General features: G+C 37.2%; 14 protein-coding genes across 18 annotated transcripts in view; 6 read left to right on the forward strand and 8 right to left on the reverse strand.

The window, feature by feature from the left end:
* The window catches only part of ptprfa (protein tyrosine phosphatase receptor type Fa), a 48,348-nt gene extending 27,502 nt beyond the window's left edge, over positions 1-20,846 (forward strand). The window contains exons 12-30 of the mRNA XM_079244909.1: positions 219-800; positions 1,376-1,473; positions 2,525-2,781; positions 4,632-4,713; positions 5,609-5,812; positions 6,588-6,751; positions 8,405-8,514; positions 9,203-9,300; positions 10,756-10,879; positions 11,464-11,639; positions 11,746-11,865; positions 13,046-13,200; positions 15,115-15,400; positions 16,191-16,369; positions 17,139-17,265; positions 17,802-17,927; positions 19,531-19,685; positions 19,900-20,035; positions 20,731-20,846. Coding sequence (XP_079101035.1) covers positions 219-800; positions 1,376-1,473; positions 2,525-2,781; positions 4,632-4,713; positions 5,609-5,812; positions 6,588-6,751; positions 8,405-8,514; positions 9,203-9,300; positions 10,756-10,879; positions 11,464-11,639; positions 11,746-11,865; positions 13,046-13,200; positions 15,115-15,400; positions 16,191-16,369; positions 17,139-17,265; positions 17,802-17,927; positions 19,531-19,685; positions 19,900-20,035; positions 20,731-20,799 — 3,248 coding nt within the window. The 3' untranslated portion in view covers positions 20,800-20,846. The remainder of the gene's footprint in view (positions 1-218; positions 801-1,375; positions 1,474-2,524; positions 2,782-4,631; positions 4,714-5,608; positions 5,813-6,587; positions 6,752-8,404; positions 8,515-9,202; positions 9,301-10,755; positions 10,880-11,463; positions 11,640-11,745; positions 11,866-13,045; positions 13,201-15,114; positions 15,401-16,190; positions 16,370-17,138; positions 17,266-17,801; positions 17,928-19,530; positions 19,686-19,899; positions 20,036-20,730) is intronic.
* Positions 20,847-25,352: 4,506 nt separating this feature from the next.
* kdm4aa (lysine (K)-specific demethylase 4A-a) lies at positions 25,353-43,503 on the forward strand. Its single transcript, XM_079245292.1, has 22 exons — positions 25,353-25,458; positions 26,791-26,955; positions 27,579-27,754; positions 27,890-28,004; positions 28,184-28,377; positions 28,790-28,839; positions 30,000-30,103; positions 30,550-30,687; positions 31,152-31,384; positions 32,041-32,198; positions 33,546-33,946; positions 34,762-34,861; positions 34,956-35,140; positions 35,360-35,564; positions 35,799-35,875; positions 36,463-36,518; positions 36,792-36,900; positions 37,649-37,837; positions 37,973-38,143; positions 38,470-38,589; positions 38,896-38,988; positions 39,791-43,503. The coding sequence occupies exons 2-22, from the start codon at positions 26,818-26,820 to the stop codon at positions 39,929-39,931; spliced, it is 3,153 nt and encodes a 1,050-aa protein (XP_079101418.1). The 5' UTR covers positions 25,353-25,458; positions 26,791-26,817; the 3' UTR covers positions 39,932-43,503.
* Positions 43,504-44,994: 1,491 nt separating this feature from the next.
* Positions 44,995-48,939, reverse strand: plaat1 (phospholipase A and acyltransferase 1; the record flags this gene model as incomplete). The annotated part of the gene is made up of 5 exons (XM_079245468.1): positions 48,855-48,939; positions 48,061-48,110; positions 47,568-47,706; positions 45,781-46,049; positions 44,995-45,096 (listed from the first exon to the last, which is right to left on the reverse strand). Exons 2-5 carry the CDS (start codon positions 48,085-48,087, stop codon positions 44,995-44,997), a joined length of 537 nt encoding a protein of 178 aa, XP_079101594.1. The 5' UTR covers positions 48,088-48,110; positions 48,855-48,939.
* Positions 48,940-50,274: 1,335 nt separating this feature from the next.
* On the forward strand, positions 50,275-62,435 carry mfn1b (mitofusin 1b). Its single transcript, XM_079244977.1, has 18 exons — positions 50,275-50,406; positions 50,833-50,990; positions 51,109-51,244; positions 51,425-51,587; positions 52,765-52,889; positions 53,053-53,161; positions 54,012-54,119; positions 54,431-54,584; positions 54,903-54,970; positions 56,476-56,597; positions 56,900-57,026; positions 57,239-57,343; positions 58,284-58,386; positions 58,955-59,181; positions 59,266-59,445; positions 60,668-60,864; positions 61,101-61,235; positions 61,475-62,435. The coding sequence occupies exons 2-18, from the start codon at positions 50,843-50,845 to the stop codon at positions 61,542-61,544; spliced, it is 2,277 nt and encodes a 758-aa protein (XP_079101103.1). The 5' UTR covers positions 50,275-50,406; positions 50,833-50,842; the 3' UTR covers positions 61,545-62,435.
* Positions 62,436-67,390: 4,955 nt separating this feature from the next.
* Positions 67,391-83,726, reverse strand: LOC306759318 (guanine nucleotide-binding protein subunit beta-4). The gene is made up of 10 exons (XM_079244908.1): positions 83,600-83,726; positions 78,958-79,152; positions 78,576-78,614; positions 77,636-77,742; positions 75,601-75,664; positions 74,889-75,051; positions 74,513-74,579; positions 74,047-74,248; positions 73,461-73,677; positions 67,391-71,944 (listed from the first exon to the last, which is right to left on the reverse strand). Exons 2-10 carry the CDS (start codon positions 79,012-79,014, stop codon positions 71,838-71,840), a joined length of 1,023 nt encoding a protein of 340 aa, XP_079101034.1. The 5' UTR covers positions 79,015-79,152; positions 83,600-83,726; the 3' UTR covers positions 67,391-71,837.
* Positions 83,727-90,489: 6,763 nt separating this feature from the next.
* On the reverse strand, positions 90,490-93,772 carry aldh7a1 (aldehyde dehydrogenase 7 family, member A1). Its single transcript, XM_079245548.1, has 2 exons — positions 93,724-93,772; positions 90,490-92,504 (listed from the first exon to the last, which is right to left on the reverse strand). Exon 2 carries the CDS (start codon positions 92,497-92,499, stop codon positions 90,871-90,873), a length of 1,629 nt encoding a protein of 542 aa, XP_079101674.1. The 5' UTR covers positions 92,500-92,504; positions 93,724-93,772; the 3' UTR covers positions 90,490-90,870.
* A 74-nt stretch (positions 93,773-93,846) lies between these two features.
* On the forward strand, positions 93,847-104,794 carry actl6a (actin-like 6A). The gene is made up of 14 exons (XM_079245743.1): positions 93,847-93,984; positions 96,175-96,251; positions 97,371-97,545; positions 99,801-99,901; positions 100,230-100,327; positions 100,514-100,608; positions 101,579-101,685; positions 101,800-101,889; positions 101,976-102,037; positions 102,341-102,455; positions 102,641-102,721; positions 103,710-103,805; positions 103,976-104,062; positions 104,208-104,794. Exons 1-14 carry the CDS (start codon positions 93,960-93,962, stop codon positions 104,286-104,288), a joined length of 1,290 nt encoding a protein of 429 aa, XP_079101869.1. The 5' UTR covers positions 93,847-93,959; the 3' UTR covers positions 104,289-104,794.
* On the reverse strand, positions 103,934-107,137 carry mrpl47 (mitochondrial ribosomal protein L47; the record flags this gene model as incomplete). 2 transcript variants are annotated; one of them, XM_079245745.1, is made up of 8 exons in its annotated part: positions 103,934-104,059; positions 105,078-105,192; positions 105,289-105,384; positions 105,552-105,682; positions 105,808-105,904; positions 105,994-106,054; positions 106,311-106,459; positions 107,004-107,137. In XM_079245745.1, 7 exons carry the CDS (start codon positions 107,135-107,137, stop codon positions 105,081-105,083), a joined length of 780 nt encoding a protein of 259 aa, XP_079101871.1. In that variant the 3' UTR covers positions 103,934-104,059; positions 105,078-105,080. The 2 variants fall into 2 exon arrangements, with proteins under 2 accessions (XP_079101871.1, XP_079101870.1); XM_079245744.1 differs by lacking the exon at positions 103,934-104,059 and having other exon boundaries at positions 104,639-105,192.
* A 226-nt stretch (positions 107,138-107,363) lies between these two features.
* ndufb5 (NADH:ubiquinone oxidoreductase subunit B5) lies at positions 107,364-111,924 on the forward strand. Its single transcript, XM_079244649.1, has 6 exons — positions 107,364-107,508; positions 108,391-108,473; positions 110,163-110,229; positions 110,325-110,386; positions 110,738-110,844; positions 111,718-111,924. The coding sequence occupies exons 1-6, from the start codon at positions 107,391-107,393 to the stop codon at positions 111,836-111,838; spliced, it is 558 nt and encodes a 185-aa protein (XP_079100775.1). The 5' UTR covers positions 107,364-107,390; the 3' UTR covers positions 111,839-111,924.
* A 1,749-nt stretch (positions 111,925-113,673) lies between these two features.
* On the forward strand, positions 113,674-148,508 carry usp13 (ubiquitin specific peptidase 13). Of its 4 annotated transcripts, none has more exons than XM_079244981.1 (21): positions 113,674-113,841; positions 115,775-115,900; positions 117,528-117,588; positions 120,521-120,642; positions 121,389-121,531; positions 122,775-122,959; positions 123,815-123,912; positions 124,089-124,279; positions 124,675-124,746; positions 127,397-127,502; positions 130,018-130,143; positions 132,368-132,521; positions 132,784-132,958; positions 133,051-133,139; positions 133,480-133,602; positions 137,927-137,950; positions 138,364-138,507; positions 142,567-142,736; positions 144,290-144,476; positions 145,849-145,933; positions 146,223-148,508. In XM_079244981.1, exons 1-21 carry the CDS (start codon positions 113,731-113,733, stop codon positions 146,317-146,319), a joined length of 2,589 nt encoding a protein of 862 aa, XP_079101107.1. In that variant the 5' UTR covers positions 113,674-113,730; the 3' UTR covers positions 146,320-148,508. The 4 variants fall into 4 exon arrangements, with proteins under 4 accessions (XP_079101107.1, XP_079101108.1, XP_079101109.1 ...); XM_079244982.1 differs by having other exon boundaries at positions 130,021-130,143; XM_079244983.1 differs by having other exon boundaries at positions 127,397-127,469.
* A 6,033-nt stretch (positions 148,509-154,541) lies between these two features.
* On the reverse strand, positions 154,542-239,227 carry pex5la (peroxisomal biogenesis factor 5-like a; the record flags this gene model as incomplete). Its single annotated transcript, XM_079244733.1, has 15 exons — positions 154,542-154,743; positions 155,312-155,469; positions 158,631-158,796; positions 161,344-161,562; positions 163,434-163,504; positions 164,426-164,569; positions 165,546-165,662; positions 176,319-176,414; positions 179,893-179,922; positions 180,699-180,792; positions 182,269-182,389; positions 185,252-185,452; positions 191,489-191,600; positions 200,089-200,193; positions 239,207-239,227. 15 exons carry the CDS (start codon positions 239,225-239,227, stop codon positions 154,542-154,544), a joined length of 1,857 nt encoding a protein of 618 aa, XP_079100859.1.
* A 32,459-nt stretch (positions 239,228-271,686) lies between these two features.
* On the reverse strand, positions 271,687-274,197 carry LOC306759885 (uncharacterized protein; the record flags this gene model as incomplete). The annotated part of the gene is made up of 1 exon (XM_079245631.1): positions 271,687-274,197. One exon carries the CDS (start codon positions 274,195-274,197, stop codon positions 271,687-271,689), a length of 2,511 nt encoding a protein of 836 aa, XP_079101757.1.
* Positions 274,198-276,431: 2,234 nt separating this feature from the next.
* Positions 276,432-278,665, reverse strand: LOC306759886 (uncharacterized protein; the record flags this gene model as incomplete). Its single annotated transcript, XM_079245632.1, has 1 exon — positions 276,432-278,665. One exon carries the CDS (start codon positions 278,663-278,665, stop codon positions 276,953-276,955), a length of 1,713 nt encoding a protein of 570 aa, XP_079101758.1. The 3' UTR covers positions 276,432-276,952.
* The window catches only part of LOC306759887 (uncharacterized protein), a gene marked incomplete at both ends in the record, with an annotated part of 9,780 nt that continues 86 nt past the window's right edge, over positions 278,665-288,358 (reverse strand). The window contains 2 exons of the mRNA XM_079245633.1: positions 278,665-278,672; positions 286,965-288,358. The exon at positions 286,965-288,358 is cut by the window's right edge and continues 86 nt beyond it. Of these exons, the coding sequence (XP_079101759.1) occupies positions 278,665-278,672; positions 286,965-288,358 (1,402 nt within the window). The remainder of the gene's footprint in view (positions 278,673-286,964) is intronic.

The raw sequence follows: 288,358 nt of genomic DNA on the forward strand, positions 1-288,358 counted from the left end.
AGAGATTTTAAGCAATACAGTAAAAACTGCTCCTGGAATACATCTCCTACTCTGCCTTTAATGTTGTTTATAGATTAGGACAATTATTATTATAATATCATATTAATTATCTCTTATAATGATATATTATCTCCATTGTTTTGCTGTCAACATTGTCATGGAAACTAAAGTTGGCCTAGATAGTTTAAGTGTTTCTAAAGCTAAATTTTGTGCTGCAGTGTCTGGAAAACCCACTATGATGATCAGTACCATGATGGGGAATACGGCTCTGATCCAATGGCAGCCTCCAAAAGAAACTGTGGGAGAGCATTTAGGATACCAACTGCAGTATAAGAGAGCTGACGAGGAAAGTTTCACTGTCAAAGACTTCAGAAAAACAGATGATCATTTCACAGTCACTGGCCTCCACAAGGGAGCCACTTACGTCTTCAAACTGTGTGCTAAAAACAGAGCTGGTGCCGGGCAGGAATATATAAAAGAGATAAGCACCCCTGAAGACATACCCAGCAGCTACCCTCAGAATCTAAGTGTGGTAGGCTTAACTTCCACTTCCACAAAGCTTGCTTGGGAACCTCCTCCACTGGCTGAGAGAAATGGAAAGATCATAAAGTATGAAGTTGTGTGTAGAGATATTAATGGCCAGCACAACAGCACAAACAGTACCACGGACACACAGATGGTAGTCCAGGGCTTGCAACCTGACACAACATATGACATAAGAGTTCAAGCTTTCACCCGCAAAGGAGGAGGACCTCTCAGCCCCAGTGTCCAAATCAGGACAATGTCCACTTCTATGCCAGGTGAGATTCCCAAACTGTTGTTACGTTTGATGTGTTATGGAAGTTAGAAAATTACAAACATTTTATTATCTTGTGTACAGAAAAGCACTTATGCCCAAATTTTTGCTTTGGGACATTTTCACAAGCAGCTCACTCACGTCAGCAGACACAGCACATTTGCTCTTAAAATAAGATCAGCAGAAAAGTGAAAAAAGTAGACAGGATATAAATTATTGAGACGTCCTATCAGAGTGGAAGTTATAACCTTGGGACTTTTTCTTTTATTGTGTCAGACACCTTAAGGAAGCAAAACATTCCTCTAGCTCCCTTTTGACAAGGATTGGCTGATAAATGAAAATAATTTCAAGTGATGACCTCATTACATATTTGCCATTTGTTGTATTTCATGGTTCTAACCTCATTATTACTAAACAGAAATCAGCTATAAAAAAAAAATCCTTGAAAAATGTTAAATGTTGGATTGATAGATTGTTTCTTTTCTTTTTTCTAAATTCATTTTTCAATTTTGAATAATGATAGTCATATAATTGTACAATCAAAGTTCCCACCTAATAATCACCCAAATCTTTTCTTAGTCTTTACCAAGAATTTTGGAGCAAAGACTGTGATGAAAACCTCAGTCCTGCTGACCTGGGAAGTCCCAGAAACTTACGAATCTCCACTACCTCTGAAGGTGAGATTGACACACTCCTTCATTCAGACAGCAAAAAAAAGACAATACAAGCAATAAAGATAGTTTGGTTCATGGAATAAAATCACCACAATCCTACTTTTTTGTGTAGTTTATTTTTTTTGTGGATCCATTTTCTAAATGTCTACAAGACCATTGTGATATTGCTTAATGTACAGTTGTTCTTAATGAGTCCTGATCGAGTGGTTGCTTGTGGTAGTCAGGACATTAGTAGATACACAACTGCTGCATTTTGTAAGGGTGCAGCAGTGGTGATGTCCTAAGTACAGGCTGAGCAAGGCAGGATGCAGACAGAATGTAGGAGTAATTTTTAATCTGAGATTAAATACTAACAAGGAAAGCTAATTGGTAAACATGATGTAACAAGACAGGACATAACAAGACATAACAATGAACTGGCAAGGAAGAACTGGACCGGGGTATAAATACACTAAGGATAACAAACAAGAAACAGGATAAGTTGGCTAAACAAACCAGCTGATGACAGGAAGCAGAAAACAAAGCGGAACACACAAGGGGAAATCTACAAAATAAGACAAGACAGAACTCAAACAGAGCAGACCAACAAAACCCCAGGGGGGTCCAGCTCTGGTTCTCGACGGCCATATTTCTGTAGGTTTTCTATGTCTCCTATGTTCCTACACACTTGCCTTAAATCAATGAGTCAATGGGTCCATTTCTTTTGAGTCAGTTATGTTGGAGCATTGATGCATTGAAGAGTTGTAGGATTGTGGCTCCCAGGAACCGACTTTGGACACCCCTGACCTAAACCCACAGACCGTGACACATTCTACATTACTTTAGTTTTTTACTATAGAAAGAAAAATCACAAACATTTGGAAACAATCAACTTTAAGCACTTTTAAAAACACAATGAAAATATAAAAAACTGGAATAGCTCATACTTTATTTACACATCAGCCATAACATTACAGCCACTAACAGGTGAGCTCTAAGCTTACTTTCTGACATTGCTCTTAAGCCAAATGTCTGTGTAGATGAACACCCACTTCATTCACTTGACTGTTTTCAGATTTTGTACAACCAACAAAGTGTGGAGGTCCAAGGCAGCCTGAAGAAAAAACTGATTACACAGCTTCATCCCGACACTGATTATTCCTTTGTGCTCATGAGCCGAGAAAATGGTGCTGGTGGCCTCCAGCAGCAGGTTTCCATCCGAACAGCTCCAGACCTGCTTACTATGAAACCTACTCTATACCAACCTGATGTGGATGATGATGGGAAAGTGACTGTGATGCTGCCTAAAGTCCCTAATGAAGCCCAATTTAGGTTTGTATACTTTATTTGTGTAAAAATAAGACTGAGAGGAAATATACTAGATCTTAGAATGAATAATCATAAAATCCCATAAAAACATCTTTTTGTTAATTTTTTGTCTAAGTTGGACTCTAAAATTGATTTGATCTTATTTATGAATATATTAAAAGGTCTGCATGGTCTCTCAACATTCCCACATTTCTCACCATCCTGTCTTCTGTAACACTGGGTCATTTTTAATCAGGAGAATCAAACTGTTCAAAACCATCACAATGTTTTAAAAAAAATGACATTTCACTTAATGGATCCTGACCAAATGATGGAATGAAAATGGTACCACTTCATGATGGATTGAACTGGATAATACTGGACATGAAGATGGTCTCTGATCCTTTTCTCCTAAATGTATTCTAAATTTCAATTAATAAGTTCCACTTAGGAATAAATTAGTGTCAGTCGGAATCTAATCAATTATCCAGATTCAGGTATTTATTATTTCCTTCCAATCTTTCTACCATGTTAACATAATGAAACGGATAGTTAAATAGTTCATTTGCTGCCATATCTATTTCCCCAACCTTTCATCTCCAATCTCCTTTACAGTTTACCATAAAATGTGATGAAACTGCTTCATGCCTATATTTCCTATTTATGCTTGATTCTCTGCTTTTATTTACTGCCAGTGTTTAATAAATATTTGGCTTACTGTAACTGGTCATGGTGCGTGTTTCATATGCAAAAAAAGTTCACTTCAGATGTTTGACAGCATTGAAATAGTGTCTTGAGACTCATTTATTTAATGATATAGATTAGGTGATTTAGACTCAGAATAAATGGCCATGGCTTATGAAATATTATTAATTAATTTTAATGTTAATGTGTAATACTAACCATGATAGACCTCAGTAACTCACCCATCAATAGCTGTGTAAAGATACAAGGATCTACATCAATACAGTGACTCATTGATCTCTGCATCATGAGCATCAATCCTGATTGAAGGACAGTAACAACTTGGAAGCTGCTCTTAAGAAAAAACACATGGGATTGTTAGCATTTGGCTTGTTCTGACAACAAATTTTCATTTGTTGAGAAACATGCCAATATCCAAAGGTGTGATGTTTAACCAAGATAAGGGTAGTTTTGATTTTATTAACTAACTAATTTATGAATAAAATTATATTTTGATATTTGGTTACTTTATATGACCTAAGCAAAAATTAACCCTGAATTTAATTAAGACAAAAATCATTTTGTAGCACCATTACCATATAATGCAAACTGGCTGCATTTCTGCAAACTTGAACCAAGTCATGTATTTGATGATTTTGTAACAGTTTTGAAAACTTTAAATGTTCTATAGACTGGATGGAAATTTATGACCCAGTGTTTGAGGGGACTGTATAATGGGAAAAGTGGATATTTATGAATAACAAAAAAAAACATATTGACCATGTAAACCACAAAGAGCCATGTAAATATGCATGTATCTGTCTATATAAATCTTTGTGTGTTTCTCTGGTTTACTTGTCTTGTTTTAGATGTGTCAAAACACAGCAGTATTTGGGACAATTTTCAAATCAATGTAAATTCCATTATATTTATATTGACAACCATGCCGATTTTAATTTGGGTAATATTATTACTGTTAGTTGCACTCCCATTGTACTTACTCCTACGGCAGCCATAACTCAGGTTAAATAATCATTGGGATGTAAATGCAGTAGAAAAAACACTACATATTGTATGTAAAGTGTATTTATGAACAAAGAAATGAGAGGCACACTTGTAAAACTTCAACAAGATTAAAAAGGTAATACATGAAGTGGAACATTAACCCTATTCAGCTGTGTTTACTGCAGGTGGTACTACATCGTGGTTGTCCCTGAAACCCCAGCTTCTCTAATTAGGTGGGAAAATCCTGAAGATGTGGACCTGCATGAGGTATGAGCATAATTAGCTTAGTTTAGCTGATTGAAGTCACAGTAAAAATAAGTTACAGCATGAGGTTTATCTTTAACCTTTCAACTTTAACTTTGCAGACTGGAGAAGAGCTTAGTGTTTTTTTCTCATTGTTTTAGAGCTCAGGATAAAAGCCTTTAATGCATTTAGTGGAGTTGAGTTTGAAAGTATGAAAATTTTTTCAAACTGTACATATTAGTTTATCCTGCTGATTATTGCTCTTAAATAATCCACTAAATAGATCACATTATTCAGATAAAAAGCCATCCTTGAATAAAAAGATCTGTTTTTTTTTCTTATTTTTAAGAAAACTGTTTTTTGGTTTATTTTAAAAGAGCCAATGAACAACATATGCCATCTCAATGTCTTTTTTTAATCACGAGCCCAATTCAGCTTTATTTGTACAGCACTACTTCACAACGGTGCCACATAGGCACATTCATTAAAACCAATTTATAATAAATAGCCTAGTTAAGGAAAACCAACTGATTGCATCAAATCTTGTCTTCGATCCAATTCATCCAAAGCTACATGAGTTGACAGTGGAAAGAAAAAAAATACATTTAACAGGAAGAAAAACCCGCCAGCAGAACCCTCAGGGAGGTCAGCCATCTGCTTTAACCGTTTTAATTAATTTACACGGAGAATGAAAACATGAATTAAATCTGATTCTAATCCAATTAGTAACTGATTCACTCCAATTTCTTTAGTCTAATTTAATAATATTCAATCCAAATGAGTCCATCTTATTACATCTGTTGTCATAGAATATTTTATTATATTTTGTGTATAATCTGCATACTCTGTTCTCATCTTGAACGAGGAAGAAAATTCAAGATTATTTTGCCGAAGTCTGATTGTGTTGTTTCCCTGACAGCTTCTAGAGGTCGGTGCAGATGTCGATCTGCAGAAACAGAGCCAAGATTTCCTGCAGCCCTACATCGCTGCTAAGCTGGATGCTCTGCCAGAAGTCTTCATTCTAGGCGATGAAATGAAATACAACGGCTACTACAACAAACTTCTATTTGTCCAGCAGAAGTACCGCTGTTTTCTTTTGGCTGACCTGATGGATCACAAGTCTGTGAGTAGCTTCTATGCATGTATAAAGGCACAAGGATTATAGGTTACTACATTACTTGTGTGTCGTGCAGCTCAGACAGTTTTTACACGTTCTAGGGTGGTACTATTATTCTTACTGTTAGGATAAAAAAGCATAGATGAAACAAGATAATCAGTCTTCATTCATTCATTTTCTGAACCGCTTAACCCAATTCAGGGTCGCGGGGAAGCTGGAGCCTATCCCAGCTGGCTTTGGGCAACAGGCAGGGTACGCCCTGGACAGCTCGCCAGTCCATCGCAGGGCCGATAATCAGTCTTGAACAAGTTAAAGATTAGGCTTGTTCTACAACTTCGCTTCACTACTGCTCCAAAAAAATCCCCCCAAAAAAAGAAGATATGATGTTTGGGGCTTTACTTTTCTGTTGTATGTGCTTACAATCTCCTTTCAATCTCAAATAAACATTTATAGTTTTACCTCCTTATCTTGGCTCTACAAATTCACAGAAATTCCAACATGATCTATCCAGAAAGATTTAAGCTAAAGCAGCCCGCTGCGACTGATAACTGTTCACTTACCCAGTTTATTGTACTTATGATATGCAAGTTTAAAAAATTTTGTAATTAATTTGCATGTTGGATTTTATGTTAATGTTATACAAAAAATAGTTCCGTTTGGTGAGCTAAAACTAGAAACAGAGATGAATAGTAGGCTTAGGTATAATCTGGCAATAGTTACCCTGTTTTGTATTATGCTGTATACACTTATTCTTTTTGCCTCATCTTCCTCTTCTTTAAAGCAAAGGACAGTTGCAACCAGCCCGTTCTCTGAAACTTTCATGGTAAAGCACAGTGGGGTGATCAGACATCCTCAGGAGGATCCAGAGATGCTGTGGGTGATGGGCCCAGTGCTCGCTGTCATCGTAATTATTATTATAGTTATCGCTATTTTACTCTTCAAGAGGTGAGCCTTAAACAACAAACACCAGACATTTTAACAACACATGGTTGATGTTTAAGCTGTGATGTTTTTATATATTTAACCCAACATTTGAACTGCCTTGACACTGTCAAATCCGCTTCGATTCTTTGGGACCTAAACAGTACTTACCTGTTTGATTAGGTTATAGTTAGCAACCGTAGTTTGTGCAATACTACCGTTTGTTTTAAAAATGATTAAAATCACTCTTTGATGTCTAACCCTTTTCAGAAATCAGCAGAAGCTGTCTACTTTTAAGTGGATGGATCTGCTGTAAGAGCTCAATTAGATCTAGATTAGATTTGATCCTTTCTCTTTCGCTCTTTCTCTGCTTCCATTTCTGCCTGCTTGCAATGGATGCAGCCAACAAGAAAGGTTAGTGTGTCTGTCTTTTTTTTTTTTTAGACTGCAGCCACTCACTGATTGCACGTCTGCCACTCCACTTCTTCTGTATTACAACTAGATTTTTAAACTTGATTTCTGAATAACATTGCTGTGTTTTGTAAGTGAAAATAGCAAGCAATACCATTTGTGGGCACGTGTGTGTGTGTCAGTAATGTTATCTGACAGCAGGTGAGCTCCAGATTTCAATGACTATTTCAATGCATTCCAAGAATGCATTGAAATAGTCTTGTCAGATACTCAGGAGCTTAAAGGTGAAGTATGTAAGATTTTCAATATTTTCAAAATAAATTAACTAATAAAATAACTACAATCATAATTAGATAGTTTTTTGAACATGTAGGTTCCAGTCTGTCCATATTTGATGCGTTATTAAATTACAAGTTTAACTAATGACAAATGACAAAAAGCACTCTTTTTTTTACTGGTAGGCAAACATTTCAGAAGGGTCTTTGTCATTAATTAAACTTGTAATTTAATAACACATCAAATATGGACAGACTGGAACCTACATGTTTAAAAAAAACTATCTAATTATTCTTGTAGTTATTTTTTTAGTTAATTTATTTTGAAAATATTGAAAATCTTACATACTACACCTTTAAGGGTTCTACACGGTATCTCTTTGAGACTAGTGTTTTCCAGTTTAGATGTTTCTTTCTGCCACTGGCACTACTGATGCCTTCACTATTGGACTCACTAAAAGGGCTATTACCTAAATAGCACTTTTTTCAGTCATGTTACTTGTTACACTACATGGCACAAATACCCACAGATCATACCTCAGTAGACTCATTGGGGGCAACGCAGTTTCGCAGCATGTGGTTAGGGGAAGCCTGGAATTGATCCACAAACCTTCCAGTTGGAAAACAACTGCTCGTCCTCCTCAGCCACAGAAACGATCTCAGCTATTCTGCTCCTGGAGCAGAATATCTAAGGCTTTTTATTGTTAATCTGTCTCTGGGATGCAGCTATTTACTTTAGCTACACATCAGGTCTACACTCAATATATACATATATTTAAAGCCTTTTCTTTTTCCATTTATTATGAGCGTATCATTCAGACTATGTACCAATATTTTGTTAAATTTTGTTTACAATAGCCATTTGTTGTTGAATTTATTTATTTTCAAGATATAAAATAAATCATCTTTGTTGCACTCCATATGTCTAAAAATGAATTAAGATTTTGTAAAGTTTCTGGCGATGTGGTTATGATTTATCATTTTCCTCCAGGAAACGTGCATCCCCAGGCAAGAATGAACACATGGCAGGTATGAATGACTCGCTGATGGCCCACATCGCAGACCCTGTGGAAATGAGAAGACTCCACTATCAAACACAAGGCATGGACACACATGAACAAAAAATTCATCAGCATATATTAAATTGCATCCCAACATTTGTAATATGTGGATCCATAAATGGTTTAGACCAGGGGTGTCAAACTCCAGTCCTCGAGGGCCGAAGTCCTGCAGGTTTTTGCTGTTTCTCTTTACCAACACAGCTGACTCAAATCAAATGGATCCAGCAGCTTCTCGTCAACCTATTTATGAGTGTTGGTCAGGTGTGTTGGAGCATGGAGACAACAAAAACCTGCAGGAAACCGGCCCTTGAGGACTGGAGTTTGACACCTGTGGTTTAGACCATACTGTTGTCATTTGCGATCCTGACCACATGATGTGTTCAAGTGTTCTTGGTTTTGTCCTTTGTTCCTATCGCTTAGCATACTTGACATTTTCAATTAATTTTCAACTTTTGTTCACTGGGTGGGAATAACTTTCTGATACAGTACAGAATTCCAAAAAAACATTGTGACATGATGGAAAAATGTAACATGGAAAAAAATGCTTGTGTGCATTATAAGCTTTTGCACTGTTTTGTTGAAATCAGTGAAATTTGTCCTAAATGTTGCACATATTGCCCCCAAATCTGTGTACGTCTTGGTGCTATTGCTGCCACCACAGAAGTCTGTTATCTTTGCCGTTCGTCTGCAGTGTGTGACACTGCACTCATCTCTTCACGTGTCTTCAGGGATGAAGGAACATCTTCCAATTGCCATTTGTGACCTAGCAGATCATGTAGAGAAACTAAAGGCCAATGACAACCTGCAGTTCTCACAGGAGTATGAGGTAATTGTTTTTTCAGTTTTAATATATTTACTTTTTTTCTTTTACACCAGTTTAATGATATTAATAAAACCTGTTACTTACTCTGTACCCAGACAGGGTTTTTATTAAAAAAAAAAAAAAAAAAAAAAAAAAAACTAATTTAAATATTTAAAATGACCTTTAAAATAGAAAACCTTTAATGATGGTTATGGTTGCCAGTTTTGTAGATTTTCCTTAAGAAATTTTCATTTGGGTTGACCTGTCCGAGGTGTACCCTGTCTCTCACCCAATGATTGCTGGGAGAGGTTCTAGCTTACCGCAACTTAGTCCAACTAATTGGACTAAGTGGTTAAAAAAAAAATTGATGGATGAATTTTCATTTGGAAATTTCAGACAGCAAAGTAAAAAAAGAAATTGCAGTATATATACATTTCAACTGAGTCCATCTTTAATATGGAACCTAGCAGAGTTTATTTATCTGTCATTATAACCCTTTTCACTAATGGGGAGGAAAAGTCTTCATTTTACTTTTGAATAGAATAGAATAGTGGTTCCAAATTTCCAAAAAGGGAAAATTATTTTGTGCGCAGTAAATTTCTCATTAATCTTCCGGCACTGTGTAGATTCATAGCTAATGGCAGGAATGACTTTCTGTAATGAGTTACCCTGAGGATCCGTAATTCAGCCACACACAGGGAGTTCTGGACAAATGACCAGTTTATTGGTGGAGGAGTATGAACAGAAGATCAGTCCAGGGGAGTGGTCTGCAGAAGAAACCAGGCAACAGCTGGGAGGTAAACAGGATGGCAAAATACTCATCCAGGCAAAGACAAGGTTCAGAGATCCAAAGACAGGCAGGGTCGGTAACCAGAAGATCCGAAAGGTAGCGGTGTCTGTCGAGGGCAAGGCAAGGAGGGTAATCCAGGGGCATGAAGCAGAGGGTCGGCAACTGAGGCACAATCCGTGGAACGCTGGAACAAAACTAGACATAGGTCTGATTATTATCTGGCAGAAAAGGAGGGATTGGAGGGAGCTTAAGTAGGCAGTGAGAGAAAAGGAAACCAGGTGAACTGAATGAGGTAGCAGAGGCAATTAGGAAGCCAGCAGGTGGATCGAGTAATCAATGATGAGCGCCAGGAGATCAGGGTGGCAAAAACATGACAACTTTCTGCATTGTTCTGTGTTGTGGTTGAATTGAAGAAGCCTGGACTGTTTAGGAATTAATGAACAGTCCTGCGTGTGTCCAGGGGAATAAATCATTTAAAGTCTGTCATGTTGCAGAGGCAGAAACTGGAGGAAGAATGAGATGCATCTGTGTCACATCTATTTGTCCAAATGCTTACAGACTTGCTAAGGCACATGCTTAATAAATGACTACCCGCTGTCAGTCTCTCTCTCTCTCCCTTTCTCACTCCTTCTCTCCCAATCCCCCCTTTCTACCTCTATATTTATCTTTTCCCCCTCTCTGTATGTCAGTCTATTGAGCCAGGACAGCAGTTCACCTGGGAGTACTCCAACCTGGAAGTCAACAAACCTAAGAACCGCTATGCAAATGTCGTAGCTTATGACCACTCCAGGGTAATCCTCACACCTGTGGAAGGTAAGAAACACAAAGTCAGATACTACATGGAGATGGTCTGGGCCTATACCGACCTTAGTTATAAAGAGGATGTCACCTAGAATTAACTGGGATCCAAATTCAAATGTGACCAGGACAGATAAATACCTGAAGACCTTAACTTAGGGGTGTCCAAATTCAGTCCTCAGGAGCCAAAATCCTGGTTTTCAGTGCATCAATGCTCCAACACACCTGACTCAAAATAAATGAACCCATCAGCCCATGAAGTTCTATAAAATGATTCATTAGTTTGAGTCAGATGTGTTGGAACAGGGAGAAATAGAAAACCTTCATTAATGTGGCCCTGTACTGGAGCTGGACACCCCTGCATTCACTTAATATAGAATGAAAAAAAGAAGCTATGGGAAATATTTGACCTAAACAAAAATGAAGTGCCTGGGAAACAGACCATGAAACAAAGTCAGAATAAAGCATACATGAGCAAAGAGTGTGGAAGCAAATGAAAGAACAAGTCAAAACAATCACAGTAAAAGAAGAAATGAAAACTGTCAGCAGCAAACCTGTGTCATGATTAGCCGTTTGGCTCTGTCTGTTTCCTGCTGCAGGAGTTCCAGGCAGTGACTATATAAATGGCAACTACATTGATGGCTACAGGAAACAGAATGCTTACATCGCCACACAAGGACCTCTGCCAGAAACACTCTGTGACTTTTGGAGGATGGTGTGGGAACAGAGGACCTGCACCATTGTTATGATGACTCATCTAGAGGAGAAATCACGGGTGACCTATTACGCTTTGAAATAATAAAAAGTGATGCTCTGTGAACATTATCAACAGCACTCTTTTAAAACAAAGTTGTGGGATTGTTGTTGTGATTTGGGTTCAGGTTAAGTGTGATCAGTACTGGCCGTGTCGGGGTACAGAGACATATGGGATGATTCAGGTTACCATGCTTGACACTGTGGAGCTGGCTTCATACAGTATGCGAACATTCAGCCTTTACAAGGTAAGAACTTTCTGTCTATTACGTATACCCTGGAAGTGATTATTTGTACAGAAGCCACACAGCTGCTTTTAGCTTTTGTACATTTATCAAGCAAGTTTAAACTTATTTCCCAGGAGTCCTATTATAGATTATTTTTATTATATTTGTTATACATATATTTATTTAGAAAAGGGTCGGTGATGAAACCCAGCTTAACTACTTGTCATTCCTTAAATCACTAGAAATGTGCCATTACATTATACAATCCCCAGCTTCTTTAAATTCTAACTAGTTATTACTCAGCATTTAGGTTATGTGATGCTCCATGTGGCAATCTACAAATTCTCCACTCAATATTAGATTGAGCCCATCCACCCAGATAGTGATGGAGCAAGGTTGCTTTCGCAAAGTATTCTGTTACATACACTGGGTTTATTCATGATTTAAATATGCAACAAATGTGTCCATGTTAAAACAAGATTGAGATTTAGACTGGGACAGAATCTGGATCAGTTTATCTCAGTTTGTCGAGACGCCTGATTTAAAAAAAAAAAAAGTCTCCGTCCAAAATAAAGGCCATACACTCTATATTTTGTTGGGCCGCCTTTGGCTTTTAAAAACCATACGCTTTTGCTTTAGCATCATTTCAGGAAGCAACCTGGTACTTTCATCTTTATGTTTTGGAAGTGCTCTGACCTTGTAACCAGGCTGTCTTCAGTACTATTGCTGTTCCCAGAATACCAAATATGATTGCGTTAAATGATTAATCTGATCTTAGTCTTCAAATGATTTAGTGGCATATGATGATAGCAGGTTTCATAGCTGACGGGTGCACTCAATTACAGCAGTCAGCTCTACTCTAATGCCTCGAACTTCCCACAGTTTTCTCGGAAACTGTGGGAAGTTTTTCTCTCTGGGCTTGGAGACCCTTGGAAACCCCTGAAGTTGAGAAATGATTTCAGTTGTAAACAGAGTTGACCTTTTTGTTGCTCTGTCCTTTTTATATGCATTTTTGTATTTATTTATACATTGCTCTTTGTCAGGATGTGCATTGAATATTTTTTATGCTGTACTTTATTTATTTATTTATTTATTTTTATTTGTATGCTTTATAATATTTTTATGATTTTTTTTCTGAGGATATGTGGTTAAGCACATATTTAGGAACAGGGTACAAAATGTTTGTGTTTTGTACGAACAGAATGGTTCAGTTGAGAGAAGAGAAGTTCGACAATTCCAGTTTCTATCCTGGCCTGATCACGGAGTGCCTGAGTATCCCACCCCAACGCTGGCCTTTGTTCGTAGGGTCAAAGCTTGTAATCCTCTAGATGCTGGACCCATGGTGGTTCACTGCAGGTAATATGGCTTCTTACATTTACAAAAATCTTTAGTGTGTCTCAAATAAACCATGTTTGATCACTAAGTGGCTGAAGATCAGGTATTACAGTATTATATAGTGTGCCACATTGTACGTCATGTTACTAAATTGGGCGGCAGGAGCTCAGGAAGTAGAGCAGGGCCCGAATGTCACTGGAAAACCTGAAGGTCATCATACATGTTGGCAAGACACTTAAAGGGGTCCTATTATGGTATTTCAAGTTTTCTGAGCTTTCTACAGTGTTACAGTGTTGAATCATCATCAGACATGTGAACGACACTGTTTTTTTTTTATCACCTAAACGCATGTTTGAGTTTGAATTTGAGTTCCAGCATTCGCTCCATTTGGTTTCCATGGCGACGAAAAATGCGTTGTTTTAGAGAGTTTTTTCTACTTGGAAATCCTTGTGACGTTCCGGGGGATAAGGTTCAGTGATTGGTTACCTTCTACTGGTTAACAAGGGCATGTACAAATACATCAGGCGGGTGGAAAACATCGGATAAAGTTATTTCCAACGATGGCTGGTGAGTTTACCAAAGAGAGACATCCTGCTGCATTCGTTGCTGTTTTCCACTTTGTTTTCAGGGTCTGATTCAGGTTCCAACATGTAGGGCTGTATGCAACGTCTTCACATTGTTCATTCATTCATTCATTTTCTGAACCGCTTAATCCAATTCAGGGTCGCGGGGAAGCCGGAGCCTATCCCAGCTGGCTTTGGGCGACAGGCAGGGTACACCCTGGACAGCTCGCCAGTCCATCGCAGGGCCACACAGAGAGACGAACAACCACTCACACTCATTCCTAGGGGCAATTTAGAGTAACCAATTAACCTAACATGCATGTCTTTGGACGGTGGGAGGAAGCCGGAGTACCCAGAGAGAACCCACACATGCACGGGGAGAACATGCAGACTCCACACAGAAAGGCCACTGACAGGATCGAACCAGTGACCCTCTTGCTGTGAGGCCACAGTGTTAACCACTGTGCCATGTTCACATTGTATTTTTTTATTTTTTTTATTGAGTTCATATTAGCCTAATCCTTCTGTTTATGAGATGTTACAATGACGGCGAAAGCAGTTGCGGTGCACGCTCGCGATGTAGTGCAGTGGCGGGAGGCGGGGCTTAATGCGGAAGAGTCTCAATCCACTCGTTTTGCCCACAGGCTGATCTGACAGCCTACGGAGAGGGTCGGTCTGAAGTAAATAAAGCCATTTGTGACAATAACTCGATCAATCCCAGCCCTTCTGGGCTCAGAAATAAAAAATAAATTAGCCTGAAATGCACATAATAGTTCCACTTTAAGTAAGCATGAAAAACATTCATTCATTCATTCATTATCCTAACCGCTTTTCCAACGAAGGGTCGCGGGGTAGCTGGAGCCTATCCCAGCAGTCTTTTGGGCGAAAGTCGGGGTACATCCTGGACAGCACACCAGTCCATTTCAGGGCCATGCATGAAAAACACGAAAGTGAATAAATGTTGTGGATGTGTTTCCATCAGTGTGCCCTGTAAACATGTAGCTAACCACCACCACTTAGATGTGAGGAGTGAATGAATAATGGATTTGATGGAAAGCGCTTTCATTCCACTCATCTCATTCTGAATCTGTCTTTACAGGCTGCTCTATGCCAGCTAAATCAGCTGTGGCCTTCAAACTGCACACCAACACGCATGTCGCTCATTAACAGAGTAAATTTCTGCACAAAGTTTGCAAAAATAAAATTAGATTTTTAATTGTTAGTTTGTATTTTTTCTTGGATAATTGTTCAAGATGAAAATTCCAAAATACATATTCGAGTTAAAGCATAGGTTTACTGCTCAGTTGGAAATTTCCATGTTTTTTCATGTGGCTTACCAGTGTAATTCTGTTTTGTTTTTGCATCCTGTCAGTGCTGGTGTGGGCAGAACTGGCTGCTTTATTGTAATAGATGCCATGCTTGAGAGGATGAAACATGAGAAGACAGTTGACATATATGGTCATGTGACGTGTATGAGAGCTCAGAGGAACTACATGGTGCAAACAGAGGATCAGTACATATTCATCCATGATGCCCTGCTTGAATCTGCAACATGTGGGAACACAGAGATTCCCGCCCGCAGTCTGTATACACACATCCAGAAGCTCACCCAGATCGCTCCAGGAGAGACTGTCAGCACCATGGAACAGGAGTTTAAGGTAGGAACCTTTGTTCTTCTTTGTTTTTAGTGCTTTCATTTGTTCTGTTTGGATATGCTGGGTTGCGTTAATATATGGTCTTTTTATACTTAATAATTATACGGGTAACATATAAGTTGTTAATTCCATTACAGAATCCAGTTTAAATGCTATACTTGCGTTTTTAGAGTCTGACAGACGCTGCTTTACCAGTTCAAACTTTTACAGCATTATCCTTGATTTAGAGTCCAAGAGCCATTTTCTCCCGGGTATTCCAATATTCAGGCTGAAAGATGGATGTAATGGATCCTCATCTCTGGAACTGCAAAGCTTTTCACATTTGAAGAGCAAAGAGCCTAGATCATTTTAAAACGTCAGTCATTTCTTCTTACTGGCTTTTAGACCTGGTTCATGCATATTTTTCATCTGCGTTCTTTTAGGATTTTGGTATTTTATAAGTTTTACACTGCATATTTTTTTTTTTTTTTTTTTTTTTTTTTATGATTGTTTTAATGATTACGGTCTGCAGTGGATTTTAGACTGCTGCTTTCTTGGCCTGGGCTCCCTTGAAAAAAGGTCTTGTAATCTCAGTAGATATTACCTTGTACAATAAAGGTTTTAAAATAATGGACTTTTATTGTGCCAACACTGCTGGTATTTACTAGCTTATATTAGTCTAACTGATGTGTGTACTGTCTTATATATTGCTAATATTTTTTTCATTCATTCAACATGTGCAGCACTTTGGTCTTCTGTGGCTACGTTCCATTTCCTACATAAATGAACTTGGACTTCACTTCTGTCTCTGCAGAAACTGGCCAACTCTAAAGCACAAACTTTGAGATTCATCAGTGCTAACCTTCCTTGTAATAAATTCAAGAACCGACTGGTGAACATTATGCCTTTTGAATCCACTCGCGTCTGTCTGCAGCCAGTTAGAGGGGTGGAGGGCTCCGATTATATTAATGCTAGCTTCATCGATGGTTACAGGTGAGTCGACATAAATCAGCAGAATGCTGACACAGAACGCAAACAGGATTCTACAAAAATGTTCCTGTGATGGTAAATGATGTCAGATGGTAGTAAAGGTAGCTGACAGGAAGGGATTACAGCCTGATACTGAGGGAGGTGTTTTATAGCCTTGTCTTCCTCTGAGCAGTTCATGTCAAATGGTCCAGAGTCTGATCCATAATAAACAACTAATAACAATGGCAGCAGTCATTTAATACCATTGTTCCATGCATTTTCTGTAGGGAGATCTTTTAGGTTCTTATCTGTTTAATATCTGCTCTACTGTTTGGAATAACACATTTTTCATAAACTTTATTGTATCTGATGTAAGATTTGTGGAATTAAACCTGCATAAGTAATTTCTACCACTTGATTTTGGGACATGATGCAGAAAATAAGCATAAATTCTAGTATTACTTGTTAAAATGTTGATACTTGTGCATTATGACAGATTATATGTTTGTTTTTATATCATTAGTACTTTTATTATTATCCATTACATTGTCTCAGTAAATTTAATATAAAATTATTTCCAGATATTGACTTTACATAATTTGTAACAAATTACAGAAGAAACCATTTACAATGTTCACTTCTGTGTTTATAAGACTTCCTAATTAATGACAGCAGTATTTATTCACTATTTATTATGGTAAAGTGAAATATTGCATGAAAAGAGAGGCTAAGGAGAAACAAGAAGAATGCTAAAATGTAGCACAGCCATCTCTCTCTCTCTTGCAATTTGCAGACAGCAGAGGGCGTACATTGCTACCCAGGGACCATTAGCTGAAACTTCAGAAGACTTGTGGAGAATGTTGTGGGAACACAATTCCACAATTGTGGTCATGCTCACCAAACTCCGCGAAATGGGACGGGTAAAACCATGCAATCACACATTTTTCGGGTCATTAAGTATGAACCACTGTCTCCATAAGTTAACTGACATGAGTGGCTCTGATGGTGTGACATTGTGGGTTTTTTAATAAAAGAATTTCAAGACATTCTAATACATTTTTAATCCTGTTTCAGTTCATTGAGGTTTGTCAGCTTGTGTTTATGCACAACTATCTTGAGGTTAGGACAAATTTGTTCACTTAACTTGTTCATTTGTTCACGTTTGATTTTCAGAACCCGATTGCTAAATTCTTAGGGAAAATAAACATGTTTCACACACACTCCCATATTCTGGTTTGAGATAAAATGAAAATATTGACAAGTCCCCCTCAGATAAAGAAAAACTTTCCATGTAGTGTCTGAGTAAAAAAAAAACCCCACATATTTTTTAAATGCTTTGTCTTTTTTTTTCTATTTAGGTATATTTTCCCTCTAATAACACTGCAGCAATATTATTTAAATTTGGAGATTTATTATTACTGCATTGAGTATTTTGTTTACTGTCTTTGTTCTGTAGGAGAAATGCCATCGGTACTGGCCTGCAGAACATTCTGCACGCTACCTGTACTTTGTTGTGGACCCCATGGCCGAGTACAACATGCCTCAGTATATCCTTCGGGAGTTTAAAATCACAAACACCAGGGTAAGTTCTTTTCTTTAAGAGTTCTTACTGAACAAAAGTCTGTTACTGAATGAGAGAGCAGCAAAACAATTAATTATTTCTCAGCTGGTTTTAATCAACTCTAACCTATAGCAGCTGGTTTATTAGTGTTGAGGTAAACTATTTGATTTCAGCACATCTTCATCACTTGGTCCATCTTTTGCAGTCTTACTGGTTTAAATTAAAATTAATTTGCAAATGAAGTGTGGACACAAACAATATTAAATAACCCATGAAAATGTTATTAGGCATGGGAATTTGAAGCAAAACTATTAAAATTGCTAAACATGCTGAACATGACTGCTGATTAGAGGATGATACTTTTCACCTAGTTCTTGCTGTAAGAAAAGGCACAGTTACTGGCCTAAAAGCTCACATAAGCACACACAGCACAGCAATCTCACATACCTACTAAACTGATAAATACTTCACTGGCTTTTTTTAAAAATATATTATTACATTTGAATCTAAGCCATCCGCTGGTGTTCCATCTCAACTTTCTATGAAGTGAGATAAAAGATGTCCTATAAATTAGACATTTAGCATAAATGTGTATTTTACTCAGTCTCCCTTCCACATACCTACACATTATACACAGGAAAGCTAAGATTCTTCAGATTTGAATTACATACAGAAATAATGCTACAGTCATAACTTTCATTCATTAAACACAAGTCATACTGTACTCTAGTCATTTTTAAGCATAAAAACATGTTTCTGATAAAAATTGTAGGATTTTAAATTGTGAAATAGATTTGATTGGAATGTAATACTTGGGCTCACTGATGCAGGTTGTAGTACAGAGTAATGACAGCTTCACACGGAAAACATGGCATGTGAATTGCATGTGTATTTCAGCTGGCTGTGCTTCTTAACACCACCAGCTGCAAAAGTTAGTAACACAGCAATGTCTCTGCTAATAAGCAGCAGTGGCTCAGGTGGCAGAAGAGGTCATCCTGTAGCCAGAAGGTTGGCAATTTGAATCAGTTGTTGTGATGTTCTTCTTGGGCAAGAAACTTTACCCTCCTTCCTTCCAGTGTCAGCATCAACATATGAATGTTTTTGGCACAGATTGGCTGCCAGAGGGTAGCTGTGGTTTAACATGTAGCTTGCCACCACCAAATACAATTTTGATGTTAATAAATATTGAAGTTAATGTACACTTTGTGTTCTGTCAGCAGAAAAACAAATATAAATCGAATCCATTATTATTATAGACACTGAGACCTCTCTGTAATCCACATATCATTTGCCCAGTAGTGACCTGATAAGTAACATGCATGGAATTGATTTTTATTTTTAGTTATTACACATCAAGACATATATTGTTTCTCATATAAGATCAATACAATGATAAAAAAAATGGTTTTACTTTGTATTTAGCTTCAGTTTCTTGCAACTAGTGTGCAGGCTCTAAATGTGTTCACATGAAAGCTGAAAATTGTGATGCTTTTCACGTGTCACACACCCCCTGCTCCTGGTATGAAGCTGAACTTAAAACCCACCCAGCACTGGTACATAAAACTAAAGAGCTGCAGATCTGTGTGTCAAGGGTCTTTCTCTGTTTATCCTGCATGCACACCAGGATGGTCAGTCAAGGACAATCAGGCAGTTTCAATTCACTGACTGGCCAGAACAAGGAGTGCCCAAAACCACTGAGGGTTTCATCGACTTCATTGACCAAGTCCATAAAACTAAAGAACAATTTGGACAAGATGGACCAATCACTGTTCATTGCAGGTAATTGTGTATGTGTGTGTGGGTGTGGGTGTGTGGGTGTGTACATGAGAACAATCACATCTTTTTTTTTATGCCATGCTTTGGTCATGTGCTTGAACCAGATTAATAAAATGTTCTTTTATTGGTCATCTAATGAAATAGGTGTTCTTATATGTGTTTGTGTGTAATTATCATAATGATTTGTTGTAAGATTCTTACAATGTGTTTACACCAGTGCTGGTATTGGGCGGACTGGTGTATTCATCACCCTGAGCATTGTGCTGGAGAGAATGAGGTATGAGGGCGTAGTAGACATCTTCCAGACTGTCAAGATTCTCCGAACTCAGCGGCCAGCTATGGTTCAGACAGAGGTACTCGCTTGTTCCGTGTCTTACCCAGACTCTCTATGATCACTCTATCATGATCACACTAATAATAGTATTTATGGATTAGATTTATATACTGACCAATACAGACTATGGAATGCCACAATAATGAAGAAAACATCACATTCGGTATCTCTTCTGTTATTAAATAATCATTTAAAAGTATTTTACAGGGTTGTCATCACTGTTATCACTTGTTACCGATGATGAAGCAGTTTAAGTTTGATTGCAAATTCATCTCTTACTGTTTGGTAAAATAGTTTAATATGTAACAATACTTAATGTATAATAAATCAGTCATATGCCTTGTATTTATATTATTTTATACCAAGAAGGAACACACAGTTTCACTGTCTTGTTCTCAATTTTTTTTTTTTTTTTTTTTTTTTTTTTTGTCTTTTTCTTTGCTTACATAGTTTATCTCAGATTTAGCCCTGGCTCAGTTTCAGCAGCTATTTTTATTTTTATTTTTTTTTAATGGAATTGCTTTGTTTTTCCTGTTTTACCTTTCAGGTTATGATTTAAGTTATTTTTACATATTGTAGTAATTAAATAAAGCATACAAACTGAAAATATGAATAAAAATATACAGGACAAACCTGAACTATCTCAATGCTTCATTTCCCCTGTTATCTCATTGCTGTTTTAGTTTTGACTTACATATTTATCTTTGTCTTTAGGACCAGTACCATTTGTGCTACCGAGCTGCTCTGGAGTACCTGGGAAGCTTTGATCACTATGCAACATAACCTAGACATACACCCTCACAAGAGTCATGTCTCTGAGCCATACCCGGTCCACTCCACAGAGGTCCATGTGACCTAAGGAGAGGAATGAACTGGACTGATGAGGATATAGTCATGGCTGGACTTGGGAAATGTTAAAGGAACAAGAAATAGACAAATGATGACCTCTGGGTGGGCTGCTGCTATGATACTGCCATAGAAACCACACCAAAGCCTCTGCAAAGGCCAACCTGACAGACTGATGATAAATGTATTCCTTGTTTTTCCACAACTTTTCCATTTCTGTCTCTTCTTATGGCAAAACAAATTATTTTATTTTCATTTCCCTTACTGTTAATATTTTGATACAACTAATTACAATTTATTTTCAATCACATGATTTGTATTTACTTCATTTGCTTATCAGTAAATACTTTTTTCTTCTCTAAGAAACTTACTTATCTTTAACATGCTCTGAGCTATTAAAAATAATGGTAATATACACACAGCTGCTTATTTTAATGTATCCACTGTACAATATTTTATCATGTTAATCTTACTGTTAATTTTATCCACTTAGTTTTGGAAGGAATAAATGGTTTTCTAGACTATACACTCCATTAATTTAGGGCAGCTGTCTGAGCATTAAAAGCTGAAAATGTTGTGGATAATGCTACAGAATCGGTGCATTTTACACTTGAGTATGTTGCGCCTGTAAAAAACAAGGAAAGACGACAAGACAGTGAAAGCTTCATGGTATAATTAACAACTGTATATTTTATGCTATACGTAGCAAAGGACAGAAAAGAGGGCTTACTTGAGCCAAATGTTTTTTTCTCAATGGCAACAACTTTGTGAACTTTTTTACACATGAAATTATATCAGCTGCATACAGTTGTTACTTCATCTACAACTTCAATATGCCTTTTGGACTCTATGCCTGCTAGATTTTTCAAGGATATTTTCCATTTACCAACACCTCTGAAAAGTCTGCCTAAGTTGATAGGCATTTATAAAAATTTTAAAAAAAAGAAATCTAGTTTTCATCCAGATTTTGTGAACAGATGTGTATATTATCCAATATACATTGAGAGACTGATTATTAAGTTTGAGAAAGAAATATGGTAAAGGGAAAATACTAAGGAGAATTGCTAGTTGTCTTATAACCTCAGACAAATAATTCATGTTTTTTCATGTCATGAAACGATTCCAGTTTTTGTTTTCATGTTAATGATTACATTTTCAACATAGACAAAATCAGCCTTTCCCAAACTAGGAGTTCTCTGGAGTCCCATGATCATTTCAGGGTGTCCCCAGACTGATGTAAAAAACACTTATTGCCAACATTTTTTTTTTTAAATTTGGGATTTTTATTAGAGCTGTCAACAATAATGTGTAAGAGCAAAGAGATTGTTATATTAAATTAACTAATTTTTAATGCATTAACAACAACAATAGTTATTTCAAATGCCATATCAGAAATATGAATTCAGGATTATCTTGTAAGATTTTGAGCATGATGTTCCTTTGTTAAAGTGGCAAATCAAATACACCAAAAAGTATTTTATCGTCCTTAATATTATCGTTTTTGATAGTTTTCCCACCTTTAATTTGGATTTTTTTTTTAATCATAGCAAACGCTGGCATATGTTATCTTGGAGGTCTTTGCTCCAAAGGTTTGGGAACCCCTAGATGAAATAGAGTCACATTAGTGCCAATTTCCACTTTCTGCATGATTTTCTAGGGCAATATCATTAGTAGATACTCTGTAAAGTTCCACTGTAATGCAGATGATATCGAGCCACATTGACCTGTGAAGCAAGATTAAATAAATGCAAGCAAGCCTAAACGAAATTATTACAATATAATCTGTATTTTTCCGCCTCTAATTTAGAGAAAACACAAAATATTGTTTTTAATCTAAAACATCTCAGGAAACAACGCATCTCAATTAAATTTGCACGGCATTAACATGGTTTCAAGTCGTACTGTGAGAAGTCAGAATTAGGTTTTTTTTGGGGGGGTTGGTTTTTTTTTGTTTTTTTTAAAGATTTTTTAAATATAGATTTTATGCTCTGTTTAGGACAGAATATTAAGACCACCTTCTTTGCTGGAATATTTCCTAAATTAAAAAAATTCTGAAAACAACGCAAAATATCTTTATATCTTCTTTAATGGTACTAAAACTGTTTTAACATTTCATCACTGCTTCCTGGTAAATACAATGGTATACAATACAGTGGAATTTAAAGTGAATTTAAAGGGATTCTCCTTAATTAGAAAACTTTTAATGTACAAGAGCCAACATGTCTTCTATTTCCCATAAGATCACTTCTCGATCAGGCTGCAGTCTATTTTTGGTTGCCAATTTTCCAAATCCTTCAGTTTTTTAGGCCTTCTTCTCTTTTGCTATTTTTGATATATCAAACAATTTTAACCAGATTTAAACCCAGACTTGCTCCACGGTGACATAGTGGTTAGCACTGGCCTCACAGCAAAAAGGTCACTGGTTCAATCCTTGGCTGGGTCAAGGTTTGGGCAGTGGCCTTTCTGTGTGGAGTTTGCATGTTCTCCCCGTGTATGTGTGGATTCTCTCCGGGTACTCCAACTTCCTCCCACCGTCCAGAGACATGCATGTTAGGTTATTTGGTTCCTCTAAATTGCCCATAGGAGTGAGTGTGAGTGGTTGTTTGTCTCTGTGTGGCCCTGCAATGGATTGGCGAGTTTCCAGGGTGTACCCTGCCTTTCGCCCAAAGACTGCTAGGATAGGCTCCAGCTTCCCCGCGACCCATCATTGGATCAAGCGGTTAGGAAAATGAATGATTGAAACCCAGACTTGATATCTATATATCTTGAGAGCAGGACATATAAAAACAGCGCAATTAGAAAGTACATTATCAAAATAAATGAAAGCAGCCAATAATTAATTTCATGCAAATCAACAGGCTCTATAGGCACAATAGTAAAGTAAGCAGTTTCAGAAGTAATTGTTGCAAGTGTTATTGACCAAGTTTGGTTTTATGACATGAAATTAAAAAACAAAAAAAGTAAATGTTATTACTCCCTAGAGGAAAAAGGAGACAGGAAAATCTTCACCCTCACGAATATAAATATAACCTTTCTTTGCAATAAAGCTCATAATTTGGTCCAACTTGAGTGACTCGCAGCCATCCCTTTATGATACTCCAACTGGACGAGGCCATTTGGGGACATCCCATTGATGCACTGAGCACCTTGTCTGACTCTGGTCATAACGCTGAACCTATGTGAATGTTTTTGTTACTGGTGCTTATTATTTTTCCTTTCCCATAGCAGTGGTCCCTCATCTAGTGTTCTTTATATGTCATGTGTGTCCCCCCCACCCACCAACCAGTTAACACTGATAACTTTCTGCATCTGGAAGAAATATTAAATGGAGATTTTGACTCTCCTTACCATGCATGGACAGGACAAGGACTGAATGAAATTAAAAGTGTAATACGTTCTGTTGGTTTCCTTATCTTGACTATTGTATCCAATATGGCTTTACAAAAATACAGTTAAACTGAACTGGATTGAAACGGACTGGATTGATTTGTACTGCAACTTCTTAAATTAGATGGATGTGTATCAGGAACTTGAATTTATTTTGTCTGCTTTTTTTTGTGAAGTGCCTTGGGATGATAATTATAAATACATATGGCGCTATATAAATACAACTGACTTGAACTTGAGTATTTAAGAAATAATTTTATGCAAAAAATAAATATGCAAAAGCTATTAACACCTGAGTAACTTGCAGCATATACTGATTTTTTTTCATTCTGAATGAAATCTTAATGCCGCGACCTCCTTCTTTGTGCAAGGAGGAGGAACACAAGGAGCACTGCCAGAGCCCTGCAAAATGAGCTCTAGCAGGCGTGTTTGCTCAAACAGTCAGAAACAGACTCTATGAGGGTGGTATGAGGGCCCGACATCCACAGTTGGGGGTTGTACTTACAGCCCAATGCAGTGCAGGACGTTTAGCATTTGCTGGAGAACCCCGAGATTGGTGAATTTGCCTATTCCCCAGACCTGAATTCAACTGAGCAAATCTGGGACATCATGTCTTGCTCCATCCACCAATGCCAAGTTGCACCACAGACTGTTCAGGAGTTGGTGGATGCTTTGGGCCTGGGAGGAGATTCCTCAGGAGAACATCTACCGCCTCATCTGGAGCATGTCCAGACGTTGTAGGGAGGTCATATAGACAAGTGGAGGCCACACACTACTGAGCCTCATTTTGACTTGTTTCAAGGATGTTACATCAAAGTTGGATCAGCCTGTGTGTTTTTCCACTTTAATTTTGAGTCCATGGGTTGATATATTTTCATTGATAATATTTGTGTGATTTTTGTCAGCACATTCAAATATCTATATATGTATTTGTACATATAGATACACACACACACACACATACATATCATATATGTATATATATATATATATATATATATAAGATCCAACGGCTACAATAAAGAGCATTGTGATTGGCTGAGATAGAAAGGTACCCCTCCTCCTCGTACCTATGTAAACAAATAGGTACTGGGCATGCGTCATTGAAATAATGGAGGTCTGTCTTCTCAATTCGGAGTGATGATGTCTGTTTCTTCTCAGTTTCCTGTTATCTGATGAACAAAACAACCCTACTACATTTTTGTTTGTGTAAGTTATTGTCTGTCATTTCAATAAGAATTTGATTGTAAGAAGGCAGGACTTATTAAGTTTGTTTTGTAAAACCTAACAGAGAGCATCAAGCCATGTTTGCTAGTTCGTTAGCTGAAAGCTGAGAGCAGCTGTCAAATCTCTAAGTCCGCTACACATTCAGCGGATACTTTTTAAATAAATCAGTGTCAGGTTAGACTATGCACGTTGCCTTATCTTTAAATTTTGGTGCAAAATGGTTTATTTCTGACTGTGAAATGTTTTTAATTATTCGTTGACAAAACTTTTAACTAGGAGGAGGAGATCAAGCTCCCTCGCAGTTAGCATGTAAGCTAGCAGACTAGCTAAACATTTTTCCGAGACGCTGCACGGTCAGGGGGCCATGGCGTTTAATAGACGTGGTTCCGATCCAATCATATAGCCATGCTCAGGGTCAGTTAGAATCCTGCCCAATCTTGGTGAAACACCAGATCTTCATATTTTTAGTTCTTAAAACGAGTTTACGTTGCAGCAAGTTAAACGTCACAAGACTTCATAGTGCATCATTTCTCGAACTGGATGAGGGGTGGGTGGGGAGCGCTCAATCTAACCAGGAAGATCACTCATCTGAGTGAATATTAATGTTAAAATTCTATTAAAAACAAAGTGGCTTCAGAGCTTCCTTTCCCCTTCCTTTATATGCTTGGTAGTACTTAACATAGACTAAACATGTAAAGCTCTATCCGGTGTTTTCTGACAATAGTACTTATTGGTTCAGTATCATATCATATATTATATCATGCAATGGTTGCATGTAGTCATAGCATTGATGCTGATAACTAGAAAAGCGCTCGGGGAGTACAAACCTCCTTCAAGCAGCTCATTTCCACACATACTGTGAAGAGTACTTTTATAAATCGCTGTACCCACAGTTTCTTACAGATCAATCCCAGATTAGAGTCTAAGTTAGACCAAGACTCATTCTCTGAAAGAAATCACGAAAAGTTTTTGGGTTTTTTTTGTCTTTGCGTAAAGTTGCAAACAAACAAACATAATCAGCAAAAAACATAAACTCCCTGTCGGAGGTAAAACTATGAATGGACAGTAGGGGGCGTGCAATAACAATACTCGCAACAACATGCGTGTATCAGCACCAGACTGTATTAGCACCTATGACCAGCACTGACAGTCACGTGATTGCGTAACCTGGTGCTATAAATTGATATTATTGTTGTTGTTATTATTATTATCACAGTTGTTTTTCATCAAGTTAAAATGCAAAGGAAAAGATGAAGTGGCTGAAAACATCACATTCAGAGCCTCAATGTATGTTCATGTTTTTCCACATATCAGAGTTGAGGTCACAGTAGGATCCTGAAGATGACCACAGATACACCAACCCAAAGGGAGGGGTTCAGGATAATGACGTTCACCCCTTCCAAAGAAGAGTTCAAGGATTTCAGCCGGTATATTGCCTATATGGAGTCACAAGGAGCGCACAGAGCTGGGATAGCAAAAGTAAGTGGGGTCTGTTTCAGGTGGTTCTTTGTAAAGTTATAATGATGACTGATCATTTTTATTTAAACTGGTCTGTTAAAGATTGCACAGCTATAAATAATGATTATGTAGTTACTGGTATTCCTAAACATACATTTTAGTTAGTTTAGTTATTAAGGACTAAACACTTGAGGAACAATAACTATGCAAGACTTTTGGCATCTAAAAAATGTCCAGAAATAACTACAAGATGAAAATAAACTAATTTCGTAACTATTAGGTTTGAAATGAGGTGCAAACTTGCAGATATCAATCACTCATAATTTCACAGAATTATGAAAAAATTATTCTTGTATTGTGTGAAATTTCTTCACGCATTTAACGCAACATTATTTAATGAAATGCATGTTGTGTCGGTCGAGGCTGACAGTGTGGGAAGAACGGATAGGGGAAAAAAAAAAAGACAGATTTTGTTATTTTTGGGTAGCTTTCTTCCCTTGCACAAGACTATGAGCCATTACTTGATAGGTTGCATCCAGGCTTGACCAGTATTAACCTGAAGGCATTGGTGAGGCCGGATTGTTGAAAGCTGCAGCCTCACAGCAAACGGGCTGAGTTCTTTTATTTGTTTTCTTCTTTCGCAGATTATACCACCCAAAGGTTGGAAACCCAGAAAGACATACAATGACATTGATGACCTGGTCATCCCCGCTTCGGTTCAGCAGGTGGTGACTGGCCAGTCAGGACTTTTCACCCAGTACAACATCCAGAAGAAACCAATGACTGTCCATGAATTCCGAAAGACCTCCAAGTTGGACAAGTCAGTTTATACAGTGGCATAGTTTTAAATATTATTTTTCATACAGCTACGAGATTATAATGCCTTAAAATGTGATTCAAATGCCATGTATTTGTGCTTCAACTTGTTATATTAAGAAACTGATTTGATCCTCAGGTTTTGCAGTCCAAGGTTTGTGAATTTTGGGGAACTGGAGAGGAAGTTTTGGAAGAATCTGACCATTAATCCTCCACTGTACGGGGCTGATGTCAGCGGGACTCTGTATGATCCAGTGAGTGGAGGTTGTTTGAAACCTCGAATCGAGCTGTTTTCATTTTTAACATTCAGATGTGTTACTGCACAGTCCACAGTATCAACTAATCTCTTATGTCACGATCAGTGATGTATGTGGAGTGTCATTTTCAGAGCATTATTCCAATGGACAGTTTCTTTTACACCCCTCCTTTGCAGGATGTGACTGAATGGAACATTGGTCATCTCAACACCATCCTGGACACTGTGGAGAGTGAGAGCGGCATTAAGATTAAAGGAGTCAACACACCAAACCTCTGTTTTGGGATGTGGAAAAGTGCTTTTGCATGGCACACAGAGGACATGGATCTATACAGCATTACCTACCTGCACTATGGAGAGCCGCAGTCATGGTACAGTCACACCATCCGAACAGGAACATGCCACTCACTGACATGCCATGACATTTGGATATGAAGATTTTTTTTTTTACATTAGACTCTTCATGCAGCGCCATTATGGTGAATGAAAGGCAGATGCAGAGAAAATTTAGACCTTTTCACAAATTTCCCTGCAGATCTTTAGTGTTTGCAGCATCTGATTTAAATTACCTTATTTTATAAAATGCAAATAATAACACTTTAATAACAGATATACTGGGTAATGACATGAGACCCCCCCCCCCCCACTGCACACACACACACACACACACAAAAATAATAAAAATAGCGTTTTTACAGACCTATAAATAAAGTAACACTGGCAGTTTTGTGCTCCAGTTACCTTTATATTTGATCAGATCTTTGTCCCTTTATTGATTTTCAGGTATGCTGTCCCACCAGAACGTGGGAGAAAACTGGAACGACTTGCCAGAGGTACATAGTAGGACTTACATTTGTTTTAATTTAGTCAGATCTGATGCAAAATCTTAGGGGAAAAAAGCTCAATGCACACAGGTGTTTCCTTTTTCTTTCTATGTGGGAGGTATCTCAGTTGCAGCTTGTTGCGTTATCTCTGATGATTCATGCATTGACTGGGATAGTCTTTATTTTTCCATGGTGGGAATGCTGCACTGCCTCAGGAATTTCTGCTTGAAATTACAGCATGTTTAACATTTCTTTTGCTGTCTTGTCATGACAGCAGGAGAGTCGTTTACAGGAAGGAGCTGGTTGCACTTTTCAAAGAACCGTGTCTTCCTAAAGTGCTCCAATGGGTTTTAGAGGAGGAAGCGTACAGGAAATGTAAAACGGAGATAAAGGAGAAAGCACCCATCATACCATATGCTTACCATCAAAATCTATTAGGATCTGAGATTGCATAAGATCTCTGAGATATGTAATAATGATTTAGGAGAAAGAAAATGCTGAAGTTTTGATTATTGCTTTCAAATGTAAATATTTTTTCCCTTTTATTTTAATATCTATATTCAGCAAAGAGAAAAACTAGGGAATACAGTTCATGTTTGCTGGGGGGGGGGGGGGGGGGGGGGGTTCTGTATGTGTGTGCATACAGAGTATGTCTGTGTGAGAAGGAGGTGATTATGATGTTTGTCTTTTTAAATTGCTATGCTGTATACATTGGTGTGTGAAGGCTTGTTTTATGTAAATATTCAGACATAGTTATTTTGTAAAGCACTTAATACATAATTAATTCTGGGTAAAAGCACAAAATCAAATGTCATTATGTCATTTTTGCTTGAACACTGTTTATTATGCAGAAATGAGCATGTAGATATTCATACAGCAGCAGTTTGCTCACTGTTAGAGGTGGGTGCAAAGATGCTTCTTCTGCCTGCTTCTCATCTGGACAATGTGAGCAGCACTTTGTGGAACATGATGGTGTTTCTTCTGCATATTTAGTCTGCACTGCCATAAAGGAAGTCCAGATCATTTTAATAGAATGCTTGTACAACTGTATTGGTTATTAATTACCTGACTGATGGGCCACTGATTTTGACGTTTTTTTTTTAAATGGATTCATCCAACTTAAGAGCTTCGGCTTCACTTCTGATCTGAATATTTTCCTGCTTTTACAGGTTTTTTTCCTGGGAATACTCAGAGCTGTGAAGCCTTCCTGCGCCACAAGATGACTTTAATTTCACCCTCAATCCTGAAAAAGTATGGCGTGCCTTACAAGAAGGTAATTATTCTTTTTTTTTTTTTTTTTTTTGTAGATGTTATGAAAAAATAAGTAAAATTTGTATTAGTATTGATATTTTTATTTTGTTGTTTTTTGTTTTTTTATTTACTGATAATATGATAATAGGATTTTATGAAGCATAAGGGTGCATTATGTTTAAGTAACCGGCCAGTGCATGCAATAACATGCAAATGTTTAGATAATAGGGTGATTTCATTCCATATTATTTCACCAAGTCAACAAGCTACATGTTTTTTTTCTTTGGCTTGTATATTGCCGGGAACAAAAATGAAATGAATGTTTATAAAAACTTATGACGAAATAGAAATCACCTAACAATTTAACAGGAAAAGAAACTGATAACATGGTAATATTGGAACAAAAGTATAGGAAGTCTTAATTATTCTAATATTCTGAAAACAATGTTAATACTGTATTTATATCAGGTCACCCAGGAGGCTGGGCAGTTCATTGTGACTTTCCCGTTTGCCTATCATGCTGGTTTCAACCACGGCTTCAACTGCTCCGAGTCAACCAACTTTGCCATGCAGCGATGGATTGATTATGGAAAACAGGCAACTCTGGTGTGTAAATCAGTTTACTGGAAATGGAAAGTGTTGCACGCAAATGTTCCAGCTGAAAAGGTTGTGCAACAAAATATTACGCTGAGGGTGTCATTATGACAAAGTAACTGTGTGTTTGTGCTGCTGTCTATCTTGAACCAGGACCCCCTTGATCTTTCTTTGGTTAAGTAAAGGTTAAATAAAACAGTTTTTTTAGTCAAGGTATATTTTATCAGTTTGCTTTTATAAAATTATTCTGTTGAACAACAATTCAGAAGCAATTTTCATTAGTTGATTTTCAGAATTTTTTTTATTTCTTTTTTCAGTTTCAACTTATTTCAATGACTTTTGTGGGTTTTTCATTCATTACCGGAGGGATGCCTACAATTTAGCTAATGTCAGTATATGAATGTGTATATTAGTAACAACTACTTTAAAGCAGTCATCATATAGCATATTGACTGACCTTTCTTTTTTCACCCCAGTGTTCATGCCGTCAGGATATGGTGAAAATACCCATGGATGTGTTTGTACGCAAGTTCCAAGCTGACCGTTACAAACTATGGAAAGCAGGACAAGATAACACTCCAATTGACCACTCCAAACCAACGCCAGAGGCTGCTCAGTTTCTGATAAAAGATGAGATCGATCCTGTTAAAGAGAGCGCCACTGAAGCTTCATTTGATGAGCCTACAGCTCCTGTCCAGGAGGACAAAAGGTTAATATTCTAACTACTAACCTACAGTGTCTCTACAATATTCACTTGTTTTTTTCATAGTCATGTGAATTATTGTACTTATTCAGAGTAAACTGAACACATTTTGGTCTTCCCACACTAATTCAAAAAATTTACTAAGATTATGGTTATTTGGTGAGAGGATGTTTTAATTGAAATGTCAACTAAAGATTTATAATTAGCAACTCTGCAGCTAATCAGCAGCTATTCTTTCATATGCTGCCATTGGTTACCTACAGCTGACCATCTGTCTCACAGCCTATTTGTTCATTTGCATACATGGAAAAATGGGAAACAATCACAAATAGAAACTTGAAATGCACATGGAGGTTTGTGGTTATAAAGTGTAAATGCTCTTGAGTTGAACTTTCAACTTGAAATCACATAACGCAAATATTGATGCTAGACATAAACAGGGATTCAGTCGCCAGAGAGAGAAGCTGCACTTCTATAAGACATCAGGTCTGTTAGTGCGAATCAGATTGCTCAGGAGATCTGTCATTTGCTCTTGCAAACTCTTCTTGTCACAGAAATGTTACTTTTACTGTCACTTTTTTAAAAAAAAAACAAACAAAAAAAAACAATGTTTCCTCAGTGTGTTTTAACACACCCTCATCAGTGTTCTCCTAACATGTCAGTCCAAAGCATCAGACTGGGACAAAGCGTGAGCATGAAGCTGTTGAGACGTCAGAAGATGTCGAGCCCGATCCAGCAGCGAAGGAGACTAAGGGGGTGGAGGCGAAGAAGTCCAAACTGTCAAGCAAAAAGCCTCCTATGAAAGTTGTTGGCACACCAGGTAAAGACACCAAACACTTAGTGTAAGCATGGTCTCTTGTGGCATGTTTGACTTTTTTTCTCATAAAAGGAAGACAAAAGAAGAATGTGGTTTTCTAAAATACTGAAAGATTTGAGTTTCTGAAAATAAAATAATTTAGCTGTGGTTTATTTACTAAGACGCAACTCCAGTTCCAAAACAGGTTTCATTCTTCTGAAATGAACTTTCTGACCTGTTGCCACTTAAACCAAAGATGTTTTTCTCCAGTTTTTCTTTCTTTCTCAAATATAGGTTTGTGAGATATGTAAATCATTGTGTTCTGTTATTATTTACTCTCTTATGAAGGATAGCAGATGTTCAGTTTGTGTAACTTCTTGGTTATTTCCTGTTTTGAAACTTTGAGTTAAACATTTAACTCTAATATTTTCTCTATTTCTTTTTTTACTTTTACGTTTCCATTTTTTTTTTTTTTACATTTGAAGAAATTTAACCCTAAAATGTATATATATATATATATATATATTTTTTTTTTTTTTTTTTTTTTTTTTTTTTTAGCTGTAAACAACATAGTATTACTTAATTATAATTTTAAAAAAAAACAAAAAAAACACCTGCTGTTTAAATTTGGGGGTCAAAAACAGGACTTTCCTGGTTTAGATGTGGTTGAAAAAAAGAAAAGCCCCCTACAGGATAAAACCAGATTTTTATTTTACACACACAAATGTGATGCTGAGCCATACTTGATTTTCCTCTTCGTCACAGGTCAGCTCAACCATGCTAACAGCTCAGAGTGATGCGGTTCAGGACTACTCTGTTCTTACACTACTATGTTGTAAAGCTAAGGGAAATTCTACAAGGGAAAAGTCTTCCACCTCAAAGACTCCTCTGTGCTGTTGATGCTTCGAGAATCTTTATCATGTTCCATCTTGCTTTAAGTTGCTGAGCTGCCTTTAAATTTAGTTTTGGTTCAAACTTTGCATATGTCCAAGTCTGAATCAGGTATGTTGCAACAGGGAAACTTCTAAAACCTGCAGGATCCTGGTAAGAAGACCAGGATTGAGGATCCCTGCTTTCTGGGAAGCTAAGAGATGATGGCTGTGTTAGATGTGGGTCTTGTAGCTGAATGCATCAAGACATCATCATATAGACATGCATATATATGTCTATGGCTGAGTAAATGCCTTTTGTAGAACTGGAAATATTTGCCAGAACCGAAGCAAAGCATTAAAATGGATAAGAATAATTAAAGATGTCAAAATTCAGGTTAAACTGCCCATATCAAACAGAATATGACAAACTGGGAAGAAAGAAGGCATACTGACCTTGTGCCAGCAGTTGTAATAATATAGCTGTAATAATCTCTTTCAGACACTTTAAAAGCCCAGCCGGAGCCTAAGAAGGAGAAGGATGCTAAGCCACAGTCTAAATTTCATTCCAAAGCCAGCAGCAAGAAAACTTCAACCAGACGAAGTCCTGCCAAAAAGGAGAAAAACGGGGCGGCAACTGCAGATATTTGTCCTCCTGAGCCTGCTGAGAAAAAAGTGGCGTCTCAAAACCCTGAGGAGGTACGGAGCGGCGTGGAGCCTCAGGTGGAAACTAGTTGCGGTCCAGCGCAAAAGCTGTTTCAGAGGACGCTGAGCCCTGCAGACGTCCTTCATGTTCACAGCTATGCCAAAGGAGACTATGGCGAAGAAGTTCAGCCAAAGGAAGAGGAAAACAGCGAGGACAATGATGAGAAGGAGAAAGATGTCAAACATACCAGCAAAGAGGTACTTGTACAAAAATAATACACCCCCACAATACACTTGTGTTGTTTTAACAATGGTAATGTTTTTAAAATCTTTTCTCTACTTTTAACATTTCCATTTTTTTTTTCATTATTTGAAGAATATAACCATGAATAATGTTAGCCTTTAATCAGACTGTTTTTATCAAACTCTGTTACTTATAGAGAATATTTATTCCTTGTCAAAGAAATATTTATTTTAAAGCAGCATATCGACAACATAAACATGCTGAATACATCGAGTATGTACAAAAAGAAGTGCAATGTGAAATTGTATGATTTGTCGCAGTCCATCAAAAACAGTCTCCTTGCACAGTCGTGTAGAATTTCAGAGCTGAAGAAACCTCTGGTTGAAGACGCTGCTGTTGGACCAGAATATACTGGTCAGAGCAGTGGTTATTAATCAATTTTTCACACATGGCATGTGTTTTATGGACGACCTTGTTAGTGAGAGTTTTAGGCTGACATGTTTTTAGTGTGTGTTTACACATATTTCAAGTAGGTGAAGAAGTTTCTTTTCTTAATAGCTTCTTGGAAGAGTGTGTTTTGAGCATTTTAATCCTCTGATGTTTCTTGGACTTCTGTTTGTGGCGAGAAAGTTGAAGTAATCACGTACAGGATGTGTGAAGTGGCTGATACAGGTCGCTGTGCTTGCGCACCTGCTAGTGTAGATCTCTGCAGTGAGGAGGAGTTTTGTTTTGTTTGTTTTTTTTTTATTCAAATGACATCATTAAACTGAATTTTACCATGGTTAGTCTGTCTTTTATACAAATAATGCTGATGTTTTTTTGTTTCCAGCAGGTGACAGAAGTCATGGCCGCGTATGGGGAATTGGAGAGTGATCTGGGGGAACTGCCAGGCCACCATCCCCTTATAAAGGAATGCATCAGTGATGAAGGTCTGTCGCAGCATGAACACTTATTCTGATCACTGAAACCTTCTAAGATGTTAGATGATTAGTGGTAAAATGGTTTTTGCTTTTTGTGTCTTAGAGGGTCCAGATGAGCGTCCTACAGTAGGGGAGGGTGATTTGGAGGGGGACACCTGGGCTAAGCCTCTGGTTCATCTGTGGCAAAGCAGACCTCCAAATTTTAAGAAGGAGAGGGACTACAACCAGCGCATGGGCTCCAAACCTCCATACTGCTCCATCTGCATGCTATTCCACACATACCAACAGGTAATCTTCACCAGTGTGCAGGAACAACTAACAAGTACTAGTCGAGAGGTGTTTTTTTTTTTTTCCCTTTCCTTTTTCTTTCAGATTCTACCATTGTGTTATTTTACAAAAAAATCATGTCTAATGACATTTCATTAAGAGCTCAGCTTGTTAAACAAGAGCATTCCTCCTTAAAATAAAACCTTTTTTATTCTCTCTGTGTGCTGTACTTGTTTCCAGACTGAGGGTACAAACAACGCAAACAGTCCAGTCAGGCTAGCTGGTGGGCAGATGCGGACCAAACCTCTCATCCCAGAGATGTGTTTCACCACCACCACCGAGGAGGACTCCGAGTGTGAAGAACAGCCCATCGCACTTTATCTTGAGGAAGATGGAACCAGCCTCCTCATCAGCTGCTCGCAGTGCAGTGTTCGGGTTCACACCAGTCAGTACACAAACAATTTCTCAAATAAGAAAGATAGCAGATGTTTGCTTTGCATATTTACAAAATCAGCACATTCTGAGGTAAAAATGGATTACAGATGTTTCACATGACGTTGTTACAATGACGTCTGTTAGTGGGACTGTTTTCTGCATTCTGCACTTTGCATATTGCAGAGGAGACTGTGGTTATGTCACTTATTTATACCAGACTGGGCCTTGTGTTTATATATTCCAGCATGTTATGGTGTAGATCCCACCAGTGTGAGCAAGGAGTGGAAGTGTGCGCGCTGTGAGGCCAATGCCATGACTGAGGTCAGTGAACACTATTGGTTGAATTTATTGTACTGAATATTAACTGTTAGACAAGTTTCTAGTTTCAGTGTATGCCGTGGTTTTAATTAGTCAGGCTTTCAAAACCGCTAAAATCTTCAGTGCTGCAGTATCCAAAAGATTAGCTTGTTTCTTAATGAATGGTCAAAGACACAAACTCCAGGTGTCCCTCACTTTATGTGTAACATAAAATTAATACTGATGAAGGAGGTGAACACCTCCAAAAAGAAGAAGAAGCAAAACTTCTAAAGGGATTTTACATAAATGAGGACAGCATCCATCAGTCTTGGCCAAATTCACTTTACTGTTGTGGTGCCATGAATGACTGCACCCAGCTGCAACAATGGGCTTTTCCAACGCTGCTGCAAAATGACTTTCCTTTTGGCTTCTAACCCTAACAAGACAGAAGGACACTAATTAACTCAATGACGTCAACTTGTTGACATTTTAATTTTACCTAAGACTGGAAAGATCCAGATAAGTATTCATTTTTCATTGATATACCTGCTGAGATGTTTTTATTTCCTGTTGTTTACCTGGACCGTTGGATGACCATGTTTTTATTCCAGAGCTGCTGCCTGTGTTGGTTAAGGGGTGGAGCCTTGCAAAAAACCAGCAATGATAAGTAAGTTCCAATATCATCCAGGTTGTCTGAACAGTCACAAGTACATTAAGAGGTTTTTGCTATTCTGCTCTTATTTTAAATAGTTAGTTCCAACTAAAGCTAAATGCTTAGTTCCTCAGTGATCGACATGATGGTTGGTCATTACTGATTTTGTGTGTGTGTGTGTGTGTGTGTGTGTGTGTGTGTGTGTGTGTGTGTGTGTGTGTGTGTGTGTGTGTGTGTGTGTGTGTGTGTGTGTGTGTGTGTGTGTGTGTGTGTGTGTGTGTGTTGCAGGTGGGTTCATGTGCTCTGTGCTGTGGCTGTGCTAGAGGCACGCTTTATTAACCTCAATAAAAGGAGACCTGTCGATTTAAGTGCCATTCCTCTGCAGAGGTTTAAGTTGGTGAGTTTCCAGAATACCAGCAGGGTAACACGGATCTGATTGTGTCTGGAAATAATTAGTTATGCAGAATCACAAATTTAGGGACAGTAATTTATTAATATTACAGGTGTGTTAATTTTATTTAATTGAATCTATATTTTTTTCTTTATCTATTTATTTTGTTTTATTTTTATATTTAAGTATTGTATTCTTTAAGTTTAATTTTGATTTAAATAAATACATTTATTAATATAATTTTAAAACCGATGGAAATTATTGACACGATACGACAGCATCAGTCGTATTTGGCTTAAAGGAAGAAGGTGTTGATGATGAAACTTCTGAAGCATTGTGTCAAAACTCATTTTTGATGCATTGGAAACATCTTAAAATAAAATATCTTTAAAGTGTAAACAGACTTAACAACCCAACGCACCCTGTGATGTCAGTTTCCGCTGAATTCAACAAGCTACCTCCCAGATGTGTAGTGCATATTCAGTTATTTTAAAACAGAATAAGTAAAAATTATTCCACCTTTTACATATTCAAATATTGTATGTCGCCAGTTCCAAAATGCATCCAATAATAATTTTGACTGACTTTTTTTTTTTGTGCAAATTTTCCCATTTCTTCCACATATTAAGGGCAAAATTCTCATTGATTAAGCTGTAGGAAAAACATATTATGACTGTGCTGGGGCTGTTGTGTTTTTCCCTAGTAATTTAAGAATAGTTTCCTGAACACAAGCCGGTGTGTTTTCCTCTCACAGAAATGTTACTACTGCAAGAAGCGGATGAAAAAAGCCTCCGGCTGCTGTGTGCAGTGTTCTCATGGTCGCTGTCCTACTGCCTATCATCCCACCTGTGCCCAAGCTGCTGGAGTATTAATGCAGCCGGATGAATGGCCCTTTGTGGTCCACGTTACCTGCTGTCGACACAAAGGCCCAACTCAGATTGAGGTATTGAACTGCTGAGGACATTTTTGGACATCACTGAAATAAATTTCCAAATATTATAATTATGATGTGATTTCCAGTCACTGTTAACAACTACATAATTACAATAATGAAAGTTTAATTTGTCTCATCTCCCAGCGCAATAAAGCTGCTATGCATGAGCTCACTGTGGGCCAGAAAGTCATATGCAAGCACAAGAATGGCCGCTACTACCAGTGTGATGTGGTGCAGCTGTCTAAAGAGACCTTCTACGAAGTCAACTTTGATGATGGTTCTTTCAGTGATAACCTCTTCCCAGAAGACATTGTGGTAGGTTTTGCTTTTTACTTTCCATATCATGTTCATGTTGGTTTCAACACTTGAATGGAGTACACCAGTGATGAAGCTTACTCCCATAAGCACTGGCTCATGAAGATGTTTGGATGCACAACATCCTACGCTTACAGAGACTAAAAATCTGCATTTTGCACAGACCCAGAGCTGTTTTGGTGTCAATTCTCATAAAGAAAGAGATGCATCATGCATACATTTATATCTGTTTACAAATAATGTTGAGAAAAATGCACGAGACACAGCACTTACTCCCCTGCACCCTAATGTGTATTATATTATTAGTTGTTTGTTTTTCTGCTTAGAGCCGAGACTGCGCCCAGCTTGGACCTCCACCACAGGGTGATGTAGTTCAGGTGCGATGGACAGACGGGCTGATGTACGGGGCCAAGTTTGTGGCAGCTCATGTCATTCAAATGTACCTGGTAAGATTTCTTTTTCTAATTGTGTGTATCTTTAGTGTCATGGAACTTAATTTGACTTTATCAGTTGTTAAGGAATCATAATTTCAAGAGGTAATGAAATGAAAACGTGCGTTTATATCCACTAAACACCAATCAGGATTTAGCAGTTTGTCCGGTAGATTTATGGTTGACCTACTAAAAAGACAAAAAGTTCCAAGTGTTGCTGGTGGATTTATGTTTTTACAAATGAAATGGGAAGTCTGGTTTGCAACCGTAGAAATGTTCAGTACCTTCACTTAATTTCTTCTTGAATGGTCTAAAATGCAGGTGGAATTTGAAGATGGATCCCAGCTGACGGCTAAGAGAGATGATGTCTACAGCTTGGAAGAGGAACTCCCCAAGAGAGTCAAGTCCAGACTGGTGCGTTGACTCCTAACATTTCTTCCTACCTCATTTCTATTTGACCTGATTCTCATTTAAAGCTGGGGTAGGTCATGTCGGGGAGCTAGCAAGATATTTTTGCCCCTTGTGTGATCCAAGGCTTTTTTTCTTACTCTACCAATGAGGTGATGTTTTTACCGACGTTTATCTGTTTGTGTTTAAGATAACTCAAAAACTTAAGGACGGATATTAATTGAATTTTCAGGAGTTGTTGGAAATGTGAAAAGGAAGAACTGATTTAATTTAGTTGGTGATCCGGATCACCCTATGGATTCAGGAATTTTTTTCAAGGCCATGGCGGAGGGTTGCGCTCTCCGAGTGCTTTTCTAGTTCGCAGCTTTTTCCACCAACAGTTATCTCATTCTCAGCTGTTTAGCAAATGAACCAATTCAAGTCCTTCCTTCATTTTGGAGTAGAGCTGGGAGAAGAAGCTTACGAAATATAAGTAATGAACAACTTCAGTGCAGCCTGAACGTTTTGATTGGTCAGTTTTTTACAGATATACAGTAAACTGAGGGGTCTAGCTATATTTTTTATTGTTCATGATTACAAAACGTATAGACTACTATCAGGATGAGGAACTACTTCACCCAGAGTAAAAAAAATAAATAAATTTTAAAAAAAAAAATGTCTGAGCAAGATTACCTACCCCAGCTTTAACACAGCAGTAATTGGAACCTAATTCTTGTGAAATTTATCAAGCCATAATTACACTATTATTATGTCTTGTATATTATATAGAATATATTCTATTTAATGACCACTGTTATCACATCCGCAGTCTAAAGCTTCAGACATGAGGTTTGATGGCATCTTTGAAGAGAAGGAGATCATCCGGGAGTCAAAGAGACAGAGAGTTATCAACTCACGTTACAGGGGGGACTACATTGAGCCTGTGATTTACAGAGCCATCATGGAGTAAACGTCACTCCTTGTCCCACCGTAAACACCAACAGCACTGATGGACTGAACTGTGCTCAAAGCACCTTAATCCAGCAGCTAGCCTTTCTACAAAATGACTTTCTACAGAATCCACATTGGACTGTTTGTTTTTTGTTTTTGTTTTTTCATTTTCTAAGTCATCCATCTCTCTGAAGTTAAAAGAAATCTTTTATAATTTTTTTTTTTTTTTTTTTCTGATTAAGGAAAGTTTTTGCTTAGAAGTCCCAGCATTGGAAACAGGCTGATTTTCTTCATCAGCAACACCTAAATCCCATTTGAAGTGAACCCACTGAGTTACAGACATGTACAGTAAGACACCACATGAGAAGATAGAGAAGGCATTGAAATATAGTTAAGGTATCTTAATATAAAAATGATACTTTACTAAATATTTTAGTGACTTGCCACTTTTATTCCCGCTTTAAACCTCGCAGTCAGCTTCATTTTACTCATATTTGGCATCAGTAAAAATAAATGTAGCTTTGGGAACTAATGAATGCAATCGCATTAACTTCAACACTTCTCTCAACAGGCTTGTAGTTAACAGTCTTATTGTAATGTGTTAGGTTCTGTTTTCGCTTCACTCTCAACCTGAAACACACTTTATTCAAGGGTCTGTTTTTATTATATTACGATGTTTTCATTACCAACAGTTTTAAGTGTCAGAAATTCATGAAAGTGATTTATTTAGCTTTTATACCCTCAATATCAAGGGTATATCAAGAAATCAGGGAAAGTATTTGGAATTTTACTGAAAAAGTGCTCATCATTGTTAATGATTAATAATTGACTAGTTGTCCAAACACAAGAAGTGTTAAAAATTGTTTAAAAAAAAAAAGTATAAAAATACCTAAACAGAAATGTAGCCACTGTAAAATGATAAAACAAAATTTTATGTACTAATAAGTCACCTGTCATGAGCAAAGTCTATACGACTGAATCCAGCTCATCTCGACTGGCAAGCTGTACTTTTTACTTATTTCTTTTGATACTACATTGCAAAGCAAGTTAACTCTTGGTTGTACTCTACTTGTGTTGCTTCTAGTTTATGACACATGCACGTCCAGGGAAAGAAGCTTTTCCAATCCAAAAAGTCCTCAGCACAAGCACAAGCAGTACAGTTTTTCCTTTTAAAAAACACGGCGAAAACAGGTAGTCTAAAAAACGCAAACAATTTCTATTAACGGGAGTTGGAGTGACAAACAAAATAGTGAGTTTTTTTTTTAGGTTATGGGCAAATAATAACAATCTTGCAATGAGTGGTGATGGGCGCCTCTCTGTTGCACTTATTGGTCCAGGAAAGAGCTGCCGTTGTCCTGTCAGATTCTGCTACAGCGGTGAATGTTACACAGACAGGACTGCAGTGTGTATCCGTTGGACTGAGAGCAGCTACTATGCCAGAGAGCATTGTACAGGACAACAGATGAAGAGTGCAATGAGCATAATCCATCTAGCATAAATGCTCATTGATGCTTCAGTGATCTACCGTCAAGTTGTCTGTTACCTGGGTCTGGTTGTTCTTGGTGGGCATCAGCGATGCCCTGATATGCATCCGTCACTGCTGCATACATGCAGGAAAAATTGGAACAGAAAAGTTTCTGTGATCTGCAACACGTCTCTGTATTCAACACGACAGCTCTGTTCTACAGGTGGAGGGAAACAATGCAGTTTGTTCATAGGAAGAGATCTTTAAGACAGCAACTCCTGTTCCAGGTACATCCACTGTTACTCTGAACTGGTCATGCTGAGGCAAAGTAGAGCCTGAAGTGAATCTGTTTTTCTGTTGAAAGCCTGAAAGGTTTAAGAAGGTGAGACTGTTTAGTGGAGTTAGTGCAGTGATCCAGGACCGGACATGTAGCTGTTTCATTTAGTTTGTAATGGGACACTCTGCTACTGCCTTCATAGTTTTCCTGGGTCAGTCATCACCTCCCATCTGGGAAAACTGCCCGAAAAAGAGATGAAATGAGTGAAGTTTGTATATTTCAATCCTGAACGAGTATGTCCCTGTTGTATATAAACACAGTCTTCCATTCATCTCTCGCTCTAATACAGACCATTGCGAGCATTACACAAATCTAAGGTTGCGGATCTGTGAACATCTTCAAAACGTTTGAACAGTGAGTGGTAGCCAATGCTGTTTCCAAATAGTTGACTCCCAGGATTTTCTCTTATTTCACAAAATGTTTTAAAACAAACACTGGTAGCAATTTCTGGACTATTTCTCTTCTTTTCTTTCTTTCATAAAAGAATTTAGGTTTGCTGTTTTTGTGATGCGAGCTGTTATAACAAAACTTTTCTAAAACTATCAAATGCCAGGAAGTTTATAAGGAATTCTTTGATCATAAATGTGATTGTAAATCTGACCAGATACTCATTGCCTGTACTCATACAGTAGAATGTAAAGTATTTTATATATGTGTAAGTACACATATATATATATTACACACAAGTATATATTTGAGAACATTTAGAGAACTACAAAGATTGTCTTTTTTCTTAAAGCATTTTTATAAAGATTAGTTGTGTTTTGAAGTCATTTGCAACATTACAGGTAGTGTGATGGAATCATTTGATACTGAAAGTTTATTAAGAAGTTTTTTATTTTAAGTTTGAGGCTTTCACAGAAGAAGCAGTTTTCAAAAAGTTTGCTGACTCTCTTGGTTGTTCTTGATTTTACACTCTTGCTTTACACACTTGTCTAAGGTCACACTTGTGACTCCAGATTACAGTAAATAGTTGTAAGAAGAAGATAACGAGTTCAGTGCCATTTGATCCCTAAACCCACTCTCCATTACTACTTTCCTCTTCAGATAAATTTGATGGAATTGAATATGTGTTACATGTTAACTTGTTTTTAGCAGCCTCAGGTGCTTTGAGAAAGTGGCAGCTGATTTACTGACACACGTCTGCACTAACTGTGTAGGCTGGATCTCATGATGTATGTTCTATTTTTCCTACAGTGTGTAGATTATTTTGAAAGAATTCCTTCCGGTTTTAATAAGATTTGGCTAACGCAGTTCTCTTACTCTTCTACTATATAAATGTGCTTTAGACTTTGAATCTAGTTTGCATTTGAGAAGCTTTGTGCTGCTGTTCACCATTTGTTAAAAAACTTGATTTAGAATGTAAATTGCACATCTGTATCTTTCTGCTTTTCACCACTCCCTTTTGGCCAAGCTTATTGATTCCATCACAATTATTGCAAAGACGCAGGTGGATTTTCTGCCAGGGAGTTTGTTCCTGAAGTGTGAAACATCAAACAGGTTTTCTTGTAAGTTGCTGCAGTACAAAGCCCTGCCTTCGTCATCATAGTGGAAAAAAAACTTATTTTATTCATAGACTAACAGTATTGTACATGGATGGAAAGATTTTATATTCTATTTTACTCTTTTGTAAAATATCTTCATTGTTTGTTTGTTTTTTTCTTCACAGAAGCCTGTGAAATGTAAATGTCATATAGTCCATTGTAAAATGTTACCCATTAACATAACATGAGCTGTGTCTTGTTCTCTCCTTCTGTAAAAAAATACAGGTTTTGATCTAAGTAAAGAAATTTGCCTCTGATTAAACTCATTTTTATTTCCATGTTTTGATACAAGCTGTTCTCGTGTAAGATTTCTATTTTAGAAGATGCGAAGGCTGCAAAACTGCTATAATAACACATCCGCTGTCAGATGTTGAAAGATAATTTGTCATGTTTGTCTTTTGATAAGGTCGTTAAGATTTACATTATGCTTTTAAAAGTGTCAGCTACAACATATTTAAAAATTAACATTTTCATTTTTAAGTGTGCAGTTACGCGTGCTGCAAGTCACTTGGTCTACCAAAAACCACCGCAAATTCGAGAGCAAACATATGAACATTGAAATCAACACAATAGTGTAACTATAAAAAGGTAATTTTTTTCTTTTTATAAATGAGAAAAGTGTATAATGAAATAATAACATTGAGGTTTGAAAGAAATTTCACACATTGCATTGCCTGATAGTTTTCCAGATATATGAGACGAGTTATAAACGTTTAAATATTTCTGTAATTAGGTGACTAATTCTTCGCTAATAAATATCCAAACTTGTAAAGTATCCAAAAGCAGAATTAAAGTTTTATTTGACTTAGGTCTATTAATGTGTGTAAGAAAAATTGATAAATTATGTTTTGATTTCATTCGTTTGGTCACATTAAAGAAACAAACAGCTTGTAAAAACTTCTGTGATTTACACTTTTAAGTCAATTGAAATGTGTATTTCCTCCACAAAAGCAAATGAACTCATTCTGTCAGAGCAACAACCAGCAAAAGGAGAACCCCCCCCCCCCCCCCCCCCCCCCCCCCCCAAGGTTGCAGCAAAAAGCTGAAACAGTACTGAGAGTGGTGCTGCTTTTGGGGTTTAGGGGCCACATACATGGACAGCACATTTTAGCTCTTAGGTCCACAAGTCCACATATGCGGACATAATTTTTTTTCAAAATTACATAACATCAAAACATGATCCCTTGATTTTATTCTAATTGATTTTATTCTAATTGTTCAAGCAAGCCCAAATAATGAGGTGAAACAAAAAATGCATGTAAAAAAATAACACTGCTTGGGCCTTAAGAGGTTAAAACAGTGTGGAAGTGAAGTATGTTCCAGCCTTAAGCTAGCTATATGAAACAAATCTCAGGGTATATTGGGAAGAATGCCTTGTCCTAATATCAACCAATATGTTCAAAATGTTTCTCTGCATAAACAATGGACCCATTTTTAGATTGATACATTATGAAAGTAGGTGTTATCTGAAGACTTCTCAGATCTAGATAATAGAAACTGAGTCATGTCCCTGACTTGAGGCAACCTCAAGAACAGATTAAAATGATGCTGATTTGGAATTTGGTTAACACTGTACTGATCCAATTAATCAAAATGCACATGAAGCTCAGTAATGAACAAATAAGAAAGTAAACTGATTTTATTTGATCCTTTATAGTATTATTATTGCAACAAGAATTATGTTACAGCCACATGAGTGTTGGGGGACAACATCCTTCAATGGAGATCACAGCTGGTCAGAAAGGCCTGTTTCTGGACCGTGTGTTGATCAGTCCCAGGACAGAGAAGGCGCTGGCTGCTGCTGTCACCAAACTGATGGCCCCAATGGCCCGTGTAGCCTGTGGAGACAAGGAGGAGCACAGGACGTGGACCCAGGATTACCGAACAGGAACAGCAGAGGTGCACATGGATCTTGTTACATATCCATAATACGGAATTATTCCAATCATTGTCATGTAGATGCAACATAGCCAAATACTCGATGTCATTAATGTGTTCCTGTAGTTCACTGATATTATAAACTCTCTTCAAAGCTTTGGAGAGTATATGGATCTTGAATATTAAGAGGAATAAGCTATTAGTTTGTTGTTGTTGTTGTTTTAACAGAGACTGCAGACCTAAATCTAACCCAGCCTTACCTATACTTCAACTAAGATCAAATGAACAAAACCCAACCTTGTCAAAAGAAAATAATAGAATTGTGTCTCATTTTCACCAACAAATCAAATATTCACAAAAAAAGAATAATGCTCATGCTTTTACTGTAGAGGAAATGTGTTATTATAATGTATAATTGTGGAGTTATCTAAAAACATAATTAAAAACAAGTTATTAGTTCAGATAAAAAGAAAGCAACCACTTTGCAAAACTCAAATGTCCAAATGAAAAAAGTAAAAAAAAAAAAATTAAAAAAAAAAAGGAAAACTAAGATTACGCCATATTCATCACTGGTTTCATATGTGAAAAACTGGTATCTTGCTGGGGTGACGCATGAGACAGAAGCAAAACAAACAGTGAGAGACCTGCTCGGACACCCCTTCCCCGTAGCGCAGTAGGGTGACAAAGTGCTCGCAGTTGCTCCCCAGCAAGTCATAAGACACCTCCTGGCCGATTAGGACTTGAGCTCGATCGATGATCTCACAGATGGGCAGAGGTGTGTGGTTGTGGTCGTACTTGTTGTTGACGCGGTACGAATCACTTCCCACCACCTCCTTCAGCAGCTGCATCCGCACCACAGCCTTCCTGCTGAAGACGGACTTCACGCTGGACATGGCAGCCGCCTGGCCCTCATCTGTGGGACAGCATCATTTTTTTTCTTTTAAAGTCTTCAAGAAAAACTGAGAAACTTTCTCAACCAGCAAACCAAAAGTGAAACATTTTTCATTTGAGATTTGAAAAGAGTAAATGTATTTTCTGTGAATGTCCACAGGCTTCCATTGGTTTCTCAAAGTTTTCAATTCATCAAGATCAGACTGAGAAACTGAGGACGATGTGGAGAGTTGCTTTGATTACTCGCTCTGAAAAGCCCATTTATCTGCTCCAGTAAAACTTCAATATCATGATACAACTTAAATCTGTAAGTTAAATGACAATTTTACAGGAGACAAAAAGATTAACTTTAGAAAACGTGGGTTTGAAAAAAAAAAGATAAAACTGAGTTACACATAGGGGGGTTAATCACAAATTTGATCATTATATTGTATTATAAATAAAAGGAAACGATTTGATGTTTTCGGATATCACTAGTTCTATCATATGATTTAGGATTTCATTTAGGAACCAGCCGTTGATGTAGATAAGTGTATTGTTATGGCTTAACTCGTAGTCCTCCCAGAATGCAAGTCACAGTCACATCAAATATTTACCCCCTTTAAATGAGATGCTTTTTCAGTGCAATTTTTTCTCTTGCCGTTTCACTTAATGAATTCTAAAAGTATGAACCTCACTTTCTGCTGGTTTTGGCATTGTTCTCCAACTATATTTCATGCTATGAAAGCATTATTTGGACAATACGAAATCTGATATCAGCAACCAGTGTGTTAACTTCACTAGGCGCCAGCTGACACATACTGTACCTCTTGTTGGTTAAAGCACAAAACCCTCAGCATGAACCAAACACTTCTGAGACCACCGCTACATATTTCAGCCGCCTACATAATCAGTCAAGCAGACATCTCTTCCCATGCAAGTAGCAGTAAAAATACATCAATTTACATAAATACTATTTTTTTTTCATTATTACTATTATTTCTAATCCTCTTTGGTTTCAGATCTTGCTTGTCTTTCAGTCTTTTTGTTATCTTGTCTGCTGCTTTACCATGTAGAGTTAATCACATTGTATTTTCTACTTACTGTCCCCTGTATCTTGTGAACTGTCACACCTGCTTCTTGTTTGTAATTTAGTTAAGCTCCTAGTTTTCCTTTGTCCTGTATCCTTGTTATGCTGTTACTTGCATCCTGTTATCGCCTGCTTTTGTAGTGTTTTTTTTTTTGTTTTATTTAAATGTCCCTTTATCCTGTCTCTACCTATCTCTTGTGAGTCTTGCATTTGGGTCAATTCAGCTTCAATTCAATTCAGCTTTTATTTGAAGAGTGCCAGCTCACAACCATGTTATTTCAAGGTAAACGTATCAAATTCAAGCAAATTCATTGTAATTTAACCAGTATTCAGAGAAGCCATTTCATAATGAATAATAACCTAGACAAGGAAAGCCAACAGATAGCCCTGAATCTTATCTCAGCTATTTTGTCTAACTAATGACAGGGACTTCTGCTCAGATAAAAGTATAAAGATACTTTAGATACTGACCAACAGGAGTCAAGTTGATGATGTAGCCGTCTCCCAGATAGAGAGCCCAGTGCTGATAGGCTGGTCTGAAGATCTCAATGAGGTCACCAGGTTGGGGGTCACCAGAGAGGTCAGGAAGGTCAGGGTCATTAGAGGCCATCTAACACAGAGCAGAACAAAGACACATTTTGGATTTATATTAACATATATGTTTTAGGTGTAAATATGGGTCAGGATTACATGTTTACTTATAAACAAAATTATTAAAGGATGGAATTACAGCCATTTTGGAAACCTTCAACACTAAACTTTATTTTTTCTTTAAATGTAAATCATTTCTTGCTACAACTGAGAAACTTAAAGTCTTACTTTCAGGTAAGCTATCAAGGTGGAGAATTACCATAATAAAACTGTTGTAATAATGGAAAAATGTAGATATAAACATATCACATTATCAGTTTTACCTACAATGAAAATACACCTTGTGACACCATAAGCTTTTCAGCATACTTACAGCAGAATTTCGTTGTTGTTTATCCATCCCACATCATGCTTCCACAAATTCTGAGAAGGAAAAAAAGGGTGCAGAGACTTTTTATGGTGCCTGCTAAGGCAAATTTGTTTTAGAAGCACATACAGATCAGCGAACTTACAGAGAAATAGTTTTCTTGTTAGGTTTGTGGCACAATTGCATACAAAAGGCAAAATAACTTAATTCTCTGAGAAAGAGAATGCTAGATAGAATAGTGCAACATAAAGGTCAGCCATATTTGCACACACGTACAATACACACCAGCTCACACACAGACAATACACACACAAGCTCTTGTGTCACCTGTGCTGCTACAATAGCACCAACACAATGGGGAAGCTGACAGAAAAATAGTTTGAGCTCAGGTTATTTTACATTTAGACCACCTTTGCTACCTTTGATTTCTGTTTTTATATTAGGTAAATAACCCTGAAAATGATTAGGCGTCTTTATAAGGAAGTTGAAACAAAGAGTTTAGCCTGGACCAAAGTTAGACTTGGATAGAGGGAAATCTATATCTGCCCCGGAGAGCTAGAGTATATCCATCTCACAAATAATGTATGATGCTGAGGGGCACTCTGAAAATGAAAGGGCTTGTATTATTAATCAAACCATAATTCCTTCACCATGTGGGAGGTTTTAATAACAAGAAAACAGTTAAATGTAAATTATGTTACATTAAAATCCATTTAAAACACAATTACAATTTTTAACACTAAGGAGACTATAGTTAAAGTGACCAATGCAAACTCAATGCAAAGAAGTGTAATACTTACTCATACACTAGAAGTTTTTTCTTCCTCACCATTTTAATTCTCCATCATAAATCTGCCCAAAATCATAAAAAACAAAAACGAATCCAAATAGATTAGAGAGAATCTGAATAGAAAAATGGATTCAACGTTCCTGAGACGACAAGTAGCTGCTGAATATCTGAAAGCCAAACAAGAGGCTGCTGATTCTGCTGGAGGTTGTTCAGTGTTCACTGCTCTGACTGATGATGTTGTGCCACAGTCACACACATGTAGTCACACGCACACAAACACCACACACGAACATAAAGAGACCTTCATTCTGAACACCACCTTTTTCTGAATGTTAAATTAACTAATAAGCCTGCGGAGATAACTTTAGAAAGATTCTGAAATAGGGAAAAGAAAAAAAAACAGTATTACGGTGCGATACAAAAACTTACTAAAATAAACAGCTTTTATTTTCAAATATGATTTTTTTTTTTTTTTTTTTTTTTTTTTTTTTTTTTTACAGACGTCATCATGTGAATGCAGTATATTTACCATTTGCTGTATTACATCAGACTTATTATATCAGATAAGCTCTGATGTCTCAAAGGACAGAGGAATTCTGGTTTTAAAATAGTTTCAAATTGGAACAAGTATAGACGGTTTAAATTTTAATTAATAGTCTGGGTGCATCTTATATATTTACATAATTTGTAATTAACTAGTAAATTATCAACAATGTGATGTCACTTTAATACTTACATAATATTTCAAGCTGCAAAATGCATTCAGAAAGCGCCATGATAGTCTTTGCTAAATTAAATGTTCAAACAATTTACCAAGAGTCTCAAATAGCAACCTCATGGTAATGTTATGATTGGAAGTCAAAGGATCAGCAGGTTTAGTCTGAACTAAATTTCATGACTTTGCATGAATACCATCATTGTTTCGCGCTCCATGAAGTATGAATTAATTTACCAAATTAATATTTGTTCATTAGGAAATCATGTTCTTTTACAATTACTTTAAAGGAGGCTGGACGCATTCTCTGCTTATTGATTGGCTTCTGAGCGCCATTCGATTCGTCTCTTGTCTCCGCCCACTTTTCCCCGATGCAGCCTGCGTCAAGTTGACCGCTAACCGGAAGTTCTTTGTAGTATAATTTCAATATGAAAACTGTTTTCCGATACAGGGTTAATTTTTAGATGAGAATTGTATTGCGAATCAATTTCGAAAAAAATAGTTCAATTAACTATTTGCGTCTTATATATTTTTTTTTTATCAAGTATAAATGTAAGCATGTGTAGTTGCTATTTCAGATATTTGGCTCTTTAGACATGAGCCACGTTGAAACTTGTCCTTGCATGGCAATGTCAAACCCAGTGGGATTTTAATTTGTAAGTAATTCCGGAAGTTTACTGTTTTCTGTATACGTCAACTTGTCGCTCCTGCCATTGCGGGATACAAACAGGTTAGCCAAGCTGACAGCAAGTAATCGTCCCACCACGATAGTGGTTCTCCGTGTTGTCTACACAGACCAATAGGGGTTGTGTTATGAGAAGTGGACACTGGCTCTGTTAGGACCGTGGTAAGAAAAAAATAACACTTCTTTCTAATGCCAGCATAGGACCGCATTGCCGCTAGTTGGCTAGCTGTACTTCTTAGCTTGTTAGCATAAAAAGTACAGCTTGTGACCGCTTGATAATAACATTTTCAATTTTATTTCCAATTCCCATCACACGAGACAAGCTAAATATCACTATCAACTGATGTCTTTCAACACACTGTATGGTATCCTAATGTGTCACGTGTCACTTCTCGTATTGCTTGGCTTACCTATAACTTCACTGTTTATAATCTTTAACCGGCAAGTTAACCCTTGTGAAGTATATCTTTACGGTCGTACAGCTAAAGTAATCATTATAATGTTGATATATATTGTATGACCATCACGTGTCTGTTGACATAAGTGTTTGACCCCCCCACCCCCCATATGTGTTTTTCCTGGCTCCAGATTGAGTACCATGGCTGCAGCCCCTTCACTTAGACGAACAGACTCAGCTCGTGGAGAGTTTTCTCCCCTGAAACATTTCGTTGTAGCCAAGAAGAAGATCAGCGATGTATTTGATCAGCTGCTCAGCTACGTAAGGGAGACTTCAGACTTTGTAGAAGGTGGGAATTTGCTGTTTCTTTTACTGCAAGGTCATGAAAACTGAAAGTGAAGTTGTTATAATAATGTCATAAATGTCCTCTGACTGTTTGCTTGTTTGTTGTGTTACTGTTCTGGCAGAAATAAATGGGAATAAAGCTTTGGAGAACATCGCCACTCAAGAACAGAAGGTGGAGATTCAGGCTTACGCTGACAAAATTGCTGACATCAAGGAAGTGCTTGCACGCAGGCACATGAAAGTGGCTTTTTTTGGCAGGTAAATACATCAGCTCTGACTTGAGTTTTACTTTCTTACAGATACCTGATGCTTGATTTCTAAATACCCCTGCACAGAAAATTGTTTACACATAAACCTGATGTTACATCAGTGTTACACTATTTTTCTTTTATACTTTCGGCTCCATGGTTAATTTGCATGTGCTTTATTTGCTTGTAGGACTAGTAATGGTAAAAGCACAGTGATCAACGCCATGCTCAGGGATCGAGTACTGCCCAGTGGCATCGGTCACACCACTAACTGCTTCCTGAGTGTGGAGGGAACTGATGATGATAAGGCTTACCTCAAAACAGAGGGCTCTGAGGAGGAGCAAAGCATTAAGGTAAACTTAGTTTTTTTTAATCATTTAAACTAATAGTATTTCTCTGTTATGAGCAGATGGCTTTTTTTCCCAGCATTTCTGGCAACATCTTATTCTCCTGGTGGACCATATATATTCCTGTCATGTTCGCTAATGAGACCATCTGTTGAGTCTAATTTGTTGTCTCAAACAGCAAGTACTTATGTTGAGCCTCTTCACTCTGCTCAGGTGACTGCTCGATTGTCTTGCTGAGTGAAGTCAGAGGTGCATTAACAGTACAGATGAACAGAAATTTACTTTTGTGGTAATCAAGTAGCTGCTGCTGATACAAGCTAATTAGAGCTTATTCTTATATTGATAACAGAGTCAAACTACTATCACTGTTGTTGCTTTTTCTCAGGAAGCTGGAATTATTGTTTTTCCTTTATGAAATTATACTTATAAAATGCCTTTTAAATTTAAAAATAAAATGGTGTTACAAGTAATGAAAAGGTAGTAAGTGAATGGGATAAAAGAATTAGTAGATATGAAGTGTGTGGGTTTTTTCAACATGAATTAGGAAGATGTGCATAAAAAAAATTACAGTTTTATTCCTGCTAGCTGTTTGCACTCTCAAGTCTTTGTTTGATTGTTGACTCATTATCACCTCCTGTACTTGCCACATAAAAATAATTAATTCTTGAGTCTATGAAACAGGCAGATGTTGACAGTATGAACTGTGGCGGCAGTGCAGGGTGTTTACTGCAGTGTCAGGTGTCTGAAATGGAAAACCGATGGGGGAGACTTCACCATTGTTAGATTGCTTTAACCAATGGAGGTGAACAAAGTTGACATGAGATCATCAGCAGAATGGAAGAACAGCTTAAGCTTTTTTATGTGGTTGTGGTTTTCTCTTCTCCGTTTACAATTTTCTGCTCTTATTGAATCATTATCGTCGGTTACTGCTTTTTTATGTATGTTTGTGATTTTGCATATACATGAAATACAGTCCATGCATGTGGTGAGATGGGAATTAAATAAGCAAATACATACATAAGATTTTATTAAATGCCTGAATTTCCATAACCAAGAAATAATATTTAATTATAAATGCACTTTCTCTACAGCCATATAAAACAAATGGCAGCATCAGGCTTTTGTGTTAAAAGTATGTATTACATTAGAGCCCTAACATCAGTGTGTTACAACCACTGTGTAGACTGTAAACCAGCTGGCTCACGCACTTCACATGGATGAAAGCCTGGATGCCGGCTGTCTTGTCCGTGTGTTTTGGCCAAAGACCAAGTGTGCTCTGCTTCGAGATGACCTGGTGCTTGTGGACAGGTGACAATTACAGTCAACATGCAGTCTAGAAAATCTACATACATTTCTAAATTAAATTCATGATGATAATGGCTTTGTTTTCCAAAGTTTCAGTGTGCTCATTATTCCCTATATTGGGAAAATTTGATGCATTTAACCCCTCTGTTGCTGTTGCACCCACTAGCCCAGGGACAGATGTCACATCAGAGCTGGACAGCTGGATTGACAAGTTTTGCTTGGATGCTGATGTTTTCGTACTGGTGGCAAACTCAGAGTCCACGCTCATGAATACGGTAAAAACTCACCCACATGATGGTCATGTTTTGGCCAAAATCTTAGCAGATAGTTATCTGGGTTGTGGTTATTTATATACACTTACATGGTTAGAATAGTTTGATTCAGAAATCAGCCAGATGATTAAATTCATTCAATGTGAAATGTTTTACGTCACTAATTTAATGACGTTGCCTCAGTGTCTGGTCAATCCTGACTTGACTCTTCTTAATTTTGCAGATTTACTTACCATTTATTATTGTGGCTCTGTGTGATAAGTGTCATTGTAATTTTGCCTGTGGTATTATGCAACCCATTTTCCAAAAGCATGTTGATTTTACAGTAACAATTCCTCTAAATAACCCTTTAAATGAGGCAGAATGATTTCAAGTACTCATATCTTTTTGTAGTAGCTTTTATGAACTATCTCTTTTTGTTTTTTTCACTGAATATTTCTTAAAAGTTTTTAAGTGTCCATTGAAGTTTGTTTTTACCACTTGTATAATTTTAACCAGCATTAAGCATATCAAGTTGCTGGCTATGTGAGTGACTTATGTGAAGCAAACAGGCCAGAGTGTATGCTTCCTCTGCTGAACCAGCCAGAGTGGGGCTTCCCATGGGTGTATGTAGACACAGACTGGCTCAACTTGTTTCTGTCTGCTCCGGCATCCGTGCAATGTGAGGCTAAACACAGTCCGTCACAGAGCCTCTTGATCCGATTGCAGCTCTTAAAGGGACAGCAAACCCACATTCCTGCCTCGCCTGATCACTGGAAATAAAACAAGACAATAGGATCATAACTAAACTGACTTTTCTGTCTTTGTGTAAAACTTATTACATTGCTGATCTTTACCCTTTCTATCCATGAAGGAGAAACACTTTTTCCACAAAGTGAACGAGCGTCTCTCGAAGCCGAACATCTTCATCCTCAACAATCGCTGGGATGCCTCGGCAAATGAACCAGAATACATGGAGGATGTGAGTTAAAATGTTTCTCATGTCAGAAATTTAATTGTCAATGATCTGCAACGCGAGAGAAAAGAAGCACAAATAAAATGAATAAATTATTACTGTTATTACAAGTCAATATAGGTAACTGAAGTAAAACTAAGTGCTCAGCTAAATGAATTCTGAACAAACATGATGGTTTATTTAAAGGTTTCATCAACTGTTTAAACAATGGTCTTTATAATTTAAAAAAGTATTTGATTTTTTTGTTTTTGTAATGTAATTTTCATATAACAATAAAAAGAAAGCACACTTAGTGACTGTTGCACCTGTCTGTGCAGGTAAGGAAACAGCACACCGACCGCTGTGTCAAATTTCTGGTCGAGGAGCTGAAAGTTGTTGACCATGAGCAGGCACCCAACCGCATTTTCTTTGTTTCTGCAAAAGAGGTGCTGAATTCCCGCATGCAGCGTGCACAGGGCATGCCTGAAACAGGCGAGTTCAATATAACATATTATTTTATTGTGGAATTGGAGCAATGAATGAAGTTTTCTTGTTGTTTGCCCACATTCTGGGTTTTTGTTTTTGTTTGGTTTTTTTTTTATAGGTGTGTGCATGCACTTTGTTTTCAAGTTTTGAAAAAAGTAATTTTTTTTAATAAACAGAAAATTGATGTGGTGCTTTACACAAATATATATAATCATGGTTGGAGAAAAAAAGCTAAACTTATTTAAGAGGCAGATCCAGTTGAAAACGTTTAAATTCTACATCTGTGTGGCGTTTCATGTCTTCTGTGATTATTTCATTCAACAGGTGGCGCTCTGGCTGAGGGCTTCAAGGAAAGGCTGAAGGAGTTCCAGAGCTTTGAGAGGAGGTTTGAGGTGTGTATATGAGTGTGTTCTGAACACATCCAGGAGGTTTTCAGTCAGGTTACAAGTTGTTTGAAAGTGTGATATCAGAAAGAGATTCTGGCAGGAGAAACAGCGTGTTTGTAATGGTTGTATTGTGGGAATAACAATCTAAAAATGTCAGTGTCTTGCATTTAAATTGAACTAAAACACGAGTTTATTCTTGAAAAACCAATAACACCTAGGCCTCCTGCAGTTCAGGACAGACTAAGCAAATCTCCATCTCCCTAGTCTTTAACACCAGCAGGTGCTAAGAAGGTGAACTAGGACTTAATTTATTTGTTTTTGTTAAAATCCTTTGAAACACTTGAGAAATTCAGTTGCTTACTAAAACTGTTCTCTGTCTACATGTTTGTCAGAGTGTGTCTGATGGAAGATTATTCTGGGGAGGTGGGGGGGGGGAGCAGAAGTCCTCCAAACAGTAACGTTGATGTGAGCAGTCGATAACTTGCTTCCTGCCAAGGTTTTTGTCAGATCGTTAGATTTCAAGCGGGCACTTTCAGGGCCTTCTCGGCTAATCACTGTGCCTTTTCATCAACCTGCGTCTTCATTGCTGAAATCTAGATTCACTTAGGTGAGGACGACCTTTGGCTTTTCATCTCATTTTGATTTCATTTGGTTTGATTTCAATGTTGAGTTTTTATATTTCTGGATTTTTTGCATCTTAAAATGTGTTTTTCTTTCTTTTTTTTTTTTTTTTTTTTTTTTTTTAAATTTTTTTAAGGGATTGAAGTTTTTTCTGCTCTCAAAGAGAAATGGTCTCTTTTATATCCAGAAATTTGCAGACTAGTCCATTTCACCGTTTCCATTGAAGCAAGAACTTGAATACCTAAATAACTTCTTATTTTCAAATTTTCCCCAAATTTTGGAGGCACATCTGTCGCCGAGCAGAAAGGGAAGGTTGTAACATCTTTAACATAACCTGAGTGAAGAACCAGGGACAGTGTAGATGACTAACAGTTCGGCTTCTTGTGTTTGCACTGAAATACACTGAAACCAGTTTATAGTGTGGAACGATGATTTCCATTCAGTAATTGAGATTGGAGGGAAATTAGTTGGTATAATTTTAAATAGGTTAGAGAAACGAATCAGGAATATAATATTATATTATATTATATTATATTATATTATATTATATTATATTATATTATATTATATTATATTATATTATATTATATTATATTATATTATATTTCATTTGCCTTTGTTGTCTTTGGTTACTATGATTTATTCATTTTTCTTTGACTAAGTCAACACACTACTGTGACTTTAGGAAATTTATGCTGTGGGACACAAGGTACACACTCTGCTGCTGTCATTTCCCCACTTTTGTTTCCATTTTCTTTAGTCTTCTCTTAAGTCTGAAGTAGCAGGTGTGTATCTTGTTCTCTGTTCATCCCCGGACGGCTCAGTCATGCCGTCCAGCAGCAGCAGCCACTGTAACTGTCACAGTTAACGTGTGTGTTATGGCCTCGCAGGAGTGTATCTCGCAGTCAGCAGTGAAAACAAAGTTTGAACAGCACACTATCAGGGCCAAGCAGATTACAGAAAAAGTCAAGAGTATCATGGACGCCATCAACATCGAGGCAGCAGAGAAAAGGTGAGCGTCTTCTTCCGCTTGTTTCTTTCTCTCCTGTTTTTTTGGTTTTTTTTATTAAGTAGTTTGAAAAATAATTAAAGGGTTTTACTCATTTTGTCTCTTTTGTCCACGCAATGTGGAGTTACAAAGGTAAACTGTAGACATCTGAGCGGATAGATATATTGTTGTTGCGCTACACGTTCAACATACTGTCATGATTAAATAAATTATTTGACTATTCTAAATGGATTTGTATGTAAACCCAAATTATTTTAGATGATTCAGTTGTTGCAACATTTCCTGTCGGTGTGGTGGGCTTTCAGAGTGGCAGCACTGGAGGACAGAGAGTACCAAATGGATCGGCTGGAATTTGTCAGGAATCAGCTCAACCTGCTTATTGACGACATTAAAAAGAAGATTAAAGCCATCAGTGAGGAGGTGGAGTCCAAGGTAACGCCCCACTCAAATGTTTCCATTCACCTTTTCTCTGCCACTTCCTTTAAAAAGATTTGAATGCTTTCCATATGATTATTTCTGATTAGACAAATATTTTATAATCGGCTCATTATAAGGAGGAAAAATATGTATATTGTTGCCTGGAATAAAGTTTTAAATGGAGGAGCTTAAGTCCTGATCCTCTGTGGCTCCTGTGTTTGTTGCAGGTGTCCATTGCCATGGGTGAGGAGATCTGCCGCCTCCATGTGATTGTTGATGAGTTCCACTCTGACTTCCATCCTTCACCTCATGTCCTCAAGCTCTACAAGTCTGTAAGAAAACTTTATTGGCAACCATTAACTCTACATCCTTTAACAAAATATCCATCATTTTCATAAAAATCAAAAACTATATCCAGAACACATCAGCCTTGTTTATTACCTTTAAGAAGCCCGTTGCTCAGCACACAATAGGCTGTGATGGTAAATTGTAGGAAGTCCACATGCTTTTTCAAAATGAACGAACACCCTCATGAATGGAAAATCTGTATTTTGCCTCTTCGATGGTCAGAGATGAGACATTTTTTCCTGCATCTGTGAGCATAGACACAGAAATCTAAAAAATTGATCACAAATTTGTTCAACTTCCAGCTTTCCAGTTTTTCATTTTCATCTTTTTCAGATTTATTAGTTTTCCTGAATTATTTCTTTTTTGTTCACACTTTTCTCAACTACTTCTCAGTGTAATTTTTCCCTTCCCACGTTAACCTGCTGTGTTACCATCAGATCATCGGTCCCAAGGCCAACACAGAAAGAACTAAACACTATGGACAATTTTAAAATTACATGTTAATCTAGCAATAAGAGGAAGCTGCTGTATTTGGGGTAAAAAAAATAGGGAAATAGTCTATACTGCAGAAAAAGGCTATGTCCAAGAATACAAATGGGACCTACTTCCTGTGAAGCAAAAATCTTATTTTATCAATTTTATTTACAAGAAAGCAAATAAAGGAGAAGCTTTGAGTAAAAATAACTTTAAAAGCTAATTCTTGCTTTTAGCTCCTTCATTGAACTTCCTACCAGTGAGGATAATTTGAAAATTCACAAAGCAAGAGTGACACAGTGGTGGTCCATGACTGGGATGGATTGGTCCAAAGGAAAACAGAAAGAGGAAATAATAGATTTAGTAAGTGTGTGTAACTGCTGTAGGACTGATGTAGAAGGAAAATATTTAGCTTGTTTTCTGACATTTGAACCCTGCTGTTGTTGGCAGGAGCTGCTATCTCATGTGGAGGAGGGAATGGGGAAGAACCTGGCTTTCCGCTGCTCCAATGCCGTCAACGCCTCTGTCCAGGCCTCTCAGAGATACATGATAGGTAACTGACTGCAAACATGTACGCAAGTCGTACATTCATCATAAATGTACCAACATCTTCTAGTCAAAACCTCCAAATACTTGATGTTAAATGTGGTTAATAAAGCAGGAATATGTAAACAAAGTGTTTCCCTCCTTTAAAAATGAGTGTGTAGATGAAGAATGACCTCAGCACAGAATACCGGTGCTCCACTCCTTTTTAGTTGTCTTTCAGTCAGACTACCTAAACTTAGTCAGAACCACTTTTGGGCACGAGACTGTTTTCTGTAACTCCCAGCTCGCCGCTATATTTACCCTCCTCGTTGAATGCCATCGTCACATGCCTCGTCATGCTACGAATGCGTCACCTTGTCTGGCTGTGCTCAGTGACACTGATGCAGAGAAGGTGTTAATGTGCCCTCTGATAAAAGGCTTCAGGGGAACAAGAGATGATGCTGTGGATTTATTTAGATGGTGTTTAAAGGAGTAATAAATTAGGTTCGTAAAGCATTAGCCATTGTGTCTGTTTTGTAGATCAGGGTAGCATTTAAAGACTATTCAACAAATGTTCCACCACTTCTTTTCTCCAGAGAGCATGCAGCCTCTGCTTCCATCTGTGGCCCAAAGCCAAGTCCACATGCTAGTGCCCAACAGAACGTTTGACCTGAGTTACGACCTAAACTGCGCCACGATCTGCAGTGACTTCCAGGAGAACATCGAGTTTCAGTTTTCATTGGGCTGGCAAGCTTTAGTCCACCGCTTCCTGGGATCTGTTAATGCACAGAGGGCTCTCAAACTGATGGACCAAAACTTCCAGGTACTTGCCTGGGTGGACCAATTTAACATGATTATTTCTAAATTCAGTAACTGATTCTGAGAAACTCTTCTTGTCATTACGCAGACATCTAGACCAGCATTGCATCAGGCACAAACACCTTCTTCAGGACCCCCCTCCATTGCTGCACCACCGAATAACGAAATGGCCCTAATGACCCAGGAAGACCTGATGGTAGCCATGGCAAACAATGTTGCATCTCTCACTTCCCGCACTTCAATGAGCGTCGTCATTGTTGGAGGAGTGGTATGTTCATTATAAAACTGTTTGAACTTGCAGAACAAATGCTGTATTTAACCTAATAACCTAATTGGTAACGTATTACTAATATAATTAATCTGAGACAAGAAACAAAAGCAGCCAAAACCAGGAGACTACCACCACTTGTCATGTTATTTTTATTAGATTTTTTTTTGCTATTATCTACTTCCAGAACACAATTAATGAAACATTTATATGTTCTCATTACTTTAAGCAGCTCTGCGGTTGACGTGGATATAGAGTACTGCAATAGGTATATAAGATACACAAATGTATAAATAAATTAATACATAATATGTAATAAATGTTTTAGTACAATTAAAAAGGAACATAACTGAGAAAAATACCATATTACTTTTTATTGTTGCAATTTAAGAAATGCAGAGGCAAAAAATACAACATTAAAGATAAAATATAATACTACTTTGGGAAGAAAAAGTCTATCAGTTACACATGCATACATTTATTATTTATCATAATGGATGACAAACCTCCTTTAAAATATTAAATACAATTAAATTATATTAGTCAATAAATGCAAGCCCTACCATTATATTCATTTAATTTGAGTCATAAACTTAAGTATTTAGTTTTTATATTGTTTTATTATTATATTATTTTTACATATATTTCTATATTAGATTTTTTTTACCTATTCCCCCCCCCCCCCAAACTCTTAATTTAACGATAAAAATTTCAACCAATATATGTCCCCCATCCCACCCCAGACAAACTAAATCAGAAACACTAAGTAATTTAAGGTGGCCTGTGTGATGCCAGTTTGGACATATTTACACACGTTTCACTTTACAGTAAATGCAAACTTCAGATTTAAAGTCTGGAGATACTCTGCAATATCTCAAATCAAAGACATGGGCGAGTCCATTTCCAAAGCGTGTTACGCTGCAAGTGACGATACAGTGTGTTTGATTTCACCAAGTGGGTGCCGTAACATCTAAGGTTGGCTCAGAAATGCCGAAGCCAAAGGATTTATTCTAAATTGTGTCAAACAAACAAACAACAGTGTGTCCAGTCAGGGTTTGATCTATAAAATATGCATGTTGTGTAAAAGTTGTCACCTAAAAAAGTAAAAACCACACTTCAGATATAATGTTTTATTGGTAATATTGGCAGATAATAGGCTGATAATATCAAACATCTATAGTATTTAATTTCTAAATCAAATAGTTATTTTTTTCCATTAAAGGTGTGGAGAACAGTCGGCTGGAGGCTGATTGCCCTGTCAGCGTCTCTCTATGGCCTGCTGTACCTGTATGAGAGACTCACCTGGACCACAAAAGCAAAGGAGCGCGCTCTGAAACGCCAATTTGTGGATTACGCAACTGACAAGCTGCAGCTCATTGTCAGCTTTACAAGTGCAAACTGTAGTCACCAGGTCCAACAGTAAGTTCATCTTATGATCACAGAACAAGTATTTCAGATTTGCAATTTGAAGTGTTTTTTTTTTTGTTTTTTTTTTATCACCATTGTTTCCATGAGACTGACTCTCCATGACATTCCTAATTCCTAATTTATACATTCATACACACATAACACATATCAAAGCCCCTCCCATTCTTCTAGTCTGTCTCTGGGATAAATAAATAAGCAACATGACACTGTGCCCTCTGTGTTGCCAGGGAGATGGCTACGACCTTTGCTCGGCTCTGCCAGCAGGTGGACCAGACACAGAAAGAGCTGGAGGCAAATATCTGTCAACTGACAGCCAAGATAGATCAGCTGGAAACCGTCCAGAGCCACTCCAAGAACCTACGGTCAGGATTCTTTGCTTAATGGGGATGAGTAGATCTGAGTGAAAAGTTGGAGAAATGACTTGTTGCAGGAGATTTAGCTACATTGAATGTGAGGGATATGATTACAAAATATATTAGGTAATATGAGTAGTTATGTAGGAGCCTCAGAGTTGCTCCCTTTGTTAACACTTACAACCTTCACTTGACAAGCTGCTTGGACATAATTGGTCCAAATTTAATGCATGTTTGTTTCCTTGCAGACATAAAGCTACAGAGCTGGAGAAACACTTGGAGGAATTCACAAACCAGTACCTGCAGTCTCAGGAGTGAAGCTGCTCTTCCTCATCACTCCTCGGTTGCTCTTTTTGAGCTGGTCATTCCTCAGTCCGGTGCCGCCCCAGCATGCCGTCGTTTTTGTGCAGATGGTAGTGCTGAAGATCTCTGAATTGACATCTGGAAAACAATCTCCATATTTTCATATTCAGTGAAATTTTGGTCAGTATAAGGCAGAAGTTCTGTCTGCCTCAAATATGAAGTTCTTGATCCTTTTGTTTCATTTGTGAAATGTTTTTTGTTCAATGTAATGCAAAGAGAATATATATTTTTTGGTCACTTTGTATACCTCTCAGTTATCACATGAAAAAGGAAAAAAAAATGGGACATCTTGACTCGATGACAATAAGCAGAAAAAAGAAGAGGAAAAGGCCAGAAAGACACGGTATTTTTTCACCCCTTCCTCAGCCAGCCAGGTGCCTCAGATGATCACAAACACCTCACACAACACGGCCTACATAGACTCTGCTTCGACAGAAAACTAAAAACTCTGGAGCGGAGATGTCTCTCTCGGTGAGGTGCTGAATTTGCTGTGACTCATTGTGTCCACGCCTTTCTCTGCAATTACTGTTCGTGGAGCTGAAGGAGTTAGTCTGAGACGAAACTGCTCAGACACGATCGACTGTGCTTCACACATGAAAATCCTTCACCTTTCGGGAAAGGTTGGAAAAAGGTCTGATTTTCTGAATCAATGAAACATTTGTATTTAAAAAAAAAAAAAAAAAAAAAAAAGGTTTTATGAATTAACAAGATATTTAATATCTTTTTTTTTTTTTTTAACCAAAAAATTAAAAGAAAGTTTGTTTTTTTTGTTTTTTTTTAATTAACTAAATAATTTTACTCCCAAAATAACAAAAACCTCTGTGTGTCTGAATTAACAAGATAATAAAAAAAAATTAAACTAAAAGCGCTGTTGTATTTCCACTAGATGTTCCTGTTGACAAGCTTGAGACGCTTTTGTTTCTTGCAGAGAAGCTCCAACATGTCCCTTTTAATTCCCTTTTACTTTGTTTTGGGATTAAGACATTGGGTGATACTTTTGTGTCTAAATTATGCAGATGGATTCATTATTAGTTCACTTTGAGCAGACACCTCAGGACTTTGTGCTTGTTCAGACGCAAAGCCCAATTGTATATTCTGGAATTGGCCACGTTTCGTCAAGATCAATTGGCTAGATATGGCATGCTCCACTGATATAAGTTGATGCATTTTAAATGCATTCAGGCAAGCTACAAGGTGGGACAGGAGATAATGAGATTCAGCTAAAAATACTGGAGTCCTGTGGACACCAGAACCAACAGGGGAGATGTATGTATCAGAACACATGCCTAAACTTTTTATACCATGTAGATTGTTAAAAACAAATTTGAGCCACATGGAATCTGCATCAATGGTGCAATAGACAGGTTTTCAGGACTGGTGATGGGGTTACATGCATAATGCACCAACAGTGATCCCAAGGTCATTGCTGGTTACTTTACTGATGAGGTGGCGTCAAGAAACGGCTGCGACCCAGACCAGGGACAGAGAACTGCCATGTGGACAGATGCAGAAGTTCATGAGACATTATGATTTGGATGACTTTTTGACAACATGCTGTTTGTAAGATTCAGGCAATCATAACTAAGGAATAAAGAACTGGTGGCACTTTTTGAAGAAGCAACATGCACAGTTCTGGATGAACACATCTGAAGATCTAAAAGACACTGCCTACTTCTCCCGGTGACTTCCTCCACAAAATTCTCCTCCAGTTCACATGTCATGAAATGATAAGGTTGATTGATGGTTCGCCCAGGCAGAAAGGCTGTGATGTAAACTTTCCCCCAAATGTTTGGTGCCAGAGAGTACGCCAAAGAAGCATCCCAACAAAAGATACAGACTTTCCAGAAAAGAAACTGAACCCAGTGTGAAAGCTGAGCTGTTGCACGTTTCATTGGAGAAGTTGCTCATCTCAGTTCTCAAACAAAAGTCTGTCTTATTTCTTATAAGGCTTAATGTGAATATGTACTTTATGACACATTCATACTGGTTAGTAACTCAAAGTGCGCCAGATTCATGCTTTTAAGTATGAAACAAAACTTTCTTCCAGAGGAGCATTCCCCCAGATCGCCACAGAGGGGATGTATCCTCTGACCTTTATCACCCCGGATCTGTTTTCATGTCTGCAGACAGCATCAGCTGTTTTAGAAAGCTAGTGTTTCAGCCATGTTTTTTTTTTATGGTGTTTTAAATCTTCATAAATGAAACTTTTCCTTGTGTTATGTGTATTTGATCTGCAGAGAGGTGTCAGAAGTGTAAAGCACAAAAGTGTTGTTAAGAATTCAACATCTTCAACGATATATTGGATCTGGTGCCAAATGATATTTTAAAATGGTTTCCATTCTAAATGTCTGGCATTGAAGGTCCAGTTTGACTGATGCAATGCACCTCAAAAACCAGCTGACAGAGAAGGAGATCATGATCAGGGATTCTTTACAAGCCTACAGGCAAAAGAAAGTCCTGCCTCACGTCGTGATGTCAAACAGGAATGAAGATGAGACTGTGGTACCTTTTTCAGTTTAGCAAACAAAGGGGGAAAAAAAGAATTATTAAATTAATCTAGCAAGACATTTTGTCCTTTTTGTCAGTGTTTCACAGAAAACTTGTGTCAGAGATAGGGGAGATGAGAGTCCTGGGTCAGACATTCAGTCTGGGCACAAAGTTGTGTTTATATGTAGAGTTGTGATGTTTGACTACATTTAGATTATAAATTACCCACCTTAACAAATATTCTGGAGTTTTTTCCTCTTTTGCTGCTCAGTAACTTCCCTTCCTGTGAATGTTTCGGCTGAGTCGTGGCTAAAGGTTTGTTTGCAAGGGAATTGATGAGTGGACAGCAGCTTCCACTCCGTTTTGAGTGTGCAGCCATCACTGGCCATGCACCCCATTAACACCCATTATATCCCATGGCACAAAAGAACAAACAGAAGGACCTCCCCAGCTTGGTAAAAGGAAAACTGATTTTATTCATCATCAATAACTGATCATCATTAGTATGGCTCTTGCTGTAAATTATGATGAAAATAATTGTGTTGAGCTCTAAGGTGTGTTTTTCAGAAGTTATTCTTTTTGCCAGTTTCAGCTCATGGACAGATTCTGGGCTGCTTTGGCCTGACGGAGCTGAACAACTGCCCTGACCCGAGCAGCATAGAAACCAGAACCAGAATCAACCCGTTGAGTTGAGCCTACACCCATACTGGCACCAAGACTTCATGAGTAGCTTTTTGTACATTTGCAAGAGGTTGATTGTGATGAAACTCTGTGAGAATGAATATGGTGCCACAAACAGTCTGAGTAGGAATAAGCCTGCAGCCATGTTCCCCATCATCAACATGCTCTGATCTGTTGGTTTGTTTCATCTCTTCTGTTGAGCTCTGGAGCATCTGATTGATAGTTTTCCTGTCTGAAAACAGCCGATGTCAGTAGCTGTCCACATGGTGGAGCTCTTCACAGCTAAGAACTGTATGAAACTCATACAGATATGAGATTTATTAGGGTCACAGGTCATGATTTTACTTTTTCAACTTACTAAAAATAATCAAATATGCTGGTCTACAAAAAAGTGTAAAATGATCTCTTTTTCTTTTTTTTTGTTTAAACACATGGACCAAGAATCATCAAGTGTTATATGTTAGAGCAGTATTTAAACTTTTCCCTCCTGCTTACCTTTACCTCCAGGATCATCAGCTCTCCAGTGGCAGATATTGCAGTGGTCTGGTCTAAATGTAATAATAAGAATGTCCATGATTCAATCTTGGAGTGCAACATGAAGGGCATCTGCACACTCATGATTGAAGGAAAGTTCTCTCTAAGAGCCTTGGTTCCAAACCCAGGTACTGTGTCTGGGGTGTAGACAGAGAGGTTTTGCTGTTATCAGAGTCATGTCTGCAAAAGTCTGAGGTTTTTTTTTTTTTTTTGAGGGTTTCCTTCCCCTGCACCAAGAGAGTTCTACAACAGATGGACAAAAAAAAAAAAAAAAAAGTGTTTGCATACAACGGTCAAAACTGTGAAATTGAGTGGTTCCTCTTGACTTGTGTTGGACTCCAATATGTCCCTTCTGCTGAAAAGTTAGCTTGGCTATCTCTGTCATGTCAGTAGAGACTAGGGCTGTGACAATATTCTTTTGTCTCGATTCAATTAGATTCCGATTTTTTTGGGTGCCGATTCGATTTAAATTGCGATTCTCACGATTACTCGATATTGCTGATTTTTGCCGACTAAAAACAAAAAACAAAACAAAAAAAAACACAAAACAAATAAAATGCACAAAACCTTTTTTGCTTGTCATTTTTCCTTGATTTCAATTAGGAAAAACACTGTAGCCAGACCATCATTCTGCTGCTATAATGCCCAAGAAGACAAGTAAAAATATCAATAAAAACAACAACAAAAAAAGATTTTTTTAATAAAAAAATCGATTTTAAAATTGTGAAGCAAAAAATCCCGATATTCGATTTTTCGATTAGATTTTCCCACACCTAGTATAGACTGATTTCATGTGATACCACGTTGTGTGCGTGCATATATACAGATATAAGACACAAAAAGAGTTGCTAAAAGTGTCTAGAAATACTCCATAAATATAGCGACAGCGTAGCGGAGGTGGAAGCATTGGGGAGCGATGGCGACGGATCTACTTCCAGCATTTGCCCGGATTCCCCTTCAGATGCTGTCCGGATGTGCTGTATTTAAAAATACGTGAGTCGCTATTTTTTTATTGTTTGAAGTCAAAATCAACATTCTGTATTTTAAAGCCACACTTTGCTTTGTTTTGTAATGTTTCCTTTTTCAGCTAATCTCCACTGTTTACATGGTTGACATGAAGTCAAATGATGTCATTGGGCTGGAAATGTGTTCTCATGTGATATCACTATATTATATTTTCCACCGGTATTACTGGGAGCGATACGATATTGCACACCACTATTTAAGTTCAAGTAAAGGTTGTCCAGAGACAGAACTTAGTTGCAGAGGCAGGCTGAAGCATAAAGGTCAGGTCCCTGCTGAAACTTAATTTCTATAAAAGCAAACTGCTGTCCAGGAGAGTATCACGCGCTATTATAAGATAAACACATTCTTGATAGAACGGGTCATTGGAAATATTTGTCTGGAATGAGGAGGCTCACTGTCTTTAATTGTGTATTTCTGATAGTGTGATGAGACGTTTAGGGACAGGAGGAGCAGAGGACATTTACAGAAACAGCTGTCCAACTTATAAAATCTCAGTTCTTGCTGCGATCTTTGGTGCTAACATTTGCGTCAGCTGACTACAGAAGTGTTTTGTCATCTATTTGACTATATTACTTAAATACTATAAATATCCTAACTAAGAAACAGAGATCTCTAAGTCATGATTCCTGGCGTAGCTGTAGTTGGAGCAGTGAGGATTCGGAGTCTTTTAAAGTCTGTACTTATTCTCTAGTTAATACACCTTAACCAATATGTATTTCTTTACAATGGCATAAGTTCTGTTACCATAATGCAGGGAACTTGAGAAGTTCCACTGCTTCTGCTTCAGGAGAAGGAGCAGGGAAAGATCTAAAACCTGCAGTGCTGTGGAGCTCTGAGTTGCCATGCACTACATGCTCCTAAAGGGGCACCAATTCTGCAACCTTTAGAAAACACCATTCCTTTCATCTACAAGCAAGCTCTACTCTTGTAATGTTATTACATTCCTAAATCATACTGCAGTTGGAAATTATGCAAAAAAAAAAAAAAAAAAAGCCAGCATGAATTTTCTTGGTTAAAAGCTTTTTTATTATTGGTTACAATAACTCATGGCAACATATCTGTATCACCAAGCCACTGTACAAATACAAAAAAACCCAAAACAAAACAAAAAAGGTCTGGTGTGAAAAAGACTATAAAATTATTCCATAACAAGTGATTAAAATTTCACACAAATAGCACTGTAAGAGAATTCTCATGGCACCAAGTCCTCTGTCTTTACTGGCTTAGAACAGATAAACAATAAATAAAATCAAACTGGAAATAAAACAGTGAGTTTTAAAGTCAAAGCGCAGTGCAGTGATGGTGGTCACATGGTAAGGTGTGAGAATGAGGATTTTATTGGTAGCTCCAGCTCCTACTATGAATATTGCCTGAGTGTTTGAGGCATTAATAGTTCTGCTCTCAGTGACTCAAGACTGACCAAGACATCAGAACTATACAGCATCAAACATGCGTGAAGCCAAAATAATTGAAACGAGTCAGGTTCTGGTTTTGGTACTTGGACCTTAGACACATTACTTGCGGACATTTTGAAATTCCTGCTGTGTAGTTATGACGATTTAGAAAAACATGCAACAATGAAAAGTTGAATGAAGTCAAGCACCTTGCTTGAATAAACTGCACAGGCACATGTTTCTGTTCCAGGTTCAGCTACTGAATTACACACATGGTTTCCTGCTGTGTATCTGTAACGTGAACAATCCTCTTTAGAAGCTGTTAAAGGCTGTGGTGTTTAGTGATCATTTTTTTAAAAGATTTTTCTACAGCTGATGATGTAATATGAAGCTACAACAGGGTGGGTTCAGTGGAACAGCTCAACATTTTGGGCAAGTTTTACAAGGTTTTCTGGTTACACCAACTTCTGTGACTATCGCAAAGTGTGGCTGTGAGGACACTGTTGCATTTGCTCTGGCTGTTTTAGATTAAACAATTGTAAGAAAGACATAGCTGGCACAATGGGCTTTTTTAGTTCAGTTTTTCAAGGCTTGTGAATTTGTGATCTTTACTGTTGTGTGACTGCAGAAAACTAAATCCTATTTGTTCACTCTGCCTACCAGATGAAGCAAAATCAAAATGATGCAGCATTGGTTCAGGAAGAACAGATTCTGATGCAGATCCACATCCTCTTGGTTAAAACTTGTTGGGTGATCCTGTTATTAAGGCTTTAGAGAGTGTTGAAGGTTACTCGGTATAGATATTTCTTTTGAAGATTTTAGCTTGAGTTCAACAGATACAAATTGTAATGAGGGCCAACACTGCAAAGACCATGAGAAATATTTACCATAACACAGCTAAAGTGAATAAAAGTGAACAACTTGCTATTGGACATCTCACCCGGTTACATTTTTAAGTCCAAATGAAATCCATTGTGATGTTTTTATTTTATATGCCATGTGCCGTAAACCCCCTACATGTTAATATCTGGCCCCAAAATAAAAAAAGTTTCAAGGTTGTCATTTCCTGGTTAAAAGCAAATAGAGAGAGATCTTTATTTTAAAAGGTTTTATAATTTCAGGCCAAATTGACACAGTAAAGCTGATGCATTGTTGAAAGCATTGTTTTCTAAAATATGATACATGCAACACCTCAATGTAGTTTATGATGGTCACAGAGTATGATGCAACACCCACTAGTTGCTGGGCAACCAGCACAAACGTGCTTCTGAGTAAACTGATAAGACGCAACATCTCCTCCAGTTCTTCCAGTCTTTTCTAACCACAGCCACCACTTCTTCATGCATTTCCTCAGTGGACAGTCAGAAAACAAACACTTTCCAAAATGATTGTCTGCTACTTTAAATCCACTTTGTCAGTCCATGATTTCATTAACTGGATATAAGGATACAAACATCTGATGTTCACTGGCTGAAATAAAAACTTGAGTCCTGTCAGCATAACACCACCTTGGGACACAGAAATTCACCATCAGAGAAAAAGCAGCCGACTTGTTTGATCAAGCAGCAGTCTGGATTTAAAATGAAACACTGATGTATCTGAAGGAGATGGACGAGGTTGGCACTTGAGTTACACGAGCAAATATACATTTTGTTATACTGACTAGTATTGAGTTCACAGGTCAGGGTCTGTGGATAACATTGGCACAATGAGGTTGAAACACTTAACTCTGGGTGTTAGCCGCAAACGTCAGCAAATTTACCCCCAACCCCCTTCCCTGACGCACACCTCAACACTAATATGCAAGACATAATCACATTCTACACACACACACCTTAAAGATCTTAGTCTCAGGCTAAAAATTATTACTGTTATTTGAAACATTCTCTCAGGATGGGTTTGTTAATGCAAAGCTGATAAAGAAAATGATCTAGATCATGTCTGTCAAAGAGGGGCTTAGGTGACAGCTGAGTGAGCCTTAAGAACTACCAACTTGACAGTAATAGAAGTAGAAAGCAGAATCATATAAAAAGTTTTTTTTCCTTTTTTTTTCTTAAGAAGCAGTGTGGTGCTGCTCGTGGTTGTGGTGCTTTTCTGCCAGCATGTGTTTTAGTGTTCACTAGTATCAGAATGTGCTTGTGTCCAGAAAAGAAAACCAGTAGCACTTCCTTATTGATTGGCGTGTAAAAAATAAGAGAAAACATTACTGTGGTCTAAGTTAATATTAGCCTCTATCACAAATGGCATCATAAGGCAGAATGAAGACACAACAGTGCCACATCTCACATCTAACCCTCCTATATCCAGCCTAGAGACAGGCACCTGAGACGGCTCATGAATAGGTCCAAATCTCACGCATCACAAGGGCGAGTTTGTTTTTTTTTTCTTTTGAGGAATCAAAATAATATTGAGATGCATGAGAAAATACTCCAAGTCAGAAATACCACTTATATGGGTATTAGATCACATGTGCAGTGGTTTACTTTGATACTAGTTTGAGTGCATGCCTAGCTCTCTGCTAAGTGTTTACTTCTGTCTTCTGAGTGAACCTTCTTAACTTGTAATATCAACAATTCATAACATTTGTGGTGACAAAAAAAATGCTGAAAGTGTTCAATCTAAAGAAAAACATGCTTTTTTTTTCCTTTTCAAACAGGCTTATGGTAGCAGTGGTGCTATTCTGAAGTGGCTGGCATAGTTTCAGTTCTGTGCAGTCACTTAATTCACACCATGTAGATAACAAAAAGAAGATCCTCATGAAAAAAAAGCATGGATAAAATGACAAGATAAGCTGTGATGGACATCTTTGTCTTCATCTTCTCAGGTCCTCAGAAGCTGTTGAGAATCCTTTATTCTCCTGTTACAATTGTATAATTTCCCTCAGTGATGAATAAAGTGTTTTTCATTTCATGTGAAGTTCTTCTCATCCTGACCAGCTGTCCTAGCAGGTCTCTGCTGTTGTGGGATCACTGGAAAAGAGCTTCAGCTTCTTTTGTTGCTCTCTTCTGTCCAGTGTCATTGTAGGACAATGAGTGAAGCTTTGCTGAGCCTTAAAGGAAATATGTATTTTGCACAGATCACAGGAGGTAGGGGCGAATCAACCTGTGTTTACCAGTCACATCACTCTGCAGATGATTTGCATGGAATGTATGTGGTCCTCTGATATTCAGCATCTAATGATTTCAAACCACAGTCCACATGAGCAGAGTTTCTACTTTGGAATTAAAGCTTGATACAGACCCAAAAAAAAAAAAAGAAGAAAAAAAAAAAATCCTGTCAGGTTTGAAGCTTCATCTCAAATCACATTCTGGCAATTTTTCTGTCTGAACAAATATATGTTGTTGGAAAAGCCAGAGGTACTGACTAAAATGAAAATGAATTATTCACATGATGCCATGTTAATGATCTAATGTCCTCTGCCTAACAACATAGCAACAATGTATAAGTTTATCAATGCAAATTAAATTTGTGATTTGCATACTTTATCTTCTTTTGCAACTGGGCAATAGGCTTAATTAAATCAGCAAGTTTTGGTTTATTTTGGTAGATTTACAATTTTTTGTTCAATACCTGACTTTTATGGGATAAAAATAATGTTTCCAATATCTTGTATGACGTCAATAATTCCATCTATAAAAATGTGAAATTATAAAAAAAAAAAAAAAAAAACTCAAGAAAAGGAAATAAACTACAAAAATATATACATACACATTATATATGCATATATGAAATATATATACACACATAATGCTATACATATATACTGTCTTTATTTACATATTACACACTGATCCTAATCCTGTTAATTGTGTTGGCAGGTGCCCTTTATTGCCCACACGAGAAGATTTGGATTTGGGCAAAATCAATTTTTTAATCCTTCAGTTTTTCAAACCTTTTCTATGCTCTTTTTGTTTTGATTGGAAAACTCCTCTCTGTGATAGCTGGGTGAAAAAACTTTCAGGTGAAAAGTCCTCACAGGTGGATAGGTCACCAGCGGCGGGAGGAGATTCAGCTGATACCAGATGCACATCTCAGGTGCAGCCTAGGAGATAAGTTGGGGTAGGAAGGCTGGGGTTGTGAGACTGAGGTGGGGACAGTGATGGAGTTCATCAGGCCAAAGGTTTGTTTAGTTCCAGATCCTGAGGAAACTGTCCCAGGAGCCAGTGGCCACGGCCATGCCATCCTCTGTCACGCCTAAGCAGCTAACTCTGTTGTCGTGACCCGCAAGCACACCTGAAGATGACAGGAAATAACACAGAGTCAAAAACTGACTACTTGAAGCAAAAACAAACCCTTTATACCATTTCTTAAACTACACAAACACACACAGACAATTCCTCCACGTAGCTCTTTTGTTTGCATCTTAAACCTACCTCACTAGAAAAAAAAAAAACAAAAGAAGGGAAAAGGAATTTAACAAAACGAGATGTTCTTGGTTCAGAGGGATCATTTTAAACCAGTGTAAACAAAATATGACGTGACACAGCTGCACCTTTTAATAACTGCCTTGTTGCTATTACTTCACAATATTTTGTTAGATTCAAAATTGTTTGTGACAAAGTATATAAACTTAACACAAAATGTAAGGAAATTTGTATTTGGTGGATTATTTCTTTGATGTAAAAATGCTTATTGGCAATAAATCTTAATTTTTAAATGATGCTACTTACAGGGAAAAGGCATTTGTAGGATACGCAGCAGAGATGAGTATGTAGGTTGTGGCCATAAATAACTTGCCAAATCTTCTCTGCCAATACCAAGCAGCTTATTTTGCTATTGAGTAAGTATTTTCCATGTCTTGACTAAACTTCCTGAACCTGGGATCCAACTACCTCAGACAGAATCTGGACTTCTCCCTGGGCATAAGGGTCTTCTAAAGCACCAACTGAGCATGCTCAGAGGTGCTGCTGAACAGGCAGGGAACTGACTGAACCTGGAATACCAGAAGGTCTCAACAAGAAATAATAATCAGAATACGCAGTCTGCAAAGGACAAAGACATTTTGGCAAGTTTTTTCATAGAAGAATTCCCATTCTCAACTGTGGTGCTTACCTCACATATGCATTGGAAATTAACTGGCTTTCAAATGGTATTTGATTTGTTACCAATTAGTAAAGCAATTTCTTGCCAATAAGCATTGTTTTGACATAAAAATAATCCAAACAAAAATGCCCTTACTTCTTTGTAGTAAGATTAAACACTCTTTAATTTAAACTGCTGGGTTAACTAACTACAGCCCTTTCAGACATTGCAGGTATCAAAACTTCCACAACTGACCCACTTTTCAATCCTTGCTTATTGCTTCTCAGTGAGCCTCCTCTTTAACTAATTTCTGTCCTATATGTGCATTTTAGGATTTCACACAAAATATTATGCTGAGAATGGCTTCTGGATAAAAAAAAAAAAAAAAAAAAAAATGAAGGGGTGAGGAGATGAAAAGACAAAAGGTAAAGCCTATTGTTACTAAATAATCAAAACGGCACACTTTATTCACTGTGGAGGTCTTCATATACCATGTGTGTGTTGGTTCAGATGTTACAGTTAAATCTTTAAGTTGAGTAAATTGTAAACTAATTTGATATTTAACCCACACATACAGATATAACAAACAATTTTGCTAATTTATAATGGAAAAAATAAAGCAATGTGTATATTGTAAAGTATTTATAATGATTAAAAATGACTTATTATTGCAGCATTTTTGGTCCGCTTCTTGAAATTGATCTGAAATGAATGTGACATCATCTACCTGCACGCTCCCCTTTCAGAGTGTCCCAGACGTTGCAGTTGAAGTCGTCATAACCGGCGAGGAGCAGGCGGCCACTTTTAGAGAAAGCCACGGAGGTGATGCCGCAGATAATGTTGTCATGGCTGTACGTCATCAGCTCCTGGTCAGCACGTAGGTCAAAAAGCCTGCAGGTGGCATCATCTGAGCCTGTTCCAAATGCGTTCCCATTGGGGAAAAACTGCAGAAGAATTCAGTCATGTAAGCAAAGGGAAAGTTTAGGGTAAGCAGCCATCCATCCTTTTTCTGAACTGCTTAATCCAGTTCTGAGTCATGGAGAAGCTGGAGCCAATCCCAGCAATAAGCAGGCGAGAGGCAGGACACCCTGGACAGGTCGTCAGTAGATAAGCAGCCTTGTCTTTGTTAATCATGCTCTTTTTAATTTTCCACAAAAACTTATGGATGTTCTACACAGATGTTAAAAAGACTGAAGACAAAGCTTACTGAAATGTATTAGAAACACACTGCTATCATTTTACATCAAGCTGTAAATCATCATCCTCTCTAAGGAGAAGGATGGGCTGTGTGGATTTTCATTTTTAGCACTCACGCAGACGGCATTGATGTCTGACACATGACCGGTGAAGGACTGTCTGCACATGCCATCACGGATGTCCCAAAGCTTGGAGGTAGCATCACAGGCTCCTGACACAAAGGTCTTGTAATCTGGGCTCAGAGACAAGCTCATCACATCACCTGTGTGACCGGTGAAGGTAGTGGTCTGTTGAGCCGTTTCTATGTCCCACAATCCACTGCAAGACAGAGTTTGGAAAATTTTTCTGAGTTGAAGTGACACATCTCAGTGTTAACATTACAAGTCAGAAATGTCTGATTTGTGTTAAGTTATTGTAAAAAAAAAAAAAAAAAAAAAAAAAAAAAGAGCAGCTACAGGGAAGACCTCTGTTAAATAAGAGGATGAACTCAAACATTTCATAAAAAAGTGGAACATCAAAGCTAGGAAAGACAGCTGAATATTTCCGTCATGTAAATATGTGTTAACTATGGTGGATCCTCACCAGGTGGTGTCTCCAGAGCTGGTTAGTATCTGGTTGTCATCCAAGAAGCGACAGCAAGACAAATAACCTGCAGATAAGCACAGGATCCATGTCAGGCAAGGAAAGACTTGCCCATCATACTAAGTGGCACTGGGCCCAGGTCTGACTAGCCACAGAGCATATCTGCTGTTTTACTGCTTTAGTAATCTGACTTTTCTTCCTCCTTGCATGGGAAAGTGTGCTATATAAAACAATGAAAGCAAAATAAAAGGAAATAAAGATGCAATTAAATTTATTAGAATTGGACAGCTGTTAAAAGCTTCTCTTGGACTAAATAATCATGAAATAATATGGTGGATAGTTTTTATTGCTTGTAAGATTGCTTGTTTGTACCTACCTGTGTGCCCAGCAAGTTCACGGGAGACGCGCACATTGCCCTCACGGGTCTTCAAGCTGTATATAGAGCAGATGTTGTCCAGACCTCCACAGGCCACATAGTTCCCAGAGGGGGCGTAGGCACACGTCATCACCCAGGAAGAACGCAGCGGGATGGCATGCATCTGATTATGAGACAATCAAATGTTTTTATTTGTTTTCTATATATAAAGTATATTTTAAAAAAATATGCAGGAAATTTATTTAATTATTTTTATCTAATATTTGTTTTTGACTGACTTATTCACATATGTATTCTTAAAAGTTTGTGGCTTGCTAGAAATAAATGAAAATGATAAATGACTCATTTACTTTACTTTTTTTTTTGTTTTTGTTTTTGTTTTTTTTTTTTAACATAGTGGTGTAATATGGCACAGGGGGATGTAAAGATAACAACTAATCAGAGAGGGCAGTGGGTTTTTTGTAGATTGGGAATGTGGATGGTGGGACTGGTATCTCTGCCCAGACTGAATAATTTCTAAATGAATAAACAAGCCAATAGATAACGTACAACTTTATCAATGGGAACATAACTCTTATTGGGCAATTGTTTAGGTTATGACATCACTTTTTAAAACTATTCATAGAAGTATGTTTGACACTGGATAGTTGAAACCGTGCAGTATGTTTGAATTAAAATGTCATGAGGTGTACTGTAATAACACTGATCTCACCTTATTTGTTGTGTAGCTGTCCCAGATGATTAGCTTTCCATCTTGTGAGGCACTGACAAGTAACCTAGAGATAAGTACAGCAGAGCAGCATGACTCTCAGCTCATGTGTTAAAAAAGCCTCTGAATCTAAACTACATGCACCAGGTTTAGTAAAAGCAATGAAATGAAGCCACTGCATAAACTACTGTGCTAAACTTTCAGCCTGAAACAGTTCAAGGTGCTTTGAAAAGCTTTCAGCATGAGCTCCCTCCTCCTTGCCCACAGGCCTCATTTTCCTTCATTTTCACTCCTCCTGGTGGATGTCTCCACATCCAGCAAAGCTACTTTTAATGTCCCAGCCCATGTAATATTCATTACTCCATTTATGTTTAAGTCCCCACTGTTGTGTAGGAGGTGGAAGCCTGACAGGCTGGGAAAGCACGAGTAAGAAGCAGGCTGCAAAAGAATAAAGACAGAACAACTGAGTGGGAATACAGGCACACAGAGTGAGTGTTGTAGATGGTACAGATGCAGAAACAGCTGGAACCCCTCCCTCCCATCCCGACAGGGAGTTTCCATCTCTCCAGGGACAGGAAGTGGTTTGATGGTGCTGCACAACAATCAAGAAGAGAGCCATCGTGCTCAAATGTCAGTAGCTGTATACAAAACAAATACTGGCCTCCTGCAGGGTCACCTACAGGGTGGTGGGCACACCCATGTACACCCACAACTGAGAGAATAATAAGGCCTGAAAGTCAGACTAAGAAATAGGTTTTAGTAGTTAAAATAAAGAAAAATAATTTCCTTAGAATAAATATATTTTTTTTAGCTTAATGGAAAGTAGGGAAATCATCTCTGCAAAAGCATAATTTGCTTCCTATGAATCAAGATTAGTGCAATGCATGCATACTTAGTGTGAGGTAAGATCTTAACCATTCTGTCTCAGTGCTCATAACTTCAGCAAAGTAGTTAAAAAAGCAGTTTGTAAGGTCAAAATTAAACCATTTAGCCACAGTTGCAGCCTCACCAATGACCTTGAAAAAAGTTGTCAAATCCTACAAACTGCATCTTTAAGAAAATAAGCTGGTGTTGTTGTGTATCTGTGCCTGGCAAATATCACTACTGTGAGAGGGAAACAGTGCAAGTGCTCTGATGAAAAGTGATAGTGGAGCTAGCAGTAACAGTCATGTATGGTGATATTAGTCATATTAGTAGGAAAGTAGTTGTAGGAGTGGTTATAGTAGTACTGATAGTAGTATAGCCCCACACCTGGGACTGCCGTCACTGCCCCATTGCATTGCATTGGGAGACAGATGGATAGGAAAAAAAAAAAAGAAGATAATGACACATATATTATACACAAAGAGAAAAAGGTTTCAGTTCCATTGACAAAAGATGTTGCAATGCAAATTAAGTATAGCTGTACTGCAACTTTTTCTCTTTATTACCGTACTTAAAAAACAGGAAATAACAATTGCGGCATTTTTCTCTTCCATACATACCAATTTAATTACACTATTAAATTTATTCTTTCCAAAAGAGTGTCCATATTTACCAAAACTGTAGACGGTTAACATCCCAGTGGCATTTTATTGCCCATCCCAGGCACACATGCCATCCTGGGACTAAAATATGCCCAGAGCTCTATAAAATGTTTTCTTATAATTTGTTTTTTTATGAAGAGGAATAGCATTGCTTCAATACTTTTAGGGATTGAGATGGGTTCTAATAGACAAAAACTAAGGCATGAGTGTCAAACATTCACTGACTACAACATGACGAAATAAAAACGCCAGTAAAGACGCAATAATTAGTAGGCCTGTCATATGCAAAGCATCTCTAATGCCTCACAAAATTTGTAACAACTGAGGAAAACAGTGTTTTCTGTTGCTATTTGTTCTGGCAATTAATATAATAATTTAATAAAAGAATCAACATAATGTGATGAGGGAAATAACAACCCCACACAAAGAAATAGATTTGAGAGAACAGGAAGAAATATGTCTTCACATCCTGCTGAAAAGTTAATACTGTCATTCTTATATGATAACACTACCTGGAATCACTCCCCCAGTGCATTGCATAGATCTTTGCCAGGTGGCCCCTGAGAGTTCGCCGCGTCCGCATCTGTATCCGGCCCACAGAGTCCAGACCAGCTGTGATCTGCCAAAACAAAGGAAGAAACAGCACTAGTTACACTTATCACAGCTGGACAGAAGCTCAGTGCAAAATAGATCAATTGTCATAAACCAGCAAAGACGAATTACAGTTAAACTGCGTACTGTGTTCATTTGTGTGAGGAATATGGATATAGTTATAATAAGTCATTTTCTTCTCTGTTTTTGTTTTATTTTGGCTTTTTTTTTTTTTTTCCTTCCAGTTTCAGTGAAGAATGACGTTCACCAAAATGAAGCCCAGCAGAAACACTTTACTGGCTATCCATGCAGCAGCTCCCATTTATCCAGTATGGGATGCTGCTGCTTCACCACCCTCATAGTTAGCAACAGCAATATAAGGTACAAATGGTTTATGTTAGAGTGAGAGAATGACACTCTACCTTTTCCTTTTAATGTTACTCGAACCATTTTGAAATGTTTACAGCTCAAAATGATACAAAAATGGACAACATGCATAAATGACACCCAAACAGTTCCTGAAGTGACATTTAAAGTTAGAGTCATGAAACTCTATTTTAGGTACTGCAGAAACTTTGCTCGCTTGCATTTCACACTGCATAGTAGGGTTTTATGGTAAAATGACAAAGAGCCTATAAAGAGTATCTGCTAAAATGCATACAGGAGCACAGCTGCATGCTTCTTACAGAACTTGGAAGTATCTCAATAATTCAGAAAAAAAAAAAAAAAAAAAAAAATCCTTCATAAAAATTCTCTTTCGAATTCAGAAAGACAGCTTTTATACATTTTTTTGCATGAACACTGTGCTTCAATACAAATAATAAAATTAATTTTCAGCATGTTTGCAGACCAGTCAGTTACCTGGGACAAAGTGGAGTCACTGCAGGCTTTCCTAGCATCCTACAAAAAAAAGAGAAACACGATAATGTTTATTTTACAAATTTTTGTTTATTCATTTGAACGTCATCACTGCATTATTAACACATGCATCTATCAAACAAACCAGTGAAATAAATCTTTTTTTTTTTCCTCAAAGTATTTAAAAATCAGCCATGAATAAATCAAATTCCTTACTTTACAACCAGTCAAAAGTTTGTAAACACTTTTCAATTAAACCCAACTGGTCCAAACTTTTAAATGGTACAGCATATGCACCACTGTTTCATATGAATCAGTGTGAATTAAAGTTTGCATTCGATGTGTGATGGGTGCACATGTGCATATGTCAAAAAAACTAACGTACCCGAATTTGATTACGTAGGTGCTCGGCTTCTTGCCGCAACTGTTCCAGCTCACTCATTGTCTCTCGGAAATGCGTTCAGGACAGGCTCCACTCCAAACACTCACTGGTCTTGTAACACACACGTACCTTCACACACGCACACACACATGCACCACCACACATACACGCATACACACACACTTCACTAAATGACACCTGCAAGACAGAGACATAAATACTTTAAGTTCAACAACTTGACAGATGCAAAGGATGGAATGCTTCAAGCAAACAAACACGGGTATCCTGTTTGGAAGAGAAGGGAGCTGCAAGGGGACAATACTGCCACCAAGAGTCACCAGGGGAATGGTGGGGCTGGGGGGTGGCTTGGAGGGTGGTCTGGCTCTTCAAACACCCACAGTGTGGTTCAAAAGGCCACCTGAACCATGCTCTGACCTTTCCTCATTCTATCAGTCCTTTGTGTTGTTGCATTACAGTGTTCGCTCAGCTCACATCCGCGTGTGTGCTGAATAAGCCTCTGCCATGTACTGTGCGAATATCTGGATGCTTTATTTGGCTATATGCCCTGATGATGGGAGAAAACATGTTTTTTGGGGCAAATGTTTATGTCATGAGAGCAAATTTGTGCCTGGGCTTTAAGTGTGTCAGATTAAGCATTTGTTTGCACATGCATGGAGGTGTATGTGATTGCACGCGCCAGTTACCACTTCCTTTACCTTAGGGAGCCTGAATATGGGTCACAGAGCACTTAAATACTCCTCAGAAATGTTTGTTCCATCCCCCCCACCCTCCCGATTTCCCTGCTGTTTTACAGTCTGCAGAGTAGAAGTTGAACCCCGCCAGATTAAATTTTCAGTTCCACTTTCTATAATTCAACAATTAGACCAAGAGACTTCAGCTCTCTATTTTCATGGACAGGTTTGAAATACCTGGACCAGTTAGTGTTAGTGGCACGAGATAGGATGCAACAGACTTTTCATAGTGGATTTATTTGTCTCTGCCAAGGGGGTCTTTGACAGTAATGAGGCATTGCAATGCTTCCAGCTGCCCAGTCATGACGTCACAATCTCCTCTACATATAGCTGACGCAACCCACTTGAAGAGAGAGGCTCTCAGCATCAGAGTGGCTGCGATGTGCTACCACTCAATGACCTACTATGCTGTATGACTGAATTCTGATAAGTCACACAGTTACTTGTAGACTACAAAATGTTCAATTTGACCGTCAGCAGTGGATGTGCTCAGCCTGTGCATTCTCTTATCAAATGTCATGGAATAAAGATAAAGTTGATGATGATAAAAGCTGAAATGGTTGTGGAATGTTCTGGGAAAAAAAGTTTCAATGATTGTCCAGCCAGTTCACATAAAAACGGTAACTGTTTCAGGAGAGTTTGTGGTAAGATATAAATGGATTTTATTACATACTGAAACTTAATTCCTCACACTACAAGTTTTATTTATACCTTATTTTACTTTAACTTTTTTTTATTTAATTTCTCTTTAAAGTTTGTTTGAAATGGTTCCTGCACCTGATGTGATGCTTTTAAGGGTTTTAGGTAAAACACTTTGAACAGTGTAGTACATGAAATATGCATGCTATTCAATTAAACTTCCCTTCCTTAAATTCACTCAAACCAAAACAGGACACTCAAAGTGGTACTTAACGGAACCACATCTGCAGCTAAATGAAACAGCAGAACCATCTTTAGAAGAGTGCCAGATTATAGTTTACCTTTAAATATTTATCACCATCATTGTAAACCTCATTGTGTGTATTTGTGACTCTTCTCCAGTTGTGTGACTTGAGTCATGCAACTAGTCAACAAAGGCCCAGAGCACTGCACAGGATTGGGGCGACAAAGACAGAGCTGTGTGCTGGAGCTGCTCATTGTTTAGTACGAGGCTGCCAGCTACAGTAGATAGGGATGCTTGGCACGGCCACATTTGGGAGTCTGCAACAGTCTACAGGAGGTTACAGTTGCTACTAGTCTGCTACTGACAGCATCCAACCAGCTCAGCCTGGAGCTACCAACAGAAAACTACTTCCAATACTGTCTAAAAGTGCACATTCAAGACATGGCACAGACTGTAGTCATATTAAGCTAAAAAGAGAGAACTATCTCTTTATTGAATATTTTCATTCTCTCCCCTGTGCATCCTTTGGACACTGACATGAAGTATTTAAACTTCCATTATAAGCAATAAGGTAAATTGAATTTGTCAGTCAGTAAACTTCCTTTGTTTTCAGCCAGTCTTAAATTTTACTTATCAAATATCCTCATCCAATGTTCACATTTTTCTGATAAACTCTCCATAAATATGCCAGAGAGGATTCACTAAAATAAGTGTGTAAACAACTAAAATCAACTTTTAATTTTGTAGTTAGTTTCTGAACTAAGAGACAAAATATACCAAAAAGGTAGCCCAGCATAGTTTGGTGTATGACAGTGTGAAACTAAAAACAGAAGGGCAACTCCACCAGGTGCAAACTTGCTCAGGTGGCCCAGCGACTATCTCCAAACATCTAAAGAATGGAGGAAACACTCGACAATATTCCAGTAAGGTGAAAAACAAAGTCTTTACTCATCAGTTGATACAAGTTCACATTGTGCCGTTTAATTATCAATGATTACATTACAAAATAATGAAGTGAAATACCATTGTCTGCAACAGAGAACAAAACACCTGACTTATTGTTCACCTCCATTCGGACCCATGGTTGAATTTGGTTTTTGTTACTCTTGTTTGACCTACTTGAGTCACATGCTTCACCCCACCTACAGCAGGAAATTACACAATTATAGTAAGTAATTCTTTATCATGATTTTAGTGATACCACACAACATCTGAAGTGGGATAGCATTGAAGTTTTATCATAAAAATGATTATAGAAAAAGAGTTAAAGGAAAAAAAACACAAGGGATGGGTAAAATTAGTTAAATTCAACTAATTATAATAAAATTAATACACCACACTCACACATAACTCACAGAGACACACAGGTGTTAATCTAATTTTCCCACCATATCAGTGGGTAATGCTGAATAAGTTAAATCTCTGTGTATGATAAACAATTCCATAAATGACATGCTGCAACATGAAGGTGAATCATTGTGTGACACTGTTTCAACAATGATGGACTATGATAAACTTGGAGCTTAGTTTCTTCAAAAGGTAGCTGAATAAAAACTTCCTGCATGCTATAAACAATCTGGTTATGAATATACTGTGTAAATCAACAAGTTTAAAACATAAACTACAAGGTCATGTTGATGCTTTTACTTCAAATACATTAAAAACAAAAAAGTCATTTATATCATGGCGTAATACTACTTGTATATATTATAGTACAATCAAAATGAAAGTAAAATGTCATATCCATGAAGATACTGAAGTATTTCTGGCGATAGAACTATTGTCAAATAAATCTATGTTAACCCTCTTTGGATTTTGAACAGACCTTAATAAGTATCACTGCATTATCCTTTATACTTTTTAAATGGTAAATTATGTTAATTTTTTACTATGTGACAATGGTTGAATGTCTTTGTAAAGCAATTTGCATCACCCAGTCATTAAATTCCGCTGTACAAAACTTGCCAATGGCTTTTGTGTATTATTCATTAATTGTAACAAATACATTTACAACGGTATGTAAATGCTTTTGGGGTTTTTTGTGTGTGTGTTTTGTTTTGTTTTGTTTTTTTGTTGGGGGGGGCAAAACCCCCAACTTGCAACATCTGAAACCAAACTTATATTTACGTTTTAGTGCTGTTGGATGTTTTCCTTTCACATTGAGTGGTCATTAGGACTATTCTCTATATATTTTCCTCTAATAATCGACATCTGACAGCTGGTGCTTTAAGAGCCTAAGTATGGTTGATATAGTTTTAATGTAGTCTCCCACCCTTTCTTTTCCATCAATTTTTAAAACTTGGCGTCAAGCCTTTCATTCACTAAATAGCACATTTTAGATACCGAAACTTCTCACGCCTGTGGGTCAGAAATAATCAGCAGATTGGTACATGTTATTACAGCTACACGGTGACTGTCGACTACACTCAGGAAATAATCAGTTACATCATAGTACGAGACTGAACAAAGTTAAGGTGCGTTGTATTTTTATTAAGAGATTAGTCGAAATAGTTTATAGCTCGAGAAAAGATTTACAGATAGCGCGCGCTAGTCAAGCTACTAGTGGATGGTCTGTTGAAGGCGGACTGTCATGTAAATTTATTAAAGAAAAGAAAGAAAGGCAAAAAGCTGCGCTGTGCTGGGGTTTTGCAACCAGAAGAGAGAAAACTGGTTTCTAGGATGGAACAACCAAAGACTTAAACTATGAACAGGTTTGTGGCCGTAGTTCCGCACGACTCATTTGACAGCCTGTGAAAGGCCCCTCAGGATAACTGTGGATTTTAAGTGGAGTAGCTTTGGTTGAGAGAGAAGGGGGGGCGGCAAAACACATTAATACATTAGTTGCCTGGGAAAGGTTACTTTAACAGCCACGTAGCTGGTGCAAAAAGGTTTGAAGCTCATACACTTATTGCCTTCTCGCGCACAATAAAAACAAAATCAAACCGACAGAAGCAAAACAGGAAATAGTCTAAAAGCCACCAAAATACCAAGACAGACCCTACGTCCTTACCTGAAGCAGGCGTTTTGGCTCAGTCTATCCTTTCAATCCAAGTCACGCCGATCCGTTTTCACACGACAACCATTGTATGAGCTGTGAAACAGATTGCAATGGGTGCCGTGTTAATTTTAAGTCTATTTACTGGCTTAAATGGTCAGAGGCGAGTCTTACGAAGATCGGATTTGACTAAAATTTTCACCAAGCAAGCTAATCACCACACCCATGAAAGTGGGAACATAGCAACAGCTCACACTGAGGGGTGCGCAGTGGCGGGTAGATGTAGGTATATTTTATTTTCTAGACACTGAAACCGCTTTTTAAATATACGTCCTTAACAGGAAAACGTATTTTTGAGTTGATACTAAAACGTAGCCTCAACTAGTGTTTAGTTGGTACGTATAAAATGTTAAGCAGAAGGCATAAACTGGTAGTCCACCTACGGGCGAAATGGTACAGTCTGTCTGCCCCCTCTACAAAAAGGAACCGAATGGGATACAGGAAACAAATATTAGACCTGTAAAGCTGTGTAAAGCTTGTTACATTGCTGTAAAGTCGTAGTAAAAGTGGTTCAGCTGAACCTCATCCGAGATTTTTAAGCAAAACTACACCTGTTTGACTCCTCCCAATACCAGCACATTAAATGAACCATAAGAGCCATGAAACGCCAGTATCAGCAGCTCTAGGATGGGAATGTAAAGCTGGCTATATTTCAAAGTAAGCTTGTCTATGTGTGTTTTGTAAACAATTGAGGGAAAAAGTGTATAAAAGGTTTATACGTATTTTCCATGTAAAACACATAAAAAGCACAAACTAGGTGCACAAGCAGCCACAAAATGCTGTGTGATTATACTGCAAAATTTCAAGATAACTTTTAAGATCAACATCGACTTCAAGCTGTCTTTACTATGCTTGTGTAATTATTAGATAAATAAGTAAACTGTAAACCACTGTGATTTGTATCCCGATAAACTGAATATCAGAATAATTTACACATTTCATCCTTTGCACCCTATAAGATAATGAATGTTTTTCTGTCACTTTGTTTACCAGATCAGCAATAACTGTAGCAGGTCTCGTAGGGTTATAACTAACACAAAGCTGCACAAATAAATTAATTGCTAGTCTGTTTATGTAATACACATCTTAAACATTAAACTTCTCATCTGTTTGGTTTGCATTGTGCCAGAAGGCAGCTGAGCCATATTTCAGCCAGCACATGGTTGGCCTGGCGTGGGCTCATTGAAAAAGATCTCTCTCCATTTGGACAGGATGAATTTTTAATGGGACCAATGAAAGGGAGCAGTGGGATAGGCTTTTCCATATCTCTGCACGAGCTGGAATCAATGAAGGGAGGATGAAAGTTTCCCAACACCTTGGTTTCCTTTCAGAGAGGCATGGGGTCAGATTAAGTCTAATTGAATTCACGTACACAGCAGTAGTTTAGGTGTGTCAGACCACTTTCCACATAAACAGATTATAGGAATTAGAATTAACATGATAGCAGAGGGGCAGTATATTGAAGATGATTTGCTGGAAGTACCGCTACGACAATGTTATTTTATCTTTTGTGATGATCGTTGGAACAAACTGGAAACTAGCTAATGTTTTTATATTATAGATTATAGATTCAAAATGTGTAATCCATTCAGACTGCTCTTGAGATATAGAGAAAATTAACATTTCAATACATTTTAACACATTAATTTAGATTATTTATCATTTTTATGCAGATAAACTTGCATAATATTTGATGGCAGGTTTTTGTCATAACTGGTTTTAAAGCTGATACGATCCTAAGTCATCTTCTGCTTCTTGTAGCAACATGTCTTAAAGCTGTGAAAAAAGACTAATGACACATAAGTTAGTCATCTGCAAACATCCAAACTGAAGTTTAGACTATTTAGCAAACTCTAAATGGAGCATTTGCAGCCTTTTGAGACAGAGATTTGTTGTATTTTTAAAATAAAATATTCAAAAGGGGACAACTCCGGCTTTAGTAAGCAAAAAGAACAAATTCATTAGCCAGCTGAGAATCGCAGTCAGTGTATCCTAAAGCAGATCCTTGGCCAATCAGGTTCCTTGGCCCATTGCCTGGCAACCAAAATGAAAGGGAGGGAGCAAATTGACACTGTAAAAATAGCACATAAATAGCCTGGTACCAGAAAAAAAGTCACATATGTCGGTGAGGCTATAAATAGCATCCCACAGCTTGGAGCAGATATTGTGTACAGTAACACAACGGTATTGTTCCCACATCTGAGACAATTTTGCATAGATGCAAACTGATCATGGGTAATAAATAAGCAAGACAGCTCAATGCACAAGAGTCATGCAAAATAATTACATAATTTGAATGTGAGGGAGGTTCAGTAAAAGTGTCTTGTGCTGACCTGTCCCTTTACCAAAGCCATCAACAGGTTGCCACAGTTTGCTAGCTGATGTTATTCACAACTTGATTTAAAAAAAAAAAAAAAAAAAGAGAGAGATAAAAATTCAAATATTCACATCCAAGTTTGGAAGCCAAAAAGTACAAGAAGCTTTCATACTATTTGATGAATTCATGTTGTCCAGAGACTGGATCTTTTCTTAACATTAAATTATCGCTACAGTACCACATTATGAAAATGGGAAGCACACATGTACCTGATGTAACCGAAGGGTAAAGCAAACTGTGGTTAGAAGAAAGAAAAAAAATAAAAATAAAACAAGCATTTACAATTTAGTTTTAGAGGCCTGGTTAAAGATCCAAATTTGTGGGTGATCAAATCAAGGGAAATAGTGCAACATCTATCTGTTGCAGTTTCTTGATGTATATCTGTAAGTTTATTTCTTTTTTTTATAGGGCTCAAGCTGTTACACACCCATACAACATCCTTGTAATACTTCTACTGTATCAAAGGCAATTAAAAGGTGTAGCAACAGTAAAACCTTAAAAGGCTTTATCAGGGCTGTCTTATCAACCAGACATCTCCTGGGGAGGCTGGCCGTTGCCAGGGTAACCCTCACAAATGGCAACTGACGTCAAGAAGGTAGGAGAAATACCAGGGAGAGCCAGAGCTGCTATGCATAATGGATTATTGGGGAAAAAAACCCTCTTGAAGTGTGCAAAGTGACTTAAAATATGCGTGCCTTGTTGAGCACCCAACCACTTCTCCCCCTCCTCCCTTCTACAGTGAGGAGAATAAATGTTGACAGGTTTGAGGTTTTACTTGCTGACTGGCACTGTTTGAACTGGACTGGTCTTGGTGAAATGATCTAAATGCAAACTACCAATAAAATATCTCTTTATTGAACACATAATTATCTTTTATTCGTAGTGGAAGATGATACATTACTTTTAATGGCAAAAGAAAAAAAATCTGTTACATTTTCAGTATTCAAGTGACCAAAATCAATCAATTACCCCTATTGCAGTAGATAAAAAGAAGCTGTCTGGGAAAAAACAACAACAATGCCATCTAATATAAAGGCTACAAACGTCTTGAAATTCTTGTTTCAACAGTTTAAAATGTTATCCAATTTCAAGATGTCACTGTCCTTTAAGATAGGATGTGATACTAAGATGTAACTTGAAACAAAAAAAGGTATAAAAAGATAAGATTTGCAAAAGCCCGGTGTTTTTGGGATGCTGTTCTTTAAGAAAGGAGAAACCAAAGTAGAGCTCTTGGGTTATTGAATGCATCAGCTGATAACATGAAGCTAAATGTTAAACATGGCTGAGGTTCATTAAACTGTGATGCTACTGATGCATAAAAGGAGTGATAACCCTGAGATTATGAAAGTATTTAGAGAATCAGGAGACTGGATTTCTGGTAAATGCATTGACTATTTCAGTTGTATAACATGTCACAAATGTTTGAAAGAGAAGGGCTATTTAGCGCTTTCAGCTGAGTCTTCACAACAACTGGGATTCAGTAGTTATTTTGGCTCTTTGCTGCCAGTAATATCTGAATCTTTGCTTTCTAAAGTCCATAAACATCCAGAGCACAATAAAAAAAAACACACAAAAAAAACAGGGAATAGAAGGGCTGTTTAATGTTATTCCAAAATTGGAAAAGGTAAATTTGCCATTGAAAAAAGGGGATTCCTGCTAACTTTAAGGTATTTAAATGCACAGCAGTAGAAGATTGACAAAACCAATCAGCAGGCAGACGGACATAAGAACCGTCTACAAGCTTACAGGAAACATTTATAATTTCCAGAATTTTTTTTTTTTAACAATGTGAAAGTTTTTTTGCTGCTGTCATCCAGTAATTTCTGATATCTCGGCAGAGTTTTGAGCAACACTTTGACTACAAGAGATTTAGTCTGTCTATGTGCTGAGTTCTTGTCTAATCTCAGTTCTATTGTTGGTCGTTGAGAGACTGTCCCTGGGACAGCTTGGTGAAGAGCCCTCATCATTTCTGTGATAATGCTGCAGGACCCTAAGTCGGGTTTGCTGCTGCAACTGCTGTTGCTGCCTAAAATGACAAAGTGAGAAAAAAGCATGTGCAAGCTGTGAAGAAGCTACCTTTGACATGATTTGACATATTAACAGAATCTGCAAAAAATCTTGTGAACAAACCTTAAAAAAACCCAAAAACAGAATAGCTCACAATATCAACACAAACATATCAAACAACTAACAAAAGAGCGAACAGCCATATATTTTACATGTAGAAGTGTGTGTTGCAGCACTGTATAAAGTGGAGGTGTTGTCTATCAAGATATTTTTTAACTGCAATACCTCCAAGCATTGAGAGAAAAAAAACCCAACAACAAACAAACAAACAAAAAAAAAAACAATCAAAGGAAAAAGGAAGTTTGTGCTGCAGGTTTCTCTTAAAAGAACAGATCAGTTTCTGAATGAAGTCTGTTGTAAAGCTGAGAGGGCGTTAAGCTTTTGTTTCAGGGAGAAGCTGCAGAGGAAATGTGCAAAGTGAAGAAGTGAGATTGTTTCACTTTGAGGGGAATCCCAGACACTTCTGTAAATCAGGGGTACAATAAACAGTACAGATCATTAACAAACACACTCCAGGCTTCCTGAGAAGTGAATCATTCAGGTTATGTATGGGAGGAAAAAAAAAAAGAAAGGAAATGAGGAACAACCCTGGTGTGCTAATGCCACGCTTTTCAAATGCCTCCCATCACAGCTGCACCACTATGATACCAGATGATCATTAATTTATTACCATGAGCCCATAATTATTTTAACTTGACATTTTGGTGCACCACAGGTTGTGAACATGAGATAAGACCACGGTATTACCTCCCAGAGGCCTGAAAAACAAACACAACCCCTTTAAACCACATAAACGGACAACTTTTACAGTTTCATCTGCATTTGGAGCTAAAATGTTTTGAATTCAGATATCCCTATTTTAACCCAGTTCATGTTTTTACTTTAGACCTTGCAAATAGAAACTGTTGTCTTGATCATTTGACAAATTGTATTATTCTGTATAGGATGGATATTGTCTTACAAGGTTTTTTTTTTTTCTTTTTAAACCTGCATCATTCTGGTAGTTGTGCTGTGGATAAACAGATGCCACATGCACACTACAGGATAAACAATCTAAATATATTTAGAAAAGAAAAGGCAGCCTCTCTACCTTCTTCCAGCACAGATGAGTTGCAGAGGAAGTGGGCGTTTTCTGCATACGTCCTAAATGGCATGGATTACGAGTCGCGCACAGCACTGTGGTTTCAGTTCTTCCTTTCAGCAGAGTGCAGATGCTTCAGGAGAAGCAGTAAATGGAGAGAAAGGCAGAGCTGGAGTATGAGGTGGAGAGTTGCTGAGTGGGTGGGCCTGCATATGGGGCTGGACATAGAGAATGGAAGATGGAGTAGTATTTTTTATTAAAGGGACAGAGTAGATTTACTTCTTACTGTTAAAGAAATTATGGAAAAATTTACAGAAATTATATCGTCTGTCAATAAAGTAAAAAAAAAAAGTGGACACACTCTGGTTTCCTGGTATAATTTTTTTGTAAATAATTCAAGATTACCAAAGATATTTATACAATTACTAAGTACTGGATGGAGACCCCCCCCCCCACCTTCAATGAAATATCTTTTTACCCAAAAGCCTTTCAAAGTAAAGTAAAACATGTTTTAACTAATGTTCAGAAATAATAATCCATTCATACACGTTTGACTGATATTGATCCTTTATAATACACTTGTCATTAACAAAGAGGCAAAAACATCTGCTGAGATTTCTGCAATTTGCTTATTTCCTTCCTTAGAGCTTTACAATCTGTGGAGCTTAGGCCTGCCAGACCACCTTTACTGCATAACTGCCCTTGAGCGCCTCAAAAAACACAATTTCTAAAATCCCCAATCAATGCTCATTTAATACATGAACAGCAGTCAACAGCTACATTGATGAATTCAACCAAGTACAAGGAATGTGGATTTCAGATCTGGTTTTAATTTGTGAAAGGCCTGCTGCGGACTCACAAGATTTTCTTGTTTTTGGTTCATTAAAAAAAAAAAAAAAAAAAGATGAAAAACCTAATCAGAAGTACGACAGAGGATCTGAAAAAGAGAGTTGCTCAGCAAGAAATGTATGCAAATTACTTTAAAAACAAACACAGGCTCTGAATAAAAACCCTGCAGATAATTTTAGCCTCATCAACTAATCTTTGCTTAAATCTACATCTGATATTTTAGCAGTTCATAGAAATCATAAAAATGTTCATGATGCTCGTTTACACTTTAGTTTACGCAAGAGGAAAAATGGTGACAACACCCATATATACACTGCCTGCTAATATGTGCTCCTTTGAGTGTTTTGGATGTTGAGTATTTAAGTGGTAAATGGGATGCAAAGAGCCAGTGTTTTATGTAGTGTCTTTTATACAGTGAATTGAGGATATTATCAAGTGTGTCAGCAGTTGCTATGTGCTACAATAAATAAAAAAAAAAAAGTCCACTGCCACTTTTTTCCCCAAAATAAACAAGATTTATTTGCTCTTCTTTTCTTTTTTCAGTATATCAGGTACAGTATACGGCTCTCAAGCTCTCCTTTGAAGTGCTTGTAGAAAAGTGCACGCTAACATTTGAAGGACACAAGATTTGACCTTTAACACAAAACTACTAAAGTCCAAATTCAGGATTAGCATCAACAACAAGTAATGACAAGTAAAATTATTCCAAACATTTTTGTAAATTCACGCTGACCTGTCTGAATGCAAAAAGACAATGACAAATGTTTTGCATGTTTCAGGTAATCCTAGCAAAAATATTTAGTGTTGTCCTTTATGCTCATGGAAACTTGAGGAGTGAGCCACTTGATGGTTTCACTCGAACTTAATGCCCTGGGCCAGAGGAAGATCTTTACTGTAGTTTATTGTGCACGTTGAGCGCCTCATGTACTGTTTCCAAGAGTCGCTGCCAGACTCTCTTCCACCTCCAGTGTGTTTCTCCCCACCAAAAGCTCCTCCTATTTCAGCTCCACTTGTGGGAATGTTGACATTCACGATGCCACAGTCGGATCCTTTGGGGCCCAGCCAGCGGAATACTCTGCCCATATCTTTGGTGAAAATGCTGCTGGAGAGACCCTGCTTGACCTCATTGTTCCATGCAAATGCCTCCTCTTCGGTCTTGAACTTAAGGACGTAGAGGATGGGAACAAAGGTTTCAGTATGGACGATGGGCGCATCATGAGCCAGTCCTGTAATGATTGTGGGCTCCACATAGTTTCCTGGACGATCCATCACCTTTCCCCCACAGATCAGAGTGCCACCCTGCTGCTTGGCCTGCTCAATGGCTGCTAGATACTGTTCCACAGCTTGTTTGGTGTGGAGAGGACCGTAAAGGGTGCTGGGGTCCCAGGGATCTCCGATACGGATTTGCTTATAGGCCTTGGCAATCCTCTCAACCACTGTGTCGTGAACACTCTCATGCAGCATCAGTCTCCTGGTTGTGGTGCAACGCTGACCAGCAGTTCCTACAGAAGCGAAGACAGCAGAAGGCACCACAAGGTTCAGATCTGCATCCTCAAACACGATGATGGCGTTGTTTCCGCCGAGCTCCAGCAGCTTGCGCCCAAATCTTTCCTGTACCATCATGGCCACTATTTTGCCAACATGAGTGCTACCAGTAAAAGACACCAGATCAACGCGCTCGTCCTTCGCCATGGCAGTGCCGATATCTGCGCCTCCGCAGGTCATGGAGCAGATAGCACCAGGCAGATTGTTCTGCTCCAGCACCTCAGCCACAATCTTTGTGACTGCAACACTTGTAAGGGGAGTAGTTGGGGCACCTTTCCAGAGGCAGACGTTGCCGCAGGTCAGAGCGATGGCGTTGTTCCAGCCATAGACAGCCACAGGAAAGTTAAAGGCAGTGATGATGCCTACGAGACCGACTGGATTCCACTGTTCAATGAGGGCATGGCCAGGTCTTTCTGAAGGAAGCATGGGACCACCAATCATTCTAGATAGCCCAACAGCATAATCACAGACGTCAACATACTCCTGAACTTCTCCCACTCCCTCTACATAGATCTTGCCCATTTCTAGAGATACCAAGCTTCCAAGCACTTTAATCTTCTTTCTTAATGCATCCCCAATCTGCCTCACAATCTCCCCTCGTTTTGGAGCTGGAATATCTGCCCACACTTTCCAGGCCTCCCTTGCCTTTTGGACAGTTTCTTCATACTCTGCCAAAGTGGCCTGAGTAACTCTAGCAATTGGCTCGTTGTTGGCAGGGCAGTAGGATGTGACAACTTCACCACTGCCCCCCCAGGTTCCGTTGTATACACCATGGTTGTCCTCAGACAAACCCAGCTCCTTTAGCCATGAATATTTGGGCTGGTTGATGAGAAGACCTGACATGGCTGCAGACTGCTGCTGGTGGATAGGTGGAAATTTATATCTTAAAAGGAACCTGCTGTGCCGGGCAAGGGTCAGAGTCAGGCAGCGCTGCATGAGTGCTGAAAACAGAAAACAAGTTAAAGTTTAATATGTTAAAAGTTCATCCATAAATAGTTTAAAAGAAAGTCTTCCCTCAAACTTCAGGTTTACAAATACTTCAAGCATTTATCATTCATTGGTCTACTTTTTTATAAAAATAGTTATTAACTACTTAAAAAAGGTTCAAATAAATAATACTAATAGGAGTTTAAAAAAACAACTTTAAGAACATTTGGCTGTTACAGCTGAGTGCAGGAAAAAGTGCACATGACTGACAGCAAATTAACTTTCTCAACATTGTGTTAACGTGATAACAAAAAAGGGCTTTTTCCTTTCCCCCCCATTTATTAATGACAAATGAAAGAAAAAAAACCAACCAATTAATTAATCTCAATATTTATGATAAATGAGGAATTAATTGACTTTGGCTCTTGAGGAGAAATAAAATACAAACTTAATCTATGCAGTTTCTTGTTAGATTAAATAGCATTTTACTGAAGTCACCTTGGGATGTGCAAGGGTATCTATATTCTGTCTATAGAAACATTATAAAATGAAATGACCTTTTCAAAAGCTAGACGCCATAAGGGGAATATATAACAAATGCAAAATAAAAACTATTTAAAATAATATTTGAAATCAAGATATCTGTCAAAGAATCGAAAAGAAAAAACGCTTTAATCCGCTACATTTAAACTATATTACGCTACAGATGGATTCATTTTTGTATTTTTGGTACAACGGAGATTGCTTTATTTCTGAATTTTCAATGCAGGTTTCCCTTAAAATAGTTTTTACGGTTATACACACATGTTTATCGCCATTCTCAGAATGACTATCCAGTTAGTTACTCAACCATTAACACCTTGTGCGCTTGCGCAATTAATCCAACTTTGACAGTCAAAAGGCTGCAGACACTCACGCATTCACTGAACAGCAATGTGATAACTGTCACCCCCAGATGTTTCAATGTATTAACTAAAAGTTAACATTTGAGAGTTCTATTTTTAAAGAACAAACACGTGGATGTCCACATGGCAGCATTGCTCCTTTTGCAGCATGAGGCAACATGGTCGTCGAGATCAATCCTGTAGACTAGCGACCGTGACTCAAGGTCCCGCTGTTTAAACTCAATAATATTAGCGTGGTGTTGTAAAATCTGCACTTATGCCACATGCACGTTAGTTTATAATATATGAAAGTTAGTTAACGCTACTTTTAATCAATAGTTAAACTCACGCAGATACGAAGTCGGCAGGGCCACGTCCAGAGCAGGGAAGTACTTGCAGTCTTTGAGCGGAAGTACTGTTGCTGTGCTGTATTCTGATTGGACGACGTCCTCGACGCACTGTGGCGCCCGCTTGTTAGGTTCACCCATGCTAGCAAATTTCTTTTGTTGTGATTACCTGTATAGCAGTTGTATTTCTGTTGTAATCACTTTTATTCATAAGCTGCTAGTGTGAAGCTCTTAGAGGATGAGTGGCGGAGTGTATGGAGGCGGTAAGTGAAACCTCATGATTCTCATAAATATGAACGCTTTTCCACGTTGCCCCGTTCTGTAGCATTAGCCAACTTTGTGGTTAGCAAGCCTAGCTAACCTCGCTAACATTTAGCTTCACAATGAATCAAGTACGCTACATCAATACTCACCGGTTTATGTGTAAAATATGTTTATGCTTCTTTCCTTGCATAGTGGCTGGGGTTCAGTCTGCAACATAGCCAGGTTAAGGAACACCAATAGCTAATGGGAAATGAATGAAATCAGTTTTATGAATACATCCCGTTCAACTTGGTCAATACAACATTGGGTTGGATGTTTAAGTTATCTTACTACGATCAACTAAAATTAAGGAATAAAAAAATCAAGTTTTACCGTACACTTACTGCTACTTTTTTAAATTTACTTTTTGGTTAACATATACTTTTCTAAGAGAAAGTAAATATTTTATGAAAATGGTCGGCAGTCGGTAACTAAATTTATTTCAGTGTTAAATATCATTTAATAAACGGAGTTTATGCTGCTGAAAAGGCAACACATTAGGAAATATTAAGACTTAGATAAATTTTGAAATGAAAGAGATTATGTTTAATATATCAAAGTTTGAAATGACTTTTGGTTCATTTTTTCGTATTAACTAATGCTGAAGAGAATTACATAAAAAAATTAATCTACACAGAATTTCAATGTATGATATTGGCCCAGGAACTGATATCCAATTGATATTTACCTTTTGTTTGTCTTCACATTGTGCAAGCAGCATTTTCACTGTGATTGACGAGTGTTTCTAACATTTGCAGGTCAGAGGAAAAGCAATTACTCACTCTTCAATTCTAAAACTTTATGTATCATGATAGAAAAAAAAAATCAAAGCTTATCATTATTTATGGATAAAAAACTATGCCAAAATGCTGAAGAAGTGAAAGCACTAGTCAAGTACAGTTTTTACTGCACTCATAGCAATGAAAAGGTAAGTGGGAAGAAAGTACTTTTAATTAAATGTGTTTGTTTAGTCAGTTTGCTGCTGAGCAGCTTTCAGGTCTTTTTTTTCAGTGGTAAAAAAAGGAAAAACATCAGCAATGATCTTGAATTCGAGCTGCAATTGTTGCTGCATTCCAGTCTGGGAAGGGCTATAAGGCTAGTCTGTTCAGTTTAATCTTTATTATATACTCAGGGTCCAGGATAAAATAATAAAACCATAAACACACACACACACACACACACACACACACACACACACACACACACACACACACACACACACACATTTTTTCTATAGTAAGAAAGATTATTCACAAGTGAAAAACATTCAAGACATCTGGCCATCTTTCCAGGAGTGGATGATCCAGCAAGTTCAGCACAAAGTCAGATCAAGCAGTGCTCAGAGAATTTGGATTTTATATGCCTTGCTTGTCATATTTTCAGTAAAAATGAAGCAATATTTTGACTATCTTACAATAGGAATATATTTTATGTTGAGTGTTGAAACCAAATACAACACAACAGCACAAATGTCTTCTTCCGTCAGTCAAAAGCTGTAGTGAGGGCTGATGATTTGGGTTTGGCTTATCTCATGCTCCTTTACATACCATTCAGGAGAAAAATTAGGCCATTTGTTCGGCAGACGGACCTTGTCAAGAATTGAGTCTTGCTGCAAGGTACTGTTACCCAAGCTTATCATCAAATTGAGAAAGATAATTGAAGTTGTGGTTAGTACCCAAGTTCAAGGATTCAAACAGTGTTAAAGCTGCAAAGCTGAATGAACTGAAGCAAGGTTGTAAAGAAGAATGAGCCAAAATTCCTCCACAACTACTACAGAAAAATATTACTTCACGTTATCACTGGTATGTCTTGATCCATAACACTTTAGAGTTGAAAGAGGGTGCACATTGTTTTCCTCTCCACTCGGTGTGTTTGCCAAGCAGAATTACTGCATGTCCTTGAAAAACTCATTGGCCGTCTATCAAAATTGCAGTGGTAGATCCACTGTAAAAACCTCAGTTTAGAGCTGTGCCAGTCTCTCGGATATAAATATTGATTGCATAACTTTTATGTGCTGTGAGAGGTTGTTAACATAGTCAACTATTTACGCTATATGTTGAGGAAAAAAGGAATTTATCTGTACTTTTTTCTTATAGATTGTGTGTCCCAATGGTTTACTTGAAATTTGCACTCTTATCTCATTTCTGCAGATGAGGTGGGAGCTTTGGTCTTTGACATTGGTTCTTATTCTGTTAGAGCTGGCTACGCAGGAGAAGATTGTCCCAAGGTAAGTGGATCATTCAAATGACCTAATTAACTAATGTCTTTTCTTCCTCTGAGCATTTTCATCTTCCCTCTGGGGGTCCACCAGTGTCAGGAAATGAGGGCTGTCACCCAGGAGACGGACGACAATAATTGACTTTAGACCATTTTGGGAACACTTCCTTGGTTAAGAGTTTTTTTGTGCTATGGAGGTTGATGGTGGGACTGTAGTAAAGCATCAGAGTTAGTTTATTATAGTAGCATTCGTCAGTCTGACTTTTGTTTTGGACTTCTAGTTGAATATCTCATCTTATTTTTGGTCATGGCAAATTAAACCCTATTACATAAACCAGGAGTGGCCAAATCTGGCCCTCGAGATTTAGTATCCTGCAACTTTTAGATGCATCTCTCCTCCAATACATCATAATTAAATGGTTAAATTCCTCCATCTGCATTTCATTCATTTTTGCAGAGGGTTTATAATAAGACATTCATTTAATTTAGGTGTATTGAAGAAAGGATGCATCTAAAATGTGCCGGATAGTCGACCCTGAAGTACAGGTTTGGGCATTCTTGGCGTAAACACTGCCCCCAATTATTCCTTACTCTCTCTACTTTCCTGGTTTGCCCAGTGATTTGTGTGCTGTCCACCATCCTCATTAATCTGCAGTGCTAGTTTGCTGTGGTTTAGTGTGATAATGTATTTAATGTTTCCCGTTTGGTTTTTGTCTCCTGAGACTGTGTGGCATCCATCTCATTGTCGCCGTGCCATCACAGTGAAACACCTCCAGAGGTTGTGTCCTGGAAAGACTTTGCTTACACGCCTGTTTGCAGTAAAAATGCGCAGAAAAATTATTATTTTAATTTGTATTTATGTTTTTTGTCATGACAAATAGGAACTAGGACATTTTAGATTTAAATCAGGTACTTCTCAAGTTACTGTAATGTCATCCTGGCCTTTTTTTTTTTTTTTTTTTTTAATGAATCAGATGAGTATTGCTTAACATTTTAGTACTTGAGTCAAGTGTTTCACAAAAGTGGGAATTTGTTCACTCAGAGTATTTACACAGGCTTTTTTAAAGCACATTGTATGAGAGTGTGTCTTCAAATGCTTGTTGTTCTGTTTCATCTGGTTTTGGCTCAGGCGGACTTCCCTACAGTGATAGGCGTGACTCTTGACCGGGAGGATGGCAGCACACCTATGGAGACCGATAGCGACAAGGGCAAGCAGAGCGGCACCACCTACTACATCGATACAAATCAGTTAAGAGTTCCCAGAGAGAACATGGAAGTCATGTCCCCGCTGAAAAACGGCATGAGTGAGTGTAGAGCGTTCTTATGTTTCTGCTGCCCAGACCTTTTGAGGTGAAAATGCCCAGTTGGAAAGTGATTGTGAGGGCAAGCAGTATTTTGTCAAACAAAAATGAAGGAATGAAATTTAAAAAATGTTGACTGAAAAAAACATGTTAGAAATATGAGCATATTTAGTGGTTTGGATACAGTGGTACATGTCTTGATGAATATTTATAATCCAATCTGTTTGATCCACATCCATAATTAGACTGTTTTGGTGTGAATGACATTGTAGGACAACTCACCACAACCTTGACTGACGTTTAGATGACTGCTGTTGATCATCAATATTGATGAGATTATTTGAAGCCCAAGGTATCTAAATATCATGACCATGTCTGTTTATGAGCTTTAGATAGAAGTCCTTCTCCTTCTTTGGTTAGTGGCCATGACCGTCTGCAAATGCTTTTATTTTCCTTCCTTGTCTAACATTTGCATGTTAGGCCTAAACATGGGTCGCTGTTTACAAATGAAGACAAACATTTTTGTGTCTGTGTAAAAGTAAACACATTTAGGGCTGGCACTTAATTGAAACTGACATTCATGAGCAGTAATCGAGCTAATCTTGATCATGTCCATTATTTTACATTATTTCTCTGAAATAATATAAAAGAATATAAATTAAATGACCAAATATAAATCAACTGTATGTGTGCTTATGCATATAATCAGTATCTGCTCTTATATAAAATGTTTGCATTGAAAATTTTCAATTAGCTACAAGGGATAAAAATAAAGCTAAAAATAACATGGTAATAAAATTATTGCTAATTAATTGTAATCATGACAGCACGTCCAATGAATCATGATATTGAGAAAGCGAGAAATTAGTTTAAATAGGTTTTATAGTAAATTGAGCAGGTAGAGCTGAATAAAGTGTAAAAGTTTAACTAAACGTGTTAAAGGTTTTTTTCAACAGAAATGAATAATGAAGAGATTCTTGATGGTAAAGAGGGACACCACTGCTGTGATTTTTGTACAACAACATAGCTCGTTCCACCATTGTGGAAAGACAAGTAAAAACGCCTGGAATGCGACTCTCTGGTGCAGCACAAGATGAAATTTGTGAAATGCGATGAACTCTGTTTCAACAGGGAGCATAATTTTACACACTGGTTTTAAATAACTGGTTGCAGACCCTGCAGGGATTTGTTAGACAAGTATTATATATAAAAGTTTATAAGTAGCCATTGAAGTTCATGGTGTAACGGAGTGACCTGTCCTCTTTGGACAAAATAGCAAAGTGTGTTTTATTCAGAACACTATTCAAGGGAGGAGATAACAATTGCCTGTGTCTTGTGTTGGATGGCAACGAGAATCAGATCTGACATATTTTTTTATAGTTTAGAGCTATATTACCAAAAGAGTAGGCGCGACTTTGTCAGAAAATGGGAGAGGGAGAGAACATGTTAGCTGATCCAAATATTTATACTTATCCATTCGTTTATTTTTCTTTCAGTTAATTGCATTTGAGTTTAGCTATTTTTCCAGATAAGATAACCATTTTTACAATAATTTCCTTGGCTTTTTAAAAAAAAAAAAAAAAAAAAAAAAAAAAAAATCCCAATGAACATTATACCATATTTTTACACATAATTGAATGCATTCACATGCTCATAAGCTGCATATGCATTGCAGGTATTAGCAAGGGCAGATATGAAACAAGCGTTCCGATTCACCAAATTAGCTGATGATGCTCATCTGAATCTGGTCCAGTGGAGTCTGGCTGTGTGGCTATTTAGAGATGAGTTTGACACCCATCTTAATTTCAGGAGAACAGTACGTTGGGACCACAGGCTCCCATAGAGGGCTGACCTGGAACATCAGTGCCTGCTGCTCAAATTGTTATCTTCATAATAATAAAAAAATCATCACTGTTCCAATTTCCCTGCCAGCTGACCCAGTCAAAATGATGATAAAAGAGAAAACGTTTAATGTGATGTTAAGTTTGTGACCAACTGCAGATGTATATAGTAAGAGCTGATAATGAATACTAAAGGTGTGACTGTTTGTAGAAAGAATAGAGGTATTTATGTAATTTTTTTTAGAAATAACTATATATGTTTTCCTCAAACTAATGTATAATTTTTGGTTTAATTTTTGGTATAAACATAGATAATTGTCATGTCATTTTCAGCTGTATTACCAAAACCAGGAAATCAGTGATGACAGGTAACGGTGCTGTTCCCCCCCCCCCCTCTCTCTTCCAACATTCCTATAGTCGAGGACTGGGACAGTTTCCAGGCCATTTTGGATCACACATACAAGATGCACTTCAAGTCTGAACCCAGTCTCCATCCTGTGCTCATGTCAGAGGCTTCGGTGAGTTTTATTTCCTCCCAGTTTAAGTCTGAATGTCAGGGATTTATATTCTGCGATTGTTTCCAAGGCCAAACAATGTTCATTCAGTTACAATGGAAAGACCAGCAGCAACTTTCTGCTGAACCAAAGCAATGTAACAGTAGTTCAAGTTTTGGTGACTTTTAAGATGGTCAGTGTTTTAGCTGTAACTGAGGTGTGGTAAGACCAGGATTTCAAGGGTAGTGTTAGTTCCGCGCTGATCCCTGTTACGAAAGGGAGACAAGCTGTAGATTACAAGTGTTTGTGACAGTTTGTTGTCAGTGGGTTAACGTCTGTTTTGTGTTTGCAGTGGAACACACGAGCAAAACGCGAGAAACTAACAGAGTTGATGTTTGAGCATTACAACATTCCCGCCTTCTTCCTCTGTAAATCAGCTGTGCTGTCTGCGTATCCTTTACTGGTTCATCTCAGCCACAAAACGATTTGACAGAACTTGCTGGGTTCATTTAAAAATCTTCCTGTTATGTGGGGATAGTTTCAGGTTTATGTTTTGCCCTGACAAATTAGCTGAACTTGTACTGCACCTTATGTAAGTTGAACCACATCATGTTTCCTTTACATTGAGTATTTAAGCTTTGCCAACGGGCGGTCTACAGGCCTGGTCCTGGACAGTGGAGCCACGCATACAACAGCAATTCCAGTACATGATGGCTACGTCTTGCAACAAGGTGATCATCTATTAATCACTCAGTTTGTAAAAACAAAGGTAAATGTTTTATTTGGTTTTCATTTAAACCAGGGAATCAATTCATGATCAATCATCACTGATCGTAAACTAAGACTAAATCTCACATCCGCAAGTTCCTCTTCTCTTTGCATTTTGTTGCCACCTGCTGGTTGGAACTTGCATCTCAGCTGTGCACATGTTCAGTTTACCTTTTTTTTGGTTACCTTTATTATTTTATTGTTTCACAAAAGGCGTCATTCCTGACCTGCCAAGTTTAATATTCTACAGCTACTTTTCCTCTTATCATTGAAATCATTTTGATTAAACCAATTGTTTTGTAACAGCAGTTCTTTTATTGAGATTGTTCTGAATCAACTACTGTATTCAGAAGACATAGGAGACCAGAGCAAGATCATCAGTTGATCTATGATCTTCTGTCTTGATGTTCCTTAAATGCCACCATTTGTTTTTATGGATACAGAAGTAATGTGCCAGGATCTGACTCAGAACATGAGAACATTGTTTCTTCATTGGGTAGCTCACCAACCACTATGATGATAAAATAGTATTTGTCACCAGAGGACAAATGAAGTCATAAAACCCACATTTATATCAGACTATAAACACATTTGTTGAGCTTATACACAAATACAAGGAGTTTTAGGATAAATTCTTGCACTAGCTGTGAGGTGCAGATTTCGATATTTAGCGTTTAAGTTCAAGAGCAAAGTAATGTAACTTTAACCTAAAAATAAGAAGTGTTTTTTAGGATTTTAAAATGTCCAGAAACTGGTAATCTCACTTTCTGGCACATGAAAACATCTAGTATATGTCAAGTTGTGTAAATCTGTGAATTGTTTTTGTTAGAGGGAAAATTATTAACTTTCAGACTCAGTCCTTCTACCTCCTGTTTTTTTTTTTTTTTTTTTGTGTGTTCCTTGGAGTCTGAGTTGATTTACTTTCTTTCCCAGGTATCGTCAAGTCGCCTCTGGCCGGTGACTTCATGAGCATGCAGTGCAGGGAGCTGTTTCAGGAGTTAAATGTTGAAATAATTCCTCCCTACATGATTGCATCAAAGGTAAACCACACATTTTAGGTTATTTTACTGTAATAAAGTATAAAATAAAAATTTAGACCAACACAGTCTAAATGGCTAACTTTGCTGAGAGATGACCCTGTGGACTTATTTCAGGATCCAGTGCGGGAGGGGTCCCCAGCCAGCTGGAAGAAAAAGGAAAAACTACCTCAAGTCACCCGCTCTTGGCACAACTACATGTGTAATGTAAGCAAACATCTTTTTAGTTTTGCAGCATAGTAATGATGATTTCTCAGGTATGATCTCAATCAAATCTGCATTTATGTCTGCAGTGTGTAATTCAGGACTTCCAGGCGTCTGTGCTGCAGGTGTCGGACTCTCCGTATGATGAACAGTAAGAGAGTGCATCTTCATTTAAATTCCTACTTTATTTAAAGAATAATATCTAAAAAAAAAAAAAAGACTGCTTAATCTGGCCTCTTTGGAAAATAATGCCAGGCTATGTAAAAAGAACAGGGGAAAAAAATCAGAAGTTCAGAGCTTTTAGTTTTTAGTTTAAAATGGAATTATTAGTGGGTTATCTGAAAATCATTTATTGTCTTAAGGCAGTCATGTCTAGGCTTTTTTCTGTAGCTTCTGTAAGGAATACCTGCTGTCATTTATCAACTTTTTACAAGTTTCTCATGTTGTTCCTCAGAGTTGCAGCCCAGATGCCAACAATGCATTATGAACTACCAAATGGCTACAACTGTGACTTTGGTGCAGAGAGGTTAAAGATCCCAGAAGGGCTGTTTGACCCCTCTAATGCCAAGGTGCGTGATCCCCCCCATCATGTCAAAATGAACATCAATGTGACTGCAGGGATAATAGCTATCAGCCATAATAGCAACGCTTACATTGTAATTGCTTTGAAAACTGAACGCAGCCTTTTCGTTCTGAGGAGTTTAACCGTTTTTAGCATTTATGTGAATAACTAACGTTCTTTATTTGTTCTCAGGGTCTGTCTGGAAACACCATGTTAGGAGTTGGCCATGTGGTCACAACAAGTGTGGGAATGTGTGATATTGACATCCGGCCAGTGAGTATCAGAATTAAGATTTAAAGTGTAGTTCTGGCTAAAATATGTCTCCAGTTTTTTTTCCCCAGTTAGTTGAGTGATTCTCACTGTGTAAGTTGATGTAAGATGAGCTAAAAGAATATGTTAGAATCTAAAAACCATTTAGATCATCATTTAAACCATAAACGTAGTAAGATCAACAAGCATTTTTGGGATGCTGCTTTCTGTCATGTGGCTGTTGTGTCTCTGTCCAGGTTTTTGTGGTTCAGCCACTCATCAGACTGTAGCTGAAACGTTTGTAAACTCCTGAGTTCCCAGAATTTTCATTACTTTTAAGTTGCATTTTGTGATGGACATTGTCTTATGTTGGTTCTACTCATGCAGTGGAGTGCTGAAATACTCCAGAGCAGTGGCATGCGAGAATCCAAATGTCTGCAACATTCACTCCAGACTTTCTGTGGGAATTTTCCACCCCAGGTCCCAAGTAGGAAAAAAAATCAACCACAGATTATTTATGTGGAATAGGCAAATGTTCCGGACAATTTTCGTATAAATTTTAGAACCTGTGCCAACACGAGGAGCGTCATCCTTCATTGTCAACGTGTTTAGGAAACACAATTTCCAAATCATGTACTGCCTCTGGACAGCAACCCCACCCTCACATTTCCAACCAAGAGTTCAAAACTTAGACTGCTTTTGCTGATGCACCCATGTGAAGAGCATCTAGGGGAAAAGACCACATCAAACTGTCCAGGCTTTCTCCTGGAAACTGAGACTTTAGTAAGCAGCAAAGCAGATGATCTGATCTGTATTCAAAGGAAAAGAGAATACAGAAAGTTTCTTAAGCTCCAATATCTCATGTATTTTATGTACCAGCAGTTGTTTTCCTCCAGACATCCATGTCAGGTGGGAGTTTGTTTGGGAACTTTTGACAGTGTTGCTGCCATGTTTTGTTTTCAAACATTACTATAAGATAAGAAACCAACTTTGAGACTTTTGTGTGTTTCAGGGTCTTTATGGCAGTGTAGTGGTGAGTGGAGGAAACACACTCATTCAGGGCTTCACTGACCGACTTAACAGAGAACTCTCCCAGAAAACCCCTCCGGTGAGAAACTGAATACCCCATTACTCTAAATAAAATAATTTATTGTAATGTGAAATTAAATGATGCACTACAAAATCAACTATTTGTGTATAATAAAAATTTCTTTTAAAATATACAACACTGCTGTTCTTTAAAATGTTTATTTTATGGAACACATTTGTGATTTACAGAGTATGAGACTGAAGCTCATTGCCAACAGCACCACGGTGGAGCGCCGGTTCAGTGCCTGGATTGGAGGCTCCATCCTGGCATCACTTGTAAGAACACACAGAAGCTGAATGAGAACATAACTCAGAATGAAATCTTTCACTTTGTGTTTACGTCTACGTGGCACTAAAAAGATTTCTGCCTGGCATAGTAATGTGACAGTTCCTTCCATTTGTCGATACGTCTGTTTTCCAGGGAACTTTCCAGCAGATGTGGATCTCCAAACAAGAGTATGAGGAGGGAGGCAAGCAGTGTGTGGACAGGAAGTGCCCTTGAACCTTTTCTGCACTGTCTTTAACGCAGGTTAATCATTGTAAAATATTTCTCCATCGACCTGAACTCTGGAACACATCGTTCTTATTTTGTATGACTTGTTTTTAAAACTGAGGTCTATACACCGGTCTGGGACTTATTTAAGAAATGAAACATACACATTGTAAGTTCCTTTGTCAAATGTCCTAGTAGTTTGTGTGTCGCCTTATGTTTTGTTATTAAACACTGTATCATCAGAAAGGCTTGTTTATGATGGGGAAAATAATTTTTTAAACAGAATTTGTTGCAGACCATCCGCAGAGTACTGACAAGGTGAACATTGTATCTGCAGAACAGATCAGTTAGTGTGAATATTGTCTTTTTTTTTTTTTTTTTTTTTTTTGTGTGTAGCAGACGTTCGTCAGAGGCCAGTCAGTCCATCCCTAAAGTGTCAACTGAAAATAATCTAATTTCCACTTTTGTCATCAGCATCATTCAGCATTTGAAAAAATAAAGTCATGTTTTGTTACCTTATTTGTTGCATTAGTAAAAGTCACGTCATGAATCGGCTTTTTTTTTTATTTATTTTTTTTTATTCAAAACAATGTTTCTTGTAAAGGTATTTCTAAACTTTAAATATGGAAGTATGAAAAAATCTGAGGTTTACATAACGTATCATGTAGAGCTATTTAACAGCTGGACAAATTTAGTCAAACCACCATCAGCAATTTATATAAGCTGATTCAGACAGATGAGCTGCAGAAAAATCATTCCTCTTCTCTTCCCTCCACAAAGCAATAAATCCACATTTACATTTCATGATGCAGGAACCTTCATTTCAGGAAACCTCTCCTTTAGTTTCATGAGACTGCGCTTCCTTAGATTCAATTTCCGGGCCCTTTCTCTGAGGTATTTCTCTAAACGCAGCCTGTAAAAGAACATCGTAACGTTCATGAGTACCTGTTACACATATTACATGATTTAAAAAAAAAAAAAAAAAAAAAATTGGTATGTAGAGTCTTACCTTATGTGGGGCTGGACAAATAAGGGTGTGTAGAATCTCTTGCGCTTGTATCTTGTATTCATGTACCAGGGAATTGCATACTCCTTGAATCGATACCTGGAAGCAAAGAAAAGGATACTGACTTTGCATCTCATTTTCTAATGAGCAGCTCTGTTAAGATCTGGTTTTAATTCTATCAATTGCTAAGGTAAAATCAATGAACAACATGAACAGCATTTCTTTCTTATTGTGTCATATCATACACACGGGATATCTTCCCTCACCAGTAGACATATCCAAATGTGTTCCTCCTCCAGTCTCCTGGCCGGCCCTTCTCTTGTCCTGTCTGCAGCAGGCGTAGTGCAGTCTCTCTTTCCAGCACCACCGTCTCCATTCTGATCAATGACCGCTCGACCTGCAAGTGCATATTTAGTTCACCATGATTTCCTCCTTGCCACCACCCACAATTGTGCAAAAGCTATGGTGCACTTGTGATATTTCATCTGCATGAAGGAAATCAGAATTCAGCATCTCACTAACCTTCCTTAGCCTCTCTGGACTTGGCATTGGAACCCTTTGCCTTTTTGCTTCTTGTTCAAGTGTGAGCAACATGTTCTTTTCTTTCAGAAGTACATACCTGTACAACGTTAAAATTTTACAATAAGAGAGAAATCTTTCCACCGAGAAGCACCAGAAGCAGAATTGCCCCCACAGTCCACAACTCACCAGAGTTTGTGCAAGTCCTCATTGCTTTTTGTTCTTAGTTGTTTGGCAGTCCATGGTGCACCTGTGATTAAATAACAATGACCAAAAAATGTACTTCATTTGCATAAAAAAAATTACAAAAATTATGGAACCACGTTACCAGAAAGTTTGTTTAGTTCCAAAATATTATTTAAAAAAAAAAAAAAGGCACAACTTTTTTGTCTATTGTGATGCAAATCCAGCTTCAGATCTGGATTAAAATATCAAATTTGTCGTTACTCATGCAACAAACACACACTGTGACCACAGTGCTCACTGAAAGCTGCAACAGAGTTTACCTGACTTCACATTGGACTCTCCCCAGTTCTCAGGAAGGTCAAAAAACTCCTCCAGTCCTCTACTGCTCATGGATGTATGCAAAGCTCGATACTGACCCACAAAGCTGAAGGGAGTGTTCGTTGATGGTGCAATGAGTGAAGACTTCTCCCTGGTGAATGTAAAATAAGTTCAGAGTAAAATTTCAGGAACATTTCCAGCTAAATTGTTTTTCACATTTACATCTTTACAACGTGACTTCCAAAATAAAGTAAATATTTAACAAAAGCAAACAATCTGGATCTGCACACACATACTACAAAATTAACTGAATTTTTCATTTGATAACTATTCTCTTTTTATAATATTCAGCAAGGTAATTTCTGACAAACTTGACTGAAAACATGGTTCAACAAGAAAGAAAGCTGAAACACAACTAAACATGCTGTTTAACTTCACTGTAGGTAAGGTGAGGTTAAGCACCACTTTAAAATCTATAGCACCACAACACTGTAAAATGTCTACGCTCTCTCGTGCAATGGAGCACGAAAGAGGCGAGCTGGTTGCATTAACAACTCAACTATGGATGGTTTAAATCTGAAAGGTTTCCTTCATGAACGGATTTGACACAACTGGAGACTTCAGCATTGTAACGGGAGGGTGAAACCCGACGGCGCACTAAAGCCTTAATACTTAACTGCTTTTATCGCTCTTACCTGGAAAGATTATCATGGCATTTTGTTACATTGAGTGCACAACGCTGAGTGGTTATCGCTGAAGATATCCTGAAAAAATTCTGAAACTGCTTGCAAAGAGTCAAAACGCGTCCTACGGACGAGGACGCCGCCATCTTGCATGTACTACTTCCTGTATTACGCAGTATGCGTTTTGCCCATTTACTTTTTTCATTATTCGGAAATTAATTTACGATTAAAAGTTAATAGTATGTTATTTATATATTTTCAAAACAATGAAAGTACAATAATAAAATAAATAAATAAATGCGCTTTAAATAGCAACATGTATGCCCCGACCTCACATAGCGTCACTTTCTCTTCAACCAATCACAGCCTGCGTTGTTGGACAGTCGTCCCACAGCAGTGATGGTGGGCATGAGCCTTCTGAAGTCTGCTGCTGCTTTTGCAGCCAGACTAAGTCTACCAAAATCTGGAAGTACTGCTGCCAATTTACTTACTCGAACTATCCCAAGAACAGATAAAGGTAAGACACAGCCAGCTGGTTCAAATGGTGATACGGGTCATTCTAAAAGGGGCCCGTTTCTGTTATGACCTTGTGCTGAGGATTGTTAGCTTGCTAGCCTGAGCTAACCAGAAACGTAGGTCCTGCTGTCAACAAAAATAACGCCAACTTAAAAGTTGAAATATTTTTTAGATGTGCCATGTCTTCTGTACCATTACAATAGTTTGACCACAGGCCATTAGTTGGTTTATGGATACAATTGTAATTTGCTGTCCTACAGTTTCATCATTACGCACCAAAATGGCAAAAATGTCTTGTTTTTAACCGACATTAGTAAGATTATACAGTATCCAAGCGTGCACATATTACAATGTTTTATTTCAGTATATTATTGCGAAAAAAAGCTGATTAATTAGGTCACAATAAACATTTTTAGAGTACTTGTAGAAGAATTGTACTTCTAATAAGTTATATGATGCAGAAATGATTTTGACCACGTTTAATAATTATGTCTATATAATATATGTTTTTTCGAATGTAATCATTAATGTTCAGTAACTTATTCACGTATTTTTAAAATAATTTATTATTATTATTATTATTATTATTATTATTGATAATAGTAACTTATTTTACTATTATATTAACAATATATTATCAATACATAATATGATAACAACAACAATAATATTAATTATTGTTATTGTTCTCTTTAAAGTAGATGCATTCAAATGGCATTATACAAAGAAATAATTTTGACTACTCATGAAATAAGTATATGTGTACACTATAGTATATACATTAAAATGCAGCAACTCTTTCCCTGTTTCATGTAAAACACTTTGAGTAGTCCTGTACATGAAATTCGATATACAAATAAATTTGCCTTGTCGTATTTTGCAGTGGCTGTCCGTTGGGGTCATGGAAAGAAAATGTTTGTTATCAAACCCTCTGACTACTATGACCGGAGATTTCTGCGCTTAGTGGTGAGTACTCCAACACGAGTTTATGCTCTGACTTAGAAAAAGAGTTGCTTAACGTCAGGAACAGTTTTTAGGTAGAGCAGTGTGTCATTTAAGAAGTTAAAGCGTGGTCATTGTTGCCCCTTTAAAAGCTGCTTTGGAGATAACAATTACTAAAATCCTGGAATATAAAGTTTCTTATTCCTTTATCAGATTTTTGTCAGAGCTCAAATTACGGGAATTACTTGATGAATTAATTTTTGATAAATATGCACATCATCACTCATACTTTAAAGAAGACTCTTTACTTACCTTATCTTAATTATATGATAACTGCTGATGAATTTTGTGTGAGCTGCACTGTGTGGTGGTTAGTACAGGAAAAAAAGTCACTGGTTTGGACCTCATGTGGAATTTCCACGTCCCCATGTGTATCTGTGGATTCTCATCTTCCTCCCACAATCCAAGGACAATCCTCTGTCTCTTTGTGTTGGCCCTGTGATGGACTGGTGACCTGTCTCTGGTGTACCCTGCCTCTTGCCTTCAAATTGTTGGGATAGACTCCAGTTTTTCTGTGACCTTTAATTGGACTGAGTGGTGTAAGAAAATAAATGAATAAATAAATAAGTTTCCTAAAGCTTCATAAATTATATATAGCTTTATTAATATTTAAAAATATAAAAACACATAAATTGAGAATATTTAGGCATGATAATGATTTTTTTGCCCTTAGTTTCAAATGTTAAATGTAGTGTTGCAACGGTAGAGGTAGCCCGTGGTGTGGGCCGTTTTTGATCCACAGTTTCTGTATGTATTTTGTTTGTAAAGAGAACTGTTTTTAAGTCCCATAATTACATTTTTATTTTGTTAATCAGAAAAACCATATCCTCACCTTAGGAACAAATTATATAAAATAGATTAACACTTTCTGTAATGAAAGGTATAACAGTGATAATGTGATTAGATGATAAAATAAAGAATAAAATTTGAGAATCAGTGGGAGCCACATATCCTTGTAGAATAAGGCAGCCAGATCATCACTTTCTGCTGTCATGATGCTGGACAGGACAGATTAAAAACAAACAAACAAAAAAATATATACCAATAAATAAATATATGAAAATATATATTCTTTTTTTAGGTCCACGCTTTTTTTCCTGCTGTTGTTGGTTTGGGTCACTTGAGTGTCCTGGGTTCAGGATGTATTATATCTGTGCTAAAGATGCTTGGACATATTGCATGTTTCCTTTAGTATATGGGAGACCTTGTGAAAACACTCTCGTTGGTAGTGAAATGTATTCTAAATGTTTTCACTCGCTTGTCACAGTACTCAACGGCTAAATCAAATAATCTCACACTAAAGATCTGAATGAAGCCGGAGCATCTTTAAACCTTTTTCTTGGAAGCTACAATCAAGTCCCAGTGAGAGGAATGAGTGGGTGGGGGCAAAGCAGTGATTGGACATTGACTTGCAGGCGAACATTCACCTGTGTGGAAAGACACACATTCAGTGACCTGTAAAGCAGTAAATAAAGCACTAGTTAATATCTATTGCAAAATTGAAAATCTGTGGCACAGAAGAGCAGAAAATTCCTGTACAGTACAGTCCTATTGCATCTCTAGTTAAATGTCAGTTAATTTAGCTAATAAGCAGTAATTTGGATGGAACTCCTGCAGAATCACAAATAATCTTTTCTTTTTTTCCTCTCTCAGCAATATTACGTCCTGCTGACTGGTATTCCAGTGGCTATTTTGATCACAGGTGTGAATATCTTCATTGGTGAGTACAGATGTATTTTTGAGTTTTAATGTGTATTCTGGCCAGCTGTGGACTGTTCAAGCCGAATGAAACCTGGGTTATACTGTTTCATGCAGGTGAAGCAGAGCTGGCTGAAATTCCTGAGGGCTACGAACCTGAGCACTGGGAGTACTATAAGGTGTGACGCTTCCTATTATTGGTTCTTTTGTGTTATTTATTTAGGCTTTATTGCTCTGAACTTCTGTTTTTAGACATCCTATCATAAAAGGCTAAAGCATTTGTAATATTTCAAACTAAAAATCAAAGAGGTGCATGCCATTATCTTTGCTTTGCCTTTAAACTAAACACCTTTATTATTTTATGGGCTACTTTATTCAGTTTTTAGGCACTAATAAGAAATTTTACTTCTTTCCCCCTTTAATTTTTTGTGGTTAAAGCAGTTTTTAGTGTTATTACAGAGCAATCATCTAAAGCCCCTTCTGCAAACCTATTCCACAATTGATTTACAATAAACATTTGTCTTTTGCAGCACCCCATTACCAGGTGGATTGCACGCAACTTGTATGACTCCCCTGTGAAGGACTATGAAAAGATGATGGCTGCAGTTCAGATAGAAAAGGAAAAAGCAGACATGAGGTCAGTCCCAGGGTTGTCATTTCTGTCTCCAATGTAGAAACATATATATATATATATATATATATATATATATATATATATATATATATATATATATGAGGCCAACTGTACTTTGTTAGCAAGAATAATAAAAGGTCCATAATACTCATTTTTAGCAAGAAATAAGGCTATATATCCCTTTTGAAGCTTTTCATTAATTTATAAAAAGTTGCAATGCAATTGACTAAAGAAATTGTATTTAATATCTCTTAATAAAAAAACAAACAAATATTTGTGATTTTATTATAATGAAACCATATTCATTAGAATAAAGGACATATCACCATCTTTTTCCACAAAGACATAGTTTAAGAAAAGTAGGTTGTGTGGGTTTATGGTCACTAACAAGTGAATCAGCAGCATCAGAATAACTTTTTGAATTAGCAGCAGTGGAATCTTTCACTAAAAAATGTAGAAGCAACAACAACAAAAATACTGAACTTCAACACAACAGTCACAGTTTTTCAGTCTTAACTGCATTTCTGATCATTTCTTTACAAACCAGACAGATTTGTAGAGTAGAGACAAGACATTTACCTGTAGCAGGAAATATTTAAGAGCTGCAGGAAGGATCCATTTAACACCCCTGCTTTAAAGCACTGACACTAAACAGGAGGTTTTCACTGTACTCTGTATTTTGACATTTGTTTTTGGAACATCTGATGTTTTACACTGGTGGTCTACTTACACTAATCTGATGGCAGAGGCCTCACAAGTGATTCTACAGCTGCTGCTGAAGACATTGAAGTGTTATTTAGAATTATTTACCGTAGTTCCTGGATTCAGAGACTGCTCTTATCAGTTCTTTAATGACTTCCTGTTTGTCATTGCTAGAATCACACAACTGGAGGCACGCCGAGAGATGAGGCATGCCGGAGATGGCCCCTGGTTCCAGATACCCACCCTGAACAAGGAGCTAATTGACAGCAGCCCAAAGGCAAAACCTGATCATTAATGCAGATGTTATCAATACATCTTGCTGATCAATCTCTTTGTAAATTGTTTCCTTTATCACGTAAATAAAGTATCTATGTACTCTCATATTTACTTGTTTAGTGTATTTCCTCATTTCAGACATGAAGAAAGTTCACTTAGAGTGGGTGAGGTTATATTGCAGTTGCTGAGTGGATAGTGATGGTGTTCCAGGGTAAGAAGATGAACTAGCTCATACATATCTGCAGTTTATGTGAGCTTTTCATGTATGAATGGATTCAATCTGTTATAATGTAACATTAACAGATTGTAAACCCAAACGAATATTCAGCTTAGTGAGAGTCTTGTCCAGGTTCCCTCAGCTTATGCTGGAATAGGTACAATTCCCTCATCTGCCTGAAAAAGATGTGAATAGTCAGTAATGAAATTTAAACCGATCAAAGAAATGGACTCAATTTTTATAAAGGCATCACTAACCTGCATGTGTGGTGCGAATGAGGTGGGACCAGAAAAAATTGGTAAGGGAAATGTATTGCACTTGAACTTTGTTTTTTATACAGGTAAAGATTATTTGGTTCTCAAAATACAAACGGTCTTGACATATACTCTTAATTGCGGCTTAAACGTGCACAATAAATACATGGCAGAAAAAGAAAGCGTAGAACTGTTTTTTTTTCTTTTTTTTCCTTGTATTTATTCAAAAATATTTTTAGTAAAAAGGGTTCTTGTTGCATCATGCACCTTAGGGCCATCATTATTTAGGGCGCTGGTGTCAAACTCCTGCCCCCAAGGGCCGATATCCTGCAGGTTTTTGTTGTCTCCGTGTTCCAACACACCTGACCTAAATTCATAGGTTGACAAGAAGCTGCTGGATCTATTTGATTTGAATTAGCTGTGTTGCTAGAGGGAAACAACAAAAACCTGCTGGATACCAGCCCTCGAGGACAGGAATTGACACCACTGAAAGGGCTTTTTTTTTCTCCCATTAATGGGATTTTCTTCAACTTTACCAGTCAATTTAAAAATGAAGACAAAAACAGTGATGCATATTGACATTAACTGTTTGCAGTTTAATACAAATGGAAGAAATGAGCTCCACCACTATAAATTGTGAAAGAAAATCTAATGTAAATTCGCAACTTTGCACTACAACTGTACGATTTAGTGCTGTAATAAGCCAGCAGGACAGTAAACACATTCATCACCAATCAAGCAGGGTTTTAGTTGTAATTAACTAGAGCGTCCACCAGGTGGCAGCGCTGTACAGATATGAAAAGGACAAAGGCTTGTTCTGTTTATTTTAAGGAATATCAACCTTTTTCACTTCAAAATGGACCTAAAATGAACCTGAAATGTTTATGGTGAATAAGTCAACATGAATTAAGCCTACACCTCCTACTTTCTTTTTAGTTTTCCTTTCTATCTTTATCTTTGTTCCCCCAACTTTAATAAAAAAAGTTTGATAGCCTGCAAATTGTAGGCTTAATATGATGAGATCCTAAAAAGTAAATAAATAAAAAGAAAAAGGCGCCTTTAAACACCCCAAATCGTGGAAGGAAAACATGTTGTAGTCCGTGCTGTTTATGAATCATCCTGAGATGTGGGAGGGGCCCTTCTGGTAAATCATCCGTATGTGCGGCGCGACGGCAGCGCAGCCAACAGGAGCCGTCATTTCTGCGCTTGGAGCAGGAAAACAACATCAACAACAAAAGAGTATCACTTTCGTGTCCCCAGCGTTGCAGCCAGCTTCCACCCCCCCCCCCCTTGTACATTTATTTTTGCCTTTTTTCAGCGTCACATCCTCCTGGCTGGAGGAATGTAGAGACGGAGTCCTTTAAAAATAGCATCCTCTCCTCTGACAGCGCTGCTCCGGAGGCTCCGCAGCACTGCGCTGCGAGAAGCAGGAATGCGAAGATGGCTGCAGACCTAGGAGAGCTGCTGGTCCCTTACATGCCCACCATCAGAGTCCCTAGAACGGGAGACAGGGTTTTCAAGAGCGAGTGTGCCTTTTCTTTCGACTCTCCCGTAAGTGTGTCCGACTGTCTCCCGTCCATATGCACGTGCACACACCGAGACTCGAGAGGCTTGTTTGGGGAGGGAATGCGTCTCCAGGGCGGGCTGAGGGTCTGCTGGCGGAGCAGAACGACCCACATCAGTCTGGAGGGATGTGTGAGAGGAAGTGAATGACGAGAAAGTATTAACATGTGAGGTTAAACTGATGGATAATTTTCCTTTGTGGTGTTCAGGCTTCACACAGCTTCAGCAGGCCAGTAAACACACACACTGACAGGCGCACACCCACCCACACACACACTCACACACACACACTTACCTGACAGACTGATTTCTGGGAAACCTCAAGCCGACTTGAAAGCTCCTGTGCAGTATGCAGTTCTTCAGAGAATTTATTCTTTAGTAAAGAATTAATTAATTTAAAAAAAAAAAAAAAAAAAAAAAAAAAAAAAAATATATATATATATATATATATATATATATATATATATATATAAAATGTATACTTATTGTTTTATATGAGATACTGCATTATAATTAGAATTTTTATTGTACATACTAATATACAGTCTATTTCTAATGTATATGTAGTTTATTTGTTAAATTATTATTTCAATGGAGAGACATTATGACAATTTAAATTTCATGTGTCTAGTATACACAATAATTGGCAAAAGAAATCTTATACTCATTTAATGACTGTAAGAAGTGAGTGTGTGGAGCTTTATTTGGTTATTGACGGTCTAACTTTCTGAGTGCTGTTTAATTCATTCGATATATTTTGTTATCTCTTTGTTGCCAGGTTGTGTAGTCACTGCATCAAAACAATGAGTGTTTCGCTTCATTTAAGCTTTTGAATGTAGGAACTTATTAGTTTAATCGCTTCTTGCTGTTGTAAAGTGACAAATAAGGAATTAATTCATCAATTTATTTTTTGCTCCAGAAGCTTTTTGCGATACTGAAGCTGTTTTTAAAGGTGACTCAGCTGTCTGGAGTTCATCATGTTGGCCTGTGGACTGCTCTATTTTTATCTTTGCACTGTTGAGGCTCATATGTCACTCTGGGCCACTTAAAGGTTTAACACTGTGGCATATAAAGCCTGCACTGATTTCAGATTTTGTTTTGAAGGGGTGTTTTCCAGTCCACATGGGAACTGCAGGAGGATATTTCTTTTTTTTCTCCAGCCTTAGCCTGGAGCAAAAGCATAAAGCCACAGTCCACAGGGGGCCTGGACTTCTAATAAAAGTAAAAAAATTATCAAATGAATGTGTCTTGTAACACTGTGTTTAGATACAATTGGTCATCTACAGACTTGACACAAATAGGTCATCATGTGTTTTTAAACTAAAGCAGTGGCTCATATATTAAAAATAATTAACCAAATAAACTCTTTATTTTATAGCTCTGTTTTAAATTTCCTTTATGAAGCAAAATATGACAGAAAAACCTTATTAATTACATCCATAGATTTTGCTTGTGTGGTGAAAAAGCACCACATTGAGTTGCGTACCTGTGGACTGACACTTGGCTCTATTGTTACATCTCTGTTGTCATGACGCTGCTGTTTGTGAATCTTTGTTCTCATCCTACTTTCACTACTCATACTGCACCAGAAATAAACCTCTCTCCTTTTACGTAACTACAAGTAAAACTTTGCTCCCCACTGCTGATACATTTTTATTTCAATTTGGCAGAGAAAAAACACACCTTAAAGCTTGAAATACTATTTAAACCTTTAAAACTTAAAAGCTACAGTTGAAGACCCGAACTTTAGGTTTTGATTTATAGCTTGTCGCCTTGTTTGAATCCACTGCATTTTATTCTGTTTTTAAGTACGATTTTAAATAAAATTGAAGCAAAAGGTTAAACTTGTGTTGCCACCTATAGTTTCTCATAATTTCTCATTTTGTGCTAAAACTCGTTGCTTGTTTGTTTTGTTGTCTAGGAGTCTGAAGGAGGCCTGTATGTGTGTTTGAACACATTCCTGGGCTTCGGACGGGAACACGTGGAGAGACATTATCGCAAAACAGGACAGAGTGTTTACATGCACCTCAAACGACATGTCAAACAGGTGAGTTGTTCATCTGGCAGTGATTTTTATATCAAGAAGAGCAGAAGCAGTCAGAGGTATGACGTTCTCACTTTTGTTTTTACTTTGTTGTATAAGTGCTATTTACAAAGGACAGAATCTGTAAATAAGTGGAAGTGAGGGAATAATATGAATGGAGGAGATAAGAATTGTTGAGAAGTCCAGTAAAAGTATTGTAAAACCAGTGATATATGCATTTTCTGCAGGATGAAGCCTTTTAGCTTCATGCAGATCCCAAAATATTTGCACGATTTCAGAATTTCATAGCATCATAGTTGCTATATGGACCTGAAAAATCTGTAATGGCTCATTTGAGCCTTCAGTAGCAATTTCCTACTGAGCAATGCTGAGTGTTTGTGTGGAACACCTGATACTGACAGCTTCTCTTTGTCTGTAGCTCAAGGTCTAATCTGTCTTCAGAAGCTTCCGTCATTTGTCCATTTTGTCCCATGTAGTTCAGTAAAGTTTAGTTCTTCACTTGTAATTAGATTATTTAGATTTCCTGTTTGCATCTGATTGCATCTTAAAATTGTTGGCTAAACATGCAAAAGTGTGAAGTTTGCTGCAAACACAGGAAGTCTTGTGGTGGACTAATAACTGGATGGTTTTAATTAACATAAACTAGTTTCTATTTAGGACTGCATTCCAAGAAAACCTTCAGAAAATTATTTCAAATAATCCCCCCCCTAAAAAAAGACACATTTTTGGGTGGTGTTTCCTTGGATTGGATTATTTTACGAGTCATAATATTCTTAAATATATCCTGGTCAGGTCATACCAGAGTGTTTAATTAAATACAACAGCAGATTGTGAAGAGGGATATTTACATTTGGACACAAACATGTTTTTTCTTCTTTGAAAAGTTGTTAGTGAAGAAGAAAGGCCCTCGCTGCTGCTGTGTTTTCTTACCAGCTCTTACTGCCTTTACATCGGCTCTGCTATTTCCATGCCTGGATCCAGAAAGAAACAGCTGCTCACATTCTGCAGGCCCCAGCCTCTCCTCGTTTTCTCTCATGAGTCCAATTGGTCTCGAGTGTGTCAGCATTCTCAGTCTTTCAACTCTGTCTAGCCAGCGGGTGTCAGGTGAACTTGATCAAACTGGACTCGAAGTATTTGGAGTCCAGCCGTTGTTTGGCTTCCATGAAGTTTGTGATTCTAAAGATTCCTGAAATGTGCAAACCTGTTTAAATGTTGTAGACCAGGCAGAACGCAGTACAGAAAAAAGACAACAGTCTGGCAAAGACCAGCCCGAACACATGATGTTAACATGATGTTAAATGTACTGTAAATAACATCTGTCCAAGTCTGCAAAGCTGTTAGTCAGCTTTTCATTTTGAGCCACTGAAGGATGGTTTTCCGCTCGCTTTGTAACCTGACCTGGCAACTGGAACATCCGGCATCTAATAAAATGACAACCATCCTGATCTGGCACAGCCGAGCAAAATAACCCTAAAACATAACAAAGCACATTTTGTTTTCAGTTTGGCTTTATTTATGTGTCCCCATTTTACAGCATTTTTTCTTTTTTTTTTTTTACAAAGAAATTTAGAGATTTTATTGAGATGAGAGCTGTTTGATTTAATTTAATCTGTGTTGGTGTTTCCTGCAGAAAGCTACAGGAGCTGCAGGAGGGGCCATCCCGAGACGGAGAAATGGAAAAGTTTTCTTAGGTACGCTACAACACTGTTTCATGATTCAGGTTCTCATTGGAGGTTCAAAAAAGCACATCCAAACTTGTCTAATGGAGAAATACATATACTTTAATAAATAAAGACTTTTATAGTAGTAAAATTGCTGACTGAACTTTTATAGCTGATTAAAGGTGCTTTGAAATCTACTTTTAGAAAAAGAGGATAAAACTCTTCCAGGTGCTGTTTGATGTACATTGTTAATGCAAAGTTTCAATGATCCTCACTTTACAAAAATGCTCTAATAGGAATCAAACCATTCTGACATTAGAAGAACCAACAACATTTGGTCTCAGAGCTTCAAACAGTTGAGTTAAATAACTTCCTGTCACAGATTCTCATGTGCTTTTTTAATGTTTGAGATGAGGAGTGTTATGTGAAGATGAGGGACCATCATTTATAAATGTTATTGTTCCACTAGGTTAAATTCAGATGTTGTGTTTGCTAAGCTCATGATGCTGCTTAGGTCCCATTAAATTCATGGAAACAACATTAATGTGTCTCTGATTAAAATTCAAAAGAGTAGAAAGGCCTTTGTAAAAATATATCTTCTGTTTTTACAGGAATTGTTCAAACATTGAGTATAAATCTCTTTGCTTTGCCCCAGTAAACAGAAATCATATCATTTGAGAGATTCATCGAATTCTATTTAATGTAGTCGTAGGATGCATTTGGAAAACTATTTAAGTAAATTAACAAACAAACAAAAATCTTCCAGCCATATTTCCTAAATGGAAAAAGTTAGCTTGTATCTTAGACACCGGATCTGTCAGATTTTATGCTGCATTTGCTTCTGGAACTGAGTTGTTATTTTAATCAGAGTTCACCTGCTTGGTGCAGTCGGTGGGTGTTGACCCTCCGATGTAATGGTCGATGGGAGGAGCCACAGAGTGGAACGCTCTGCTGTTTTGATACAACATGAGCTGTAAACTATGTCATGGTAATGTCCAATACCATTATTGAAATCAGGGTTAGCTTACCCAGTCAGTTCTCAGACCAGTCAGATTAAAGCTTGTTTCTCAAAAGAACCCACAGCAGAAGTGAATTTCAGTGGTGCTGTTCAGATGGAAAAGAGGTCTTTGATGAAATGTGAAACAATATAATAACATGAAACATTTTTAATTAATGGCTTTTTTTTTTACCTTTATCACCTGGATGATAATCTGCAGAAAGACGTACAGCAGGGCCAACCACTACGTCATTAAAAGTGCTCTGTTATATTCATCCAACAGTTGGAGACAGGCCAGAACCGCTCACTATATTACTATATTAAACACTTCTTGCAATGGCTATTTACTTGTGAAAAGATCCTAATCAAAAAGTTTCCCCACTGAATTTATGATTTTAATGTTAATGTTAGTGGCCAGAGTGAGTTATGTCCATTACAACATAGTGTGTTGTTTGATACCCTCCAGCTGCCCCTCTAGCTGGTCTTTACCAAAAGATATTCCCTATGATTATTCCTCCTCCTCTTCTCTAAATAGAGTGCATTTATTGGTATATATGGTTGGTAACTGTTCTAAATCAAAGCCTGGCCCACTCTCCTCCTCATCCTCTGGTTGGGCATGGGGTGGCTGGTTTACAGTTGGACCGCCTCCTGTCAGCTGCCACCACTTGTCAGTGTCCAGTTGAGGCTGACACACTTCTGCAGCGATGACGCTGTTAGCAGAGACCATGTGTCTCTCGGCCTCTTCCTCACCCTCCTTCCTCTCTGCTGGATGAATTCCTTCCACTCAGGCTCTCTTCAGTCTTCTTACATCCAGTCTAACTGCTGTACTCTTACTCTGGCTGCGTCTTTTCGAGTGTTTTCTTCTCTGGGATGATTCCTTTGATGGGTTTCGTATGGATCAGTCGTCATCCTTATAACAGTTCTGTGATCTAATCAAACCGCTAGCTGCTAACATCATATGTTACCATGAAAACACTGTCCACAATAACAATGTCAGGGATGAGCGGGGATCTTGTTTCTCATGAGTCATTCCACAACTTTTGAACGCAGCACAGAGCAGGCGGCTCAGAAAGGACAGACCTATTTTATGTGTCTGTTTCATGAAAAGCACAAAATTATATGAACAGAATCAGAAAAAGGTAAAGAAAGAAAAAAAAAAGTTTCCAATTTATTGACCCAGGTGAAAAAATAATAAACTATTAGAAATAAATGAAATAACATGCATTCTTGTCAATATTGAAAATAATTGTAAACTGCATGTCTAATTTTAATCAGTCTTTTGATATTGATCAGCAATGAAATGAAAGTATTATTGATGTCTGGTTAAGTTTTTCTTCAATTTTTTACGACTGCACTTTTATTCAAACTTGTTAAGTACCCTGAGATGAATTGGTTGTGAATTGATGTTAAACAAATAAAGCTAAAGTAAATTTAAACTTTTATTTCTACTGTTTTTAACAATTTATTGAAATGATTTGGATATAATGTTTTATCTCTGGAGTTCTTTGCAGCCAGTTCTGCCAGATTAACAGATTTATAGGATATAACATGGCAAAGATCAGCTGGATAAATGTGTCACAACATGCTATTGCAACAGCATCATGCATTCACTGAAACAACATTTGTCAAAGCCTTAATTAATCCCTAAAACTGCTCTGAAATTCAGACAAAATTCTAATTTGGTCACACTTGCAAATGTAGCTGTTAATTATTTAATGACTGGGATTGATTCATCATAAAGAGATTAAATAATAATGTTTTCTTACACTAAGTTTCTGTTTATGTACTGTCTGCAGTCTAAAGAATCATATTAAAAACACCCCCATCATCCCAATCTCAGGCAAAGTTGAACAGAAATATAATCCAGAATGAAATCTGAGTAACCATGTCGTTTCAGTGTTTGATCAGCAGTCACTGTGATCTGTTTGACTGCAGCTGACTCAGTGTCTGCTTCCTCCCTTAAAGATTTAGAGCTAAACCGTGATTTTAATGGAGAGGACTATGAATATGAGGATGAGGCCAAGCTCGTCATTTTTCCAGACCACTTCGAGATCCCTTTACCAAATATTGAGGAGCTTCCGGCTCTGGTTCGTGAGTGGGTGTTGTGTGTTTCTGTGCATGTTTCAACGAAGGTGCACTCAGTGGTTCCCAGTCCTGAATGAAAGAGCTGCTAACCAGCTTGAATACACTTTATTTATTGCTTTTTGGATGTTTGCATTAAAAAAATGGTTCAATTAAAACTTACATAAAATTATCTCTAAGAGTTACCTCACTTTTCTTTTAAGTGCAGGCTCAGAGATTTTCTTTTTTAATGATTGATTTTTTCTCTACTCTGCCACAAATGATAACAAGGGAACCATAATGTGCAAATGTTGGCGCTTTTATCACTTTTAAATGTCTTGTTTTCATCCTTGCATGGAGTTCAGAAGCAACACTCTACTGCTGCTGTTTGTTTTAGGGTTTAGAGCTTGGCTTTGGGATGGTCTTTTTTTGTTCTTTTTTGCTTTTGAATGCAGTTTCGTGAATGTGGTGAATAATTGTTCACTTCTAGAGACCACCCAGTGTTTTGCATGGTTTATGTTGGTCATCTCTGGCACTAGATGCGTGTTTCCTTATTCCGCCTTTTTCTTCTCAGTCTCCGTCAGTCACATGAAGCAGCATAGATTTATGTTTCCTTGCAAAAGTTTTGTGAGACTTCTTGCCTTTTTATGTGCTGCTGTTCACATAGTTGCTTCTTCTTTTATGAGAATTAAATGGCTGCACAGCTATAGAAATAAATAAATAATACACACACTCTGACATCCGCTCACCTACTGTCTCATCTGATGTCCAGGTGACCATTGCCTGTGACGCAGTTCTCAATGCACCATCAGCTTATAAGAAACAGGAGCCTGAGTCCTGGGAGGAGGAGATCCAGGTCTCGAGACACGCCAGAAGCCTCAGACAGTTGGACAACGGGGTCCGGATTCCACCCAGGTAAGACTGATGTTAAGCCACATTCCTCTAATAAACCTTATTTTTTGGAACCCGATCTTGAGAGATGAGCAGCCACCCGCCCTACCCTGGGGAGATGGGAGGGGTGGGTGAGAGAGGAGTTTTTTTTTGTTTTTTAATATATATATATAATATGTATGTGGCTACGTTAATTTATAAATTTACATCTGGTCTGGGCTAAGCACAGGTTGTCCTCAAAGGCTGGAGACACCCCTGACAGCCAACGCTGAAACATTTAGTGTTGCTGACAGTGAGGCAAGGAGGGTGAAGTGTCTTTCCCAACGACAAGGACACGGCGACAGATGGCTGGGGAAGTGGGATTTAAACCGCCAACTTACCAGTCATTAGACAACCTGCTCTACCACCTGAGCCAACACCACTGAACACATCAGTGCACATCTTAAACACTGAAGCCATGAGAACGCAGCAGGGCATCTCTGCAAGTCTTTGTGACTATAGCATTAATGCTGGACAGTAATGCTTATATAAACGGCCCTCTCTGCAGGCCAGACACACATCACATGAAAATACTGAAAGATGTTTCAATATATTCATTTAGTTGACATTTTAACATTTCATTTTCTAATATCTTGCAAAGACACTGATTAGAAGGGGCTGAAAATACTTTTGATTGTGTTGTAAGTGGAAAAAAACCCCCCCACACACTTCACGTATGTGATATAATTTCTTGTTTGATGTGTTGGAGGGATATGTAGAAGTAGAATACTTTTGGTTCAACATTTAACTGATTCTGATGTTGATGTGACAAAGACGTGCAACAAATATCGCTTCATGATTGTGAATAAACTCAGTCAAATTTCTGATTTAGTGAATAACGTCAACAATCTGGTTGCATATAAACATTCATTTTAAATAATTAGTTTAAATATGGAGATTTAACCATCTTTGTGTGTTTCCACAGCTAATTATACAAGCATACAGTGAAAGAATGTAGGAGGTTTAGGACAATACTAACCCTGAGATAGACATCAACCCAGTCTGCACTTAAACTCACAAAATACTTTGATCAGCCTTTACAATGTCCAGCATTTAGGATTTCCTCAGTAAAGTTTAACAGAGGACCGGCTGGAAACTGTTATGCAAATTCCATTTTTTATCAGCTTTAGTTTGGAATTGATAAAGTATTTTTCATTTAATTTCAAAGACACATTCAATAGGATTTTCAGCACAACAGCCTCACACATCTTTACCTCCTTGTTGTCAGTGGCTGGAAGTGTCAGAAATGTGAAATGAGAGAAAACCTGTGGCTGAACTTGACGGATGGAGCGGTGTTCTGCGGGAAGTGGTTCTTTGATGGGAGTGGGGGTAACGGCCATGCTCTGGAGCACTACAGAGAAACCAACTACCCCCTGGCTGTTAAACTGGACACCATCACCCCAGACGGAGCAGGTAACATGATCGTCTCATCTGCTGCATGGATACATAATCATTTTTCAGCGTGGGGCTGTTAGTTTTTCAAGTATGTAGCTTAAGATAATAATCATACTTTATTTGTGATCCAAATGGAGAGAAATTAAAAGTTGCATCTAAAAACCAGACTTAAAATCAAGGTATAACGGTTGTTAATTTGGTTTTAGAAAACATGAACACATGCTGCTCTCAGACATTCAAGAAGACTGAAGGTTTATTAAGGCCCCCATGTTTGCCACAGTAAGAAAAGGAGGCCTCATCGCAGGTTTTTAGCCTTATTTAGGTATCAGTTAAAGCTCTCTTCCACATGAGCTGAGACTTCTTGAGAGTTCATAGCGGCAAACCTCATCTGATAGAGGTGCAGGATTAATTGAAGGCCTTTAAGATGTTAAAAAGCAATAAAAAACATGGAAATATGAAAAGATACATAAAATTGAAAGAAAAGTTGAGATTGAAAAAATATCTTTGCAGAATTATTATTGGATGAAACTGTGTTAAAACCGTCATTTAATAACAAAACAGGAAGCAGGCCTCTTCTTGCCTGCATGTGAAACTACTGTTTTTAAGACGTCTCTCCTGAAAGTATCAGTCTGCTCGTATTAGTTAAAAGTCGTAGATTGCCAAGTATTCATTCTGTGGATGTGGTCAAATAGTATAGAAATGACCTGCATTTTTTTTTTTTTTACTTATCAGCAGAAAAACCTCAGAAGTTACTAAAATAAAAAGTAGAAATGTAGGAGCCACACTGTAGTGTAAATCCAGCCTCATTTACTGGAATGTAAATGCAGATTGAATTTAGTGTCATGTCTTACTGGTATGGCTATTTGATTCCAGATATCTACTCATTTGAGGAGGAAGAAGCTGTGTTGGACCCCCATATATCAGAGCATTTGTCACACTTTGGAATCGACATGCTACAGATGCAAAAAAGAGTAAGCTAACTGTAATCGTGACCAATTGATCAAAAAGTCCTTAAAGAAAATTAATTAACTTATGTATAACTTTTAGACAATTTTGCTTACAAAGTCCCTCCAACCACTGAAAAGTCTTCTCACAAAGCTGTATCCCCCCCCCCCCCCCCCCCCCCCCCCCCCCCCCCCCCCATCAGACAGAGAATGGGCACCACACAGACAATAACTCTCGGCCGCGGGTCAGTGAATGGGAGGTGATCCAGGAGTCGGGTATGAAGCTGAAGGCGGTGTATGGTTCTGGTTACACGGGCATTAAAAACCTGGGCAATAGCTGCTACCTCAGCACAGTGATGCAGGTCCTGTTCAGCATCCCAGACTTCCAGAGGATGTGAGTACTTTGCATTGTTAAGATTCATGTCACAGAAATGAAATTCAGTTTGACACCAATCACCAGCTTAGCAACACTGTCAAATAGCATGAAAAGAAACAAAAGACGAAACAAAATCCTGATTTTGTTTTTCATTTCTTTGTCACAAAAACTCAATGAACAGTTTAACATAGGAAATGTATCCTGACCTCTTGCCGCCCTGCGTTGGAACAATCTGGGATGGAAAAGGGATGAATGGATGTAACCGGAGCTTCATTCAGCCTTTTTCTTCCAGGATGTGATTACAGATGATGACTGGCTGACTAACATGGCAACCAGTAGAGGATGTATTTCACTACGTGTCTTTGTCTCCGTGCCATCCATATGTTCCATCTGACGTGTGTTGTGATCTCTAGGTATGTGGGTAATCTTCAGAGGATATTTGACTATTCACCCCTCGACCCCACCCAGGACTTCGCTACACAGATGTAAGTGACTCCTTAGTAACATGCTGCTGTTGAAATTGTATGATAAACAGTTTCCATGCTTTTCTTAAGATCTCATGTATTTTAGCTTGCAAAGCTGTGTGTTGCAAGAGGGCAGTCAGATGCTCTCTGTCCTCGCCAGGGATAAACATCAGCTCTTTTTGGGTGTCATAATCCGAGACATGCAGCCAGATAAACATGTTTATACCTCCTGTCACGGACAGCATGTGATGAAAGATAATTAATTGGTTTAGTGTAATAGTTAAACATGACCCTTTTCTTATAAGAACTTATGTAACCTTGTATCCAGTTACCCAATGAGCAGGGTACTGATGCTGAGAGGTAGCAAGGTGTCAGAGAGGAACCAACAATTCTTCTGGTTCATATTGACAGGATGAAAAACATCAAGATCAACGGATGCACCTGCTGCAAACATATTTGTTAGTGACATTCAAAGAAATTCACAAGGCCGAGCAAGTGGAAAGTGAAATAAATTGAGGAAAAAATGGAGCAGGATTTTGCAACAGAAATACCAAAACATTGTAAATAAAGTAAACATGTGACAACATGACAAGGCAGTTTTTCTTTAAAAATGTTAAAAATATCATTACTTGTCCTGTAAGTGAAAACAACATGACAGAGATGTAGAACAATATAGCCATTTAGCAGAAACAAAAAATAATGGGTAATATCTTGATTTTGTGTTGTGTTCTGTCTTTTCACATGTATTGTACTTATTCCTGTTAGTTCCTGATGTACCAGTGCGTACTGCATTTACCATTCCAACTTTTTGTTAGTAGGTTCAAAGTCCAAATATTTCAGTATTTTACCGTGAGCACTGAGATAGTGTCATCTTTACACAGAGAAACTCTTCTCTGATCCATAAATGAATATTATTTTGATCAATATTCACCATGTTTAGCTTTTAAATGTCTCAAGGAAAAGGTCAAACTTTCCATCTCCTAAATTTCATGTACAATTCCGATCCAATCTTTAAGAGTAGGACTAATTTTATTCATCCAGTTTTTAGTTATTACCTTTTTGCTACTAGCCAATAGTATTTGTAACAAATATCAGTCTTTCTTTTTAAGTCCAGATCGCAGATTACCAAGTTAAATCACACTGAAGTCAAGTAGCAAGTGAAGATCCAGTATTAAATTGATTGTAGCTACCATTTCCATCCAGTTCCAAGATATAAGGAACAGATGGGCAGATTTGTTATTACATCGTCTCCCCTGATCAGAGGCACCAGTTTGGGATTTTTTATTTTGGGGAGACAGAAAGAATTTTTCCATATGAATTCTCTCCATTTTTCTAAACTTGAAGTTTTCCAGGATGTCTCACATTTATTCAGCCTCTCATATTAAGGTAGAAATATTGTTTGCCTCTTGTCAGGACCAGTATGAACTGGGAATTAGTTTAGTTTGTTTAGCCTTTATGAGTTTATAGTCTAGGTCAGAGGTCACCAACTCCAGTCCTCGAGGGCTACCATCCTGCAGGTTTTAGTGTTTCCCTTGTACAACACATTTGATCCAAGTGAAAAGGTTCTCCAAGAACTTGTTGTCATCTTCTGCACCTGCCTGTTAATGAGCCATTGGTTTGGGTCAGGTGTGTTGTACCTGGAAAACAATAAAACCTGCAGGATGGTAGCCCTTCAGGACCGGAGTTGGTGACCCCTGGTCTAGGTTCATTTGATGCTGAGGTGCATTTTAACTCTCCTGACTGTCCTGAAGTCAGCTGGCAGAATTTTCAGCAGCCTCAAAACTAAAGGCATAAAAGCTAAAATCTGCCTCTGTGGAAATGGTTGGCCTGTGCCCATGAATAAGACTGTCTTATGCACTGTAAGCATGTAAGGCTGTGGAAATCTGTGCAGAGACTTTTAAGCATGTCTGGCTCTGAGATCAGAGTCTTAAAAATGCTGAGTAAATCAGATTATAGAGTATTACAGTGAAATAGACCTACAGTGAATAAACCTGACAAGATTTCGTGCTTGATTTTTAAGTGTGGGATGAGTTTCTGTCCCTGAGCTTATAACCTGTGGCAAAATATTGCAGGTTCATCCTGACTAAGCTTTAAAATGTCTGAGATTTCGATACAAAAATATTCAAAATCCTCACCTTAAATACAACAAAGCAGACAGATGATTGTTTTATTGAGACCCAACATAAGCTTCACAAGGGAAGTTCTTTGTTTTGCCTCCTAAAGTATTATTAGGCATACATTTATTGTAGTATTTCAGTTGCAGAAAATGGTGCAGTATTAGCACTATAGCTTTAAATTGATATGAAGTTAGTATTAGGAACAAATATGCAGTTTGATGTACTAAAAATAATTTGCAGTCCCAGCTGAACATTTGAAGGCATCTTGGGATTCAGTTTGTTTAATACTTCTTGACTGGAAACAGATTCACTTTATTTGTTTAGTTAAGCCTTAACAAAAACTCTTCCTTGCCGTTGAGCATGGCGCGTAGTACTTCTGCCTTTTAACTTAAGTCAGAATTTTGAGATTATACTCCAGCTACATTGTCTAAAATGTTTGAAGTCTGTTGGTTTGTGTGCAGGGTGGTTGCAGGGTGTATCAAGCGAGAAAATAAGCTCATTACGAGTCAAGCAAGACCGGACTTGATGTGCATGCTTGTATTTTCCTCCAACAGGGCTAAACTGGGACATGGGCTGCTCTCAGGCCAGTACTCCAAACCACCCATGAAATCTGAGCTCATTGAACAGGTGATGAAAGAAGAACACAAGGTATTAAACGGGGTATGTGCTGCTCTCAGACTGGGTCAACAGCCGACACAAGTGTGTTCATAACAAGAGATGACAGGATGAGTTGTTTCAGGTATAGCTGAAGCCTTTCAGGTACTTTTTTTTTTTTTTTTTCTATTTTTTCTTTAATTTAGGCGTGAAATGTTTTTATAATTCAGCTTTTAAAGAAAAAAAAAGTTTCTTTTACACTTTTTTAAAGCAGTTGATGAAAGCAAAAGGATTATTGGATTTTTAGACGTATCGATATTCTTGTTTTCTTTTTTATTATAAGTCTGAATTAGCTGTTGGCAGCAGTCCCCAATGTGCAACTCAGAGGATTTATTACTCACAACAACTCCAGCAGCATCTCATGCCATAGCCCTGCTTTACATTGTCACATCAGCTTTATTTTAATTCATTTTGCTATCTGTTTTTCTTCTTTACTATTTGGAAATCACATCATATGGAATTATTACATTCAATCATTGTAGGTAGCATCTTAAAGGAAAATAGCAAAGAAAACCAGTTAAAACACAATAAGTAGTGCATAGGTGCTTCAGTAAGCTTTGGGTTTCTTCTAACCAGTCACAGTAAATGAGAGAGCAGAGCTGTGGTCTTGAACTTCCTACACATGTGATGGTGGAGTCAGGTTTGGACACACACTGACAGCTGGGGGTATTTGGAGGGGGTGAGCTGTGCTGGCATGTTGTGTTGGGTTTGCACAGGGGCAGTGTTACCAAGTGTAATTACGCACTCTTTTTAAAGTTTGCTTCATAAATGTCTTCTGCCAGCCTAGACTGTATGGGATACCAGTTAGTTGCTTTGTTTGTTATTTATTAGGTTTGTCTGGATGGTTTCATTTCATTTGTTTGTTAATCAGTTAGCAACTAAATAGATTTCTGGTTTATTGGATTTATTAGATTTGGGCTGTTGAATTCGAGGGAATAGTTTGACATTTTAGGACAAATAAATGATAAACTTTCTGGATGAATAATGTGATGACTTTGACTGCCTCTAGATAGGAAGTACTGTAAGACATAAACCCTGATGGGACAGGCTATTACAGGGATCTCAACCCCCCCGTCCTCCAGGGTTGCTGTCTTGCAGGTTTTTGTTGCTTTTCTGCTTCAACACAATTAATGGAAATGAAGAGGATCCAGCAGCTTAATGCCACATTCTGCACAGTCACCCATTCATTTGCTGAAGCAGTAAAAACCTGCAGGATGGCTGGAGTTTGAGATCCCTGGATTAGCAGTTTTACACTTTTGTGGCCCCTGTTTGTTTCGTTTACACTGTTTGTGTTTAAGAAATCAGAGATAACATATTAATTGCTCATCTTGAGCCTTCAAAAGGGTTCAGGCCAGCTGATTCCAGTGCCAATGGCCAACAGCTTTCCCGATATCACAGAAAGCTGTCAATTTATCCCCCATCCACTTACAGTAACCTATTAACTTTCCCCTGTGTTGAAAAGAAATATTTAGGTGTTTAATTCTGACGATCAGCCCAAAAGCTCAGATGTATCACAACCCCACCAGTAGATCTAAACGTGTTTATTGTGACCCAGGTGAAGTAGCATTTTCATTTTTGGCCAATTAATGATCTGAAAACATTTAAATTTCCATTTAACATCACACAAGCTGAATATTAGTCACAGACAACATCATAATAGTTAAAACTAGTGTGACTCTGTGTTTGATGAAACAAAAAGAGGATAATTACTGAAGGGAAAACCCTCACCTCATCCATATTAGAAATCCACTTTTTCCCTAATCCTGCTTCTGGCGACCCACTGACCTGCTTGTTTTAGATCATACTCTGCTCCAACACAGCTGTCGTCAAATTGATTGATCACCTCATTAGAGTTTGGAGAAGCTTGTTAGGAACATCTTTAAACATACAGGGCAGGGGGTCCTGGTGGTCGGGGCGGCAAATCAATATGAAGTTATCTCATTGATCATTTTTTTCTGCCCTGGAGAGTTTTTCCTCCAGGATGGTGGTTTACATTCACAAGTCACAAAAATTCACTGAATGATTTAATTTAAAAAGGTTAAAAGTGATGTGCTATGAAAGTTAATCAGATCTGAAACCAGCTGAACAAACTGAGAATTAGATTGTGTTTTGATTTGTTAGACAGTAGAGTTTGAGTTCTAGTCCGCATTTTCCAATCTGCCATTTGACACGCCTCAAGATATGTTTTATTTCTCCTCTACAGCTCTAATAATGAGCTGACTGCTGCTGTTTCTTATTCCTCCATCACTGCTCTAAAAAGACACATGGATAAAGATGTTACTTCTGACCTATAAAGTTGTTGCAAAACAGAGAAGCTCCTTTTTTTTTTTTTAACCAAATGGAGACTGTTAATGAGCAATATTATTCCCCTGATTTTTAGTCCAGGTATTGATAGAGGGCAGCTTGAAGGTGGATTTCTGTAGCATTAACCGGTGCTCTTCTGTCTTGTCATACTTCCCTCTGAGACAGGTGAATGTCACACACTGTCAGCCTGTGTGACGTCCACTTTTTCTCATTCCAGCAGCAGCAGAAGGGCGTCTCTCCTCGGATGCTAAAGGCCTTAGTCAGCAAAGGACACCCAGAGTTTTCCTCCAACAGACAACAAGATGCTCATGAGTTCCTCCTGCACATGATCAACCTGGTGGAGGTGAGGAGAGCTACACCTGCAGCAGCGTGTGAAACATTCAAGACACAAATGTAAATACTACGTTCATGTTGTTTATCAATAGCCTTCAGATTATTTGTCCAATATTTATTTGGTGTTCATAATTTAATTCCATTTGAAATATAATTATAATAATAAATAATAATTAGTACTTTATTTGGCCCTGCGATGGACTGGCGAGCTGTCCAGGGTGTACCCTGCCTGTCGCCCAAAGCCAGCTGGGATAGGCTCCAGCTTCCCCGTGACCCTCAATTGGATTAAGCAGTTCAGAAAATGAATGAATGAATAGTACTTTATATATATATATATATATATATATATATATATATATATATATATATATATATATTTATACTTTTCCACAACCCGTGGATGATCATTGATAATTTACAAAAGATAAAACATTACTAAACTTCTATCTACTACATCGAAGCAATTACACTAACACCTACGGAAATATGATTAAAAGAGGATATAAACACCAAAAATGATCAAATATAAAAAAAAAAGTAAAAAAACACAATAAAATGCATTAAATGTATATCTGTAATACTTTGAGCTGTTGGGTTGCTTTCAGAAACCTTCATAACTTGGATTAAAATGAAACAGTTTGAAAACAACATATTAGAAGACATGTCTCCCAGTCAGTCTTCACTTTCTGGGTCTCCACGGTGACACCCTGCAACATAAGCATTAACTTGGTTTCATTTTTATGTAACTGCCCCACGTTTTTCAGGTTAAAATTTGACAACAAGAGTTAAGTCTTCATACCTAATAAGTTTTTTTTCTTTAGTTTATGAACAGTTTAAAACAAAAATATTTATAGTTTGAAGTCTTACATTACAATATGGAGTATCTTTTTTTTCCCCACCAACGTTTTATTTGAAAAAAAAAAAAAAGAAAAAGGATGACATTTTTAAATTCATGGATTTAGAGAAAGAGCTTTTCGATGTATGTACTAAAAACAGACCATAGAAAATGCTGCTTTTGTAAATCTGACTTTAGTAAACAAACATTTCCTCCACTGTAAAATCCTAACATTTTCTTTTACAAATATGGAGATCTATTCAGACCTCAGACATATAGCGACCAACCTGACAAGTTACTGTATATTTATATTTGATTAAACTCAGCAGACTGCCTTTATGTTATTTCAGACACATGAGCTTCTCTGAAATGTCTCTCACAAGCTGTTATACAGCGTATATTTAGCTCTCTGCTATCTGTTACACAGGGTGGCCAGATAATGCTTCCCTTTCTGCTTCCACCATGATAAATGCCCGGAGTGGGACCTGATACTTCCTGTCCCATATTGTACTGTCAACAAAAAACTAAATTCTTCCAACCTCAGCTGAAATTTCTAACATTTGCTTGTGTTTCTTTGTTTACAACATACTGTGCTGACATAATATCCTAATCAGTCGTTAGCCTCCTTACATGCTGCGTCCTGGTAAAATTATTACTTGTGTATTTTTGTAGCATCTCAGAATAGAACGGCTGTGTTGCAGAACAGCGGTGGTCATGCAGACCAATGTGCTAAGCTGTGATGCCATCCTTCATCACGGTCTTCAAATAAACAGTAAAACCTCCATGAACTGAACCCCAGCAAGCAGCGGGAAGACACGCAGCAGCTTGTCGATTAATGTTCCCACTTTTCTGAAAAGATACAACTCTTGGTAACTGAAGGTTAATTGAGTTGCTGAATTAAGTGTGTTGGCATTTTGAACGGCTCTACGAAAAGATCTGGGTCACGCTGTGTGGTGTTAACAGGCTCTGATATTTTGGACATTATTCAAGATGCTAGAAGGCTTTACAGCAACTTATACTATTTAGGATTTGATTTATTTTCACTCTTTAGACATTTAAGTTTTGTGTTTCATATTATTATAATATAACTAAATTTACCAACAAAAAACAACCTTCTGACCTTTGGAGCCAAAACAGAACAAGGCAGATCATTGATTTATTACATATACTGATGTATAAGAAAGTAATGTGGTTGCTTGATTTAACAAATCACAATATAAAAAAGTAAATGCAGCGATGACTCAGTTTTTATAGATGTGAAGAACTTTATTTAACCTAAATCAGAGGGTTAAATCTCAGTTTTGTTATCATACAACACATGATTAATATCAATAAACTTTGAATTTTTGCCCTCACCGCTTTTAGTGTTGATCTCTGGTGCTTGTATCTGTTTCTCCAGAGGAACAGTGCAGGGTCAGAGAACCCGAGCGACGTCTTCCGCTTCCTGGTGGAGGAGCGGGTTCAGTGCTGTCAGACTCGCCGAGTTCGTTACACTCAGCGGGTGGATTACTGCATCCAGCTGCCAGCTCCCATCGAAGCAGCCACTAATCGAGGTAAAGGCTCACTTTCTGCACAACAAAACCACAGGTCCTGAGCTTAGATATGGTCAGTCTCTGGGATAAAACAGCCAAATGTTTACATGTTTAATTATGATAAGAAAAAGAACATATTTGCATTTACAAGTAACTCTTATGACCATGTATATGAGCTGCTTATATGGTATCTGATAACTGACACATTGACAGTATTGATAGAATCATAATTCAGCTAACAATTCTCAATATAATAAACTCTATTAACCTTTTATACCACCAGAGGAGCTGCTGGCATATGAGGTCAAGTGGAAAGAGGCTGAAGAGAACATGCGGGCTCCTCCTGAACCAGTGAGAGCTCGGATCCCTTTTACTGCTTGTCTCCAGGCCTTTACAGAGCCAGAAAACGTACCTGACTTCTGGAGCTCAGCACTGCAAGCCAAGTCTGCTGGAGTCAAGTAAACATCAGTGTTTTCTTTAATTAAATAACTCATCATGATGTATTTATTAATGATCTTTTAAATTCCTTAAAATTCTGTTTTTTCTGCAGAACGTCCCGTTTTGCCTCCTTCCCAGAGTATATGATCTTGCAGATAAAGAAATTCACATTTGGAGTTGACTGGGTGCCCAAGAAGCTTGGTAAATAATCTTTCACACAATGACGATGACTGAAGACGACGGCAAGTTAAAATGTAGTTACTTTCAGTGTTAGTACTGGACATAGCCAGCAGAGGGCACTGTTAAACTGCAGTCCACAGTAAAAGGGGGTTTCTGTTCAAGTAAAGCTAATTCAAAAATGGCTTCACCTGCAGTCACGGACACATTGTCAAAAACTATCTTTGTTTTAGCCTTTACAGATCTGTAGGACACAGGCAATTAACAGAACAAAGAAAACTTATTCATCATATTGAATATATATTTGAGTTTACAAATTTAAGCTCTCATCACTTTACCTCTGAATTCACATGTTGTTGTGCAGACCTGGCCATTGATGTTCCGGACTTTCTGGATTTAAGTCGGCTCAGAGCCACAGGGCTGCAGCCGGGTGAAGAAGAGCTGCCAGATCTCATGCCGCCCATAGTGTTGCCTGAAGACACCAGAGGTATTACACTGACCTCCATCATGGTTTCTTACTGAAACCATGTAAACATCCCCCGTGTGTGCATGTGCATACCAGATCACAGACTGTATGTGATCAGTGTCAGATTTTTTTTCTTTTTTCCGGTGAAGAATAGCCAACAGCATTTTTCAGCTTCTTTTCATGTGACATTTTCCCTCAGTTCAGCTCTGTTATGCACTGCTTAACAAACACAGGCGTCAACATTTTGTTCTGCTTCAGACTGATACTGAGATACAGAGCTTGATAGTGTCATGCTGTTATAAGACATGCAGGATTTGGATTGGTAATACTCTTTGAATAAGCAGACAAGTTGCAATGATTTACAACATATGTTGCACCTAAATCTGTTGAGCATGAGCAAGCAAAAAAACAGTCTCTTTAGGATGCACTTTATTATTTATTTATTTATGTATTTATTTGTTTATTTGGCAGGGACAGTACAAGAATACATTGCCACCTAGGTGGCCGATGCCATGTACATAAGGCTTATAGGTGCAGGCTAATTTACGGCCCCCGTCCCTGGTTAGGCTTTTCAAGGTGCTAGTGCAGTAAAAAAACACAAGGTTAATGAAAAAATACATCATAAAATAGTATACATATAAGAAGAAAGGGGAAAAAAAAAAAAGACAACATGACATATCTGGCCATTTCACATCCCGAGTCCATACAAAGTTCAGTCCTCACACTTTTGGCTGCTCATTAACCAGAGCTTCAGCTTTATGTTATACCCACATACTACTAACCTGTCATCCCAGCTCAGTATTCCATGATTAAATCATTTGCAAATCTCTGTCTTGATTGGCACTTTTTAAGCACATCAGCTTTTTTGTAAGCAGAGATTTTTGATACCAGCAGTTTTCCTAGCCTTCTCCTGGCCACACGCTACCAGTTGTTGCCCACAGCTATGTTAGTGGTGATGCGTGAATCGATGGAAACAAATGTAAAATGGCACTCTTAACGTCTTGCAGCAGTTTTGGCCGTTCTTTTTAATTTCACAGTTGTGCTATCATTGTTAAAGGGCAACGGTTTCCCCGAAGCCCAAATTAAACTTCGCATCCTCCGCTCAGTTGGTACGAAGCTGATTTTGTCCAACAGTGACAACTTAATGTTGTTTTAAGAAAGAACTTGGATTGGAGTTGCTGCATCCCTTTCAGCAGGTGCAGACTATTTTTGTTGAGACTAATCATCTGTGAAATTGTCTCTAATATGATATTCTGCTCAAAGCCTCCCCCAAGTTCTCTCAACAGGACATATTGAGATGAATCCCATAGGAATCACATGCTAAGTCAATTAGTGGAAAGTTGTTGTGTTCACAGTGTGACTTAAGAGAAAGAATTTGTAATTATTTCATTAGGAAAAGCTCCTGGAAGAGATATCAGACACCCCCCGCCTATATCAAGAGTGTCCTCTTAATATTTCAACAGCAGCCTTTGCTTCGCTTCACACATCAACAAACTGAAGGTTTTCATTTCCTGAGAGATTTTAAATAGTTTCGGCAGCAGTATATTAGTACAGAAAACTCAGAAGACTGCAAAGGAAAGTAAAAGTTTATCTTAGTGTGTCTGTATGTTTCAGGACTGAACAGCATGTTCTGAGCCTGCTATCTCAGACACGCAAACGGCAAGTCGGCTTCTGGGAGCAGCGTCTACTTAAAATTCTTGTGTTGTACATTAAAGCCAAAATACCTCATGTAGACTGTACTTCAGATCCGCGCCTGACTAAAGCTGCGCAGCAATCCTGAAATTGCTGAAGTGAAATCGATGTATGACCATACAGTGTGTCTCAGTCTTTCACTTGGTTTAATCATTTAAAACCTTCAGAGCTTCTGTTTTAATTAGCAGGAAATTAAAACAGCTTTCTTTGTGTAAATAACACTTAAAGCTGGGAAAGAGGTCAGAGGAAAAAGTTGCAGCTTTTCAATACATTTCCAGATTAGTTTATTTTACATTCATATGATGAATCTTGTTGGTTGTGAATGCACCTTGAACCTGTTATTGCCCCGCCTGGCAGTAACGGTGATGAATCATTGGTCACCCTTCTGTCTCCAGAAGGCCTCGATGCTTCTTTCTGATTACACTACATCACACAAATGGGTTTTCTTGTTCACTGCTTGTACCAAATGATTGCTCATCAGTCTATTTATTATCTGTCTACTCAATTATTTTGGTCCATTTACAACAAAAAGGGACATGTTTGTTTTTTTTTGTTTTTTTGGTCCAGTGCTTAATGTACTGAATGGATAAGTCTCAATATTAATTTCTGTGTTTTGGTTCATTTCACTTTAGGATTGAAATTAAAGTTAACTTCAATCTACTTGCCAATTTATCAAAGGCAGTGATCTATTTTTATTTTCAGGATTCTGCTAAAATAAGTAAAAGATGGAGAAAGCACAAAAACGTGGTGATGGATCTTGTTAAAGTGTTTGATGCTTTTCTGTTTACAAAATGCAGCTGGAATGACTTCTGCATTAAATTAAAGTGTCCAGGAAAGTAAAAGTAAATTAATTGCAACTGACTCAAAAGGTTTTTTTTTTTATGGGAAAAATCTACAATACTAAAATTGGCTGCAGATAAAAAACACAAGCAGATTAGAAAAGAAAGGGAAAAACATAAAACATGACTTCTTCAGGTGCAAAGCAACCTTTATCCTGTGCGAATACAGCAGCAGGAAAATCAGTCCCTTTAGATTCTGCAGTCATTGTTGTCTTGTCCAAGTAAAATAAACAGATAAATGGATCAATGGTGACAGTTTTATGGCATTTTGATTACAAGGGTTCAGATTATTAGAAACTGAAAACCAGACTTCATGTCCTCTGTGTAAATTCTTCAACATTTTGTAGAAGAAAATATCATGAATGCAACATCTTTGGTTTGATCATGGCAATGATCCTGATTGTATTTTTTCATGTGGTGCTTTACATAGAAAATTTGATTTGCATTTGAGGAACGTAGGTAGATAACTGAAAGCCAGAGAGACCAGACTGAGATGGTTTGGACATGTACTGAGGAGGGATAGTGAACATATCGGTAGAGGGATGCTGAGGTTGAAACTGCCAGACAGGAGGCCTAGTAGAAGACTGAAGAGCAGATTTATGGATCTTGTCATGGAAGACATGAAGGGAGATGGAGTGAGAGAAGAGGATGCAGAGGATAAGATGTTAGATGGAAGCAGATGATTCGTTGTGGCGACCCCAAAAGGGAAAAGCCGAAAGGAAAGAAGAAGAAGAATGTAGATAGATAACTGGGCCAAGTTAATGTATTTAGCCCATAATCTTAATGCAATTTTGTCTTTGTTTAAGAATATTAATGCAAAAAAAAACTTCAGCATTTGATTGGATTTGCCTTTGTACAAGTAAATATACACATTTTATACTTATATGCATATGTATTTATATGCGTATTATATATGCATATTATAACATACTCCTTGTTAAAAATCGGACTTATCTGATGCACTTCTGGAAAAATCATTGGTTTGCCTACATCTAACTCACCCCACTGCCCCGCAGTGTATATACAGGACATTAAGCAGGACTGCTTGTTTTGGATAAAGCCTGATGTCCGCAGTCACCGCTGCCCTAAACAATAAGCCCCTCTAAGTTTTCATGTTGTGTTCTGTGCAGGACTGCTTTGTGTAAGACATTGTGTTCTGTGTAGTATTATATTATACTTTGTTGTGTTCTGGGCAGTATCATGGTGTAAAATGTTGTTTATTTATGTAGTAATAATATATAGTGTTCTGTGTAGTACAGTGATGTTGTGCCATGGACAATACTACCTGCTGATAGGAGTCCAGCTGCCCGGCCTGTGGGAAAAAGATTTCCTGCAATTTAACAAAGTTTAAGTCTATACTGGAGCCGGGGTAGCCAACTTGGGTCATGGAGAGTCACGGTCTTGCAAGTGTTTGGAGTTTCCCTGCTGCAACGCACCTGCTAGCCTTAGTTAGCAGGCATGTGCAGAGCTTAACATCAAGCTACTTATTGATTTGAGTCAGGTGTGTTGCAGCAGGGAAACTCCCAAAGCTTGCAGGACCTCAGTTCTCGAGGACCAGAGTTGGCTTCGTCTGTACTGAAATTATGAATAAACCTAATTGGTCATTACAGAAACATTGAATTAACAATAATGAAAATAATAGAAGCCTTTGCTGTTTGTCAGTTATCACAAGCACCACCTTTCTGATTTACTTGATGTTTTTTTTTTTTTTTTAAAGCATTGACACACACGCACGTGAACAAACGCAAATGCACTATAAGTAAGAATATATCACTACGATTTCAGTGTTAATGATTTTCCTCCTTCTCTTTTAGATAGCTCCATGAGTTCCACAGACTGTAAGTATTTAAAGTCTCTTTCCTGTCACTCTGTTGGAGCTAATCTTTTGCATGCATGTAAGTTATAATTTAGGGAAATGTATTTTAGGCTGCATGCCATACTGATTAATGCTATGGGGCTAAACCTCTGACTACCTGAGCAGGTGCTGCAGCTGCTCTCTACTTTCAGACAAACTTTACTTGTTTCACATATAGCAGCTATGCTTATTATAGCCAGACTCATTTCTCTCGCTGATAAATCATTGCTCAATAAAGACACCTCCTCTGGGCTGATTCTCTCCTGCTCTCTTTGTGTAATGAGTCCCAAAGAGGGAGTCTCCACAAATCAGGGTGCTTTTAAAGTGAAGGTTACTGGCAGTGTTGAATCAGTGAGTGCATGTTTAGCTGTTGATGTTGGTTTGTCCTGTCCCCAGCTCCAGAGATAGACGAGGTGGCTGTTATGCAGCTGGCAGAGATGGGTTTTCCACTGGAGGCCTGTAGGAAGGCTGTGTACTACACAGGCAACATGGGTCCGGAGATGGCCTTCAACTGGATCATAGCCCACATGGAGGAGCCTGGTAAGGCAGCGATACTCTGCTGAGACATCCAGGGAAGGTTTAATCCACATTCAGTCAAAGGATACTTTAGAGTAGGATCATTAGTAGCAATATCTAATTAAAGTACAGTATTTATAGAGCTTTGGGATTTATTTATTTAGAGCTTATGCTTTTTTATTAACATATTGAGTGAAAGCACAAGTCCAGTACAAGTACACAGATGGAGAGGGATGTAGGAATGATAGGAAGTTTCTCCACTGATTACCATTAATCCCCGTGTAATATGTTGACAGATTGTGTTCAGAGCATTGTGGTCTGTTACTGTTCTCATTTTATTCCAACTGAAGGACCTGACAGATGGTGGATGGAGGGTTTTGGATGAAATGAACGCATCCCTTTTATAAATGCTTATCTTCTTGCTTATTTTATTATCTTTGGTCAAAATCTCAAATTTTGGAATCGGAGGAGCTGATGAATGATCAAAAATGAAAAAAAAAAAAAAGCTGCAATGACCTCATTAGTTCTGCTACAGCTCCTGTAAACTAAATCTACAGAGTTTAAGAAAGTCACTTGCATGAAGAGGCAAGTTTATTTGTTGAGGACCGTTTTCAACACAGAGGTAATTTCATGTGAAAGATACTTCACATTTAATGTGTATTCATGGAGAACTGTGCGCTGTTCTTTTTGCTGGTGTCAGACTTTGTACACTGCAGGTGTTTATCTGCACGTGTCTATGTGAGAGATCATCAGCAGAAACTTTGTGGGAGCTGATTAGGAGTGTCGTAGAGCTTCTCAGCAGTCGAGCTTTTCCCCCGAGGCGTTGACTCGTGTCACTTTTATTTCCCTGGCTGGCTGTAAAGAGCCTCTACAGTGGATGGAAATTAGAGCAGCCCCCTGCCAGTACCTTCTTAAATGGGCCTAATACATCTGCAAAATAGGCTGCATTCAGGCTCAATAACATCAGTAAAACGCTTCGTTCAAGAGCTGCACAAAGTTTACTTCTGCCTTCTCCTTACTTTCCCCTCGAGTGTCATTTCAGCCCAGTGTTTGAACAAAACTTTAACATTTATCAGTGCTTTTGTCTCCTTTATTAAACCAGGAGAAAAAGGCTAACAGAACAGTGAAATTTGTTAAAGTAAATATCACAAAGCTATCAACAGATATCTGTCTTACTTTATACAAGCCAGCAAATTTATTTAATGTTCAATTGAAGATCAAGGTCCAAACTGGAACAGCAAGAAATTGCATCAGATTGGTCAAGGCTGCTGTTTTCTAACATCTAACAGTCTCAGGCTTCACTGGACGTCATTTCATTTTATTTAAAAGCTTTTGTTTTACCCAACTCTATTCAGACTGAAGAGAACAACATTTGTATAGTACAGCGAAGGCCAATTGATTTTAGGTTTTTAGTCATCTGTGTCCACAGACAGAAGGAACCAGCTCAGGGAGGGATTTATGAAGAAAAACCATCTAATAAGGAAAAATGGAAACAAGAAGTTGCTAGCAGCAGAGAGAATAGCAAAAATAATGGTGCATTTTAAGCTAACTCTAAACTCATGGAGTCAGATGAATAATGTACCGTTGTGAGGTGCATCGTTTAGAGCAGACATTGTGCTCTAGAACAAGAAATGCACACATTAATTGGTCTTATAGTTTTACCCGATGATTTTAAGTTTCTTGACTGTTATTGTCTTGCCGGTGAGTACGATGGCTATATGTCTATATTAATCAGGTGCGTCCTGTTTGCATTGCGTTGACTGCTGAGAAAACGACAACACAAAACATCATAAACGGCTTTTGAGACTGGGCGGAAGGAAGCAAAGTCCTAGCAAAGTAGAAACATTGTGCAGCATCTGCACCTTCTTAAGTGGAACTATTATGTGCATTTCAGGCTAATTTATTTTTATTTCTGAGCCCAGAAGGACTGGGATTGATCGAGTTATTGTCAGAAATTGCTTTATTTACTTCAGACTGACCCTCTCCGTAGGCTGTCAGATCAGCCTGTGGGCAAAACGAGTGGATTGAGACTCTTCCGCATTAAGCCCCGCCTCCCGCCACTGCACTACATCGGGAGCGTGCATCGCAACTGCTTTCGCCGTCATTGTAACTTCTCATAAACAGAAGGATTAGGCTAAAATGAACTCAATAAAAAAAAAAAAATAAAAATACAATGTCAACACATAGCATACAGCCCTACATGTTGGAACCTGAATCAGACCCTGAAAACAAAGTGGAAAACAGCAACCCACAGCAACGAATGCAGCAGGATGTCTCTCTTTGGTAAACTCACCAGCCATCGTTGGAAATAACTTTATCCGACGTTTTCCACCCGCCTGATGTATTTGTACATGCCCTTGTTAACCAGTAGAAGGTAATCAATCACCAAACCTTATCCCCCGGGACGTCACAAGGATTTCTAAGTAGAAAAAACTCTCTAAAACGACGCATGTTTCGTCGCCATGGAAACCGAACGGAGCGAGTGCTGGAACTCAAACTCAAACATGCATTTAGGTGATAAAAAACTGTGTCGTTCACATGTCTGATGAGGATTCAACACTGTAACACTGTAGAAAGCTCAGAAAACTCCAAATACCATAATAACACCCCTTTAATGTCATTTCCCTTATATTAGCAGAGACTTTTTGTTTGTCTGTGTTGTTGTTATGATGGAGTACAATTTGAGTCCAAACCCTTGAGTTCTATGTTCAGGCATTCGTCAACACTATCTCTATGAACTGAGCAAAACATTCCATGTGACTATAGGATGAGTGTGAGCGCCAAGCACTGATCAAAGCATTCATTAATGGAAGACCAACATGTAAACATCTAGCCATTATGTTTTTATATTTTGTTTATATATCTTTTATCATCAACCTGAGAGGCAAATGTCCTCCTGTGGTATTGAAGCATCAGCATTATGGGCAGCCTGAATGATACCAGAGAAAGGAAGCTGAGATGGAGACAGTGATAAGTAGTATGCATTTTCATTTATGGCATGGATGGTTATGAGGGCTCTGTTTATGGTGTAATTCCATCATGAGTGCCCTTGTTCCTGGGTTGAGGGTCACTTTACTTCCGTTTTAATGTGTTCAACGAGCACAAAGAACTTTCTGACACTATCAGGGTTAAATGTGGGATGCTCTCTAGATTGTTGTTGGTCTCTTCATATATTCTTCTGAATTTGAAAGAGTTTTAACAAAGGAGTCTAATCTTGACAGATTATCTCTTTGTAAATTGAAACTTTGTGGTCAACAGTCAGAGGTAGAGTTTGTGAGGAAAAAAACTGACACATGCTTTTTCACATTGATTGTTTTTATATTTAAGGGACACTGGCTTTGTTTCTATTGTTTTTCTGACTTCATGACTGTGGTGAATTATAAGCAAGGTCAGCAGCAGTCATGATCAAACTACAGTATGTTAAAGAAATAAGCTCATGATGGTTTTCTCATCCTGCCATCACTTTTAAAATGAGTTAACCAACCTCACAGTGTTTATTCCCAAACATAATTGAAAAGGTTTTATATTGTCAACAAGCAGCAGAAAAAAAGTAGTCATTTATTCAAAACTAATAATTAATAATCTACCGGGAAATCTTGAGCAACGTTTAGCAGTTTGGTTGCTTAGTAACACACAGATTCTGCAACCACAGTGTCCTCATTTCCCATTTTTCACTGTGACATGAAAGTAATGGTTTTATACAACCGTGAAAAACAATCAGCATTTTGGTTATTGTTTAAAATCAATTAAAAGATTTTTTTTTTTACATGCCACATACGTAAAGAGGCGGACCACGCAGTCCAATCTTCTTGTCTCCAGCTTTTCAGCTTTTCTTTTGCTAATTTCAGTTCATCTGCTTATTGAGCTCTAAACACATATTTTTTAAAGAATTTGTTTGGCCAGTAATGAACAAAACCTGCAGACATTTTATGAATTGATATCTTACTAGCAAATTATTCCATTCTTCCTTCAAAGTGTGCAGCATGTCGTCAGCATCAAAGAAATTACTTTAAAAAGAAAATTATTGTCAGACTATCAGTTAACTTGACATACATGCAATAAATATTCTCCATCTCTTCCCAGACTTTGCAGAACCGCTCACTCTACCTTCGATGATGGATCCTGGTCTCTCCACCTCTGACAGTCCCATGGGTGCCACTCCACTGGACAACTCGCCTCCTGAAGAGAGCATTGCCATACTTACATCGATGGGCTTCCCCCGCACTCACACTATCCGCGCTCTCAAAGCCGTGGTCAGTCTTCTGCATTCATTTTTCTGTTTGTTGGCACACATATCAACCAAATGTAATTTGTAATCTAAATATTGTTCATATTTAGATTAGTTTCAACTATTAACTTTTACTGTCTCAGAGCTGTTAGATTTTTCTGCTGTGAAGAACAGTGAGTTAATGTCTTCGCCTGTTTTCTAATGTTTATGGAAGTTATAACAGTGATTTATTCTGACTGAACACATGGGGAGCTGGACAGCCCGCGTGGGCAGAAGATGGTCATCTTGTCTGACTGGATAAAGTACAGAAATCTTTCATTGTTGGTGCATAACTCCTTAATCTACTTCTCGTGGAGCCTGGTAAAAGTAAGACTTGAGCAAGAGAAAATGTGGGGACAAAGATCCCCCTACACAGTGTGGAAGGTCTCACTAGAAAGTGCAGAAATAAAACACGTTGCAAGGAAATGATGAACTAAATCCTCTCTTAAACTTGAGGAAACTTAAAAGTTGTGAGACTGTGACAAAGCAGAATGAAGGGAATAAGGTGAGATGAGGTCTGAAAAGAGAGCAGAGAGAGAGTAACACAATGAAAATCCGACTCTGTAAGTCATAAAAAGGCTTAGCTGGCCTACTTGCACACTTTCCAGCAGAAAGTGTAATAGCTCCTATATGTCAGTGTGATTAAAGATTTCTGCTCTACATGGTGTTTACAGATTGTCCAAGCAGCACCCGGTAACACCTGAGTACAAATCTCTGTGATGCAGGAGACATTTTAATACTGCTGCTCATATACTTTACCAATTTAAAGCATTTATTTAAATTTGAACCAAACTAAGAGCAGCTGCTGCACATTAATTCACTCCTCTGTTTTGAAATGACCCCTCCTTCTCACATTTCATGTTTCATATTTCAAAGTGCCCCCTCAGCAAAAATAGCCCTGCAGACTGTTAGTAAGACACAAAAATAGACAGCAGCCTTTCTTGTTTATCGTTCGTAAAGCCACTGAGCTCCCTGCCAGCCACCATGTTGCTGAAGTGGAAAACAAAGCAAACAACAGATATTTCTCCTGGGAAATGGAGGTGTGAAACCGAGAGGGGTCTCACTGCTGGTCTATTGTCAGTCCATATTTAGTACAATGTTCATCTTTTCACACATGGTGACCTCACAGACAGGAAACTCAGACAGAATAATCCAAACTGTCTTGAACTCACATCCACCAAGAATAACACCTCTGTTTTGGATGAAAAGCCTCTTCAGGGGTAATTTAGCTCAGCTGGACGCCCCCCCACCTTTCCAATAAATGACTGTCGATTTAACATGTTTAACACTGGATTAAAAAAAAAAAAAAATTCCTTTAGGAGTTTGCTAAAGTCCCAACACCGTGGTGAAGACAGAGGGAAAAAAACTTAAATGGACTTACTCATCCTTAGTCTTGACTCTATTTACAGGCTGTCTGTTAAATATCATGACTGTTCTATGGCACATGTTCAATAGGCATATCTGAAAGTTATGAGATATCAATATCAATATCAATAAATTCAAACATTCTTTTTTCCCTTTTTTTTTTTTATTATCCAGAACAATAATCTTGAGCGAGCACTTGACTGGATTTTCACCCACCCAGAGGAGGACAGCGATGCCCTTTCAGACATGGCTGACACGGAGCCAAATGACAATGCCTTTTCCAACACTAACTCTCACAGTGACTCAACACTGTCTCCAGACAGAGACACGCCAGGTCCACGAGTTAAAGACGGACCAGGACGTGAGTGGTTTCACTTACCTGCTTCATCTGTTGCTGATCTTCTTTGTCTTCCTTTGTTAGTTAGTTAGTTAGTTAGCTGGTTAGTTAGTTAGTAAGTTAGTTGGTTTGTTAGTGTAACCAGAAAAAACGATGGATGAAAGAAATACAGCAGAAATGTCCTGAAGTAATAGCGGTTTAAATTTCACCTAAAAACACTTTCACCAGAAGAAAATCTGATCTGTGTCCAGAACATTTTAGTATGGGGTGAAATTAGTCTCATAATGGTTATGTAACGATGTATAACATGATTTATAGACATGCAAAACAATTTGTGAGTACTTTGGGGACTTACAAATGTGTGTTTGAGTCCACACACAAGTTAGCACACATACTTACCTTACAGACGGCACAGGCCTACGTATACAGGCAGATGTTGCCATTAGCCTCATTTTCTCAGTAGAAACCTTCTTAATCACAAAGTCTGGGCTTTATCTCTCTGTCTGTCTACTAATGAAGGAACAATGAACAATTCTTCAGTCAACAAATCTTCAGTCAAAGTATCATTCCTACTTTAAAGTAACTATAGATGAAAAAATGTTGGAAGGGATTTTATTCAGATGAGGACTTAAACACTGCATGTATTTATGGAACTGTAAGAAGTCTGTAGGAGTGAAAAGAGTCACAAAAGTCCTCATGAGCTGGTCTGTGAGCAGATGTAACCTGATCCATGCATGTCAGACTACAAGTGCAGGCCTGTTTAACAATCTGTATGCAGAGGGGTGTGTTTAAACATGAAAAGGATCACATTTTGGGAGGTTGTGGGTAAAATTCTGTTTTCAGAATATTAGTATTTGTGCAGTTTGTAATGTGTGCATGTGTACATTCATTTTATGTTCAAAATGTTCGATATTTGTGTTGCGATTCAAACATTTGTAAGTAACCAAAGTTACTCACAAATTATTGTATGAATTTGTGAATCCTGAAATACATACTTGTAAACATAATCAAATTAATTTAACGCCATATGTTCCAGAGTACATTTTCCCCCAGAATTTCATCTATAGCAGGATATTATAAACCTTGTTCTGCCACCCTCAAATAGCAGTGATGCATCAGGTGCTTTGGTGCCTCTCTGCCAGACCAGCTTGGAGTGCAGCAGCATCAAAAACATGACTCGACACCATTTTGGCACTTCAGCTTCAATATCCTCCACAAATAATGTCCTTTAAAGAAAAAAGTTGATGTTGATTGGACGATTACTGGAAAACTAACCATAACTTAGTTTGTACAACAGCTGTATAAAAATATACATTAAAACTTCCCTGATGGTTTGTATTTGCTAATAATGTGTAATGTAATGAATCATACTAGTTGTGGCTTCTCTCTTGTTCAGGTTATGAGCTCTTCGCCTTCATCAGCCACATGGGAGCGTCCACAATGTCTGGACATTACGTTTGTCACATCAAAAAGGAGGGAAGGTGGGTTTCACACCATGCTACTTAATCACAGTAATGGCATTTTATTTGTGCACATAATTTTTCAATACTGTTTACTCTTTAAATTGACTTTGCAAAATTGTTATAACGAGTCTTATGAAAAGGCACCATTTGACATTAGAACGCTGAAAATAGATAGATTTACCTCTGTAGAACAAAAGTCAAATTATTTGTCCACAGAGTCAGTTAAAAAAAAAAAAAGTGAGATTTTAACAGCTTACCTCAGGAAAACGTTAACATGCACCTTTCTCAAATGTTTTCCTTGATGCAGGTGGGTGATCTACAACGACCATAAAGTGTGCTTGTCAGAAAGACCTCCAAAGGAATTGGGCTACATCTACTTTTACCATCGACTGTCTTGCAGTTAAATTTACTGTCCCCCCTCTTTCTCCCTGCAATCTTTAAATAACCACAGTCTTTCACCAAGAAGACTGACAGACATCTGTAATAACAGCCACAGTGGAAATGATGGAAGACACCTCTGCGACCAGCTGCTCGCCTTATCTTCATGCCATTCAGGAGTAACTAGGATTACTGGTCAAAAAGGGAGGGCAATGTGCTTTTTGTGCATTTGTTGTGTTTATGCTTTAATTGTATAATTTGGTGTTTATGTTTAAAAAAAAAGAAAAAAAAGGCAACCTTGTTTAGTGTAAGTAAGGAGGGATTTGTGCAATTTCTGTTCTGGACTGTTCTGTATATGAAAGTAATGTCACATATCAAATCTGGTTGTTCCTCCTCTCTGCCTTTAGCCACTTTCAAAGTGTTACATTTTATAAATGTAAACTGAGACGGCAGTGCTTCACTGCCAGCTCTGAACTGCAACAAGACACAAGATTTACTACGCTGCTGGTGGCTTTATCCCTTAAAACGAATGTATTTCATTGTGTGTTGACTGAATGACAAAAAGAATGGAAACGTTGAGAAAAAAACAACAACAGATTGTGTTCGGGTTAAAGGAACAAACCAGATGGGCTAGAAAGAGGTGTTGAGTATTACTGGCTAAATGTCTCAATACAAGTTGTACTTGGAGAAAGATCTGCCCCTTTTAATGAGAAAGTTTCTGCACCCTCGCTTCTGAAGTTCATATTCTGCACCTGGGTCTGTAAAAGTGTACTCTAACCTTTCATTACATTTCAGTAATTCCTAAAGTACTTTCTTTAATCACAGTTTTTAGGTCTGCAATGTACATGTAAGTTATATATACGTTTTCAATGTTGCAATGCAATGAACTTCTTCCTTCTCATTATTTTTGCCCAAATTGCAAAATATTTGCATTCTAGGCATAGCCAAGCCAACTTTTTTTTATAAAGCACTTTACAGCAGCAGCTACTGAACAAAGTGCTGAACACACTTAAACCCAGCTGCACCTGCTGCGGCTCGCTTCCTTTATCACTGTTGACAGATTCAGACTGTGACCCAAAAGGTAAAATAAATGTTTTCTTTGACTTGTTGCCACTTTTCAGGTCAGTTGGTTCATTTATTTATCTAAGAATTTAGCATATCCAGAGCAATATGCACTACATCCAAGTACATTCTTGAAGCAACAGTCTGATAAAAGCTGTAAAGAAATCTATCTTTCTCCTCTACAGTGAATGTGTTCATAACTCTGATGCAGTGCTGAATGTATAACTATGGTGCTCACTCTCATCTGAACCTCTCTACAGCTTTAATAATCTAAACACAGTGAACATTATTTGTTGGATGATGCCTGTGTATGTTTAAAAAAGAAAAGGCACAGACATATCATATAACTCTAGAAGTTGGAGACTGGAAAATGATTCAGATCCATGAATATTTTACTGATTAATATCTTTACAGAGAAGTTAACATTGAGATAAACATCCACAAAATGAGTCCTCCTTCATGCAGCGCTCCCCTTTAACAACTGTGCCTGAACCTCCCTGAGCAAATCTTCACTTGTATCAAACCTCAACCGTTTAACAAACTGCTGCAGAGTTTGTCAGTGCAGTGGTGAAAACTGTACTAAACGTCTCTATGCAAGTGTTCGTTCTGCTCCTCATGATTAGCAGACAAATAATTAGATCTTCGTCTGGCCTACCGATGGTCAGTTATAAATGTGTTCTGATGTTCTGTCCAATGTCTTTTTGTATCTCAGCACCTCAGTTGTTCCTCTCATGTCCTGGTTCGAGTATCGTCTTTTGTATTTGTTTATTTTTTTGGTCTTGTCATATCAGCTTTCCCTTCAGGATGGTCTCTTCCATTTTTCCTCTTCAAACATCATGCTTCAATTTATCATAAAGTTGTTTCATTGTCAGCATGTGCGCTACACATTGGCATTTAGTCATTTGGATTGTACAATTGTACTTAAACAAGTTTTATTCTCTTCTTTTTCATTTAACTAAATGTTTGCCTTTTGGCAAACAGATTTGTGCCATTTCTTTCATTTTCATTAGTTGTCTTTGAGGGAGTATTTTAAGTTAACTTTTGTAATGTAGGCATTTATTCAATTATGGCTTCTGTGTACATGAATAGTCAGGGCAGTGCAACTGTTTACTTTACAATGTTTGAATAATTTAATAAACTACACCTTTGTTGAGATTTGTCTTCATCACTTTTTCTTGACAAATACAGACACAAGAGCAAGGAATATATTACAAGAGTTTATTTTAAAAGGATACTTTCATAATGTACATTTCAAAGGTGCTAATGCTTTCCTTGTGGTTATACAGGGAGAGTAATATGCATTGTAGTAGGTGTGTTAATAAATAAATGGCTGTATATAAAGTATATAATTTTCTAATATCATTCATCAAAATAGCCTTTGTTTACATATGCATGTTCATACACTATTAAATAAACAAGAACAAATTCTTTTGATACACGTTGAGTTGAAAGTGTGAGAAAAAAAATGTACACAACATGGATTAATAACCTTCATGAACCCCAACCTATGATGCAGCTAAAACTTTTTTGACATCAGAGAAATTAGCACATGGAAGATTATCACACTCAATTTGCTAATACATTATATATATATATATATATATATATATATATATATATATATATATATATGCCTGTGTATGTGTATGTATATAATATGCATAAAGCTCATGTCTTCATGTGCTTTCAATTTCATGGTAAATTATGAGCAAAACCATGACAAGGTGGCACAAAGTGAAATTTTCGAACCAAATGATTATAAACTACATTTTAACACAACATGAGTTTGCGAGCATTCAAACCAAGACTGTAGATAGTATTTAATGGGCTATAAGAATGTGCAAATGCTTTAATATTAGTGAGAATGCTTCATAGTTTGGGGCTCCTGCAGTGTTTACCAGTGTGTTCACAATTTGTAGAAGTTGCAATTACAAAATGTCTACAGAATATATTTGTTCTACAATGTATCAGAATTTGCGCTCAAATATGTTAAGAAGAGATTAAATGTGTTATTCTCTATTTTCACTTCTTTGCTTGAGACTTGCACGCATTGCCTGTTCTATGCTAGAAAGAATATTTTCTGTTGGATAAATACTGAATATTTACATTACTTCATATCGAGGTTGCAGTGGGTTTTAGAAATATTGCAAGGAAACTTCAATATATGCAGAGTTTGTATACGTTATTGGGAGCAGAGAAGAAGCACTAACATGCATGGAAATGATAAAAACCTTTAAAAAAAAAGGAAATAAACAGAGAATCTCACATGCAATCAGCCTCAAGCTGTTCCTTTAGAGCATGCGCTAAGCAAAGTCAGTTCACCTGAGAGTTTGTCCTACATAAAGGAAATGTCACCAGGCATCCCATCTCAATGCACTACAGCAGTGATGCATAAGGTGGAAGTTTAGCTGGCAATTTCAACTTCCCTTTAGAAAAATAAATATTTGTTTTCATTTTCAACACGCCAACTACAGTTTGAAATGAAAAGAGCCAAGAGCTAGAACCAGATAAGAAAAACGAGGTTGGATTTGGAAATCACAAAGTTACCAGACATCATGTTTTCCAAGCCCGTGTTTATGGAGAGTATGATGTGGGACAACAGATGATGCTTTTATGATGCCCTGGCAGAATATTTTGGATCCCTTTCCAGGATACAAATGAAGATGGATGAAGTTGTATTTTGCACATGCAAAAATGAACATTTCGACAATAGTGTGCTCAACAGACATAACGATTTGTGCCTTTAGTCAGAAGCATTTGCAAATAAACCACATGTGACTGTGATGATCGTTCATGTCCAAAAAACTAAAAAGAAAGTTGTGTGAAATAAAAATGAAAAAAAAAAACAACAGAAAAAGTCTCTTCAAACACTGATGTTTAAGAAAAATATCAACATGTCTGTTCAGTTAGTAATGGGGTTATTTTCAGGACCACCAGCACAATGATCAGAAAGAAGAGATACTAGGTAGGGCTGGGACGATATGCTTTCTCTCAATTTAATTTTTAACGATTTTTTTGCCGATTCGATTTAAATTGCAATTCCTCAGTATTGACGATTTTTAGTTTGCTTTTTAAACACCAGACCATCCGAAAAAGTTGCATGATGACCATGCAGCTTGGACTGCATATAAAAGTGCTGGTTTGAGTGTCTGTTGGCTCACTGCTGTGGTTTGGCTGTTAGCCCTGCATTTATCTCAGGATGGCGTCTTCTAGGTGGGAAGTAACGTTAGTTGTGTTACCGCAGTAGGCGACATGCATTTTACAAAGTTAACAAATAACTTTAAACATGTCCAGCTCTGCTTTTTTTTTCTTCAAAGCAAAAAATCCAAAATGTGTCCATACTTTTGACTGAAGATGTGATGGCTGAAGATTTTTCTCCGTCTTATTTTCGAGTGTTTTCCAAAACGTAATGATACTGGACAGTTGAAGAGAAACATTTCGCCCTCTGCAGGACAGAAGTGGTAACTTCTTCTCCACATGGCATCTAAATTTTTTATATACAGACTATGATCTTACACATATAAACATTTAAAATAAAATAAAATAAAATAAAAAAACAAAAACATATAAACATAAAAAAAAACCCCCAAAACATATAAACATTTAAAATAAAAAAGAAAAGATTTTTGTCCAAAAAAATCTATTTAAAAATTGTAAAACAAAAAAATCCAGAGTTTTATGTGAAATGATTTTTTTCTCCCGCCCTAATATTAGGTGACTACATCTTAGCGTTTTAGGGAAAATTTGAGTAATTTAATATTTTCACTAGCAAATACCTTCTGGATCTTGCTAAACATAGATTTTTGTTTCTAATTTTAAAATGCCTTGAACACATTAATACACACAGAACTGATCAAGACCCTGCATGGAGAAAATCAAAGGATGATGAACCACTCTAATTTAGGAGGCCAAGCTAGTTCAACAGAAGATGAGCCAAATAAATAATCAGGCAAGTTTTAAAAGTCTGTTCTTAGTGCTCCAAAACTACATGCTTATTTATGGAATGTGTTCACGGATAGAAAAATATTCATCTGTCAAAATACCCATAGACATGTGGATAGGTTCTCACTGTCCCATGCCTTTATTTGGCCGAAGTCGCCTTAAATTTGCCTGCTTAATTTTTTTATTCTCTTTTTTTTTTTAATCTGTTTTTTCCTCCTAACACATCACATTAATGCACCTAACATTAAAATGTCTGTTTTAGCCATATCCGCAACCCAAGATGCATTCTGCTTTGACTTGCAAATTGCCAAATAGTTGTTTAAACACAACCAACCCAACCAGTAGACAGGCTGTGTATGAATGTGTCATTTAGTAAATAATGTCATTTGATAAAGTCCCCAGGTTATTGGTTGGGCCATTTCTGAAAAATAACTTCCTTCTATTTATTTTCTGATAATGATTATTAGACCAGATGAAGTACTGGAAGCCATCCATCAAACTTAAGTGAGTAAAGTTGCACCTCTGCTGGCTGTGTTGCCCCCCATTGATAGTGACATCATTTACAGCACCTCCTTAATCAGTAAAACTTCTTGGATGGCCACAAAGTCTACCCGTGATATTGTTCTCTGAAAAATATATTACCTGCAGTAGCTGCTCATAGTTTTCAACCTTAAACATGATCTTATTCATCGTTGTGCTGGTGCTTCAAGGTTTGACAGCAGCAGGGGTCGTATTCATCACACATCTTAGAATTACTCCTAAGACTGTTAAGAGTTGACTTAAGAGTAAAAAAAAAAAAAAAAAAAAGATGTGCTGAAAGATGCACTTAAAAGTACTTATCAAGTGTCTCAACCACACTTCTTATGAAATTTAAGACTGGACCTTGGGGTTATCACAATACTAAAGACGTACGTGGAATTTCAAAAACTTCAGAATATCTTGGAGACATCTCAGAAAATTATGAAATGGACAATGGGAGTGTATATTTTGACAATAATCAACAAAATGATACAAAGTTGAGAAAATGGCAATGAATGAAAATCAAATGTTCCTAATTTAACTTCTTTTTTAATAAATTAACTGTACAGTTTTGCACATGTTAACATACAATACCTGCTATGTCCAAATTGTATTGTCTGATCAGAAGCTTCCAGCTCCCATGTCTCTTTTGCATCTATGCCATCCTCTACAGGCAACTCCCAATCACTTAGGTCTCCTCTGGAGGTGTCTTAAATATCCAAAAAGTAATTCTTATACTTGAGAAAGTTGATAAATACCAGTAGCTTTAGGTTTTTTAATTTGACAGTAGAACCAAGTCCAGAAACGCTCAGCATTTAGAACTAAAATATCCCTCTAAGAATTTGATGAATACAGCCCCTGGATTTCAGGCTGCTGCTTTCAAAGGGCAGAGTGAACATGAAACAAAACACATGCAGCATAAGCACATACTGTATGTATGGTAGTGAATTTGGTGATTGCGTTGCACTTGCAAATACACGCTGCTACTCAACAGATTCATAAAAGGAAAAGGTTGCACTTCAGGTGGATGGTGTTTGTTGTTCTCCGGTTTCCTGACGAGACACCTCTTCTTACACAGATTGTGACATCCCAGCCACACAGTTTGGAAGATGAATGGCTCTCATATTGGCCTCTGGTCGCCTGTGATAGCATTCTTTCGAAAAACACACAATCACCACCTTCCTTTGGCCAACTGAGACAGACAGGGATAAACTGACATTTCAGAACAGCAACATGAAACGTGACCTTTTGCATAGAAGCCTACAATAAAACACATTTTCTACAGCACATCCAGGCTGTGGACACACCTGATAAAAACCAAAGTGTGCTGAGTTCTACAGTACTGCAGATTATCTATCATTTACTCGGCTGCACGTCAAGGAACATGATGTTCAGTTCACAGAGTGACTTTCAAAACTGGCAAGTGTGACGTACAAGAGGCAGTCATCTAAAAAGCATGTTTATAAAAAAAGGAGCTTTGAGATGGTGTGGAAATATTTCTGCAGCCGGAGGGTCACTACATTTCGTACAAGAATATTTTCTGCAGATGCATATTGATAACAGGAAACAACCAGTCTTTTTCATATATAGTATGTGCCTTATTCAGCTAGACTTTACGTAAATATTTAAATCATGCATTATGGCTGACGCAAACAGATTTAATTAAATGTGGAGGCGCAGCAGACACAAATCAGGAAACCCACCAAGCTGCTGTCTCGGCTTGCCTTGGCTTGAAACTACGCATCTTTTAATGTAATTTAATCATGCTGCGTTAAAATGAATACACTCAGCAAAAATAAAAACCAAGCCATGACGTGTGCATGACTAGTTTGGGGCTCCTGAAGTAATCCCATAAATTTGAAGAGCAAAGAATAGAAATAAACAGATGAATAATAATTAAAAAAAAAAGATTTGCTCAGAAAACTTTTAAGTTGAAAAGACAGCAGTGTGCAAGGAAATAAAAACCAGTGAGGAAATAAATGGCTTAATGTTTTGGTATTGCCATAAAAATAGTATAAATAAATATTGTTGTTTGCATGCATCTGAGTAAGGCTTTACAACCTGGCTTACACATTCCACTTGGATCAAGTAAGTCATCTATTAGTCTGAAGTGCAAAGGGAAAACTTCTACAAATATGTTAGTTTGAAATAAGTATCCATTTCTGAAAATGCTTATTCATGCAGTATCGTTACTCTCCATTTACAAAGGACAAGAAGAAGCCAGGAACGGAACGTGGAGCTGCAGGTTGTGTAAAATCCATGCTTAAAGAGGAAGAGGTGATCTCAAGTCAATAGTTTCTCTCTCCAAACCTCATCTTTTTGCTGCAGACAGCTTGTGAGGGTTTCTATGTGGGCGTCTTTAAACTGGCTGTCTTTCCTGGCTAAGCTCTGTTCCACTGGATGAGTCAGTTTTTAATTGATGTGTTCTCTAAGGCATTGCTCGTACAATCTTTGCCCGTCCTTGTGCTCTTTGGGGAAATCACAAATTGCAGTGCAAATTCCATCACAAAGCAGTCAGTCCAAGAACTGGCCCTTAAAACTGCTCCAAGGTGCTTGAGAGCAGAAAATATGACCACTTTCATGACTGCAGTTCATTTTTTTATGTTCTTAAGGACAAAAAATTGTCTTGAACACACTTTAATGCTCACATGTGCACTTTGGGCTTTTGGTTGTAGGTTAGAATTGAAAGAATAAGCGACAGGGGAGACATCGCTCCTCCTGCTCCTCAAATGTCTAAGTTGAAGGCCCGAATGAGAAGATCCAGGTCGCCAATGTTTGCAGCTTGGAAGAGCTCAGGCTGGTCCATCATGGATAAGGCTATCCTCAGAGCTGCCCAGATGTTTCCAGACATCACCTGGTGGGACTGCTGCCGACTTCGGCTTTTCCTCTGAAGACTTAAGGCAGTCAGGAAGTTACTGGCCGCCTCTCTGGGAAAACAATGACAAATACAACATGTCATGTTGATTAAAATGAAATATTTATCGAGAAGAAATCCCAATAAAAGTTATATAATAGTTACTTATAAAAAAGATTGATGGTTAAGGTAATTTAATTCAAATAAAGTTATAAATAAAATTGTTAAATAAGTTTTAAATATTTGCTCATCTTAGTGTCTCAACTTGCTCTAACTGGCATGTTTGGCTGATTCGGTTGTGAACTCTTGCTAACCATAAGAGTTCAGACACATGTATTGTAGTTTATGTTGACATCACAGATCAACAGAGATGAATTATGGTTTGCCACTTTGCCTTTAATGATACAGGCAGGACTTCCTAAATCTCCTTCTTCCACTCTTAATGGCTTTATACATAGCTAAGCATGTGTCTAATAAACTAAATAACCGCACAATAAACACTCAAAATGTAAACCAAATTTTTTCTGTACACTCAAAGCTATTTTTGAATGTTAAATGAGGTGAATAAACTCAACAATAATTCAACTTTCACCAACCATGGTAGAGTGGTTCTTCCACTCTCATAACCTGAGGCTGCTCACCTGTGTGCCCCCAGATTGATACAGCTGATGCCCAGGTTGTAGCGGGACCTGATAAACCCTGGATGCAGCTCAAGGGCTCTTGTGTAAGCTTCCACCGCCTCCTCGCTACGATCACCATTTGCCAGCGTGGCTCCCAGGCGGTTCCACAACAAGTAGTCCTAGATGGAATGAGCATTGGGTTTTCAAAGATGCCAGATTGTCATGATGAAGATTTGTTTTCATCAAGTTTAGTGAAATGTGTGCTGCTGGATGGATACACAATATGACCTACATAGATATTTATAGGTGTGTCTAATTACTTAACACAAGCTTATAAGGTTCTTTTGTTTTCTTCATTCAAATTTAATACCAACTGAATTTTCAAGTTAAAGTTAATTTACCGAGTTTTTCACCTTTGACCCTAAGAGGCAGGGTCTCATGGTTAAGAGAAGGCCAGATGAAACAGAGGTGAGTGATTTCTTGTTTAGCTATGAATCAACAGTGACAGCATAACAATCCAAGTTTTGGATAAGCAAGCTATAATCTTCTGATATCCTGAAGCCCAAATAATAAGGTTGTCTGGGAACACTACGGCTTTCTGATGGAAAGTATCCCAAGTAGGGTAATTTAGGGAAAGCAGAGTTACATCATAGTTGATGTCCTTGCCATTGTTTCCCACCTGCAGCTAAAGAGGAACATGCAGAGGTCAGTGGTCTGTTACAGTATAGAGGTCCTTCATCTCTGGTTAAGCCCGGCAGCAGGGTATAATTATCTCCCTTTTGTGTTCAGAGCTGTTGTTGCAGCAGGGGAGCAGATATTACCAAGTCAAATGTGGGAGACTGGATTTAACATTGAGCAGTGGCGGTTTGGGACATAGCTCGGTGCATGAAGAATGATTTGCATCAAGGAAATGGATCAAAAGTTTGTTGTTTGTGGGTGTTTTGCATGCGGCGTCTTTGCACTCTTGTGTAGGAAAATGCTTTTAGTTCTCTGGATAAACATTTCTCTCACTAACACTTGACTATAAGTATTGAGTAGCTCTTTTATCAAAGTATTTACCTCCTTTTTTCAAGCTTGAGGAAGGGATATATTCTTTTCAATATTTTTCACGGCATTGTAATGCTCCTCCAAGAAATTGCATTCTTTCATTCAGATTGTCTCTGCATACAGATTTGTCACATTCTTGCACAAAATGGACTGTTTGCACACACCAGAACAATTGGGATCTTAAAAAGACTTCTTGTGCATGTGTTTAACATCACCTGCTGGCGTTCAGCTTGTATCTACTTGCATGTAAACTGCAGCTCGTGGCTGCCCCTGTTCATACATTAGGGCAGTTTCAGAGTATTTGAAATAAATCTTGCCTTTCCATTAGGAAGCCTGCATTTTTTCATATATGTGGCAACATTTGCTCAAATCCTTGTAAAGGATCCTTACTGTGCACATATGTGTGACAGTCAATAGTTCAGCAGTTCAGATTTCGGCTGTTTTACATGTTGCTGTGGGAGTTTGGTGTGCCTCGCTGCTTCTGTTTGCATGAACTCCCTCGCGATATTTGTGGCTCCATTTCACCATGTTGTGTGTACATGCTTCAGGGCTTCATGTCTGCTGTTTGCGTTGGAGAGAAAACATGTGGTGCGTAGCAGATCACGACACTTGTAGTGCAGTGAGATTTCACTGAAATTTTTTTAAATGACTCATCTTGCTTACTCTTTGTCATATTATGATTACTGTTGCTCTGAAGATTTGCAATAAATTTTCCTTCAACCTGAGCTGCAGGTTTTCTCCCAGGGAACAAGATTCATGCTAAATGAATTTTTCTGCAGATAAAATAACCCAGAGGACAACTGTATATTGTGGAAAGAAAAGCAGCCTCAGAAATCCAAATTGATAGATAATGAATGAAACAAAAATAAAATAACATACTCTGTAAAATCTGGTTTGTAAAATGTATTAACCTACCAACACCTACCAGCTTAAATATGCAAACAACAAGCATCACTAGGCTTTTTTGTATGAGGGAAACTGACAGTGACACTTATAATGTATCACAGTGTGAGAATTTGATTAAAAGAAAATAAAATAAAAACAAACCATAAACAGATCACAGACAGAAAGTTTACATAGTTGGCATATTACAGTTCCAGCTGGAATCAAAAAGCTGCCAGACATGTTGCCTCTCTCAAAAGAAACCAAGGCATCTCACTACTTATGTCTACAGAACTGCCAACATAGCTCTGAGCCTTAACTCTACATCCTGACATAAAACTACAACATTGTAGATTGTCTCAGCCCTTTACAAGTGTTTCCTGAAATATAATTTTTTTTCCTTAAATAGGAAATTGTTTTCTTGATTTCATTTTTTTCTAAAATGTATATTTGTTTCATAAAAATTTAAAAATGTTTCAAAAATGTTTAAAATTTAAACTTGTTTTTTTTTTTTTTTTTTTCTTTATTTTTTTCTTTATTTATTTATTTTTATTATAATTTGTTCTGAAATTGTGAATTGGCTTTCAAAATGCAATTTTGGTTTTGTATTTTGAAATGTTTTTTTTTTTTTTTCATTTTATTTGTTTTGCACTTCCCAGCCACTGTAGTTAAAGGAGCATTGGCATGTTTAGAGTTGTTAAGATCACATGGTCTCTTGGAAATGAGATTCATCTCAAGGAGAACGGACACTCTGCGGACAGTAGTGGAAACATTTTAGACATACAAGACTGATAGTTTGAGAAAAATGCTGAGGAACCCATTTATGTTAAATTGAAAAAACCACCTGAACAGAGACGGTGGGCTCAGGGGTCACCTGCCCAGTACTGCAGCCCTGATTCTCAGGAGCTGTCACAACATTTCACACATTGGACTTTGTGACTAAAACAGTTTTGTTCATGCAGTGATAATGGCTTAAGCAAGCAGCAGGCTGGTCAGATGGGTCAGCGATGACAGCGCGTGAATATAAACTGAAACTCCCAGCTATGTGGAGTTTTCATGTTAACCAACTTTGCATGGGTTCTCTCCGAGCTTCCTTCCACAGTACAAAGACATGCACATTAGACTGATATGAGTGAGTGCGAGTCGGATTGGATGTTTGTATTGGTTCACTAAAGGAACAGCTCAGGCCTGCCTGCATTTAAAAACTCTGTTAATGTGAAAAAATTAGACGATAATCCTGATATGATAAGAAAATGGTTTAAAAAAAAACCGTGAACATGGATGTTCTATTAGTTCACTTTATTTTTTAATGTTTATGTGTTTTCTTTTTAAAAACGAGTTTGAGGACATTATGACAATTCACAGTGTCATGTTTGCAAATGTTTTTTTATGCGTGTGGGGGGTTTCTTACCTCAGGCCGCACCGACAAGGCCGTGTTGAAGGCATCTACAGCTTTGTTGAACTCTCCGCTAAGATTGAAGAGCACACCGAGGCCTGTCTGCAAATCTGGGTCAATGCTGTCAGAGTTGTGCTGAACTGCTTCCAGGAAGAGCTCCTTGACCTCCGGTAGCAGTGAGCTATAAACACACACACACACACACACACACACACACACACACACACACACACAGATGGACAGATAAGGATTAGTGTGACTTAAGGCTGCTGAATGAGCACTCTTTAAGATTGCTGAGCTACGATGTGCTCTGTGCTGCATGTCAACTTTTTTTCATACAGTCATGATGGGCATGTGTTCACATTGCTGCTGTATGATCTGCTTTACATGGGCCGTGAGCACAGTTTGTCTGGTGGAGTGTAAACACCAAACACACTCTGACGCAGACCCCATAAAGCGGACTCTGGTTCACTTGCAAACAGACGATCCGGTGGACCAAAGGGGATGTGATGAATGCAGTCCGTGATAAAGCATGTAGAAATTGTTTGGGTGGGAGGAAAAGCAAAACCAACAATGTGTGTTAAGGAAAAAAAAAGTATATGTTCTGCACACGAGAACAAGAATAATTAAAAACACAACTTTTTGACAGCTTTTACTTTGCAGCTATTGTGTTTGCAAATGTGACAGCTCATTTCTAAAGGATGTACCTGATGCACATAAAGTAATACTACTACCTTTTTTGTTGGCTAATCTAGACATCATTTCTTTGTCCTTTTACTGATCATTGTTTTGCCCATGTGATTTCCTCCTGTCCCCTCACTGGCTCTTCGTTTCTTATGCTGCGTTGTGGTTCAGGACTCTGTGTAAGACCTGCAGTCAAACCCTCTCAAGCAGAGGTTTTGGTCATTTGGTTGCAGCAGATGATGAATAAAAAATCAGCTGTTTGTTGGGCCTCTGACTGATCATGGTAAACTGATCTGACAGCAAGAAAATCTTTGAATTCCAAGTTTTTAATCATCTTTGAAACATTTCAAAGATTTGTTCTTCCTGTTTTATAATCCTTGATAGGAACAGAGGACTTTATATAATCCTTGATAGACACAGAGATGACTTTAGATCATTGTATTTCTTCTTGACTGAATTTCTGTTGCAGCCTTTTTACCCATCTGGATCAAAAGTACATGGACAGTTTACTGATGGTGCAGAATTCCTCTGAATTCAGTCTCAGCTCAGAGGTTCTGGATTTACTTGCTTTTGGACATCAGGACAAGCTTTTGCCTTCAAACTGCTTCTCAAAACAGATTTTTATCAGAGAGGATATCCTGATTTCTTCTGAACCATCATTCACTTGATTATGTATGGATTTGACATCGTTTCATGTTACTGGTGCAACATGTAAAACTTGATGCTGTCATATTGTCAACAACAACATCAAAAACATTATAATAATAATAATAATAATAATAATAATAATAATAATAATAATAATAATAATAATAATAATAAGAAGAAGAAGAAGAAGAAGCCATTTTTCAGAAACAACAACCAAATTATTTAATTCTCCGTGTTCATTTGGTGGTCTCTTTCGTCTAAACCCTTTAAGTAGGTCATGGTTTCCCTTAAGCTCGGTGTGATAAAATGCTGGAGGGTAAAGCAAAATATCCAAAAGAGAAAAGGAGACTGGACATCTGACAGGAGAGTACTGTAAGGTTAAAGAGAGAAGGATGGGCTGTGCAGCAAAAATGAAAACAGCTTATCCTGCACAGTCTCGAGGGGAGAGCGCAGTAATTAGGTTGTACCTGTATCTCTCAGCACCGACTAGACGATTAATGATTTGATAAAGCTTTTCTTTACTTTGGGAGAAGAATTAAGCCTTTTAATCTGATATGCCTAACAGCCTCATCCATCGGGCTTAACGTCATACAGACAGCCTTCCTTCTACAGCTGTGAGAACCGTTAAACAAGATGGATATGTGTAGATCCATGTCTGGTGTCTCACCAGTGAAATTAAAGCAATAGCAGTTGCAGTGGGAGACCTTGAGTTTAAGTGAATGAAATGAGTTTCTGAAACTGCCAGTAAAGATATTTATTTTCAGAGGGAAACACTCAGTGTGATCTGATATTATGTTCATCATCTACCTGTTGTGTCTGAGCCAAACTTTCCAATGGGATGTCAGTATCATTTGTACCTTTTAGAAGCCGTTTCTAACAGAAGGACTGTTGACTTTATTTCTTTGATGCATTTGTCATGAGGGCATAACATACACGCCACGAAAATTACACACACACACAAAAAAAAAAAAGAATGATGGAGAAAACACAACAGCTTATCATGAAATTATACATATCATTGAATATAATATTTAAAAAAGAAATATGATTTAAAGCAAACTTTCAGAAAGTATTCATTACAGATCTACATTGCAGAAAACAACAGTAAAAAATAAAAAAAAGTCAAATTGTGATATTAATATTATTATTGTGTTTATTAATCATTCAAGTGACCTTAAATCTCAGTTCTTATTATGATGTATTAAATAGTGAAACTATTTAACCTTTCCAAAAAGAAAGGTTTGGTCTAAATCATTTGAAACTTGATCAACTTTGAGATTAATTACTTTTGAGGAGGTTTGGTTGTTCTGTGGTTCCTCCTTTCTTATTGATATTTGCTACACCTCAACTTTACATCATGATGATAAACAGTCGGTCAAGAGTTGAAACACTTTACCTGTCATGTCTGGCCATGCTAAGAGCATAAGACATCTTTCGCTGAGAGTTTGGGGATCCCATCAGGTGATTCTTGCCCTTTAGGAGGTGCTTGTACTTGGGATTGTGTTTCAGCCAGCGAAGCAAGGCTTCACAAGCATCATGGCGCATACCAGTGTTGGTCAGGCTCACTGCCAGAGCCATGAGGGCCAAAAGGTTATTTGGGTGGAGCTCCAAACACCTGGATGGAGACAAGAACCAGGCATGGGACAGGAGAGAAAGTGTGATGGGCGCACTTCAAAGAGAAATCTCGATTTGACAAGCATTAATTAGGACAGGCCAAAGCAGAGGAACATCAGGCACTGGCTAATGATTTCCATGTCAGGATGGTTGAGCTGCACCTTTCCTGCCCTGCCTCTGCTCCAGAGGAGCAACTCTGCATGCTGGCCACAGCTGTATGATTTGAATCAACTTTGCATTTAGGGAAAACACCCATGGTGATCACTGTAGAGATGGGGAGTGCTTTTGAGATGATTGCTCATGTTACATCATGGGTTACATAATCAGTTATATGGATGGTTGCCACTGAGATCAATCCTGGCTTTTGTAACTGAAAAGGAGAACAGCATGGAGCAGTGTTCGATGAACGACTTGGATTAGTAAAGAGACTAGGGGAGGAGCAAGAGCAAGATTCGGTTTTCATCAAGATTCATCCCTGATGTGCTGCAGCTGATGCGCCAAACTCCCTAAAACCTTCCTAATCTCCACCAACTGACTCAACAACAACAACTTAGACGCCTGCTGTGAAGATTGGTGAAGATTGCACAGATTGTCGGTTACCAACACACATACAGTATACAGTATACAGTATATATATATATATATATATATATATATATATATATATATATATATATATATATATCGATGAAGACCTACACATTATATGTATATATATATATATATATATATATATATATATATATATATATATATATATATATATATATATATATATATATATATATATATATATAATGTGTAGGTCTTCATCGATAGACCTAAATAGGCATTAACATCCAACGATAAAACAGTAGCGTGTTCAACTGGTGATTAAACCATATGTGCTTTCACGTTATATACTCACCAAAAGTATCCAATTATCCCCAAGAAAAACACACAGATTGTCGCCTTATCTTACAGGTGTTTGAAAAATGTTATATATATATATATATATATATATATATATATATATATATATATATATACACATAATAATTCACCTTTTTGAAAGCTGTGGAGGCAGACTGAAACAAAGTAATCCAACAGCATTGTAACATGATGCTTTCCATCTGAAGAAGCCTGCGTAGTAACACGAGGACTAGTGCCAGCCAAACACTCGGTCTCACTTCCTACCAAACAATTCGCTTCACAGATGGATGATTACATAACAAAGTAAAAAAAATCAATGTATGAAATAAATAGAAATTTGAATAGTGTTAATATGCACAAACATGTAGGATTAAACGAGGTTCTTATAAGGAATGAAAATTGTGTCATTTTCCTCGTTTCTAATCCATTTATTATATTTTGTTTGTTTCGTAGAACAATGCAGAAATGAAGACGCTGGAACAGAAATGATGTTTTCTGATGAATGGCCGTCTGGTGTTTTCTGCTGACTTGTCTTTCACACTCCCAGAAAGCTGTAATTTCTGGATTCAGCCTTGTTATGAATGAAAGTGGGCCAATTCCCATTGAGGAGTCTTGTCAGAACCTGACTCCTGCAGTCAACATCCATAAGGGTTCCTCTATTTTAAGAAAAATAATAAAAGAATGAACATCTTCCAGTTAATGGTAACTTTGGTAAATAACTGAAGTTTTAATTGTACTTGGAGCTTTTAATATGAACAGGTATTGAAAGTTGTTTTTAAAAAGAATCAACTCCCCCTCTTTTTTTTTTTAGCTAGACATACTGCTGTTTGAAAGTTGTGGGCAAATATGATTTTGGGGTTAATTTTTTTTTTTTTTTTTTTTTTTTTTTTTAAACAAAACATGTCATAGTTACACAGTTTTGATCTTGAAGTGTGCTGGAACGACAGTGTTTCTGATTACCTTTGGAGGGAGACAATTGCTGCCTGCTCATTCTCATTTTCAGCCTGTGTGGTCCCCAACACCTGCCAGGCCTGCAGGGAAAATGAAATAAATTTAATAGCTAAACAGGAAGAACAAGCAATGAGGTCCAACACAGAGCAAACTTTAAATGTGAAAGTAGAAAGCGCCATTCAAGCCACATAACGACACAACTGAATAAAATCCAAATTTTGAAATGATGAAATCAGTCCTCCGTATTGTATGTGTAAGGGCACATTAAATAACCTGTTCTAAAACTAATCTCTGTCAAAGCCATTTGTTTGGCTCTTTGAAATGTGAGGGGAAATTATTTCTGAATGATTCAGTGGGGCAATAAGCCACTAAGCGCCCTGGAAGGAATTTTGGAATCGTATTAGTTCCATACACCGCGGGATAATCCTCTCCTCAGAATAACTGCCACATTTCTGTATGTTCCAGGGGATCCTCAAAGCACTTTGTACGAAGGCTTTGCTCTTTCAACTTGCAAAGAGGTCACTTCTTTTGAATCGGGGAATATAAAAAGTGGAAAAAACCTACAGAATGAGATATTATTCAGCTCGCTGGGCAAATGGAAAAACTCATCAAGAGCAAGTTGAGGATTTTTGCTACAGTAAACAACTCTTTTAACATGAAGAAAAAAACTCTTGCCTGCTACACGCAATCAGGGAAAAGCCTGTAGGTGCTGCCTACTAAATCAGCTTTGCGCAGCCTGTGGTCAGTGAAGCATTTTTCCTCTTGAGTTTTCCACAGCAGGAGGTGCTGGGAGTTGGACTGGATTTGGTTTTAAGTGATCCCATGTAGAGGATCAATACTGAACTTTAGTTCTGTTGGCTTTCTGTACTATAAATTTATTAACTTTCTTTATCAAAATAAATCACTTTTGAAAATAGAAAGATCCCCCGGGTTAAATAAGGAAAATAAGGATAAGGAAATTTTAAATTGTGTTTGCATGTTTGAGTACTAAATGACTTAACCTCTGAGTCATGAGGGTCTTGTAAGACGGCTGCTTCCAGCAAAAGCACAGCGTTTGGCAGGTCCCCCTCGCGCGATTTCTTCAGTCCCTCCTCAAAAGCATTAGGTAAGTCCTTATAAGGATTATCTGTGTGGAAGTAGTAACCCTGTCAGTAAAAAAACAAAAAAAAACAAAAAAAAAAACAGTGAGAATGTCAGTTTGCTTTCTCCACATTCAGATGCAAACCAGTGCAACTGTCCTGCACTGTTGTATGTTTAAGTAAAGCTCAAGCAGCAGGAATCGATCTTTTCTGCTTAACATCAAACCTTGGCTGAGTTCCTCAGGGTTTGTCTGTTCTCTTTAAATGTTAGACTTTGAATTTTCAAACCGTGATTACCTTGGTGTATTGCATATGTTTGAGCTCAATGACTTTTTCTGTAAGAACTATCGCTGTGCTGGGAATCAATCAAACAGCCCCAGAAGTCTGATTTTCATATGATTTTCTACTATGAATGGTCAGCTGAGGGGGGAATTACACTGCTTAGTTACATGCACCAGAGTCAAATAAGCTTTATCACATCTTAGTCCAACATGGGGTTTATGTAATTACTTTTGTAAAATACATTATTTACCATAAAAGTGATCTGGAGTTTCATTACTTTGCAGAACGCAGAAACTGCTCTTCCGCTGCTGCCCCCACAGCAATGGTTCAAGCTAAATTAAAGTGCTAAAATATCAAATAACACACACAAACTAACAATCAAGGCAGCAACTTTTGTGTTGTCATGTTAAATAATTGTTTCTACAAAGTTCATTGATTAATATATTTGCTTTAGTTTTCTGTTTGACAGGAGTTGTTAACCACGAGCAATAGCTGTGAAAATTTGGCAATTTTAAACAACCTTCTGTCCATAGAATATCTAATATGAGAATGGGAAAGTATCTCATACAAACTTGCCAAAGTATCCCTTTAAGACGTTTACTGTCAGCCCTACTGGGTATAATTTAAGACAGTACCTCTTAGATGAATAAATACAGGCAGTGTTAACAGTAAACAGGCTGTAAATATTACTTATCACTACATCAGTAACATCAGGACCAGTTTTTGCTCATGCAGAGTGTAACCTTTTAATGACAGTGACCTTCTCATGTGGAGATACACTGGAGGGAATCTGCGCCTGCTCGTCTTCTGTCAGCCAGTTTCGTCGCGCCAGCTCCTCCCACTCTGCCTGCATCTTATCCCAGAACTCAGTATCCGACTACAGAAATTACAGAGAGGGGACACAGAGCAGAGATGGAGGATGGATAGATCGGGGGAGGGAGTGGAGGTTGACAGGGGGGAATGAGTGATTAGTGCTCTGTAGAACAACAGCTCTTGTTACATTTCCCATCACCGTTCTGTTGGAAATGCCAGCTCTGTCAGGCCCTGTAATACATGAACTCCACACTTGCTGAGTCATTAAAACTGAAGACAGAGGCACAGTTAAAAGGGACAACCCGTGCAGAACCTCAAGAAAAAGCAAACAAACAAACAAAACCAAAACATGCTTAAAATAGATTCTCACGTTCGAATTGATCTGGCAGGTTAATGGACTTAACAATAAATAGAAAAAGAATAAACATAAAAATAAATTGTTATTAATGCATAAATCTGATCATGGTAAGATTTTTTTAGTTGACATCCCCTTGGACCCATCTAAAAAACCCTGAACCCTTAAAGTCTGTATTCGCCTGACATTTAAAATGTTATTTGCTGGCATTTCATTTGCTGACTGACGATAAGCACATCACTGTGAATGGGAAACCTGTCAGTTATACCAATTCACTTCCTACAATTGCTACTTGTTTTCTATCTGTCAGGAAAATGAAGCTTAGGATTCTTAAATGCAATGTACAAGATAGATGAATAGTTATATTTCTTTCATCAACTAACTTGGCAATAGTAACGTGGTAATTAGATTGAAGATAATTCCTTCAGTGGACTAGAATGACTTTACTTTAGTTGTAACAAAATATACAAAAATAAAATGATAATAATAATAATAAGAAAAAAAAATAAATCAAAATTTAAAGAGCTATTTTGGATAAAACATTTCCAAAGGAATTATTTAGTGCACAACTTTCTTTTAAAACCATATCTATAAATACAGTGTCTGAAAAAGACCTCACTACTGCGGTGCAAATGGTTTTCATCACAGTAATCACTGAATAATGATTTGACTTTGTTTCATATATTAAATTCACAGAAAGAAAGGTTTTTATATATATTACTGTTTAAGAAACAGATTATAAGATAAAGCAGATCCTTAAGCAGAAGGATGATGAGTTGATGATAGTCAGAAATTCAGTCGTTGTTGTGTCGTTTGTTGTAATACAGCACAAGTTGTCAGAAAACATTTATGCAAAGTAATGTTGGAGCTAAGACAGTTTTGTTTTGTCTAAAAACATTGATAACATCTAAGTTGAGAGACATTGTTTGTATATTTTGGGCTTAATGTTGGCGTAGTGGTTAGCACTGCAGTCTCACAGCAAGGAGGTATCTAGTTTGACACTTAGGTGGCACAAAGTCAGTAGCCTTTCTGTGTGGAGTTTGCATGTTCTCCCTGTGTATGCTGTGGGTTCCTCTGGGTACTCTGGCTTCCTTCCACCGTCCAAAGACATGCGTGATAGGGTAATTGGTTACTCGAAATTGTCCCTAGGCGTGCGTGTGAGTGTGAATGGTTGTTTGTCTCTGTGTTGGCCTTGCGATGGACTGACGACCTGTCCAGGGTGTACCTTGCTTTCCGCCTAAAGGCTGCTGGGATAGGCTCCAGCTCCCCCGCAACCCTTACTCAGATTAAACGGTTTCAGAAAATGAATGAATAATTGAAAAGATAGTTTTATTTTCATATTATCAGTTCACTTTTATTATAAGTATTAGAGAAAGCACAACTATATCATAGCACAGAATTGTAGTAGTAATTTGCCATTTTGGGAGCATACCAATGACCTGGTTGCATCTGTTCAGGAGTGCCTCTCGCTTTTTTCATCTCATGTTTTTATTTGACTGACCTCAAATAAGTAATTAAATCCTTTAATAAGCTTTATTGTCATTGGCTGGGACATTAATGGCTTATGATTTAACTTAGCCTGTTTACAGTAAACAGAGAGGCAAATACTTAGTGAGAGGCATTACAAAACAATTTTGTATAGAAGTTATGTTGGGATTAAGTTTATACAAATTATCATTTTTTCCTGTTGGTTTGGTGTTTAATAACTTGTGCCACTGTTTCATGTGCACATTACTTTCACTGCAGAGGCATTTAGCGTCGTGACTGAAAAAAAAAAAAAAAACTTGTTTGAAATGAATTGCCACAGTTTTTCTTTTCCAGCTGGCTGATTCCATGATTCTTGGCCGTCTTCCTGTCAGAGGCAGAACAAACTGGCAAGAATAATGCCAAACAGAGCAGAACAGCCTCGTGTGACTTACTGAGTCCTCTGCAGCCAGAAACTCATCAAGACACGACAGCTACTCTTTACAGTTAGTGTGTGTGTAGTGACACTGTATGTAAGAGACAAGACAGAGAGAAAGCTGTAAGGATGCTTGTGTTTGTGTCAGAGGTCGTGACATCTCCACATGAGCTGAACCTTTTGATTGACATTGAAGCTGCAGTGTGTCCCCTGATGGTGAGAGGTGGCAGGTAATTGCAGGCAGCTCACCCTAACACAAACTGCCTGAAGGATGGAGTCCACTGTGCTATTGGCTCTGGCAGGAAGTGCAGTATCTGAGGCAGAATTGGCTGTGAAACCCTTATTCCTATTAAAACCCCATAGAAATTCACAATATACATGATTTAGGTAAATACATACAAATGGCTCTTTTTGATTGCGATGTTGATATTTTTTATTATAACCCTAATTCCAAAAATGTTGGAAACTGTGTAAAATGTAAACGAAAACAGGGACTTCTATTAATTTTGAGACTTCAGTGGTCATTTAAAGTGACATTTTCTGTTGAATACGTAGAATCCACTAATTTGGATTCACACCTCCTTTTCCAATCTTTTGAGATGTGTTGCTGCCAACAAATTCAAGATGCAATGATAATTTTCAAGAAATATAAAATAATAATTAAATATGTTTCTCTGTTTAATTTAAAAGAAAAGTATTTGTTTACAAGATTTGTAACTCATTGGATTTTGTTTGTTTTTACATTTAACATAATGTCTCAACATTTTTGGAATTAGGGTTATTATGATTACAGACAGTATGTAGAGTATGTGTTGTAGTTTCCTTCTGGGGTACATACTGTACTTTTCATTTACCTTCATTTTCATGAAAATGATTTGATGAGGTATGCAAATATCTACCAAGTACTCACTATTCATAATTCTCCAAATTTTACTAGACATTTTCTTTTGAGACAGTTGAAGTACTTTCCATTAGTTATTGTCTATGTAAAAAGAGCCATATCAAAAAAAGGGTATGTGTGATCAAGCTTTCCAGAAATGAGCCCTTTGACAAAAAAACAGCATCAATTCCTCCAGGCTGAATTTAATCTTTATCTTCGTGGTTGTCTCAATGGCTCTCAAGCTGTAGCTATTATCATCATTTACATAATATCAAGTTGATGATTTTCATTCTTTCTCACTGCTCTGTGGACCTGTGTTTGCACCGTGACTTGATTCATCATCTCATTACCTGTGACTTGCAGTCATGCTTGTGCTGTGAAAGTCTGTTTAGAGTGTTACTTATTTGACCCCTAATCACACCACAAGATGACAACAAATTACTTGCCAAATGAAAATGAACCAAACATGTGGACGTGTTTCTAATTTACTAGAGGTGCAAATTTCTTTAAAATGCCATGAAGTGTAATTTTTGTCATCAGTATTGTCAGTTTAATTATGAGAAACAAGGCCAAGATACAGCAGGTTCATTTAAATCCAGTGTTTCACTGCAGGGAAGGAATAGCTATTCCTCCTTTTGTAGCTGCTCTGACACAAAGAGCTTCCTGGCACAAGCCAAGTCTTGAAAATGAACTGAGGTCTGTAGGTAGAGTCGGGGTTCATTAATAATTTGAACTAACCCATTCATTTTTCAAGAAACTCTATAAGACTGCAATTTGTGTTCCTTAGTCATCTGGACTGAGGTGACAAATGCACTGAAGGTAAAATTCAATGGTAGAACCTTTAATTCATGGCAACTTAGCTAAACCATGATATGGGCCGGATTTACTAATATTCCCCAGAAAGAGTGCAAAATTGCATGCAAATGCAAATACATTACACATGTTATTTGCTTGCAATTAAATATATTTTTTAAGTCAATGTTTGGAGGAAATAAACTCCAGGACGAGAGAGAATTTTTCTGCAATGAAGACAAAACTGAGATTATTCTGTTTGGTAGCAAAGAGAAGAGGGTCATCCTTGGTAAACACCTGGAGACTCAGGATTTTCAAACCGCAGACCAACTTGGTAACCTTGGAGTGTTTTAGACTCAGATCTGTCTTTCAGCAGCTACATCAAAGCTGTCATTAAGACAACTTTTTACCAAGTCAGAAACATCAACAAGATTAAAAGTTTATTCTTCCAGAAAGACCAGGAGAAAGTCACACATGCATTCATCTCCTGTAGACTGGATTACTGCAATGGTCTTTACCATTGAGATGACTTACTAAAAAGAACATTAAACATTTGCAGCTCATCCAGGATGCTGCTGCTAGAGTTTTAACTATGGGACTACACCAGTTTTATAATCTTTCTCCTGGTCTTTCACAGGTTTGTTCTGGGCCCCTAAAATCTATCCTGTAAATGACTGGAAGCCAATGTTGTTTACAAATCCTAGAAAAGTTTAGGCCCAGAAAACATTTGTGATTTATTCAGTGAATATAAACCATCCAAAGCTCTCAGATACAAAGACTCAAGACAACTAATTCAGATCAGAGTGCAGACTAAACATGGAAAAGCTGCATTTAGCTGTTTAGCTGCAAACAAACAGAAAAAACTACCAGCGATCAAACTTTCACCAAATGTAGACACTTTTAAATCCAGGTTAAAAACATCTGTTTTTCCATGTGCGTGAAATCAGCGTGGCAGTTTTCTGGCTTTTAACTATTTTAAGGTTTTTACACCATCTGTTATGCTTCTGTTTCATGTAAATCACGTTTAATTTTCATGTACATGATGTGCTAAAAATGTGCGAGATAAACGTGCCTTGCTTGGCCTCTGTGATTTATAGTTGATCTACTAAGAATGATCCTACAATTGATAAGAGGTGTAAAACAGCAGCATTCAAGTGAGAATTGGTTTTGCTGTTGAGACTTTAGATGGAGTGCAGGAAAGTTGCAAACTCAAAAGGAAATCTGACCTACAAATGTTAGCAGAACAGGCAAATAACATTTAACTGAGTACCAGAAAAAAACCAAAAACATCTAAATGTCACCAGAAGGACTTTACTGAGCATGAAAAAGTAAATGCAGTTGGTAAAAAATACACTAGATAAGACTGTTTTAATTTTAGGTTGTATTAACAGATTAAACTTGACTTCATGTGGTTTAACATAAATATCCTCGATTTAAAGGTGCAAGTGTTTCTTGTCGCTGTTTACCCCATTATGACTTGAGGCATCTTAGGGGGTAAACAAGTTCATGGATTGGGGTGACTTGCCCACGTTGCCCTAATGGTTTTCCCATCAATCTCATTATCTCACGGCTGTGTCACCAGTAAATAATAAGAATATAAAAAAGAGACCCTTTTCATGTCATGAGCAGGCCTTGCCTGGCCTTTTAAAGGTAATGAGCCACCTACTGCTGTATTGAGCAAGCTTAGGACTTGGTCAATGAGACAAAAATAGGAATCTGTGGTCCTGATAATGCCACTCAGAAGAATAAAGTACATTATAGTGGACAAAGTGCTATGAATGGGTTTTGGCATTTAATGTGATTATGTTCTATCCAGAGATCACGGAGATCAACATATAGAACTGCTGGAAGAAGGGAAGTGCTTGTTCTTTTTTGCTGATGGCAAAGCAGCTGCAGAGAATGATGACTGTAATGCCATTAATCATATCATTCGAAGTCTAACCATCTATAGCAACAAGGTTTGCAACTTTTTGTATGACCATCTGGACTTGATTTGAAATAACTGAGTAATGCACACATTTAAAATGCCTGAACCGAATTGTCAAGCTGCAGCAAACACACTTAGTTAAATGTTTTGGCAGTGGCTCATCTTCTGCTGCTTCAGTCTTTCTGACAATTTTTTCACATTGCTGTGATGATTCAAACTCCAAAAGACATGTTTTGTATAAATATTGACTTTATCTTTAAATAACAGTTTTTATATTGTACTTCGTTCTGACATAAAGTTGTCAGCCAACATCATTTTGGATTCATATCAGTGCAGGAATCATTTGGAATAAATATAATTCAGCTGAAATCACAGGAGTGTTTTGAGTGACATTTAACACAAAACTAAGAGTTTAAATCATTTTCTGTCAGTGATAGCCACTTTTCAGACATCATTGCTTTGCAAAAGTATTCTTACAAGCTAGGAAATGGCTACTAAGTGTATTGCACTTGAAAGAACTGTGTACCAGACTATGAAAAAACATCAAGGATGGAAGTAAAGCTATCATGAAGAAGTCTTCAGGACATCAAAAAGTGTTCATCAGTTGTCACTGGACATGGAGCACCATGTTCCAATTCTGCAAAGCAGTGCAGAGCTGCAGATGTAAATGCTTCTGCACTTCTAGATGAAAACTTTTTGGCACAACTGCTGTTCCTCTAAATCAAAGTAATAAAAAAACAAGAGACTTATTTGTTCTACCAGCACATAACCTGAGTCGGTGTGTTTGTCTTGTGTGACATGCTCTCGTTTTATGGAGTGTAAAGTTACCACCTAAATAAAACAAAAAGGATCTCATCATACTATAGTTTGATAATATATTACAGGGATGTAGTATCTTGCACATTCCTGGTGCATCCTTGCGCCAACACACCTATTGAACTTCAGGTTGAATCCATTTAATTTGAGTCGGGTATGTTGACGCAGGGAGAATCTGAAAACATGCGGGACAGTGACCCTCAGGGACTGTCTGTAGAAACCACTGATTTGTTGTAAAAACATTAAAACATATGGTCAAAGATGATAAATTTTATCCTCTGAAAACTAAAATGGAAAATATGAAGACTAAATGCCCCGCTCGGACCGGGAGAATTAAGTTGCAGACATGGAGTCGTAGTACTGTCTGATTTATCGCAGTGCTCTCCAAGCTTCACCATCACAATCTCTCCTATGAAGAACAATTTAATCCCATTTGGTGAATTAGACATTTCTCTGATCCGGAACTGATGAGAAACTGTAAGTTTAATACTTTTACACATGAAAACCATTGAAAAGGAAGAATGAAACAGCAGTGATCGCAACCACATTATAACGTGATACATTTCATGTTTTTACAATGAAACTATCACGTTATTAAGCGATATGGTCCCAGCTTTTTCTTTATCCGGGTGACAGCTCCAAGCTTCTGTTTCTTTTGCTATTTCTGTATTTTTGTTTTCAATTGGTGTTACTTTGCATCAAATCAATCTTTTGTCCTGGTTAATTTAATTATTTGTGAATTCAGACATGCTGAATGCTTGGTTAAGCTTTTTGTACCCCCATGCTTATGCTGAGCTTTAGTGCTCTGCTTAAGTGCAATCTGATGGAAGTTTCTCAGGGAGTTGACGGCATCATTCATTTATTTTCTCCAGGGGCCCTGCAGTTTAAAACCACTGACCTTTTGATCACAAAACTTTATTTCTAACATGTTTCCAGCTGAACTACCTTGCAGTCTCTGACTGCATCAGGACTAATTTAGACAATATTTCAGAAACTGAAATGAATTTTCTCCTGCTGCTATTTTAATCAAACAAAAGACCTCACAGTCACCTTCATCCCATCTTTATCACCAACACGGGAGTGCTTTCTCAAGCCTCTCAGCCAAAAGAAATGTTCCCCAAAGTTCCTGTTAAGCCTTCAGCTGTTACAGTAGTTCGCTATTTAATGAATGTATTACACTGTCAGCTGCTTTAAATAATTGTCAATGTCGTTATTTTACATGCACAGTCACTTACCTTAAATATCTTCTTTTCTCAGATTTTTATAATTTATTTAGTGCAACAGGATTAAACTACTGTTTTCAGTGCCAGCTTTGTAAGGTGATATTATATAGGAGCCTAAACTCATTGACTGCTCCTTTCTGGGTTTTAACTTCCTTACTTTTGTCTGTCTCGTCTAATCTGATGAATTGGAAGAGAGGCTGTGAGCGGATTTAATGATCTGTGTGCTGTGTCTACCTTCATTTTCTTTTTAAGTATGAAAGGGCACGCGTATGCACTGCCTCTTAAATGGGAATTATGTGATTTAGGGGTTTGACATTGACAATTAAAGCCAAAATGACCAACCACTTGTACCAGAGCCCATCCAGGCTGCTCCTGAACAAGATGTAATATCACAGCTAAATCTGAAGGATTCCCAAGTGTTCAGGGGTCAGTCATTTTTTGGAACATTTAGAATTTAGAAGTGGCTTTCTTAAAAGAAAAAAAAATAGCCAAAAAAGACACCTACATTGGTTTTTTTTTTTTTTTTTATAACCCACACTCAACTTTTTTTTTGTACAGTACAAAATACAAGACAAAAGTGTCCAGACATATTTCATGGGAGGAAAAACTCATTAAACTTTAAAAGAAAATCTAATTTCTTTCTGCCTATCTCATTATTGGATTAAAATATGAACAGTGACTTTGAAGAAGAAAAGGTGATGAAAGCGCTTTAAGCCAAAAAGGAACAAAAACTGATTCTTTCTTGGACAGGCAAGTTACCAGGGTAATTCCTCTGTTTTCATCATGGCAAACCCTATTCTGCTCCTGATAATGACGGAACATCAAACATATTTCACAAGTCAACACATTTAGTGTGTCAACACACAGATGAATGAATCCATCTCTCATTACGTTCTCCTGTGATATCTAATATGTCTGGCTACAAAATGACTGACCTATTTACCTTCCTATTGTTAGCCAGAGCAGAGTCGTGAATACTTTTCTGGGTCAGCTATCTCACGAACTTGAATATGTGCATTTAGCACGCATGATTAAACTGTCAGTTTGTACCATGGGAGTACATACATTGTAAGAAGCACAAAATTATTATTTTGAGGAGATTAAATATAAAAGCCTGGAGGACTGAAATAGAAATATATTCCACGCGATTCACAATTCAGAGATTACGAGAACAACAGTACTGGAAATATTATATTTGAAAAAAAAAAGTGTCTGGTGCTTTAAGATTCCTCACTTTATTGCATCAATTTATTTAAGTGTTTTTTTTTTTTTTTGTTTTTTTTTTACCAGAACTTAAGAGATTGGTTTCTCACTTTTCTAATAAATTGGATTTTAAGTAATTTTATTTAGGAAAAGGTTCACTTTAATAAATAATAATAAAAAGGACATAACAACTGTCATAGCGGGCTTTTTAAGAAATACAGTATTAGTGGTAATTTTGCACACATATCATATCCATCGGTATCGTGTTCTATGGGATGCAGGTATTTCCATTATTCATAAAATAAAGATAATTTGGCTCAAATCTATATCTATATCTACATTGTCTCTACACTTGCAGTCAAAAGTTTGGACACACTTTCCCATTACATCCAGTGGGAATGTGTGTCCAAACTTTTGACTGGTACTGGTATTGGTACTTTTTCTGCATCATCTTCAGATTTTAATCTATGCTTTCATATTAAACTTGTCACGTGTGATGCATATTACGTTGGACTTAGCCAGACCTGCCTCAATCGACTCCATGCTATGGTTCAGCTTTTAACAGGCATAAAAACAACAAGAGTACATTACTAATGTCTTGGCTTCACCAACTTCCTCCATTTGTTTATTTGTTTTTAACTGCCTGCACAATCTTGCCCCACAGTATGTTTCAGACCGTCTTCAGCCCTATATTTCTTTGCATTCCCTCAGGTAAAACAACCCATCACTTTTAACCATCCCCCCAGCCAAAAGGCTTCCTCTGTAGCTGCACTGAGACTACCCTTGCACATTAAGGAGGCCCCTTTACTTGCAGTTTTTAAATCAAGAACACTTTTTTTTTTTTTTTTTTTTGGTTTTTCATTCAGTTAGAGATGTTGGCTTTTAAAGTGCAATACTAAAAATGTAGAGTCAAGATCAATAAAAAAATGAAGAGGTCTTGTTTTACTTTGAGAAGTAAATAACTTTTATGGGTATATCTATATTTTTAATAATTAATGTTTAGTTTGACTCTGCTAATTTCACAAAACCCTGATAAAATGAAAGATTTGATCTAAATTCTTGATTATTTTCAATTTTTTCATTCAAGATTTGCATTAAGATACATTAAGGTGTACGTTATGCTATATTTCTGCCCCTGAAAGATAATAGTTTAGAAAAAGAAAAGGAAAAACACTGAAAGCTGGGGATTGCCATGACATACAGGACACCAGGGCTATTGAACTCGGTCACATGTCCAACATATCCAACACAGCTCAAATGAATGAGTTGTTATGCAGAACTTCATAGGCTGTTGGATCCATTTAATATGGTTCAGGTGTGTTGAAGCAGGAATACATTGAAAACCTGTAGAGCTGTGGCCTGTGGTTTGGATCCAAAACTCCTAATGTCAGTCTAACTAATTGAAAGTTATAGGTTTTTGAAGGTTAACAAAAATTGTTAAGCATTTTGATCAAGTCATTTGGAACCCAGTCATTTGTTTTAATGCATTCTGCAACAACGCCCACATATTAAAAAAATATATCTTACTGACAAAGACATCAACATCTCATGAACAAGAATTCCAACCAGCTGTCTTTTTCAGGTGACAGACGTGAGGTGCACTTACAGAATTCATTTGACTCACCTCGACAGCAGCCTTTGCTCGCTCAAACTCCTCTTCCAGTGACTGATGTCTGGACAGGAGGGCACTTCCCCAGCGCTGCTCCTTTGTTAGGCGAGCCTGCCACACACACATTTCATGGTATAAACATTTATGCTAAACACATCCACCTTCATTTAGCACAAACACACACACACCCACACACACATACACAGAGTCATAGGAAGAAGCAGGAAGGGAATGTGCAGGGTCAGCCGTCTTTGCTTTCTAAGGGACGAATAAATATCCTTGCCTCAACAAAGCCTCTGACATGCTTAGGAAGGCCAGCAGAATCACTACTGTCAGCAACACCCCCCCTCCCTCACAACCCAGCTCCTCTCATCATCTGGACTACATGCTACTTATCTAGTGCCTCTCAATTTCAGCCTCCACCCAAGCCTGGCCCATTCCCATGCACCTGCACATGCGCTATCAGAAATATGTTGATAAATTCTCTGTGACAAACTTGGAAATGAAGCTTTGCCTGGCTGTGAAAATGGAAATCGACCAATTACGTGCACGTGGTTCGCCAATGTCAGGCTGAGTAATTCTCATGATTTCACATTACAACTATGGAAGTGAATGATTTTAAGATTCTCTTTCATGCTCAGATGTGACACAGCATCAGATTTACTGTAAATAGCTACGGCTATATGTATCCCAGGGCAAACAAATACCATTACAGACTCTTGTTGTTTTTTTTCCCCGCTTTGCAGTCAAGTCAGCCATTACCTGCAGTTCTCAACTATATGCAACCCACCATACAAGATCAATTTTGGGTTACTTAGGACAGAAAAAACATAACTAAAACGTTTAGTGTAGATAAGTATGTTATTATGTGAAAGAACCAAATGCATGCAGTGTTAAAAGAAAATCTTGTATCTATCATGTAATTGCAGTGATTTTGTGGGCTGTGTGATATAAATTGCAGTTCATCTCAGTTGTTTTAGGAAAGGAAAAATCCACCCAACAACAGGTTCAGAACAGGTATTTACCATTCTGCTGCCTTTTGCTCTTTTTGCATTTATTTCTCAGGAGATTTTTCAGGTCTGCATTTTTAATATAATTTTTTAGAAAATGTTTTAACTGCCTTAAAAAAATATCAGCTGTTAATTTCACTACGTGGTACTGGGATTTAGATACAAACTGCTTCTTCAGGGGTCTCCGTTTAATATCAAGAAGACATTTGGCTTTAAACAAGCAAGCAGCAGGTTTCCTGTAACTCAAGAATCAGTAGACCAGAGTACAAGGCTGCCTTATGTGTTGTGAACATATCACTTGATCTTCACTTGCATTGATTGTGCTGATACTAGAGCATCATTTTCACATTCTGGTTTTGACTATGAGTAATGTGGGAATGTGTGAATTATTAAATGGAAACACAGTATGAAACTCTTGCTTGGTTGTTTCTAAAATGATAGGCTTTGTACAGGTGATATTATTCTTTTCTCTCATTTAACATTACTATAGTACATACACATTTGACAAATATGTTGTGATAACCTTAATTAATTTATAAACGTTTTAAAATGTCAGGTTTGGTTTCGGGTCATCCTTCTCTTATTGGTTTAGATGATGGTAGAGAATAAAAACAAAATAATGCATTAAGTGTTGGCTTGTCTGGCTTTCTATCTGTTAGCGACAAAACTCATAAACCTTTAACCAGATTTCAGTAAATTTTCATGGAATCTCAGAAATGAAAAAATAATGCCCAACATCATTAGCAGGAAAAAAAATCGATAGCTTGTTTGTTGGAAGTCTGCACTCTCTGCTTCTCATTTGTTTTCAACTGTGTTTTATTGTGCTGCTTCTAGCATGCAGCGATCATCAATGGCATTGCACTCTCTTTGTAATATCTTGGTGTTAATACCTCAGGTGGTCCTGTGATGGACTGGTGACCTGTCCAGGAAGTACCCTGCCTGCTTCCCTGCGACCATTAATTGTGAAGGAATGAGTGAATGAATATTACCTCAGGCTTGGTAGCTCTGTCCACTTTAAATATTTAGCTTTTTATTAAGTAGATTAAGATCTAGCTTCATTTTCTGTTGTTTGGGTCTTTTAACCTGCTACTTTTTATTCCTTCTATTTTCTCGCACTCTCAAACTTCTCTGTCCTCTTCATTTGTCTGCTTTATCAAGACTATATATTGATTGCTATTAGCCAATTATGTAGCTATATTCTTTCAATTAGTCCAATTTTATTATAATATTTTTTTAAATCTTTATTATAATTTTTATCATCTATGGATTAATTGTCAAATGCAATCCTGAGTAGTTATGGGACAATCACTGGAAGGATTTAGAAAAGGTTCATTGTAAGTACGATTAGCTAGACTGCATCAGCTGTGTTGCTGTTCAGAATGAATAATTAGTCTCAAAAATATGCCTGAACTTTACTATCACTCACAGGACAGCATCCTTCTCGTTTCAACATTTTTTCTGATCCAGTCTGGCATCGGTAAACATCAATCTGTCACTTTAACAAGATAATGATACATTTTCAGACAAAGCTTCCTAATTAAGACCTAAATAAGAAGAAAGCAAACTAAACTAAACTAGAGAAGCACTCTAAGAGCGCAAACCTCCGCCAAGGGCCATAATTGTAAAAAAAAAAAAATTCTTAGAACCAAATGGTGATCTGGATCACCACCTAAATTAAATAATTTCTTCCTTTTCATATTTCCAACAACTCCTGAAAATTTCTTGAAAATCTGTCCACAACTTTTTGAGTAACTTTGAACACAAACAGGTAAATGCTGGGGAAAGCATAACCCCCTTGACAGAGGTAATAAAAAAAAACAAACAAACAAACAAAAAACATCTTTACATAGTCTTTATTACCTCACCAGTTGTGTGCATGTGAAGCTCATGATAAAATTGCCCCTAACATTACCTGAGGGGTGGATTTTTCCTTGAAGCTGAGTTTCCTTTATTTTTTAGTTTTTTAAATATTTTTTTTTTTACATTCGTGGCAATTCAGAGTATGAAACTCCCATGCAAGACATGTTTCCTCTTTGCATGCAAGTTGTGAGTGTGTGTGTGTGTGTGTGTAATACAGTATGTCTTTTGGTATGCAACTATGTAGCTCCAGAGCTAAACAAATTTAGTGTTTGTTTGTCAATTACTTCTCTCCATCTTGGACTGCTATATTTGTTTCAAAATCTATTATTAATGAAAGTGCTGAGAAGGTGATGTATACCTGGCTAGCTTGGTGAGATCAACACTAATGGGCTCAGAGTAAGGCAGCTAAATAATTCATGGTCTATTAATCTAATAATGGCATCTGGAAACAAGACCTCTTTAGTAGACCTACACAGAAACATGAACGACGGTGGAAAGCGCTTGACATTTGGACCTCATAGCACCACAAAAGAACAATCTCAAAGATTTCTTCAAAGGTGCCTTTTGGTTTTAAAAATGAAGGTTTTTTTTTTTTTTTTTTTTTTTCTTTTCTTTTGGTCTTTTAATGTCAAAATCATGAGACACTGTGATGCTTTTGGTACTGGTGCAAATGTATAAGTCTTTCATTGTTATATGAAAGGATACGTAGGGAGGCTTACATGTCTTCCACTAATATACTGCCTGTTGAGCTGAAATGGAAGAATTGTAGGTGTTAGGACAACATGATGGGTAAACAACAGCACAACGGGTGACTTATTAGATAGAAACTTGAATATTAAGGCAGGACTATCATGCAGTTGTTAAAATTTTATTATTTTATGAGGTTAATACAATGGCAACATGGTTAATTAATGTGTATTAACATGTTTGAGGTATATGGTACAACCTTTAAAGGTAGAGTGTGTACAAATTACTGCCAGCTAGTGGTACATATGGGTATTGAAAGGATTTTAAAAAGCCAAGTACAGCTGTGTCTGGCCGGTGACCATCAAAGGCCAAAACTCTTTCAGACATGATCATGTTTTAATCTGTGAGTGGATCCAGTGGTCCCAGGTGCAGCAATGACCTGGAACCACTACTCCAGAGTTGTTTATATGCATAATGTCTTTTTCTATGTGACTTGTGAGGCGTTACTTATGCAAAATGGTGCTCTGGCACTAATCGGACTACTATGATTTTGTAGTTCAGACGGTTCTCACATCACACACAGCATTGTTTGTTCATTCAGAGTCACCGTAGGAAAAAAGTAGATTCATATAGCCCATTCCAAGAGAATGAAATAATAAGAGTTATCTTTTAAAGTGACTGATTAGCAATAAATATACTATGACTTAGTAAAGTTTTCTGTCATTGAGCTTTGATTTTGTTACACACTGTACCTTTAAAATGTTAAAACTGCTTATAGCACACACAGAGTGAACAGTAATGTTGAATATTGCCTCCTGCTGTCGTACTGAGTACTTACTTGTGATGCAAGGGCTGACTCTGGCTCAACTTTGCTATTTGTTTCCAAGGAGTTCTTATTTGATGAATCTGACTGGATTTTACAGTCTATAGACCTGAAAGAGAGGACAGAAGATTGTTATAAAAGATCCAACAACATTAATATTCCTTTTTATTAAAGTTATGACCATTTTGAGAACAAGTATTTTCATTCTTACTTTAGTTTAGAAAAATGGTGAAATCTTTGAAAAAATATTTTGGTATCAGTAAAAAAGCAGATGTAAAATTTGAGTTTAATTGTCACTTTTGAAATAGTAAAAATGAGATTCTAATTTGTTAAAGTACATTTCTTTCACATAAGAAGGGTGCTTAGGTATATTTACAAAGTATATCTAATATAGTAACTACATTAAATTACAAAGTACATTAATTAATTTACTACATATTTGTCAGAATTTGGTTGTCATTTTTCTTTTTTGCATTAACATTTTCATCTTGCATCATAGTAGAAATGTTAATATTAAAGATAGTTGATAAATGAACTGAATTTTTCTGTGAATTTACAGTTATAATAAGATATATGTACATATGTACATACATATCTATATATATACATATATATATATATGTATATATGTATATATATATATATATATATATATATATACATATCTATATATATATCTATATATATCTATCTATATATATCTATATCTATATCTATATATATATATATATATATATATATATATATATAACATGTAAAAAAAGACTATAAATATGCTAATAGCCTAGCATAATTAAAATAGGGTTTTTTTTCTTAGTCATTTATGTTTGTGTGGTCAACTCTTGTCATAATATTTAGAATTCTATTATTCTTCCCATTTATGTATTTTCTGTCTTATCTGATCTTTCATCATGAAAAAACTGTTTTATATATATATATATATATATATATATATATATATATATATATATATATATATATATATATATATATATACATATATATACATATATATATATATATATATATATATATATATATATATATATATATATATATATACATATATATACATATATATACATATATATATATATATATATATATATATATATATATATATATATATATATATATATATATATATATATAATATTATTATTTCTAAAAGTTTCTTTCTTATTTTGTCTGTGATGGGCAGGTAGTTCACACTTTCATGTTCTATATTTTCACTTCCTGAGTGACACAGCTGTGTGATGCTGATGAGGGTGAAATACTGAGTTTGAGGTGAGCTGAACTTGCAGTCTTGTGCTGTAGAAGTGAATAGGTCCCTTCCCCCAACACAGCCCTATAACAAACTAATACTGTATAAAACTGTCTATAAAACTGTATAAAAAGTTGTTGACAGAAGGATGTTCACAGACTGTAATCGCAGGCTATGACCACCTCCTCCTTTAAAGCATAAATGAAAAGATTGTTTGTTGAATGTGAGAAGAAAAGTAAAATGAGCTGTAGTACAGATCCCACTGATGATTTTGTTTTGACATTGATTTATAACAAGAGTAATACAAAGTCCAAGACCTACCACAGAAGCTCATTAGATGAATTTTTTGAAGAACGCCGTCTCTCCAGCTTCCATTTTCGGTTGCCATTTCTCTCAGGGTTGGGATTCAGTTCTTCCCATTTATCCAACGAGCCAATGGTAACTATGACAATGATAAAATAATTTATGATAAGAATTATGAATGATAGGAACTGATGTATATAATCAACACTGAACTGAAGTGAAAAAGTTAATCTAAATAGCCTAATTTTTTATAATGTGTCTAAAACATAAAACTTCCCCATGTAATAAAACCTTCCCTGATGATAATCTCGCAATCTGGAAAAGTACTAATTTGATTTTTTTTCTAATAAGACGAATGGAGAACCTGCAGCTTATGTTCCTGTTCTATAATAAAACAGCTGTCCACATTTCAAGCAAGTTTCCCCCCCATACAAAAAAAAGACAAATACCAGCACTACAATAAAATGAATCTCACTGACATGAGGGTTTGAATCCCCTCTCACTTACCACTTATCACTTTAACCTCTTCAGCTGACAAATACAAAAGTAATTGACCATTTCCTGGAAATGTCTTCTGAGATGATCACTGTCATTACAGTAAATTGGTTTGATCCCTCTGAGGTCTATGCTGCGGAGGTGTGAGGTCAGTTCCACATGGAATGATGAGAATTATAGTAAGGGAGGGTTTGTAAGAGCAAGGTGGAAACGGGTTTGAGAGATTTATAGCTTTGGGGTTTGGGGTGAAGTGGCTGATGGCAGACAGGACACATTATTTAATTTTAAGGTGCATGTAATATTGTAAGTAAACAACCTAAAATAGATCTGATAAAACTCCACAGTACAATCTGATTTGGGACTCTTACATGTGTAATAGCTGTTTTGTACTATCAACATTTTCAGGAATTGTTATTCAGACTGTGACGTTGAGCAATGAAAAAACATTCTACTGGTAGCTGTGCTGCCATTACAGTTTGTTGCAAAATCAAATCAAATCAATCAAAGATACTTTATTCATCCCTGAGGGGAAATTCAGAGTTCAAACCAGCTCGTCCAAGGTCAGACATACAGACATGTAACATTCATGACAAAAGAGTAATACAGAACCAAGCTTAAGCTTAGGCCATGCAGCTAGTTTACTAGCGCTGCCTTACAATAGATAAGAACAGAGATACATTGGGATCACAGGGGGGTCGAGGGCAAAAAAAGTCATGTAACTTTCTGGCCGCGCCAGAAAGAGGCGGTCCGAAAATACAAAGAAAAAAACCTCATACACTGAAGCACAAACTAAAACAAGACACACAAAGTCCAGGAAGGCAGTGAGTCATGTGGGAGGGGACTGGGGGTGGATAAGGAAGGGGACAGAGCATCTATGAACATGTCTTCTTCCGTTCTCAGGGGGGGTTGCGCCGGCCCAAGGCCGTTGGGAAGCCGAATCCAGATATGATTGTTGTTTGGGTTCCAGGCGAGAAAAACAACTTACCCTCGGCCTTGAGTCCATAGCAGTTCTCAGGCCGAACAGCCGAATGGGGGGGGTCAATTTCCACCGATTCTAGCAGACATTTTCTCCATGTTGTTATCGATTCTGCGGACCTGCTCCGGAACCATGGGCAGATGACCAATATGAGCCAGACTGGTATCCTGCTTACTGTTGAGTCCAGTCAACGCAAGAGTCTGTGCACTGCTAGTCCAGCACATACCGTTGCAGAATTCTGGCAGTCTGCCAGTTGTTGCCAGAATCTCACGGGTGTTGAGGTAGATCAGGACTCCACCAGCGCCAATCAGCAGAATCCCGATCACCAACAATCCAAAGATGTAAACATCCTCCATGTCCTCAGAGGACAGAACCGCCAGACACATCGGTCTCCACCTGGCCCATGAGTCCTGAACGTATCCAGCCGGAAGCGTCCTCTCAGGACATGCGGGCTCCCCTCTGCCCGATCTTTGGGTTGAGAAAATTTGATCAAATGCGTTGAGAGACCAGCCGATCAAATCCATGAAGTAGTTTTAGTGGAAGTAAAGAGATGTAAAAAGAGGCTCAGAGTCAAACAGGACAAAGTAGCAGGCCAGAGTGGGAGGAGAGGGAGGCAACAGGAGCACAGATAAAAAGCGTCCGCCTTCGCTGAGAGCAGGAGTGGAAAAGTGAGATATCTAAAATTACAACAAACTACATCAGCAATATGCCTGTATTTCCCCTGTATGGTGTTGAGCTCACAAGCCGGTGGTGTCCAGCGCCAATCATTGATGGCCACAATCCTACATATTTTCCATGTTTCCCGATTTCAAAACACCTGACTCAAACTAATCAGTAATTATGCAGAACTTCAATGGCTGTTGGATCCATTGAATAGAAGCCAGGTGTGTTGGAGCAGGGATACATCAAAAACCTGCAGACAGCAACCCTAAAAGGCCGACTTTGGACACCCAGGGAATAAGCCAACATTATGGTTTGTACCAGGTAACATTGTTTCAGAGTTTTCCAACTGCTGCAGAGGATTTTCCACAACGTTTTGAAGCCCTTGTCCCACATTTTCCTTTGTTATTTGTTTGTTCCCTGTAGAAGTCTTCAATTTTGCTGTTGTTTGGTATCAAGGATGGTGGTTGTGTATTTCTCTTGATTTTTTTTGCAAAGATTATTGGGATTACCATCTCGTCCTTCATTCATCCAAACTGTGCAGTTTTTACATGAAATAAACTGGTCACACTGGTCACGTTTGTGACATACTTCTAAATCTACATGTCTGAAAATCACCTCATGAGAGCATAAAACATTTTAGCAATATTTGAGAGGTTTTTCTTAAATGCAGGTTTTTCCATTACCGCTTTTTATTGCAATATTTAGATTTTGCACACTTCTAAAGGTAATAGAAACGCAGCTTAAAACGTGTTGTTAGAGAGAATCACTGCAAAGCTTTACCAGGTTGCAAGTGCGAATGATAGCACTGTGGTTAGCGAGGCACTTTAACAAACAACTATAAAGCTTAACCCTGCTGTCTTAACCTACCTGAGTCGATAGATCGCCTCTCTGGAGTTCGCATGCTTGGTCCTGTCTGTTCAACTTCCACCTGGATCAGCTCGGTCTCATCAGTTTTTTTCTTGTGCAAGTTGTTCTTCTGGCTGTCAAATCGTGAAGACTTGCTGTCCTTGCTGTTCCTCCTTTCACCAGGTTCACTGAGATCTAACAGGTCCAGTGTTGAAGACAGAACTGTGGAGAAAGTTAGATTCCTTATACATGATAATAAATATTTTAATAAGGAAGCAACAGTATAAAACAGGGGAAGAACATACCAAAAAACATGGAATATCTGGAATAGAAATTCCGGCCATTTTATAGTCTTAATGAAAATTTGACGAGACATTTTTAATGTCATTAAAATCTAACTTATTTCCTGTTTTTGAGTGAATAAACCAGCCTATGTAGAGTTGTCAGGTGTTTGCTGTGTAAACTATGTTGTACATGGCTGCAACAACTGGCGTAATGCAATCTCACAGAAAGTCTGATGTTTAGAGTGAAGCACTAAATACAACATGGCAAAGTATTATAGTATAATTGGATATGTTTTAAAAATGACACGGTTAAGGTTAGGAAAAAAAAAAAAGCTGGCATCACAACATATCCTTTAATACTCATATCAAAATACCCTTTTCTCTGATCACTTAGCTTAGCTGCTGCTACCTCTAAACCAAACACACAAATTATACATACTAGGGATATGTCCCATTCAAAACCACTACATCCAAAGTCATGTTAGACAGCACAAAAATATGAAGACTTACTCTATGTCAGCATGAATACTGAGCATGTCAGCATGAATACAAAACTTTGAAGGTGAAGACACAAACTTGGACTTCCAATTTTGTATGTAGGTGAGTGTTTACATTTTTTTGGTATAGACAGTAACTTACCTTATCAACCTATAAGATGACCTACTGGAGAGTAACATAAACATCTTTCTTTTGTCTGTTTATGCTTTCTTGTAATATTTTTAGGTAACTGTTGATATTTATTATAAAAAAAAAAAAAAAATTAGGTTCAATTGTGTTTTATGATAGAAAAATGTGTTTAGACAGGTTTTTATTAATCTGAAGTTAAGATGAGATGTAAAGACAAAAACTGTTTCATGTTGTCACTAAGATGGATAACTGAAAAATTCATATGTTTTCATCAAATATTACAATAATTTAATTACAGTTGTAAAATGAGATTTTGAATTCCATGAAGTTGTCTCCGTGGTGTTATTTTCTCATGCAAATGACTGTCCTACAATAGTGGCTGCGCCCTCCTCAAATGTTGGCTTATCCCGCTGCTGTTTCAGCAAAAGTTAGATGTTACCAAGAACAACAGCTCTTTTAAGTTCATTATGTCCAGAATTAGCCTTTGATAAACACCAAAAGACTTAAGCTTCACCAAAACAAGCTTCACATTTGCTTTTACTGGTTGCTCTTTCTAAACGGGTTCAATGGATGACTATTACTGCTGGTTTTGTGAAACAAACCATCTGGCATGTTGGCTGAGCTGGTTGGAGGAGTTTTATTCTTATTCTTTTATTCTTATTCTTAAAGCACTTAAGACAGGACAATTGTAAATCTTAAATAATGCAGAATTCATTAGAATCTTTTAAAATTAATGTAGCACTGCAATGATTATTGGATTGCAATGTTACTTAAAAAAATACACCCTTTCAATAAAAAATGAGTGAAGCTGTTGGTTATGTTTACTGTTTTCTTTCTTTTTATTCTTTTGCATGCTTTGGAAAATCTTTGTTTCAACTTAAAATTGGAAGTATTATTTTACTCAGAATTATTTACACCCACTTGTGTCATTGGTAAAAGTTCAGATTTCTCCTCATCTTCAGTGCAACACGTTTCTTTTATTGTGCTCAATGAATCCTTCATTTTGATCTACATATTTTCTGACAAGCTGAGTTGAGCTGTCACAGATACTTAAGACGAATTATTCCCCCTGGGATGGACATCTGAAAAACTTGATGCTGCTCTTTTAGCAAATCTAAATATATTGCAGGCAAATGCAATCTTTGGAAAGGTGAAGGGTCAGTTAAGTATTTTATCCAAGGCTGTAGGAGCTGACAGAGCTTTTGTCAAGAAGTTTCACTTTTCACAGCCACTTTTGTTACACATTTTGTTTATTGACTTAATTTTTGTTATTATACTTTGACTTATTGTGTTTTTTAAGTTCACTTCTTGTTCTGCTGCTGGCTGAATCCAATAACCTTCAGCTGAGTTAATCTTTTTTATTACTAGTGCAGCCTGCGGAGATAGTTGTGCTCATGCAAATATTGGCCTGCTAAAACAATTCAAATGGGTGTAAATGAACCGTCTAATTCCCGGAGGAATAAGGTCATTGATTTTTTAAAAAATTATTATTTCTTGCCACAATAAAACCATTACATAACTCATGGTAATGGTCATACACTTTTGGTGACCTATAAACCTTCTTTTCTTATGTGGGCTTTCCATTTTTGAGCACATTGAGAGAGAACACTGTAAACAAAAGCATGGCATTAAAGTTGTTGTTAAACAAATAAATAAAAAATAAATAAACAAACAAACAAATAAATAAATAAATAAAACAAGCAAAAAAAAAAAAAAAAAAAAAAAAAAAAGAAACAACCCCCACACACACAAAAACCAGGCTACTTTGTCATCCCGGGAAACAGGACTTTCATTCTGCAGTTGTTTGATAACACTTAAAAGTCTTCTTCCTCATCTCCAGGGATCCTGACTGTGTCTTCAGTGGAGCTAAAAAATACAGGCACATGACTACATAATTGGCGAGCTGCTGTTTCATGATAACCAACTGAGAACGTTTGTTGACTGTTGACTGTGCGCAATTAGAGAGTCAGCTCTTCTCCCATGCTTTGTGCTCTATAGATGATGAGCACAATTACAACTCAAAGAAGACACACTGGTTTTCCAAACAGTTTTCAGAAATAAAATCCAAAAAGCAAGACTGGATGGATATGGCATAAAGAAGTGTGTGGAAAATTACATTGAACATTTCTATTCGTCTCATTCAGATGAAATCAGGAGTATTGAGATAATCAACGGAGGGCAGATGAAACGTTTGTGATGAGGTGGTTATGTATTGATTGCAGGTCAATAGGTACAAATCAGCACCAATAGCTATAATGGTTTAGAAATGTAACTTATTTTTTTCAGACCAGATTAATCTCTTTCATAAATTGTAGGTGCTGCATCTTTCCTGGGTATTTCATTTTTTACAAGTATACTTAAACTTATTATTAAGTAAAAGAAAAGACAAATATTCATGTTTTAATCAAAGAAGTTATATTTTTGACAATTGCCCGAGTATGCAAAAGAAAATAGCTGATATAAGATTTTTCTTCTCCTTCATTAAAGAAACAGAGGACTTGATGCAATAAGGAGATGGCAATGAGAGGCTCCTCTTGAGTAAATGAGCTTCAGCACACTTTAGAATGATTAAAATAACAGCCATGATTACTACTGAGAAGAGCTACACATCATTTCTTCTTAAAACGGACAGATGGCTTGCTAAAATTCCATATTTTTCCAATGGTTTCATCAGCAAGATCAGCTTGTATGGGTTTACAGGACATTACTGTTTAAAAAAGGCTTGTTTTTTTCTCTAACTGCACCTTAGAGTTTCAGCTTACTGAGACTTTTACTGATGGCTCAGTCTGCCACAAACTTGTTGGTCAAGCGTTGCCAGGCAGCTGCTTGTGTAGATGTACGGTGATAGAGCTTTAGGCTTTTTGTCAGGATTGATTCAATGTGTGAAGGAATGCTTTTTTTTGGTCCAGAAATTGATATTTTGTTGCATAAAAAAAATCCCAACTGCTTAGTCTGATTAAGGGTTGTGGGGAAGCTGGGGCCTATCCCAGCATCCTTTGGACGAAAGGCAAGGTACACCCAGGACAGCTCGCCAGTTCATCGCAGGGCCACACAGAGAAAAATGCATGAAAAATAAAATACTGAAAAAAAATAAACAATGAATGAGAAAAAGTTAAAATTATAAGTCAGCTGTGTCTGAATAAAGTTGGCTCAGGTACTGTAGGACTTTATTTAACATCTCTGCATTCACTGCAGCTGTGTCACTCTTTATGTTTCTTTGACCAACTTGTAAAGACAATTTTGAAACAGGGTTGTTTTTAATTGCAAAATTAAATAACCTGAAACACTTGAATAGAGAAGTGATTTGACAGCCTGGTAAGCGCTTGAATAAAAAAAACAAAAAACTGATCGACTTTTTAAATTTGAATAGAAATGTGGATTTCATGTAGATTAATGTTGGGCTTGTCATTATCATTTAATATATTTAGTTAAATCTTGGTTATTTTCACTCACAAGCATTTATTCGGTGTTCAAAAATGATCTCCCAAACAAAGTCAGAATCCGCTGTTCACTTACCTTTTATCTGTAAGTGAAAGTGGGCTGGTCTGAAACTTTAGCTTGTTCATCCTTTATTATTGTCCAGGTTTACTGCAAAATGTGTGTAAGAGATATGCTTGTTGGCCTCTTCATATTATATTGGTGTTTTCCCTTACATGTTGTCTCATTAATGGTATGAATTGCTCTTTGTATTGCATGCCACTAAGTATATATTTTTTAATTTATTCATTTTATTTGTTTTTATTTTAATATTTAACCATGACTGACAGTAAATTTGAAAAGTGAAAAGTCCTTAATATAGAGTCATGCTGTCTTGATAGACAGTTTGCAGGGTAAATCTTCACTTCCTCATTTGACGTCTTGGTAAATGTAGTAATTTGACCATTTAAAGCACTATGTGACAGTGTAATGTTGCCATTTTATCATAGTTGCCCTGAAAGTGCTGTAACCTTTTATTGGCAAATTCTTCCATTAGTTTTGTCGTAATTATTTTTTAAAGAAGGTTATCCTTTTATGAGTTTTATTCAAAATGTTTGAAATGTTTTTAGTATTTATCTGAACAGAATTTTAACTTTGACTTGAACCAGTTCGCTTTAGATTCTGACACTAACAGCAACAGACAGAGGAGGCTTTAAGAAGACAGAAGGTTGTGAGCTTTTATTTTTTCGGTTGAATCAACGCAGTCAGAGGCCACATAGGAAATGACACATGTCAGCTGTGCAATCCAGTTCTGCAAATTATCATTCAAAAGATGGTACGGGTCATTGATCAGGGTCCAAACCAAGATAGCATTTAGCATCTGTTCACATCAGTCAATCGGTTTAGCTCATTGTTTTCAGCATTAAATGGTTATAGGGAGTGTACGGTGTATAAATATATACCATGGTGATTAGTAAAGCCTATTTGGAAGATTTAGTGCATATGGTAGTATTGTGGCCTTTATCACTTGGATGGTTTAAAGTCATCTGGATAAACAACAAACATTTATGCTGATAGACCAGCTGTTGAGATAATATAAAAGAGTTGATGAATGCAGGGTTTCCTAAACCAGTTTCCTGAAAATTGTTTTTAAAGTCTAAGTTTGAAGTCTGACTGTCTTAGAAAATGTGTCAACATACACAATTGCCTCAACAAGATATGCCAAAAAAATCCCAATGATCAGGTTATAAGTACATTACACACTAAGAGATGTGCGGAGAATGAATGAGCCATTAGAGACGATAAGTCATTAGCTTCAAAAGAGGAAGAAGGAAGAAACCTTGTTAGAACTGGGACTTGCATTGTCTCCTGACAATCCCACTTGGATTGAGCATATAGATGACCTCATCCTGGTTAGTTATACACTTATGATATCAATCTAATTCTTGTGAAAGATTAGTGTCTTTTTAACAACAAATGAAACCAATGTTTTTACAGACATACCTTGTTCTTTAATGTTGATTTTGCATGTAAAACTTTGTTAAACCTTTGTATTGTGCTGCTTGTAACAGTAGTACACAGTAAATCTTATTCATCAGACACGTGATGCAGCCAAATAAAAGACACACACCTTCCATAGACTTGTTGCCATAGTTGATATGAACATAACAACTTAACAAGCATTGAAGGCTTTAATAAATTCCCTCTTGTGTTAACAGTACCAACATGGTACTGTAGGGAAGTCAACCCTTATCATCTGTACCATGACAGGGCATTTGTTTTTCATATTACTCTTTAGGTAGTAAGTTTGAACTCAGAGGAACAGATGCATGGTTGAAGAGAAGAAAATTACTTGAAATTTTCACAAAATTGTCAATGATGTGTCAGCATGTTACCAACAACTGTACAGACTGGACAACAAGAGCTTTACCAGCTGTGTTGGAAGTCACTGGGCGGGAAACCCCATCACACTTGGTCTCGCACAGGAAGTCGTCGATTGAAGGGCTTAGTAGCGGCCGGCTTTCTTGTTGCTCACTCACCAACTGGAAAGACAAATGTTTGAAACAGTTCAGACTCTCACTTGGCATGTGCCTGTAAAACTCCTATGAAATCCTCTGCAAATACCACCAGCTTTGTTTACATGAAGGGAAGTTCTGTTCCTTTGCATTGATTCACACAACATATTCCTGTACCATAGCAGATGATGTCTTGTTTTTATTTTATAATTCTGTAAATTTTAGTTTAGGAGAAAAGCATACCTGCACAACTTAGAGCACATCTTCATCCATAGCATTAGTATATGAGAAAACGGAAACTTTTTCATATTTGTCTTATGATATACCTGCAGTCATACATGAGTTATTGAATAACATGTAGTCCCTCTTCGCAGAGTGATACTTGTGTCAGTAATGTTTACAATCGGCTTTAGCTTGTTGTGCTGCAGTAACATGAGACCAGTACATATGCATCAGCCATTGAGGGTTAGTGTTTGGCGACAAGGCAAAAATGACATCTCAAATAATATTACTCTAGATAAATGACTAAATCACCAAAATCCAAGAACAATATTTGAACACAAACATAGTTTATCAAGCTATTATAGCTTATCTCACTTTTCAACGCATCGAAATGCCAAAACTATAGCCTGTAACGCACCAGTTTGGGAGCTTGCCAGTGCATCTGCAGAATAGGTCACATCCAGTTCATTACTGGCACTGTGGAGTCTCAATATACTCCAGGTACAGCTGGTAACAATTTGTCAGCCAGTGCTTCATAATTTGGAGGTGAAAGGTGTGTATGTAAGCCACCATTACAGCTGCCAGCTTACAGTGTGTGTATAAAACTGGCAGAAAGGAAGCATGACATTTGCTATTGTTACTCTTCAGGCTACACTCACAAACAGAATTTTAATGAAGGTTCAAAAAGGTTTAATTAGCAGGCATGAGATGGGATGCACACAATCTGCCATATGTTTGATAACAAGTGCTAAAGGGGCTTTTCACAATATGCGTACATAACATTTATGCATTGTAAAGAATGCACCCTGTGATTATGTATTCATATGACAACATGTCATTTCTTCATGTATAAAAAGATAAAATCCAATTAAAGTCTGAAAAAGTCTGAGCAGAGTGTTTAAAGCACATAGAAAAAAGTTGCAGACTTTAGTTTTACTTTTAAAGCATGCAAACAGAAATTATTTTTTTTTCTTGACTTATAATGATGTTGAACAGACATGAGGGAAAAAATAGGAAGAAAGAAGAACAAATTTAAAGTTTTCCAGCAGATAGAAACCATTTGAAAAAGCAGAGAAATGGCACCCAGAGTCATTACTTTGTTGTGTAAGACTTTGTGCTGGAAGAACGCTGACCCAGCATAACTAATTAGAGAGTGAGGGTTTGTGCTCGCCTGGTGTTGGAGAAAAAGATCCAGTTTACAGGAAGTCTCACAGCATGTAGTAACCTGATTTCACCCTCTGCTGCTTCATCTTTGCCCAGTTCTTAACAACAGGAACAGATCATCGGGACAGAGGATGTGTGGATGGACCTGTCTTTAAAAAGTCAGTCACTGTGTGATCTCCACAGTCTGTAAACCTAAAACTGATTGATTCTGAGCGAAGGCTAAATCAGAGCTGAGTCAGTTACAGCTGGTAGTCTTGTGACAGAGACGCAAGCTTCATTTAATTTTGGCTTGAGAACTTTACAAAAATCTGAATAATAATCATTGAGCCATGGGCTTTAATGGAGTAAATGAGCCTTCTCAAATAGCCTAGAGCCGCTTTAATTAGATCATTTTTAGTCAGTCAACTAAACACTAGCTTATTATAAAACGGCATAGAGAAGATAGAAATTCTATTTTTATCCAGTGAAAACAAAACAGCCACATAAATATGGCTTCCTCCCATGTGTGTGTGTAGTTGTTGCTTTTTTGTGTGATTTAATAACAGGATATAAATGAGCTCAAGATGTAATGGAATAGAATAGAAAAATAAGCGGTCGTAAAATGAAGCAGAACATTAATCTGTCAGTTTCTCCTCTTTTTTTTTTTTTACACTGCCATGAAAACTGGACAGTTAGGTAATATAATTATCACTTGATTCAATCTGTTCACTTAAAAAACAAAGTTTTGCCATGATTTTCAGTCGCGGGGTATTTGGCCGTCTTAGCTTAACTGTGCTTTAAATCATATACCATAGTGTCCGGGCCATAGAATGCACATGAATATAATCAGCCACACCTACACTGAGCATGCAGCAGCTTAATTTCATTCTTCCTTCTTTCATTCTTCAACAGTCAATCGCTGTCATATGCACTTCTTTGTCTATTTTCCATGATGAGGATGTGTGCATGAAGAACTGACCCGTTAGCTAGTGAAAATCCATACATTAGTCACATTACTGTTTAAGACGTATGATTAAAATTGTGTAAAAAATATAGCAGCTCATATAGCCCAGAAATGATGGTACATTTAACATTTTCAGTCTTGTATAATTTAATATTATCATTTTAAATGATTTAATAATTTGAAAATTTATTATAATGATTAATTATTAAAAACTTCCTATTATGTACTCTGAGTCCAATGAGACTTAATATTTATTAAATCATAAATTTCCCCTGGAATTAATAAAGACATTTTGTGATGAATAGTCACCTGTCACCTGTCCCCTTTTCATTTGTAGGTACAGTACATACACCATAAAACAGATTGTGTTTGATTTTTTTTATTCATTAATGATAATCCTACACCTGTGTATTTGCTTTCTTCTTTATCTACATCCAGGGTCTCATCTGTTGTCATTAGTATGTTAATTAAACTGTCCTGAAAATAAAGCATCTGCAAACATTTTAGAGATGGAAAGTCTTAGAAATGAATAGCCTCTTTTCACCGCCTCTCATCTCTTATATGGTTCATATTAAACAGCTCTCTGTTGTTTTACATGCAAGCTGCCTTAAAATGAACGTGTCTCTGTAAGAAGAGATTGCTTTGCTTTGGTGTTTATGTAAATCAATCCTTAATTGGCTTGAATTTGTCATTCAAAACATCTGGCTGGATCTTCTGATCAACATTTGTCGAGACAGTGATCATACATGAGAGAGTATTATTTTGATGTCTATAACAATCATAATGAATGACTGAAATGTCACACTGTGATTATTTGATGCCACACACAGTTGATATAATTTGTAATGATGTGTGTGTTTTAAAATTTTTTTTTATTTAGGACATCATATTTAGCTGTTTACAAACTGAGTCTTGGCTGGGTGATCCACTAAATGCCAGCAGTGCAATCTCTGGAAAACCTGAGGAGACCTTAACAATGCAAATAACATTCATGAATACACATGCTCACAGTGGCTGAGTGGGTGACAACCAGAAAAACATCTGTCAGTGAATAACAATGTGTGTGATGCTTTCAAAGCATCTGTTGCAGACATCTATGAGTTTCTGTCTGCATGGGGGTGTCTTGTTGAATCCCTTTTGTATGATTTAGAAAATGACCTTGGTTCCTCCATTGTTTTTGGTCATTTGTGGCTGACTGGCTGAAGGTCAAAGCTGTCAGTGGTGCTGTACGAGGGACATTTAGAGCATATCATAATCACAAAACTACTGCATTTGTTCAGTTTCAAATCTTATAAAGTTTTTTAGAAACTAATGAGTCTCTGGCAGGATTGCACATAAAAGCCCCACTGAGCCATTTTCTGCTGCAGGCTGGCTGTTTGAACAGTTTTTATTTATTTATTTATTTATTTTTTTATAGAAATGGCATTACATTTACCTAATTTGAGTCAGGTGTATTGAAGCAGAGAAACTTCAGTCTGTAGCACAGTGGGCTTCAAGGACTGAAATTTGAGTTCCCCAACTTACAGTAAATGCTTGCAGCCTCAAGATGGGGGACTCTGTGACATATAGACCTACAAAGAAAGCAGAACGTAGTAACCTTGAAGAAAAAAAGGGCTTAGTTTTAAATGTTTGAATCAGTTGAACCTACAGGTCTGTCCCCCGACTTCTCTGCTGTGCTCCAGCTATGTTTTCACAGATCCACCTGCCACACTCACCATGGCAACAGAAAAAGACTGACATTGGTTTGAAACTCCTTCTGGCTTTGACTGGCTGTTTTCTGTCAGGCACAATAAAGTCTTTCATATGACATTAGGAAGAGTACAAGGAGCCAGAGAAGCCTGATACTTTTCACAAATTGTCTGTCCTGTGTTTAATTGTCAGGCCATAGTGAATTTCAGCAAACCTGATGACTTATTTAGCTATTCTAGGAAATTCATAATTGATTGCTGTGTTTCCTTAAAGTATTTACATTGAAATTACACAGATGAGACATCTTCATTTGCCTTTTCTTGTCAAGCAGAAATAAGGGTCAGAGATCAGCTGTGTTCATACGGGAAGATATGTCAGACACAAACCAGGAAGCATGTAAACACTAATTATATCTTGACTCTTAAGAAGAGGAGATTCCTGAACTGTTTGCCCATTATTCTCACCTACACAGAGGTTGCTTTTATGTTTTTGCTGACTCTATACCCTACCTTTTTTTCTTCCTCATATTACACCACTTTTACACCTCTTCTGTAAGAAGCATTGTGACGTTCTGTTTACAAGTGTTTGAAGAAGTAATCTAAAAAAAAATAATGTAATGGAAAACTTCAGCTAATTGTGCCGCTTGGGCTTGACTCCAAGAGATCTCTCAGATGTTGTTGTCAAGGGAGCTGTGTACTAGTTAGACGTGCCAGAGCCTTGGTGGAGGGGAAGCTGAGGTGAGGGCAGGAGGAGGTGGAAAGGGTGGAAAACACCAGATAAAGGGGGAAGGTATGAGTGTAAGAAAATCAAAGCAGTTAGTTAAAACCTGAAGGCTAAATGGATAGTTGTCAGAAAAATAGTACAAGCCCAGTATGTTTTTGTAGTTTTACATGCATCATATAATGTGGAAAGGAATAATATAAAATTTCTATCTTGCATGTACATTTAATGTAAAAATGAGCACTATTGATTCCAATTCATGGTTATAAAATATTACTGTAATGCATCAGGTTTTATACTAATTACAGTTTTTTTTTTAAAGCAGCCAATGTGGGTGGTAACGATCTGTTCTATATCCCCACAGGCCTGAATACTGAAGTTCAGCTCTTTGTTTTCTTGTTTTTTTTGTCTTGGTTTTATGACTCATAAATAGTTTCCATGTGGCATTTGAAAGTACAAATGTGAAAAGGGGAGCTAAACTGAAATGAATAGGTTGAAAATGGTGTTCTTCTCCTTCTAAATGTTACTTTTTTGAGGAGGGGGGGGGGGGAGTATGAAAATGTACAAATAAAATAAAGAAAAATAAAATATTACAATGCCATTAAAGGTAATTTAATAATAACAATTATTAAATAATTTATTGTCTTTAACCCCAATTCCGATCCAATCTTATCACAGCAATCATTGGGTGAGAGGCAGGGTAAACCCTGCACTGGTCTACACAGAGAGACAAACAAGCATTCATGTTTACACCTACTCCTAGGGAGTATTTAGAGTGCCCAATTAACCAACATGCATGTCTTTGGCCGATGGGAAGAAGCCGGTGTACCTGGAAAGAACCCAACCATACATGAGAAGAACATGCAAACTTGCACAGAAAGGTCACTATTCAAACAAACCCCCTGCCGAGACTTGAACCACCGGTCTTTTTGCTGTGAGGCTGTAGTACTAATCACCACATTAACATGCAACTACAACTACTACTACTACCACTGCTAAAAAAAGAAGAAAATAAATAAAATTATTATTATTATTATTTATTATTATTATTATTAGATAGATAGATAGATAGATAGATAGATAGATAGATAGATAGGACTTTATTCATCCCTAAAAGGGAAATACAAATTGTCTTAATATTAATATTTATTAATAACAACAACAACAACAACAACAATAATAATAATAATAACAATAATAACAATAATAATAATAATAATAATAATAATAATAATAATAATAATTCAATCATTCTAATACTTGGAAATTTTCGTAACATTTTGCATGGTAGGTTTCAGCAAATATCAGACTAACTATAGGAAAAATTTGTTGGATTTAACAGCAACTGTTTGTTTGATCCATTGATTATTTGGTACTTTAAGACAATAAAGAAAAGATATGAGATTAACCATACGATGAGCTATATTCTAGTGTTAAACATACTACCCAGTGGAGGACCACTGATGTATATAACTTATAAAGTTAAAAAAGTATTTTATAAGTCATTGTTTTTTTCGTTTCTTTTTACCTTTAGAAAAGTATCTTATTGGCCATTTGGAAGAGTCAAGCTGCACATTTAAGGTTCATGTAATATTTTATCTTATAAATGTGAGTTAACCTTGATAGAACACACCAATAGAATTAAACAGTTCACAGTGATTTGCATTTTTTTGTATGAGTTGAACTGAATTTTGACAAACATTGAATATTGCAGGGTTTTATGAAAAGGCAAAAAAAAAAGGTGGATTTCTGCTTTAATTTAAATTAGTTTAAAAAAAAAAGAAGCCTAGAGAATTACTTATAGGAAGCGATTTGATAGATTTGCCACAAAAATCTAAACTGTAAGTGAGACTGATTATTACCAACTAAAATATGAAGACCGTAAGGACCCCGGTAAACAGTCTGACATGTTTTAGTCATTGTAAGTTCTAAGTAGGGTTGTAATAACAGGAAGTTACTGGCCACATTCATTGCCAGTGCTGTCGTTATGCTTATTTGAAATCTCAAGAGACAATCTTGTGTTTATTGGGACAGTCTAGAGTGGTTTGAAACATAAACATAAACACACCCCTGCCATGTATGTGAACCTGAGTTATTATCATGCAGAAAAAAACATCCAACATTGTGAAAACCTGACATGTTGGCAACATACTCCATAGTGAAAATTTTTCTCAGTCATTTCTGTACCCGTGTGCCAGTAGATGGGACAGACAGCCAAGTCTAGAGAGCATCAATCTAACTGGAGAGAAAGAAGGGCTGGAGGCATGTCAGCAAAGCAGGATTAACTGGCCTTGTTTTCCACCTCTGGGAACAGCTCTTTGAGTGGGGGGGGGGGGGGGGGGGGGGTTATAAGGTTAATGCTGCACTGGAAATGCTTCTTCAGGAATAGCAAGTTAACAGTTGCTAACATTGTCCTCATTGGGATAGTATTTAAAGTAGCTTATGTCACTTTTCCAACTACTTTAGTTAGCAGTTTGTTGATGAATGGTGAGATGAAGCACATGTGATTCGCTCAGCCAGCTCTTTGTTTGCAGATTTAACCAACAGATGCAGTTTTATTGGGCAATTGAACCATACATACTGACCTTGATGCTTTAATTAAAAACTTAACTTTAGTACATCCAATCATAACAGAATCCATATAAAAGAAGAAAAAAAAAAATTGAATTGTCTTTTGAATTAAGAAGGAAAAGCATCAGGTATAAACACACTAAGCTGCTCCCCTGAGAAGAGATGAACTAATAAAGATGTCGTTATGAGGAGCTGACTCAGTTCTTCTGAACCTTTCATATAGTAATTTAATGCTTTGACAATGTACTGTTCAGATCATAAACTTAACAATGTTTTTGAAAAACAAAGTTATAATTTGCTGGCATCAATGTGTCTGCTTAAATGCTGAACTATAATTATTTCACTTCAACTTGAGTGAAAGCATAATCTTTCCTGTACAACAGCTTTACAAGCCGGATGCTGTATTAAAGATCAAAACAAGTATTAAAAATGCCACATTATTAAAACACAGATACACAAGAGCGCAACAAAACAGCAGCTTACACATACACACATTCCCTCTCACACACAGACACAGTACAGAAGCAATCAAATACAGGATAGAACATAAAAAAATCATATTTGCCATCCAGAGCAGACACCATTCTAACACTTATGAAGCAAAAAGACACGCAAAGCTCAACAGAGGCTGTATTTTCTGCAGTATTACAAAAGAGAGAGCTCAGACTGTAGCTCGGTGCCGTGCTGAGTGGCAAAGCATTTTGGATATGCATTCACGAGCTCTTTGTGCTAACAATTAGCTGCTTATGAGGAGTAAAAAGGTCATGAAGAAGTTTTACTGACCTGATTAGGAAGGGGACAGGAATTTGTGGGGACCCTCCCATTAATCCCTCTGTACAGTGCTAAATATAGTGAGGAGCACCATGAATCTTGCAGAGGTTAATTCAAAAAGATAAAGAGCCATACAAGTTATTGCCACAAATTGAGTTTGGTTTTGTGGATCATAAGGTCATTATTCACTGAGTAAATGTAGTATTGTTATTATAGAGTGCGCCCCCCCACCCCTCCCCCATAGAGCAGCTGGAAATCAAAGAACAATCACATCTTTGTGAGATGCAACATTCATTAAGCTGAAGTGATTAGTTAGTAGACTGTGGAGGTCAAAGTGTTGCTAATGTTTCTGTGTCACCAATACAGGAGAAAGTTCCACTTTGTGGGGATTGAAGATGGGTGGGGGTGGGGGGTTTCTGGAATGTATCTGCCCACCTTGGTTGTCACTGTGAGGAGGGGCTTCCCTTCTGATGACGCCTTACTTGGTATCTCCTTCAGGACCATGGCAACAGTCTTATCTGCAGCCCTAGAGTCTTTCCCCTACAACAGTGAAATCAACAACGACTTGTGTCAGGACATTTGGACAACTCAAACCTTTTTGCCCCCATCCAGGGCATCTTACAAAAAAAAAACAAAAAAACCCCAAAACGTTACCTTGTGAAGTGTGGGGCTGTCTAACAACAAAAAAATCGACTAAAGACATTTCCACAAGACTATGGCAATGAAAAGAGGGTCACTGCACAATGTAGACGGTTGATTGCAGACAAAGATGAGGATGGCTGCCCCCAGTAATACTTTACTGCTACAACCTGATGGCAGAATGTCACACAGAGATCACAGCATCACTTGACATATGGACGACTGCAACTAGAAGATGTGATTTAAATGTTAAACAGTACTTCATTTGTAAAGTGTGTGATCTCAGGGCCACAATAAGGACAGGAAAATTAAATAGAAAATTTAAATTTTAGCTTGTAAAATGTGAGTAACTTTTAGTTATTTGTTTTTATGCTACATGTCTTCATGGTTGTTGGACAGAAAATACATTTTCAAAACTTTTTAATTTTTCTGTTGAACTTGTATTTCCATGATGGGTCAACATCTTGTTGTATTATGGTTACATCTGTTGACTGACATGTTCAATTTTTATTTAGCATTATCTCAGTAAGTAGTACTCTTTGTATGTAAAATCATGCTAATTCTAGTTAAGGCTGCTCATCAACTGGTTTGATGGCTTAACGTGAACTTTTAGGTTTAGTACCGAGCATTGATGGGTTTTCAATACTTGCGTTATGACATTTAAACTTTATGTTGTGATTTTGGTACTGGGGAAACACTTATTTTTCATGTCAGCATTGATCTGGTCTATTTCTAAACTCAGCTGATCTGTTTAGACGTAGTTACAAGCAAGATAAAAAATAAAAGATTTTGTGTTATTTAAAAAAAAAAAAAAAATCTACTTGCGAGCTCATTATACGTCATTCCAATAAATGACAAATGACACAATGATATTTTTTACAGTAGCTGTAGCAAACCATGTGATCAGAAGGTTTCCACTCTTATTGTGGTCCATGTATGTTGTATGTTTTGGAAGTTAAATTGCCTTGGAATCAAAGCACTTTCAGATTTTGCACTCAAAACACAAAGCAATATAAGTTAAAGATGATTTAACTTCATATTTTGGAGTTTCAATTCAACTCCTTGGCCACTGATATGGGTGGAAATAAAAACTATTCTAAAATGTCTTAAGTACAAATGTCTTAGTATGCATGTTAAACAAAATAAAACCATTTTTCCTTCTGTGTGAAGTTAATGTTAAAAAAAACAGCTTTGGATGCATTTCCGTGAGTTATACAACATATCTCACATGAAAAATTCATAATGAAATGTAAGGACTCATCTGTATTATCTTATTCTTATTCTGAGTACAAAGTCAGATAAAGGAAAAGAGTCAGTCAGCAATGTTTTCATTATGGTTACGGAAACAAAAACAGAAAAAAGATGTTTTTTTTTCCATTTTTCCTTTGAAAAGCACTGCCCACATACTGTACACTTAGACTGATTTAGAGTTGGGTTTTGGGATTTTATAAATGAAGACTTGAGTCTGTGTCATTCAAACCTACCAGGATGCATGATTTCTTATCTTGTCCTAATTGCTGTTGTTTTGTGTCTTTTATTTATAACTGATAATAACATTTCAAGCTTTCATATCTGAAATGTCTCCTTGGTTACACTACAGCTTGTTCACTTATTGTAAACTGTGCTGCCTTTCACACATCAGCCCCTCAAAGAAATGCAACTTTGTTGAACTTTTTCATAATTTGAAAGCTGACATTGCCGAACAGTAGAAATTGATCATATAAGAAGGCAAATTGATTTTGCCAGTCTAATGTTATCCTTTTCACCTCAATTTTATGGCAGAAGCCAGACTGCACCGACTATTGACTTTTGACATGCACTCATCTCACAGTATCCTTCTGCTGGAAGACAGATTATACCATACATTGTAAATCACTCTTACACACACGTGTGGCAGAATCACCTCTTCTCATGAGACTACACGATTAATCTCAGAAAACAGCTCTTTCCTCCTGCAGATGAATATGCTGACCAGAGAGAGACAATACTGCCATTCATCATCCTCAGTGACTCGGTGAAGCTGCTCCTGTCGTAACGTAAAGTAGACTGGAAACCTCTTAGTTAAATCCTATTAGGTCTTTTCCTTGTTCAACTTGCCAGAAAAATGAATTACACTTGTCTTCCACTGATTTCCTCGACTGATCATACCACAAAATGTGTGTAGCTATCCCTGAGGGAGACTTTCCCTGAAAGGCTAACTCTCCTAACAAATCACCTGCTCCTGTTCGCAACAGCAGCTTACATTTACTCAGTAAAAGCTCAGAGTAAGCCCAAACTAAGTAGCAAATTCCATGAACTGAGAATATTTGAATCATCTTTCTGCACTACATCCACTGCTACAACATCCACTAGGCACCATCTATGTTTTGCACTGGTTTGTTTTGATTTCTTTTGTGACACTGAATTTCTTTTGTTTTGTGCTCATGTGTACAGTACAGTAAAGGGCAACTATTTTTGCTCATCACTGGTGATTCGATTCTCATCTATCTTGCAGTCCTATCAAGGAGGCGTTGTCTTTGGCCCAAATTCATTCTTTTCCAGTCATAAAGAGCCATTTCTGGTCACAAAATAAATGACTCCACTCCCTAAGAGCTCTAATCTCGACATCATTGAGTCAGTCAGAGATTGGACAGAAAGACACTGAAGACAAATTCAGTTCACAGAAGCAGATTCTCCTACATGCCTAAAAAACAATGCATTTGTGTACATAGAAGAACTACTGCTGCTTTAAAGACAGTGGGTGATTATCTAGTTCCTGTCCCAGTTAGATAGTCCTGTGCTGCCTGCCTGTGCTGTGAACTAAACAACATCTCTCAAGCAGCAAACAAGAGAGGACTTGCACATTCATACAGCAAACCCTCCACCTTACATACCAACATGATCACACATCGTCCCACTTGCTAGTGTTTTGAACATTTTTTACTGGGTGATTAATTCTGACATCTCCATGAGGGTCCGGAGTGAATATGCTGTGGGCATTTCAGAGGATCCTTTGAACTTTTCAGGACTCCACTGCATGTGTGGAAGTGGCTGAAGGGATGATAAAGGAGATGTTTTTATAGTGCACAATATTTTCTCTGTTGACAGCTTTGTGCATGGGTGCATTTTGACTTAATAGGAGTTGACCTCATGACACTATGTTGGCAATCTCAACTCTGGGTCATCATAACAGGATGTTGAAGATTAGACATTTTTTTAATGTGACTAAATCAGGAGCTCAACAAGAAATCATCTTTGTGTCCTTGTGTACAGAATTGTCTGGGCAAGATTATATGACTACTGTCCAAATCCCAGCTGCTCAAACAATATTGCAGTGTTGCTGTTAGTCAAGTTGGAGAGCAATAAACTTGTTCTGCAGCACAGGCACCACAAAGCTCTCTATAACCTTAGATTTCAGTTTTATCTATACTGTAATAAACTTAAATGTTTCTATCTGGATATGAATAATTAGCTTTCTAAATGTTAAAATCTGTCATGGTGACAGTTACTGGTCTATAAAAGATAAGTAAGTTTCAGCACTTGTTGAAAAAAGTTCATTCTTGGCAGAAACTATAGATTTCTTTTTGGAAATTTGAGCTGCAAAACTCAGGACACTTTTCTTTTTTAGAGTTAAACAAATGACATTTGAGGAGCAGGATTTTTTTTTCTCTTTGAAAGCCAAGGAGAAAATGGTCTGTTATTTGAGGAACTATTTGAAGATAACTAAAAAAAAGGTATTAGAAAGAATTTAGTTACATCAGTATGACAGTATTTTTTGGAATAGATATTGGCTTATCACATTTCACAGGAGTCAAATTCAGGTTTATCATTGCAAGAAAAGATTTTTTTTTTTAAGAATGGTCAGAGTCAGCACAAATTCTGCATCAGCTGGTTGTGATAATGGACTGTAGTTTTTGATGCATTTCTCTGGCAGAGCCTCTCACCTCTCGTGTGTTTGTCTCTTGGCTTCAGAGAGAAGCTACAAACAATAGCTGGGTCCCTATCTGCAAATGGAAAACTGATCACGGCGACGGATGGGCTTTCGCTCTGCCAACTTGAGAGGAAAATACTGACAGCAGAGAGCTGATATAGGAGGGCAGATAATAGTAATTATGGGATCGCTGCAGCATGCTAAACTGTGATGGAAAGAGATTGTTTTACATAAATAAGCCAGATCCTCCACGCCCAAATGAATCCCTTAAATAGAAACATCCTGTCACACCACAAAACCTCTCAGGAGATGTTTGAGGAGCACAACATGATGCAAAAAGCATGTTGACAAATTCCCAAGATCCCAGTTTGATTGAGACAACAGGCGAGTTTCAACATTTTGACATGCTCTGTTGGTCTGTTATTAGTCGTTTAAAATAGTAATACTTTAAATAACAACTCATTTCAAACACTATTTGCTATTCAGGATGAAATACAAACACAATTATTTGTAAAAATAAGTATTTAAATGCAGCTTCTCCAGCAGTTGGCAGAACACACACATTTCTGCTGGATTTTTTGGGATCAAATTAAAAACCAGTCATATCTTTGTGAATCACACATTTGCATGACAACTTTGAAAAGAAGAGAAAATTATAAGGATCCAAACTTATTTAACCACAAAGGACACACTTTCTCACACACTGAGATCCTGAACACACAAGATAATAAAGTTAATAACCGACTTCCAATGGTGCTAATTCTCACAACAAGGCGGGCTTATCCTTCCTAATGTTTCCATGGTTCTTTATTTTCACTGCTGCCATTTAAGCTCATGGAGGTTTTCTATCAGTGCCACATTTTCTTCCACTGTTTATTGGCTGTCCTACACTTTATAGGCTTTGGTTCCTATAATAAATGAGGAATGCTGGCAACAAACACAACATGTCGCTGGGAAATAAAACCTGATATACTTGAAAAATAAATGAAAATATTTATTATGCACATGGCTGCAACTCCTGGCCCATACTGTAATGTGCAGATCTTTGCAGTAGTGTCACAGTAATGAGAGGAAATTTCTTTACAGATGGCAGCTGATATAATCATGTTCTGATTTAAACTGTAGCTGCTGAATATTTATTCCACAATAACACTTCAACGTAACTCATGTCCTCTGATGAGTTTATGAGCATCTCAAAGATGTGACATTAAGTTATTGCCATCTTAATAAAAACGTGTCTCAGCTCAACATCATAGCTGCTGAAGTCTAAAATCATTTTGAGGCACATTTATATTCTACACATGACATCGTTTGTTAGGACTTTTGTGCTGGGGGCAAAAGCTGCCTGTTTAATTGCAATTATTAAGATGTGTAGATAATTACTATCCTGGAAAACAGTGTTGTGGATTTTTTCAATGGTTACCTCAGTTCCTCCATGACAACAGTTCAGGCTGCTGAACTAATTGGAAGCATCAGAGGAGGCAGCAAAGCATATTTATATTATATAAATCTACTCATTCGAAGGAGAAAACCCAGATTCTTAATAACTAGCTGGAAGTTTTGGAGAAGAAATAACACTTCTTATAGAAAAAAAATAAAGTCAATTTATATCACTTTTACATGTTTTATAGGGAACATGTTATCCACAGTACCGACCAAACTTTGCACGATGACAAGCTCATCATCCGGACCTCATTACAAGCATTAAAATCATCTTGCTTTTACATGTCTTTAACATATTTGAAGTGAAAAGGGTTATATCATATTAATGTATACGCTTTAAATGAGCATATTTGTAGAAGTAACATTTGAGGTCAAGTAATTTGTCCAGATATGTATTTTTAGTTGGTTTACAATGTATTGTCTTTTCCTGTTTGCACATATCAGATCAAGCAGATTGTTAAAACAGAAGCATTTAACCAGAGAACTATGTAGAAAAACTTTCCTTTTTGTAAAGTAGACTGTAGACTAAAAGCGTGTCTGTATAATTTTATGCTTTGGTGACACTTTGAATCCTTCAGTCAACAAAAGAAGCTTCCAGTGATTTGCTGAAAGCCACCATGTGGCTGAGTTTCTGCACCTGCAGCATCTAACTACTGGCTGGCTTGTCAGGCTTCAACTGTAAATCAGATCAAAAGAAAAACAGATTTTCTGCTTGGGTTTAGTATACTGATGCTTGTGTTATGTACACTGACACTAAAAGCCATGATGAACAAACTACAGCAGGAGGAATAATAAAAGGAAAGCGAAATCTGTGACCACAGCTTCACAAGAGCTGCTGACAGGAAGCTGCAAGCTTAAACTAAATGTCAGGAAATTTGTGCAAAAATAAATGTGCATGAGTTAGCCTTACATTATCAAAAATATTTGGATCTATGATACAATTTCTGATGACAGTGCAAAAAAAAAAAAAAAAAAAAAAAAAAAACAAGACAAAAGAACAAGTACAACAACAAAAACAAACAAAAACAAAACAATATATTTGAGAAAAAGTAATCAACTTAAGATAAATTCAGTTCATTTTTAAGAGTGGGAAGCAACAAAACCCAGAAACCTAATTTAATGTGTTGCCTTTTAGACAAAAAAGAGAGAAATAATAATAATAAATTAAAAAAGAAATATTGCTGCTACTGGTGCAGCCATGATAACTCAAATCTCCCGAAACAGATGCAGTTAAAGGATGCTATCTCTGTTTGCTTTGGATCAATCATCACCAGAGAGGACTTGATTTTGATGCAGTGACATTTGACTAATTAAGTAAATTTGAGTAAATTCAGGATTGATTGTGATAAATGATTGAAAATAAAAATTCTAATAAAATATAGATTCATGGACTCTACCTGGATAAAACAAAACTCTCATTGAATTTTTCTGTGAACTATATTTCCTTTTACTTTGTTAAAGTAGTGTTCATCTTCTGTGTATGAATTCACAGTCTGAAACATCAGCTTTAATGCAACCTATCAGATAAAATCTAAAACTGGTACCCACACACCACCTGAAGCTATGTGCTTGTTTCACCGAAATACATAACCTTACATAGTGTTCTGTAGAACTTTTTCTGATCCAACAATGACTCGGTATATGATAAACAGCCTTCACTTTAACAGTCAACGGCTAATTAACTACAATGTCATGAAAACTTAAGCCATTTAATTTCTGTCCATGAGAATTATGCAGCAGGAAGACATCATTCACCACCTTGTAAATCTGATTACAGTAAAAAGCAGTTTGATGTATTTCAAAATGGAAAGGATTTGCTGTTGTACAGCTTTCACAAAAATGAAGTGACAGTTCAGGAAAAGCAGTAATGCCTAATAATGGAGATAAATGGCACCAAACTGACTCTGAAGCTTTGGGGGACAAACATGGCTTCAATGGTAATCGGTGCAAAGGTAGTAGACTGTTTGTATTCCAGAGAGAACAAATCCACCTCAAAGCTTGGATCAGTAAGAATACAATAACCAGCTTAAGTTCCCATTTCAACCAGACTGATAAACATGGACAACTGTAGTTATGAAAATTAAATTAGGAAAGATATAGTCTTTTTTTTATACATATACATGACATACAGTCAACAACCAAATTTGCCTGAAACAGAATTGCGCCAAGAAAGTCAGTCGTGCATACCAGACAGAAGGAGAAGCTTCCAGACATTTTCTGACCCCAAAAACTGATTGAATGTTGAGCTTCTGTACTAATAATGATAAATGAATATGAAAAATCACTCTCTGACTGTGGAACTCTGACCCAATAGTTCAAAGGAGTGTCTCATGACCTCATTGTCTACAATAGTCTCTCCATCAATCACTTTTCAGTATTAATCGCATTATAATGATCATTCCCCATAAATTACAATGTATGTGTGGTTCAACTTTGTAATCCATTACTGCACATTTGTGGCTGTGTGTTTGACAGCCTGGGTTCTGTGTGGAGAGCCACTCAAGTCAAATTAGATGAATGTATTCGCAATGAAACTGGACCATGTCTTTGCATGCTGAAGATACGGAAAAGGCCATTAGGCAGAATCGTAAATGTACACACAGACAGACAAACATACACTCATAAGTGTCTGATAGATTTTGAACTTCTGTTTCAGACACTGTGACCAGATTAGCAAGCTGACATAACAGATAAAAAGGAATTAATCAGACTGCAACTGGTTGACAGCAGAAATCTAAATATTTAACCTTTAAACAGGCAGCTTAAACCTGCTCTGATCCATGAAGCTGGTGCCTGTTTAATATTCACAGATGACAACTTTTTAGCAACAAAATGTGACTGTTATTTGAAAGTAATAAAACCGTATCTGTGCCTTTCTGCACATTTCAGAAACAATGTTGCTACACTGATGTTTGCAGCTTTTCCAACTTGATAAATGTACTTTGTTTTGTGAGTTTCAGCACTGCGTTGCTATCTATCACACCCTAGGGAGAAATATATGCATTCTTCTTAGCAACACTGTCATTTTGGATTTGTTGTTATTTATTTTTGTGAGTTGCAATATATATCATACAAAATGCAAGGAAAACAATCTGTTTTGAGAAATCAAAGCATCCAGGCTGAGATGCCCCTATAAGCATAGATTACTGTAGATTCAGGTGTGAGATAAATCAGGCATCATAGGGTGTTTTCCAGTCAAGCCTTTGTGTAATCTGGAGAAGCCACAGAGTGGATTTTGTCTGAGCAGAGCCTAAATAAATAACTGTCTTCATAATGTGAAGAGGACCATATCATACAAGGATTTAAGCTCACTGGGTTTAACCTGCCTGGAAACTAAATAAAGAATATCTGGTAAGTATAAACAACAAAAGCAAAACAACAACACATTCATACAAACAATGGTCTGACTTTAGGTTTACAAAAATACTGTGTCAAAATTTGCATACAAATAAAAATTAAATGCAAAGAAACTCATTTCTCAGTCTGACTGGTGAAATTCTGGCCAGCTAAGTTTACTATAAACTGCTTTTCTCTGTGACTTTTGTGTGTTTGCAAATTGCAAAGGTAATTTCTAACAGGTGATCTGTGGTATACCTGACTGATTTCTCCAACTGTGTGAACTGGCTTCATTAGACTTCAGAAGCCTACAAGTATTATAACCAGCCTCCAAATAAGGGATCAAGCGGACTCAGGACAATGACTCTAGATATGTGGCTGTGGCCAATTATTTCCTTATAATATGCAATTAAAAAAAAATTATTTTGAATTTCTATAAACAAGAAATATTTACAATTTTTTTTTGTTTTTTTCCCACAGCCTGCTGACATGAGCTGAGGGTTAAGATGACTGAAAAACAACCAGCTGCTGACAGTCCACAACATGATACTTTCAACTTGCAGGGAAGTGCTGTGTGGCTACTGTAGGTTCACGTTGAAACATGAACATGAAATGCAGGCTGCTGCTCATAAAACATTAACACTGAATCACAGAGCATGTAAAAAGCATGTAAAATTCAAGTTAGGCTGTACAAGGACTACACTCAAGGGGTTACTGGTAACCCACACTGGAGGATGCATGCTTGATTCATGAATATGTATGTATGCTGGACATTGTATCCACACTGCAACTGAAAACACTTGTGAGTTGGTGAGAGAAATACCTCTGGGAGTGTTGGCATCAGTGTAAAAGCACCATGTGGTATTCATCGCAGAAGGTTTAGGCGCCTAATCCATCAGAGAATTTACAGAACATGAATGTTGACAGAGGAGAATTTCATTAACAAGAATCCAGTTTGGTAAAAAAAAAAAAAAAATTATTTTGTTGAGGTTGTTTTTGTTCTGGGCTATGCTCTGAGCTGTGTGGATAACGGATTGCAAATACTAATTATAACTCTATACATATGAACTTTTTTACACTAACAGTGTAAATTTACAAAAGAAGAAGAGGCCAGAGATGTTCTAAAAACATTAAAAATGGAGTAAAAATAAATTATAAAAAATAAATAAATAAATAATTAAAATTTTAAAATGATTATAAATATAGATTTTCAGGGTATAATTATTATATAGTCATGAGTAACTTACAGTTCTTAAAGTTAGTCATGGTTAAAGCTAAAAGTTTTTTTGTACATCCAGCACACTCAGGACTAAACTTCTGACTTAAGGTAAAGTACATAAAGGACAAGGATAGAAAAAAATAAATGGTTTAAAACTAATTAAACTGTCAATTTAATGGTTTTAAGACAACACTATCTACTGTGTATTTTAATCAACACACACTTTGGAACTTATATAATCCATATTTATATCTGTATTTGAAGCTTATTACCTATAAAAGACTTAAAACAACACCTTATAAGTCATTACTTTAAGTGTACTATAGGAAGGATACACATTGCCCTATAGTGTGCTTACCTTTCCCTAAGCATGATGTTATTTCTCCCCCTAAAGCTCTGAGTTGTCTCTGGAGACAATTTCTCTATCAGCAGCAGAAAAAAATAGGGTTCGTTTAGGTCTCCAAGATCCTTGGCAGAAGATTGATTTTTTCTCCTTTCAGTTCTTTCGATTACTCCTCTGTTTCTTACTGCAGAGTGAGATGGAACTGCACAGCTTTAAAATGAAGTCCACTCTTCTTTGTGAAACTGATGGTTCCTCATGTCAGCCACAAGTACTCATGTGTGCGTTGGCTGGACAGTCAGCAGAAAAGAAAAACAACCTTGCAAGGCCAGCTGTTGTTCTTGTGTTGTTGTTATTGAAGCTGCAAGATACTTGAATTTACAGTCAGAAAAGAAACACTCTTTACAGTGTCCCTGCTGTTCTTAAATCCATATTGTAATGTTCAACATTTGCTGCTATAAGTTCTGATCTTAAATGATTGCAATATACATATCAGACTATAAAAAACTGCTTCTGTTCTTGCTTGACAAGTTCATTAAGTTCAGACATGATTGAGGGTTGTGGAACAACACTACAAACAAAGACATTTATGACCCAAAGTCTGTTTCTACTCTAATCTGCTTGGTATTGCCATCTGGGCCCTTCTCTCTACTGCTTTCAAACCTGCCCTTATCCCAGCACTGTACTGCTTCAGCCTCATGTATAGTTCATTCCGTCATCATATGTGTGGCTGTAGTTACAGCCAAGGGCATCTTCCTGGGCTCATTTATAATTTACACAAAAGAGCAGAAGTTAAACTGGGCTCAGGGTAAACATGCTATTTAAAGTAGGCTGCACATTTGGAAAACTGGAAACGCTACAGCTAAATCCTGCTCTGGGCAATTTAAAGTAGAGTCCACTTAGGACAAGGGGTCATCGCCAATTAACATAAAACTATGCGGGAGCATGTCCCAGCTACAAGAAGAAAATCTGCAACTGAGTGTGGAAAGATGCACAACCTGAAGTCTGAGACAGAAAAAATAGTATCTTGCAGTTATTTTTTAAGTAGCACTATGTAACATCTGATATTTAAAATATGCGTTTTTAATTTGTGATGATGACATAGTGAGGTGTCTTACGTACTTTCCTGGATCTGCCGTTGCCCAGCAGCATGCCAAGGCTGAGATATCACACTTCAACTCTTTTGTTTCCTGGAAGCTGCGTCACTTTATAGGTGAGTTTCACTTCACACATCTTCTAACACACCAGCTAATGGATGTTAGCACACTTGTTGTTATTAATGTACAACGTGATTGAATAATCCAAAAACGCAAGAAGAATTTGTAATGGAGAGTCGTTTTGTTCATAATTAAATAAAGACAGAAATAACTAAATTAATAGATATTCCATAAAATGAATACAAAACAAATTGAATGTAAAAAGGTGTAATTTCTTCAGGATGAAATTAAATTTTTCATATGATAGACAGCCCCACCGATCAGCCTTCCACATTAAGAAATAACTGTTCATAAAAGTTAAAACAGTGTTAATTTTAGCTTTGTAATAAATGACCATGAGTCAGCTCCCTGTCTGTACAGCAGCTTCAAATCAGCACTTAGAAACACATTAGCCATCTGTGAGCCTCTGAAGAAGAAGTGGCAAACTCATGAAATCCCATCAGCTCAGCAGATACTCAGTTCACTCAGTCAGTTAGCACTAATGATATGCCATGTCGGCAGGTTTTATTTTAAACAAACCCACTCACGAAGCAGGCGTTGCTTTTTCAGGAATTTCATCATGTGGTGTTACGTGGATGTTTACAGTAGAATTCATCTCTTTTTTTTTTAGCTCTTTTATTTTTACACAGTACCTTTGCCATTAAGGAATCTGCGTCTGTATTATTTTTGTTTGAAAGAAAGTCCTGAATTTGAGCAGAAGAAAAAAGAGTTTTCCTATAATGTCAGGATTTAAAAGCTGACCGATGACCTGTGAACTGATTTAATGGATTCATTTACCTGAACAATAAACTCCTTCTGTGGCCATTTTATCAGAAGAAGCTTTGTAAACAAAAGACATTACACCATCTTTCTAATTCATATTAACTTCCATTACCTTCAAATGAACATATCAAATGATCAAAATCCATCTTTAATTTTATATTTACTTTAATCTCAAAACGCATTTCAAACCAAACAGCAACAACAACAAAGCGAAAACTTAATAAAAAGTCAGAAAATTATCCAAATTTGTGTAATAATAACCTCACTGAAATGAAAAGTATATTTTAAGTGTTAACCAGAACTTCTTGTTTTTACATAAATAAAACGCTCGTCATGGATTTAGGTAGCTGTTAATAAAAGAGACAGAAACTATTTCTCATATAAAAGTATTTCCTCCTACATTTTCCTTCTTTCAAAGTTGCATTTGGAGATATAAATGAGTGCAAAGGAAAAATACAATTCGCCCTGTTATATTCTTCCTTGTATTCCTTTTCTTAAAGATTACATCAGGTGGGCCTTTTGAGAATTTGCCAGCGGGGGCCACACTGGCTGAAAGTGTAAAACCGAAGGACAAAGGAAGCTGAATGTTAACAGGGCAGTAACAGCCACCCTCAGGTTGAACTCCCTTTGAAAACTCCTCATGCCCTGACAGAACAAAAGCCTTTTCTTGGCCCTAGTGGCTACTTTCCTCATTCCTCATTTACCTGCCTATTAAAAAAAACTGTGTAAAAAAAGGACAATGAGCCCCTCTTGCAGAGCCAACACAAGTCATTACTTACACTATAGCTGTGTTGCTGCTTGCAGCTTTGCTTGCAGCTGCTAATGATGAGGGATGGCAGTAAAAGGAAGAGGATCCCCACAGTGCATTGAGCAGGAGAGTACAATAACCTGATTACTAATGGCTGCCTGGAAAATAGCATTACATTCTTTTTTTTGCAGATGAGACACTCATTTTGTGCCTGCAACTGTCCTAAATCCAGATAGCAGCTCTGTCTTTCTGCAGATGAGTTGATCATTGTGCTTTTCAATCTGCTATAGCTTATTTCTACAAAGCAGCTGTTTGCCACTGACTGTTTTGTTTACGTTTCTGTATTCTTCATGCATTTCCATGCAAGTCCATCACCATGTGTTTTGATTTAATTATATATTTACAACAAAGGTCCAGGTGTCTTTCATTTAGAAAGGGTGTTGCTGATCCCAGTTTGCCCCAGGGAGCTCTAGCAGAGATGTGGATTGTGGAAAGAAAATGGATCATATCGTGCAACTTCAAAGCTGAGCTAATTACACAACAACCTCTTATAAATTGACTTAAAATATAAAATAGTTTTTTTTTTTGTTTTTTTTTTGTCGTTTGGATACCTTCATTCACTCCAGGCACATTCATTTTTTTCTCATCTGTCTCAAGTGTCTGTGGTTCTGAAATAGACCCAGTGCTATTTATGGAAGAGATAAAAGAGGCTGAGGCTGACATTCAGATTCACACAAGACCAAGCGTCTGCAGTCATGCAAGCAACTCTGTTTGCATATAGGATATAGTGCCTTGACCCTAAAATGCTGAAGTCAGCATAATGGGATAGTCACAATCACAATGCCAACATTGCAAGACTTATTATTCCTTATGCAAACATTGCGATTTGCTTTTCAAGTCCTCATGGTATTGTTGTAGAGTAGGCATCTCCTTATACTATGTCTGCACACAGTCTTACATTTGGCATCAATAACAAAGAACACAGATTAACTTTGTCTAATATTCTGTTTTGATTAGCTTCAACCAGGTGCATAATCTGGGCTGGTCTAGTGTCAGTTTGGAGTTAGTGCAGATGAGAGAAAAAGCTTTGCTTTTCCACTGGGCAGAAAGTCACCATGGAGCCATTTTGTTTACATCTGTTCCAACATGGCTTTGTTCTGTTTACAGCATACAGTAGATCTGAGCTGTTGAGAAGGATCAAAGACACTTTGCCTGCATTACAGCAACACTCTGATATTTCAGATGTTTAACATGTTTTATTAATGGTTTATTAACTTGCACAACAATGAGCAACAGGAAAATCAGAAAGGAAATAGTAGTTTGCTTATCCTGTTGCTTGGATTCAAAACAGGTTTTATTTTTTACCCTGCAAAAGTAAACTCTTTTTTTATCTGAATTTTTACTGACCAAAGACGTTGAAACTCAAACTTAGAGCTCACTATAATTTCTCTGTCACACCTGCCTTATAAAGTATTGATTCTCTTTTGCTCATTTGCTCATTAGTTGGACATTTTTTAGCAGCACACATTTAGAATGGCTGCATTTAGCTCATGTTTCACTTTTTCTTTTTTCTTTTTTTTTGTAACAGCTGTTTTGTGCCTGACTGATGGTGTATTTAGTGACAAATTGGCAAACGTACATTCAAACTTTCCATAAGAAAAATGATTTAGAAGAGAGATTTACTTATCAGGATATAAAACATTATACAAAGTACTGGTAAATCTTCTTGGGTCATTTATTCTATATGTTTAGTATAACAGTGAGGTCTTGATAATTTATGTTAATAGAAAAGAAGATGAAAAGAACAAAGCATATCTTCTCTGGGGTACAGGAAAAACAGAATCATATGAAGAAAGTTAGAGATGCATGCATACAAGCTGTTTTCTGTAAAAAGAAAAACAATACTTTAATGCATGTTTGAATGAATGGAGCATGTGCAGACAATAATGGATGGTCCTTGCATTTCCTTTGTTAATCTACTTTGTTCAAATGCAGAGTTTATAAGATGCTCCATGTGGTTTAGGATTTCATTTCCTCCAGTGTTCTTGACTTTCAGATTAACACTACCCCACCTGAAGTTTGTATGAAGTATGAAATGTGTAGGATAGGTGCTTTAAGTTAAACGCAAAGACCAAACTTGGACCAGTTAATACTTAAAATTTTATAATATGGCCTTTTTAATTATTTTCTGTTATTAATTTTGCCACAAGCTTGCACCTAGGTCTATTTTATGTACATCTAACATGTTCAATTAAGTTAAACCAGTTCATTTAATTATTTCTGTTGCTTATATAATGACATTTCTCTCACTTGAATAAGCAATCATAACCAATCTGTGCTTGTTGTACTGTATCGTATATTCCTCATGGATTTTCAACTGAATTTTTATTTCAGTTTGATTTTAATCAAAGTTCAACCTTTAGTTTACAAACACAAATAATTGTGTGTTAGGCTTTTTGTCCTCAGAGCTCCTGTGGTAGTACCTTTTCCCAACTGGAATAAGCACACATACAGTCATTAGGATGCACACACACAGAGCCATTAGACCCTTGTTACCTTGAGTGACTTTGGTCAATTAAAGTCCTTGACAACAGCAGCTGCAGGAAAAGAGAATTATAAAGACGAGGATGAGGAGTTGGGCTGATTATTATAGATGCAAGCACCACCACTACAACAACCTTCCAGGCTGCCGATCATGACCAATTCTGATCCGTCTCTTATTAGAAATATTCATTATAAATTTATATAATTATTAGAATGTAAAATGGTAAAATTATTGAATAATTGTAGTGTAGCCGTCTGCTTTCTGGTATACATTAAGAAACAGCAGACAAATATTAGCTTGTGCACGACAGGGTTTTTAGGGAAATTGTCTCAGAAACTGAATGAAGGATGTGATACATACAGTTTCTGAGACATTTAGCATTATAGGGTTAAAAAGCACCTGGTAATTTTAATTTCACATAAAAGCTTTTGTTTTTTTACATGCATACATGAGAAGTCAGCAAAATATTCATACATCAACCAGCAAAGTATTTTATCAAATCAGCAAAAGGTATTGAAAAGGATGCAGGTATGTGTGCAAACAAATGGACCAAAATCATCTGTGATGGAAAGCAAAATATGGAAATTTGATCAATATAAAGCTGATTTTCAGTGACCATGCATTACTTGGCAGCTGTGGGTCAAATAGAGGTCTGCTGAAATTCTGTTACACCCATCCTGACTATGGTGTCATGCTGTCTCATGGGGCCCACTTCCCTATCTAGCCTAGCTCTGGCTCACTGGTTCGTCACTGGAACCGTTTCAAGTCCGGCTGTGCAAACAAGACAGGCTGCCAGTAATGGCTTATTGTTTGAGGATTCTCACTCATGCTGTGAGAGGAAATGAATGCTCTTTAGACAGGGGATTTGTATCCAGTATCACTAAGCAATCAGAATTTCTTGAGAACATCATTATGAAGTAATAATTCACAGTAATTCATGGGGGATTGCTTTTATCGCGATGCAGTTTTATTTTACATCTGAACATTGATGGAATAACTCATGCTCCATTTATTATAATTGAGAATTGCAAAATGTGCGTAAATCATCTAAATGAGCGAGAAAAATTTGCAGCATAAAACATCCACCTCCAAGCTGAGACATTGATTTATATTGCCAGGAATTCTGCTCTAAGGTGAGGTCTCAGTGAAGAACAACTGTCTGGACCTGAGCCTGTTTGGACTGATAATGTCATCAGTAAAAACTTAGCCAGGAAGCTTTTTTGGACTTGCAATGTGTAGACATATCCAAGGGATTTGGTGGTCATTCAAAGAGGTATGAGATACACAAGTGTAGTGATCTTGGCCTTCCAGGATTAAAAGACATTCGAACTGGATTAAACAATAGTTGTCATTTCTTTCTATGCAGTAAGACTGGTCCACACAGGACGAGAAGGGGACCATTTGACCCAAGGGAGGACGACACCCAGAGATTTACACCCTTTTCTCTCTACAGAATGCAGCTGGGTCAACCAAAGGGAGTAGAACATCTAACAATTTATAGTTGCAGGTCGGGGGATGCCGAGAGTCGCATCTGACCAAACCCTGGTTCTTGTCAAAAATGACACCTTTCATCAAAGTACCAGACTTCATGGCGCCAGAATAACCCCCTCCCCTGACTGAGAAGGAGACTGGAAAGAAATTCAAACTTCTTTCTCCAATTGAAGGAACCGATTTAACTTAGTATAAATGACTGTTGTTAATTGTTTTGATTGAATTTCTTCTTTTCCATTATTTTATCTTGATATGTGATTTAATTCTTTGAACTGATCACACACGCATATTAATCATAAACACTGCATTAAATAATTGTTGATTGTGTTTTCCAAGCTTCAGACTTCTCTTAATCTACTAATGTGAATGAATAAAATGTGAGTTTTCCTTTTTAGGATTTATTGACCGATGAGGACGAGTCATGACAATTAATTAATCCACCTTTAATAAAATTACATGTAGCCAATCTTTTCATGTGTGAAAGTAATACTATAAGTTAATGCTTTTCTTCCCCAGCAAACGAGGAGTCTGCATAACTCTGAAAGAATGTGATTTGATGTGTATTGGAGTCAAACAAAGTAAAGAAATTTGAGTATCATGTTCACATTAATGAGATGCAGAGGGAAGGAACTAGAGCTGACCTGATTGGATAAGGTTGGTCAGCCTCTGACAGAAGCAACTCATGATTGGCTAGAAGTTCGAAAGGCGGGTCTGTTTAAATCAGACTGGCAGCCTAACTCCCGCAGTTTTCCTCTTAGCTTTTTTTTTGTCTTCTGTTCAAGTTTTGTTCTTCTCCTCAGCTTTTTGTCTTCTGTTTAGTCTTTTCTTTTTCCAGCTTTCGTCTTCTTTTTCTTTTTAGTTTTATTTCGTTATAAGCCTTTTACCTCTCCGTTCTTCCGAACGGCAGAAAGTACAACAAGTGTTTATTTGTAACCAGTCATTGTTCCCGAGATCAGTAATTAACTAGAACCGTAGCTCCAACTTTTTCCACTGCGTCTTTACACGTAAAATCTGGAACTATCTATTTTTGGGATAATCTGGATCATCATCATGCCGCTCTGGAACGCCGCTGAACGGACCCAGAAGCCCAGAGTAGCTGCGCAGACCTACATCTTCTGACGCTCCAGGGATCCAATCCCCCGGAAACGCGCCGAATAGGGAACCAACCACCCGCTTCGACCTCACTCCGGATTCAGCATCCAAGTAGGATCTGATAGCACTCTGACATTTGTGATGTCCCAAACCAGTACATCAAATTCTAACTAAATAATTAAATTTGAATTCTTATCCAAATTTAGAATTATTGAACACGTTCTTTTCAAAGATTTAAGTAAGATAATCATCCCGATTTATTTGCTTAATTCCAACCAGTTTCTTCCTGCTCCATCTCATTTAATTAATTTCAGCGTTCCTTATTAATGTCATAAATGAAATTCCATGCAGACAAATTCATTATACCATCTCACCAAAAACCTCTCCATCATTGCTCATTTTCACTGTTGTATGTTTACCATCATTGTAATAAATACGTATAATCAATTCATCTGTTCTTGTCATAATTTCTGAATGCACAATTTCTGGTTCATTCGTTCTTAGGATTTACTCCTTTAAATTGAGACTGTTTATTGAATTGAGTTTATTTCAGGTGTCTCATCCGCCTGAATCTTAGGTTAGTTAAAAGTGATGAGTGGTGCTCCGAGGTAATTAATAAATTAATAATTAGTAGAGACATATTCCGCTACACAAGACAGAAAGACAAATCAGATCACCAGCACACAGCTTTTTTATATGTTATTTCCTAAACTATATTTGATTTATTTTATACAGAAACCCATTGGGGCTCATTTACCAACATCCTCTTAAGAATTTTTTTAACTTGTTTTTCAATTGTACTTAAGAAAATTGTATTTACATAAATGGATGTAAAATGAACCCTCCTTCACTTTCCATACATGTTTGCATCTTTCTGCTTAAACTGGTAAATGCCAGCTTCTCAATAAACACTTGCCACTTGCGTACAGACGGAGACATAGGTAAGACAGGGGTGAGGAAAAACAACAAACATAATTTGTAAGGGAAAGATAAGAGAAAACAACAATTATACATATGAACACTGAGACCTGGTCTGATTTTGAATATGAAACATGCAATTAAAAATAATCCCAGGCTGAGATTTAAGGCATATGAAGCAGCTTCAGGTATAAATGAACTAACCTAGAGAGTAAGCCTACAGTCTGGTCCCATGAGCGTGTCAGGACATATATACTTGTGGTATAGTGGCTAATGGGGGAAGAAGCTCTCTTTACCTACTTTCTACAGTTTGTAAAATAAACTACTGTGTCCAAACCCAAAACATCTTTTTAAGATGTGGTGTGGTGATGGTGTAAATAATGAATTTTATCACTAAGTGAGTCTGAAAATTGGTCTTTGGTGTTGTCAGCCAGACAACCATGGCGTAACACCCCTTTCTTAATAAAAGGCAATCTTAAAAATAATTAGACAATTTTGCAATAAACTTTGACAAGGACTTGTGCCTTCACATTAAAAGACAATAGGGCTGAAATTCCTACTTGCTTTTTAAGTGCAGGCAGACATAATTTATATAGAGATTTTTACTGTTAAAATCTTCTGCAGACTGTAATTTTCCCCTAAGTAATCGTTTATGCACAGAAAGCTTGTTGACGTGCATGCTGCATCTGCAGCTTCTCTCCCTTCACCTCTACTTGCCATTTAAAAGTGGGACTGTAATGGTGCTGCCATGTTGTATGGTGGGTAATGTAGTGCAAAATAGGTGAAGCAGTTGTGAAAATATATACAGTGACTGTTACAGAACCTCATAATTTGAAGCGGTTCACGTTCAAGTTCTTTATTTACAAATGTGTTTCATTTAGTTTCGAGTTAGAGAAAAAAAAGCATATTCACATACAATATAACACTGAAAGTCAAGTTACAATGATTTCATTAATGTCATAATCTTCATCAAAAGTTCATAAGTATGACTTAACAGTGGCTTCCTAAAGAAGAATGGTCGTCATTCAACAATCATTCTTCAATTCAATTTGTTCTTGTCTGTTTTTTTTAGCTGCTATTTTTCATGGTCCACAATGATGCTAAAGACCCTCACATAATACAAACATAAAGGAAAGGCACTTCCAGGGGCAGCATTAGACCGTCATTGTGCACTTAGCAAATCATTTGTGACTGCTGATGTTTTAAGAGCAATTACTGAACAAGTTCAGAAGGTCTATTTGATGCATGCTGCTCAATTGAGTGACCTGAGTGACCTTACATCCTTTCTGACAGGGCATGCTATGGTGAAAGTTGCATTCCCTGTGTAGGTAGCTCACTTTCTCACAATGAAACAGTATATTCAAGGCATAAAAAGTAATTTCATTTTAAGAAAAACGTTCAATCAAGCATCACATGTGATCATTGCATTCTAATGGTACAGTATCAGAGAATGTGTTACTGTGTCTGAGAATATGAGTGTATACTAAGAAGAAACTTGGATAGACAGAAAGAAGGAAGGCCACACTCAGCTGCCAACTGCAATCAGAGAAATCTGCCACATGATAGATGACCTCTCCATCATACATTATGTCAGTGGAGATGGGAGGCCATCCATCTCAACACATGGCAGTGCTGACTAACACACACTAAAACATGGCCATAAGTCTCTGTCTTTCAGGAAATTTAATCAAAATGGAGAGGTGACATCATGTCATGATCTCTGTTTTCCACTTTTAAGATTAACATTTCAAGGCTCTTAAGTTAAAATCAGCAGTAATCCTTTTTTAAAATCCGTGATAGTAAATCAAACTCTGATCAAGGGTCACTGTGGTCAAAAGCAATTTCTTACATGGTGCCAGTGTAGCAAAAACTTGGTCCAAACTTGATTTTTTTCGGAGCTCTTTATCAAAACTAGGCTATATGTCCAGATATAACTGACACAAAGAAAAAAAGGAAAACTAGATTTCAGCTGTTCGTGTAGTGAAGCCATGTAAGGCAGGATGCTGATATTAGCTCCACTGTCAATTTCATCTAATAAAGTCTTTCACAATCATCCTGTTTACTTTTAAAGCAGACTTTTGCCCTCTTTGTCTACTTCACAGGGGACTTTCTTATATTAATAAAAGCATAGCTTGAAATAGCACAGCAGAGCTCCTGTTTTAATGTCACCAATGTAACATGTAATTAGGCTAATTTGTAATAGTCTTGTACTTTTTTAAACATGCATAGTTCTACTACTTCAAAAGAAACTCTAAGATGCACCAACGTCATGTCTTTATGTGCTGCAACATTAAGGAGTGATACCATCTTCCCCCTATGACGACTGAAGCGAGGAGAAATATCATCAGGGTAATAGCTCATTTCAGTTAGAAGATGTCCTTCAACCAAATGCATGGATTCACCTCTATTATCTTTAAGTATTAGGTGAAAGAGATCAGAGTGGGATCTGAGATGTCTGTGTGCTAACAGTGATTTGCAAATGGCAGCAAGCAGGTTTCCTCTGCAGAGCATCTACCTGTGGATGTCTCAGGTATGTTATGTTTCTACATAAAATTCCTATTTGTAAAACTGAAGACAAAACCAGCTTCTTTTTACAACTCTCTTCTTTACCATTTATTTTTCTGACCCTTGATGATAACAACAGACCGGAAAATCTTCTGACCAGTCACTCACTGGTTAAGAGCTACTTCATCAGGGGGAAGACAATGCTCTCATGTAGGACTAAAGTATAATGCAGAGTGGTTTGTTCCTGACGAGGGGCGGATTCTGCTGTTGTAGATTTCCATATGTAAATGTCAAAATTTTATCTCAAATAATCACATTGAGGAGTTCATCATTGAAGGACAACTTCTGGGCTGGTTATCCGAAAAGGGGCTGCTGGTTGTGTGTATAAGTGTGTGTCTGGGTGTGGCTGGGTAGGAAAAGTACTCCTCACACAAGATTAGATATGGGCAGCAAGGCTGATTACACAAGAGGCTGTGAGGCATGCAAAATCACATCATACTGCTTAGTTTTTTTCTGTCTCTTACCCTTTACCAGACTGAGAGTTTGAATCTCTGCTCTGTCTCGATGCTTTTTGAAAAGATCATACAGCAAATAAATGCAAAGAGGAACAAAGTGAAATAATGAGCATGCTGTCAAAAAAGACTACCGTTTCATTTTAGATAGATCCAATATCTGGTTTGTCTCTTATTGCAAGACCACTGTTATTGTGAAAGCTGTTGGCTGCAAAGGAGGCTAATAATGCACAATGAAAACACCAAGCATTATTGCTCTTCAAGGCATGGACTCTTCCTGGGTAGAGCGCAGCACCTGGTTTAACATTTAAATAAAAGGATTGAGCCATGTAACAATTCTTTGGAGGTTTTTGATAAAGATGAAACTTACAGGTGAGTACACTTCTCCATTCAGAAAATTCTGAATGGAGAAGTTCTGCCATGTATGGTTAAGATTGTTCTATGCAGTCGGACAAATTTGACATTAGAAGCAAATACTACCTTCCTAAGAATAACATCCCTTTTTATCATACCATTAAATGACTGGTCAAATAGCTATATTAGTACCTGTACCAATATTTCGTCTTGTTACCTACTTTATTGCTGGATGTCTGTCAAACTGAGTCAAAACTGTACCTTAATTCACTTCTGGATGTTTGTTGTGTGTTGTAAATATACATCTATATCTATATCTATATTTATAGATATCGATATATCTATATCTATATCTATATATATATATATATATATATATATCTATATATATATATATATATCTATATATATATATATATATATATATATATATTTACATTTTGCTGTGAACATTAGCTATAACTTGCTGGTAAACATTGTTCTGGTGTTGTTTAATGCATACAAAGTTATGACCAACCAATTTAAAACATGTCTGTTCACTTTATGGGTCATCCAACTTGCCTGTGTGTGGACTACATGTTAGTGTAAATACATGAAGTTTGATTTTGTCAAAACAAACTTTGAGTGACTAGTGATGAAGGATGGAGGAAAAAATAGTTTTAAGGTTATTTTTCTGATATGTTTTCCTATGCAATACAGAAAAGGTACTGGCCCCTAACACTATACAAACCAGGGATTTACAAATCTCTGCTGAAATATTCCGGTAAGCATAGTTTGCCATAAAATGACTAATTATTACTAATTATTAAAGTAGAGACATAGAATACAGAGGATAACCTGAATAAAACACTTGCATCTAAAAATAAACAAATGAATAAACAGAAATAAATGAAAAACTGAAAACAAAACAAAGCAAAAACAACTAATACCTGCATGCTTATGTCTTTTCGGATCTACGTGATGTCTTCATCTCTAGTTCATCCTCAGCACCAATTATTGAGGCTGTTTACTGACCTTTTCTATAGCAGTTGGTCTTAGGACCCTGGGGTATGTGATAGCTGAAAGATAAGCTTTAATTGACATGAAGACATTCTTGAAGTTGGATGAAAGACAAGTACAGACACGTTGAAGGTGGAAAGGTCGCAGGCTGTTAAACTCCTCATCATGACAGTGATGAAAAGAATATATTTATTCCTCCACTGTGCCACTACAGGATGATGTGTTCCTCATTATACTATGAAAATAGGTTGCAGGTGAAATGTTTTAAAAATATTCTCTGAAGTTGAAGACGTTGAGATTTAAGGCCTCATTAGAGTGGTTGGAGAGTCAATTCAGGAGTGTAATTCTGAATTTCTAGAGTAGAACCATGTTTTATCGCATGGCTGCACACAGTTCAGACTCTTCTGTAACCTTTTCACATTCATCTTTCTGATTCATCAGGAAGCAGAAAAGCAGTCAAGAGAAAAATACTTTTCTAGGTTTAAGTACTGTAGACATGAGACTTTTATCTCAGGATTTTCCATATTTATGAACTGGAAACAGGATAAAAGTTTTGTGTCAGCTCTATTGTCAAAATTATTTTGTCTAAATCCAATTCTAGCTTCTTGCTTTTATTTAAAAAAATTTATTCAACAGGTCTTTATAAATTGCTTCGTTATATTGAAAGGTAATCACCGCAGGGAGGGGGCTGGAGTTTTCAGCAGACCAGAAATAGAAGTGTGTAAATAGAAGTAGATATCTGTACTGGGAATTTCCATCCAGTCGTCAGTCCAGACGCTTTAGTTAGTGTTGGTGTTATGTGCTTAGATGAGCCTGTCACCTTCTTACACAGCACAACATTATTAAGCCAAACTGATCACATCCCAGAAGCCATCCCACTAACAGTTTTTTGCATGTACAATAATTGTAATAGTTGGCTCTAACTAAAACTTATCACCCAGTTTGTGTCATTAACTGATCCAGCCTTGATGTTTATCGAGGCAAGGTAATTTGATATTTCATTTTTTTACATCATTATAAAATACCATTTAAAGTTAAAGAAACTATTTTACTAATAAGAAGCTAGTAATTGTTTGATTCTCTCAATTCACAAAATGTTTGGTGTCTTTGACCGCAGCACAGAATAACATGGAGTATGAATGAATTGTTGTATTCAGGTGGAATTACAGCAGAAATTTCATGCAAAAATGTAGTTTTGATGTAAACTTGATGGTAATTATCCACAATTCGATCTGATGGGTGTCAGATTGAATTGTGCCAGATGGGTGACAGATGCCATTAATAGGTTCGTTATGCATTAGGAAAATATAGTGAAGCAGTGTGTGGAATTGACATCAATAAAATGTTAAAAGTCCAAATGCAATGAAGGAGAGCAAGCTTTTGGAGGTGGTGCCCATAATGAGATTGTCTCAAAGTCACCTCCAGATTACTGTATCTCTAGCCAGAGGATTTACCTATATGGTACCTGGTACCAGGGTGAAGATGACCATTACTAAATGTTGAGAATGCCGTGACACATTGATTTTACATTATACTCCAATTATTTCATGTTCTAGAATAATAGTTGTCTAAAATACCCCAAGTATGAAGACAAGAAAGCTTGGGTAAATCCAAAATGGGGTTTTTATTGACCACTTATTAAGCAATAAAGATGCTTCCTTGTTTATGTGTGCTGTCCAATCCTACATGGCACAAAGCTTTTGTCTCAGAGTAGAAAAAGTCTCTTTTATGTGAATTGTGGTGGGATTTTTTTTTCATTTTTTGAGATACGAGATAAGGCTGTATATGAGCTGTTTTAACATGAAAGAAAAAAACTGTAACTGTGTTGTTGGAAAATTACAAGCCCCCGATCAAGTTTCTTGCTTGTTAGCCACTCTATGCTCCTGTTTGTGGTAATTATTGAAATGAGCTGGATGTGCTGGTGTTTATGTTTGCAGAGTTTAAGAAGATACAGAACTCTTTTATAATTTACACTTATTTGCTAAGTTTAGTAAATCTACCCCTTCTTGGGGGTGAAACACTGAGTGAGGGGCATTCAAAGAGACTTTCTGGATGTAAAGAGGATTAATATTTACTTCCACATTTGATTCAATTCAGCATTAGCATTCATAGCACCTGCAACTCATCCATAATGATGAATTTAACCTCTAAACTTCATGTTCTATCATGAGGTAGAGCACAGTGACAATTATGAAGCTTATTAGAAATCTTGGAAGTACACCTCACCGAACCACCTCCTCCTATAAGTATGGGTATATAACCCATACTTAGTGGGTGGACAACTCCAGTCCTCAAGGGCTGCAGTCCTGCAGATGTTAGGAGTTTGCCTGCTGCAACACACCTGACTCAAGTCAATGGGTAATTGGCAGCCTTGTGCGAAGTTTAATGTCAAGCTCTGCATAAGTCTACTAAATTGGTCTGATGTGTGTCAGGTGCGTTGCAGCAGAAATACCCTTAACATTTGAAATGGAATTGCCCACCCCTGTTTTATATAATTCTCCTTGACTTTTCATTGGATTAAGTGGGATGGTGAATAATTGAATGAATGAATGTTTTATATAATGTCCCAACTTCCAAGCAATTTGGGTTTTTATTTCTGTAGGCAAATAAAATCCCAATTTAAAGCATAGATATATAATTTGCCCCTAGAATTGCACAATACCAAATGTTGCTAAAAAAAAAAAATGCTAATGGAAACACTTGAATTTTGAAAAAACTCAAATATTACAAAAAAGTTTTCATGAGGTTTTTCAGATGTTTCTATATAGAAGTATATTGCAAAAGTATCATGAGAACACTTTTTTCACATTTACGTGTGAATTTTTTTAAAAACAGAATTCCAATCATGGTTGCTTTTCAGTTGGCATTAAAAAAGTAATTTATATATTTAGTATTTATATTTTTATATTTATCTTCATGAGCACTGACATGCTGATATTAGTTCACAGGTCAGAGTAAAGAGCATTTTGCTGTGTTAAGTGTATCCATCTAGGGCTTGAAAGATGTTGTCTGTCATCAAGGAAAAATGCTCACTGGGGAAATCAACTCAATTGTGATGACAAGCGGAGAAAGTAAGATGACCTGACTTCGCATAATTTATTGGACATGCTATCTAAGAATCTTTAACTACTAGTATGTTGGTAACAGTGCCACTGGGACGGCTGAGTTTAATCTGTCCAACAACTTTATCCATGAACATACAATGATTTGATACTAACATACTGTACACACCAAAATAGCTTCTGCTGCCAAACACAGCTACAATCTCTGGCATCTACATTGATTGAACTACACATTCATATTGCCAGGAAGCCAGAGAAGTGTCCTCTTTTAAACGCAGACACTGTCACAGAGTTGCAGAGGATCTTGCACTCACATTGCTTTTGTCAGTGATGGATTACGCTAAGAGAGAAAAGAATTGGAAACCTCAGTGGAACAATGTTCCTTTTGCCACAAGAAATGAGCCATCCAGAAATGAGTATGTACCCTTCACCTCTGAACACAAAGAGAGGCTCTTTTGTTTTGCTTTTCTGTCTTAACAACTCTTTATTCTTATTTTGTATTGAACAAAAATGTTCAATACAAATGTTCAAGTTTAAAAACTTGGTGGGCGCTCCTTTTCAAAGTACAGTCTAATACCTTCTCTCTCCACACAGGTGGGGAATCCCTCACACCCGTGCAAAGTCATTTTATGACTTAATCACATTCCCCAAATGATGTTGAAGAAATTTGGCTTGGAGAGATGGTTGTATTTTTAACTTAAAAAAAAAATGTATTCCCTACGCCTAAAGCCGAGTTATAATTGTTTCGTTCTCAAAAATAATTGATTCAACTCAGATCAGGTCAGACTTGAGTATTTGTAGAGGTTATTGGGTATTTGTTAGATATATTCAGATGGCAAAGGTTTTTAGCTTCCACGCCTGCAGTGTTCTCTGTAATTGGACACACACACACAGTCGGCACTTAATATTTAATATATATCCCTAAAACATAAAATAATGCATGGTATAACAAGTCTAACCCTTTAAGCAGAAGAGCTGGTGAAAAACAAATAGTGTAAAGCTGAAACATGGTCTAGATTATTTTGCTTAGAGAATAAGTGCATGTTTAGTGTATAGATATAGTCAGGTTTCATATGATAGCACATTCATCTCATCAATTGTTCATAACATGAAGTGATGGTCAGCCTTGCTCTGCACCAGCACATGTGTAGAAAAGTGGTTCTTGTTTCTTGGTAAAAAGCTTATTGTTGTTTTTGTCTCTTTCTGAATCCTAAAGCTGATAAACCTTACTTCAAGGTTCCTTCTAGTCATAGATAAGGGAGAGCAAGCAAATGACTTTCCAAAAAATAGTTGAGAATACTAGCTTAAAAGTCTCATGTTGAGATAAAAAAAACATTCAGTTACTGTGGTTCTGTTCTCTGGAAGAAGCTGCCAGCTGACCTGAGGTCAGCTACTACTACATCTATATTTAAAACCAAACTTAAAACTTTACTTTTCTCACAGGCTTTTCACGGTTGTGTCTATTGGTTAATTTGCTCAAACCACCCATTTTTATGTGTATTTTTGTATTCATGTGTGTTTGCTAGTGTGCAAATTTATATTTGTCTCATTTTTTAAAAAACTTGAACGCAAAACATCAGAGTAGCTAAAAATTTATTTGAAATATCTTTTAAAGTTCACATGTTAAATCTTTGAAAAAAATGAAACAGTTGCATTTATAACCTAAATGTATCCTGGGAGATAAACACTGTAAAATATTCTTTTTTATGTGAATTTTTGACATCTGATTATTTTTTCAACATTTTAATGAGTTTGGCCATTTCTAAATTTAAAGGTAATATTTAACCTAACTTAACGGTAGAATCCTCCTCTGTTAGCTTTTGTTATGACAACGATCATACTACAATACTTTTTTGTTTTAATACCGATAATTGTAGTTGCTAAATTAAAAACTTGCAACAAAAAAGTGAACTTAAAGCCAACAAGATTTGCTATGAAAGGTCTTCGTTCCAACTTTTATCCATCCAGACAGAAAAAGTTAGAGGCATTAAGGCCTTATCATGCTTTTGTTCGCTAGTCCACATACATGCTTGTACGTGGACGTAGTCCCACGTAGTTCTCAATTTCTGGGTATTTCTTTCATTCAGTGCTTAAATCTTTCTTGGATAAAGTGTGAGGATGCGTGGCATCTTATAGTGCAACTTTTTATTGTCTTTAGAGCAAGAAGACACATTTAAACTGTCAATGAACTTGAACGTCTCATATCTTTCTTGGACATCAACATTTAGTGTTTGGCTTATAAGATGTACAGATCCACACTGTTGCCACCATTTAAAAAATGTGAGCTTGACATTTACTAATTAACTGCTGAAGAAGTTCTGATTCTTTTAGTTCAAGCTGATGCCCCTCTACTTTGCCTGGATAGTGCTCATTGAGTTGGGAGAGAGACTTGACAGGCCTCTCACTCCACAGTACCTCAGCTGACATTGGAACCAGTAGGTGAATGACCAACTCGATGTGAGATATAGAAAATTTTTACATAAGCTCTGTCCATTTTTCTCCAATTTGCTGTATCTCTCCATTTTGTGTGCTGTTTTATTGGGAAGTGTCTCCCTTTTCTGTTGGGGATTAAGGGATTGTGGTCATTTATCCATTCGAGTTGCCCTTCATGCTCTATTCGAAGGGAAGGTCAGGATGACCAACACTCCTTGATCTCAGAATGCAAAGTGGAGGAGTGCAGCCAAGGTGAAAAACTTAGACATGGCTCAATAATGAGAACAATAAAGAAACAAGCTTTTCAGTGGCTTAAAATCAGTTTTATACGTATTTGTCTTTCAAAACTGTTTGCAGAAAAGACTGACTTATTCATTATTGACTTGTAAAGAATTCTTGTATCATTGTTCAATTTCCTTCAAGAGCTAAGGGAGCAAAGGCTTTGACCTCCTCTTTGGCAAACTGCAACTCGTGTCATGTGGCGATATATGAATCACACACCTATGCCTTGACTTATTATGTACACTTTCATGAACATGCCTGTATGCCCAGGGGCATATTGCAGGACACATGCCCAGCATTACTTGCAGGTAATACATGAGCATTTGGGAAAACATGAACACATATGGTAAACCTATATCGGCACATGAACAAGCATGAAGTGAGATGCATGCTGGGTTGCCTGTGGAACTGTTCTGGTTGAGTATCTGACCCTGCAGGACTAAAAAGCCTTCTGACCTCTCAGCTTGAATATAGATGCAGCCCATCTGTACACCCACCTCCTCTTTAAGTTCTGCTCTGCAGTTAAGCTCTTAAATTCTGCTTAAATTCATAAAGTTAAAATAGAGGCATTTTGGTAACCGCCTGATGAATTCATTCTCAAATGGAGATTTAAGAAACCATTTAACTTCCTAAGTCTGATATCCATTATTTTTATTTTCATTCAAAGGAGTATTTAGACACTGACTGTTGCAAATATATCCACCAAAGCACTAAACAAATTCCATTTACATTTTACTTTGTATATTTTGTAAGTGCCACATTTTCAATGACAGGATCATTATCCTTCTCCATTCAACATGCACAAATGACATCAAAGGTTTTCCTTTTCACTACATCCTTACACAAGCTCGCTTTAGAGAGGGATTAGTGGTCTCATGCTCATAATTTAGAATTAGAACAGCTTTGATTTAGACTTCTTTATTTTGACTTCTTGGTAAACACTCCTAATTAATTTTACTGCTGTAAAATGCAGGAGTGATTTGTTATAAATGCAGTGTTGGGAGACAGCACTGAAACTGCCATTGATGGTGACAACAAGGGGGACGCAAATAGTGTATGTGAGAGAATGTTAATTGATGAATACATATTCTGACCTTCATTTTTGTGGATTGTTCCCTTGCAATTATCTGAAAAGATAACTGACTGAGAGAAAAAGTTGTGTAATGCTGTATAGGTTATACCAGGTGCCACTGAAAATCAATGAACAATAAATATCTCTTACTCAAAGCACAAAAAACATATTAAAACATTATAAAGAGCAGAGAAAGGGAACCATGATGAAGCAGCAGTGTGTTATTTGCTCCACGTGTCATAGTGTTTGGACAGACCAAAGTTTGATTTAGTACCTGAACAAGTACCTCACTGTCTGTTCTTATTTTTGTAAAACTTCCGTATCCTTTACTGGGGTTTAGTTAAGCCCAGTTAATTTATTCACAGCGTTGCCAATCATATCAATTAAACTTTGGCATGAAATAAGAATTGGTGGAAATACAGTTGTATAACCCTTGAAAAGTCTAAAAAAAAACTGTAATTGTGAATATGCAGAAATGGGGTGACTCTAAATCATGACTGAGTCCCTTAGAGGTGAAAATTTTGCTCACATATAACACAGTGGAGGACATATTTGTTTACCAACACTTCTCATCCATGATAGCTCATCTCTCCCTTGAGCACCGACCACATGCTCTCTGTACTTGTGCTCGGAGATGTCTGCTTTGTGGAGCAAATTAATTCCCCGTTGGAGGACGACTATTATGAATGGGTTGGGCTGAGGAGACAAATGAGCAATCCATTCTTTTGCACCCCACAACAAAGATGCTGAAGGGTTGTCCTACTTTTGTTGGAGGAAAAATGGGGCTCTGTACAGTAGCTCAGGGGACTGTCTGCGTGGGGCTGGGAGGGCAGTTGTGTTAACGCACGTGGAGCGGAAACACACCCAGAGGAAATTTACCAGCAGAGATGATGATGGAGAATTGTGAAAATGAATTAGGCTCCTTCACATTGATTATATCCTTTTCAGATGCAGGATTCTTGTTTAAGGAGGTTTTCTCCACTGTGTTGACATTTGCTCTGTGTCTGTAGTTCAGGCCACTCCCTTGACATTCAGCCTGAGATTCATAATGTTGTTCAAGCTTTGTGAGCTGTGACTCTGCCATGTTTCTCACAACTCTTTCACTCTTTTCCAGTGTCAACCCTTCTGTTGGAAATCAGTTTTCTATTTTATACTCAATACGAGTCCAGCATACAACATGATGCACTATAGTACTATAGAAATATAAAGGTATTTTGGAACATTATCATCTTTCTGATATCAAATTACCTTCGACATCTGCTTAGAGTCTCCATATTTACTTAGCTTTGAAGTGCATTGAAAACTTATCCCATCTCAGTTTTCTTTTGTGGTTATAAACACATACACAGACATACAGTATGCACAAGCATCATGCAACAGTACATATCAGTACAAGAAATCCATCACCTATTTACTAAAACATGGCTAATGAATGTCTAATTTGGTTTAGTTTTTCAGAGGACGCAGGCTCTGTTAAAAGTCTATTTTTCTATTAATTCATCATAAATACTGTTGATAAATATTTCTAGTGCATCTATATTGATGTGCACTGAAGGAAGTATTTGACATCTGATCAGTGTGAATGCTGGGTCCACTCACAAAATCACTATGGTGAATAACAAAATGCAGTTCACTTAGAAGATGCAGTTTTTTTTAATAGATGGAAATCTACTAATAAATAAAAATGCTTGAAGCATCCTTTGTTCTAAATGAGCAAAATGGCTGCCTGCTGGAGGACATCCGTCACCAGCACTTGTCCACATTCTCCTTAGCAATTTTTCTGTTTATGCAGGGTTCAGGAATGGAAGTACCTTTTAGCTCATTATTTTGCATATTGCAAAGCACTATCATACAAGATATGAATCATTACCACTCTGATCGATATAATGTGTTTTGGAACTATGCAGTTGTGCTGACAGTAATGTTTTCTACTTATTTCCATTAAGGAAATAGAGTGAATCCTTTCAGTGCTGAAAAATATTATCCTAATGTGGGATGTGTTTGTTTGGATTTTTGATGCAAGTTGTTTAGTTATTTTTCATCTAATACAGTATAATTATGAAGATGAACTTGTACAGAATGCAATTAATTGACAGTTCAAGTGAATCCTTTTGGCATGAAATAAACCATCTGCTTTCAGAAGTTATCATTAACTTTTACCATATTAATCTCCTGAGACCTGAGCTTCAGTTTGACTTCCACTGGAGATGTCTGCTAGCTAAAATTTTGTGATTTTATGATTATACATAGTGTTAAATTTATACATATTCTATTATACATGATGTGGATATAAATATAATTCTAAATAGCATAACAACGGCTTTTTTAAACAGATTCCAGCTACAGCATTTAGTATTATGGTGCAGATGGCCAAATATGTTATGTCCTCGTATGAAGATACTATTATAGATTAATTAAGATAAATCTTTTATTAGAATTGGATAATTAGAGAGTCATTACACATCAGCTTTTTTTTTTTACCTCACTTAAAAAAACTGTGTTTCGTTCATATAGCTTGTAGCTAGGCTACAAGCACAGCATCCTAGTTATTGCAATCTTTGGAGGCTTCATTTTCTCCTTCTCTACTATATACTAATATTCCAACAATTCATCAGCTGCTCCTGTAGAGAAAATAAGATGAAGAATTTTAGTAGAAAGACTACTAGAAACTGATATGATGAAACTGAGGCTGCTCTGAGAGAGTGGTGTGAGGCCACAGAGTGGACTGTCCTTTGTGAACCATGGTCCAGTTACAAGTGTTAATGTGAAGATATCCAATAATCTGTCCTCATCAAACTTTGAGACAAACTCATATTCTGAATACAGGACAGATTCTTTAAAGTTTCATCTTATGTGGTTTCCCTAAAGTATTTTCAAATTGACATCTGTGATGTCAAAGTAGTTACCTAGCTATTAGTGAGCTAGTGAGTCAGTGAGTCATCATGTCAGAGATGCAAGGCTGGCTGTCTAAGCAATGAGAGAGCTGGTTAAATTCGAGGAGCAGCTGTGATTGGTTTAAGTTGGTTTGTATTGCCACAAAGTGTCATGCAAAAGCTAAAAGCAGAGGAAATTTAATTGCAAAAGGATTTATAACTGCAGAGGGAAAATGGGTTTGTAAAATGGAATTGCCTTTTGAGACGTATGAAATCGAAAGGTATTTATAACCAAATTTATTATTTGTTATTTATGTCTTTTTTTCGAAATTGAATTTGAAAATACATTTAGAAATCACAGTGTTTAATAAAACAAATTCATATTTCAATATGCAAGTCATCTTTAATATTTCCATTTTAAATGTGTAATTACAAAACACTTTGCAGTTGGATTTCTTTTTGTATCAATTGTTAAAGTTTTATTCCACAATAAACGATCAACAATCAGCGGTGTTGCCATTTCAAAGACCCTCTTGGTCTTACAAAGTGGAATAGACAGAAGTTTGGAAACCAGCTCTTTGTGGCCGGTGACATGACACACTTTGTGAGAAGATCAGTGATGTGACATGAATGCTCAGGAGGACCCACTGTGTCATTTCAACCTGATCCCAGCTTTAATGCAGTCAATGTGACACCGGGATTTTACCCATGGATTAGATTCTTAAACAGCATAGAGTAAATCAAATTACACTTCCCAAAAGACACTACACACAGACACACACACGCGTGCGCACACACCTGGTTGTAAACTTTAACTGTGACCAAGTCTGGCAGGGCGCATGAAAAGGCTAAGGCAGTCAGGCATCCCTCACATGGTCTCAGTCAGTGAGGGGAAGATTATTGTGTGAAACTATGACAGTGATCCGATACTTGATGTTAAATATACATAAACATGAATATTGAATACAAACATGACAGGATTAAAAGCCTTTTTACCAGTTCATCTCATCATAACTTCTCATTGCACTCACATTATTTCCACGTGCATTTCTCCTCAATCGTGACATTCTCCATGATATTTTCAAGCATGGATGAGTAAGTGTCAAAAAAGCACAAAGGAGATATGACAGCCAATGATAAACTGACCAAATTCCCATGCTTTGTGAGCGAGAAGAACAAGCCTTTTTTCCTCAATCAGCTTAAAAGACAACAGCTGCTGATGAATACTTAAATCCCTCTTAGTCTTCCTCTAGTCTGCTTTATGAGCTCACCAAGCTGCTCAGTGTGTCTGTAGAGCCTTAACTACCCCAACTCGAGGGAGATTCCCATTAATGCTGCCTACTTTCACCAGTGGATGAAAGCACCTCAGTTAAAGTGGAACAATGCTAATCCTCAGGTTGTATTTCCATCTTCAACACAATTTCATGTGTCTGTATGGATTGGATTGGTCCTTCTGAGAAGAAGGAGAGAGTACACAAATGCCAAAGATTTGGGGGGTCTTGATACAAAATACCACAATTTTTAGATTTATTTTGTGAGAGCAAATAGTCAAGTGAGTTTTTTTTCACAGACTACAGTACAGCGTATGCTTTCAGACCTGCTTTTACCCGGAGAATCCTGAAGAACTCCCAAGTGTGGTGGAAGAAATCTTTGAATGACACCAATATAAGAACAGAAACCAACAATGTGGCATAATTTTCTCACATCCTGAATACTTCTGTTTATTGTATGTTTATAACAAATCATGGGTCTCAACCCTAAACAGAATGTATGCTATCTTGATGAAGAACAAGGATGGGTTTAAGAATTTCACTTTACATAATAACAGATTTATTACTGTGTTTAAAAAAAGAGTTAACACTGTCCCTCTAAGAGGGCCATAACATTTTTTTTTTTTTTTACCATCCTGACACCCAGTTAATGTGGAATAAAAAGGTAAGAATGCTGGTCAGATATCTTAAGATATGCCAATTTCTTGGTGTCCTCGGATTAGGCTTCAAATTCAGTGACTCAGCTGTATTTCTTGTGGACTCCTTGTGTCCTACACTGTCACACATCCTCGACAAGGAAAGCAGTAGTGTCTGTGGAGCTTTCGTTCCAGCCGGATACCACCTGATTTAACTCATTATCCTGGCTCCTGAAATAGTCAGGCCTATTAAATAGCTCTTAATCAAGACCATGCTTCATTAAATCAAGGAGACTTTTAAAGAAAGCTTCCAGGACTCCTTTGTCACGCCTGAAGCTGACCACCACAGCTGTCAGAGGTGACTTTATGACAGCTTCAAAAAGGAAGGAAACTTAGCTTGAAGTCGGGTGAATATTAACACATGATGACGTGATTGACAATGATTGAACTACATGCGTACTGTGGTGTTAGAAGCATGTTTGCATAGACTCCTGCTGATGTGTGAGGCCCTGTCAACTCTGTACCTCAGCTAATTGATGTGATTGATTGTTCAGCTTTTTTCTTTTTTTTTTTTTTTACTGAGCCTGTTGGCTAATTACTATTCTAAGAGCCATTCAAGATTATTTGTTCACAACCAAATGCCTAATTTTCACTTATATTCAGAAAGTTAAGATATGATATTTTAATATTAAGACAAAAATAATCACACATTTACTTAAATTAATATGTTAATACACATTTATGAGAAAATACTTGTCACAAAGCACAAAAGGATGCACCAGGCTACTTCTAATGTCTCCAACACAGAAGGAAACTAAACAGGCTTTGCAGGTAAACTGATTCTGTGTCAGTGTAACTGGCTGCAGAAAAAAAAAAAAAAAAAAGAGTCTAATAAAATAATCATGCAAATGACTGAGATCTTAAGAGACTTGAACTACTTCTGATCAGTGATTGCATCCGTCCAAGATCTACCCCGGGGGACTTTGAATATGGTAATCAAATTATATAATCATGTTGTTCTTAACAGAGTAAATATCTAAAGGCCCAATAATGTCCCTTACATTAAGTCAGGGTGTCTTTTATGTACATAGAACAAATGCTCCCATGATTAGATTTACTGTTAACATAAATGCCAAATCAGAGGAAAAGTAATGGTTTTGTTCAGTCATAGTACAGAACTATTTCATTTGAAAGAGTGTGGACTGATTAAATAAGATTTTTCTAGAATGTACAGCTAAACAGAACCACACAGTACATCTACTGAAATAATATATCTTGTGGCTTCTTCTTTGATGAAGATGAGCAGCAGTGCTGAATCAGCTCATTTCACAGCATCTCCAGTTGCCCCCTCCCAGAAGGAGATATAAACCTGACATCCACACCTCTGAACAGCTTGTCTTTAAATGCATCAGTCTTTTTCAAGACCAGATAAAGTAAGTCAGGGGTGTCCAAAGTTCAGTGTTGCCCTGCTCCAACACACTCGACTCAAATTAAATGGATCCAACATCCTATTAGGTTCTGCACAATGACTTATTGATTTAAGTCAGATATGTTGAATCAGGGGAACATTGAAAACCTGCAGGATTGTGGCTCTTGAGGACCGAAGGGGGACATCCCAACAGTAAGTGATTTTCATGTCATGAAGTCCATGCATTAGTCACATGCACAGCACAAACCAGAGCTGATAGGCTCTGGTAAAAAAGAACCACTGAAGAAACACAGGACCTGAACCCAGCACTGTACTTCTACCAGGCAGCACTGGTCATGCCAAGCTCTAGTATTACCCATGCAGGGCCCGGTCCACACCAGCCAACCTGAGGGACATGTTTGGCATTGTTTATAAGACCCAGCTCATGCCAAGGTATTTGATCCTTCAAATTCTGTATTATTGGTGGCAAAAAGGACTTATATAGCATTTGTGCACATTAAGAAAAAAAAACCAAACTTGTTCTCCACAGTTCAAGCTCTGCAATTATGACATATTTAAAAATACAAAAGAAATGGGAGAACAATAAAATAAGAAAATTTATGGAAACTGGATACCCTCATTTGATCCTGCAGCTTGCTCCTTTCTGAGCTTTAACAGTCATATACCAACACACATCTTTGACTGACAGCTGTAAAATAAAAACTAACTTATGAGTATAGGAACATCAGAGAAAGAAATTTGATCAGACTACGAGCAACCGACTGATGCGTCACATCAAGAGGTCTATGGAAGAGCATCATTTAATATTCCAAGGTATAGAGACTCGCAGCTTTGAATGATTAATGCCTTGACCTTCCATTCTGAGGTCACATCAACGGTTAAAACGTACAAATTAATAATTCAGTGTTCCTAATTAACATTCAAGAAATGTTTTACTATGTCTCTTGCATAAAATACACAGACAACATATATTTTTAAAAAATGCATTTTAGATTTTTTGTAAAAAAGTTTCTGAAACATTTTTTTTTACAGTCATGTTGTTTAAATTATCATAAATACACTCTGCATGTGTTTCTAGGTATTTGTTTTAAACCAAAACTGTACTTCATGAAATTTAGCATATTTGTCTTAATTTATTGTGAAACAATAATCTAAAACTTTTCCCTGCATAAGAAATTGCATATTGCATCTATATCTGACAATAATCAAATAACTGCCAACTTTCAGATATCATACACAGCCAAATACACACATCTGAATTCAAAACAATGGTGTTGCCAACACTATAATTAAGGCATCAGCATTATTTACTGACAGATAGAGCATCTGCTCTGCTTAATCAGACCCATATAATGGCTACGATTGAGCAGTATCTTGTTTATGATGTGATTCTAACATTACACCGACTGGTACAACTTGCATGCATGTAATGAGAAACATGAGCATGTGATTATTGAAACATAGATGAAACATAAAAAATGATAAATTCTTACATGTAAGCGATCAAACTGCACAGAGCTTTATATTTCAACCTTTAATGAACCCTTTGTGGCATTCTAGACCAGAACTTCTGGCTTCCTCTTCATGCATTTTCAATGAATACTGCTGCTTGAGTAATATTTCATGAAATATTAAATTTTAGTCTTCAATGCTCCAGAGTACTGACTCAGGAGCAGTCTTATATTACATAATCAACTGTCTGGGAACTGGAGTATCTCTGTCAACCAACAGTATACATTTCAATCTATTTACCTCTAGAAAAGAGGCTTTCATGAACCTTTATTGTTTTGCATTATGAACCCTCAAAGTGTGTGATGATATCCCAACAAACAGAAGCTCTGTAGCAATCTTCTGACTTTAACTGATGAGTCATGTAATTTATGACATGGCTTCTCATCATTGGCTATTTAGTTATCTTCAATGCTTTTTAATCTTATATTTATTGTCTCACGTAAATTTGGGTCCGCACTCTGAACGGACATGAGTGTTGAAAAATTGACGTCAATTTGCATGACGTCAAACCCAGCTTCATTTATGCAGACATAGAAAGTAATGATGTGCAGCAGTTTCGAGCCTTGCCTGGTGTTGACTGACTTATTGTTTACCTTTTTCATGCATCTGCACGTGCAGTGGACATGCAATAGTCTCTCTGTCAGGAGCTCTCACCTCGGTGAATATTTAAAGTGGTGCTAAATGTAAGTAACAAATTACTGCGTTTATTTGTAGTTTAGTTGAAATCTAAATGGTCTTTAATTTTTTTTTTTTTTGTGAAATTTAATATTCCTAAGAAAGCTTGTATATATCTAAAAAAGAAGAAGAAGGGAAAAAAAACAAACAAAAAAAAAACCTTGACATGAACCTGGCTGCACGTGATTCTGCGTCTTATTCAAGTCAAATCAACTATTCCATCACAGCTAAAACAGTTCATGCAAAATAAGCAAAATCCGGAGCCTGCAGGCTTCTTACCTGTAAATGCCCCTGGTACATATTGAGCACACAGTCGCAGATCTCTCCGTCGGCGGATCTTCACACTTCCAGACTTGCAGAGTGTCAGACTGGAAGTGTAGACATTGGAAGCCACAGCTGAGTTTGCACCAGAGGTCCGGAGGAGCAGATACAGCGGAGCTGTCCTCTCCTCAGGTGCTGAAGCTCACTCTGCACTCATCTAGGATGTCTGTGCGCGAGACTGCGAGGAGCACCGAGAGTGCGACTTTTCTTTTTAAAAGATTCCTCACCGCGCGGTTATGCTGGATTTTAACAAAGTGCCGTTTTATGGCTGCAAAGGTTCAGCCTCGCGCGGTGTTTGCAGGAGAAATGACTAAACCTCCGTGATCTAAGTCTCCATTGTGAGCCAATCTCTCTCCCCTCCTCTCTTGGCTGAATGTGCTGGAGCTCCTCTGGGGTCATTCTCCTCTTATAGTGCGCTCTCTCCTGTTTGTCAACTCACCTCTGTAACCCAGCCCTCTGGTGCCTCCTCCAGTGCTGACGTATCTGTTCCACAAGGAGGCACGCAAGCACATACCCTTTTCACTTCACAGCGTGTTCAGAAAAAAACACTGCAAATTCCCTGAACACGCATCTGATGTAGCTGTTTTTCTGCAAGGAACATCCTTTTACTTCAGTTGCATGCATTTGTTTATTTTATAACCTCTTTAACAAAGTATTTCTATAAATTTTGCTTTGATCAATTAATCATTTATAATACCATAATACTAACTAACTGACTAACTAACTAAATAAATAAATAAATAAATAAATAAATAAAAGAAAAAACCTTTGTCCAATAAGTGAATCATGAAAGCCACAGCCTGAACATGTGATGTCTCAGTGTGTTATCTGCATCAGCTGTTGTTCCCAGTCCTCCCTCATTAGTGGGGGGGAACAATTATATAACCAAAAACATGCAAGACATACGGTAGTTTCTAGGTGGCTAATTAAGGATAAGAAGTAGAACAGAGATTACCCTACAGTGCATTTCCATACAAAACAACTTTACGATAAATATGAAAAAAAGCCTTGGATTTTCCTCTTGGCTTTTGCCTCAAGAGAACTGACTGTATGAATGGAGACTTATTTTCCTGCGCAACCCCTTGTTATTTTTTCCACACACAGTGACAAAGTGGCAGCGCACGTGAACAATCTTTTGAAACAGTCATTGACTGAGATAAGATAATCAACCTATTTACAATGATGGCTCCACGCCTGTATTAGAGAGTATCCTTATCAAAATTTTAATTGATTTGATTTTGGTATTTTTATGTTTGTTAGTATCCCAGTTTTATTAGTAGTATTAGTTGGAAGTCGAAGAAGTGTTTATTTATTTATTTATTCATTCAATCATTTATTTGCTTAAAGCAGATACAGGCAATAAATCAAGTGCTGAAATAATAATCTTACATCTGGTTTAAGGAATGTTAGGTTTTCTCTTTAAATACAATTTTTTTCTCTGCTACCAGTCAAAGTGAGATCTATTCAGATACTCCATTTAGTCATTTGTTTTGTGTGACGGCCCTATGGGGTCTGTTTGACAGCACACAAGAAGGATGAGCCCCCAGTTTGTCATGACCCGGCTCTAAAGCCATAACAAAGAAGCGAAACGTGGTAGAGTTGCAACCAATAAGCAATCATTTATTAAACAATGCAAAGTGCCCAACAAAACCAAGATATATACAGTATGTGGTAAATTATATTGCCCAGACCGATATTTATTCAATTAAGTATTTTTAGTGGTTTATTGTGGTGTTTCATACATGGATGATGTTATGTAGTTTGTCTTCCACTGCTAACAATACACATTTTGACTTTCCCTGGCAACGTTTCATTGAGTTTGGTGAATAGGAATTGATTGCAATTTACCAAGAGGTTATTCTACAACCTATCCAAGTTAGCAACTGATGCACACTGGCTGTGGTCCCAAGATGGGAAGCAGGGCTAACATAAACAATTTGACAGATTGCAATGATGTGTGGTGCAATACCGCTTGCATCAACTTTTTAACCACATACATATTTAGAAAGAATTTTAAAAGTCTTCTTGTGTGGATAGCTGCTTATTTCCAGGCTTTCACAATATTCATAGAACTGAGAATACTGTCTGGCTGCACATAAAGTCAACCATAAATCCCAACCTGAAGCTTTTAAGAATCTATTCTCCTCACCCAAACATACCTTACCTATTCTTATAAAAGAATTATACCTGAACACATGCATGTTCTGTCTTCAGCAGTAGCAGTTGCGTTACCTGCACAAAAACTTGCTATTAGCATGTTTTTTTTAAACTGTGGAATTTGTGCATTTATGACAAGTTACTATGCTGATATTTAGCAATTAAATAAAAGCTGCTCACATATGCACCAAAGCTTTTCAGGACTATGGATATTGAGCTACTAAAATACTATCTACTATCTGAGTAGAATTATGTTTGATTTAAAGGTAAAATTATTTTGAAAAATTTTGGATTAATGAAATATTCAAGAGATAATCTGTTACATTTTAGTCCACAAGCAGGTCCACATTAATCATTCATATGACAAATGTAATTAAAAATCAAAATCTCCATTCTATGTCATCTATTTGCTGACTGGTGGATAACTGATGTCACAGTTCATTTACTTGTCTACAAACAGTCCATCTGTGTGAGAACACACAGCAAAAAAATACTCAGGAAATTGTTGACATCTGGAACTCTAAGTAACAGATGTAAGGTGTCTGCTGCTGCACTGTTTATATCATTAAATCTCACATGACACCATATATAGCAGAAACCTCATGTCAGTCAAATTTGTTCTTTTTTTGTTTTGGATGAATTCAATTACATTTCTTTCAAGTACAACAGAATGTAGCTCTCATATCAGCAGAAGAGATTTTCAGCAGCTTGTTGTCACATAGCTACAGGTCACAGGGACGGCCAACACAATTCAGCTCCTCCATTCAGACAGAAATTACAGTCTGAGGTCCTTGGCTATTTGTCAGCCCTTCTACTGTGTATTTGTTTTTGCTATGGAAGAAAGCAATGACGTCACCATCAAGCTTTGTTTACCTGAGAGTGAGTGGCCCGACCTTCAATCGGCGTCACTTTGCAATCTAAAAATGTCTGTTTTCACAGACAGGCTAATAAAAGGAATGGACAGACACATAAAGAGTCAGACACACAGTGAGACCATGAACATAAATGATATAGAAAGTCTAATTGATGTAGGAAGTGTTTTCTTAGAGAATATTTTTTTTAAGAACAAAATATTTTTCCATCATGATAAATTCTTATTGCTCTTGTTCCATTACATGGTGCAAGCAGGTCAACTTTTACAAGAGAAATAAAGTTATTTACCAAAACCCAACTATGTATGGCACTGTAAAGCTGTGGACTGTGTTAGAGAAATCTGAAATAGATTTGATGTTTTTTGGGGAAATCCTAACATGGCTAAACGCACATGATACATGTTAGTTTATCCCAATCCACCACAGAAACAATGAATGACATAATATTCATGATGTTGTCAGATGATGCCATGGCTATGAAATTAGGATTTTATTAGAGGAGAGCAACAGTTTGATATACAACACTGTCATTGTCCAGGTTGAAGGAGAGAAAGACTGAAATGGTTAAATAAGACTCCAAGATAAGAGGCGGTTATTGTAGAAACAAGGACTACATTAAAAGTTGCTGCAAAATCCCAATATTCTATAAACAAAAAACTAGGAAGGAACTGGTTTGATAATCAGCTACAGACAGTCAGATGTGGAACAGGAATAAACACAGCAGAGTACAACTAGACTAACACAGAAAACTCCACCTCAACTAGACAGATGTAACTAAATATCAAGAACAGAGGAAATATTACACAGATTTCAACAAGATCTGAGAGTAAAAGACTAAACACTCACAGACCATCACACTTAGGTTGACATATCAGCCTGCTTTGCAGTCACAATTTCTGACTCACTGACCTGTATGACAAAAGCAGAATGTATATATTAATTCAGATGGATTATGTGTTAATCCAGTTGGATTAATATATGCATACAATTTATAAAAAGATGCAAACTATGGAACTGGGGCATGATCTGTGCTGTGTACATCTCAGTCTAGTTGAGTAAATACTCTACGTGAGGTAATCATTTAATCCTCCGTCACATTACATGGCTGGCTTTCAGAGGTTAAAATCTGTACAACTTTGGTTAGAGTAAAATGCTTGCGTGCTTTTCAAAAGTCAGATGATGACTGATTTTTTTGATTATGTAAATTGATTTGAACATAAGGACAAAATATCATAAGTAAACCACAACAATAACAACAACAAAACAACAACTAAAGTTCAAAAGGAATAGGGGGAGTCATCATGTAATTTTTAATCCCATCAGTAATTTACAAAAACTTGGGCTGGAGGGTTAGATTCCCTGTATAGGCAGGATAAGAGTGGGTTAGTTAGAGGGTGGGCTTAGTAGAGTGCCTCTGTCACTCTCCAGTTTAAAGATGAGACCCTCCTGCTGTCTGGAGGAGCCTCGCAGCACTGGACCTGCATTTCCTCCACACAATCCGCTTTTTGGGCCAGACAAAAGCTCACATCCCAGGGGAGGGTCTTGAACCCCTGGAAAGTTAGTGACTTTTTATCTGTATTTAAAACTGTGTGTGTTTGTGTGAGTGTCTGTTTAGAGGTAGACCATGCCCATTCATCCAAATCTGCCTTTAACTTGAAATAGTCTTGTTGTAAAACAAAGAAGTGCGTGGATCACATAAACAGCGCAGCAGATGCAATGAACCGTTTACTTCTTGTACTTCAATATTTTTCCCGTCTATTTTTTTTTTTAACTTACTAACCTTTTAATTATTTACCTTTTCTCCAAAAAGGCTAATATTTCAAACTTGAAAGCATCTCGTTTTGTCAGGTCACCCGATACAAAATGTAATTTATTTTGATTTAGCTAATGGTGTAAGTCTGCTGCTTAGAGGACGAGTCATTAGCAGTGAACCGCAGTGCTGCAAAGGAGAATGACAAAAAGCTAATAGAGCAAACAAATGATGTCAAATGATCTGGAGTGGCAGACTTTTAGTACCAGTTTACACTCCAGCGAGCACGTTTCCCTGTGAGCCTCTGCTGTTCTTTGGCTTAAGGAATACATGAGCTTTTTGTGAAATGCACCATGTAATAAGATTACTATTATTACTGGATATGTCAATGCTAATAGACTGGTAGCTATTTACTGTAAATCTTTTTTTTAATTTTTTTCATAAATTTCACATGATTTTACTTTGTTCACTGCTCAACATTTCATTCAGGTCAAAGAATTAGGCTTAATTTTTCCCAGTAAAAAAACAAAAATCTATGCAAATCTTTAGAAAACAAGCCTCTTTAGGTTTACTTCAGGACAACAAAACTTACATGATATATATCTGTTGACCATTAATTATTTCTAAAACAACAACAGCCAAAAAAAATGCCACTGGGAAAAAATAATGATTACACATGAGCAGTCAAAGCATCAAAGAGTTTACTATTTATCCTATGGGGTTCATGTTTTTGTGTACCAAACATCACAATTATCTGGTAGTTTCAGTTAAAAGAAAGGAAATTTCAGCCTCGCAGATAGAAAACTCAGAGAACTAAAACAAGTCAACTCTGAGAAATATTAATAACTGCATAAAATACGAGAGCAATGCATAATTATGTTATGAAATGCTTCTGTATGAGTAAAAATGATTTATCAGGTAACATAAAAAAGTTTCACTGCAAGCATGGCCAAGAAAAGGCTCCTATCTGTCCTGAGGTGTATCTACATGTTTTGCTCACAAGGCACAGACAGGATTTCAAGATGCATGTTAAGTGAACTGAATATCAGACATCTACTGGACACACTGAGGTGTCAGCTTGGCATCTAGCAGTAAGTGGATCTAAGAGCTCACGCCGCTTCACTGACAGTCTGAACCTTCCGGTGTTGTATAAGGTTTCTTTATCAGTATCCCCAGTTAACTTACTCCACCTGGAGTTTGATTAAGCAAATGGTTAACCACAATGAATAGGAGAATTAAACAACCTGCTATTCCCTTGTTACACCCTTTGGTGAGCTATATCCTAATTTATGTCTACACTGGTTTCAAAGATTGGACAAGGACAAGCTTTGGGTAATATTGTAGCCGCACAGGCTGCAGTGTGGTTCATTGTGACAGATATACCTGAGTGGTAATTTGGTAAAAGGTTCACTTTTCAATAAAAAGTGAGATTTCTCTGTTAGTGGTTGTTCTCTCATTAAAAAATCTTTGCAGAAAATTGAGTTTTTATTTTAAATGCAGTTTGTGCAGAAGCAAGACTTGCAGTGTGGTTGTTGAGGGGATGTTAATATTCTGCTTTGCTCTTTGTGATTAAAAGGTAAGCACAGATGCGGAACAGCAAGCAATAAATAAATCCCATTACGTGTAAGCTCTTGCCTATTTTTTGCATGTGAAAATCATTACCATTTTGAGTGTGCAACATTATCCATTTAGGCTATTCTGAAGTGTTTGAAGAGGTTTATGGACACTACACAGTAAACCCCACATGTATCATCTTGTCAGATTCTACAGGCAGCTCTGGTTCTTGTAAGCATCATCAGCCTCAAAACATTGACCAGATAAAGCTCTCGTTTCAACCTACTAACCCTGCAGGCCTCTCTCATGTTGGACGATCACAGTGTTTGAATCTTTAATGCCCAGATGACATGTCCACAAAGGAAGTAGCCTCTTTAAAAATGTACCATATCTAGTTGTTGTTTCGGCTTCGTTACCACACTTATCTGCATGCGATTCATAATTCATATCTATTGAATATTCCCTCAGATGAGTTGAGCCATACACAGAAATCCCATTAATTCCTGGTGTAAACACTCATAGTATGTCAACTGAACTTCTCCAGATTAACCAAATTAGGATTATTCATATGCAGAAGCATTTGTGTTTGTTGTGGGATGCAGGGCTTTCCTGATGAGCACAAAAGTGGATCAAGGGGTTAGCATTGCTTTGATGTCACTACCTACTGATTATTAGTGTGTTTACAATGCAAATACAGCTGCTTGCTTTTACACATAAGGTGGTCGATAAAAGCAGGTTGCATTCACTGGTCAGCTGAGCTGCAAGTGCCTTCAAACAATGTTGACCCGTCAGTGCTTCTCTTTTTATCTGCGCACTTCACTGTGAGACAAGGTCAATTATTTCAGCATTAGCATGTTTGTATTATTCATATTTTATTAAAAATCCTCTTCAGCTAATGTTAAAGGGGAACTCTTATCACAGTTTAGAGAGAAAACACAACCAAAGGACCAAGGAGTAGTTTTTCTTCTTCTTTTTTTTGAATGGGACAGTGCATAATAATGAAAGTACAATATTGGAGTAACAGAAATTCCATAGAGGAAACACAATAACATCAACAGTAGTGCAGTACCATAAGAATGCAATAACCATATTTGCAGAAAAGAGACTGTAGAGTTTAAGAAATAAACAAAACAAACAACAACAACAAAAATGTTTTAAGGTCCAAAGTTGTTTTCAAGACATAATCTGTCACAAAATTCTAAAAAGGAAATGTTCATATCTATCCATCTATATGAACATATGCAGTATACCTATAGAATATAAAAATACTTAATAAAACAGAGAGCAATACTCTGTTGCCAATATTGCTTATGGTTACTTCACCCTTTCTTTCCAGATTTGAATACCTACGTGTCATACAGTTGTTGCTTTACACCTGGTATCTCCTGTCAACAACAAAGTTGCAGTGGAGCATAATAACAATGGAGCACTGCAATAGAGCTCTTACTGTGGACATTATACAGCCCTTTTATTCAAGTCTGCAAACTAAGCACCACTATGATGGCAGTAACAGCAGAGATAGTCTGCTTATTGCGGTTGTACAGTGGGACAATACATATGCATATTGAACCACACAGCTGATGAACAAGGGCAACTGTTACTTCAGCTGTGCACTTGCACTCAGACTCACCTTCATATAACAGCTTCAACTAAGCATCTTGTGGAAGAAGTTGTAATAAAACATTTAATGCATCTGCATGAATGCAACTGAAGGAAGAGTGAATGTGTTTTTCCCAAAGATATACAACATAATGTAATATTCAGGTCTTGCATACAGATTGCATTACACTCTTCACTGTGTATGTCAGGGTAAATAAAGTGCACTTATCCTTTCCGAGACAGAAAAAAGCTATTTTTAACTTGTAGGCAACACTGGAATCTGAATTTTAAGTACACATCCATAGGAATCCTACAGCTTTCTTTCAGTCTACTCAGATTCTCCAAAATATAACCAGGCAGGGAGGTAGGTTCCAGATGTTTTCATGTAATCGTTTACATATGGATACTACCAGTGTCAATCATTTGAAAGACTTAATTAAATCAGCATGAAGGGATTGTATGACTTTGCAATCAGTTATTCCTTTTTATACTGATTAAATAATTGTATTTAAAAAAAAATCTGATTCCTGTAAGGTCATCATCATCATTATAATCCATCTTGCCAGTCAACAATGGCAGCTCCTAAAGAAGTACTGTAAGCTGGAATCTATATATAATCAACATAATTGGAAAAAGGACAAAGAACAGGACAGAAAACGATATTTTATTCACCATCTTCTCCACTGTTGATCAGTTTGTATAATTTATCACTCCATTTAACAAACATCCATCCATCCATCCATCCATCCATAAATAAATAATTTACCACCCTGCTGTGACCTGATGTTGCTGCACTGCTGTACAGGCTGATGTTAGCCTCTGTCACATTACTGTTACATATCCAGAGTTGTGAAAAAGGTATTTGCTTGTTAATTTTTAAACAATTTATGTAGTTTAACTGTAGATTTTGTACAGTATTTTGGAGTGTTGTCAGCAGAATTTAGACACCCTAATTTTCTTCTGAATAAAAAATTGGTTGAAAAGTTTAATGACTTAATAAAAAAAATGGTACATTCTCCATTTTTCATGTAATTATGCATGCATATCACTAGTGTGTAGTTTCATTTTCTGCAACTTTTGTAAGTTGCTTTCAAGCAATAAGAAAATCTGATGAATGAATCAAGCAAATTGCTCTACAGTTCTGATAGATTCTCAGCTGTTTTTTTTTTCCTGACCCATGATATTCAGACTGAATCCGGTCTGGCTGTGGGGACAAAGGATAGTTTAATAAAAAGTGTCGCATTTAAAAACATATCAAGAAACAGAGGAACACGTGAATTTACAGTAACTTCTACATCCTGGCTTAGTTTTGACACTAATTTGTGCAAGTGTGTTCAGAAAATATTTAGAGCATCATTCATACAATCCCTAAAACTTTCATGTCCTTTTGGGTTATGAAAGTAGCAAAATACAGTTGTCCAGTAGTAAAAAGGAATATCAGGGAGTTTATTATCCAAAGAGGCATTCACACAAACAGAACAGAACAACATGAGCAGATGATGCTCAAACCAAAGAAACAAAATAGATGGGACTAACTCATTTTCAAAACTAAAACAAACAAAACTTGGTTGACTGCACAAAACAGAAACACAGCCAGAAGTAGCACCTCTGACAAATTATCTAAATATAATTATTGTGGGCCCTGCGATGGACTGGCGAGCTGTCCAGGGTGTACCCTGCCTGTCGCCCAAAGCCAGCTGGGATAGGCTCCAGCTTCCCCGCGACCCTGAATTGGAATAAGCGGTTCGGAAAATGAATGAATGAATGAATGAATAATTATTGTGGAGGCAATTAATCTAGCTGGCCCACAACCGTTATATACAATATACAGCAATACAAAAACAGTCTTAGAGGCATAAGCCTAAACCTCAGCAACACTAAGAAGTCAGAGACAATACAAAGCATTTCAAAACACAAACAAGCAGCACCTCTACAACATGTACAAGCTGTCTAATAAAGGAACACAGCTGCCACTGAACAAGGTGGGGGCTGTGGCCTTTTATACCTGGACAGCTGCAGCTTCAGCAGTGAGTGTTTCAGAGGGCACCAAACCAGGGAGCAGTTTAAAAATGTGTGGTCATGTGGAGCCAATCCCAGCTAAGCGATGGCACATGGAAATTTACATATAAAATGTGAGGGAACAATTAGACCAACACGTAACAGCTGTAACAGGGATTGTGGTCAAGATCCAGCAGCCCATTTCAGTAACCACTTAGATGCAAGGCCATGGAGACACCATGAGGAGGGCAGGTTCTCAAAACCAAAGCAAATAAATAAATCAGGATGGTCACATAAAGCATAATTTTAACAATACTCCAATCTAATTTGCAACATTACTAAAACATCATTTTAACAATACTCCAATATAATTTGCAGCATTACTACCTAGATAAAAGCAAGCAACCCATGAACAAATAAAATTTTAAATGAAGAATTTAAGGCAAGCTGCATCTCATGCTGTAAAAAGAAAGGAGTTATGAATCTCTTGCAGATGCGTTCGTGTTCTGTTGGCAGTGTTTAAATGTCACAGTAGCATTAATCTTACCAATATGAGGACAGAACTGGAGTATTTTGTTCCTGACACCAGGTGCAGACCACATCTGCAAGAACAGAAGAGCTAGCGGCATTAGATTAGAGAGGATGGTTGTGTTCGTTACAACTTTCTCTTTATAATGTCCTAAAACATTGTATGGCTGTGTGTTTGATAGGTTTAAACTTCTCGTTTGCAAGAATAAAGAAATCTTTATGCTTGCTCTTTTTTGGTTATAATTATACAATTATACAAATGACCAATCTTGGCATAGTGGTTAGCACAGTGGCCTCACAGCAAGGAGCTCACTGGTTTGATCCTCGGCTGGGGTGGTGTTTGGGCAGTGGCCTTTCTGTGTGGAGTTTGCATGTTCTCTCCGGGTACTCTGACTTCCTCCCACTATCCAAAGGCATGCATGTTAAGTTAATTGGTTATTCTAAATTGCCCATAAGGGTGAGTGTGAGCGTCTCTATATAGCCCTGTGATGGACTGGCGAGCTGTCCAGGGTGTACCCTGCCTTTTGCCTAAATGACTACTGGGATAGGCTCCAGCTTCCCCGTGACCCTTAATTGGACTAAGCGGTTAGGATAATGAATAAATGATCAATTGCTAGTACTAGTATTAATAGCTATTATAGATTGAATTTCCCTTCGGGGATTAAAAAAGTATTTTTCATTTAATTTCATTTCATTATTAATTAAAACAATAAAACCAAACAAAGGCTGTAGTATTTACTACTATAAAGCACACTGCACCACACCTCAGTGTATAATTATGTTTATAGACATATTTTTTAAGGCACATTCACACCATGGTAGGCCACAGGACATTGTGCGATTCAGTGGAGAATTCTCAAAAATGTGCACCTTTCCTTTGGTTTATTTAAGCAAACCATACCACCTGGACAATGTCGTGTCTTTACAACAACTGCTCCATATGGGCAATATTCCTTGAAATGACTACTGAACAAAAAGCAGGATGAAGAACAAAGCCAGAACACCCACAAACCAGTAACCTTAGTTGTGAGGCTCCAACCATTACACCATCGTGCAGCCCACTTAAAAACATATCCCACTGTATCTTCTCTATTCAGGAAAATACCAAGCCATGGTTTATGATTTATTTAAAGACTTACAAGATGATGAAGCTCAAATTAAAACATTGTTCTATTTAAACTAATTTAAAATTTTCCCAATAGATCGCTGTAATTGTTATACAACAAAACCTAAAACTATGACAATTTTTTGTTTTAATTTTAGAACAAAGGATCACTTAGTTTGCACTAATTTTTGTTGCATTGAATCCCTATAATTTCCCCCATTTAATCTCTGGATCAGGACTAATTTACAAGCTTCTTCAAATCATGCTCAATTGCCAATCTGATTTTCAGCCACATTCACTTGCATTTTTACTTTGGCAAGCTTGCAAAAGAAATGCAGAGCTTTGGAGGTGAATACAGCCAAACCAGTAGACAAGAATATTTGAGAATAAAATGACTTTGTGACCAAGATTATAATCACCTCCACTGAGGTGACGTGGAAGCTGAAAGATCAGAGTGTAATCCACATGGGTTAAAATGTTTTTGACTGCTCTCTCCCACTGAAAAAGACAGTCCCTCTATTGAATAACTGTTTCAGTGTGCTATTACATAAGCTATTGTAGAATTGAGTGTTGTGATTTAGATCCGAACAAAAATCTAGTGCCATTGTGTCCAGTCTGACACAGATACTTTCATAATCAACCTGCACAACAGAAAATGATTACGTTCAGTTCAACAAGGATTAGACCTCTGCGGTTTTTTCTCTTGTGTAAATCCTGTCAGAGTTGGCTGCTGGCCTGGGATGTGTTTTGACCAACCACTGAGTATTTAGGTTTTCAGGCAGATAGAAATGGTTTGATCATCTCTCACTGCCACCTGTCAGTGGTGACAACCAGTCACACTTCCATGACCTCCCAGCACAAAACATAGCAACAGTATCATCGGGTGAATAAACACAAACCAGGAAACAAGCTGTGTTTAAATTTGACCTTGGTCAGACACTTGCACAAATAATCTTGTTCCAGGTGGTTTCACTTATATTTAGCTGCTGCAGATACCTACAAGGTGGAGTAGGTGAGTGAATTTGAGTAAAATAATATCTTACCAGCATCAGCATGTTAGTGTTGCTATTGTGCTTCCATGCTGGAACAATACATACATGTACTACTAAATAGAGCTCTTAAGAAAGCTCCTATACTCCTATATAACCTTCCTGTACAAAATGTTTATAAATTTCAATGCTTAACATTTAACTGAGGACTATTAACCTCTCTCTCTTTTTATATAGTTTATTCACATTTCAAGAGATGCTCTGTACTTCGGCAAGAGATATCTAATTATAAGAATTATGACTTCACACTGTGTATATGTACACGAGAAGTAAAGTGCACGTATACATTCATTTGGACCATAGCCTTATACAAGTTGGATGTTAATATTAAAAATAATGCAAGGTAAACCAGTTAAGGATTATGTTCAATTCTGCTGGTTTTACTGCAGAATAGAGCATATTGGTGTTAGCAACATTAGCTGATGATTATCAGTGTTTTTAGTGTACTGAAAAGGTTTTTTCCCGTTCGAACTTTGTGCAGGTAAAGTGAATCTGCAGCTTCACTTTACCTCCACCTATCTGAAGGTAAAACCAACAGTGGAAAAAGGAAAAAAAGAAAAAAGAAAACCCCCTACACTTGAGGGAGCAATCCATCTCGCATTCAAAGTAATCAGTCCACATATTTTTCATGAAATTCATTAAATACCAATTGTCATCTGACAACACCCAATGGTTATGAAAATAGGAGATTCTATAGTGTCAGATATCTATTTATAAGTATTAACACATCAATAGCAGCACATGTGTACTGTGACTCAGCAAACAGAACTTAAGGCGTACTCGCTCCAAGACCATCAGACACATTATTGCAGGTTGTAAGATGCCAGCTGGGGCGGTGTACACTAAGAGGCGCACATAAAAAGTGGCGGACAGATTGAAAAGAAACTTCTGCGCTGAGAATGGTTTATAAGTTCACATATTCTGCTGGGACACATCACTGAAAGTGGTTGAGAAAAGCAGAGCTTAGATATTTTGGGACTTTAAGATCAAGTCAGGCAAGCAGCTTCTTGCCAGTAAAACCAGGAACCGTGGTAGATTAACAGGAACTGTGAAGGGCAATGGGTCAATCCTCACTGGCAGTAACATCAAGAAGAAAGAACATGACTTACCTATAAAAAGAAGGCTGTGTTTCTCACACCAGATAAGATATTTTCCAGAACCCACCAAATCTGAGGCCTCTGATGGAGAAGATGCTTTTTTTCGAAGACAGTCTTGGTGTTATGGCAACATGTCACAAAAAATGTGTCTGGTTTGCAAAACCAGTTGAACATTGTTCAAAAACAAAAGTGTAATCATAACAAACCGAGTAGTCTTTGTAGTTCATGCAGACTGAAAACAACAACAACAACAAGACAGAAGGTGTATTTAGTACGATGACTATTGATGATTACATCTGGCCCACTTAGAAATCAGTCACTAACCATTCATTCATTTTCCAGACTGCTGATTCCAATTCAGGTCATGGGGAAGCTGGAGCTTATCCCAGCAACTGGCAGAGTACACCCTGGACACGAGTCACGAGTCCATCGCAGAGACAAACAAACACTAATGCTCACAAAAGCTGGAGTACCCAGTGAGAATCCAAGCCTACATGGGGAAAACATGCAATCTCCAGAGAGAAAGTCCTCTGTTAGAACCCCTCCCCAACCATGGTTCAAACCAGTGCCCGTCTTGCTGTGAGGCTGTGGTACTAATCACCTCACCAGCATGCAGTCAATATCAATTTATTGTTAAATGATATTTGAACTGAATATATGACGTAGGCAGAAGCACAGAGAAAAGTTTTATTGTTCATTATTATATTCATTCTCAGTTTCTTGGTGTGGTTGATCACAGTACTGATCCTAAAACCAGTAATGAAACAAAATCATTAAAGATAATGGATTGATTTGGAAATAGTGTTTAATGTTATTATTTTCTGCACAAACAGTATATTGTGGATCCTCAATACTGGTACTTGAGGACCAGTTTGTGTTGCAGCTGGGAACCTGATAAAACCTGCAGGACACTGGCCTTCAAGGACCAGGATCCATTCAGTAAGTTCTCAAAATTAGAGAAGAATATTTGTGATGGACTTATGAAATATTTTATTGGCAAAACTACAACCTTTTAGGTCTCTATATATAAGCAGATCAAACCTTAAATCTAGTTTATTTGCAAATCCATTGTTTATTACATTTGCCTGATGGAAAAATGCCAGTCTGCTCATTTAAACTTTGTTATCCCTCTTGCACACTTGCAGCTGTTTGGTATCCTGCAGAGCCCCAATGATACCAGTGCTGACCCCTCACACCACAACAGCTGGCTACTCTTTGTGCAACAAATGCCACTGAGGATTTGAACATGGCTGTAAGCACATGTTAATCATTTGACCATCTGGTACATAACAGGAAAATGCTCTGCCAGGAAGGAATGTGCTCCATGAGTGTTTTGAAATAACAAATCTTATTGGATGTGTTGGATGCTGGAAGATTATACTCCTATTAATGTGGACCTACTCTGGGTTTTTCAGATGGCATTGATAGCTTGTTGAAATGCTAATGCCTTTGATGTAGGGGGAAATATTTTTGGATACTAGTACTAGTAAATAGCAGTACTCAAACAACATAATTACTGAAAAAGAATGAAGGACTGGTAAAACAGTATATTGATAGGATGCAAGAGCCACGCTGGTATGATTTGTATTAAAAAAAAGGAAGGAGTATCACAAACATTATTTTTTCATTAAAAAAAGAGAAAAAAGGTGAACACAACTTGTATCTGGTGAAAGAAAATTAAGTGCTAAAGGAGTACAGATACCTGGATGTTCACTGTGATAACAGATGGGGAGGAAATGGAGAGACAGAGCAAAATCTGCTTCTTAAGGAACCTCATTCGGTGTTTACATCCACATTGCTGGCAGATCTTATAAGGTCAACAGGTTCAAGTAGCACTTTAATCATTCTCTGGCTTAGATAAGCTGCCTTCTCCAAAAAGATTTTTATCTTGCAGATGCTCATTAATGAAAAACCAAAGAAAAAAAACAAAAAAGAGTCATTTTCTAACTTCAGCCCTTCATTATGTGTATAACAATTATGTGTTTTTTTAAAACTCATTTTTCATGCTACAGTATGCTTTATAGAGATGGTTGGTCAGTAGGTAGTCCTTATATGTTTGTATTAACCCCTTATCCCTACATAACATAGTTTACATAAGTGTTACTTTACATACTCTGCTGCAATTTAGGCTTTCAGCATCAATAATTTGCTGCAAAACCATCGTTGTGACAAAAATAACTTAAACTTAAACCTGATTACTGTTACTTTTGCCTGACTCTTAATTTGTCTATCTTACATACATTTGACACATAACCCTGCATTGAATCCTTTTACGGTGCAAAAACAGACTCTCAGTAAACAGCTGCAAGCGGTCATTTCTTCGCAGTATCTCAGATGTTATTTTAGGAACTCAGAATGAGTGACAAGGTGGGCATAATCACAGCCAAGGTTGGTTAATTCCACCAGGCTATATCTGATAAATTGGGTGAGATGGAGAAATGATGTGGCAAAACTCAGCAATGCAGCAAATGGCTCACCGCCTATCTATTACGTTCATTCTCCCTCTCATTCGTTTGTCTCTTCCTCTGTGAGCCCAGTCTTGTCACCAGTTTGACAGGTGAACAGAAGAAAGAGCAGACGGTATGCAGGCACAGATTGTTGTGCTTTCTGCTTTTAGGACTAGATGACATGTCAAGTATTTTGCCTCTCTCTCTTAAAGTAAAACCACTTTAAGTAAATGAAAACTGTTATTCTTTGCCTTACAGAGTAAATAGGGATATAAATGTTTGTCTATCTCACTAAAGTCAGAGTCATCTTATTGTGTTATTGTATAGTCAGTAAAATAAAAGGCTTCAAAAAACACACACTTTACTAATAACAACTATGTGCCTGAAAAGACCTAATTTGTTAATGTTCAATCAGTGATCAACATAAGTGACATCTGTGCTCCACATCTGGAAAATCTATGATACAATTACCCTTTGCTTCACACAGAGGTAACACATTGGCATATTTCACAGAAATCCCACATCTAAATGGTTCTTTTTTCAGTGCAGCTTCAGTAAGTCAATAAAATCACTGCACCCAAAACGCTTTCTGTGTTCTAATAAAATGAACATTCACTGAACCTACTATTCTCCAAAACAGCATCACATCATCACTCATTTGAATCAGTGTTGAGAATAATTTAAATGCCTTGAGGGTGTTTATCTGCATTCAAGTCATCTATTTCAAACATATTGGCATAAGCTTGCTTTGTTTCTTTTTACATGGAATTGTTATGTTGCATAACAGCCTGGCAGGGCTTCAGAAAAAGAGTAGTGCAATCAACTAATGCAACAAAAAATTCTTAAGGATCATGAAATGTCTTTATTGGCTCATATCCTCATAAATATATCAGAGGTTGATTTCCATTGAAGTCGATGCCCAATATTTTCCAAGTGGCCACTTGAGGCTCCAAAAATGTGTCTCCTCCCATAGACCAGTAGGTTACAAGATCTGGCTTTTTAACAGAAATAAAAATATTTAAACACGGCCCTTTTATTTTATGCAAATAGACAAAGTAAATTATGAAGACATATACAGAATTTTGGCAGTACCCGGTCAGCAACTATGCCCAACACCTGCAGAAACAGCAAATGCTGCAACAGAACAGATGACAACAAAAATGTTTCTGGGACACAACAAAAGTGAATCAAAGTGCAACTGAATTTGTGTCTTTTGCAGATGGTTCAAATGACATTTATGTTTTTTTTTGTTTTTTTTTTGTAAGGCTTTAATATCTTGAATTCCCTGACTTTTTTTTTATTGTTGTGTTATAGTCATAAATCTTTGTCTGGTCTTCTTAATTCTTCTTCAGAGGTTTATGTGATCCAATGAAAGGTTCCAGCATAGATTCGTCACCCAGTTAGTCTGTTATTTTTCTGTGTGTGTATGTTACATTCCCATGCAATATGTCCACAACTGAATTTGTAGAAATATTTTTTTGTCTCTATTGATTCTCATCCAAGTAATGAGCATCATAAATATCACAGTAGAAGGCAAATGGACATTTTTGCCTTTGTTCATGAAGAAATCTGTGCCAATCTGTGCCAATCTCTTCTAACTCACAAGTCTATAAAAGTGCCTTGAGACATGTTTGTTATGAATTGGACCTAAACTGAACTAAATTAAGAACAAATGTTGATGAGCTATAACTATTAATAGTTGCATTTAGCCAAATATCTCTGTATTTTGACAGAGAGAAGTTTGGGAAATTAATCTTAGCTAATATACCTGCACTCTACATATGTACAACATTTTGTCATCATATGCAGGAAAACTGCATATCTGTATCAAACTGTGACCTATTAAATGATGGATTTAACTGAATCAACAGTTTCTTCTCAAACTTGTCTGAATTAACAGGCAAGAAGAGTTTTCATTGAACCAACCCTGAACAGGTCACCAACACAAAGAGGCAAACAAATTCACGCCCACACTCCCCCTAGGGACAATTTAGAGTAACAATTAACCTAACATGCATGTCTTTGGATGGTGGGAGGAAGAGTACCTGGAGAGAGCCCTGAACTTGCATTCGAATAGATAAATGGAAAAAAGATGGGTGGGAAATGCGACCTCTAGTGGTCGTAATAGCAACAGCATGTAAAAATTGGTAAAAAAAAAAAAAAAAAAAAAATTGTGTGACAAAAATAATGTATTTTTGCACTTGTCATTATTTTCTATAAGCCTACCTAGGAAACGTTACAACATAAAGCCATTCAGGAAATGGCCACATTTCCTCATTTCTTTTATGATAAAATGCATTTCAGCTCTGATTTAGAACATTTTAATCTTACTCATTTTTCAGTAAGTTAACTGTGTTGGAAAAGAGCTGTTTTGTGGAAAATGTTGATTTACACAAATACACTTGATAACAGAAATTAGCTGTTCCTCCCAAACTTCTACCTTTCTGCTTACATGCATTTGCTTAGAGAAAGGTTCACTTGGCAAGAGCAATAATGTCTCAGTTGGATTTTTATCTATTCTTGTAATGTGTAATGTGTTTTTCAGTTTTGATTTGGGTAAGGCTAATTGTGTGGCAAATCATACAATGCTCACATGCAGTAAAATTATAGTGCCAAACTACCAGTATGCAGTAAAAACTCAGAGATGTTGAGGCTTTAGAACAGTTTAAATGTCATATGGTTTCCTAAACAAGGGAACAGAATGGGAAAAAAAATACCAGCAATGATGGAGGTCTAAGGTGTTGTATAACAAGTTATGAATCTCTGTTCATTTTTTTTTTTTTTTTTTTTTTTTTTTTTTATGAATTTCTTTAACCAATGTTTTAAATAACATCTAAATGGTGGCAAATAGGAAATTCTGTTTTGGGCCCATCTATTTACTTACACCAGACTCTTATTTAAATTTGAGGACAAAAACATGTTTACAACATTTTTAGCTTCATGAACAGGAATGTTGAACAACAAACTTTGTGGCTTGCTAAATGATACAGCTGACAACAATGTCTGACTTCTGTGTGGAAACTCTTCAATGAGACATATTTCCCTGAGGCCCTGTAGTTGACTGGTGACCTGCTCAGAGTGTACTCTGCCTCTGCTTAAGAGAAGAGGTAAAGAGACAAATGATTGGAGAGTTTTAGTTTACAAAAATTTTCTCATTAAACAAACCTGGAATACAAAATTATTTGTTTGTTTTCATTGTCAGCCATTACCCTCAGCACAGTTTTAGTGGAAACATGTGATACGATTCTTATACAGCTTGTTAGAAAACTTTTAAAACCTTGTAATCCAGTTTTTGGTGGTTTCTTTATTTCTATCTAAATCCCCATCACTCTAAGCATGTTTCTTTATTTGCATATGCTTTTTCTCTTACTCTGCTCTCATGTGTTTTAACTACTACTTTGTGTAATCATGAAAGTAATAGTTTGCAGGATTTCAGTAGTTGAATTGCCAATATAAAAGACAACTATGAATTATTAAAAAAAATGTTCTACTTTTGTTGAGGAGGAAGACGTTTCTTGCCCCAGACAAGTAAACAAACACCAAATTAAATGCAGCAGAGCATTTGAGCTAAGATGTAAAATTGTTACAAGATGTTTGAGGGCTGAGTTAAAGCAGGCTGTTCTCACCTGCAGGTGCACTAGTCCCCAGTGGCTGGCCACTGAGCCAAGCTCCCCTCCTGGTGCAAACAACAGCAAACATCCATCCATTCCTTTTCTGCACCTGCAAATGCTGTGTCGGGTCATAAAGGGCTGCAACATTTCCAAGCTCAGAGCATGACAGAAGCGTTTCAACCTTGATGGGTCAGCAGCAAATTAACAAACTTTCACTTTCAAAAGCTTTTCAAAAGACTTTCATTATTTATATAGCTTTCACAGCTAAAGAAAATCAATTTTTCCATGTAAAAATCATGATTCTCTTCTGAAACTAGTGTCTTGTATCACATTACACATGTACACATGACTGGCTGAAACTGATTCCTCTGTGTTTAAACTTCCCCTTCTACAGTTGCTTAAATACAAATGATTAATAAGATGTGTCCCAGAAAAGAAGAAGATAAAATCATGTTAAAATACAGCTACATTTTAGTCATATCAAGGTTGCAAAAACTTTATTTGTTAATACTAGTGGTTCATTAGCAGTGGTAAAATGCAGATACGAAGGCTTGATATTTGCAGACTGTCAGTGATTGCTGCAACTGCCTGACAGCAATCATGCCATGGGGTTGACAGGATAGAAAGTGGATTTGGCTTTTATGAAATCACACAGTCATTTGCCACTGCTGTCTGAACAGATGATGGCTACAGGTTTTTCAGCTTCCTGCTGGGTCTCACAGTGGTCTCTGTCTGGAAGCCCCAAAGGCACACGGTGAACCATGTGGGCTGAGCTGTATTAGTCACTAGCCTCCAGTTTCAGAAAACACAGACAGCAATTCACACAGCTTTGGTCCCCTTGTCCAAATGCAGTATCATAGCTTTATTTAGTTGATTAATTAAGGAATGTAAATAGTCTTTAAAAGTGTCCTTTCTCTGCCAGGCCTTTATCTGTCTGAATGCTGTCTGTGAAACAGGCGATATCCTACATGTCAACATCAACCTGTCATCTTGTTTATCAGCTGATTTGTTCCAGTCTCACCTGCAATTGTTTCTTTGTTTGAAGTACTCTCACACAGTCAGTGAATAAACCCAAACACTTTTCCATGCACAGTATTTTAGGATTAAAGGAGCATTTGGATGGTGATAGGCTCAAATGCACAGTTAAAATAATTTAAAGAAGTCATTTTCAGTATTCAAATTTCGACCAAAAACTTAACCAACAACTACTCATTAATCATTACCAGCTATCTACATAATTCTTCTTGCGTAGGTCTGTGCAGCTGTTTTCAGTGTTTAGCTGCAGTATCATTTAATAGATTTAGCAATAGACACACCAATCAAGAAACAAATGACGGGTTCACAACAAGCAAGTGATTTCTATTCCATCTTATCATTGTTACTTATCTAACACTTATATATTGTTTCCATGCACTCCATTTTCTTACCACCGTAAGATCTAATTTCCATTTATTTTGCTACTTAATGTTCACAGTGGCTCATGGTGAGGTTACTCCAGGGGGCTCCCTTGACACAACACACAAACCCCTCACGGGGCCAACAGTGCTGCCATGTGTACCAAAATGACTCCTTCCAGGTTAAGTGAATGTCAGTAAGATGTTAAAGTTTACAGGGGGAGAAAATATCTGAAGATGAGTGTGTTTAAAGAACAGAATAGACTACTATTTACCATCTAAACTTGGTAAAACAAACACTTATGCAAAATAAACAAACAAATAAACAAAGTGTGTGGGGAAGTGTGTGCACATAAACAAACAAATAAAATAAAAGAATAAATATACCCTTGATAATTGAAGTTATAAAAGAATAACTTCAATTATCAAGGGTATATATACATACATACATACATATATATATATATATATATATATATATATATATATACATATATATATATATATATATCTCCAGTTGAAAAATCTAATTCTCTCAGCAGAACACAACAACCAGACCATCCTTCTGCTTGCTTTATTGCTGGACAGGATTAGTTAAATAGAGATGAATAAAGTTGAATGATGAGAAATTCTGTTGCCACAATAAATTTTTATTTTGATGAGTGGGTTAGTTATCACTGTTGAACTAAAATGGAAATTTCTCATATCAGCTACTTACTATGACGTTACCAGTGGGTGTATATAGATCAATGGGATTAGCATTTTTACCAGTGAAATACTTCTGCCTCTTTGTTGAGCTTAACTCTGGTTCTACCAGAGTGGGTTCTATGCAGCGCAACACTACGTGTTCTTTCATGATTCAGGACACCTGTTACCTGACCAATACCTGCAAAGCCAGAACTAGTTGTCTAAGAGAGGGTTAAACGCAATGACTCCCAGCTACTCTCCAAGGTAGACTGCAGTGATCCACCTCCAGCACCATTACCTCAGCCAAGGTCCTGTTCTGAGGGAGTTCTGGGTGCCGTTTAACCAGTCTCTTTGGGGGAAGGGTCCTGAGGCACCCCTTTATTTCTGTCTCAAAGTCATCAACAGCAATGGCTGAGCCAAGACTTGCTATTGTCTCTCTTTAGTTAAAGAGATGAACAGAAAGTGTAGATATCCTAAACTGTGATTCTGTTTGATCTGAGTGTTTTCAATGAGCATCTCAAAGTTCAAAAGAGTGGTGACAGACCACCTGTGGAAAATGACTTCACCTGGTGAGAGTCAGGTGGCTCAGTTGCTCCACTCTGCTGGGAGCAGACAGAGCCGACTGTGACCCACGACTGTGGAGCTCTGCAGGGATCAGACAAGGTTTCATGCAGAGCCGTAGTTACATTTTTGAAAGCCTAAGAATAAATTTGTGATGAAAATCTTTTTGTAAATTCATATTTTATTACAATGCTATGAGAGAAGTTTGGACTTCTAGATTAAATGTTTTTACAAGTATAGTTTCAGTAAAAAAGTTGTGGGGCAGTTATGGATCTCGATCCGTTTTCAACCCATGACGCAGTTTTTCTGACTCTTGAGTGGGACAGAGTGAATAGTTTTAATTACATTCGGCCCATTACGTGAAATTTGAAGTTGATGGCCACAGGTCTTCACATGTGTATTGAATGCTGAACTGATCCTTCTGTCCGCAGAAGGACAAGGTGAAAACTCTCATTATGTCAATGACATCATTAAGTCTGTAGTGTTATTGAATGATGCCTGAAACCAAGAGGTCACAAAACTCTACGAAGCTTCTCTCCAATGTAAAGACCTAAATGACTGTGTCATTGAAAACAGAACGGTATTGAATTGAAATGTGTGTGTGTGTGTGTGTGTGTGTGTGTGTGTGTGTGTGTGTGTGTGTGTGTGTGTGTGTGTGTGTGTGTGTGTGTGTGTGTGTGTGTGTGTGTGTGTGTGTGTGATTGCAGGTGCAAAATATGTCCAGTACTTCTCTTTCATGTAGAACAGCCTTTTGAAGATGGATGAGAGCAGATCCCGGCAGGCTGAAAGAGCCATTATTTAACTAAAATTAGACTAAAAAGAAGAAAATCCAGTAAAAATAGTCATGTCATTCTCTTTTTTTTCTTAACTTATTTAAGCAGAGCTATTTCTGTCTCGTTTTTTCATGCTAAATCTGACAAGTCATTATTTGAAGCCATAACTCTTTTTATTTTGGCAGCTAGGTCGTTGGCATCACTACTCAAAGTCATATGCAAGATTCATCTTCGCATCAGCTCAGGGTTTTGACTATATTTCACTTCCTTTTTCTTTTGTTTAGTTTTTTTTCCCCCCACTTTTTGCCTTCATAGATTTGGGCAAACATAATGTATGTGATTCTGACTATTGTGCAGCACTGAGAAAAAAAATGATCATGCATCTTATATATCATATATTCTCATCATTTTATGTGGCGACTCGTCTCTCTGAGGCTGTTTGAGGACCTTTACTGCCACGCTTCACCTTTTCAGTTAAATTACATCAATGACATGTTGATATTTTGTGCATACAAATGCTTCTTAGACACTTACAAACTTTTACAATAATTTGGGTATATATGATAAGAGAGATCATTTTAACAGACCATGAGTTATTGTATTACTAAATTTTTCGAATGCTTGACAGAACTAATGGAGGGGGGGGTGACAGTTCAGTCTGACTGTCAGACATTGCTTGATTTGCTTCAAATATCTTTTTTTCGAAACTGAAAAAAAAAAACAATTTAAAAAAATCTCAAATAACCCGAGCAGTAGCTCTTTATTATTCACCTTTGAGCTTCTGTTTTTTTCACTCATGTGGCAGTTTTGGTTTAACTCATGTGTATCCGTTTCTATGTTAGTGTGTTTGGTCTTTGTTTGTCTTAGAAAGAAACATACAATACAAGACATTAATGATCTGGAGTTGTGTCTTCCCAGAGAATGAAAATTATATTATATATGTACATATACATAAAGTATATGTATGTATCTCAGGCTTATCCTGCAAAGCAGCTGCTATCAACATATTTAGAAATGCTCCACGTTGCCACCATGCAGCAGGTACTAGTTGATTCCATTTTTAGCCGTACATGAGAAGGTGTCATGGTGACCTCAGCCTCATGGTGCTGCTGCATGCCCGAGGGGAGCAGCTGGCAGGCAGAGATTGGGCTCAGCTGGCACTGCCGGATAGTCCTTGGGTGGGACATAGAGATGGAAGGGTGTTATGTGAGTGACACCAGAACTGACGTGTTTGTGTTTTTTACAATCAGAGGCCAAGATTGCCCCTAAACACCTTCTGCACGCACACTTCTTGTGCATCTATGCTGTTTCTATGGACAAAGATCAACACCTAATGACATTAAATTACAAATCAGTTAAATGAATGGGCAAATAAGAAAATCATTCAAATAACAAGCAAAATGATAAACCTGTTCAGCAAGTCACCAGTCATGATCAGACTGGTGGATTGAATAAAAGTCTAGATTTGATGCAATCTGTTGGTTTTCCTTAACCAGGCTATTTATTATGAACTGGCTCGATTTGATGTGTCTGTAAAGTGCCTTGAGACGACAATGTTGTGAAGTGGCACTATACAAATAAAGCTGAATTGAATTGAATAACTGCTCCTCACATCACACTCATATGAAAAGACTTTCATATTACAATCAGCCCATATCCTCTCTGCCTCTCAGCGCTTGGCAATCTGCAAAGATTTTGTGCTGCCAGTTTAATACCTGCATCCACTTTCTGCACTTAAATTGAAAAATTTAAAGTTTGTAAAGTTAATAGTCATGTCCGATGATCACATTACTGTGAGCACCACATAGTCAAAAGGAAGAAAATATATGAATGTGTGATCACTGTGAAATGAAAAACAATATGAAGCATATTATATTCAGACACTGGTTCTGATCAAATACATTGCCAATATCTTTGCTCCAAAATGCCTTCGTAATTCTCTTATTTCCCAAATTCTGTAACAACTAGAGGTAGCAAAGCAGCCCCAGTGTATGATAAAAATGCTGACATGTCTTCCAGATGTTTAGATGTTTTTTGCTCCTGGGATTTGTAGTTTTTTGGCAGATGCCTTGTAGCATTACAAGTTGTGCTTTTTGCAATTATCTGTGATGTTCCCTCATTGTCATTGTAAAGATTAAATTGGAATATTCTGCCTATTTTTATGCCTCGAACTTCTTGCTTGGTCATGTTTTCAGACCAAACATTTTGAACAGAACATGTGTTAGCATGGGTGATTCACAGTTTTATAACATTTCACTTTTACAAATAATCCTAAAACACTTTATCTTGATTCCGTTTTACTGACTCATTCTTATACATTTTTATGAAGCAGGGCTACTTTTAATAGAGTTTGTAGGAAATTTGAGCACCTAGAAAACAATTCATTTTTACCCTGAAACTGAAAAAAGATTTCAATTCTAAGTTTGCCAATGACAACACAGTGAAAGACTGAATATTTCTTAGAAGTTTTTCTTGAATATACTTTTACCTTAGTGTGTATTCTGTGGGCCTTATCGAGAACAAACTTTATTCAGCTTTTATTTGAGCTTTTCTTATTGCTTCATAACACATGATCATGTAATGAATAATGAAAGAGTTATATTGTTCAAAGATCATTCGGCTGCATCTTTGTCATATGTCCCCTATAGATTTTATTGGTCATTAACCCCAGGTAATCATCTGAAAATGAGCCAGCTTTCTGCAAACTGTTTTCCAGTTGAGATATCTTAGTTGGGCTGTAATGGGATTCCTCCTTATTTTATGGCCTCATATGTTCCTCAGCACGTTACCCTTTTCACAGGCAATTAGTGTTTCAGCTCCATTTCAGGCTCATTAGCAAAACTTTTTGACTTATTCCACGAGTTTTTGAATCAGAGACTGAGCCCAGTTCAGCACATTTGTCACTGAGGTTGTCCTGAGTAGAGATAGAATAGTTCTAACAAGCAAAATGAATGTGAGTTTGATGTTGTTCTATCAACCTGCTCTCCCCGGCTTATCCCCAGCTATTTGCTTATGTAGATTTATTTGGACTTTTTCAGGTTTTGTATGTTTATATGTATATTGCACTTTGAATTTCCTTACTTCTTGTGTAAATTCAGGTTTTCAGGCTCTGTAAACACACTCTGGCCTACATAACCAACATGCCATTGCTTTGTTACAGCCGAAATGTCTCAGATGTGTGAGAAATAGAAAGAGGCTATCTCTGCTATGCTCATCAGCTGCAGTAGTGTATTCATTTAGGGTCCAGTGTAAAACTTTACTTATATCTAACAGTGAAGATGAACACAGAAACTGCTTCAAAATTTCAATCATAGTTGTGAAATATTTAACCCAAACAATATTCAAACAAGGATCAAAACCACACATCAAGTTCAGAATGTTTTCACCTCACAGACAAATTCATTTGTCCATTAAGAGAGACCATAGCAAAAATGGTGGCAAATATGACAGCTGCTATGTACTTTGTCTCACAGCAAGCAATGGCTATAAAAACAGATAATTTACTATTGTTCTGTTATTTTCTTCTTGTTGTTGTTGTTATTTAGCATTTTAAGGTTGCCCAAGTTCAACAAATTCCGATATCCAGACACGATGTGTTTCCATAATGAAAACAGATCAGCTTTGGTCAACAAGATCAATGGACCTCCAGGTTTTAGATGTTTCAATGTTCTTGCACACCTTTTTCAAATTAAATGGGTCTAAGAACTTATAAGGTTCTCAGTGGCTCATATGAATCAGGTGTGGTAAAACAGGGAAGCATCTAAAACTTGCAAGACTGCAGCTAGTGAGGACTGGAGAAGTTGAAGGTTATTCATAGAATTGTATTTTGCCAGTTGTACCACTTGATGGCGGTACATCCTAATAATTTGACCTTTGGACCCATTTTAAGGTGGTGCAGGTAACAAAATCAAAGGTCACTGACACACACACACACAAAAGAATAATTTCATGTCAAAAACTAGGTATTCTATTCTGTCTTATTCTCTTAGAGTGATTAATTTAGATCTACTTTCCATGGGGCCCCCATTCATAGAATCTGCCATTGTTGTGCCACTATTTTTACGACGGTGTTTTTTGCATTTATACTGGAAACTAAAAATCTTTGTAAGACTTTTCTGAGCTCAAAATATTTTTAGATATATGAAACTGTTCTCTATATAGTTCTTTGTCCAGATTAAATTATTACAGTATATTGTGATTTTGTCCAGCGACACTATTTTGTGTTTTATTTGGCAACCCAAGTTACTGAAATGTTATTGGCTCTGGAAGCAGGAAGTAGAAGGCAGGGTTCTCTATGACAGCCAGTGTTCCTTTACATTGTTTTACCATCTTCTGAAATTTAAGCTTTGTCATGGAGAAATAGCATCTGGTGATTTAATTGATTTTGTGAGAGTCAAATTTAACAAGGAAGATTTTATTTGTTAATTATCGTGTATACTAGACAAATGACATTTAAATCGTCATGATGTCTCTCCTTTGAGATAATAATTTAAGAAATAAACTACATATACATTAGAAATAGACTGTACATTAGTATGTACAATGAAAATTTTAAATATTATAATGCAATATCTCATATAAAGCAATAACAATACATATATATATGTGTGTATATATATATATATATATATATATATATATATATATATATATATATATATATATATATATACACACATATACACATATATATATGTATTGTTATTGTTTTATATGAGATATTGCATTATATTGCACCTCTTCAGTGCAAAAGGACGGAAGGTTGGACCCTGCCGGCCTCATCGCTTCCTCTGTAAGAGATGTTTCTGGCTTTCAGTAAAATTGTGGGATTAAACTTTTCTGTGGCATCATCAGTACATTTACTAATGTAGGACATTGGCTATGTTTACATAGACAAATATTTAATCTATCATTTATATTTTCGTGGTTTAATATGTTTGTACCGTTTTTGACATACAGTTCCTTCCAGTGTTCCTTCCAATTTTTAAGTCTTTTCTGAAATTCATGTCACATAATCCCCACATCCAGCGTGTGCATAAACAACATACACCATAGAACTAATCCAAATGAGTATATAAGTGGCTATATTTTTTCCTGCTCATCCAACCGTGAGATGGTTTAAACCACCTCTCTCCACCAACTTAAAAAAACTTTCAGATTGAGGCAGACTGGATCAGCTGACATGTTAATATGGTGGAATTTTATTCTGATTATACATTCATTCGGATCAAAAGTGCCTCATGTAAACTCAGTGCTTTGACTGTTTCATTGTATTTCTGAATGTTGGTGTGGTGATATGTGTGACTACCTGCTGAAACATGTCACAGTCTATGGTGCTAAAACAGTCCTAAAGAGGCCTCCTTGGGCCAGACCCTGCCACTCAATAGGTTTAGTTGACTTTAGCTATTGGCCTGTATTCTGCCGTGAGCTTTGTTTTTAGAGGAACCAAGTTAAGAAGGAGAGAGGCCCCTGTATGCTCCTTTTTGAGTCAAGCATACAAGGTGCAGTGTGTTGTGTCCCTTTGTTGCCAAGTGAATGTGTTGGTGTATCCAGGGAAGCATAGTGTAGTTCTGTATGGATGAAATCTACAGCCATTATGAGAAATTCATTTGGATGGACTGTCTGTTGTTTACTAATAAAACTGTGCAGTTCAGTGCCCTGTCTGTCACTGTCGTTAGGGCTGGGGGGTTAACTACTACTAACAAGATGGCTGTTATCTCCCTTGGTTGTTAAAAGGCTTAGGATTATAAACTCCATCAGAGGTGTTTAAGACTGCAGTAACATGAAGAGTTGTTTGTAATTGCATACTCTGCCGCCACAAGTTACATCAGCGAGCAGTTAGTTAGTTCTGTTAGTTTGGTAGCATGTTCCTATTCCACCAATATAAAATATAAAAACCACTAGCACATTTATTTTAGTTCTATGCCAATGCAGTAGAGTTCCTGACAAGTTAACTGGTTCAATTTAGTCAAAACTGCAAAACAACAGCAAAAAAACAGCAAAAAAAACAAAAAAACAAAAACAATGCAGTCATATTTTACATGTAAGAATGCTGGAAGCTTCCAGTAACATCTCACATCTGTGTGTATGTGTATGTGTGTGTGTGTGTGTGTGTGTGTTTTCCACACTATTTAGCAAGAATATTTGCCGTAGAAGAATAAGTTTAAATCAACACAACAAAAATGAGTGAAGATTATGTAACATTAGCAGAATTAACCTTCTGCTCAACTCGGAAATTTAACTGTCTTCTGTTTTGTTTTCTCTTTTAGAAATCCTGAAACCACAAAGCGAGGACTACTTTATCTGCACTCAGCATGAGATACGAGTACAGAAGAATTATAAATAACTGAAGCGTTGAACTGCTTACTACAAGAAGAGACAAGAACAGCTTTTTAATGCAACATTAATGAAAGTTAAATGTACAATATGCTTTATGCAATTCAGAGCTGAATTAAATATTTACAGCACTATTTTATGCCATCTTCTTTGACATCAGCATCAAATAAGCTGTCTGCCCGCTGGTTTGAATATTGCCTCTAAACCAATATTCAGCATTTCTCTATGCTCTTAAAAACTTATAACAAGAAAGGATTTATCAGCCTTGGGGTAAATCTGAAAACACACAGTTACTCATTCTCTTTCTTTCACTATAACAATTTTTTCCTTCACAGAGCTCTTTGAAGCAACTATGGAGATTGTTCAGTCTGAAATAGTCTTGATTTAGATCCCATTAAAGATAAACACTTTTTTTTCTCTCTGCATTTCTGTCATGTTTTTGCCACCCTGATCTCCTGACGCTCATCTTTGATTACTCAATCCACCTGCTGGCTTCCTAATTGCCTCTGCTACCTCATTCAGTTCACCTGGTTTCCTTTTCTCTCACTGCCTACTTAAGCTCCCTCCAATCCCTCCTTTTCTGCCAGATAATAATCAGACCTATGTCTAGTTTTGTTCCAGCGGTCTACGGATTGTGCCTCAGTTGCCGACCCTCTGCTTCATGCCCCTGGATTACCCTCCTTGCCTTGCCCTCGACGGATACCGCTACCTTTCGGATCTTCTGGTTACCGACCCTGCCTGTCTTTGGATCTCTGAGCCTTGTCTTTGCCTGGATGAGTATTTTGCCATCCTGTTTACCTCCCAGCTGTTGCCTGGTTTCTTCTGCAGACCACTCCCCTGGACTGATCTTCTGTTCATACTCCTTCACCAATAAACTGGTCATTTGTCCCGAACTCCCTGTGTGTGGCTGAATTACGGATCCTCAGGGTAACTCATTACACATTTCTTGTCTCTGTAGCTTTGGAAAGGAACCCTTTCTGTCATGTTGGTTACTGAGAATATTTTGAGATTTGAAAGATGAATGAGTTTGCATTTCCAGTGTTTTGTGCAAAAGTGCCCTCTGGTGGAAGTTAGTTAAAAGATCACAGATTTATTATTTTAAAATAAACATTAAGATAATATAATTACTCATTTACAGAGCAGTGACAACTTGGAGAGTTATAGATATTGTCTGGAACTCCTGAAGAGGTTTCACCTCCCTTTTTTTTTTTTTTTAAAATCTTATTACACTACAAGATGGATCTAATTTAAAAAAAAAAAAAAAAACCCCAGAAAAGAGCAAGTTTTGTTTTGTCTGTCTGACTAAAGAATGAAAAGCAACAAAAGCGACCAAGACAGTGGTGAGTAGTGCAGATAATTCAGAAGCAAAATCAGCTCAAAGCAGCTCAGTCTGATCTAAAGAGGTAAAACTGTGTCTTGTTAAGCTAAGAAATCAAGCAGAGAATGCAAAATTGTAGAATTTATCTGGAAAAGAATTTGTGTAATTTACTACTAAAGGTGTATGGACTTAAGTTACTATGCATTTTGTGACAATTTATCTCACCAATAGAAGCTCTGAGATTCTTATTCTGCTTTCTGCCTGGTTATTTGGTGGCTGAAAATTTATCAGATACTGTTCCCTCTGTGTGTAGAAGCAAGGCAGCTACAGACAGGTAAGCAACTAGCTATTTAGTTAAACCATTCTAGTAATAGAAATGTTTCCCGCAGCATAAAATCCCACAACACATTCTAAAAGCTCCCTAAATGTAGTCTACAAATACAAGCTTACACAAAGACATAAATATGCACATGAAAAAAAAACATCTTTTCAACATAACAGAATTTATCTAATACCTGCTCACTTATCTCATGGACTCTCCCTGAACCTTTAAGAAAGTGCTCAGGCCTATGGATATCCAGAATGCAAAGTGTTACAGTGCAAATGTGACTGACCACAGAACTGCAAAATACCACACAATTAATATAATTTACAATTTCCATACAACAGACTGCTGTTTCATTGCACTGTAGCAAGGGACCCTTTTAAAGCATTGCTAGATCTGGCGAGGTGATCAAAATAATCTTCAAAATGTAATCACTGCTTATCTATTTAATTTCTAAGATTTAAAAAAAAAAAAAAAAAAAAGATTTATTAAAATCTATTCATAACTTTTGAGTTATGTTGCTAAAAACCACACAAACCAATGCGACCGAATATGACCTTCGCCTTGTAATAACTTACTGAGTTATAGACTCAGAAATAAAGGTTTTCTGAATTCAGTTTATGCTCAGATAGGATACTTTATATTTTCAAGCTGTCTGGGCCATGAACAGAGCATTAATATATATATATATATATATATATATATATATATATATATATATATATATATATATATATATATATATATATATATATATATATATAGTAGTTTTACTAAAATATTTTCAAATATAATTTACAGTCAAATAAAGTGATTTGACACAATAACTTCTGTGACCTTATGGATGTGATCAAATCAGCAGCACAGTTTTCCATGACATACACAGAGCAGCATTTAGCATTTTATCAATAACCACATGAAGCACTATGTTCAGATTGAACAAGCACATACTCTTCAACACAGATCAAATAAGACAACTGAGCAAGTTAACTGAATATTGTTTTTTCACTCTGGGATTTCTGATATCAATCTATTAATGAATATCAGGAAACATAATTCATTCATGCCTATTTAAATATCCTGACATTTTGCTGCTAATATATTTGATAAAATATTTTCAGTCTCGACTCTGGGGAATGGTTTGACCTAAAAGTTATAAAAATCTGTTATAGCTGGTTTAAGGATGTGTTGACAGATCAGATGACCATTGTTAGACAATTTATCATAAACATAGTTTAAACAGCAGATTTTTCTGAGTGAAAGTACTGTTAAAGTCCTCAAGTATCTGTCTCATGCACAGGTCTCAGGATGACTTCCTTTCTGTAGGAGAAATGAGTGAGTTTGATCCTGTGGTTTATCCTCTGTCTGTACTGCAGCAGCCCGTAAAGAGACATGGTAAACTTAGTGAGTACCAGTGTGCAGGTGATCTCCACCACTAGCAGTGAAATGTAAATCATCATTTGAGATTTGCACTGCTGACTGTTTTTACTGGTCTCATGCATGTAGGAAGGTGCTGATTCTGAATAACCTGGATGGGAAGGGCAGCTGAAGGTCAATATAACAACTGTTGTAGGAGGTGCCAAGGGTAAAGTGGTGGTTGGGATGGTTGTCTTAAGTGTGGTAGTTGTGGACATAGTTGTGGGTGTATTTGTGATCATTGTGGTTGATAGTGTACTTGTTGTGGTGGGTTTTGTAGTTGTGAGTGCAGTTGTGGGGATGGTGGTGGTTGAAGTAGTTGTGGTACTGATGGATGTTGTGGTCATAATGGTTGCCGTTCTGGTTGTTGCTGGAGGAATTATTGTTGTGGTCAAAATAGTTGTGGGTCTAGTTGTTGTTGTGGGTGGAATTGTTGTTGTGGGCATTGTGGTTGTGGGTTTGGTTGTGGTTGTGGGCATAATTGTTGTTGTGGGCATTGTGGTTGTGGGCATAATTGTTGTTGTGGGCATTGTGGTTGTGGGTTTGGTTGTTGTGGGCATAATTGTTGTTGTGGACATTGTGGTTGTGGGTTTGGTTGTGGTTGTGGGCATAATTGTTGTTGTGGGCATTGTGGTTGTGGGTTTGGTTGTTGTTGTGGGCATTGTGGTTGTGGGTTTGGTTGTTGTTGTGGGCATAATTGTTGTTGTGGGCATTGTGGTTGTGGGTTTGGTTGTTGTTGTGGTTGTTGGAACTGTTGTTAAGGTTGTTGTGGTCATTGGAGTTGTGATGGTGGTGGATGGAATTGTAGTAGAAATGGGGGTTGTAGTCATGGTTGTGCTCATAAGAGTTGTGGGTGGAATTGTTGTTGGTATTGTGGTGGTTATTTGTATAGTGGTTGGCATTGTAGTTAGCAAAGTGGTTGTTAGTGTTGTCGTCAGAATGGTGGTGACTTGTTCAGTCGTTGTGAGTGTGGTGGTCTGTGTTGTGGTAGCTGATGTTGTGAATATTGTGGTGGTAGTTGTTGGTATTGTAGTGGGTGGAAATGTGGGGCAAATAAACTGATCTTCTGTTAAAGATATGACCTCCTGGCCTTTCAGATGTTCTGGATACTCACAGACTACGGCAGATGTGAGCTTGTGTGAGTTGGCCTTCAACCAGATGTGGAGTGTTATTAAATTACAGTCACAGTTCCAGGGATTGTCTCTGAGGTCAAGCTTTTTTAATTTAGCCAAAGGCTCAAAGATATCCTCAGGAAGTGTCTGGAGTTTGTTGCAAGCCAGCTTGAGTGTGCTCAGTGATTGTAGGTTTTCAAACACATCTGCATTCAGCGACTGGATCAAGTTGTTCTGCAGATTCAGCTCAGTGAGCTTCTCTGGTCCTTCAAAATAATCACTAGATACGGTGACAAAGTTGTTCTTGGAGAGATCCAGCTTCTTGACCTTCTTCAGAGGGATGAATATTCCTTTAGGAAGAGTGCTGAGATGGTTTTGTTGGAGGCTTAGTTCAGTCATTTTAGGCATTTCACCAAAAAGCTCCGGTGGCAGACTGGTCAGCTTGTTGTTATGTAAGGTGAGTGCTTTAAGCTTGGGGAAGCCAACAAAATATTTTTCAGGTAAAGTCGTCAGAAGATTGTTGTCCAAGTACAGCTTCATTAGTTTGTCTTTATGTGGAAACAGGTTTGGTGACAATTCACTTATTTTGTTCCCAAACAAACCAATTTCCTCTAAGTTTGGTAAGTTACTGAAAAGATCTTCGGGAATTGTGCTCAGCTGATTTTCATAAAGACGTAACATCCTCAGTTTCTTCAGATTTGAGAACCAGTCAGTTGATACACTGGTAAGATTGTTTTTACCTAAATGGAGTTTTTCAAGGCTGTCAAGACCATCAAATGTCTTGTCTTCAATTATTTCAATCTCATTGGCATGTAACTCGAGATTTAGTAATTTTTTAAGTCCATCAAACAACCCATTCTCAAGTTTTTTGAGGTTGTTAGACTTAAGAATGACTGTCTCCAGACTGTTGATGTTCTTGAAAACACCAACTGGGACTGACTTTATTAGGTTGCCAGAGATCTCAAGATTCACCAGGTTCACCAGGCCTTCAAAAGCTCCCAGTTCAATACTCATCGTATTAGTGGTAATGAACTCCACCTTCTCAAGCTGGGGGTTTTCAGAAAATGCTCCTTTGGGGATTGTTTTGATCTGGCTGTGCACAAAAAACACCTCTGTCACACCAGGTCTCAGAGTGCGTGGAATTTCTGTCACAGCTTTACCAAACACTTCCTGGTTCTCTTTTGCTTCTTCCCCCATTTGAGCCAAAGAAAGGTCAAGCAGTAAAGGCAGGAAAAAGGTGATGAACTTTCCTCTGAACATCGTTATTCACTGCAGGAAAAAAGACAGTTTTACAACATTTATACCTTGTTAAGGTCATTTCAAGATTTAAATTTTTTACAGGGTCAAAAACACAAGAAAAAGAATAAAGAAAAATCCATTATTCTTTTTTTTTTTTTGCCTGATTATGTTGGCACACAGGGAATAACCACAACGAAATAACAAGCTCCCCTGCAGACACAGTGGCCACTTTAACAGATATTAATTAGAATACCAATGTCATCCTTGCCAAGTAGTCTGCATTATTTATTTTCTGTACTGCTTAGTCCAATTTAGGGTCACATGGAAGCGCCCATACCAGCATTTAGCATGAGAGAGGCAGGATACACCAGGGACAGGTCGCAAGTCCATCTTAGACTACGTAGTTATATAAAACTAAATTTATTATCAAAACATACGCTGTGCACTCAATAAAATTAAATCACCTTAAAGTAAACACACTGGTCTTGTGGTTTATATATGTCTTTACAATTCCGGATTTAATCAGGGATAATTTTGTATTCATCGAGAAACTGAGAAAAAAAAGGGCAACTTCTATCACAAGTAGAGGAAAAGTAATGCTTATTATTCTGTAGACAAAACAGAGGTTTGAAAAACTAAGCTAAAATGCAATTATACAGTATTTTGCTGCTGCCATGATGAAGGCTGCAAATACACAGAGCTGTGATTCCTTTTTTTTTTGTTTTTAGTTTTTGATCATTTGAGCCAATGAAAAGTCAAATTGTAAGACAACAAGGTCAAAGTTTTTTCCACCCTCACATTCTTACTCCCTGTGCAAGAAAAGACAATAGTCCTGTGTAACTCATATAATATACAAGATATATAAATAAAGAATAAAAAAGATTTTGATGACTGCACCATCAAAAATAAGGAAAATATCAGAAATTCAATTTCCTACCTGATTAATTTTTTCCTTCAGGGTGTAGCCATGAAGAAAAACAAACAAGTGCAGTATCATTAGTTATCTTCTGACATCAGCCAGGAGGCCATAAATGTTTGCATGCCATGTGAGGCGTGGCATAAACACTTCTGTAGTGTGAGATAAGAGCAGGGATGACAGTTACGGCAGCCTGACTGATAAAAACTGTAAAATTATGAGACAGAACTTTAAATGTTTAAGCTAAGACATTTAAGCTATTTATCCAAGCTATATATCTAAGCTAATTTTTATATCTATAATCATGTTCAATTTTCAATCTGTAGAAAAACTGATACAAGCTACACACTCTAAAAATTTATTTTTTTCATTAATTCACAGGAATGCACAATACTTTCAAAGCTAAATTTAATCCATGCTTAAACTTTCTAAACTAATTTTAATATGCTAGTAGTAGGTAATGGCGTTCTATAAACTGTTTCTATATGGTGTCCATTCATTATAGCTTAAAATGTTTTTGGTCATTAAGATAGCAGATTTATGTAGAGCCGTGTACAATGTGGTGTGCCAGTTTAATGAAAATGATTGTACTATATACAATTTAATTTGAAGCTAATGCACATCTGCATGAATCATATCTATAACAAGTAACATCCAACTATCAATCCACTTTCCATTCTCACTTATTTTAATGCAGGTTTGCTGGGAACTTGCTGGGAAACTTGCCAAGTAACTGCTCTTATCAGTTACTAGGAACGAAGCAGGGTACCTAGTCCTTCACAGGACTTACACAGAGAGACAAACCACTTAGACATTTTACTATGGATGGATGGATGGATGGATTGGTGGATGGATGGATGTTCAGGTAGATTGAGATATCTGCATTCATACCGTAATATGAATAGGGTTAGTTTATTATTAATACAAATATTAATAATATTATCAATAAAAATATCAACAATTCTACTACTGCTACTACTACTACTACCACTACTACTAATACTAATAATTCTAATACTAATAATAATAATAATTATAAAAAACACAATAAAATATTGAGAAGAAAATCTGTGCATTTATTCACTTTTCAGAGGCATTTTGCATAGCATTGTGTTACAGCAGACTCAAGTTTGCATGTTTGAGAATAAAGTTTATTTTCAATATCACTATTTTGCCAAAGAAGAAAAACTGCCATCTAAATGTATTGTTGTTAGCACAAAAAACAAAACAGAAGAAAAAAAAAACCAGAACAATACATAAAAAAGAAAAAAAAATTACTAAAAAAAAAAGGCACGCAATTTCACTTCATTTTAGTTCACATTCACAAACATTGCCAGGTTTGCAAGATAAGATGGTATTGATCTGTATTTACAATTAGTAGGTCATAATCTGATCAATGGACATGATCAATGGATCATACACCCTATCTGGCATGCTGTCCAACACAGGGTGCCAAACAGCAGGTGGCATTGTCGTCCTCTGTTGTCTGGCAAATCCAACAGCTGACCAGAAAGGCCACAGCAACACCACGTTACCCTTCTGGGAAAGGCTACAGGTGTAGCTGAAACACGTCTAGGTAATGAAAAACAAAAAATGTATGTTTCATATCTGTCTGGCAATGAAGAAAGTAGAGATTGTAATTAATAGGTGAGTTGCCCTTCTTTATTTTATAGCTCAACTGATGAAAACTGACTGAATGATTATTTAAGTTTGATTATTATGGAGCTCCAGGGTTTCTTTTTGTTCAGTTTGACTTTTTAGAATCAACATGTTGCTTATTTTTGAGTAAACCATAGTGATCAAGGAGCAGTTTTCACTGGCTTGAAAAGTCTCTGGTGTGCTGTTGTTTTCAGATCTCATCTACAGCACAGAGTTCTTATTTCTGCGACCTATATCTCCTTTGCCCCGCCTGCTCCTTTTCCAGCACACGCAGCTTATGATGACAGTGCTGATGATGACGGTGCACACTACTGCGATGATTATTAAAATGACAGAAATTTCTTTAGAGGATGGTCCAGCGCCCCCTTGATCACAGGTTGTCACCTCCTCATTCTCTGAGGTGGGTGTGGTCTTGACAGCAGGTGATGGAGTGCTCCGTTTGGGTGGAGGTGTATGGGGTCTCCTCCTTTTCTCAGTTGAAGTCAAAACAGGCACCTCTGTAGAGCTATGAGGCATCAATGTCTCATCTGTCAGAGCAGCAATCATCTCTCCATTCAGACCAAAAGGAGTGTCACACACCACAAGGGTTTGGTTTACCTTTGTTGGGTGCTGTCTCAGCCAATTCCTGAGAGGTAGGATGTCTTTGTCACACCTCCAGGGGTTCAGCTCCAGAAGGACCTCTTGTGCGACAGCGAGGGCATCTAGACTCTCTTGTAGCAGGTGAGGAAGGGAATTGTTCCGCAGGTCTATCTGTCCCAGGCTTCTTACACCTTGGAGAAAATTCAAGGGGAGGGAGCTGATAAAGTTGTGCTCCAAGGAAATATTGACAAGATTTGGGAGTCTCTGGAATGTCCCTGCTTGGAGGTTTGTAAGCAGATTTGTGTGCAGCGATACCTCCGCCAGCTTCTCCAACCCTCTAAATGCATCAGTGGATACATAGCTGATCTGGTTTCGACTGAGCACCAGGAGATGTAAGTTAGTCAGGTTCCTGAATGTATTGTCCTCCAGACGGCTCAGCTTGTTGTCATACAACCACAACTCCTGCAGGGCCATGGGCCCAAACACCCCTGGACCCAGACTCTCCAGCTGGTTTTCATACAGAGATATGTGGGAAAGCAGGGGCAGGTTTAAGAAGATGCCTTGTGGAAGAGATGTCAGCCGGTTATTGGAGAGGAACAGTTTCCGCAGCTTCAGAGTCTTGGAAAACAAGTCATGATGGAGGTGAGAGATTTGATTGTCATGTAGTGACAGCTCCTCTAAGCTTGTAAGATCATCCAAACTACCAACAGGGACATCCTCTAGCATGTTTTTGTTAAGGCGTAATACATTCAGCTCAGAGAGACCCTTTAATGTCTCTCTAAAGAGTTGACTGATACTGTTTCCCGAAAGTGAAAGGAACTGCAGCCTTGTAAGAGGGTGAAAAGTTTCTACAGCTAAAGAAGTGACACGGTTTTTACTGAGATCAAGCTGTCTGAGGCCACTCAACAAGGAAAACCACTGAGGCCGGACTAGCAAGAGCCTGTTATTCCTTAGATTCAGAGTTTCCAGTTTCTGAAGATTTTGGAACAAGTTCTCAGGAAGATCTTCTAATTCAGTGCTAGTGATCCCCAAGGCACCAAGGTTTACAGCGGAATCAAGGGTTCCAGGATGCACTTCCTTCAAATGTGTCTCTTTAATTAGAAAAATGCTGAGAGCATGAGAGAAATCAGTGAGATCCTCTGGTTTTAAAGAGGAAAACCTGCATTCAGACAATAAGAGGTTGGCGGTATCTGAGGGAAGACTCTTGGGGAAGTCAGAGAGGCCACTGCATAAGACTTTGGTTCCTAGACATGTGCATTCAGGTGGACAAGCCCAGACCACAACGTTGAGGAAGCAGAGAAGTAGGAGCATGGGATGGGTCAGTGTCAGGTCCATTATGGTCCTAGGAGAAGAAACAGAGGTGTTAGAGTTAAGTTTATTTGTTTGGTTAGGTTACCGTAACTTCCTTACTATAAGCTGTCACTTTTTTCTCACAATTTGAATTCTGCAAATTAAACAATGTGGCCCATGTGCGGATTTCACTGGCTAATGAGTTGTTTTGTGCTTCATGAACACTTTCCATGGAAAACACACAAAGAAATGCACATGGTGCAGTTTTCAAGTTAAAGGTGAATGATTTACACCCAGTACAACTCACAGGTAATCTGTGACAGCTGAGACTATTACTGAAAATAACTAACAGTATAATATATATGATTTAAGTTCTATAAAAATCAGTTGTGTATGTCAGAAAGTTTTCTGATGTGTTTGGTGCTGGATGACTACAGAATAGAAAATTGGAATGTAAGAAATATATGCCTCTAAAGGATGAAATTTGAGTATGATTTTTGTACATGGTTTAATTCTTTAAACTAGAAAAGCACTTGGAGAGCGCAAACCTCCACCAAGCACAATGTTAAAGAATCCCTCAAAAATAATTATGGATCCAAAAAGTGATCCGGATCACCAGTACAATTTAATCAGTTCTTCCTTTTCACATTGCCAACTACTCCTGAAAACTTCATGAAAATCAGTCCATAACTCTTCAGTTATCTTCAACATTAACAGACAAAAAGATAAACGCTGGTAAAAACATAACCTCCTTGGCGGATAAAAGAAGACATTACATTACAAGACATTACACAAGACATTTTTTGAAGACTAGAAGGCTAGATTTTCTGCAAAGTTTAAGAAGTAGATGTATTAATCTGGCATTTGTATTAAAAGTTATGATCAAAATGTAAAATAAAAGTACAGCCTTCAACTTAATATGTGCAATTTCCCCGATTCCATACAGTACTGGACTCCAAACACAATCATCCCATTAACGATGTAGACCCAAAAATTTATTTAAAAATACCAGAAAGTTTCTTTAAAGCAAAGGCAACTTTTCCAAAGGTTTACAGATGACACAACTTCTGGATGCCTTCAGGACAACAAAACATTTGTCTCAAAGCTTTTCCTGATATGTCAACAGTAATGACTTCCCCTCTTACATAAATGAAGAAAGTTTCCTGTTCACTACTGTATTTTTTCTTATTTTAGTCCCACAAAGGGATCTCTGAAACTTTAAATCACCATGAAAATAAGGCAGTTATACTGCAGGCAGCTCTAATTACTCACTGTGTCACACGTTGCAGTCCCAGTATTCTTATTTATGCCACAAGGAGCTGTTTATGTAAATGGGAACAGTGACGACTTGGGGTAGGAGTGTTGCCTGCCAACATTGCAGAAAGGATTGAATGTTAAATCACAATGTGTAGCAGGCCTTTGGCACTAAAACATTTACTCAGGATTTGTGTTCAGTTTTATTTTTGGTCGCTCACACAAGTTTGAAAAACCTGCGGAAGAACATTTTGGGTGCAAATTGTAAACTTTAGAGAAGATGTTTAATCTTGCAGTAGAATCTTTTTTTTTTCTGGAATGAATTTCTGTGTTTTGTCTACATCTCAGCATTAGACAGTGTGAGGACAAAGCTGCTCTTCTTGCTTGCAAGGATGAACTTGGGCCAAATATAATGACCTGTTTCTCCATACAAATTTATTCTGCAACTTGAGGCTGGCAGACATGTGCTGTTTCTCAGTGGCTGAGACTTATTAGGGTGCAGAAGGAGTTTTTCAAAGGAAGTAACTCTTTACTGAGGCTGAAACAAGCTCCAAAGCTGTAATTCTTTCTTTCTTTCTTACTTTCTTTCTTTCTTTCTTACTTTCTTTCTTTCTTTGACATCAGAGCGGGTAGTTTCTAAGTTACTTCACGGTACTTCAACATCTGTTCACACTTTCAGTACATTTTGTACTCTTGTCTGCTTTCAATTAAGGGGTTTGGTTTGGGGCCCATGTTCAGAGAGGAAAGTAAATGTTTTTAATGTTTCTAAATTTTATTACATAACATATTATTTATTTCCAGCTTCTTATTTGTTAAAACCTTTCTTATTAGAGATTTAGGGACTCAGCATTGAGTAATTGTACTAGAAATTATACTTCCCTTTCCTTACTGTGTTCACAGAGTTCAGATCTAAGTTCAGGGTAGGTTCATAATTACCCAACAGCCAGAAAAATAAAGTCCCATGAAGTAAGTAAATGTTATTTGATTGCACTTCCCCATTTGTGTGTGGCACAGTGGAGAGCTTAAGCCCATAAGTTATCCACATGTAATAGCTTTGAGATACATGACACTTTGATACATTATAACTACACAAAATCAGTTTTACGTATGGGAGCCACAACTCACTACAAATCCTCTCATTGGAATGACATCTAAACCATGTTCCCTGTCTGGTGTAGCATACATCATTATCCCAGTGTGACCAAACCCACTGACTGTTCGGAACTGGAAAAGTTCTGAATTAAATGCAGTACGTTTAATGGTGAAATAAAATCCTCAGTTCAATATGAACTGCTCTGACTTTTTTTTCCTTTTCCACAGATGAATGATCACCCGTGTACCTGACATTAAATCAAAGTAGAAAACCTCTTGAATATTCTTGCTATTGAAGGAAAAAGGAGCTTACCTCTAGTAGTTGTTGATGCTCAGTGAGCAGGATATGAACAGTTGACTTGGATGTTGTTTAAGTAAGAAGTCCAGTCTGCAGTTTCTAATCTTGTGACCGTTTCGGCTATCACATGGTCCTGCTCTGCGTCTTCTCTGGACTCTTAAAATAAATAGTTTCTTCTTTTTTTTGTCAGTTAGTTTTATTTTTTCTCCAATCTGTGCTAATCAAATTGGGAGGTTCTGTTTCAGTGGCACTATAGTGCAGTTCCTGTGCCTGATCTGTGCCTTTCATGCACTCACATTTTTTGTTAAATGTGGTGGAGGGGGGAGATCAAGCCCCACCCTGCTGTGTTACTCTGTGGCTGAACTGATTTTGTTGTGTGAGCATGGAGGCGTTAGAGGGTGAGGGATATGGTGTGCATTTGTGTTTGTTTGAATGTATAAAACAACTGCTGTAGACATGTTTAGCATGATATTCCTGACATGCTTGTAAATTAACTCACGGCAGCATTGGACATGGCCAGAAATACACTTTCAGTTGTGCTCACAGTCTGCAGACATAAAACATTTTCTGTTCCGTATCATCAATGGATACTTCACTGTGAAGAGCTGTGCAGGAAAGTTTCATAGTATTTTAAATTCCTGATGAAATAATGTGATATATCTTTTGGGATTTTGTTCCCAGATAAATTAGTTATAAAGGAAGTTAAGAAGCGAGTGTTTCTCTTTCAGCATCTAAACTCTTTAACATCGTATACAACAGGAAAACAGATAACAAGGGTGGAGTTAACGGATGAACAAATGCGGCTTTAGCGTGTAAAATGGCATTGGACACATGGTGTTTCCATGAAATTATATAAGATGAGCTGAAAGGACAGGTTATATTGTTGTCTTATTACTGAGTTACTCCTAAAAACAATTACATTTTTGTTAATATTGTTCATTCAATGAGGGAAACATAGCAAAGTTTTATTTATTTATGTCTTACTTTCCTTAAATGGCCTGCAATTTTACTCTGTGATGGCATTTATTATTGTCTTTATTATATTATTCATTTTTAACATTTATTATTTTTTAACATTGCACACCTAAATATCTGTTTGAGATGGTTCAGACATGTTTAACAAATTTAACAAATCTTATGATAAGATGAAGAATAGTCAATGAAAAACGAGCTTTACCCAATGGTAATTTAGAACCGTAAAGTGTTCATTTATTTCAGACATCAAGACTGATGTTTAATTCACAAAATAATTGCTTGTCTGTATCATTTAGGGTGCATCATACCACATATGTCTTGTTAATCACTATATGTCTTTACAGAATAGAGGAATAATTCAATCTGTTTCCTGATTTCCATCAAACTTTTCTTCTGCAGGAGTTTATCCACACAGGGCTGATAAACTACAGAACTACTGGATGAGAAGTAAAGATGTTTTTCTTGTTAAAAAGTGTGGGTAAAGGGGCTGATTGTAATAAGGGCTGTTCTGGCTTCTTTGTAAACATTTCATGTAAATCAATATGTTTTAACATTTCTAAACACCTGCAGTTTAAATTATTCTGGTTTGTCCAAAAGTTGATTGAGCTTCCAAATGTTTACGCCCATCACCGAATCAAGAAAAATAAAGAAACAAGTGAAAAATTTCTGTGTTTCATCTTTAGTTGTAAGCTCTTTTTATACAAAGCAGTAAATAAAGCGCTGGGTGTCAACTGAATGAGCTAAATATGTTGAAAAGATATGACTCAATATGTTGAGCCAACCCGTGTTGAAATGAATCTATCCTGGATACCTGACACAACAAATAACCACAGATGTTCCACTTCTATTAAACCAAGATTTTCATGCAACCATTAATTGGAAAGTGGCTAAGAAAATGGATGGGTGGCTAAATCTTTAGATAAACTGCAGTTAAAAACTTATTTTGGTCCCTAATGGCCATCAAACAAGTTGACTTTGGCAGCTGATCGATCATATTCACTTTTAGGGTTTTGTACTGTTTTTACTTTCAGTCAATGGCCATATGGATTGGCAAGTCTGTAATGGATATTGTCTTAATTTGTCTAATACCTTTTGCATGTTGTGGAACATTTTTTACTATCTTGATGCTACAGTGAGGACACAGCAGCCAATGGCAAAAGGGACTACTTTATTGCACAGACTAACATGGCTTCAGTGTGGGACAAGGGAGGCTTCTCTTCAGAGGAAACCCATTGCTTATATTGGCCCATCTCTTGCTTAAATAGTGACAATGGAAACTTCTGCATAACAACATCTGGTGTTTCATCTGGTGTATATATTTGTGACAGAGAATTGAGGAAGCCAGATACCTTACGATGCTTCCGGGCTTTCTTCTGACTCTCATCCCAATTGCAAGGCTCAAATAGCCAGTAGCTTCTGCTAACTGTAACTCTCTAATAATTGTATTGCGCCCCTAGAATTTTTCTGTTTATTTTCTCGTGTCCTTTATTAACATTAAATGTTTGCAGTCTGATGCTAAATATTAAGAAAGGTGTTTATCTTTTTGATTGTCATTATAAGCAAATCTACAGATCATCCAGTGTGATTCTGAGCTGTCTGTCAATCTGTCAAACTGACCTCTGAAATGAGGACCCTGTTTGTTCATTTAATAATTATCTATACAGCTTCTCAATCAATCTATCCATTAATCCATCCATCCATCCATCCATCCATCCATCCATTAATCTATCCATCCATCCATCCATCCATCCGTCAAAAACTCAATCGGTCAATCAAACTTTATTTAAACAGCACTTTTCATTCGAAAGCAGCTGAAAGTTCTTTACATAATAAACACATAAATGTATGTATATATAAAACCATCAAGCACTCAAGTTAAAACCATTAGAGTTCAAGAACATATACCTGATCATACTCGCCTCATCACACATGCACATCCTGTCACACACACCTACACAGTACTCATCAGGCGGGAAGCGGTGTGCACCCCACACAGGTCGCCAGTTTATCACAGGTGATGATTAATTATCTCATTCTAAATTTTCTGTTTTTTGTGCAGCTGTGTTTCCACTCATCTTCTGTTATATATCTTCTGTGTCATGATGTTTCACTTCCATTGTATTTATTTTTTGTGGTGCCACAATGAAGGAAATGCAGACTTTTTTTTTTTTAGAAATCCTGCTGCTTACAACGTGTCCAAATGTATATGCTGTTGATATATATGGTACTGCTTAAAAATGTCATTACTATATGTTTGACTGGATGTGCATTACTGAACTATAACCAGATTTATCTACACTCTCTGGAAAATCCCTCTCAACATCAGGCTGCAGTAAGTCCATGACAAACAATATTCTTATCTCACGTATATGAATCAATGCGTTTTTCTTGTGTTTAATTTTCCAACTTGTTTTCCACTACAGTCATATGGTACTCGTGTCCAAGCTGTGCAATTTCCTCCTCCCTTTCAAAACTCTCGCCCACTGTTGTGCGAGCTCAGCGTACTGGAAAGGCCTAATCACCCGTTGTCATAGTAATGAACTTGGGCAGCATTTGCCAATTCATCCTCTTTTGTTTGCTTTATGCTTTAAAGTCTGATCACTTCTCGTGGAATTTGTGGCATTCACTGTTATGTTTTGAAGTTTTAATAGGCTTGAAAGATTATTTTTATCCATTAGATGAGCCTTTTTCATTTTTTACCCAAAGAATAATGCCTTTTTTGTAATCAGTAGGCCAGAAATACTAAATATATTTTAATTGTGGGAGTTGACCTAATTTTCTCAAATGTTTTGAAAACATTTAAGGGAACTGGCATGAAATGAAGAAGAATCTTTTCTCATAGTTTCTCTAGGTTATATAGTCACGCTTGCTTACAGATGATCTTGGGCTGTTCCCTGAAAGGAAATGATGTCAGAGGAGTTTTCTCTGGACAATGTGTGGTTTTGTCCCATAATGGATGCTTGTGAAATTATGTGTAGTGTTTTGCAAAAGAATGTGTCATCTCAAATGTTGTTTTTTTTCCTGTGAGATTGTGAAACTTGAATCATGATAAAAATGTACTTCCTGTTATGGCAGCTATTGTGATGGTAAATGCCCATCCTTCCCAGTAACCAACATGTGATTCATTTCTGAAAAGTTTTTTTTTTCCACTTAGATAACTTCAGAAAAGGAAAGAAAAAAAACTTTGCAGGAGCTGGTGCAAGTTTGTATGCTGTTGTTTATTGACGTAAGGCTTTTAGTGGTTAGCTACAGGACCCCACCCCCCACCCACACCCACACCCACACGCACACACTAACTTAAAATTCAAAACCGCAAGTAAAGTAAACCTAATGAGACAGAATGGATTATCACGGCTCTTTATCCCCCTCTGCTGAGTGTTCAGCCAAGAGCAAGCCATGCAAAGAACAGAAAACATCTCAGACAACTGTACAGACCAAAACACGCACAACAAAAGAGGCTCCAGCTTCCTTTTTATTGGAGTAAGTAGTGAATGAATGAATGAATGAATGAATGAATAAACGTACAGCAAAAGAGGTGATGAACAATAATTAGTACTGTGTTCCTTGATGGCTGCTGTCTTGCAGGTTTGTGGTGTATCTCTGTTCCAACACACCTGGCTTACATTGGATGGATCCAGGAGCCTATGAAACCTGCAGGATTGTGGCCCTCCAGGACCGGAGCTGGACTCCCCTGTTCTACACCATTTGATATGTCCAGGCAGAAAACAATAAATAAAACATATCCAACATAAATGAGCTAAACTTGGCACATTTTAAAAGAGCACAAAGGTTTAATCAAAATATCCTTAATATATAATAACATTTGTGCAACAAAGACAGTTTTAAATTTGTAGGAACTGAATTATGCTCAACATACAATGTGATTATTAGATTTAAAAAATATATAAAGAACGCCATGTAACAAAATACTACTTATATACTTGTGAGATTTCTTCTGTTTTTTTTTTTTTTTACTTTTACAAACACAGTGATTATTCTACAACCTTTTATTTCTTTTTGAATGGATTCCTGCAGCAGCAGTTTTTAGTCATTGGATCAGATTACAAATAGTGCAGAAGTCCTCAGACTTCAAAATAAATCAAACACATTTCAGAGCTGAGTTTAAGATTCTGTGTATCTATATCAGAATATTTTCAGGTGTTTGAAGCTATTATTTATTTCATTATGTAGGTTAACTGTTTTTCATACTACTTGTCCGTTTCCTAATATTAGTACCTCATCAACTTAATGCTGTCATCTTGTTTAAATAAAAACATTGTAATGTTATTCTTTGTTGCAGCTATATTTCTTTTGTTAGTTTATTTGATTAAAAGCCTTAAGTTTCTGTCTCATGCACAAGCCCCAGGATGGCCTCCTCCCTGTAGGAGAAATGGGTAAGTAAGATTCTGTGTTTTAGCTTTTCTCTGTGCAGCAGACGGTAAACACACATAGTGAACTTAACAAATGACAGTGTGCAGATTATGCCAACCACCAACAGCAAAATGTTAATTATCATCTGAGATTTACACTGTTGAATGTGTGTGTTGGTGTCATTTACATCAAAAGGTGTTAGTTCTGATTCGTCTGCATGGCAGAAACAGGTAAAGGTGACTAACGCAACTATAGTAGGATGTGCGATAGTTTGAGTTGTTGTTTGTTGAGTCATCCTGAGTGCAGCAGTAGCTGTTATAGATGCAGATGTGATCACTGTGGTTGTGGGTGTACTTGTTGTGGTGGACATGGTGGTTGTGAGTTCAGTTGTGAGGAATGTAGTGGGTGAAGCAGTTGTGATATGGATGGATTTTGTTGTAATAGTAGTTGTGGGTTTGGTTGTTAGGGCAGTGGAGAGTGTTGAAGTCGTAGTTGTGGCTAGAGATGTGGGGCAAATAAACTGATCTTCTGTTAAAGATATGACCTCCTGGCCTTTCAGATGTTCTGGATACTCACAGACTACGGCAGATGTGAGCTTGTGTGAGTTGGCCTTCAACCAGATGTGGAGTGTTATTAAATTACAGTCACAGTTCCAGGGATTGTCTCTGAGGTCAAGCTTTTTTAATTTAGCCAAAGGCTCAAAGATATCCTCAGGAAGTGTCTGGAGTTTGTTGCAAGCCAGCTTGAGTGTGCTCAGTGATTGTAGGTTTTCAAACACATCTGCATTCAGCGACTGGATCAAGTTGTTCTGCAGATTCAGCTCAGTGAGCTTCTCTGGTCCTTCAAAATAATCACTAGATACGGTGACAAAGTTGTTCTTGGAGAGATCCAGCTTCTTGACCTTCTTCAGAGGGATGAATATTCCTTTAGGAAGAGTGCTGAGATGGTTTTGTTGGAGGCTTAGTTCAGTCATTTTAGGCATTTCACCAAAAAGCTCCGGTGGCAGACTGGTCAGCTTGTTGTTATGTAAGGTGAGTGCTTTAAGCTTGGGGAAGCCAACAAAATATTTTTCAGGTAAAGTCGTCAGAAGATTGTTGTCCAAGTACAGCTTCATTAGTTTGTCTTTATGTGGAAACAGGTTTGGTGACAATTCACTTATTTTGTTCCCAAACAAACCAATTTCCTCTAAGTTTGGTAAGTTACTGAAAAGATCTTCGGGAATTGTGCTCAGCTGATTTTCATAAAGACGTAACATCCTCAGTTTCTTCAGATTTGAGAACCAGTCAGTTGATACACTGGTAAGATTGTTTTTACCTAAATGGAGTTTTTCAAGGCTGTCAAGACCATCAAATGTCTTGTCTTCAATTATTTCAATCTCATTGGCATGTAACTCGAGATTTAGTAATTTTTTAAGTCCATCAAACAACCCATTCTCAAGTTTTTTGAGGTTGTTAGACTTAAGAATGACTGTCTCCAGACTGTTGATGTTCTTGAAAACACCAACTGGGACTGACTTTATTAGGTTGCCAGAGATCTCAAGATTCACCAGGTTCACCAGGCCTTCAAAAGCTCCCAGTTCAATACTCATCGTATTAGTGGTAATGAACTCCACCTTCTCAAGCTGAGGGTTTTCAGAAAATGCTCCTTTGGGGATTGTTTTGATCTGGCTGTGCACAAAAAACACCTCTGTCACACCAGGTCTCAGAGTGCGTGGAATTTCTGTCACAGCTTTACCAAACACTTCCTGG

The sequence above is a fragment of the Telmatherina bonti genome, assembly GCF_933228915.1.
Source record: "Telmatherina bonti genome assembly, chromosome: 8".
Lineage (NCBI taxonomy): Eukaryota > Metazoa > Chordata > Actinopteri > Atheriniformes > Telmatherinidae > Telmatherina > Telmatherina bonti.

Excerpts from the sequence above, each read along its gene's own strand:
- kdm4aa (XM_079245292.1), top strand. The coding sequence starts at position 26,818 with ATGACCACAGATACACCAACCCAAAGGGAGGGGTTCAGGATAATGACG. Across the intron at positions 31,385-32,040 it reads CCTGTCCAGGAGGACAAAAG|TCCAAAGCATCAGACTGGGA; the intron begins GTTAATATTCTA and ends CTAACATGTCAG. Across the intron at positions 35,141-35,359 it reads TATTCCACACATACCAACAG|ACTGAGGGTACAAACAACGC; the intron begins GTAATCTTCACC and ends ACTTGTTTCCAG.
- mfn1b (XM_079244977.1), top strand. The coding sequence starts at position 50,843 with ATGGCTGCAGCCCCTTCACTTAGACGAACAGACTCAGCTCGTGGAGAG. Across the intron at positions 50,991-51,108 it reads GACTTCAGACTTTGTAGAAG|AAATAAATGGGAATAAAGCT; the intron begins GTGGGAATTTGC and ends CTGTTCTGGCAG. Across the intron at positions 57,344-58,283 it reads TCCTCAAGCTCTACAAGTCT|GAGCTGCTATCTCATGTGGA; the intron begins GTAAGAAAACTT and ends TGTTGTTGGCAG.
- LOC306759318 (XM_079244908.1), bottom strand. The coding sequence starts at position 79,014 with ATGAGTGAGCTGGAACAGTTGCGGCAAGAAGCCGAGCACCTACGTAAT. Across the intron at positions 78,615-78,957 it reads ACCTACGTAATCAAATTCGG|GATGCTAGGAAAGCCTGCAG; the intron begins GTACGTTAGTTT and ends TTTTTTTTGTAG. Across the intron at positions 77,743-78,575 it reads GTGACTCCACTTTGTCCCAG|ATCACAGCTGGTCTGGACTC; the intron begins GTAACTGACTGG and ends TTGTTTTGGCAG.
- aldh7a1 (XM_079245548.1), bottom strand. The coding sequence starts at position 92,499 with ATGCAGCGCTGCCTGACTCTGACCCTTGCCCGGCACAGCAGGTTCCTT.
- actl6a (XM_079245743.1), top strand. The coding sequence starts at position 93,960 with ATGAGTGGCGGAGTGTATGGAGGCG. Across the intron at positions 97,546-99,800 it reads CCCGCTGAAAAACGGCATGA|TCGAGGACTGGGACAGTTTC; the intron begins GTGAGTGTAGAG and ends ACATTCCTATAG. Across the intron at positions 99,902-100,229 it reads TGCTCATGTCAGAGGCTTCG|TGGAACACACGAGCAAAACG; the intron begins GTGAGTTTTATT and ends TTGTGTTTGCAG.
- ndufb5 (XM_079244649.1), top strand. The coding sequence starts at position 107,391 with ATGGTGGGCATGAGCCTTCTGAAGTCTGCTGCTGCTTTTGCAGCCAGA. Across the intron at positions 107,509-108,390 it reads TATCCCAAGAACAGATAAAG|TGGCTGTCCGTTGGGGTCAT; the intron begins GTAAGACACAGC and ends CGTATTTTGCAG. Across the intron at positions 110,387-110,737 it reads AGCACTGGGAGTACTATAAG|CACCCCATTACCAGGTGGAT; the intron begins GTGTGACGCTTC and ends TGTCTTTTGCAG.
- usp13 (XM_079244981.1), top strand. The coding sequence starts at position 113,731 with ATGGCTGCAGACCTAGGAGAGCTGCTGGTCCCTTACATGCCCACCATC. Across the intron at positions 115,901-117,527 it reads TCAAACGACATGTCAAACAG|AAAGCTACAGGAGCTGCAGG; the intron begins GTGAGTTGTTCA and ends TGTTTCCTGCAG. Across the intron at positions 144,477-145,848 it reads AGTTAAAGACGGACCAGGAC|GTTATGAGCTCTTCGCCTTC; the intron begins GTGAGTGGTTTC and ends TCTCTTGTTCAG.